The 288,358-nt window shown below is 41.3% G+C and overlaps 3 protein-coding genes and 1 long non-coding RNA gene across 5 annotated transcripts in view; 3 read left to right on the top strand and 1 right to left on the bottom strand.

Annotated features, from left to right (window-relative positions):
- Positions 1-36,775: 36,775 nt before the first annotated feature.
- Positions 36,776-41,104, bottom strand: LOC122675268. The gene is made up of 3 exons (XR_006335220.1): positions 41,028-41,104; positions 38,026-38,187; positions 36,776-36,950 (listed from the first exon to the last, which is right to left on the bottom strand). It is a non-coding gene; the product is annotated as an uncharacterized LOC122675268 (long non-coding RNA).
- Positions 41,105-64,190: 23,086 nt separating this feature from the next.
- On the top strand, positions 64,191-180,747 carry MB21D2 (Mab-21 domain containing 2). Its single transcript, XM_043874204.1, has 2 exons — positions 64,191-64,967; positions 177,726-180,747. Exons 1-2 carry the CDS (start codon positions 64,757-64,759, stop codon positions 178,988-178,990), a joined length of 1,476 nt encoding a protein of 491 aa, XP_043730139.1. The 5' UTR covers positions 64,191-64,756; the 3' UTR covers positions 178,991-180,747.
- Positions 180,748-198,301: 17,554 nt separating this feature from the next.
- On the top strand, positions 198,302-198,818 carry LOC122675578 (E3 ubiquitin-protein ligase RBX1-like). Its single transcript, XM_043874505.1, has one exon. The coding sequence runs from the start codon at positions 198,319-198,321 to the stop codon at positions 198,643-198,645; it is 327 nt and encodes a 108-aa protein (XP_043730440.1). The 5' UTR covers positions 198,302-198,318; the 3' UTR covers positions 198,646-198,818.
- A 38,959-nt stretch (positions 198,819-237,777) lies between these two features.
- Positions 237,778-288,358, top strand: part of FGF12 (fibroblast growth factor 12) — a 585,576-nt gene continuing 534,995 nt past the window's right edge. For both annotated transcript variants that reach the window (XM_043874199.1, XM_043874197.1), the window contains exons 1-2: positions 237,778-237,914; positions 238,068-238,210. In XM_043874199.1, the coding sequence (XP_043730134.1) occupies positions 238,198-238,210 (13 nt within the window). In that variant the 5' untranslated portion in view covers positions 237,778-237,914; positions 238,068-238,197. The remainder of the gene's footprint in view (positions 237,915-238,067; positions 238,211-288,358) is intronic.

The following is a 288,358-nucleotide window of genomic DNA, read 5'->3' as shown; positions in this document are numbered from 1 at the left end:
GTACCCCAATAATGTCTCGGGTACCAAAACCAATATGGCCACCCTTAGCTTCCTTCTTGGCCTCCTCTGCCTCAAATACTTGTTTTCTCATCCTATATACATAATTTCATCTCCATCAATTTGGTTCACTGTTTCTGAACTCACTCACCATTTCTGAAGATTTAATCCTATTTAAAAATCAACCTATCTCTGCCTTCTAAAAACCGCCAAGATAGAGCTAGTCTGTATTTGCTCTGATCTCCATAAACTCACCCATCTATAATTTTCACTGGCAAAGATTGTGTTGCCCTCATTAAGTCATTACTTTCAATGTTATCATTTATCTCTTGATCATCTTTTGCTCTTTGTGTCCTATCTCACCAATCAGATTGAATACCTTGAAGAAGAGCACATGGAAATATTTCTTTGATCTACTCTTAGTTCCTGGCATGATGCCTTGCAATGTTAACTGGGTTTGGTGTAGTTTCTCTTTCAGCTTCAACTACACTCCTCATTAGTCAGTGTCTATGTGGCTATAGGCATCCTCTTTGGAAACTATGGTATTAGAATTGTCAGCCAGAATCCTGATGACTTTCATTGTGCACGCAAGACTGGGAAAGGGCACCCTGACCTACACTCATGCCAGCTGAGGTGTGTTACTTGTGCCAGAGCCTCACCTTGTCTGTATAGCTCTGTGTGTATGATGGGATCAGGGCAAGCTTTTCTGGTGATTCCAGCCAAGAAAAAACAGCTGGCAGATATAGAAAAGATGGTACCAGGTGCATGGCCCACTTAAATCAGCCTTCTGTGCCAGCTTCACATTTTGTATCAAGGCCTATGCTGAGAGTCGGAGTGACTGTATCTTCTCTCCTCTCCAGAAGCTGGTCTGTGGCTGCCAGGTTCATAATGGTCATCTGTTGGGCTGTCTACAACACCTGCAGCTCAGACAACAAAATTCAGAGGTTGCCAAGATCTTAGAACTCCCGGGGTATAATAACAATGCCAAGAGCTGAGGGGGTAATGAATGGCTAGAGTATCTCATCACCTCCTCTTGGAGTTTCCAACACTCTGGTGCTGAAGGAAAGCTGAAAGCTTTTCCAGGTGCATTGTATTTTATAAGCCATGTATTTCAACAAAGAGAAGGGACACAAAATGATTCAGCAAATTACGAAGAGCTCACTAATTATCAGGAGGGATGATGTCCTTTTATTGCTTCTATAATCCCAAGCTATTAACAATTCCCAGTGTGCTTTGAATAGTCATTTTTAACAGCATATAAACTTTCTGAGGGCAGGAACCTTATCAGATTTTTCTGTATTCCTGTGCCAAGAAGAGTACATGCAGGTCCTAAGAACTCAAAATCTATTTGTTGAGTTGATGCATGGAACAGTAAAAGGAGGATAATTCTTACTCTGCCTGTTTTACAGAACTCTTAAAAAAAAAAAGGCACAGAAACACTACCTACTCAGAAATAGAAAGGTATTGATGATTGTATTATTTTCAGTACAATACATCTCAGAGTGCAATGCTGATTAGGTAACGAACACAGATGAAATTGGACCAGACAGATGAAGACAGCTTTCCTCGAAATTGCTGCAAGGAGTTGTATCTTGCCTGCCTGCCTGTGTCTGAATCTAACTTTGAGCTCTTTCCCCTAGTGGCTTCACAGGTAATAATTTCACTGCTGTCTTATTAAGGATGCTCTTCCCCTTACCCTCAGAAGAGCAGACGGGGTTGGCATTTCTGAAGGCGCAGCCAAGGAGCATAACTCTAGGCACAGCTAGAGAATTTTGATGACTTTGTGTTTTTCCTCGAAGGGCTCGCGGTTTGCGGATCTTCTCCACTGCATTGAAATAATGACAGTATTCAGTTACATATATGTGTGTGTGTGTATACATTCTCTCCCCTTATAGGTTATTACAAGATATTCAGTAGAGTTCTCTGTGCTATACAGTAGGTCCTTGCTGCTTGTCTAGTTTACATACAGTAGTGTGTATGTGTTAATCCCAAACTCCTAATTTATCCCTCCCTCTCCCTTTCCCCTTTGGTCACTGTACGTTTGTTTTCTATGTCTTTGCATCTATAGAAACTAACACAACACTGTAAACCAATGACACTTTAATAAAAAAATAAATAAAATTTAAATTTTTAAATGTTGAAATTAAAAAATAATAATAATGACAGTCTTGAGGCCAAACTAACCATGAATCCATGAGGAGGAGATTCAGTTACTGAGAATAGGGGGCCTCACTCACGCCTTGCATCCTTGAGGCTTGCCGGAGGAAACAGAATTTTTCATGATACCTGAAGACAAAATGCCTTACCTAGACAAGTGCCACCTACAGAGATAGGAATATTGGTGGTGGAATAGGAGGTAAGTAAGAACCCTGGGTTCGTAGGTGCAAAAGACAGGTTCAAATGGGAAAAAAATGTAAACAAAAGGATGTGTGAACCAACAAGAGGCAATCTGGGAGGTAAGAAAAGTCTTGAAGAGTGTCAGAGAAGGATGGGTCCCACCTCTGGACCTCACTGTGTGATTCTATACAAGTTCTTTCCCATTATAACTGGGTTTGACCTTCCGGAGGGGAAAATGAGAAACTTGGATTAAATAATCTCTCAGTTCCTCTCTGGTTCTGCTGTTACTATGAAACTTAAATTATTCCTGTGAAAATCACAGAGCAGAAGTCAGAGAGAGACTTTGACTACATTTGTTTAATCACCTTAACCTCACTGAAAAGTTAGGACTTAGGACTCTCCTGATTTCATTTAGTCTAGTTTTTCCAATCAAGGTTCTTATTGGCAGCATTGGGGGTGGGGCACCACCTGTGACAGATTTAAGTTAAAAAGGAGGTCATGCAAAGACTAGTGAGTACCTCACAGAATCACAGGAAGCCTGAAGAAGCAAGAGGGATTGTGGGGACTGGGACCAGCCAGAGCCACCACCATCAAGTTACCCATCTGATGCCCTGGGGTCTCCACAGTGCCTCTGCGAACACTGGCTGCCAAGCAGCCACCACCGTTCTCTTCAGCCCTGACACAGGAGATTACACTGGTCAGCCCTGGAAGCTTCAGCAGCTGCTGCCATCACCTGCCTCTGGAACGGACCCATGGCTGGACGTGAACCAAGGGAGTCACAAGCTCCCAGTTTGGTCTCCGTAGATGGGATAAATGGTCTTTGCTTCTATCAGTAACCTAGTTCTAGGCCCAGGAGAAATTTTTGAATATTTGGATTTTTCAATGTCTATAGTAGAAGACAAGTTCCCTCTCTCATCAAGATTTGTGAGCTGAAAAACTCTCTCGCAGTTGCAGGAGTTCAGAAATGTTGCAGTCACACACACAAAAGTAAGTCGTTGAAACATCTTAAGTGTGTATCAGTAGGAAAAGAACATGTCTCCATAGAGTGCCTGAAATCATTTAGGTCTCCAACTTCTATTCATAAAATCTAGGCCTGAAAAATAGACTGCAGCCCATCTCATGCAGCCCCTTTTGTTCTCCAGATGAGAAAGCAAGGCTGTAGAGTGGGACAATAACCAGCCCAAGTTCTTAGCTGGATCAGAACTCAGGTTTCCTATTTGGGGACCAATTGTCTCTCCAGTGGTTCAGGCTGCCTTCCAAAACAAAGAACAGAGTCCCTTCTCTGTCAGATTAGATGCAATGACAAATGTTCATAAAACATTTGCATTTCCTTATTTATTTTTGGCTGTGCTGGATCTTTGTTGCTGCACGTGGGTTTTCTCTAGTTGCAGCAAGGGAGGAAGGGCTACTCTCTAGTTGCGGTGTGCGGTCTCCTCATTGCATTGGCTACTCTCGTTGCTGGGCACAGGCTCTAGTATGCGCAGGCTTCAGTAGTTGCAGTTTGCGAGGTTCGTGCCCCACAGCACGTGGAATCTTCCCAGACCAGGGACCAAACCCATGTCCCCTGCATTGGCAGGATGCTTCTTAACCTCTGAACCACTAGGGAAGTTCATATTTACTTTTATACCTTAGCTTGATTTGACTTGTTGTGAAGATTTAAAGGTAAAACAGATGTAGTTATGATTCCTCCCACTCAAAATTCAGATTCAGTTTGTATTTATTAACCACCTATTACATGGGCAGACATTGAGCTGGTGTTTTCCTTAATGTAGCGGGAAGTTTAGGGATCTGTTTGGGCCTGAGGAACACCTGGTGATGGGGACTAGTGCACAGAAGAGCTTTTCTTGCCATCTGCCAGCTCTGCTTCTCTCATCATTGTTTTATTCTCTCCAATAGACACCTCTGCATCTGGTCCTCTGGGCTGAAACCAAGATCTGCAACAGCTGTGGAAAGTTATGTTACAGAATCAGTAAATGGCCCTGGTCCCTTGGTCCCAGTATCAAATTCCTAAGGAAGAAACAATCAGCCCAGAATACCCATCCTTAGACCATCAACAGAAGCCACGGGATCAGAACCACACTGTACAACACAGCTGGTCCCAGAGTAACTATCGGGATGCAGAGGGCACTCCAGGAAAATCTGAGAAATGCTCAGATAAAATATTATTGATTCCAGAACATACACAGGAATTAATTTGACATTCACAGCAGTCCCATTCATTCATTTATTCATTAAATATTTATTGAACACTGCTGCTTTCTACCTACTATCTCAGATAATAGGGATATAGCAGTGAGCAAAATAAACAAAAAAGACAGAAAAAGGTATAAACAAGGAAGTACACTGTGCATCAAATAGGGGAAAGTGCCATGGGAAAAATAAAACAGAGTTAGGAATAAGGATGGGGGTGAATATATGTGCACATACATACAATTTTATGAAGGATTGATGGGGAAAGCCTCATCCCCAAACTTTAAAGTTTGAATATTTAGAAGAGAGTATTTGAGTTGAATTTTGGAGAAATAGAGCAAGTCATGAGGCTATGAGGTGAGAGCATTCCTGGCAGAAATACAGCAAGTGCAAAAAAAACACTGAAGGAAAAAAATCCCTCAGGCTGAGATGTGCCTTGAGTGTTCGAGAAATAGCCAAGAGGTTGAAATGACTCTATCAGAGAATAAGAGAGTGTCAAGAGATAATGCCCCTGAGGTGAGAGAAGTCAGACGATGCATGGCCTTGGGCACTCTGAGGACTTTGGCTTTTACTCTGAGTGAAATGGGCTTCCCTGGTGACTCAGGTGGTAAAGAATCTACCTGTAGTGTGGGAGACCCACATTTGATCCCTGGGTCAGGAAGATCCACTGGAGAGGAAATGGCAACCCACTCCAGTATTCTTACCTGGAAAATCCCATGGACAGAGGAGCCTGGCAGACTACAGTCTGTGTGGTCATGAAGAGTTAGACATGACTGAGCAAGCAACACACCTGAGTTCAAATGGAAATCCATTCAAAGATTTAAAGACTAGAAGTAACATAATCTCATGCCTGTCTATTGTGTTGAGAAGGTGCTAGGAAAGCAGAGTGGTAGTGAGCAGGCAGTCAAATTTTGGATTTATTTTGAAAAAAGAACTGACAAGTTGTGCCAGTTGATTGGATATGAGGGAGGACAAAGAGAGGGGACTTAATGATGAGCAACTAGAAAGGCAGAGCTGGCATGTACTACAATGGGCAAGACTGGAAGAGAAGCAGGTCAGTGAGGTGAAGGGAACTAAGAGTCCAATTGAGGACATGTTAAGCCTGAGATTCTGTTTAGACCAAAAGGACATTGAGAAGGCAGTTGGCTAAATGAACATTGAGTTCATGTGGAAGACTCTGCTGGAGATAAGAGATTTTGGAATTGTCAGTTCATAGATGGTGCTTAAAGCCCTGAAACTGAATGATATCACCTCAAAAGTGAATATCAACAGAGAAGAAATGAGGGCAGAGGAGTTTCAGAGTAGTCCTGGGGAGTAGTCCCCAGGGTAGGTTAAATCAAAGAGCGAAATGTATATGAGATATTGAAATCAAGAATTATGATTAAGAATAGGCGTAAGTGAAGTAATTTACCTTAGATCTGGTGAGTGGAGGAGCCAATCCAATTGCAAGGACTTGGCGATCCTCAACACCTCCTGGTGGAGCCATCAATGCTAATATCTTCTCTGCCTTCTGGCCTTCATTTTCCCTCCCATTACCCCTTGTCTCCTAATTTCCTCATCACAGAACACGTCCTACATTTATCACAGGAAGCTGAGGCTCAGAGCAGCTAAGAGACATTGTCTAAGATCAAAACACAGAAAATGGAATCATTTTTTACCCAAGAGGTAAGATAAGACAGATGCCAAAGAGTTGAATGCCAGAATCAAAGACAAAAATGCCTCCTGTGAAGGAAATAATAGTGCTGAAGGATTCAAACCATGCAAGAGCAAATTTTTGTAGCAGCCCAAATGTCACAGAGCCCCTTCTGGTTTCCTTTCATTTGTCCACTCAGTATTGTGTGATGAGGGCTTGGCAAGTTTGGAAACCTTGAAAGATTTAATAAGAATTTGTAAACGTCATTACAAAGTGCTTTATGATTGTTCATCTTTATCTTTTAATTCCTGCTTTTGAGAAACAGGAAGAAAAGTAAACAGGAAAAGTACATGAAAATCCCCGACAGGATCCCATTAAATAAAAATAGTGCTGACAGGAAGCAAACATCTTAAAAACCTTAAAGGGGGTAGAGGACAATCTGGATTGAGAAATCTAGAGGACTGATTACCTTTCACTGCTATCAAAGTAATCAATTACTGTTAAATGGAACAGTGCCCAACATTTGGGCAATAGTTTATCACCTCCTTGTACCCCTTTCTGCCATGTTAGGCGTCCCCCTCTCCTCCCACTGGCAACTGCTCTCTGCCAACACCTGTAAAGGAAAGAGACTCAGACTTGGCAGGGCGTCTGTTCTGGTGGCCAAGTTATACCATCATATCTTGGCCTCGTAAGCAAGTGCCTAAAAATAATAGCTAGCATTTATTGAGTGCTGTGTTGTGCTGGGCTATGGATTTTACACACAACATTTAAAAAGGATTAGAAAAATTGCCGTAGCTGGAAAGTTTCTGCTTCATTCGAATTATTTCTATTTTATCAGTTCTAAGACTTGACGAGTGGTGACTCAAATGTGAAATAATTCCTTGGAATAGCTAAGTTGAGTGAACATTTGTAAAATTCTACTGCATACGGGATGTCCAGACTATCACTGTGAATGCAGAGATAGACCAGACAGAGCCCTACAGGAGCTAATAGTCTGGTTAAATATTGCAGTTAGTATTTGTCAAACCTGCACTATATTGCTGCTTATCATGCAGTTCTTACTAAAAAGGACACTTGAATGGAAATCAGAAGGCTTCATTCCTCCTCTCTCTGCCGTTGATTTAACTATGAAAACTACAGGTGAGTCACTTCCCCTTTTTGAAACCCAACTGCATCTTTTAAAAGGAATGCTTTGCACTGTTTACAATAGCCAGGCAATAGAATCAACCTCGATGTTCATCAACAGATGAATGGATAAAGAAGTTATGGTGCCTATGTACAATGAAATATTACTCAACCATAAAAAAGAACAAATTTGAATCAGTTCTAGTGAGGTGGATGAATCTAGAGCCTGTTATACAGAATGAAGTGAGTCAGAAAGAGAAAAACAAATATTATTTATTAACACATATGTATGGAAACTAGAAAAATGGTATTGGTGAAGCTATTTGCAGGGCAGGAATAGAAACCCAGACATAGAGACCAGACCTATGACACAGCAGGGTAAGGAGAGGATGGGATGGATTGACAGAACAGTATTGAAACATATACACTACTATATGTAAAATAGATAGCTACTGGGAAGTTGCTGTATGTGCAGGGAGCTGGACCCAGTGCTCTGTGACAACCTAGAGGTGTGGGAAGGAGTGAGGGGTTGGGAGGGAGGTTCACGACGCAGGAGACATAGGTATACTTACAGCTGATGGGCATTGTTGTGTGGCAGAAACAAACACAACATTGTAAAGCAATTATTCACCAATTTAAAAAAGTTTTTTTAAGAGGAATGCTTTTGCCCCTTGTCCTATGTTCTCTTCCAATGCTGACAATTTGTGAGTCTACTGCTGTTTCATTTTTATTTATTCAACAAACATTATTTAGGACAATATGCCAGGCACTTTGCAAATAGTAACATACTTATTCCTCGTAATAATACTATGCAGGTACTACTATTATCCTCTAATATCATCCCCAATCATATAAGTGTATTAACCTTATACTAAAATAAAAGGGATATTATTATCCCCTTTTACAGATGGTGAAACTGAGATACAGAGTCTCTTTAAAATATTTAAGATTTATTTTATTCTCAAAACACTTGGAATTTTTTACTTTTGCATTGCTGAGTGATTTATAAGCTGTCTTTGAAATTTCATTCCAGGTACAATTAGGTTGTCAGCTACGTTTCCTACTTGTAGAACAACTGTAGTCATCCAGCAGAGATGGTGGGGCAATGAGAGCTCTGTGTCACAGTCGCAAACACCCTGGAGCAGCCAGTGGGGAGCCTCTTCTTGTCCTTTCTGTCCCTCAGCAACTGCATTTTCTCCCTCTCTGGAATGAAAGGAAGTATGTGAAAGTGCCTACCAGAAACCAGCTCATTTTATGCTAAAAAAAATAATCCCCTTCCCTCTTTCCCTTCCTCCCTCCTCTCCTCCCTTCATCTTTCCTTCCTCTCACACTCAGCCTTTCAACCCCACCACTTTTTGGCGGGGTTGCACTGGGTCTTCCTCGCTGCACCCGGGCTTTCTCTAGTTGTGGAGAATGGAGGCTACTCTTTGTCGTGGTGAGCCGGCTTCTCATTGCGGTGGCTCCTCTTGTTGCAGAGTGTGGGCACTTGTCTCCTGGGCTCAGTAGCTGTGGCGCATGGGTTTAGCTGCCCCATGGCATGTGGAATCTTCACAGACCAGGGATCGAACCCATGTCCCCTGCATTGGCAGGCAGATTCTCCTATCCACTGTGCCACGAGGAAGTCCTCAATCCCACCACTTTTGCAGTGATGGTCTTTCCTGCCTTTCTAATCATTTCCTACACAAAAGTGATTGCTTGTTCCGCCTGCCCCCAAACTGTCTGTGTACCTGTACCACATGATTCTACTCTCCTCTCCACCTCCCCCAACCCCCAACTACTTTCAGAGTCCACTTATCTACTCAGGCTGTGATCACCTCACCGCCGCTGGATCTGCCATCACAGCTCTGTAATCTGATCCCCAGGGCTCCCCTTCCCGCTACCACAAACTCCCTCTCTCCACCTCCCTGTCCCAGCCATTCTACCTCTCTACATTGCTTCTATGCTTTGAAAGTGTTACATGAAAGAACTGTAAGCACCAGGTTTGACCTGATCTAAACCTTTCCAACCTATCTGACAGCATCGAGTAGAGTTTTATCAATGTGGATTCGTAAATGTACTATTGAATGGTGGTCAAAAGACAGTAGTTTTAGGCAGCAACGTGTGCAGACAGTTTCACACGAGTCACTTGATACTGTGTGTGTGTTAGTTGCTTCAGTCATGTCTGACTCTTTGTAACCCCGTGGACTGTAGCCCACCAGGCTCCTCAATCCATGATATTTCCCAAGCAAGAATACTGAAATGGGTTGCCATTCTCTTCTCCAGGGGACATTCAATTCCCCACCCAGGAATTGAACCCAGGTCTCCATTGTAGGCAGACTCTTCACCAGCTAAGCCACCAGGGAAGCCATCTTCCCTGATGGGTTGATACTAGCAATATTTAAAGTACTGACACTTGCAACTTTTCAAAAATCAAAGAGGAGCCAAGATGATACATGAATGTGACTCTCACTTGCATTATGACATCATTGCAGAGCTGTAGAGATAGATGTCGCTGTATTGCTCCCTCTAGCCCTGTAGACTGCCCTGGCTATGCCCATGGGAGAGCCTCATTCAGATGAACATTATCTATCAAACATGTCATAGTGGGGAGAATGTTTCAAACTACTGGGAGGGGAAGGAGCATGGACTTCAAGACAGGACATTTGAGATTAGACTCAAATTTTACATATACTTACAGTTTCTGTTCAGTTCAGTTCAGTCACTCAGTCATGTCCGACTCTTTGCGACCCCATGAACCACACCATGCCAGGCCTCCCTGTCCATCACCAAATCCTGGAGTCCACCCAAACTCATGCCCATCGAGTCAGTGATGCCATCCAACCATCTCATCCTCTGTCGTACCCTTCTCCTCCTGCCCTCAATCTTTCCCAGCATCAGGGTCTTTTCCAATGAGTCAACTCTTCGCATGAGGTGGCCAAAGTACTGGAGTTTCAGCTTCAGCATCAGTCCTTCCAATGAACACCCAGGACTGATCTCCTTTAGAATGGACTGGTCGGATCTCCTTGCAGTCCAAGGGACTCTCAAGAGTCTTCTCCAACACCACCATTCAAAAGCATCAATTCTTCCACACTCAGCTTTCTTTACAGTCCAAATGTCACATCCATACATGACTACTGGAAAAACCAAAGCCTTGACTAGATGGAGCTTGTCGACAAAGTGATGACTCTGCTTCTTAATATGCTGTCTAGGTTGGTCATAACTTTCCTTCCGAGGAGTTTAATTTCATGGCTATAATCACCATCTGCAGTGATTTTGGAGCCCAGAAAAATAAAGTCAGCCACTGTTTTCAGTATTTCCCCATCTATTTGCCATGAAGTGATGCAACCGGATTCATTGATCTTAGTTTTCTGAATGTTGAGCTTTAAGCCAACTTTTTCACTCTCCTCTTTCACTTTCATCAAGAGGCTACTTAGGTCTTCTTCATTTTCTGCCATAAGGTTGGTGTCATCTGCATATCTGAGATTATTGATATTTCTCCTGGCAATCTTGATTCCAACATGTGCTTCCTCCAGCCCAGCATTTCTCATGATGTACTCTGCATAAAAGTTAAATAAGCAGGGTGACAATATACAGACTTGATGTACTCCTTTTCCTATTTGGAACCAGTCTGTTGTTCCATGTCCAGTTCTAACTGTTGCTTCCTGACCTGCATATAGGTTTCTCAAGAGGCAGGTCAGGTGGTCTGGTATTCCCATCTCTTTCAGAATTTTCCACAGTTTGTGGTGATCCACACAGTCAAAGGCTTTGGCATAGTCAATAAAGCAGAAGCAGATGTTTCTATGGAACTCTTCTTGATTTTTCGATGATCCAGCAGATGTTGGCAATTTGATCTCTGGTTCCTCTGCATTTTCTAAAACCAGCTTGAACATCTGGAAGTTCATGGTTCACATATTGCTGAACCCTGGCTTGGAGAATTTTGAACATTACTTTACTATCATGTGAGATGAGTGCAATTGTGTGGTGGTTTGAGCATTCTTTGGCATTGCCTTTCATTGAGATTGGAATGAAACTGATCTTTTCCAGTCCTGTGACCACTGCTGAATTTCTAAATTTGCTGACATGTTGAGTGCAGCACTTTCACAGCATCATCTTTCAGGATTTGAAATAGCTCAACTGGAATCCCATCACCTCCACTAGCTTTGTTCGTAGTGATGCTTCCTAAGGCCCACTTGACTTCACATTCCAGGATGTCTGGCTCTAGGTGAGTGAAAACACCATTGTGAATATCTGGGTCGTGAAGATCTTTTTTGTACAGTTTTTCTGTGTATTCTTGCCACCTCTTCTTAATATCTTCTGCTTCTGTTAGGTCCATACCATTTCTGTCCTTTATCGAACCCATCTTTGCATGAAATGTTCCCTTGGTATCTCTAAATTTCTTGAAGAGATCTCTAGTCTTTCCCATTCTGTTGTTTTCCTCTATTTCTTTGCATTGATCACTGAGGAAGTCTTTCTTATCTCTCCTTGCTCTTCTTTGGAACTCTGCATTCAAATAGGTATATCTTTCCTTTTCTCCTTTGCTCTTCACTTCTCTTCTTTTCACAACTATTTGTAAGGCCTCCTCAGACAGCCATTTTGCTTTTTTGCATTTCTTTTTCCTGGGGATGGTCTTGATTCCTGTCTCCTATACAATGTCACGAACCTCTGTCCATAGATCATGAGGCACTCTATCAGATCTAGTCCCTTAAATTTATTTCTCACTTCCACTATATAATCATAAGGGATTTGATTTAAATCACACCTGAATGGTCTAGTGGTTTTCCCCACTTTCTTCAAGTTCAATCTGAATTTGGCAATAAGGAGTTCATGATCTGAGTCACAGTCAGCTCCCATTCTTATTTTTGCTGACTGTATAGAGCTTCTCCATCTTTGGCTGAAAAGAATATAAGCAATTTGATTTCAGTGTTGACCATCTGGTGATATCCATGTGTAGGGTCTTCTCTTGTGTTGTTAGAAGAGGACGTTTGCTATGACCAGTGCATTCTCTTGACAGAACTCTATGAGCCTTTGCCCTGCTTCATTCTGTACTCCAAGGCCAAATTTGCCTGTTACTCCAGGTGTTTCTTCACTTCCTACTTTTGCGTTCCAGTCCCCTATAATGAAAAGGACATCTTTTTTGGGTGTTAGTTCTAAAAGGTCTTGTAGGTCTTCATAGAACCATTCAACTTCAACTTCTTCAGCGTTACTGGTCTGGGGCATAGACTTGGATTACCGTGATATTGAATGGTTTGCCTTGGAAATGAACAGAGATCATTCTGTCGCATTTGAGATTGCATCCAAGTACTGCATTTCAGACTCTTTTGTTGACTATGATGGCTACTCCATTTTTTCTAAGGGATTCCTGCCTGCAGTAGTAGATATAATGGTCATCTGAGTTAAATTCACCCATTCTAGTCTGTCTTAGTTCACTGCTTCCTAGATTGTCGATGTTCACTCTTGCCATCTCCTGTATGACCACTTCCAATTTGCCTTGATTCATGGACCTAACATTCCAGGTTCCTATGCAATATTTCTCTTTATAGCATCGAACCTTGCTTCTATCACCAGTCCCATCCACAACTGGGTGTTTTGCTTTGGCTCCATCCCTTCATTCTTTGTGGAGTTATTTCTCCACTGATCTCCAGTAGCATATTGGGCACCTACCAACCTGGGGTTTTCATCCTTCAGTGTCCTATCTTTTTGCCTTTTCATACTGTTCATGGGGTTCTCAAGGCAAGAATACTGAAGTGGTTTGCCATTCCCTTCTCCAGTGGACCACATTCTGTCAGACCTTTCCACCATGACCCGTCCATCTTGGGAGGCCCCACACGGCATTACTTAGTTTCATTGAATTAGACAGGACCTTGGTCTGTGTGATCAGATTGGCTAGTTGTCTGTGGTTGTGGTTTCAGTCTGTCTGCCCTCTGATGTCCTCTCTCAGTGCCGACCGTCTTACTTGGGTTTCTCTTATCCTGGATGTGGGGTATCTCTTCACGGCTGCTCCAGAAAAGGGCAGCCACTGCTCCTTACCTTGGATGTGGGGTAGCTCCTCTTGCCTCTTTGGGCAGCTCAATGTTTCCATGTAAATCTTGGTTTTTTTAATCTATAAAATTAAAATTTTGGTATGTTAATCCTTAATGTCTCTAATGCTTTAAAGTTCTATGATTGTGTGACTAAGCATATTATCCAAAATATACAAATGTCCAATTTTGTCAAACTGTGTATAATAGCAACAATTTCTAAACTCCCTCCTAAGGAGTCCTCAGTGATGGCTATCACTGTACTAGGTAGGGTCTGAAGATATGAAGAGAAATATAAAACATGGGTCCTGCCCTCTAGGTGTTGTGATCCATGCGTGGAGAGAAAAACTGAGGATAACTAGCATGAGTAAATGAAAAATAAATTATTCTAAGTCTAGTGAGACCTAACATTCAGAATCATAATTGAGAACTGGAGTGATCATGATACTGGCTTTAAGCTGAAATTTACAGAGCGGGCAAATTTTGATTTAGGGGAAAGGGGTTAGAAGGAAAGTAAATAAGAGTGTTTGAAAAGATGTGTGGAAAATGTGTTTGGATGGTAAGATTTGGACTATATTAAGGAGTATTTAGAGGAAACTAAGCAGAAAATTTCATATTTGTTTCCTTGAATGACTGGATGCCATTAAAGACTTTTTTTTTGGAGGAGTCAATAAGTAATATACAAACCAAATAACAAGTAAAAGTAACCAAGTGTATATCTATCCTAGAAGACTTAAATGAGACTGTTTCCAGAGGAAAGGGTATATCAGAAATTTTAAAATATAACCAAAGAAAGATAGGGGGTAAAAGGAATGAAAACCTCCTGCTTCTCATTTTCTGGTGCTCTGATCTGGGATGCATTAGCTGGAGCAGTTGAGAGTTTTAATTGCCTATTAATTGACTCTGCATGGGGAGAGAAGTGATTGCTAAGGTAACCAGGTCCCAAGCCATATGGGGCTTTGCAGAGTCATTCCAACACCTTGAGCTACCCTTGAAAATGAATAGGCCTTGCTATTAGGCTGCCCAATCCACAGTAGAGCATGTGCTCCCAATATTCACCCAAAACAAGGCAGGATCTTCATGTGTGCGGGTCAACATTCCTGGGTGGTTTTAAAAGAAAAGTTTGATGCTGATATTTCATCAGGAAATATGAAAAGATGTGTCTCACTGAGCCTCAATCTCTCTACTAAAACAAAATTAAGATTTTAAATTAGGGCATTGAGAAATTTTTCAGCAGAAATTTGTAGCCACAAGTCTTAGACCCAGAGTTGCCCTTAGATGCCAGCACTTTCATTTGTCAGATAGGAAAATCAATCGAGTGAAGAAAGAAATTTTTCAAGGTCAAATTTTCATTGAGTCCCTTGGGATTAGACCCCAGGTTTCCCAGCTTCAAGGCAAATACTCATTCCAGTTGTTGATCAGATGACTTCTCACATTATTGTTTGTTGAATCAAAGAAGGAATTCAGGCAATCTTCAAGATCAGTGTGGTAGTTAGTAATGATGAAGGTGGATATGAGAGTGAGGTCTCTAGTTCCTCAAAATTCCCATGCTTGTAAGGGAGTTTATGCCTGCCTATGAAAAAGGCTCTCCAATCCTGCCAGTTGACTATCTGTTGCTACTTGTATTCTTGGAGCCCGGCAGGCTACAGTCCAAAGGGTCACAAAGAGTCAAACACGACAGAGCACACATCACTAGCTGTTACTACAAAGTTGAGGGAGACCTTAACTTCGCTGATCCTGTTACATAATTAGATTATTCCTTGATGAATCAATTTCTAGACCTTTGGATATTGTCATAAAACCATCCTATTTAAAAATCCAAGCACTTCCCAGGTGGACCACTCACTAAGAATCTGCCTTTCCAATGCAGGGAACCCAGGTTTGATCCCTGGTTGAGGAACTATGTCAATAACCTCAGATATGCAGATGACACCACACCAATGGCAGAAAGCAAAGAAGTACTAAAAAGCCTCTGGATGAAAGTGAAAGAGGAGAGTGAAACAGTTGGCTTATAAATCAACATTGAGAAAACTAAGATCTTGGCATCCAGGCCCATCACTTCATGGCAAATAGATGGGGAAACAGTGGAAACAGTGTCAGACTTTATTTTGGGGGCTCTAAAATCACTGCAGATGGTGACTGCAGCCTTGAAATTAAAATATGCTTGCTCCTTGGAAGGAAAGTTATGACCAACCTAGACAACTTATTAACAAGCAAAGACTTTACTTTGCCAACAAAGGTCTGTCTGGTTAAAGCTATGGTTTTTCCAGTAGTCATGTGTGGATGTGAGAGTTGGACTAGAAAGAAAGCTGAGTGCTGAAGAATTGATGCTTTTGAACTGTGGTGTTGGAGAAGACTCTTGAGAGTCCCTTGGACTGCAAGGAGATCCAACCAGTCCATCCTAAAGGAGATCAGTCCTGAATATTCATTGGAAGGACTGATGCTGAAGCTGAAACTCCAATACTTTGGCCACCTGATGTGACGAACTGACTCATTAGAACAGACCCTGATGCTGGGAGGAATTGGAGGCAGGAGGAGGAGGGGACAACAGAGGATGAGATGGTTGGATGGCATCACTGACTCGATGGACATGAGTTTGAGTAAACTCAGGGAGTTGGTGATGGACAGGGAGGCCTGGTGTGCTGCAGTCCATGGGGTCACAAAGAGTCGGACACAACCGAGCTACTGAACTGAACAGAACTGGGGAAGTAAGATCCCACATGCTGAGTGGCACCACAACAAAGACCCAGCATAGCCAGAAATAAATTAAAAAATTCAATTTTCAAGTTCTCCCCTTTTGCTTCACATCCTCCTTTACACTGCTCTACTTCTTTTCCTCAGTTCAGTTCAGTGGGCAGAATAATTCCCACCTATACAATTCCCCCTATACAATGGGCAGAATAATTCCCACCTAACTGGGATGTTGTGAGGATCAGCACAGTACCTTGCACAGTACTGGACCCAAGGCTATACTCACTGACTTATTGGTTCTCTTCCATGAGATGTTTGAACTCGAGAACACCCAGGTCCTTGGGATACACTGTGAATGGAGCAGACAAAGATCGTTGGTGGCACTTGCATTCTGTTGTGGGAGTCAGGTGATATGCACAAATTGAGAATCTCTCAATTCTCAAAAATACATTTTCCTCCTTTACCAATTCAAACCACACCAGCTACTGTACATCTTCCTGCTAGATGACTTCACATTTTTCCTGGGGCTTTGGACAGTAAGGACAGGGTTTGGTGATATACTGGGTAGAGGCAGTACTGAAACTGTGGGACCAGGGAGGAAGCACTGGTTTAGAAATAGATCCAGTGTTAGTCTTGCCTCTGCCACTCTCTAGCTATATGAACTTGGAAAGTAATCTCACTTTTCTGAGCCCCAGTTTCCTCCTAGGAAGAATGGGGATAATGCTTCACACAGTCAGTGAGAGTTGTAGAGGACACAATGTTTGTAAATTACCTCTATAATCATAGATGCTTTGGAAAAAACGAGTAAATGCAAATATTATCCCTAGAAAATACACTGATTTATTCAAAAGTTGTTTTTCAGAAAGAATCAGCATATCTAAATTCCTTTATAATTGTATATTGACATATCTCTCACCAAGGATTAGGTATATAAGAATTGTGGAGTTTTACAGCCAGATTTTCTACTTGAATTTCTCATTTTGCAAATAATGAGACATTGCAGAGAATGCTAGTATGAATAACTCTATTTACTGAGAATTTTTTTTTAATTAAAACAAGTCAGAGATGTGAAAATCCTTATAGTTTTCAAGGGATGTTGCAGTTTGCAAGACAGTTTCATCACCATTATATCAACCAATCACCTTTCCACCTTGTGCAATAAGTTAGAACTCTGATGTTAGGTCTTATCTTAATTAAATTAAAGTTGAGAAAACATTTATTTTCTGTAGATTAAAAGTTGATTAGAATCCTCCAACATTGTTGTTATTGTTGGTAAGTTGCTTAGTCGTGTCTGCCTCTTATGCGACCCTGTGGACTGTAGACTGCCCAGCTTCTCCGTCCATAGGATTTTCCAGGCAAGAATACTGGGTGGGTTGCCATTTCCTTCTTCAGGGGATCTTCCGAACCTAGGGATCAAACCCACATCTCCGGCATCGGCAGGCTGGTTCTTTACCACTGAGCCACCTGGGAAGCCTCATATAGTACTTTACAGTATGTAAAATGCTTTCATATATTTTATTACCTACAATTCTTAATCTAGCTTCTTACCATGTCAGAATTTAGAAGGTCTTATGAGCATTATTTTAAAGATGTGAAAATTAATTATTCGTAAAAGTTCACATACAAGTTCACATAGCCATTACATCGTTAGGATCTGTCCTATAACTTGGGTCTTACAAGTCAAAAGCCAGAGCTTTTTCCAGAAGGTCCATGTTCTTCTTCCCTCCAATTATGATGCATCTCAATAATTACCATGCTTATTGTTTTAACAGGTCACATTTTTTATGGGTTTACAGACTTCTTGGTTTGTTTTACAAGTAGCATAACTGTTTTCTCCCTACTAAAAAAAATTAAAAGGAAAAAGACCTATGATTACAGCAGTCAGCAGGATATTATTCAGGCAATAATACTCATTAAATTCAACTGACGCTTTTTTTCCAAGTAAATTGCTTAGATTTAAGCCTTCAGGGAAGTATAAAGTTAAGTTTTACCAAGAACTGTAAGGTATATTTTATACCTCATCTATTAGAATATTTTGAATACTACATCTTGCCTATTAATGTAACAAGATTAAAGAACTTAAGAATCTCTACTTTTTAATGTTTTAAAAAACTAATCATTCAGTATATTATAAACTATGCCCTCAAATAATTTTATAGAAATCTTATTTTATATTACTCTGAATGAACTTCTTTGGCTTTCACTGAGAAATGCTTTCTCAACCAGTCCTTAAAGGAAAATGAACCAGGTTGATTAAGTTTCTCATATATGGCTAGAGTTTAATAGACATAGTTACAATTTGATTTTTATGCCCTTATCACATAATCTATGTAAGAAAGGAAGCATGAACAGTTACCATGAAACTCAGCAAAGCAAAAGGACAGTCATCCATCCGACTCTGGGAGAATTACTCTTTCCTTCCTCCAGTGGTCAGGGGCCCGACTAGAGGCAGGATCGGTGTAGACAGGAACAGAGAAGGAATAGAAGCTTTCAGTCCCTGGAAGAAGCAGGATAGACCAGAGAAAGCTGTGGAATTGCTAAGGCAGAACCAACACTTTAACTTGCATATAGGCTTTTATTCTCACATACACTTAAAGATTGTTAAACTACATCTCTGCAGTGTGTGAAGGAAAATGAAAATCAGGGCTAACAGCTTCAGATGGAGCGAAGAACCTAGAGAATTGGTTTCCCCAGAGAGGTCCCTTACCAGTCCTAATAGAGCCTCTCTGACCTTTGCTCCGGGGTAGAAATTGGGATGCAGTTAATGTTCTAACGGGATTTCTCTGCCTTTTCTGTTTTCCTTTTCAACTTTATTTCATTTCAATCTTTCAGTTATCATCAAATGGCATTTCTTTTTATTTTTATTGGATTATCTGTACTCTTGATTTATGAAACTCCAGATGTGGCCAATGTATATTTTTCCAACATTGCATTAAAACTTCATTATAAAATTTGGTAAACCATGTCTCTCAATCTAAATAAATCTCCACATATACAATAGATTACCATATAAAATGCATTTAATATTTTAAATATAGGGATATGTTGTTTTCTAATATATGTGTGTTTAGTCACTTCAGTTGTGTCTGACTCTTTGCAACCCTGTGGACTGTAGCCCGCCAGGCTCCTTAATCCATGATATTTCCCAGGCAAAAATACTGGAGTAGGTTGCCATTTCCTTCTCCAGGGGATCTTCCCCACCCAGGAACTGAACCCAGGACTCCTTCATTGCAAACTCTTTACCGGCTAAGCCACCAGGGAAGCCATAATATAAAATAGCTAATTTTATCCTAAAGCATATCTAATATATGAAATAAAAGAAGACTAAAAAAAAAGAAAGAGATGAGGAAAAAGAGTATTTATTTAGTCTCTGATGTATGTGGTATGTCTTTATTTTACAAATGAGGAACAAACCTGCTTATAAAGGTGGCTGAATGAAGCCAACTAACAAATGTTCTCTTACCCAATCACTTTTTAATAGTTTTTTTTATTATAAGAAAATTGTTCATAATTAGCCATGAAACAAGGGAGGGAAACTAACTTCAGGCCATTAATTCAGGAAATGACAACAAAGGAAGAAGCAAATTTCTGGCAGAGAATGGTATAGCTTCTCACTGTCCCATTCCCACGAACCAGAAAAGATTGAGGATGGATGCCAAGCCACAAATGCCTTCTGATTTGGAAGAAGCAAACTAAGAGAGTGAGATGTTAGTTCTGGGAAAATTCATGGAAGCATCTTGTAAAATGCTCTATATAACTCCCATCACAGGGCCTATTCAGGATCAGCTACTGAGGCTCAAATCTGCTCTGAAAGCCCAACATGTGCTGAGCTTGAGATGTGAGGTGCTGGTCCACAGGGCGGGGTATGCTCCTATCTGGGTGGAGGGGGCCCTGCATCCCAATTAGGAAGAAATGAGGTCGGGAAGGAGAGCCTTTCTTCTTTTTGCCACTGCCTGTAGGTATCCAAAACAATGGAGAGAACCTCTAATGTTATTAATAAATTAATAGAACTTATGAGTTCATTAATAAATTATCATGTGGAATCATTAACAAAAGAAGGGTCTGAATGGAATTTCTTGTGTGTTTGTTCAACAGTCAGTCCCCCTGAGTGAAATGGCTCTGTCATGAATGGATTGAAGAAGAAATTACAGTACAAATGAACGAATCTATAAAATAGAAAGAGACTCACAGATGTAGGGAACAGACGTGTGGTCGCCAAGGGGGAGGAAGGGAGGAGAAGGGATGGACTGGGAGTTGGGTGTTAGTAGATGCAAATTATAATATATAGGATGGATAAACAACAAGGTCTTACTGTATAGCACAGAGAACTATATCCAATATCCTGGGATAAACTGTAATGGAAAAGAATATTAAAAAGTATATATATGTGTGTGTGTGTGTGTGTGTGTGTGTGTAACTGGGTCACTTTGCTGTACCGCAGAAATTAACACAACATTATAAATCAACTATACTTCAATGAAAAGGTAAAACAATAAAAAGAAATTACCCATGGGTGTACTTAAAGATCAGATGCAGGCCAAGAGGAGGCCGACTGGGACACCATAAAGCCCTGGCTTCAGCCCTCGAGCCAATCTACCAAATGCTAACAATTCAATTTATGAACCCACCAAAAATATGGGAATGTCTACTGCCTTCCACCATCCACTAATGCAATGTATTACCATATTTTTTGCTGTTTGCCTTTCCCTTTTTTAAAAAATGTATTTATTTGTTTATGGATGAGCTGGGTCTTCCTTTCTGTGTGAGCTTTTCCCTAGTTACGGTGAGTGGGGCTACTCTCCAGTTGCAGTGCACGGGCTTCTCCTTGCAGTGGCTTCCCTTGTAGCTGAGTGTGAGCTCTAAGAAATGCCTGCTTCAGTAGTGGTGGTACATGGCTCACCAGTTACAGTTCCTGGGCTCAAGAGCTGTGGTACACGGACTTAGTTGCTCTGAGGTATGTGGGATCTTCCTGGATCAAGAATCAAAACTGGGTCTCCTGCATTGGTAGGTGGAATCTTTACCATTGAGCCACCAGGGAAGCCCAATCTTTGCCTTTTCTAGAGGTGAAAATTTTATATTTCATTGTGTTTCAAGCTCCATATCCTTACATAGGTACAGGGTAAAAAACACAGTGAACTTACAGAAAAGATAATTTTGAGATGGAAACATTCTTTTTAAGCAGAAAACAAATCCCAGAATCATAAAAGAGTGACAAATTTAAGTACATAAAACTTAAAATTTCCGGATATGGGAAAAAATGATATTAAGAAGGTCAAAAACAAATGACAAAAGAAAAATATTAGCAAAACACATAAAATACAAAAGACTAATTTTATTAATTTAAAGAAAGACTAAACAGAAAAATGGAGAGAAAAGAACAAAATTATTTCTAACTCTGTTTCTCCTCCTTTAACAGTCAAATAATTTCACAACATTCTTGGAATGGAAATCAGAATCCTTGTGTGGCTTACCATCCCAGGCATGATCTGGCTCCCCTCCACCTCTCTAATTTCATTCCTTATCATTCTTTCCCTCACTTCCCTGTCTTAGATAGACTGGCCTTCTTCCAGTTTCTTGATTTCTTCAGGCATTTCCTCTGCTTAGAACATACTCCCCTTCTTAAAAATTAAAAATAAAATAAAATCTTTACAAACATTCAAATCTTACCTCAAATGCCACTTCCTTAGAGAAGGCTTTTCTGAGCTTTGCAACCCCCTACCTCAAACTAGATGAAGTTCCTTATTATTTGATCTCATGTTTCCCTTCCTTTTCTGTTCCTCGTACCTTGTAGTCCACTGTATCTGTGCTGATTTATGTAATACTCCTCCACTAGGCAGTAAGTTCCCCAAGGACCTGATCGCTCTATGCCCAGGATTTGATGCATTGTTTATTGTTTGGTTTAGTAGTTTCCAAAGTTCTGGGATACATGCTCAAAGCAGTGGGTTGATCACCTCTATAACCCATTGATCTTACTTTTAAATATTTACCTCTTATCACACTGGTGTAACCATCCTCTCAGAACAGACTTGTTCCTTCTTAGGTGTTCAATCAGCAGCTAGTAGGGAGTGGGGAGGAGGGCAAGGGAAGGCCTATTACCTCTCAGTGAGAACCAGACTGTGGTCTTGATATGCTCAGTCTCCATACATCCCCATAAAGCTCATTAATCCCTCATTTAAAATTCTCCCAAACAGTTATGTGTACACAAAGCCAAATCCCTGTGGTGAGATATCCACACTCAAAAGAATAAAGTGGGACCCCCTAACTTACACCGCCTACAAAAATTAACTAAAGATGGTTCGACAACCTACATGGAAGAACTAAATCCATAAAACTCTTAGGAGAAAACATAGTAGATCTTCACAATATTGGATTTGGCAATGAATTTTTAGATATGACATCAAAAGCAGCTAAGGAAAAAAATCATACATTTTAGTTATTAAATTAATAACTTTTTTGCATCCAAGGACATTAAAGATATTCACAAATCATATATCTGATATGGGTCCACTATTCAGAATATATAAGGAACTCTCACAACTCAAGAACATAAGACAACCCAGCAAAAAAAAAAAAAAGGTAAAGGATTTAAAAAGACATTTCTCAAAAGAAGATATACAAATAGCCAACAGGCTCATGAAAAGATTTGTAACGTTGCTAGTCAAACAAATTGCAAATCAAAACCACAATGAGATACCATTTCATACCCACTAAGAGGACTATAATGTACAAAAACAAGAACAGAAAATAACAAGTATTGGCAAAGATGTAAAGAAATCAGAACTGCTGGTGGGACCCTCATACACTGCTGGTGGGAGTATAAAATGGTTCAGCTGCAATAGCAGTTTCATAGTGCCTCAAAAAGGAAACATAGAATTGCCTTGGTGATACAGCAATTTCACTCCTAGGTATATATCCAAAAGAACTGGAAACAGATGCTCAAACAAATACATATACATGCATATTCATAGCATTACTATTTACAATGTGGGTGGATGCTAAGTGACTTCAGTCGTGTCCAACTCTTTGCAACCCTATGGACTGTCTTCTCTGTCCGTGGGATTCTCCAGGCCAAAATACTGGAGTGATTTGCCATGTCCTCCTCAAGGGGACCTTCCCAACTCAGAGACTGAACTGGCATCTTCTGCAGCTCCTGCACTGCAAGCGGACTCTTTACTGTTAAGCCACCAGGGAAGATCCACTATTTACAATAACCAAAAGGTATAAACAACCCAAACATCTATCAACAGACAAATGGATAAACAGATTGTGGTATATAAGCACAATGGAATATTATTCAGTCATAAAAAGAAATGAAACACACTGGTACATGCTACAATGTGAATGAACCTAAAAAACATTACACAAAGTGAAAGAAGCCAGACCCAAAATGTTACATGTTGTGTGACTCTATTTACATGAAATATACTGAGTAGGTAAATCCATAAAGACAAGAAACATATTTGTGGTTGCCGAGCTGGAATGAGGAGAGAATAGGGAATAAGTTCTTAATGTGGGCACTGTTTCATTTTGGGCTGATGGTTGGACAACAGTATGAATGTACTAAATGCCAATAAAATGTTCCCTTTAAAATAATTTTAATATAATTAATATAAAGTTATTTATATTAAACAATTTTAATATAAATAAGATAAAGTTAATTTTATATTATATGAATTTCATCTCAATTGAAAAATATCTGGGGCCCTCACTCTCAAATCTCAATTACATTTTTATGAGTCCCTATTTAATCGCTGGTTTAAAAAAACTAACATTCAAAACAAAAAAGAATGCTTCCTTTTAAACAAAATTGCTTGTTATCTGATGCATGATCTGAGCTGTTGGAAATAAAAGTTCTGGCATTATAGAACTGTAAGAAATATTTTCGAACAAAAGTAAAAGTATGTTAATTTGGATTTTTGAAATTGCAGGTTAAACAGTTTCCTTTCTTCTTAATAAATGCTGCAAAAATGTTTAAAAATAAGCTGACAACTTATTATGAAATACTGAGATAAACTGAGACCTTACTTTAACTGGAAGACATAAATTATTACAAAACTATGGAAAACTCAGAAAAACCTATGACAACAGATGGTGCAGGGCCACGTTTGGGTAGCACAAAACTGCTATGAGCATTATGAGAAATCTAAATTAATAGAGGCCTTTTGGATGTCCTGGAAATATGTCTGAAATATATCAAAGTCAAAGTCTGTGTTACTGGGAGCAGCTCTGCAATGACTGGGTCCCTGAGTAGACTAACCAATATACCTGTTGCTTACAGGGTGATAGGCAGTAGCTAGTCCTCAGCTACACTTAGACTGGTGATTGATCAGACATAATGATACCCACTGACCTGAACGCAACAGAGTGAAATTCACTGAAGATTGATATTTTTCCTCAGTTCCTCACTGACTCTTTGTGAGGATGCAGTGTACGTGGCTGCATCAGAAGTGGTGATATAACATGATCAACAGCATTCTGCAGAACCTCCTAGCCTCCCCTTTGTTTTAGAGCTTAGACCAAGAGAATCATTTTCATTATTTTCAATCCTTTCCACTTTCTTCTTCCCCTTTCTCCTTCTTCTCTCTCTAGTTCAACAGATTTTTAAAATATTCTTTCATTCATTCATTCATGCCAGGTCTTTGTTGTGGCTCGTGGGATCTTAGATCTTTGTTGAGGAGTCCTCGTTCATTAGTTGCGCAGGTGGAATCTTTTTTTTCTTCTTCTTTTTTAGTTGTGGCATGATGGATCCCTGACCAGGAATCAAACCCAGATTCCCTGCACTGGGAGCAGAGTCTTAGTCACTGGACCACCAGGGAAGCCCCTAAACAGAGTTTTGATGCCAAGGATGGAAGAAGGATATGCTCCAGTCGGTATCCACTGTTCACAAAATCAGAACTTGAGTAGGGAGTCAGGACAGGTCTTAAACAATATAGAACCAGTTTTTTTCCCACCAAGTATAATTTTTAGCTGTCTCTGATAATTGATGAAGATATATCTATGATAACGGATAAAAGAAACCACCTCCCCGAACAGAAAACCCAAAAGTTACCACTAGAATTTATCTCAGGCTCTCATTTTGATGGACTCTTTCCCAAATGTTAAAAGGGATGAATTCTAGGGTTTTCTTTCTTTGCAACATCTGAGAAATATAAATGAGGTGTGAAATGAGAAAGAAGAAAAAGAAAAGAAAAAGCAATAAGCTTTGGTCTAACCACAAGTAGAATAATCAATGTCTAAAAGACTCAACATGAACATTTTTGAGCTCCTATCTTAAGCCAATCAGTGACCTAGACCCCTGGAGTGGATGGGACATGGATGCTAAATTATAAATAAAGATAAATTGTGGTCACTATCCTCCAAAAGACAGAATTTGAGTTGGGACTTATAGTGCATGATTTTTACAGTTGGCAAGGTCAAGCGTGGTATAGCAAAACAGTAGTAAGCATACAATACCTGACATAATAGACAAAAATTTAAGTTTGACTCTTGCTCATTTAGAGGCTGAGTATCTAGTCTACTTTTAATCTTAAGTCATCTTAGAATTCGAGCTTTTCTTTCACTGTGACAGATTTTCATCATTCCAGGTTTGCACATATTTTGGAACTTCTGTACAGTCTTAAGTACTTTATGATTTACAGCTGAAACTGATTCTTGCAGGCAGAGTAATTCATTCCTTCTTCTGAGTTCTTACAGTGCTCTGTTCACACCTTTATGGAGCAGAGATTACACTGTATATTAATTATCTGTTCGCTTTTCTGTCTCCTTCACAAAAGTGAGAGCTCCTCATGGACTGTGATTACATCTTGTTAAGACAGAGAAATATAACAGTTAGGCATTTGGGTGCTCAGTTCATTTTGCCCAAATTCAAATCTCTTCTCCACTCTTTCTTGTCTTGCTTTATAAAAGTGGATATGCTATTAGTTAACCTCCTTAGATTTCTGTTTCTTCCCATAAATGAAAATAAACCTATCTCATTTATAAGGTACTTACTATAGTGCTTGGCACATAGATGAACAATTAATAAATATAGGCTCTTATCCCATAACCCACAGTTTCCTGCATGCAGTAAGTATTTAATAAAGTGTGTAAAAATATGAAATGAGTAAATTATTTTACAAGAACTCCCTAGATTGGGAAATACTTTTAGCTTATTTTCCGGACCAAATTTTTTTCAGATGAAAAGAGAAATCCCCATTCAGATTCTGTGATGCTGGGGTGAATCATTCATTTCCCTTTGGCTTGGTGGGGAAATGACAGTCACTGTTTCTTCCTCATTCTGCCCAGAAACTGCTGGACTCAGCTGAGAACTGAAGACAGAGAGCAATGGTCTGAGGTTCAGCTGAAAAAAACAAAAACAATCCTTGGCTTTTCAGCTCTCTGAGGGCTGGTCCTAATCATTCTCAGGAAAGAACATACTGTAGTCGGGTAAAGAGCTTGGAGTGTCTGCAAGAAAGATATCGACTGCAAGAGAAGCTGTTTCTATATATCTCGATTTTGTTAAGAAACATAGGGTACCACCTGCTCCCAAGATGACTTACTGCCCTATTCTGTGCTCCCTTAATACCTAAATCACAATATTACTAACCTTGGTTGAGCACGTACTGCATGCTAGGTGCTGGGTTCTAAGTACCTCACATGTGTCAACTAATTAAATTCCTATACAAATCTATGAGGCTGGCGTTACCCTCATTTGACAGATGAGGAGACTGATGCAACAGGTCGAATTAACTTGCTCCAAATTACACAGCAAAAAGTGGCAGAGCTAAGATTTGAACTGAGGCTGCCAGTTTCACGCATGTGAACAGTATGTGAAACTGCCTCCCAACCTGCTTTGTCACTTATTCCCCTGTTGCATATTGAAAATCGTTCAATGACATTTTCTTTTTTTCTTAATTTATTTATTTTTAATCGATGAATAATTTCTTTACAATATTCTGTTGGTTTCTGCCATACATCAACATAAATCAGCCGTAGGTATACATATGTCTCCTCTCTAAACTGCCTCCCACTTCCTACCCCATCCCACCCCTCCAGGTTCTCTCAGAGCTCTGATTTGAGTTCCCTGAGTCATATAGCAAATTCCCACTGGCTATCTATTTTATATATGGTAGTGTATGTGTTTCCATGCTACTCTCTCCATTCGTCCCACACACTCCTTCCCCCCATTGCAATCACTGAGTCCATAAGTTTGTTCTCTATGTCTGTGAATGCCAAGTTTCTTATCTGCCTCTCTAACCCACGTGAGTCTCTTGAGGACACAGCCCGTATCCTCAATGATTGTCCAGCTCCTGTCCAGCACCTGACACATAGCAGGTATTCAATACACATTGAATAAATGAATGAGCAATTAAGCACAGTGAGGCAGTGCTTTAGGTAGAAAATATTTGTTGGATTTGAGTAAGGAATGGGAAGCAGAGGAATCATGCCTGACTTAGCTCCTTTATCTGGTCAAGATCGCTTCAGAAGAAGCCTTAACTCTTCTAGATCCAATGGCTCTGAGATGGTGAAACTGAAGCCCTTCTTTCCATACCTCATAAAAATCATCAGATAGGAAATATTTAACCTGCCTCCCCTGCATTGGTTTCAGATCTCTGTAAGGAGCCTTCAGTACAGGCTCTGAATGGTCCTTGGCCCAATCAGTGTCTTCTGGTAGGTTCCATTTCTCCATCTGCCATAGTAAGGGAGATGCCAAACTCTTTTAAGGGAAATAGTCCTCAGCGACTGGAGACACAGTATGTCCAAGAACTGGACTTGAGAAAGTCTCTAAAGAAGCCCTTCCTCCACAGGCCTTCCTTTTGCAACAATTTTGTCCCAAGAATTAAACACTGTTTCCTGCCTTTGATGGCTTCTCACCACAGATGTCCAAGGACAGAACTGGGCTCTTCTACTGAGCCACCCTGTTGGCTAAAGATTTCATTAAGAATTTGATGAAGATTCAAGATCCCAAGGTATTTTTTTTGAAACAGATTGATGAAATTTTAATCTTACAGATATTGACCTGAATAAATCACAGATTTGTTCAAGTGAAGAGTCATACAGAGAAGTGAACAAGGGTTTGGAAGGCTGACAGATCTGGATTCAAATCTGGCCTCTGATGGATAGCTACTGAGTACTCTCAAGATCCCAAGGTATTTTGCTAAAGAATAAAGCTTGACTTGTTGCCAGGAATTGGAGGGTTTGCATCGGGTTTTTCATGAACTGAAACTATGTTTTCTCAACAACCTCCCTCATTTCCCTCTGGGAGATTTTGCTGCCCCTGCTCCCCATTGAAGTTACATTTCTTTCCAACTTCCCACGACCACATGACTGCTAAATAGAGCTCCTTTCCTCCAAAGAACATACACACACCATCATCTGTTCCCAAAAAAAGCTGCATCCATGCCTGACTCAAGTGACATTTGTAAGTAAATTGAGAAGGCTGGTACCACATGCATCTTTGGATAACCATGGAAAACATTTCTATCATTAACATTCATAAAATTGACTTCATTTAATGAAACATTCTCAGAAAGTATCTCAGTCTTATTTAATTTGTAAAGAAAAAAGACAAATTACCAATTCACTTAAAGTTTTTTCCTTCTCCTCCATGGTTTATTGACAGTAAAAAATGAAAATGACCCTTTCCATTCACCTGGTATCACCAACCACCTTTTGCACATCAAATATTTATTGACCCTCATTGTGCAGAGCAAAAATACTATAGTAGTTCTTACCCATTGTTCTGAAGAGCCAACTTAGAGATAAAAATTAAAGATGAATTCATATTAATAATAAATGATAACTAAAATTCAATAAAAAGGTGGAATCCTAACAGGAAAATTTAGAGAAAATTGGGAGACCATCTACACCAGTGGTTTTTCTAAAATTTTCTTTAGCTTCAAAAACTCCTCACATAAAAATTTAATTGGCAGTCCACTACATCAAATGAAAGTCACTTCCTAATTGAAACAGTTGATGTCCAGAGAGGATTAGACTGGCCTGCAAGTCCAAACCAGTTCATGGGGTTCATTAGGTCTAGTCTTCTTATCTTGACACAACAGGAAAGGTTGTGTTTTCCTGTTGAATTGCAGGCTTCATTTTTCATTTTACAATGCTGTGAATAGACTCTAGAGATTTTAAACCCTGCATCCTAACTCATGCATCCTGGTCTTGTCTTCAGTTGCCAATAAGCTATCCAACCAGCACTATTCTTCTCAGGATTTAGCATACGTATCCATGATCCAGGGCTTCCCTGGTGGCTCAGAGGATAAAGCACCTGCCTGTGATGTGGGAGACCCAGGTTCGATCCCTGGGTCGGGAAGATCCCCTTACTGGATTTAGTGGAAAATATTTATATCCTAAAGCATTTCAAATGGGACTGGGATGGAATCAAGGTGAAAGGGTAGATTGCTTAGATGGCACTAGGGAAGGTGCAATACTAGTATGATTGAAGAAATATAAAGCTGTAGCTCAACCTTATACCATATTCAAACGTGGGCTCCAGACAGATTAAGGATCTAAATGCTAACAATACAACTATACAGTTATTAAAAGAGTATGTAGGATATATTTGCCAACAAAGGTCTGTCTTCAAGGCTATGGTTTTTCCAGTGGTCATGTATGGATGTGAGAGTTGGACTGTGAAGAAAGCTGAGCGCTGAAGAATTGATGCTTTTGAACTGTGGTGTTGGAGAAGACTCTTGAGAGTCCCTTGGACAGCAAGGAGATCCAACCAGTCCATCCTAAAGGAGATCAGTCCTGGGTGTTCATTGGAAGGACGGGTGCTGAAGCTGAAACTCCAATACTTTGGCCACCTCATGTGAAGAGTTGACTCATTGGAAAAGACCCAGATGCTGGGAGGGACTGGGGGCAGGAGAAGAAGGGGACGACAGAGGATGAGATGGCTGCATGGCGTCACCGACTTGACGGACATGAGTTTGAGTAAACTCCGGGAGTTTGTGATGGACAGGCCTGGCGTGCTGCAATTCATAGGGTCGCAAAGTGTCGGACACAACTGAGTGACTGAACTGAACTGAACTGAGGATATATTTGTGAAAGACAAAGAAAGTCTTCCAAAGGGACATCCCAAAGTACAGACCATAAAGTTAAAAGCTGATGGATTTGACACCATCAAAGTTAAGTATTCCAGCTCAGTAAAAGACACAATAGCAGAGGACAGATGGAAAAATGTATTTGTGACATCTGTAACGGTCAAGAGATTAATATCTAGACGATGTAAGAACTCCTACAAAATCAACAAAAAAGAAACAGAAGAACAAATAGAAAACTGTTCAAAGGGTGTGAAAAGGTAATTGGTAAGAAAGAAAGACCTTAAGTAGGTCATTTAAGAATGAAAGGAAGAGATGTTAATAATCAGAAGAATGCAAGCTATAGCAATGCAGTTCCACTTTACACGCACCAAAACGGCAAAATAAGAGAGGAAGATAATACCAAACGTTGACAAAGATTTGAGGAGATGGGAACACTCAGGCACTGCAGGTTTTAGCATAAAACATATAACCTTGTGGAAAGGAATCTGGTAATGCTGAGTCAAATTAAGATGGGTGTATCCCGTGACCCAACAATCCCACTAATGAGTGTACTCAGAGAATTTCTCCCATGAGTTCATCAGGGGGTATGTGAAATGATGTCAACTGTTGCATTGTTTGCAGTATCAAAATATGTTACCTAGTATCCACAGAGGTGATAGTCGCTCAGCCATGTCCAACTCTTTGTGACCCCAGGCTCCTCTGTCTATGGGATTCTCCACACAAGAATACTGCAGTGGGTTGCCATTTGCATCTCCAGGGGAATCTTCCTGACCCAGGTCTCCCACTTTGCAGGCAGATTCTTCACCATCTTTGCCACCAGGGGAATAGATAAGTAAAACATAGCTAATACTCTGGACTACTAGGCCGTGGTCAGGCTTCCCATGTGACTCTGTGGTAAAGAGTCCACCTGCCAATGCAGAAGATGCAGTTTCAATCCCCAGGTCAGGAAAATCCCCTGGAGGAGGGCATGGCAACCCACTCCAATATTCCTGCAGGGATAATCAAATGGGCAGAGGAACCGGTGGACTACAATCCACGGAGCTCTAAAGAGCCAGACACAGCTGAGCACAAGCACAAGCCTATCCTGTGAGCGGGACACCTGGGCTCACATCCTGACTCGGCCTCTCACTTGCACATCACACTTGTCCAGGATGCTCTTCTCTAGATTTCCTAGAACCTTAGACTTTTTAGATCTAGAATCTTAGAAAGATATCTAAATTCTTTTCCAGCTTTGTGCTTCAAGTTCTCTATTCTTCCTTACCAATCAATAATCTCTATAATATAAGGAACAATAAAAATCATATCATCCATTTCAGAACATTTTTACTAACATTGAAGAATAACCTAACTTATAAGAAATGTCTTTGGCTGAAGGTGTGTTTTTATACACCTGGCTGAAAGAGTGACATCGTTTCTTTAAATGTGCAGGCATTACCATATTAACACAACTATTACCCTTTCCGTGGATCAAGAACAAAGGAAGCTAAAAAAAAAAAAAAAGACAAATAATATTCAGGAAGATCAGAGGTGCTGTAAAAGCAAAGAGTGCTTTTTTAATAACCCGAGCCTGCTGGATTACAATGATGATGATGATATGACAGTGATGCTGGCAGTGATAATGACTACGAGAGTAACCCAGAAAACCATCAATCCAGAAGAGTTTCATCTTCTCTCTGAACATCTAGTCCATAGAGATAACTAGGCTTCTCTAGTCCATTGAGATAACTAGGCTTCTCTAGCTGACTCAAGATTCCTTTGGCGCCTACTTTAATTTACTCTGAAACATACCCTTGAGATGAGAGATGGAAAGTATTATAAAATGAAGGTCACCTTATAGAACTGTGGACTACATTTACAAAACAAAATAGCAAAATGGAAAAACACACACTGTCATAGAAAATCTATTCTGCATTGTGCTAGAAAAATCCTTTTGCCCTTTTAAGAGCTTATTAGAATGCAACAGCACTCATTTCAACCAATTAATATTTTGGCTATGAATAGGAAAATGTGTGTGAATGGCCAGTCCAGTACAAACTAAAACATTTGCATAACATCAGCCCTTTCTTTGGCTGTGTAATTAATCATTGGGGATTATCCATTTGTAAGCATAATTTTTCACTGTCAGGAGAAATTATGTTTTATTTATTGAAACACTCTAAATCATAATTACAGCTATCATTTATTGAGCACCAACTAAGTGCCAGGTATTCCATATATAATTGCTATGCTCACCACAATATTATAAAGTGACTATTACTATGCATGTTTTTAGGATTAGGAAACTGAAGTTCCGAGAGGGTAATTAACTTGTTCAAGATGATAAGTACTTCAAAGCTAAGTCTGACTGTCCACGAAGCTCATGTTCTTTTTACCATGCTATATAGACTCCACTAAAGATTTTTTTTTCTGAAAATTGAGACCCTATGTTATTGACAGCTAATGTTTATTGTGTGCTTACTATACACCACTACACATACAACTTTACATATGTTGCCCCATTCAGTTTACCAAATATCCCTCTGAAACGTGGATACTCATATGTATGTGAGGTTATGAGAAAACTGGTATGTAAAGAAAGTACCTAGTCCAATACCACATGCCCAGAAAACAACGGAATCTGGACTCAAGGTCTCAGTATCAGTCATATTTTTCTTAATTTTATTTGTTAAAATTACATGTAACAAAACTGACCTTGGTGTACAGTTCCATAAATTCTAACATATGAATACATTTCTACCACCACTACTATAACTGGTATACAGAACAGTTCCATTGCCCTGAAAAACTCCCTCCTGTTCGCAGCCACACCTTCATCCCTCACCAGCCCCTGCACTTCCTGATCTGGTCCCTGTCACTATAGTCTTGTCTTTTTGAGAATGTGATATGAATGAAATCAGGCAACACAGAACCCTTCAAAGAGGCATCTCTCAGTATAAGGTCTTTGAGTTCTATCCGTGTTTCCCTTTCCGTTCCTTTTTACCACTGAGTCGTTTTCCATCATATGGATACACTCCATTTGTTTATCCATTCATCTGTTGAAAGAAATTTGGATTGTTTTCAGCTGGAAGTGGTTATGAATAGAGTTGCTATAAACATTTATGTACAGGTTTTCATGTGAACATAAGTTTTCATCTTCTCAGAGTAAACACCTAGAAGTGGATTGTTGAGTCATATGGCAAGTGTTTGCTTAATATTATAAGAAACTGCTAAACTATTTTCCAAAATGGCTGTACAATTTTTGCCTTCTCTACAACAGTGCAAGAGAGTTTTGGTTTTTCCACAAACTCATCAAGACTTGGTAAAGTTATTTGCTGTTTTTCTAAATTTTTTAAATTTTAGCTATTCTCATAGCTGTACAATGGTAACTCATGGTGGTTTAATTTTCATTTTCCTATTGTATCCCTTTATGTGCTTTTTTGTCACTCTTATTTCCTCTCTAGCAAAGTGTTGGTTCAATATTTTTGCCCATTTTTTAAATTAAATTGTTTATTTTCTTAAAATTGAGTTTACATAGTAGAAATAGAAGTATTTTGTCAGGAATAAGATTTACAAATATTTTTATTCAGTCAAATGGGACTTACAAATATTTTCATTTATTCATTTGTTTTTCATTATCTTAATAGTGTCTTTCATCAAGTATGAGATTTTAATTTTGATGAAGTCCAATTTATTTAATATATCAATTTTTTTTATGGATCAGGTGTTTGGTGTCATGTTGAAGATCTCTCCGACTGAGGGTAAGAGAAAGAGAGAGAGAGACAAGAAGATGCTAGTATTGGCTTTGAGGATGGAGTAAAGGGTCTTGAGCCAAGGAATCTTTTGGAAGCTGAACAAGGTATGGAAATACTTTCTCCCCTAGAACTTCCAGAAGGATTGCAGCCCTGCTAACACCTTGATTTTAGCCCAACAAAACCCAGATTTCTGATCTCCAGAAACATTAAGATAACAACACAAAAAAAGACCCTGTTAACTCCAGGTCAAAAAAGTATATGTTTCTATGGCTTCTCCTAAAGGTTTTATTGTTCTATGTTTTACATTTAGCTCTATGACTCATTTTGAGTTTTCTTTCATGGAAGGTATGAGATTTAGGTCAAAGTTCATGTTTTTGTTTATGGATATCCAATCATTTCAACATCCTTTGTTGAAAAGACCATTCCTTCTTCCCTGGATTGCCTTAGGAACTTTGCCAAAATCAATTGACCATATTTGTATGGGTGTTTCCACTGATCAGTGTGCCTATCCTATCCAGTATGGACCACACTGTCTTGATGACTACAGTTTTACAGTAAACCTTTAAATCTGGAGCTCTGTGTGATTCTTCAACCAGTTCCTATTCTGAGCCAACAAGCTACAAGGCACAGATGGATCAGCCTCCATGCCCTCTTTTACCTTCACTGCTTGGAAGGTATTAATAACATATTTTTTGGTGTACAAAGGGGTAGAAAAGCAATGTAACTGACCTACTTTCTAGTTCAAGAGAGAGAAGAAAGGCTATCATTTGCAGCTCTTTCTCTGCCTGAGCCACCTGGAAATTCCTGCTACACATACTTATTATTGATATGTAGTACACATTCATGCCATATAGTTTATAAATTTTTTATTTCCTTATTTTGGCTGTGCTGGGTCCTTGCTGCTGGACACAGACCTCAGTTGCAGGGAGCAGGTGCTGCTCTCCAGTTGTGGGGCACAGGCTTCTCATTGCAGTGGCTTCGCTTGTGGAGCAGGGGCTCCAGGGCTCGGTAGCTTCAGTTCCCAGACTCTAGAGCACAGGCTCAGTCAGTTGTGGTACCTGGGCTTAGTCGCCCTGCGGCACGTGGGATCTTCCTGGATCAGGGATCGAACACGAGTCTTCTGCATTGATAGGTGGATTCTTTACCACTGAGCCACCAGAGAAGCCCCCGTATACCTACAGAGTGTGCTGTGTTGGGCCCCATTATAGGCTCTGAGGAAGAACAGGAGGATAAAATACACATGGTTCTTTCTCCTGTGAGGTTTATGCCTCATGGTAAACAAATGACAACTAAACACAGAAACAGCACTGGATGACTCTCCTCCAGAGAACTGCAATTGGGTAGTATGCAATAGAGTGACTCAGGGATCTTCGCCCACATGGCCAGGGAATGCTTCTCTGGAGGGATCTGGGTGATGACAAGAAATTGGATGAGTAAACATCAAGGGAATGAGTGTTCTGGGCTGTTAGTCTGAAGAGCCGTAGGTGAAACCAAGCTTGACACATTTAAGAAACAACAACAAGAAAAAAAAGACTGATATAGCTGGAAAAGAATGAGCCAGAGAGAGCAGTATAAAATAAGGACTGAGAGATAACAGGAGCAGGTTGAAGAAGGGTTTTGTAACGGAGATGAGAAGTTGGATTTAACTCTAAGTGCCTGGGGAAGCCATTAGAGAGTTTAAACCAAGATGGGTCATGTGACCAAAGACAGACCAGGGCTCCCAGACACATAAATGGGGAGAGAGGGTAGAATGAGTTTTCCCAATCCCATCTCCAGAGAAAGAAGCTTCCTGTTCACTTTAACCCATTCTCTGACAAGAGAGATGTACATGAGACTCTAAAGAAGTCAAGTTCAAGGTTTGGGTCCTCATAATTTGCATATCACCTTTTCCTAGCCTGGACTCCAAAAGGACTTAGAGGAGAGGGGAGAAGCCAGTCTCATTGCCTTACTGAATTGGTGACATGCTAAGGACTCACTGCACATGAGACTGATCCCCAAGTCGGGGAGAGCTGTCTGCCATGTCACAGCCCCATAAGAAGTAGAAAAAGATCCCTGTGCATAGGTAAAGCAAATTGTTTCATCAGAACTACTGCCTCTTGGTTTCCAGTCTTTATAAACAGCGAATTATAAGAAAGTGGCTTAAAACTATAATACAAAAAATAAAAGTCCCGCTTGGAAGGCTTTTCCATCTAGGAGGAGTTACTGTAAGCACTGGATTGAATTTCTGAGCAGAACTGTGTGCGGAGTCTCCAAGAGACTGTATCCAATCTATTTATTTGAATTCCACTTTGGATAAATAACCACCTTTGGGGAAACATAAACAGAGCACCTCTTCCCCATTATAGAGTCACAATTCCAGCTCCATAGCATCCCTTCTACCACCAGGGGGTATATATAATTTTTATGGAGTTATAATCTATGTGATGCCTGTTTCTTAGTGCTGTTTTTGGTTACCATTATTTCACATACAGTTCTCCATGTAGCATCTAAATATTTTCCATTTTCAGTACACAGTGATACATGGTGTTATGGTAGATAAAAATAGCTCATGCTTACAAAATAATTACTGTATGTCAGACACAGTTCTGAGCACTTTATCTATTTTTACTCATTAAAAGTTTCTTCCCTGTAACCATATATAGCTAGGTACCATCTGTCTTTGTTTGGCTTCAGAGGAAAGAAAGTGGAGGGACTTCTCTGGTTGTCCAGTGATTAAGGATCCACCTACCAATGCAGGACACATGGGTTTAATCCCTGGTCCAGGAACTAAGATCACATACGTTGAGGGCACCTAAGCCCATGCACCTCAAACACTGAACCTGTGGTCTAGAGCCTGGGGGCCACAACTGCTGAGCCCATGTGCCGAAACTACTGAAGCCCTTGTGCCCCAGCCTGTGCTCTGCAACAAGAGAACCCACCACAATGAGGAGAGTAGCCCCCACTCACTGCAACTAGAGCAAGCCCTTGCACAACAATGAAGACCAGCTCAGCCAAAAATAGATTAAAAAATTAAAAAAAAAAAAAAGTGGAGTCTGAAGCCAAGAATACCATGAATTGCTTTACTCAGGGCTCAGTCTCAAGGAAGCTGGGAAGAGTCAAACGAGGCAAGGTAGTGTGGAGAGTCCATTTGAAGGTGCGTTGTCAAGCTGGTTACCATCAAATGTGATCAACTGCTCCATCTCATGAGACTATCCCCTCTGGAGACCATCCTGCAAGAAAGCTGTAAAAACTCATCTCAAATAGTTATACAAGGGGAGAAAAGAGGGACTGTTTATCCAGGAGTTCCCATCTGCTCCATGAGCTCTTTTACTCCCACACACTGCACTTGGCACATATCACACCTGAGTGTGAGCAGGGAAGCGTCAGGGTAGGTGATAAGAGGCAGGTATCAGGGCTAGAGGTGAAGTACCCTGTAATTTGCCTGCACAAGGTCACAGAGTCAGTCAGAGCCCGTGTAAGCTGGGTGTTGCAGCAACAGTGGAAATATACAAAAGATTCTCTTATCACACTGGTTTGGCTGATAGAACACAGAAAATAAGTACCTGCTGTAAACCACTCAGCCAGTAACTGGTAGAGCCACAGTCTGATCCCAGGAAGCCAGGCTCTTAACAATATGCTAAACTAGCTCTTTGATTTGGGGAGATCTGGGTTGTATTTATCTTTTCACTACACTACTTCAGATCAGGAATCTTATGCTTGGGCAGGAATCTTAGATTCCAACCCTGACTCAGAAACTTGGAAAATCATTTCTCTGTGGCTCTCCATTTGTTCATATGCTTTTGAAAAAGCTCAGGCGATGTGATCTTAAAGGTCTCAAATTCTGAATCACACCCTTCTAAAAGTCTTTGAACAGATCTACAAATCCTTAGGATGTAAGGATTAGATGACTGAGTCACAGGGTAGGGCCGTTTTTTATGACTCGTGGTTTAAATTAGCAGATTGCCTTTGAAAAGAAACTTACCAGTTTAACTCATTTACTATAACTTCCATGGATGAACGTGTCTCTTTCCTTGCCTGATCAATTGAGATAAGATAAAATTATATATAAAATATTGAATTTTTGTTGACTCAATGGATGTAAAGTAGTGTCATGAGTTTGCTTTGTTTTCTATTTTTCCAGTGACTAAATAAGCCAAACATCTCTCCAAGTGTTTGTCATGTCATTTCCTCTTGTGTTAATTTACTTTTAGCAAGTCATTTCCCCTCTCTGGGGAATCAGCCTTAACATCTCTCACATGAAAAGGTCAACTGAGATCTCTAAGGTTGTTCTAAGAATTAAGTGAGACAGTGCCTACCAAAGTTCTATTTCAAGTCTCCAAATAAATAAGGAAAGGCCTTTCCATCTTCAGCATTTGTACAAGTGTAGAAATCTGTGAGCAGGGCCCTTGACCAAACTCTAAGACATGTCTTGGTCAACCAAATCTCTTCTTTCTGGCTGGTTCATATTTTAGTTCTTCCTAAGAAAGAAGAGAATAAAGAAAGAGAGAATAACTTAAACAACCAGCATGGTGATTTTTTCCCCTCAAATCCAAACAATTTGTGATATTAATGTGTGATGAAAGCACACATCAAATGCCTTTCTCAAGGCAGTGGTTATCTCTACTGGCTGGCACATCTAGTTTTTCTCTAAGCCCACAGCTTCTGAAACACTTGACACATTTGTTCTGAACTTGTGGTGACCTACCTATTCTAAGTTTCATTCTTGTAGCAGCTGAGATTAATATGGTCAAAGCAATGAAGTCATTGTTATCATTCTTTGAAGATTTAAAAGAAATAGGACAGCACTCTCAGACATTAGGGGAGTCAGAACCTGGGGATTGGGAATCTGCAAGCAGATGATCACACTTCCATCTTGGTACAGATTTTAAAAAAAGAAAACAGGGGCTGACTCTCGAAGAACTCCAGCCTCCTTTTTCTAAGCCTCTTCATCCACCCTGCCATGCTCCTCCTCTTCACTTTTCTCTCCTATGAAAATCTTTCTTTAGAACTCAATTAGGAGACAGGAAAGATGGGTTCAAATCCAGTTCTGCCACTTGATAGCCCTGTGGATTTTAGTACGTCCCTTCTCTCCACTGAGGGTCACCTTTTCATCTGCTATAGTCCCTTTATTGATTATCATGATCTTTTTGAATTAGTACGTAAGATTCTTGAGTTAGATGCAATGCCTTGTTTACCTTTGTGCCCCCAACAAAAGCCCATCGTGGAATTTTTCATAGAAAGCTTCTCTCTTCTTGTTAATATATTGAAAGTGAAAGTGAAAGCCACTCATTCATGTCCAACTCTTTGCAACTCCATGGACTGTATAGTCCATGGAATTCTCCAGGCCAGAATACTGGAGTGGGTAGACTTTCCCTTCTCCAGGGGATCTTCCCAACCCAGGAATTGAACTGGGGTCTCCTGTATTGCAGGCGGATTCTTTACCAGCTGAGCTATCAGGAAGCCCTGTTATTATATTGAGATTTTATAAATCTTTCCTTGACCCTGAGGGTGATCTCTATTATTCTAAGTTTTACCAGGTGGATTAGTTTCTGGGAGCTGCTGTGACAAATTGCCACACACTTGTTGGCTTAAAACAACAGAAATTTATTCTCTCATGGCTCTAGGGGCTAGAAGTGCAAAATCAAGGTGTCCACAGAGCACTGTTCTTTAAAAGGTTTGGGGAAGGCTCCTTCCTTGCCTCCTCCTAGCTACTAATGGTTGCTAGCAGGCTTCAGTGTTCTTTGGCATGCAACAACATCTTAACTTCTGTGTCCAATGTTACATGGCCTTCTTCCCTGTGGGTCTGTCTTTTCATGTCTCCTAATCTCTCTTGTCCTTGCAAGGGCAGCAGTCATTGGATTTAGGGCCCCACCTAATCCAGTATGACCTCATTATAACTTGATTATATCTGCAAAGACCTTATTCCAAATAAGGTCACAATTATGGTTTCCATGTGGATGTGACTTTTGGAGAAACACTATTCAACCCAGCATCCCAGGACATCTCTGTATCCTTACTTCTCCCATCCCATAGTTTTGGACTTGTCTCCTTGCTTCTTCATGAAGAATCCTTCTTTGGAATGATCCCACTCACTGGAGTCATGATAATCATATTCATTGTTCTCCTTCATAATAGCCTGTCCCTTCTTCTCTCCATGTTTCACTGGAGCTTGCTGTCAGACTAACCTCATGGAAAGGACAGTTTAGTTATCTTCATTTCCTTGCTCAAAATCTCTCTGATGGTTTCCTTTACCTATAGCTCAGGAGCTGCACTTCTTCAGGAGGGCATTCACAGACTTTACCACCTGATGCTAACTCTCCTGTCTAGTCAAAACATCACAACTCTGCCCCACGCACAACACAGATTGTCTTTTAGCTCTGTCATCTACCCTTTTGCTCATCATCATGCCTTCCTCTCCATCTGAAAGCTGTTTTCTTGATCACAAGATGGATTATTCCCATCACTCTTGAAAAGCTACCTCTTTTCCAACCAATATCCCCACCTCACACCTAGTCAGCATCCTGCCCCAAACCCCCATACTATTTTGTACCTCGGTTGACACTTCATCCTTACATTATTTGTCATCATGCTCTTTCTCTTTTGATTAAAACATGAGCTCTTAAGAGCAGGAACTCTTCCTCATTCCCCCAGTTTCTGGTTCTTAGGAGATGGTACATTTTGAAGAGACGAAGGAAAGATTCTACAGTAATAATTTTCAGAAGCTGCTTTAGGGGTTGTGCAAATATTCTGTATTTCATTGATAGTCAAGCTGATAAAAATTAAAATGCTAATTTTACTCCTAATTTCAGATTTTCATATTTATAAAAACAGCTTCTTTATACTAAGCAAATGCAGCATATTTGATCTTACCATGTAAATATACATTAATAAAGTGTGTTTGTACTTTCCACATAGGTTCTGGGTAAGTTTTTTGCATTTAAAAAATTATGAAAACCACTGTAGAGGTGGGGTTATGTACCGCTTTTGGGAGATGAGGTATTTGCATTTCCTCTTAGATGCGCTTAATCCCAGGAGCCATGATGATGGCTGCGATTTTTTTAATCCTATGTGTGGAATTAAAGGGGAGGAATGCTGTAAGGCCAGAGCAGAAAGGTAGTAGACTTTGGAGTCACAAAGACCATGACCAGTCTGCCATTTATTAACTGTGTGAGTCGGGGGAAACTACTTAATATCCTCAAACCTGTTTTTTTCCCCTCCTTTAACATAGAAATGAGCTCTAACTCACAGGGTTGTTGAGAGGATTAAATAATAGATCTAAAATGAATAACATATGAGACACGTAATAAATGACACCTACCTTAATTATAAAGGTTAGTTCTGGTGAGAGTTATCTTTTTTTTCCCCTTGCCTGGTGAAATGCAGCTGTAATTCCAACAGCTGCTGAGAGAGTGGATGAGAAGGGCCTTAACCTCTAAATTGCCCCGAGGGAGAGTTGGCTAATGAAAAGCCACAGGAGTGAATTATCTGCTGACTACACTCTTTTGCTGAGGTACAAAATTACTTTTGTATAGATATCCAGTTTGCTAATTATCTTTTAAAAATCAAATGAGAGCTCTTTCTAAAGTCCTGGTAGTGACCAAGAAAATGTATTAAAGGAAAAGTATCAGATTTTGCCCAAGTATCAAGAAACACTCATTTCGAAATAAAATAAGGACTTGAATACTTAATGTTTGGCGTGATTATGGAGTAGATCAAATATTTTCTTGATGTGGTCCCCTTCTTTAAGATTTGAGTGGAGAAAAATTGAGAGATGACTCTGAGAAATGGAAAAATCCACATTCTGAATTAATTTGGATCTTAAAAGGAAACCAGGCTGATTTCTTCTCTTCCTAGCTGGGTTTCAAATGATTTTTTTCTCCTTTCCTGAGGTTGCCCTTCTCTACTCTTCTATTGGCATCAATGCACGTGGTTGTAGGAGCCAAGAGTCAGTGTAAGCATGCTCTGCTCTTTTCTGTAAAGATTTGACTCATCTGCCCCAGGCTCTTACCCACCCAGCTGGCAATATTCACTTGCCTATGTACTTGCACTTTTCTTTCCCATTTGATCTTTTTTGCCTGTTTGTTTTAATTTTCATTGGAGTATAGTTGCTTTACAATGTTGTGTTAGTTTCTACCATACAGCAAAGTAAATCATTTACATATATGTATGTATCCCCTCTTTTTTGTATTTCCTTCCTATTTAGGTCACAACAGAGCACTGATTAGAGTTCTCTGTGCTATACAATAGGTCCTCATTAGTTATCTGTTTTATACATAGTAGTGTATATATGTCAACCCCAATCTCCCAAGTCATCATAACCCCTCCTCATTCTCCTTTGCTGTCCATATGTTTATTCTCTATGTCTATGCCTCTAGAAGAATGGATCAAGAAGATGTGGTACATATATACAATGAAATATTACTTAGCCATAAAAAGGAAAGAAATTGCAAAGAACTTTTTTTTGTAGAGATGTAGATGGACCTAGAGACTGTCATACAGAGTGAAGTAAGTCAGAAAGAGAAAACAACTATTATATAGTGATGCATTTATGTGGAACCTGAAAAGACTGGTGAACTTTCACTTTTATGACCAGAGTGTCTGGTCGAAGCATCCATGCCCTTATAGGGCTTTTGAGGAACCATCCTCCTGCTACATGTATCTTTCTAACAGTAAGTTCTCAGACCCAGGATCCTTTTTTATCTTCATTGCCTTCAATTCAGTTCAGTTGCTCAGTTGTGTCTGACTCTTTGCAACTCCATGGGCTGCAGTACATCAGGCTTCCCTGTCCATCACCAACTCCTGAAGCTTGCTCAAACTCATGTCCATCGAGTCAGTGATGCCACCCAACCATCTCATCCTCTGTTGACCCCTTCTCCTCCTGCCTTCAATCTTTCCCAACAGCAGGGTCTTTTCAAATGTGTCAGTTCTTTACATCAGGTGGCCAAGGTATTGGAGTTTCAGCTTCAGCATCAGTCTTTCCAGTGAATATTCAGGACTGATTTCCTTTAGGATGGACAGATTGGATATCCTTGCTGTCCAAGGGACTCTCAAGAGTCTTCTCCAACACCACAGTTCAAAAGCGTCAATTCTTCAGCACTCAGCTTTCTCTATAGTCCAACTCTCACATCCACACATGACTACTGGAAAAACCATAGCTTTGACTAGACAGACCTTTGTCTGCAAAGTAGTGTTCTGCTTTTTAATATGCTCTCTAGGTTGGACATAACTTTCCTTCCAAGGAATAAGCATCTTTTAATTTCATGGCTGCAGTTGCCATCTGCAGTGATTTTAGAGCCCAAAAAAATAAAGTCTGTCACTGTTTCCATTGTTTCCCAGTCTGTTTGCCAAGAAGTGATGGGACCGACTGCCATGATCTTAGTTTTCTGAATGTTGAATTTTAAGCCAACTTTTTCACTCTCCTCTTTCACCTTCATTGCCTTAAACCTCACAGAACTTAACCTACTATTTCTCCCTGTCTAAAACTTCCCACCACTTCCCAGTCTATCCCTTGGACAAGACACCAGAGCTCTAATTTTAAACGTTTTACAACCAAGAAGACTAAGGAACAGATATTAATGAACAGAAATTAAATGGGAAAAATGGAAAGTTTCTGGCATCTTACAAAATACGTAGAGCCACTGTCCAGAGTGAGTGTTGGTTTCTAACCTTTTGCTTTCTATCCTCTGCTTTCAGTATTCCAGTAAATCACAATCCAATTTCCACCCCAGGAAATTCCCCTAGCACGAGCACACACACTCACACCCACACACCCATGCACCCACCCACCCACATACACACAAAGCAATCAAGACAAATAGATGTTCCTGGCTGTTATGAATATACCTTCTGTCTCTGAAAACTCCAGATGGAGAGTCTCTAAATTTTCCTAGAAATGGTTGACACAGGGTGTACTCAGCACTGTGGAGGTGACAAGACTAAAATAACTTGGGGATCAGATTATCTGGAGGGACCTTATTCTGCTCATTCTTATACCTAGGTCTCTAACCATTCTGCAAAACCCATCACCAAGTTGACTTTGAATCCAGCCAGTCCAGTCCCTCCCTCGTGGTTCTTACCCTGCCTAGCTTAGCATCTCTGAGATGTTTGTTGCTTTTCTTTCACCTTCAAACTGCCAGAGGATACTGAAATTACTGGCCAAACATGGTTTACCTTCCTGGTCCCCAAATTCTACTCAATGGTAAGAAATTTAAAATTCTATCCTTACACTGAAATGAACACATGCATGTTGTGAATAGAACATGAAATTTTTATATTTAACTTTATGCAATGGCCAATATTCAACCATTTAGGCCTATAAAAATAGCAACTGCATATGGTTTAATCTCACACATTTTAAAAGTAATAGAAATTTTTTTTGTTGTTGGGCTTTATCCTCATACCCAGGAATAATACTTCTCTCTCCATTGACATTAGGAATAATTCAAATAAGAGTTTGAAATGCAGCATTTTTTCACAGTGTAATCTATTCAGTGATTTTTGGAATATTCAGTAATGGTGGGAAATATTGGTGCTAACTCAGACATGGCTATCTGTCAAATGAATCATCATTGGATTCTGAGAGCAAACAGGAAGTATTGATAATAGCTTTCACTTTCGGAATTCTCTGAAAAGCATCAGCTTCTTTAGTGTCCTTCCATCTCTAACCCTATGCCAACATTTTCCTCTTGTCTCTCTCAGGGATCTTGTTCATATGGACCTGTTCAGCTTCTCTCTTTTCTCCCCATTACCTAGAGCCTAAGAATTGATGAAACATTCATAAATGCACATCACATTCAATGTGTCTCCAGGTGAATCGCTCTCTACACTTTTTCCTGTGAATGATGCAAACATAGAATTTTCTTAGAGGACTTGGAAGAGAAGCTGTGCTGGAGAAAATAAAAAGTCATTATGAAAAGTTGGTGGGGCAGACTGGAGGGCCTCTAGAAAATCTTCACGTACTATTAAATTCTGCTTGTTATTAGCATTAAAGTTTTAGTCACATGATCATAATCCATTACTCCCTGCAACCTCTTACTTTTTTCCTATGTGTAAAATGTAAATATTTAACTAAATGAGATAAGCTTCTAGGTTTGACACTCCAAGACTGTACAACTTAAGAGTATCCACAACTGGCAGTAGGGCTAAAACAATGTCAAAATACATCAGTTGGGCTCACCATTTACAGAGGACATCAACTGCTATCTTCGGGGTGGGGTCAGCACATTATTTTTCATATTCTATTGCATATTTGCCTTATGTGTTTAGGTTTCAAGTTGTTTGGCAAAGATTATTAATCCATGATATTTAATAAATGCAAAAGCAAGGAAAGTATTGGAAGTACTAATAAGAAGAGGTACATGATAATTATGTAAATGAGGCATGGTATATTTAAAATTTTTAAGTAGCATAATTCACGAGACTGCAGGAAATTTTCTCAAAACAAAGAGCTATTCACAAAGCAGGTGCAAGACTCTGTCTCTACCTGGGCAATCAGCAAGAATCATTAAGAGCAACAAAAAGTGACTGAGGACCCAAAATACCACCTGAGTGTATGACTCTAGCTTAAGCAGCATGTGTTCGTTCAGAACAGAGAAGTCCATGAGTTTGTTAAAGAATTTAAAGGGGAAGCAGGGTAAGCCTGCTAGTGAGATCTGTCATAGGCTGTGAATAGTGTATGAAGAAGGATCTCAGTGAAGAGAGAGGGAGTGTAGGCACAGCCACTACTAAAATATTCCTCATACTTAGAGGAATTGATAAGGAGGGAGGTGGCCTGACTCTGTCTATCAGATTAGATCTGATAGGCAGAGTGCCTGAAGAACTATGGACAGAGGCTCCTGACATTGTACAGGAGGTGGTAATCAAGACCATCCCCAAGAAAAAGAAATGCAAAACGGCAAAATGGTTGTCTGAGGAGACCTTACAAACAGCTATGAAAAGAAGAGAAGCTAAAGGCAATGGAGAAAAGGAAAGATATACCCATTTGAATGCAGAGTTCCAAAGAAGAGCAAGGAGAGATAAGAATGCCTTCCTCAGTGATCAGTGCAAAGAAATAGAGGAAAACAATAGAATGGGAAAGACCAGAGATCTCTTCAAGAAAACTAGAGATACCAAGGGAACATTTGATGCAAAGATGGGCACAATAAAGAACAGAAATGGTATGGACCTAACAGAAGCAGAAGATATTAAGAAGAGGTGACAAGAATACACAGAAGAACTATACAAAAAAGATCTTCATGACCCAGATAATCACGATGGTGTAATCACTCACCTAGAGCCAGATATACTGGAATGTGAAGTCAAGTGGGACTTAGGAAGCATCACTACGAACAAAGCTAGTGGAGGTGACAGATTTCCAATTGAGCTATTTCAAATCCTAAAAGATGATGCTGTGAAAGTGCTGCACTCAATATGTCAACAAATTTGGAAAACTCAGCAGTGACCACAGGACTGGAAAATGTCAGTTTTCATTCCAATCCCAAAGAAAGGCAATGCCAAAGAATGCTCAAACTACTGCACAATTGCACTCATCTCACACGCTAGCAAAGTAATGCTCAAAATTCTCCAAGCAAGGCTTCAGTAGTATATGAACTGTGAACTTCCAGATGTTCAAGCTGGATTTAGAAAAGGCAGAGAAACCAGAGATCAAATTGCCAACATTCATTGGATTATGGGAAAAGAAAGAGAATTCCAGAAAAACATATACTTCTGCTTTATTGACTATAAAAGTCAAAGCCTTTGACTGTGTGCATCACAACAAACTATGGAAAATTCTTAAAGAGATGGGAATATCAGACTACCTGACTTGCCTTCTGGGAAATCTGTATGCAGGTCAAGAAGCAACAGTTAGAACTGGACATGGAACAACAGACTGGTTCCAAATCAGGAAAGGAGTACATCAAGGCTGTATATTGTCACCCTGCTTATTTAACTTATATGCAGAGTACATCATGAGAAAGGCTGGACTGGATGAAGCACAAGCTGGAATCAAGATTGCTGGGAGAAATATCAATAACCTCAGATACACAGATGATGCCACCCTTATGGCAGAAAGTGGAGAACTAAAGAGCCTCTTGATGACAGTGAAAGAGGAGAGTGGAAAAGTTGGTTTAAAACTTAACATTCAGAAAACTAAGATCATGGCATCCGGTCCCATCACTTCACGGCAAATAGGTGGAGAAACAGTGGAAACAGTGACAGACTTTATTTCTTGGGCTCCAAAATCACTGCAGATGGCAACTGCAGCCATGAAATTAAAAGACACTTGCTCCTTGGAAGAAAAGTTATGTCCAACATAGACAGCATATTAAAAAGCAGAGACATTACTTTGTGGACAAAGGTCTGTCTAGTCAAGGCTATGGTTTCTCCAGTAGTCATGTATGGATGTGAGAGTTGGACTAGAAAGAAAGCTGAGAGCCAGAGAATTGATGTTTTTGAACTGTGGTGTTGTAGAAGACTCTTGAGAGTCCCTTGGACAGCAAGGAGTTCCAACCAGTCCATCTTAAAGGAAATCAGTCCTGAATATTCATTGGAAAGACTGATGCTGAAGCTGAAACTCCAATAATTTGGCCACCTGTACAAAGAACTGATTCATTTGAAAAGACCCTGATGCTGGGAAAGATTGAAGGCAGGAGGAGAAGGGGTCAACAGAGGATGAGATGGTTGGATGGCATCACTGACTCAACGGACACGAGTCTGGGCAAGCTTCAGGAGTTGGTGATGGACAGGTTACCTGGAGTGCTACAGTTCATGAAGTCGCAAAGAGTCAAACACAAGTGAGTGACTGAACTAACTGACTGACTGGCCTGACTCCACAGATTTCCAGCATATGAAACAAATTGGTTATTTTGGGGAACAATGTTGGAGGAAAAGTATATCTGTAAGAAGAAGGGAATACTTGTTTTTAAACTTTGAAGATCGCTCTCATGATTGTATGTGATGGAAATGAGGTTGTGGGTGATAAGATTAAACCCTTCTGTACTTGTTAAGGTCAGATGACTTAACACATAAATGTACATTTCACATTCATGTACAAATTCAATGTAGGTAATGCTTGTTGGATGACATTTCATGGGCAGAGAGCCAGGAACTCTGTGTCTCATGACAAAGCTCTCCTTTAAATCCTAGAGACAAGCTTCTCCATTCACCTCACAGATAAGAGGAAGAGGTTCTATAAAAGGCATGCCCACCTCTTAACCATCCCACCCAGAAGAGACATCCCTTTCTCACACTTATTGACAAGAACTAACCAGATGCCTCTCACTCCAGATGCACAGGAGAAAAATAAATGAATAAAATGAATAAAAGTAATTTTTAAAGAAACAAACTACAGTGTATAGAAAAGAGAGGTGCTCTATTTCGGATTGCAAATGTGTTAAAGTCAAGCTTGGGTGACACGCACACGCGTGTGTGTGTGTGTGCGTGCACGTGTGCACGGAGTATCTCTTCCTTTGAGAAGTAACTCCACCCTCATTCTGTAAATATCTTACTCATTTATTGCACTTAAGGCAGTGGGGAGAAGGCCCGATCAGAGTCACTTCCCTTGCCTCAGAGCTTGAGTGTGACCCAATCCCATCCAATTAAGCAACTTCATTCTTCTGGTCACAGTGAGTTTTCAAAAAATGAGCCCATGACCTAAGTTGGACCAATCAGAGTGCACTCTGGTACTTCTTTTCCAGAGGCTCTTTCTCTGGCCCATAATCTCTAAAACCATGTAAGCCTGAGAGCTATTTCTTTACACACACACACCCCCCCACACACAAACATATATATATATATATACATTTATATATATATATATATAAGATGTGTATATATATATATATATACACATTCTTTTTTTAATATCCTTTTCCATTACGGCTTGTCATAGAATATTTTTTAATTGAAGGACAATTGTTTTACGACATTGTGTTGGTTCCTGCTGTACAGCAACGTGAGTCAGCTCTATGTATCATATATCCCCTCCCTGTGAGCCTCCTTCCCCCACCCCATCCCGCCCCTCTAGATCATCATAGAGAGCCATTTTAATATTACATGGAGACTAAGAATAAAGCCAATCAAGTGAGCTGATGACATTATTTGAATGCCTGGACAAACACAGCTGAAGTCCACTACTTGAATGTTCTAGTTATGTGACCAATACATTTCTCTACTTATACACGTTTTTTCACTTCACTTAGTTGATTTATTTCTGATAATAAAACCTTCTGGTCAGGCCTTCTCCCCACTGCCTTAAGTGCAATAAATGAGTAAAATATTTACAGAATGAAGGTGGAGTCACTTCTCAAAGGAAGAGATACTCAGTGCACGCGTGCATGCACACACACACACACACACACACACATGCACGCATCACCCAAACTTGACTTTAACACATTTGAAATCCAAAATAGAGCACCTCTTTACCTATCACCTCTTCTGATAATAAAATCTTCATCATAAACAGAATAAAAACAGATACCTTTACTATTCTCAAAAAAAATAAAATAAAATAAAATCTTCAAAATTAACTATGACACTTGGTTTGGATTTTTCATATCTTTTCCTCATGTTACTATTCTAAAACCTTTAATGGGCTCATTAATTGCCCACAAGGCCAAATTAAGTCTCCTTTGTTTCATATTCAGAATCTTGCACAAAAAGGATTCACCTTCCTAATCCAAGAACAGAAACCTTAGAATGCCCAAGCATCTCTCTGTCATTGACATCTGGTTTTAGTCAGATGTCTTAATCTGTGTCAACCCCTAAAATTCCACTTGATAGCACCGCTTCCATGGAAATTATTATTGCTTTGACATCAGGGACCATGTCTCACAGACAATGGTAGTCAGCCTCACCATACCTACCCTTACCACTTGCAGCACTTTCAATTCTTAATGTGGTACAGAACCCATAAAACACTCAGCAAATATTTGCTGATCTACTTTTCAATAGTGATATTTATTTGGGAAGCAGAATTTAAAATTTTGAACAGTCTACACTTTTTTTTCCTTCAGAGAGGGAGATAACTTTCTAAGTAGACAATTTGGGGAGGAAATGTACAGCTTGAAAAAGGTGCTGAATTGACCAAAGCTTTCTTGGAGGTTAGTGTTAAGGTGACCTTTTTCTTTGTTTCATTTTTAACAGAGTTATACCTCAGACAGCAATTCAGAGAGGGTTTCCCAGTAACTGATATAAGTGGTCTTCTCTTTTAAGTGTGAAAAAAGAAATCAAGTTCTTCACAGATCAGCTATCCTGAAGCTGTTAAATACCTGTTCTTCATTATTCCTAATGCATCATGGTGTATAGTATTTGTTGAATGAATAAGTGATATCCTCCTTGCATTGGGTTCTTCCTCCCCCCACAAACTCAAATCACATTAATTCTTGAAAAATACTAGAAAAGTGTAAAGTTAGGGTATAACAGTTCCTCACATCTTTAAGTACATTTAGAGGTTTTATTCACATTCCATCTTTATACATGTCCTCCATAAAAACATTGTAACTAGGAGGGAAGAATAATACCTATTTTGCAGAGGAGGAAACTGAGGCTCAGAGGTCCTAAAGGTCATACAGCAGACCCAAGGTATCAGGCCTACTGCGGCAGCCATATCACTTCCCACCCAGTACCCTACCCACTGAATCACCATGTGGGTGGGAGGCAACCAGGAAGGTAGCCAGTGTGTTGGTCAAAACCCTTGAGCTGGACTGAAGCAGACACAGGTGAAAGTCTAGGTATGCTTCTGACTACCACGTGGACAAGTTATACCATCAGTTCAAACCTCCATTTTCTACTTTGAAAAATGGAAATAATCCTACAACCTTTTGTGGAGATTGTGAGGCTTGAATTCAGCTTTGAAGCTGAAACTCCAATACTTTGGTCACCTGATGCGAAGAACTGACTCACTGGAAAAGAGTCTGATGCTGGGAAAGGTTGAAGGCAAGATTGAGATGGTTGGATGGCATTACCAACTCTATGGACATGAGTTTGTGCCAGCTCCAGGAGTTGATGATGGACAAGGAAGCCTGGCGTGCTGCAGTCCATGGAGTCCCAAAGAGTCAGACACAACTGAACGACTGAACTGAACTGAACTAAGGCATGAATGACATGCTGTCTCAGACTTGATGTGAGCTTGGATATCTCTAGCTACTAAAAGTTGTTGGGGCGATGAAGAGTCAGGCAGGAATACAGAATGGTTACCACGGGCCTGAAAACTGTAATTTGATCTTCAGTTAGATGAAATGAACCAGTTGTGATAGATGGTAAAGAATCTGCCTGCAATGCGGGAGACCCGGGTTTGACTCCTGGGTCAGGAAGATCCCCTGAGGAATGGAATGGCTACCCATGCCAGTATTCTTGCCTGGAGAATCCCATGGACAGAGGAGCCTGGCGGGCTACAGTCCATGGGGTCACAAAGAGTTGGGCACAACTGAGTGACTAACACTAGATGAAATAGACTAGATATTGTGACTGTGTAATACACTGAGAGGGATGGCTACTGTGGGAAATGCTCCCTCTTTGGAGACCTCAAGAAGACATTTCTCGTATTCACCTCCTCTTTCCATTAATTTATCGTTAAAATATTAGTCCTCAAAGAATATGCCAAGGAATCTGTCTGAACAAACTCAGAGAAAAGTCCCTCAGGGAGGGAAATGGCAGGATTAGAATCCACAGTGAAGTGCCTGGGTCCCCATCAAGGCCATGCCACCTGAAACTTCCTGTTTCCAAGGGAATTTCTTGCTAAAGCACTTGTGCACTCTCCTCACAAGACAGCACACTCTCATTTAATGATCAGCTACATCGGCAGCTTTTCCCACCCAGCTATGTGCGAGCTCAAGCCCTGAAAGAAACAGATGCTTCTCCACTACTGCTATACCCTCTACCCACCCTGCAGAAGGGAGCCTGACCCACCTGCAAGTGACTTTTGACTTTTCAAGCTCTTCTAGTTCCAACTGCAAGCAAGCGAGGCTTCTTCTTTCTACCTGCCTCAGACCTGCCGTTTGCACTTTTCTGAGCTCTGTCTCTACCCTGATGATTGTTTTTGAGGATGTTCACTTTTTTTTTTTTCAGTGCCAAGCAGCATGCTAGATCTCCTTTCCACAATCAAGGATTGGACCCATGCTCCCTGCAGTGGAAGCATGGAGTCTTAACCACTGGACCACCAGGGGAGTCCAGAAGATTCCACTCTTTTTAGGGGAGACTCTGCTCTCTATCTGAAGGAATGTGACCTTACCACATTCAGACCTTATCTGAAGGAATGTGAGGCTAGAATGAAAAACAATAGCCTAAACCTTATTACAGTAGATTAATACCCACTCTTGAAGGAGAAATTTTATTTAATAAAGATCATTAGTTGATGTGATTACCATTCATCTTCATCAAGGTGCTCCATGTCTATCACTCCACACTTGCCCTTCTGAAATAAACACAGACAGCTTCCTAGACACACAGCTACCCAAGTTATTCATCCACTGTGAAGGGTTGAACTCTGCCCTCCAAAATGCAACCCAACAGGCTGTGAGTCTACAGTTTGCCTGTCCTATAGGATTGCTGTGGCTATTGGCAGTAAGATGAGGTTTTTCACAATGTCTTAAGTATTGTGCAAATTTAAAATAATATGATTCTAAACCTTTAGACACTTGTAATTCTCCCCACCTTTGGAAATAATAGAACATCATCACAGGGCAAATGTCCAGCTATCCACTGAGAAAGCTGAACTTTGATCACCCTTGAGTGGTCTACACATCTGTGAATATCCACTTCGTGATGACCATTTATTTAATTCCTTTGATCAATAACTTCATTTCTCCCCAGCCTCCCTTTAACTAGCCTCTTTGATAGATTTAATTAAAGTAATGTACTTTATGGAGATATGAAACCAGGCACTTGATGGTATCACTTCCTGGTTGGGGTCCTCAGCTTCCCTTTCATAAAGTGGAAAGTAGGAGAGGTAGAGGTAGAAGATAGGTCTACTTTGTTTCTGCTCAATTACCCATGGTATAAGTTGAGCAAAGACTTGCTCAGCAAGTGTCTGGAATCCTCCAATTCCAATAATTATCTTAATTTTTTAAAAATGTTACATTAGCCCCCAAACCAGGTGCATTGTTTTGAGTGCCATAAAATCATCAGTTTGGGGAACAAACCCATGGCTGATTAGGTCATTAATAGAAAACATGAGTTCTGAGGTAAGCAAAAGGATGATTGACTTTAATGCAGGGATAGGGGAGGCTCTCAGTAGAGTAAGCCACAGGTCATGCTTGTCTCACAGTGACTCGCGAGACCAACACCTATTCCTTGAAATGAGAGAGGGACTTGGGGCACGGATACATGATGGCTACAAGGAACTATAGTAAGTGGAATTCATGAAGCACACAGCCGTGAAATAACAGGAGTCCTGGGTGAGCTTGACTTTCTTGTGAACACTGTGGCTCCTATATATACCTTCTTTCTGGGTACCATTCCCCTGACCATGGCAATTTAGTTATAGCACCAAACCGAGAAATGTTCTCAGTCGAGTGGTAAAAGTAATAGGTTTTAATTTTATGATATATAAATCCCTAAACATCTTGTTTGGGGCATCAATACCTACATGCTCATTGAAAGCTATGTGTGCGTGTTCAGTCACTCAGTTGTGTCCAACTCTTTGGGACCCCATGGACCATGGAATTCTCTGTCCATGGAATTCTCCAGGCAAGAATACTGCAGTGGGTTGCTAACTGAAAACTGCTGCTGCTGCTGCTGCTAAGTCATTTCAGTCGTGTCCGACTCTGTGCGACCCCATAGACGGCAGCCCATCAGGCTCCCCTGTCCCTGGGATTCTCCAGGCAAGAACACTGGAGTGGGTTGCCATTTCCTTCTCCAATGCATGAAAGTGAGAAGTGAAAGTGAAGTCGCTCAGTCGTGTTCGACTCTTAGCGACCCCATGGACGGGGGAGCCTACCAGGCTCCCCCGTCCATGGGATTTTCCAGGCAAGAGTACTGAAGCAGGGTGCCATTGCCTTCTCCAACTAAAAACTAGGACCTAGTAAATTTTTTTATTTGTCAAAGAATGACGCGACTTATCCAAAGACAGCGAAATTGAAATAACAAAGATAAAACATAGAGTCCTTTCCCAGGGATGGTAAAATTCATTTTTGAAGAGTCAACAGTAGCTTCTGAAAGAAAATGACATTGACTTGTATATGAATGTTTTTCTGTGTGACTTTGGAGAAGTCTCTTGACCTCTCTGTTTCATCTGCAAATGTTTTAATATCTTTGGAATGAGTACTTGAACAAGCACTGAGTAATCACTAGCAAAATAAAAGAGATTTTGATGAATGCTCTATATTTCCAGCCCGTCTGAGCCATTTCATGTTTCTATATACATCACACATTTTCCTGACTCTACACTTTTGGCATTTCTTCTAGTAGGAAGTAACCCTCCCGTTTTCCTTGTTCTAATTTTACCCATTCTCTAAGGACAAGGTCAACTGTCATTTGTGTTTTCAGCTTTTCCTGATTTCTTTACTTAAAAGCACTGCTTCTTTTTCCTTTGGGAAAGTTGGGGTTGATCTTTACTTGTTGTTTGCACCTCTTGCTCTTTACATCTCTATTATGGATTTACTGAGCTTCATATTTTTATGTATTTTTTGAAGTAAATGACTTACACCTTTCCTTCAGAGAGCAGGGGTTGTGCATGATTTACTTCAGAACTTGGCATGTGATAAGCACTTAATAAATTTCTAGAGAAGGTTTGTGATGATTAGTGTTATGTGTCAAGTTGGCTGGGCCATATTACCTAGCTCTTTTATCAAACACTTATCTAGCTATTGCTCAGAAAGTATTTTGTAAAAGTGGTTAATATTTATAATCAACTGAATTTAAATAAAGGAGATTACACTCAATAATATGGATGGGGTTTCTTGAATTGGTTGAAAGGTCTAAAGAACAAAAATTAAATTTTCTAGAAGAAATTTTGCCTCAAGACTGCAGGATCAACTTTTGCTTGAGCTTCCAGCCTGCCCTGTAGACTTAGGACTTGCCTCCTCTACAGATTTGGAGTTTGTCAGCCCTCACAATCATATAAGCCAATTCATTGAAATAAATATTTTATGTACATATTGGTTCTGTTTCTCTAGAAAGCCCTGGCTGATATAGATGGAGAGGTTTCTTGTAGCACCAATATATACAGTTTATCATTTAAATTAAGTGACTTAGAATAAGAATCTCATCAATATTTGTATAGACCATTATTCTCCAAATAAAATTTTCTACTCAACCTGGGAAAAAAATGGAAGAGACTTACATGAACTACAAGCTCCAAGGCGACACAAATTTTGGCTTTCTTCACTGCTGTATTCCTGGTGCCTAGATCAATGCCTGACACACAATAAAAGTTCGAGAAATATTTGCTGAAGGAATGAACAAATAAAAAAATACAATTTTAGAGAAAATACCACTTTTGGCTATGTAGTAGGCTTGAACTTGCCCTTATGTACTTTGGCTCTTGTATTGATATATATGGCAGAAAAACATCCCAGGCCTGCCATTCATTATGTTCCCTTAGGCAAGTCACATGCATTCTTTGCACTTCATCTTTTTTATCCAAATGATTAGTTTTTGATCTGGCAGAATTCTAAACTCCCTCCTACCCTTCCTTAATATCTGTGATTTGCCTGCCTGCCCATAGTATCCTTAATTTTGCATCCAGTTTTGTCATACTATACATTCGAATATTATTTATTGTGTGGTGATTGTTATTCCTTTCATGGTTCTTCATCAGTTACTACCTGAGATTTAGAAATTTGCTCTTCTCCAGAGTACTTAAAGAAAACTTCAGCCCCAGATTTCTGGGACCAGACTCCTTTTATACCTTTGTTGTAAAGAAATAAAAAGACTCCTTAAGGCATTTTGGTCAAAACCACAATTCCTTGTGTTTTATAAACCGGCTGTAAAGGTCCATATATACATTCATTCTGCACCTGGGCTTCAGAACATCAAACCTTTGCTTCTAATTTTAGGGCCAGAAAATTATTTTGTCACTGTTTTGCAGCCTCTTGTAAATACTTGCTGCGGTAATTTCTTTGGGTACCTTTGTTTCCTCTCTTCCTGAGGGGAAAATTTCTGGAGTCTGAATATACCTGCTGAGCCCTGGCTGCTCTCTAAGAGCACAGAGGTCATCCATCCATGCCCCAGGGCCAAGCTGCTGAGTGAGTTTCCACAGCAGCTTTTCCCCATCCCCTGCCAGCAGAGAGTAAAAGGCTATTAGCCAAGATGCACCAAGGAGGTGGTCTTAATGCACTTACAGATTCTCCTCGCTTGATTTCAGGCTAATTCTTTTAAAGCTAAGAACCTAAAAAAATTTCTTAGCATGTTCAGCTATGGAGTATTCAACTATGCAGGGAAACACTGGGGAAAAATAAACTAATAAACGCAATGTGATAGAAACTGTACCCAGTTCAAGATGGCTTTGCCTTTTCCTGTCAGACTCACAGTCTCAGAACATCACACCTGGATGGCGCTTTAATTCTGTTCATTTACATTTGAGGAAAAGGAGTTTCAGAGAAGAGGAAGATTTTCCTCTGGGCTTCCCAGGTGGCTCAGTGGTAGAAGAATCTGCCTGCCATTGCAAGAGACACAGGAGATGTGGCTTCAGTCCCTGGGTTTGGAGGATCCCCTCGAGTAGGAAATGGCAACCCACTCCAGTATTCTTACTTGGAAAATTTCATGGACAGAGGAGCCTGGTGTTCTACAGCCCATGTGGTTGCAAAGAGTTGGACATGACTAAGCATGCATGCACGTGGAACTAAATAATGGCAAAATCCAGATTCAAGTCCATCTCCTACCTCTGAGCCTTTGCTTTTAACTGAATTTATTTATCCATAATGTGTATCTATATGCCCATACCTCTCCCTAACAAAAATTCTGAGGCACAATAAGATGCACATAACTCAGTCCTAGGGTAGTTAAAATGGACATAAATCATAGGAAATAAGAGTAAGTGGGCTGTGGAAGTTTTTTCTTTCCTCCTTTCTTTTCTGTATTTCCCTCCTTTACTCTCTTTTGTCTTTTGTTTTTTCCACTAGACAATGTAGAAGCACAGAGAATTATTTAAGAGGTTTGGGGGTCTTTTTTTCCTACTTAGAAACTACTAACAGGAAAAGTAGACTGAGAAGACATTGAGGAGTATATTTATGGTTGTGGGTGATAATGTTGTCAGAACTGAAGGAGTGTCAGCATTTTTCTCAAATGCCCTCTCTGCAGGTTTCACAACTTGGAATTTAAAATGAGCTTTGGACCACAACGCAACACACCAGGTTTCAGATCAGGGGAAACAACTCCACCTATGCATGTACAGTACCAGGCAAAGTTGTGGGGGGAAGAGCCAAGGTTTTCAAATAAATTTGTTATAGTACAGGGCTGAGAGAGTCATTTTTTGACAAGCTTTAGAAAACAAAACAGGCATCACTACCACTCCCTGCTCAATTGTATAGGCCTGCTCAGAGAGCCAGCTTCTATCATTATAAAATAAGTGTAGAAATAAACATGTTTGAGGAAATCCTTTCCTTTTCTTGCTCCCGAGAGCTTCTCTGAATGTGAATTTGAATGTAGTATTTGTGTGTGATGTGTGTGGCAGGTGTCTATACCAAGAGAATTTCTTTGTAAGTGGTGGAATGAAATTGCCTGCTAGATTGGACAGTAGGCCAGCCAGAAACAATGAAATCCATAGGTATTTTAAGTTGAGGGAAAGAAAGACACAGTCCTTGATCCTGGGAACTTATGTGAAAATGGATACAAAACACCTTGCGTGCAGAGTGCAAATACAGTTCGGTTTTGAGGAGGTCTCTTACAGGAAACTAGTTCTCAGTTATTATAGTAACTGAGAAAGAATCACAGACTTAGCTTCTCAAGGACTGAAAGGCACCTTGGGGGTCAAAGCCTCTGCTCCTTATCAACTTCTGTGGAAACTCTTCTGGTGTACCTCTGACAGAGGGTAACAAGGCTCTGAACACCACTGTGATGGGGCGAGTTTACTACCTCAGAAGGCAGCATACTCTGGCAGAGAGGCTCCTGTGGATAGAAAATACTTCTGTACCCTGAGCTGAAACCTGTGTTCCTGCCATCCATCTCTCCCAGCACCATCCTCTGTAGTCACCCAGAAATAATATAATTTCCCCAATTAATTCATTTAATTGCTCACAGTAAACCAAACCGAACATCTCCAGTCTTTACTGATAAGCTATTGTGCACTGCCCCACCCAGACACACACACACACCTCCTCACTGCTTGACCCAATACCCAAGGTATATATGAGACAGGATATGGATTAGTGCAGAGGACCCAGAGCCTGGTCTTGTGGCAAGTTCAAGGGCTAGATGCGGATGCTGCAGTGTCCAGGGATTGGTAAGAGGGGCCCCACACTTTCCCCAGAGCAGTCAATCAGGTTAAGGCATTCGTAAATAAAAAGATTTCTAGGGTAGAAATTTGCTTTTTCTACCTGATGTGTAGAGGTGAAGTAAACTGAGTTTTCCCCAAAAAAGGACATACTGGGCTTGCCTGGCGGTCCAGTGGTTGAGCATCTGCCTTGCAATGCTGGGGACACTGGTTCAATCCCTGGTCTGGGAAGATTCCATATCCACAGAGGAACTAAGCCTGTTACCACAGCTACTGAAGCCTGTGCGCCCTACAGTTTGTGCTCCACAATAAGAGAAGCCACAGCAACAAGAAGCCTGCATACCACAACTAGAGAAAGCCCACGTGCAGCAACAAAGACACAGTGCAACCAATAAATAACAAAAGTGTTTTAAAAAAGGACATATGGAATATTTAGACCTAATGTTTTGTAAGTTATTTTGTCATAAAATTTATTCAATTGCACTTGGGTTTTAAAAGACAGAGAAGAGAAAGGAAAGGTTTTGTTTATCATGATGGAACTCAACTCAAGCTCTGGGAGCAGATTTTGTGTATGAAATGCTAGGTAAGGTGCAGAGCTCTCGAAAACAAGAGTTTTTCTGAAGACTCAGTAGTTGCTTGGAGAAGGCAATGGCACCCCACTCCAGTACGCTTGCCTGAAAAATCCCATGGATGGAGGAGCCTGGTAGGCTGCAGTCCATGGGGTCTGTGAAGAGTCAGACACGACTGAGTGACTTCACTTTCACTTTTCACTTTCATGCACTGGAGAAGGAAATGGCAACCCACTCCAGTGTTCTTGCCTGGAGAATCCCAGGGATGGGGGAGCCTGGTGGGCTGCCGTCTATGGGGTCGCACAGAGTCGGACACGACTGAAGTGACTTGGCAGCAGCAGCAACAGCAGTAGTTGCTAACAACAGAGTTAGGGAGGTTTGATGGGAAGACCCAGGGCCATAAATCTAAGACCTGAGTTTGGGGCCTGAGCCAGACACCTGGATCATTCATTTACTTTTTCATTTATCAGACTTATATTGAACACTTACTATGTGCCAGACATGTTGATAATCAAGAGAGACAAGGTCTCTACCCACATAGAACATACATTATTGTGAGGGAGACAGACAAGTTATGAAGCAGCTACAGTGAAGTGTGAGAAACAGCAGTGCTGGGGCTCAAAGTCATGAGTCTATAAGGAGTCTTCAGGACCTATATGGGTTTTAGGTGGGTGGGGGGGAGCAGAGGAGGTTCAGGAAAAGCCCTTTGCAGGAGATGATATGTAAATAGAGAGCTGATGATGACTGTTAGTCAGATGATCTCACAAACATTGCCATCTCTCTGAGCAGCACTTATTATTGGAATAATAACAATCCTGACCAATCTGCTTTATTCTGTAGGAGGTTGTGAGGATCTGATAAACAGCTTTATGTGTAAAGTTCTTTGAACCAGAAAGTGCTCCATCATTGTAAGGAAGACAATGGTTAATAATTGTTATTGGATATTGTTATTCCCCATTCTAGAATCCATTTTCTTCTTTCCACAGGTACAGATTTGGCTTTTTGGAGCTTAGCAGGAGCAGAGAATAAAAGGACAGAGTTGGGTGATTTGTATCGTTGCAGTTTCTGCAAAGCAAGATAGACCACCCAGGTCCCCAGGGGCTCTTAGGGCATAGGATTCAAGGAGAGACTGAAAAGGAGCCCCGTGAAACTGTGAGTGTCAGAGGGGTGGGGCTTCACCCTAAGGTCACCTTGTTAGAACCGAATAGACTGTCAGGACTTATCCACCCTGCTCTGGGGACCTCACTAACAATTCAGTGGCCTAATCTCGCCAGAGGTAAAATTACCAACTTGCCCCAGATGAAGTCAAGTGCACCTGAAAATTCAGCTCTAGCCCTGACCGCTACCTATTGGGAGGACAAAAAATACAAACTGTAGCTAAGTAATTCAAAATGTCAGCAATCCCTGGTTTATCAAGATTTAAACTTTCAAGATCAATGAGTCCATTTTGCCCAAGGGACACTCAACTCTTGTTTTTATTATGATTCTAATCCAGTTTCCTAGCATTCTCCACATCCTCTCTGGTGGTCTGAAAACACTAGAAATATTTACTAAAATTTTAAGTTAGTATGAGAAATAGAACAGCACTGTCTCTGCTATGAAGGCAAGTGTCCTTTCCTTCACTGTGTCCCAGTTCTCCTATCTCAAAGTGAAGGTGGTGGATGGAATTTATCTCTCAAGTTCCTTCTGCCATCAACATTCCACATGTCTGTGGTGTTTGCCTCTTTTTCCTGCCTATGTTTACAAATCATAAGAAGCTCTGGCTACCTTCTTTGGTTAGACTTTAATTAAATATTCAGCTGCCTAAGAAGGCCAGATCATGTGGCTTGGGCTGTTCTTTAAACTCTGCCAGATCAGAGAATCTTTGTTTAAAATTATATCTTGTTAATTCATCACATAGATGTGGAACTTTCTGTTTTTAACACAGCCCAGTTATCCGTGGCTAAGAGTTTGCCACAGAACTTGAGAGTTGTATTTAAAAACAAACAAGCCCCAGAGAAGTAAGCAGAAAGCTTCTTTCACAAACTAATGTACTTTTGTAGTGGGAAAGTAACAGGTTAGCTTCTGCCTCTAAGTGGGACAGCAGTTTGGAAAGACCGGGAGTTTCTTTATCTGTTTGAGGCTGCACATGCAAGTAAAGGAATGACCTGTTTTTTTGTTTTTGTTTTAGTCCCTAAATCATGTCTGACTCTTTGCCACCCCATGAACTGTAGCTGTCCAGGCACTTCTGCCATGGGATTTCCTAGGTAAGAAAACTAGAGTGGGTTGCCCTTTCCTTCTCCAAGGGATCTTCCAACGGAGGGATTGAGCCTACATCTCTGCATTGCAGGCAGATTCTTTACCACTGAGCCACCTGGGAAGCCCAAAGGAATGACCTACCTTAGTGATTATTTAGATTGCAGTCTCTATTGATCTTTCCTGAGTCATCTGAAAAACTCTAGAAACCTGTGCTTTTATTACAAGTCTAAGATACTCTTTTGATGTTGTTAGTCGCTCAGTCTTTGCGACTCCATGAACTGTCACCTGCCAGGCAATTCTGTCCATGAGATTTCTCAGGCAAGAATACTGGAGTGGGCTACCATTTCCTTCTCCAGGGGATGGATCTCCCTGACCCAGGCATCAAATCCGAGTCTCCTTCATTGCAAGCAGATTCTTTACCGTCTAAGCCACCAGGGGATCTCTGAAGACACTCTTAAATATCTTCTAATCAGTATTCTGTTTCTCTTCACCTTCTTCTCCATTTCCATTCCTTCTCTTAGGCCATATAAAACACAGGGAAAAATAAAAGGCTACAGAAATAGAAGCAGAAATACCTACATTTATAACAACTCAAGTGATTGTTGGGAAACCACGGATAGCTTTTGTTATTGTTGTTGTATGTGCTCAGTCATGTCTGACTGTTTGCGACACTGTGGACTGTAGCTCGTTGAGCTCCTCTGTCCATGGAATTTTCCAGGCAAGCCGACTGTAGTGGGTCGCCATTTCCTACTCCAGGGGATCTTCCTGACCCAAGGATGGAACCTGTGTCTCTTGCATCTCCTGCATTGGCAAATGGATTCTTTACCCCTGCACCAGTGGGAAACCCCATGGATAGTTTACACCGAGATATTTTATTGTAGCACAAATCACCTAAATGTTGACTTCCTGGACTTTAAGAGATGGTATTAATTTGTTCATTCATTAAACACATTAATTAAGGTCATAACGTGAACCAAGAAATGTATTAAATGTGGTGTTTAGGAAGGTAAAGAGACAGCCCTTACCCTTGAGGAGTTCAGTCTACTAGAACTCAGAGGTTTAAGTCTCCCAAAAGACTAGTTCAAGAAATTATGATCTGACCCTCTTTCCCTGTTTTGCCAGTTAGACAAAGGATATTTGTATCATCTTATTATAGTTGTATAAGAGCATTTAAAAGGTATTTCGATTACTATTCAGGACGTTATTCAAATACACAGACTCACTGAAGGTCAATAACTCATAGAATTCTGATCTGGCTGATGGAAAGTGAGCAGATAGTGTAGAAGAACAGGGAGACCATTTGTTGACTTCCTTATTCAAAACACCCAAGACTCATGGCTGAGGCACGACAAGGCATAATTCCTACTACCTGTTTTACCTCTATGACTATAAGTATCACAAGGAGGAGCACTGGATCATTCACACTTTGGGAAATTAACAAAGAAAGAGTGTCTTGAATTTTTGCCTGAATTCGTTCAAACTCTATGAGGTTGGAGGTTGTTGCTTGAATGGGTGAACTAGTATCATTCTGATCCATGAAATGATTGTGCCTCAACCAGCTGTCTTACTGATGCCTATCATTGATCATGAGAGAGCTGACAGATGGGAGTGGATCGATTTGTATTGTGGTTCCAAGCGCTTGCATAGTTTATTCCACTGCCCAAGTAATGGTAATACTCTCACACGTGAGAAATCAGGGCAGCATAGCAGACCTGCAAAAGCCAGAGTTTTAAGTAACTCCCTCATCAGCGCACCAGCATTTAGCTGGGTATGTATACTCCCTCTTTAATATTAACAGGGTGAGAAAGCGTGTTTCAAAGAGAAGGAAACCCAAAAAGAAATTAACTGGTTATGCCAAAGTTCTTCATTAAACACCTGATGCAATAAATATTGAGGACCTTTGTGCAGGGACCAATCTGAAGATGAATAAGATGCAGACATCCTAGGGAAGTTCATAGTTTGAAACTTGCATTAACAATAATAAAAGTAGGTCAAAATTCATCAGAGGCATATGAAAGTTTCTGAAAGGATGCAGTGGAGGTTCTAAGGAGAAAGATGTTGCCACCAGCTTGGGGGACGGTCTTAGGGAAAGCTTGCAGAAAAAGGCATAGAAGGAATTGACTCAGTCATTTAATTTGTAAAGAAAAAAGAAATTACCAATTTACTTAAAAACTTTTTTACCCTTCTCCTCCATGATTTGTTGTTGTCCTTGTTTTGTTTTAGTCGCTAAGTTGTATCTGACTCTTTTGCAACCCCACGGACTGTAGCCCTGACCAGGCTCCTCTGTCCATGGGGATTCCCAGACAAAAATTCTGGAGTGGGTTGCCATTTCCTTCTCCAGGGGATCTTCCAGGCCCAGGGATTGTAGTAGCTAACATTTAATTAAGCACTTATTATGTCAGGTATTTCACTAAGTGCTTGGCCCACTTTATTTCATGTAAACTTCAAAACAACCTATAAGATAGGAATTATCACCTCTATGTTATAAGAAAAGGCAGACATAGCCTGAACTAACAGAAGAGTTGGTATTCTTGGCTATGAGAACCCAGGTAAGAAAAAGCTCTTATATCCAACCTGTGGGATAGAGACAAGTTGGATTTTGGAGAAGTAGCAGGAAGATAAACCTTTTCTAGGACACCACTTAGCAACTGAACAACAACAAAGAGTAGGAGGCCTCCTAAGTGTCTGAGTCAAAACCCTCATAAACAGTAAAAACATCTGAAGGACCTTGGACTTAGGTAGAATCTGCCTTGTTGAGTATGACTCCATCTCAGGAACCTTGTCTTTTGTCTTATCACTATCCACAGAGATTCTACTACTCTACCTGGCAAATAGTAGATGCTCAAATTTTATCTGTTGAATGAGAATTTTCACCATCTCATTGAACATTCACTGGAACGTGGGGCAATTAATTCTGTTCCCCTTCCTCACGCCTACACTTTGGTTTTCCTATCTTAATATTGGAATGGGCTGAATGAACATCATTAAGACACTATATACTAAGTTTAATAAGCTGTTATCCAGGAAAATTTAATTACCTAGGGCAAAAGTAGGAATACTATAGTGGCTAATGGGAATGTCTATACGGGACAGGGAGGACACTCTTTTTTTATACGTTTAATCCTAACATTTTTGGCAGTCTGTGCAGAAAAGGGCAGAAGGTTGGTTTTACATTCCTTAAGGCGGGCTCCTTCACTATCTAAAGGCGCTGGAATTCTTGAGACGGAAACGCTCGCATAGGGATGCCCTCGCCCAGGACACCGCCCTTAAAATCAGACAGAGGAAGACTTTTTTTCTCCTTGAAGGCGCTTGGCAACCCCTGCCCCCTAAGGGAGTGGAGGCAGAGAAAGACTACATCTATATCTCTCACGTCGGCCCGAGTACAGATTGGCAAGTGGTATGGAACGCAGATCTCTGTCATTTATTTATTTTTCTTTTCACTGGGTGCGCTGTCCCTTTAAATGGGGGACGCTGGTGCTGGCTCCGTAACACCGGAGCCGGCAGCTTGTTGATTTCAGAGCTGGTGAATTTCACATTGTTTCCACTTCACTTTCCTCGCCCGGGGGAGGCTTAGGTTGGCTCTACAACCGCTATAGTCGGGGCCAGCGAGGGCCAGGGACTTACTGCATCTGGGCCAGCTTGGGGCCGCAGGAAAGGGTGTCGGGGCCACACACGCACTCTCGCTGCAGTCCAGATCCTCCTGAAGCCCGGACGCCCGGAGCGCACCCGGCCGGGACCGCCCGCCTAGACGCCGGCCCGCCAGCCCGCCCACGGGCCGGGGTCACAGCCAAGGAGCCGACGAGGGGAGGAGGCCCAGGGGGGCTGGGTGGGGGGGGGGCGGGGGTGGGTGCTGCCGCCGCCGCGGAGCTGCTACTCGGCGCGTTTTGTATGAAGATGGCGGCTCCCACCGCCAGCAAGGCAGCCTCCCTGGGCTGTAACAACAAGCCTGCGTTCCCGGAGCTGGATTTCAGGTCGGGAGCTCGGGTGGAGGAATTGAACAAACTCATCCAAGAATTTACGAAGCACGACCAGCGGGAATATGACGACCAGAGAGCACTGGAGATTCACACAGCTAAGGATTTCATCTTTTCCATGCTGGGTAAGGAGGAAAAGAGAGGGGTGTGTGTGTGTGAGAGAGAGAGAGTGATGGTAAACGGGGTAAAGAACCCATTCCCCCTTCTCGCGCGTTCTTTCCTTCTTTATTTCTTCCCGGAGCCAGGTGCCTGGGGTATAACCCATCTCTGTTCCGCCTTTTCCATTCCTTCGCCGCCGCAACCTGAGCTGCCTTCCCTTCCCTCCTAACTATACTTTGCGCGGGGTCCCTTTTCCGCACCGCCCCGGATTACTGACTCTTTTGTTAATTTCTCGCCGACTGGGGGTGGTAGGCAGGTGAAGCGTCGGTGGTGAAACGGCTCGCTGTTGAGGGGAAGCCCCTGGAAGCCGCGCGGTCCAGATGAGAACCCGCGGCGCCTTCAATGAAGGGATTTGTCTCCGGAGGCACGGACGTGCTCCTTCCCTGCGCCGAGTCTCAGGTCCTCTCTGGAGCTCGGGGAACGGAGACAGCTTGAGGCTCTGGATCGGCTCCCGAGCGACAAGTTGCTAGCAGTCTTGCGGCGCGCCGCTGTCACGCCGAGCCCCCGGTGGCCAAACTTGTTGGGTGTTCCCTAGTAACCCGCTCGAGTAGGCTGGGCGCCCGGAGTTCCTGCAACTTTGATTTGCAAATAGATTTCCCATTGAAGCGGTTGGAAGCATTTCCGGTGCTTCTCCAGGTTTCTTGCTGAGCTCGGAATTCCTAATTCCCAGCTCGAAAATGACCACGCTCAGACCTCTGACCCCGAGGAGCGCCAGCCCCTTCCTCTTTGTGTGCTGTCTGTTCGCTGGCCTAGAGAGGTGTCCTGGGTTTCGAACCTCGGCGACGTTTGGATTAGAATAGCGCGGCCTCTCCCATCCCCCAGCCTGGCACCTACAGGTCCCTAACAGATTGTTGAATGTTGTGTATAGGAAAATAAGTGAGCCGGGCCGGGCGATCGAATCCCCTAGTATCCTGTCGTTCAGGGTATGGCTGTGAGAGTCCGCTGGTGGGAGCCTCCCACGTAGCTTGCGGCTCCACCGAGGCAACTCTGGCTGCCATGCAGTACGTGGCCTGGGGGTTAACACTCCACCGAACTGGGACTCCAGTGTAGCGCTGCCTGCCGCGTGTCTCTCTGCGCTCGGGAAATAACATTCTTGGGCAATTTACCAGGTAGTGGAAAATTTCATTGAAAAGGTCTTTGACTACAGAGGAAGACTTGAGTTTTTTCCTTCGTCCTGCCATCTATTGGATTTCATCCGGCTGTCTCCTCTGGTTCTATCAGAGTGTACCTTCCGTCTCGGTTTGCGTCCTCCCCACAGCCCAAGAAGGGGGTAATCAAGTTGAACGTGTGGCCGCGGAGGGGAGTAACGTTTTGGGAAATTGTATGAAGCACATTAAAACTTGGGGCTGGATTTTACCTTTTGCTTCATTCTCTGCAAGTGTATCCTAGAATGTGTATGAGGTTGGAAAGCACTCTGTTGAGATATTCGACGATTCAGCTAGTATTTAGATAAGTGTGGGGTGTCTGTGTGTGCGCGCGTGTTTAAATTACTCCCTAATCTTGTGGTGGGATGGGCTTCCAGAGGGAAACTTGACAAGCTTACAAAGCTTTCAGATCTGAAAACCAGCACTGTGCTTGTCAGAAGGGTGGGGATACACAGAGAATGCTCAGGGCGGTTATTTAAGTTGTTTAATCATTGCCTTTCTCTTCAGCGTGTATAATGGAAATTGCCCGTTGTGTTTTTACAGCCCCCAAATCAATTCCGATGGCTCCTGTTCTAGGTCGTTCACTAGAAAAAGGTGCTTGGTCACCATCAGTCAGGGATAGTCAAGGAGCAGAAAAGGGGAGGCTGTGGGAAGGGGTAAGTTTAAACATCCAGCTCATTAGGAACTTCTGTGTTAACCGCACAGCTGATACACTGATTTCACAAAGCCTTTACCCAGATACGAATGGTGAATGAATTATTGCTTAATTCATTTTGTGTTGAATGTCATGAGTGTGTTGACAGGTAAACGAAATTCCCTTTTATTCCTTTTTACCCACTTGATCTTGCAAGAGCGGTCTTTTTTGGCCCCTGGGAATCTGATGTTTCCACCTGCAGGAGAGAAAAATTCAGGAGAATGTCATTTAAGCCTCTTACCCCTCTAGACACTAGAAGGCAGATGGCGAAATGAGCCTGCCTGTGTGTGGTGTTGCATTCATTTGTGCAGTGCTTGCTTTCCTTTAATGAGGTGCTGGCTGCTCTAGACAAGTGAAGGTTTGGCGACAGCAAGGGTCCCTGTGTGGATTTACTTTTTCTGAAGCGGATTTTCGCTGGGCTTAAAAAAACAAAATCTCTTTTTGTACACTTTGTTTCACTTGCCATAGCTCAGAGTCTTTAATAAGTATGCGAATAAGGTGTCTTAATGACCCTCAGCTTGTTAAGGTGTTAGAGGGGGTGGCACCAGACCCTTATTTCTGTGGGTTGGGGTGAGGGGAGATGAAAGGGAGTTGAGTCCTCCTGGCTTTGTTCTGCCTCTGTTTGAGCAGCACCTGAGGATTGTCAGCAGCTTAAAAACATTATCCCCTCACACAGAATGAAATGACAGGGGAATTTGGTGCAAACCTCTTTAATAGAACTGTCTTTTTAGGAACAGTATATGGAACTACCTCTCTTTTTAGGCTATTGGCAAGAATAGCCACTCTCTGTTTGAGACTTTTAGCCTGGAATAAGCACCCCCAGCTTCCAAGATCCTTTTTTGTTTTATCTAGATTGGCGGTAACTTTATGCAGAAGAGCACAGTGGTGGTATAGACTGTTGTCATAAACAGTGACCTGTCAGCACCAGGAAACTCCACTGTCCTACCAAAGCGGATGTCTGCATACGCTATGGCGTTGATCTGAGCCCACTACTGGTCACACGGCTCTTTGTGGTCTGTCCTAACGTTCTCTGTCCGGAGATTGTGATTCCTTTGGAAGTAGGTGTTTGTGGGAGTCATCTAGACTCGCTTTTTATTTCTCTATACCTTGGTCTTTTTGGAGAATGATTGCTGTTGTTATCTAGTTAATATTTGAGAGCCCAGATTGTGGGAGAGGCAGTGCATAATAAACGCCATTTATCAAAATTCAGGGAAATTGCCAGAGTTCATTAATGTTTTAATAATATTTGGTATTTGCATAATATCTCTGCCAGCTGTTTTGTTATCTTCATTCCCCTGCTGAAGTTGGATGAGGACTGGTTATATCCCCATTGAACAGATGCAGAACAGGGGTTATGCAGAAGCTAGAAGAACCAGGAAGAGGCAGTCCATATACTTCCCCTTCAGTCCAAATGGTCAGTACCATGGTGTGGTCATTAGAGGAGTCATCACTTACTGACTGCCTTCTCGGTGCCTGGAAATTTCACATAACTTTAGGAGTAGGTATTGCTTTCCCGTTATCCAGATAAAGATATTGAAATTTACTAGGATTAAGAATCATCCAGGGTTCCATGGCTAATAAGTGGAAGAGGTTGCTAAAACTCAAATTGGCCTGATTCTAGGTCTTTTTTTTTGTTTTTAATTAAGAGTTGATGCATTAAATCCAAAGGAGGGACATTGTTTAAAAACACAGTATTCTCTCTTCTTTCAGAAATTAATCCAGGCAGCATCTGAGGTTGAGTCCTGGAGCAATCTGAATTTGAATATTTTATTCCATAAAAGGATCATTTGTTTTGAATTTCAGGTTGAGAAAATGATGGTCCTTATAATAGATGTTAAAACCTATAGTTCCTGTCTTAGTTTGCCTCTTGCTGGCTAAGTGGTCTTAGTTTTTTCATCTATTAAACACAAATAATATTTTTGTTTATTAAACATGGATAGTAGTGTTTTCATCTATTAATGCATGGTTTCAGAATTACTATGGGTGCATATGAAGTTACTTTGTAAACCAAAAAGGAAGGTATACAGGATTTTATTATTTATTTTTTAAAAATGGGCATTTTTAGAAAATCTAGTGAACTTACACTAGAATTATTTCTGCAGCTTCCTATCTGAAAGACTACAGAGCATGTTTAGAGGTGACCTAGGAGAAGAAAGGCTCTGGCTGTAGAGGGCATGATTAATTCCAACTCATATTACCATTTGTTAAGTTCGTACTGTATGCTGGCCCTTGTGCTAGCTACTTTGCATAAATCTGTTCATGTAATTTTTTTTCCAGAGACTTTATAAGGATAAATATCATCATGCCTCTTTTAGAGCTGAAGTGAATGGTATTATCCCCTTTTAAAGATGAAACATTGAGGTTCAAAGAGGTCAAGTACTTATGCCAAGACCATACAGAGTTTGCATTTGAACCCATAAAAGGATGTCTGACTCAAAAGCTCATGTTCCTTCCACTGTGTGGGCAGTCTGTTTCTATCGCTTCTGGACCAGACAACCAGAGAGGCCCCGCTCCCTGGGGAATGCTGTGCTACTCAGCACCCTGCTTAGCCTGCAGGAGCAGAGATGGTCTCTGTTGTCCTGTCTCTCTTTTCTTTTTTTAAAGCTTTCTATTTTGTCTTGGGGAATAGCCGATTAACAATGTTGTGCTAGTTTCGGGTGAACAGCAGAGGGACTCAGCCATGCACATACAGGCTTTTCTTACATTGATGCGTTCAACAAATCATCACTGAATGTTATGCTGTTTGCCAAGCAGTATGCAGGGTCATAAGAATAAAATAGTGAGCGAAAACTTTAATTCATGTGGGAGACCCCCTCCCTCTTCTGCTTGCCCATCAACTCCAAAAAGAGAATGGATTGCTCACTCTTGTCTCCTTTCAGACCCATGGTGTTTCTGAGTGCTGTCAGACCTGCCATATTTTTAGGCACTTTTTGTATCTACGGAGTAGGCCATTTTGAAGCCTTGTCTTTCGGGTATTTGAGTGTTAGTTTTCCTTAATGAATTCATCCAGCCATCTTTACAGAGGGGATTGATTGTGCATCGTTGCTTTGTGGGCCTTCGAGTCTTGGTAATTTCCTTTGCGTTCTAGTCCCTGATGTGCTGTGGTATCTGTATAACAGACAAAGTCATCTTTGAAGTCTGTTCCAGCTCTGAAAACATTATGCATCTGGGGCAGGGAAGTCCCTGCTTCTAGTTTGAGTTGGTTTCCATTCTCCCTCCATTGTTCTAGGCAGTCACCGCCCTTCATGACAGAAGAGCCCTGGTCTTGCCATGAGGCCTTGTCGTGCCAGCCATTGGATGATGCTTTGCTTGTGATTAGACTGGGCCCCTTTTTTATTCACAGAAATAGCGGAGTCTCTTAGGTCAAACCAGGAACTCGTCATTGAATGTTAGCTCTTTAGACTCTTCTGGAGCTTTTTTTTAACAGTTTGGAATCTCTGGTCCCCTTTCAGACCTATTGAATCTGAATCCCTAGAGATCCCCAGACTGGCTGCTCAGCACTCCAGCATCCTGCCCCATGTTCAGTTCAGCCTGATCCTGTGCATTCCCGGTTCAGTGGAGCTGCGCATACACACAATGGGCTGATCCTAGTTGACTTTGGAGACTAGAACTGGGCTGCTGAGCCTAACGAGCAGTTACATCTGCTGGTTTCTGGAAGCCCTTGTTTTCACCAGTGATACTATTCTGCCTTCTCAAGGGACAGGAGAACTGGACTCTAGTCCTAGCTTCTCCAGTTACTTTCTGTGCGACTTTGGGCAAGTCATGTAACAGACTCTGAGTCTCAGTTTCTGAATAGTTAAGTTGGGGCAAATAATTATGCCTACCTCCTGTGTTCAGGTGCATTCAATGCTAAAGCTGAAGATACAAAAGAAGGATGTTTCTGAGTTCTAGTACCAGCTCTGTTTTATACTGTGTGAAATGTGTGCTACCCTAAGTCACCTAATATTTTGGGGTATTTTTTGGCCCATTTTCCAATTACAGAAAATACAAAGATAAAAGTAAAATCACCTCTGAATTCTAATTATTATTAATATTTGATGCACAATTCTTTCTGGGCATATATGTTTATAAAACATGCTTACAGTCACTCATACTTGCATACAGTTTTACATACATAATCTTGTTGCATATATAGAGATATATTTCTTAATAAACTTAGCAATATGCTATCATCTACTCCACTTTTAGAAAGAAACTATATATAACCTGTGGAAAGATGTTTTCTAGCCTCTTTCACTCATTTTTTATTTATAAAAAATACTGTTTTGGAAATTACAGGACACTTTGTAATATAACGATTGAGGGATGAAGAACCTCAGTCGCTTCTTGTTGGTGAGATTTGAGGGTTTGGCCTGCATTACCTGAATATCTCTTTTGTTTGGGCTGTTTTCTCTATCTGGATTTGTTAACTTGGGTCCTTGGAAACAATAACTTTGAATCTCTGAACTTGAAAAGGGAAAAATTACATCTTTATTTTTATTGACTGCTAAAAGATGCTTGCTCCTTGGAAGAAAAGCTATGCCAAACCTAGACAGCATATTAAAAAGCAGAGACATCACTTTCCCAACAACGGTCCATATAGTCAAAGCTATGGTTTTTTCCAGTAGTCGTGGCTAGATGTAAGAGTTGGACCATAAAGAAGGCTGAGTGCTGAAGAATTAATGCTTTTGAAGTGTGGTGTTGGAGAAGACTCTTGAGAGTCCCTTGGACAGCAAGGAGATCAAATCAGTCAATCCTAAAGGAAATCAATCCTAAAGGAAACCAAACCTGAATATTCATTGGGAGGACTGATGCTAAAGCGTCAATACTTTGGCCACCTGATGGAAAGAACTGACTCATTAGAACAGATCCTGATGCTGGGAAAGATTGAAGGCAGGAGGAGAGGGGACGACAGAGGATGAGATGATTGGATGGCATCACCGACTCAGTGGACATGAGTTTGAGCAAGTTCTGGGAGATGGTGAAGAACAGGGAAGCCTGGCGTGCTACAGTCTATGGGGTCACAAGAGTTGGACATGACTGAGCGACTGAACAACAACTGCAGTATTGCATTTTCTTTCATTATAAAAGTAGGTAACAGACCATAGTAGTACTGGCAGTATCTATGTATTTTGCTTTTGTTGCCAATAGAAACCACAGACATTGTCATTTCATATTACAGACGTCTCAAAAAACATTCATCGCTGCTTTGAAATTATGGTGGATGTTAGACTTGCTGCTAGATTTTATCAACTGCAAGAATCCCATATGGTACTCTATCACATATTTGTCTTTTTTAAAATGAATTTTGTATTTTAATACCAATTATTTGAAGTCCTGTGTGATTTTATAGTTCATTTAAATATACTTGTTTTTTTTTTTTCAGGGCTTTCTAAAAGCCTGTTTACAGATGCAGTTAGGAATCTCAACTTCTAAAGAAATCTTATCTCTGTTTTGTTTTCTTCTCCCAGTTCAAATGCCACTTGACTCATGAAGCCTTCGTGTATTTCTCCCAGGAGGAAAAAAATTTCCCTTTCCTCTGTGTTCTTCTAACACCTGGTCCCCTTTTATAGCCCTTGGTGCACTATTCCCCATGCTATAGGCTGAATAGTAGCTGCTCACTTATCTTTGCAGCACTGAGTGGAGTTATGTAAACAGTAGGTACTAACAGAGTTTAGTGACTTGATGCATTTTAAAAGAGCCCTTCTGTGCAAAGCTTCTTATTTCAGGCAACCCACTCCAGGATTCTTGCCTGGAAAATCTCATGGACAGAGGAACCTGGCGGGCTGCAGTCCATGGGGTCACAAAAGAGTCAGACACGACTTAACGACTAAACAGCAATGTAAGGCACGGGCATTTTCTGACATTGTCTCTTTATAATTGCCGCTTAGCATTAAGCCATATTATGACATCTTCTCTGGAGTCAAGGATGGAAATTTTGATCTGGTCTCTGTTTATGGTAGGGAAGTTTCTTCCTAGATTTTAAGAATTCATCCTTAAGACTTATAGGGCGCTTTAAGAGATGTCTCAAGTATTGCTGTAGCTTGTTGTCTGAGAGCAGCAAATAGTGACTTGTGGGAACGTGCCCTTTCTTATAGATGGAGATTTTTCTTCTCTGGGCATCTGGGGTACTTGTGAACCTCCTGCATGCCCATGCTTGGGGCTTTAAAGGATACACAGAAAGCATAAGTCATCTTTCCCATGAAGGTGTTCCTTGTGCTTATCAGTCAACCTCCAGGTGTTTGGATGCCTATTCTGGAATCATAATTGCAGCAATTATTTATGATTATAAAGTACTATAATTTGCCATCAATAATTTATCTTTTTGCAGTGCTTTGTAGATTGTAGTACATTTTTGTGGATTACAGCATGCGTTAGCATCTGGTATGGTGTGGCTTTATTCTTTGGACCAGCCTTTGAGAAAGATTGTGTAGGAACTAGTAACCCCCAGTTACAGATGGGAATACTGAGATTCTGCAAGGTGATATGACTCAGTTGGAGGTTATAGAATAGGACTCCACTCAGATCTCCAGTGTCCTCTGCTCCAGCACACAGCCTGCCAAGAACCTGTGGCTTTTCTCCCCAGACATCTTTCATGGTTGCTGAGGTGAGTCTGTGTCCCCAGACCAGGCAAGGGTGGCAACTTTCATACCTCTCCAGGCTTTTCTGCTCTCTCCTGGCCCAGGGGTACGTAGTGGGTGAGGGTGCCATGGCTCAGTACGTACCCTATAGATGTGCATTCTCCATGTCTGGTTGTTAGCCTTGCTCATCTAGTTCTGAGGGTCTGTGACAGCTTTTACAGTGGACCTGGGTGACTACTTGCCAGCTGAGTGATCTCTTTAAGGACAGTTCATAATTATGCCATTATGTCAGGCCCTGTCTCCAGGAAACAGCTATCTATTTTTCGTGCACTTAAGTGCCTTTTCATGAATTCCCTTTGCATGAGATAAAGAGACAGATTACTAGGGACAGTGCTGCTATGAATAAAGCTGGCTTGGGGAGCTGTTATTCAATTTGTTTATTTTTTATATATTTTTTCTTAACACAAGAAGACATGATTACTACTTGTGAGTTGTCAGTAGTGAGAGTTGGTATAAATCTTATTTAGGTTTCTGTTCTGAGTATTTAAATATCTACAATGTGCATAGAATTAAGCATTCATTCATTAATTCATAAATTCACTCAACATATGTTTGAATGCCTGTCATGAACTAATGTGATTACTATGGTGCAACTGTTGTATCATAGGAATGCAAAGTGGTGAGTAAGAGAAGCAAGTCTTTCATAAGTCTTTGTGGGACTTAGGTTCTCTGGGGAATTCAGCAAGATGTAAACACACAAGTAGGGATGTGTGCAAAAAAAACAAACAAAACCCACAGACTATTATGATGGACGGTAACTGGGTGGGATGGAGTGAAGAGTCATAGAGAAGGTTTCTCTGGAGTAGACACATTTGAACTGAAAGGATAAGAAGGACCTGGACATCTGAAGACAGATGAAAGAGTATTCAGGTAGAGGGAACAACATGTGCAAAGGCTCTGGGGTGGGTACATTTGCCAACTTTCAAGGGTGCTTAAATTACAGCAAGTCTGACTTGGCCTCTACAAGGTAAAGTGGTCTGTGTTCAGATTAAGCCCATGGTAGATGGAATGGATTATCTTCTTTGGAATGGAGCAAGTTTCCTGCAAGTAGAGGTTTCCCAAATGGGGCCATCCTTTGTCTAGGCTCTTATTGATAGCATTCCGGGACTGGAGGATAGGGGAGACAGTGTAGAAAAGTTGCGTTACAGGTCCTCAAAAGGCCCTTTATAGCCATGTGATTCTCTGGTTTCACCTCTGATAGCCCTAAGCCAGCAACAGTGAATTCTGTATTAGATGATTTATGGGCCAAACTGCAGTTTTCATGGCAAGATGATAAGCTTTTATTTTTTTCATCTGGACTTCTACAGTCTACAAAATACTTTCATAGGCATAATCTAGTAATACCTAAAGTAGGTATTATTATTGTCTATATTTTAACACAGGAAGAGACCAATAATCAAGAGAAGTAATGCACTCAGGGTCACTAAATAGTTGAGGTGGAATCAAATTGAAGTCCTTTGACGTTCACCTCAAATTCTTTGTATTAAGCTGATCCTAGAAACTTCCCTTATCCCACGACACGCCAGGATATGGAGGAAGGATTTCTGGTCCAGAGAGAGGCCCTGAGGACCAGCAGGAAGAACCCAGCCAATAGACTGCAGGTCTGTACTTGCCCGTTGTTGGTATGCAACTTGGAAGCACTTTTCTAGCCTGCTTCAAGATCAGCCTTTCAGCAGCTGCAGCTGTTCATAATAACAGCTGCTTATGCGAATGGTGATGTGATTAATAAAGAAAATCAACAGTTTGTTCTTTCAACTGTGCCCGTGGTGTGTGCAGCCTGGTTTCAGGCAGGCTGTGTTTCTGATCTGGAGCAACACAGTCCCACTGGCATATGGTCATCCAGGGGCTCCCAGCCCCTGGAGAAGGGGTTGTTTCTCTGGATCCTAGCCGGGGAGCCAAAGGCCCATCAGGGACTGGGCAGTAAGGAAAGTGAGTGTGGTGGGCAGTGTAGTGAGTGCCAGGTGGTTCTTGATTTCAGAGTCAGGGATGCTGGGGAGTAGGGGGCTGCACTGGTGAAGGAGAGCACCTCTCACTTCCCTTGTAGGTCAAACAGAACACCATGGCTGCCAGTTTATCACCTCTTGACTTGTAATCTGTGGCCTAGAGAAGGGCCAGCACTCATTCATTACATACAGCTAGTCTGGGGGTAGAATCATGGTTAGAACCCAGGATTCTCGTCTGCCTGCTCTCTGTGTGTGTTTGTGTTACTTCTAGGATACCATTTCCAAGTAAATTTTCCCTTTGAATCAGAAAACTGTAATTGAAAATAATAGCCACACCAATATGAATAGTTCAAAGTGCTTTATACTTTGTCTGTTACCTAAATTAATGCTAACAACAACCCTATGAGGAAGGTGTTATTTCTTCTTTACTGATGAGCTATCCAGAGCACAGAGAGGCTAACTAATTTGCCCAAAGTCACAGAGCTAGTGGTAGACTGGGAATGTGAACCCAGGAAACCTAGCTTCAGGCAGAAAATTCACAAATAACTATGAATCTTCTTTTTTAACCTCATTAAGAAAAACTTCTCCTGTAAAGTGGAAATTGTTGACGGACGACAATTTCAGTGCTGTTAGGAAACTTGGCAATTAGGTGGCCTGAGTTCCTCCGTCCTCCATTTTACAGAAGTGGAAACTGAGACCCAGAATGGAAAGGGACCTTGATCTTCTTGGCTCTGATTTTGCTTGGGGGCAGAGTGCAGGTGAGGTAAAAAAATGGCCACCTTTCTCCAACTGAGAAAGGTGTTTGCACCGGAGACTGTTGCCTCAGCAGCATCTGCACCCTGGGGAGCATCTGCCTGGGATTAAAGTGAAGGGGAGTCCCTTTGAGAAGCTGTGCTTCTCGGTGGGGAATGTTTCCCTATACACAGCTGCCTTGTAGTGTGAAGTTGGTTCATTGCTGTCAGATGAAGAATGCTAAATAAATAACCTGGTGGGTACAGTGCATTTCTGGTGTGTCACGTTTGCTTTTTGTCTCTGTCCCTGGTCTGTTTCTCTCCTGCTCCCGCCCCTCCCCCGGGATGCGTGTCCTTTTCCCACATCTCTGCTGTCTGTACAGTTTGAGTATCACAGTGAATGTTTTCATCTCTAAACAGTCTGTTAGCTACAGTAAGGAAGAGGGCTGGCTGAGTAGACGGTGAGATACTGGGTCCAGCCTGTGGTTGGGTGGAGTTGAAGCTCTGTGGGCTGGTAAGACTCCTGGTGATCTTCCTTCTCGGCTGCTAGTCTGAGAGCTCAGAACCTTAGGAGGATTTAGAGAGTTGTAATAGGATTCAGAGAATTACAGACGAGTTAAGCTAGTGGGGATCTTCCTGAGATTAGTTCATCCAGCCCATCATGCTGCTGGTGGGGAAATTTAACTCTGTGGTGGACAGTGACTTGCTCAAGGTCAAACTGGTAATGATTATATTGGGAAACTCTTCCCTGCTGTTTATTAAGCATTATTCCAAGTGCTTAGTAATCATTAACACATTTAATCCCGACAACAGCTCTGTAATGGGGGTGCTGCTACCATCCTCACTTTTCTGATAAAGAAATTACAGTAGTTAAGTTACCTGCTCAAGCTGGTGAGAAGCTAGAGTCACACCTAAGCAGTCAGGCTTTTAACCCCTGATACCTTTCCGTAACATGAGTGCCATCACCATGCTAGGTTCTGTGCTGGTTGCTGGTGTAAAACATGTTGCGTTGTTGCGCTCAGTTCCTCAGTCGTATCTGACCCTTTGCGACTCCATGGATTGTAGCCGGCCAGGCACCTCTGTCCATGGGATTTTCCAGGCAAAATTACTGGAGTGGGTTGCCATTCCCTTCTCCAGGGGATTTTCCTGACCCAGGTATCAAACCTGCATATCCTGCATTGGCAGATGGATTATTTACCACTGCATCAGCTAGGAAGCTCTGGCATAAAACAGGAGGTGGTGGTAATTGTTGATGGAGAAGATGTAAGGCAGGGAATGGTGGGCAGAGTAGAGAAGAGGTTGGTGTGATTTTCCAGTGCAAGCCAGTTGCTAATATGATTCTTCCGGCTTCTGGTCCAGAGCCTTTTTATTCTATCATTTGGCCTTTCTTGGCAGCCTCAGGGCAAACATTCTTCTAATGCTTGTGGTTTATGTTTATTGAAAGTGATTTGTGTGAAATATCTTATCCTTGTGGTCTCCTCATTTTGAAAGGAAGAAGGTGTGTCTCAGCTAATTGATTGATTTAAGGCTATATAAAGGTCAACTGGGCCCTTGATGCTGAGTAAATTAGGGCAAGTCTTACAAAGGCACAGGCTCTGAGACACCCCCCTCTTTCCCCCCATGTCATTCCAGATTTAGAACATTTAATTAGGACATAGTTAAGGTAGTCTGTCACTGGGAGGGGAGAATGGGGAGCTGATCTTTTTTCAGTGAAAGGCAGATGTCGAAAGTACTCTTAGGACATTTACTAAGAAGTCAAAATTTATAAACTGAACTGGGTTTTAAGTGAACCGAGGGACCTTTCTCTTTAGTGCAGTAAGTGACTACTTTTGAAAAGTGAATGATTCTTTAATAAAAACCCTGTCCTGTTTCCCTGCTCTGTCAGGGAAGATGTTTGTACACTGTCTTGACTTAAACCACTGAAGGAAGCACACTGGCATCATGCTGTAAAAAAATCAGTCACTGGGATGAGGTCACTTCTAGAAAATCTCATACTCAGGATGCACAGGATTAGAACTGGAAGCCTCATCCCCTAACTACTTACTCATGATTTTCTTGGAATAAACTCTCAGGGGAATGGCCATGTAGAAGCTCATGGGAGAGAATTTTATAATCTCTGGTTCTTGGGGAAGAGGACGGATGGGAAATGATCTTTCTGAGTATCATTTAAGACCAGCCTACTTCTGTTTCTGTCTCCTGGGTCCCATCCTCTCTGTCAGCCCAGCCCTCTTCCTGGGGGATGATTTCTGCTCCTTTCAGCTGCAGTTTCTCCTTCGTTACCGGTTCCTCCCTAAACATGCACCCATGCATTCTCCATACATTCCTTCAGAAGAGATCTTAGAGAATTTCTGTGCAACAAGTCCTCTGTGGGCAGCAGGAATACAGTGAAGAACAAATCTTCATGTTACTGGGTTACAAGTCTTAGAAGGAGATGGACAGTGAAAAAAATAGGTAGATTAATGCCCTGAAGGAAATACCAGCCAAAAGGGAACAACACGGTGCTGTGGTTTGTCTTTCCTGCTCCAGCTTGACCTAGTCAGTCAGTCTCTCCTAAACTCTCCTCCCTTGGCTTCCAGAGCAACGTACTCTTGGTGGTTTTCTCCTTTTTCCTCCATCTCCATGTGAGGGATGGACTTGTATTTCTTTGTCCAGCCCTTGATGATGCTTCTGCCCCTTTTCTGCTCATACTTTCTTTGATCCTCTTGTTAAGTCATTTCCCATCTCTCTTGCTGCCTCCCGAGCCTGTGCCCCAGCCTGGATTTGACTGACTTTTGGACAGTTCGACTCAGTGAACCCAAAGTTGCCTTGAACTGAGTGTCCAACGTGAATCTATGCTCCTTCTCAATCAACCACGCCGCCTTTCACCAGAGTCATGAGACGAGCTTGAAAGTCATCCTGAGCCCCTGTCTCGTGCCCCTACCCCAAAGTTGAAAAGGACCTGAGGTCTGTCCTTTCTGCTTCCTCCTTTAGACTCTGTTTTCTTCTTTCCATTCCCACGGTCACCACCTTAGTTCAGGCCATTACTGTCTGTTTCCTGGGTTACTGCAGGAATCTCCCTGGGTTTTCTGCTTTGAGTCTCACATCCCTTAAATCCATTCTCCACGCTAAGTCACCTTTTAAATAGGCCTAAACCCTCGGGGACAACCCATCATTCTTCACGTAAAGTTCAGACTCCTTAGAGTATTTTACGGCGGGTTGGGGACCCAGCTCCTGCTTACGTCTCTGGCGTCCCCTCCTGCCACCCCTTCAGTTTCACTGTGTATTTCCGGTACACCTGCTTTGAGAGGGGTGCCGTGTAAGGTACTGACATGCAGTCTCTCTTAAAGTAAAAACCTTAATATTCTGAACAGGAGTAAAAGGCCTCTGTGTCTGTCTCCTTCGGCCTTTTTAAGACCCACCTCAGATCTCAGATGCCCGCACACCCTTGGTTTCAGCCACTCTGGCCTTTCAGTTCTTTAGAAATACCACATCCCCACCACTGAGGCCCTCCCTGAAATGCCCCATCCCTCCTCCACTCGCCCATGCAGCCAACGCCGTCACTTCTACTTCCCTAGATGATCTCAGTTTAATCCAAATATTACCTCTCCAGGAGGCCCTTCAGGCTAGCCCAGGACAGCTCACATTCTCCTGAACCTGCATCCTAGCTTCACAGGTGTCTTAATTGCACTGATCCATTTTGAGTTTGTATTATTGGTGTCTGACATTTCCCGTTGTCACTAAAGCTCAATGATAGTTTGTCTTGGACCTGTTATTATTGTTCTTTTTCTACTTGCCTGAAATGTAATTGTTCAATAAACATTGTTAGTATGAGTGACTACTGCACTTTTGTTCTTGAACTTGAGCAGTTAGGTAGAATACAGGTCACAATAGCCATTGAGATAACCTTATGTGTGCTAAGTTTTAAGGATATATACCTTGGTGTGTTCAAGGGACTTATCTTCTTAGACTCCCACCTCTCTGCAGCTTACAGCCATGGAATTAAAACGTATACACTTTAGATATTATCTAGTTCAATATTTTCCAACCTTTTTTAAACATGAGGGTCTTTAATTAAAAACTGATGAGGATTCAAATGGTAGTGGTTATATTTTTACTGTCAGTTTTTTGGAGAAAAATGAGTAGTTATAGAAAGCTCCTATGAATTTAGCTCACCACGTAAATTACTTTGAGTTTTTTCCATAATAGCATCTATGTATACTTGAAAAATAGTAGTATGTATGCTTGAGAGAGAGTGCTTGGTGAGCACATGGATTTATAGCACCAATAACCCCATGTCTTTGTGGCCCTTTAGTCAGGAACCAACCACATGGTCTGGCCCTTTACTATGCAGATTTGCATCAGATTTAGAACTGGTTTCCTGTGGGCTTCGTTTCTCCTATATGTATTTAATTCGACCAGCATGATATTTTTAAATAGAACAAACATTTAAAAGTTGGCAGATTTTTCACAAAACTAGATTTCCAATTTGAAAAATGAGGACTATACCTTATTTCCTGTATGTTCATAGTCACCTGGTACTGAACAGCAGCTGTGTCCTTTAGAAGTGTCCCCACTTTTTCCAGTTTGTCACAGTTCTCACTCTGTGTTGCCATATAGCAAGTTCCCAGTAGAATGGAAACAAGAAACCCAGTGATTTTAACAATACGTGACTGAAGCCACCTCCTACAGAGGCTTGTGAGCAGAAAGAGCCCTGGGTCCAGAGTCAGGAAACCTGTATTGTTGGCTCCTCACTATTAACTGACTAGCTTAGTGACCTTGAACAAACTGGATAACTTCTCTAAACTTCAGTTTTGTCATTTGTCATTTTTAGAGTAAATACTTCTTAAGCCTCACAGAGTTTTTGGACCTCCAGAAGGAAGATTGTTTAGTCTCATGGAGCATGTTTGTTGTTAACTCCTCTGTCTTCTTTTTCCTTGTCTTGTTTCTCTTTCTCTGTTATGGAGGAATCTGTCATTTATTGCTATACCTTGATGTTCTTTGTAGAAAGATGAGAAGGGAGCCATTGATTTCTCTCCTGGACCCTTTCTTACCCACGTCGTGTCTGGAGGCAGCTTTAATCCTTTCATCTCATGCCCTCTGCTCCTATTGGCGGTCCCATGGCCATAGGCAAGCGCCTGCAGTGACACCCAAGAAACCCCAAGGTTGAACTCCTAATATCAAACGACTGGAGCTGCCTGATTGCCTGTGGAGATGCTCAGTAACTAGCCAGCCATAGCATTGCTCACATCTATGAAATGCTAACAGGATACCAGGCTAGCATGGAGGATTTAGTTTTTAGCAGCAATATCTTTGTATCCAGACTTGTGGATCAAACAAATTTTATTGTTTGAGAAGAACCATACCAGTTATTTTTGTCATTCTGGATCTGGAAGGGAGGGTAGGCATCAATGCCACAGAAGAGGGGATAAACAGGAGGTCAGTCTCTGAGATTACAAGCACCAAGGTGGACACTGGAGAACAAAAATGTAGACTTTGGAGTCAGGCAGATCTGAATCAGTTACTGGATGGTCATGTGACCTTAACTGTCTTGTGTGACTTAGAGCCAACTATCCTTTCTGATCCTTTGTTCATAAAGCATGGATAAAAGGATATTTCATCTTTTAATTTGATACTCTGTTTTAATTTTTAAAGATTTTGAAGAGAATGCCAACTTTGTAGGATTTTTTTAAGGATCAAATTAGTACATGTTTAATATGTTAAATGGAACTGCCCCTTTCTTCTAGCTTTTGGCTGAAATCCTTTTTTACTTCCTCTAAATAGGATTAATAGGTCATCCTGTGAACAGAGAATCATAACATAAGTTGTCTGAATGCAGGTCTAGTGTGATTCTTTCGACAAACATTTTGGTTGAACATTTTCTTGAGTAGGTACAGTGGGGCTCCTATTGATTTTTTTTTTTTTTAAGTTTTGTAAATAAAAGGCTAGATTTTCTAGGAAACTAAAAGAAATTTCACCTGCCTTTGTTTCTCAGAAATTTCCAAAAGTGTAGGACCAATCAGCGTGATTCTTAATTCATCAGTCTGTGAACCCAGCTCGAGTGGCCTTCAGAAGGGGAACAGAGCAATCTCCCCAATAGTGATGGGCTACATGGATCAGAACCCTCTTGGCTCGGCTGGATTAAAGTAACTAAAATAAAGCTGAAGTTTTAAATCTGATGCTTATACTAATAGTTTTCACTTAGGGAAATAGTTTTGGGGAGACCTGACTTGGAGATGGTTGGGGTGTGTATTCAGGTATAGGAGAATATGAAAGTTTCTCTCAAGAGTCTGCATATGGAGTTTAAGGTTACACTAATCCTTTGAGAATTCAGAGTGGTGCTGGAGATTGGGCACCTGCTGGTAAAGTGAAGAAGGTGGGTACTAAACCGGAAGTAAAAGTATTAGGAAAAGACTTTCTCTCCTACACGTCCCTTGAGATACAGTGGCCAGGGAGAGATTTCCTAGCACATCCTCCCACTCTTTCCATTTCTCTTCATTTCTTGCCTCTGTAGGAAATCCCTGTGACTGGCTGGTTGTGTGGAGAGGATTGATGAACTTGGAGTTGATGAATTGGATGCCAAGAAGAATCTTGAAGAGACTGAAAAGGGCTTAAGAATGTGCTCCAAGATGGCAGATGAAGAGGAGCTTTTTTTTTTTTTTGTGCCAGCCCTTATCTTTCTTCTCAATCTTACCTTTTTTGTGTTGTGATTAGATGAGAAGAAGCCTAAAGGAGCCTTCCCCTTGAGAGATGACATGGGGGCCTCTCTAGTCAGAATGCTTTGTCCTGCTGCTCAGGCGGGAGGTTGAGGGAGTGTGGGAGGAAGGAGAGTGAATGCAGGGATGGAGCTTTATCTCCTGTTTGAGGAAATTTTTCTCAGGAAAAAAATTAGCCTGTACCTTATAGATCATGGGCAGCAAGTTTATAAGATTCCTGTGTGTGTGTCTGTGCTCACTGGCTCAGTTGTATCCAACTCTCTGTGACCCCATGGACTGTAGCCCACTAGGCTCCTCTGTCCATGGAATTTCCCAGGCAAGAATACTGGAGTGGGTTGCCATTTCATACTCCAGGGAATCTTCCTGACCCAGGAGTCTAACCCACATCTCTTGCGTCTCACGTCTCCTGCATTCGCAGGCAGGTTCTTTACCACTGTGCCTCTTGGGGAGCCTCTTAAAAGATTGCAGCAGCTTGTAATGAGAGGTTGAGACCTCCAAGGCAGAAAAGGCTGTTACTTGTCTTCAGGGGAACCAGGTAGAGGGCTGATCAGAAAGCTGGGTGACAATATTGCTGGACTCCAAAACCAGTTGAGGAAAGTAGAGCCTGGGTGTGGGAGATGCCTGGGCTGGCCCTGAGAGATGGCCAGAAAAGCCTTCCTCAACAAGGCTCAGAATTGTTTAGGGTGTCCCTCAGGTGTTCCAGGAAAAGGAATATCGTTTTGTATCACGGACATTGGCTACCTCATTCCATTACTCACCATGTGTCTTCATCTTCAGCAAGTCACTTCCTCTCTCCAGCCCCAACTTTCTCCAGCTGTCAAATGAATAAATTGGGATGCCCTAGTATATGATGCTAGAATTCCTTAAGTGGAATCATCCCTCTCTTAACTGATACCAAAATGTGCATCAAATAGCTCTATGTTTACAGTTTCTGGGATAGACATGGAGACCTGGTGCAGTGACTGGTTTGGGGGCAGTTATTTAATTTTCGAGGGAGTGTCTGGAGAGTGGTTTCTGTTCTCATTTGTGGGAATCCTGGTATTATGTCACAAGACACACGGGGAAGCTCAGATCTCCTCCCGTGGCTCTCAGAAGAGTGACTCAGAGATTCCAGGGGGGTTTGGTCCCTTTCAGGGTTTGGTCACCTGGCCCCTGCTGCTGTCAGTGGTACAAAAGCTCAGGACAAAGCAGACCGTGCCTTCACCGTGCAAGGCCCTTCAAAGGCCGTTTACACTGAAGGTGACGCCAGATATTTTCCTGCAAATTAAGTAGCATACCAAATGGGAAATTTCATCTTAATCTTCTTTAAATGCTTCCTGCTCATTTGCCAAGGTTCTAAGTAATACAATTTCAAAGGTTTAGAGGTGTCTAATACAATTTTCTCCCCTCTGTACATAATTCTGCATCCATTCTGTAGCTCTATTAGAAGCATTAGGGTAATTATAGTTACTTTTTGCTTTTCAATTTCTGTAATATTAGCCCCAAGTCTGCCTGTACTGGCCGTATTAATAAGCAATGACTGAAAATTAAAAGAATTCAGCAGACTCCTAAATTAAGATTTTGTAGGCTTTTCTCCCTAGGATTAGATATGCTACTATAGGCAGGCAGGGTGGTCCATGGGGATGTGTTTGGGTTAGGAGTTCAGAGACCCAGTTCCTAAATCTTCATCTGTAAAATGGGGACAAAAGTCTCTGAGCTCCCATCCCTGGGGGATGTGAGGACCAGGGAGCTTGTTGGGTGTGAAGGTACTTTGGAAGCTCATGATGGGTAGTACATGGGATAAGCAAGGGGTTGTCTGAGCAACAGGGAACCACCACTTTCTCATGTGCTTCTGGGTGGTCTTATGCATGTATTTTGTGAAATAGAAATTTTGTATTTAATATTTGGGCTAATAATTGGAATATTTGACACTCAATAGTGTACAAAGCGCTTCTGTCCCCAAATCTTGTGAGGTAAGTGGTTTTGTTTTTTCCCCTCCTGCCAAACCAGGAATTAAGGTGTAGGTGGGTTAAATAATGCTTCCTTGGTGGCTCAACCGGTTAAGTAATATGCCTATAATCAGATTAAGCCATTGGAAAGTAATTTGCTAAATTTTTTGCCTGTGTTTGCAGCTTTTGGAGCTTTCCTTTTCTCATGTAGCACATTTTTACTTTGGCAAGGTCCTCCCATCACCTCTATAACAGTAAGAATAGCTGACATTTTTTTGAGGCTTGGTCTTTGCTAGCACATTTTATAGATGGGGAAAGTGAGACACAGAGATTGAATATCTTGGCAGAGGTTACCCAGCTTGTGTGGAAGACCAGTTCAAGCTTTTTCTGTACTATTGCTAGTACTTCTACTAAAGACATTAACTTTTCTTGTTAACACCTGTCACTGCCGCTCTCTCACAGTTCATTTTTTTTTTTCCCTTCAAAATCCCTCTTTTGCCTTTCTCTTACTGATTTGGAAACAAGAAAAGCCAGTGCCTCTTGTGAAGCTTTTCCAACTCTCCTGTTACATATGTTATTCTAATCCAGACAGTATATGTCAGCTGTTTGTAGCCTGAATTTTGCTTGGAGACCTATTGTGTTTGGCCCTGATTATATTAGAGACAAACACACATTTGGATTAGGTGACAGCAACTAAAACATAAGGTCACTATTGTTGTTGTTTAGTCACTAAGTTGTGTTTGACTCTTTTGCGACCCCATGGACTGTAGCCCGCCAGGCTTCTCTGTCCATGGGATTTCCCAGGCAAGAATACTGGAGTGGGTTGCCATTTCCTCCTCCCAGGGATCTTCCTGACCCAGGGATTGAACTCATGTCTCCTGAATTGGCAGGGGATTCTCTACCATTGAGCCCCTAGGGAAGCCCTAAGATGACTAAACAAAATATAGATTTATTATTTCTCATGTAAAACTGTGGCAATATGGGGTCTGGTTATTCACACGTCAGCATCAAGCTACTCTCTTTAACCTGGAAATGATCTTCATTTTTTCCCTCCCTGTCGCCTTTCTCTGCTGCTGCTGCTAAGTCGCTTCAGTCGTGTCTGACTCTGTGCGACCTGACGGATGGCAGCCCACCAGGCTCCTCCATCCCTGGGATTCTCCAGGCAAGAACACTGGAGTGGGTTGCCATTTCCTTCTCCAATGCATGCATGCATGCTAAGCTGCTTCAGTCGTGTCTGACTCTGTGCGACCCCACGGACAGCAGCCCACCAGGCTCCTCTGTCCACGGGCTTCTCTATCCCCCACCTAACGACCAGACTGAGATCCCTAGGAGTATGTACTTTATGTAAGATAAAAAAAAAAAAAAAGTAAATTCTGGCATAAAGATGAAATTGAGTAAATGTATGTTGAATTGAATTTAAGTGGGTGGCTTAAGAAATGGCCCTAAAAAAAAAAAAAAAAGAAATGGCCCTAGTTTGGATAAAGAACATTTGCTGTTTGTGAGGTGACTGTGCTCCTGATACTTTTTGCGCAGATGGGCAGATAGGGAAGGACTCTGTCCTCCTCCTTGAAGGTCTGTGGATCATCAAAAGTTTTAAAAGGTGATGTGGTTCAGTGGGTAAAGAATCCGCCTACAGTGCTGAAGACACAGGAGAGGTCAGTTCAAACCTTGGGTCGGGAAGATTCCCTGGAGGAGGAAATGGCAACCCACTCCAGTATTCTTGTCTTAAAAATCACATGGACAGAGGAGACTGATGGACTACAGTCCAAAGGGTCACGAAGAGTCAGACAGGACCGAGTGACTAAGCATAGCACACTCTGAGCTACTCTTGATAAAATTTACTTGATTGTACTGCCCAGCATTTTGGAAATATAAGGACACTATTTTCTTTAAAAATAAATAGTAGACTTGATGAGTTAAATGAAATAATGTATGTGAAAGCACTTTTTGTGGAGATGTTTTGAGAGCATTATCCCGTTATTACCATTTCAGGCTTAAGACAGACTTGAAAATCTTTGCTCTCTGCCACTTTGTGCTTGGCTTGACATGTCCACATATGTATATAAATGTTATCTCACTGCCACTCTGTGCCTAGCGAAGAGAAGGTGCTCAATATTTCGCTGGACAAGTGAATGAATAAACAAACATGTGATTTCTGAGACGTTACTGAATTAATGCATAATGTTACTGAGGCATGAAGCATCAAGCAGAGTGTCAGCATGTATTATCGTAAGGTTTTTAGTTTAGGCTGGTTTTTAAACCTTTCTCCTGCATACTGGCTGGGAAGTGACCTGAGATCTTGGATGAAGGGAGCTGAGGGCTGGCAAATATGCAGGCAGGCATGCAGGCAGGCGATAGGAAGCACAGAGCCCCAGCCGCGTGGGAGACGTCAGGTAGAGAGAAGCAAACTGAGTACCAGTGCCAGAATTGCCCTGATCCTCAGATCCCTGTCTTCTCCTGTCCAGAGCATGCTGCAGGCAAACAATTAGGCATGGGCAAGATGAGTTCAGATGATGAAATTCTGGACCTGGAGATGAAAGCTGTTGGAAATCAGATGTCAGATCTGAAGGACCTTTAGCAATCAGGAGGCCAACATTTTCTTTTTATGGAAGAGATGTGGAAAGATCAAAGAGCAAAGACTTGGGAGTTGGATAGTTCCTTGGTTTAAATCCCTGTTTTGCCTTTTCCTATCTAAAATATTGGCATGAGTCTTAACTTCCTTGACCCTCATGGCAATTCACTGGGTGTTTGTGAGGTTGAATTAAGTATAAAACATTCTCAGCCCAATGCCTGATGTGCAGTTGGTACCTAAGACAAATGGGCACCATCCTTGTTATGGAAAAGAAATAGAAGCCTGGAGAGATAGAAATAGTTGGTCAAAGGTACCAGCCATTGGGATGGGAGGTTGGAGCTGGTGCTGACATCTCCTGGTGTGGGAGTGTGGTGGGAGAGGACAGGGGGAAGGGGAGAGGGAAGAGATGTGGACTTCTTATGTCCAAGATTGCGTTGCCTCTTTGGGGGAGGGAGCTAAGACAGGAAGTTTAGAAACATCAAAGGTAGGACCTTACTTACCTATTTGAAATAAAATGGCTCAGCCAATTAATTTGAGCAGGAAGCTTCTTGTGGAACTTTCTAGGAGTCTGAAGATGAGGTGTGTTTTGTATTCTAAATAAATCTTTGGTTTCATCTTCCCCTGAGTGGTGTCCTTTTCCTTTGAGATAAGCTGTTAAGAAATGATGAGAAAATGACCTCTAAAAGTATAACAACTTTGAGTATGTCACCATCATTTTTTTCTCCCCTGAAGACAGTCTTTGATTTTATATTATTAATAGGTTAAAATCACCATTCTTTCCCCCTCTGCCCATGGTCTGCCTGGATCTGATAGATGCCTCTGTGAGAGGTCTGTAGATTCTGTAACATGACCACCTGCCAGGGGAGATGTGAGAGCGGCCATTATGACCTCATGCCGTTTCTCATGCCATATATTGTTTTTGCTGAAATTCACTTATTTCAAAGGTTTTTACAAGATAGCACAATCACGTGGCTTCATGGCTTTCAGAATTTATGGAGTTTGTACCTGTGCAGTCAGGAAGAGGCATGGTTTGCCAACTGTTAACATTATAGGTGAGGTCTTTTCTTCAATCATTTCTTATAAAACAGACTTTTTCAACACCTAGAGAATTATCTTGCAGGAAGCTCAGGTTTACCTTTTGTCACAGTGCCCCATCAGGCATTTAAAAGCTAATCCTGCCACCTTCTGAAACCCAGGCTTTCTTTAAAGGACAAATACAAACTCTTTGTCTATCTGGTATCCTGAATTTTTAGGATTCACTCAAATTATAATTTTCCAGTAGAGTTGAAAACAGTAGGAAAAATTTTCGTAGTCCTTCCATTTCTGATGGGGATTTCCCCTGACAACTGTGGTCTGTGAAAATAGACTAGCTACACAATAATGAGACTTTTTATTTGTTTGCACATACTTTACCATTAACAGACAACTTTGATGTATTTGGTCTTCATACAGAAGAATTCCTGGTGGCTCAGTTGGTAAAGAATCCGCCTGCAATGTGGGAGACCTGGGTTCGATCCCTGGGTTGGGAAGATCCTCTGGAGAAGGAAATGGTCACCCACTCCACTGCCTGAAAAATTCCACGGACAGTGGAGCCTGGAGGGCTATAGACCATGGGGTCTCAAGAATCTGACCTGACTTAGTGACTAAACCACTCTCCTATAACTGAGGCAGGGACATTCTCAGTTACTTATTCCAAGGAGGTGTTTTTTCAGGACCACCAAATAATGTCAAGAAAAAGATTGCTCTGGTTTCCATGTATTCTGGGAATAAAAAAAAGTAAAAAGATTTGTTTTCATGACTACGTGATGTTTCAGAAATAACATTAGATAATTTATTTCTTGAGACCTATCCTTTGCAGAGAATACATTTCTGAACTCTGAATTCTTTTGAGTATTTTGACTAAGCCACACTTTTTATTGTTTTGTTACACTGAGTGTCCACTCTCTGGATATAGGTGTTCAGGTCCTGAAGCCTTCCTAAGAAAGGTTTTGGACTCGATTTACAAATTGTTAAAATTATTTCTCATTGTGAATGGAAACTTTTACTTACCATCATGTTTTGCTGTGGCACATTTTGCAGACAACTCATAAAACACTTTTTAAGTCTTTGTATTCTTGATTCACGATGCTTTGCTTCTCTGTGACTTATTTTGGGTGTTAATTTTGGCTTGGGCTCTAGCCACCCTGGAACAAGTGTCTAGAAACTGGTTTTGGATCTGTTTCTGTAGCATCCTATGATGCACTCTTGGGGCAGAACAGGTGCTGCCTGGGCAGGTGTCTTGTCCTTTCCCTCCAGGCTGTAGTCTCATGGAAATATTTCTGGGACTAGGCACAGTGAGACTTCTTACAAAGAATAACACATATTAAGTAAAAATTAAGGATTAAGTGCAGAAGTATAGATTCAGGGCCAAGGAATGTCTTGGAATAACCAGTTCATTAATTCTCTTCCCCAGGGAGCTCCATCTGTCTGGGTTTCTGCATGCCAGCCATTCCAAGCTACTCCCTGCCTCAGATTCTCACATGCCTCCGTTCATATTTTTCCTCCTTCATATATTATACGTATACCTATTTTTCAAGATCCAACCTGAAAACCATCTTAATGGAGACTGCCTTAATCCTCTTGTCAGGATTCCCTCTGCCTGCTCTAAACAGAATTATAGGATGTGTGTGTCAGGGTGGTGGTGGTGAATAAATATACTTTACTTTTTCTGCTGGTGACTTTCCACTGGTCTGTTTGTTGAGGCAGGGCCGGTGTGGTTTCTTTCATACCCCTCCCATGGCTGTCCCTGCCTGGCCTGTGTGAATAGCAAGGGAGGGGCGTGTTCTGAGTCTTTTCTCCACACTTTGGATATAGCTTGAATCTGGATTTGAAAGGGCAGGGAGCTAGTGCCTTCCGTGCAACATCACTCCCTGCTGAGAGAAGCAAGAATGAACCTTTTAGGAAGAATATTTGCCAAGAGGGGAGGGATTCAGAAGGTTGTAATTAGATTGCAAAAGACAATGAGTGAGGACAATAATTCATATAAACTGCTTAGTGCCTGCCTAGCATTTAGCAAGCTCTCAGGGAACTGTGAGCTCATATGGTAACGGCTTAATCACATATCATACTGGCTAAAGGAGGGAATCCTCGATTATAAATTATAATCCCTGCCCTCTGGGCATGCCTAGTCTAACAGATAATAGAGTAGTCTCTGAGGACCCAAGACTTTGTCTACCTGATGACCATAAAACATTAGCTGAACTAATTGGATTTTGTGATAGGATTTTTTACAGGTAGAAATTGCCTTTTTTTTTTTTTTTTTGGTTCCTCAGAGATTTGATGGTTGTTATGTAATTGCATACTTAAGTGGATTTTGTTTCTTTTATCAGATGGAATTACTAGTTTCCAAGATATTTTGCTCTTTTAACCTCACAGCTTGTTAATGATTTCCAAGTCTTGCCTTGGCCTCTGAGCTTTGACTTCTAGACATGTTTCTTGGTTCAGTCATTACTCAATAGATTTAAAAGCAGAAATCCATCAGGGTGAGATTTTTTTCATCGTTAATGAGTTTACCTATACAAGACTGGCCCTGAAAAAACAAGCTTGAGTCCTGGGATTCTTCTGTTTTTGTCCTGTGGTCCGTTCTGGAGGTTACCCCTGAGTGCGTAGCGGTACCTGGTCCTGGGGTGCAAAGGGTGGGGAGAGCTTTCTTCAGATCATGGCTGCAGTGTTGGCATTCTTCTAATTCCCAGAGAAAAAAATCCTAAATAAAGCTTTGCTGACTTCTTTTGCAAAGGCTTGACTCTGGGACCAGTAGCATCACCTGGGAATATGTTAGAAATGCAGAATTTCAGACCCTACCTTAGTCCTGCTGAACAGAAACCACATTTTAGCGAGGTCCCAAGGTGAAGCGTATGCACATGCGTTCAACTTTGAGAAGCACTGTCCATTCTAGAACTACAACAGGTGAAATAGGTCTCAGAACAATTAGCATTTCAAAAAATACACTGCTTTTTGTTTCTACTTAAAAACAAAACAACTGGTTAAGAAAACTTGGGGGAGTGGGGTGGGCTAAACCCCTATTACAATTCTTGTGTTTATATTTTGGTGGACGGCAAACTTATAAAAGCAGGGAGACTAGTAAAATGAATCCCTGTTTACCTATCACCTCACTTTGTTATCACCTCACTTTGTTATCAACTCAGCTGATGTTTTTCATCAGTAACTTCCCACCCCACCTTGAATTATTTTAAAGCAGATCCCAGACATGTAATTTTCCCCTAAAGATTGCTTTTTCCTGTTTCAAAATTTAAGGCAAAATATATTAAAAAATAAAATGTACCAATGTAACCATTCACAGTGCAGTGGTGTTATGTACCACATTCATATTTCTGTGCAGCCAATCTCGAGAACTTTTCATCTTGCAAAACTTTGTAAATATTAAACAGCATGTTTTTCTTTTTTAACGTAACCGCAGAACCATCACACCTCAAAAGATGTTAAAATTAATTCTGGAATTCTAATATTAATTAGACATAATAGCAATGTTAATTAACCTAATGTTAGAATGCCTAGAATTAATGGCATCAAATACCCCAATGCTGTTCAGATTTCCCAGAATGTAGTTTAACTTAAGGAAACCAAGGCGTTCATTTTGGCATCTTCTCTGCATGAAGTTGGTGGCAGAGTTTGTTCAGGGGAGGATCTAGAGACGGTAGTGAGAGTGGCGCTGTCTCTCCTTTCCCAGCTGCAGCCAGGAAGGCTTTGTGTGAAAACTTCATAATTGCCAATCTCATTCTACTTCCAGATATCAAGGATTTTGCAGTAAAAAAATAAAACCATGGAACTTTTGAGTAAGAAGAATTAAGTCAGAGTTAATCATTGCTTCATAGAATTGGGTAAAATATTTATCCTTTCATCATTTCAGGCACAAGATTACTCTGAAAATTAAATTAAATTTGAATGTGCTATGTATGCTTAGTCGCTCAGTCATGTCCGAGTCTTTTGCAACCTCATGGACTGTAGCCCACCAGGCTCCTCTGTCGGTGGGGATTCTCCAAGCAAGACTACTGGAGTGGGTTGCCATGCCCTCCTCCAGGGGATCTTCCCAACCCAGGGATCAAACCCAGGTCTCCTGCATTACAGGAGGATTCTTTACCATCGGAGCCAGCAGGGAAGCCCAAATTTGAATACTATGTAGCAGTTAGAATGAGTGAACTAGTCATATTTTCAACATGTGTGAGTGCATGCTCAGCCGTGTCCAACTCTTTGTAACCCCATAAACTGTAGCCTGCTAGGCTCCTCTGTCCATGGAATTTTCCAGCCAAGAATACTGGAGCAGGTTGCTGTTTCCTACTCCAGGGGATCTTTCCAACCTAGGGATTGAACCCAAGTCTCATGAGGCTCCTGCATTTGCAGGTGGATTCTGTACCACTGTGCCAGCTGGGAAGTCCATTTTCAACATGAGTCAATGTCAAAAGCGTAAAGTTTAGAAAAGAACATTGCAGAATGGTTTGTACGACAACACTGTTTATTTAATGTTAAACAACCCCCCCCCCCAATACTGTCCATTGTTTATGACTACACTAAAAGTGTGAACACATGCTTGATAATGACACTTGTACATTTCAGGGTAGGAATCAGCACTTTAAGTACAATGGAATCATTGTATCTATTTCTTATTCAAAAATCTAAAGGAAATGAGGCAACGTTTTAAGATTTGCTTGAGGGATACATGAGTATTCATGGTATTATCTCCATCATGTATGTTTGGAAATATTGTACAAGAAAGACTTTTTAAAAACTGGTCAATTTATGTACACATGTTTTGTCAACTTGAATACTCAAAAAATGTTAGTGTGATTTATTGATGCCCCCAGCTCATCACAAAAATTTGGATGCTGTGTACAAAAACTATGCAAATGATTTAACCGAGGGGGTTCAAGACTTCAAGAAAAAAAAAAAAAATCAAAAGGAACCAATTGTGAAGTGTGTGGGATTGTCCCAAATGTCAGCTGGTCTTCTGTACCCTGCCAGCCTTATCTACGTAGATGCTGGTGACTTTTCGAAGAGTTGTTAAGAGTCAGCCAGAACCATTTCTGATGTTATTGGAATTTATAGCTCTGCTGCTTCTGAGGAAGCTTTGAGGTGGCAGAGTCCCAGCTCTGTTGTGGCCTTGAAAGTATCTTAGACTCCCAGAGCCTGCACATTGAGCTTAACTTTCATCTGTTGCTGTCCCAGCCCCAGACAGCGCAACTGCGGAGTCCTCCGAGACAGATGGTGCTTTTAAAGATCACTGAGGAAGGGGCTTCTCAGGACTGTTTCATGTTTAATCACCTTTCTCTTTGGAATGGCCTTCCTCACGTCTGGGTTTTCCTGTTGTGTGAGTGGAGACCACTGATCTGTGGTCTCATTATAATAATCCTTGCCCAGAGGATGTGATAAAGGTCACAAACTTGCTATTTATTCATGAGCAGAGTATAGCACTGAAACTGATGGCTGTGGATGTTCTTTCTGGCAACAAGGAGGAGGACGTGGGCTTAAAACCAAATTATGTTTGCTAGGGGTAGAAACAGACATGTTGTTAATTAAGCTACATTGACAAAAATGATAGACTATGTCTTGCCAAGAGTCTCAGAAATGTGCTATTTCTGCAGGTTGTCTAGCGTCAAGATTCCTTCGTTGTGGATATTTTATTGTTAGTAATTAAATGGAACTCACAACTGTAGGCACACTGGTACCTGAAGACAGCCGGGAGGGCGCCCTCTGATCTAATGTAACCTCTGCTGCTATGATTTTATTTCCCTCACAGAAACGATTTTTATCCTCTTAATCGTATTTATTGCTCTTATCTCAACTCTCAAATACCTCTAATCTTCCAGAGACATATATAATTATCTTGTAAGGATCTGAATCATGCCAGTTGTAGCAAAAGAATTGCATTGCTTCCTGGCTCTGGAATGTCACTCAGTCTTTCTGTATCAGGTTTTACCTCTTTGGAGTCAGAATGATACTCTGTCCTTTTCCATCTCTAAGTGATTCATGGATTTGTCTTCTCATTTAGATATTGATTAGGTATTTTTTGAGTTCTTCTTTCCAGAGTGCTCTGGTAGATGCTGTGGGGGAGACAGTTATGGGAAGGGGGAAATGGACATGTACACATATGTGCTGAGAAAAATAGATTCTCAGTGCAACCTCAGAATACTTGTTTTACATCAGTTAGGATGGAACAATGGCTGGTTTTGAAACAAATTCATGTACCTCTACTCACTTCAACCCCCAGCACTGGTGTAGTTCACTTTTTCAATTGCAGATAGCTAAAGGGAGAGAGGGTTAGTGCAAAATCATGGAATGATTTACTTCTATGTTTCAGTAGTGTTTGAAGTTAAGGAATAATTCATTTAGGATGTATACAATAGAAACTAAGGAATTGCAGTACCAGTTCATGTTAACATCATTGTGTAGACACAGGACCCTAACTTTGAAAGGTAAGGGAGTGTCTCATCTGATGTGTCTGATGATATTGTATGCTAAGAGCTTTGGACCTGGTTTCTCATGTGTGTGAACCCGTGTCCTCATGCATCTCCATGGTTTTGACTCATGTCCAGCTCCTTTGCTGTGATAAGGAGTCTCAGATGTCCAAAGACACCCACAGAAACAGACCAAGTCTGAGAAGATCGTGAAATTCATCCAGATTTGATTATTGATGGAAGCCCCTCCTGTCTGTGTCTCCCACGGTGAGATGCTCCTAAAGGGGAATGAAGATAGCTGAAACAGAGGTGAATTAACTTTCAAGTCAGGGAACTATTTAATAATCATATAGCTTTGGAGCTAGAGAAGTGGCTTTCCTGATACTACAGTGATATCCCTGAGACTGAAATTTTATTCTCCTGACCCTTCCCACTGTAACAGAGGTGCGCTAGCTCTGTAGTGCTTCTAGGTGTCTTCTGATGGATTATTTCCTTTCCCCCCATTCTTTTAGGAATGCCAAGGGTATATATCTTTGACAATAACTACTAAACCTATCTGTGACCTAAGCTAGAAGCAATCTCTTTAATTGCATGTACTTGTCATGTCTTCTTACCTATCTCTGCTAGTACCCATTCTATCCTCAAACAGAAATGTTTATGTGAACACGTTTTACTTTCTTACTAGGTTAGAAACTAGATCTTCTTTCTTGCATTTCTTTTGTCAATATCTTTATTTTTTAAAGTTATAAGCAGGTATCTCATACAAATATAAAATGAGCATGTCTAAGAAGTATTTAACTCATAAATGAGGGAACCAGTCTGAAGATAAAGCTGGAACAAAGAGCAACTGTGTAGTTCTAGGCACTGAAGAATATTAACTAGGCTAGATGCAAAACTGGTTTACATTCTATGGGGCAATAAAACGGTAACATTTGGGACTCTTTTCTACCAATCAGGAATCATACGCATCTATAATGATAAAAATCTACAAGCTAATGTGTAACTTCACAAAGCCTGAACCCAAATCAGACACAGCAAATCAAACACAGTTATAGCTTAGTAGAGAAATCAAGTAATCCTTGAGTGTGCCTGTTAGGTATACTCCAGTGTGGGGTTGAAAGAATATACTGCCCTCCTTTTGCATTACTTCTAAGCATTGCATACTGTTTGCTAATATTCAGTATTGTTACACTTAGCCTAGAAGCATATGCATTCATTCATTTGTTCATTTATTTAATAATTATTGAATGCCAGTTTTGTGCTGAGATGGTAGGGTAGGCCTTAGAGATGTGTATTGATAACTCAGTGAGACAGATGATCCTTGCTCTCGGAAACCTCAGAGGCTACTCCAATAACATCCTCAAAGGGAGGCAGAGAGTTCTTTTCAGAAATCAGTAGCAATGGGAATGATCTTTTTTGGCTTCTACTGCCTTTGGGTCTCAGTTCTTCTAAGACTAGGATAAAGGGCAGATATCACAGAGAATGACAACCAAAGCCCATACTTTTGGATACAAGAGCAGACAACATTCTTTCTGTTCATATTGCATTTATGCCTTTCGAATGATAAAGTTTCACAGGATCAAGATTTTGTCATCTGACTTGGAGGACTCCCACTGGCCTCATCTGCCAGGTTTCTCCAGAAGCCTCCCTCTTTGCTTCCACAGGTACGCATCTGCTTTTTCCGTGTTGAACCTGCTGGAGAGCCTGCTTTTTCCCAGCAGTGTTTTGGTAACTGATAGTGCAAACTCCATGACTGTCAGTACAGATTTCTTACAACAAAGAAAACCGTTTATTTAGGGTATTGGGGGAGTGCATGAGAAGGGTTGTCACTTTAATTTCTCATTTCAAAAAATAGTGGAGTGGAGAAGTGGCTGACATTTGTCTTCTCACCATAAAACACTGGCCCGCAAGGACCTCGACAGATCTTCCAGCTCCCTGCACCCTAGCTTACAGGTGGGGAATCCAAGGTACAGAGCAGCCAGAAATCAGCCCTTGTTCCCCTGGTGAGTCACTTCCTGATCTGAGACTTTTCTTTAGTCTTAGGTTCCTTCCTCTGTTATGGTGGTGCTCACTTAGATTCATGGGTGGGATACAGAAGTCCAGAAATGAGGCTTTTGTTGTGAGTGTGCATCTTTTTTACAAAGACAGATGTTTGTCACAGAAAATTCATTTCATACTGAAAGATGTTAAGAAGAAAACAAAAAGCCTCTGAAATCCCAGCACCCAGATATAATATCCAGGCAATCCTTTATATAATGATATACATTTTTGTCTATCTTAGTATACAGATCCCTGGAGAAGGAAATGAAAACCCACTCCAGTATTCTTGCCTGGAGAATTCCATGGATAGAGGAGCCTGGCAGGCTACAGTCTATGGGGTCGCATAGAGTTGGACATGACTGAGCAACTATCACTCACTCACTAGTATACAGATACAGATATATATAACTCCATAATTTTTAGTAAATGGGAAGAGCACCTTTTTCTTGTAGTTAATTTTCCTTTAGCCTGAAAAATGATTGTCAACTTATTTTAAGTACAAATGGAAATATTCTCCTATTGGTTTGTATTTTACTCCTATTAATATATGCCCAGTTATATAAATTATATTTTTAATATTCATTGTCAAGGCAGCTTGTATCTTTGACGAGGTGGCAGTGCTAACTGCAGGGATGAACTGCTCAGGTCCCCTTGGAGGGAAGGGCTGGATGACAGCTGCAAAGAGCGTGGTCGGCAGAGGGCCTTGTGCCAGCTGTCAGCTCTGTGACAGTCTCCTTGGGCTGGCCTGCACTGAGAGCTCCTCACCCTAGGACATGCCCTTCTTGAGCACCTGCATGAGGGTGATGAATCTGGTGATGTCAGACAACATGGAGTATGAAGGCTCCCCAGACTCTATAGAGTGTCCACTGAGGTTGCTTTGCCACCTCGTCTTCTAGCCAATCCTGGCTCCTCTTCCTCCCTTACAGGTTGCTGTGCTCAGTCGTATCCAGCCCTTTGCGACCCCATGGACTGTAGCCACCTGGCTCCTCTATCCATGGAACTTCCCAGGCAAGAGTACTAGAGTGGGTTGCCACTTCCTACTCCATCTTCACTATCTAGGGATGAAACCCGGTCTCTTGCATCTCCTGCATTGGCAGGCAGGTTCTTTATCACTTGTACCACCTGGAAAGTCCCCCCACTTTGTAAAGGTTGAGCCCTGATAAACATCTTGAACCCCAAACTCTTTCTCAGTTTCTGCTTATGGAGAACAGCTTGCAGCTGTTAATATGGTCGTTGTAGTATCCACTGATGCAGCCCCTCTTGGAGCCAGTGGAATCCTCGGGAGCTCAGGATCTTCACATCCATGGCTCCTCTTAGAGTGAGCTCACCCTCTCCACCCCTCCCCTGAGGTTTGGTATTTGAAGACACTGGCGTAGGGCAAGCTCCCTTCTCTGTGGGTTTAAGAGCTGACTTAGAGGCTTTCTTGCTCTGAGATATTCTCTGCAATACAGATCTATTTTAATTGCTGATGACATTACTCAGTTAAAGATTCATCTGCTTTGGGAGAAATTTCTCTAGAGTGGTTGAAAGCTCCTGCCTAAGAGTTGATTAAGAAAGGTTGTTGTTATTCTTTTTGTTTCCCTCCAGCAGACACCCCTTTCTTTGGCTCACCCCCTTCTTCCAACCTGCTGCACAATGATTGGTTTCCTGTCTTCAGGTTTCTTATTTGTATAATCTCTCTAATCATTCTTTAATTTCCAGCAGAAATGATAGCCTCACTTAATCAACTGGAAAGGAATACAGAGATGGGAGATGGAGGAAGCAGTGAATGCCTTTCTCAGGACTTTGGGGTTTGTTCCCATCACTGCCATTGCTCAGATGCTTTGTCGTCTTGGTTAACTTTGGGAGCATCCATGGGCCCCACCTCTCCATCTTCTCCAGGTCCCGTTGGAGACTTTCATTTCAGGGCTGTTGGTGCTGCCAGCCCTTGTGCTGGTGGTGTCTGGCTTAAAAAGAGCCACGTGTGCTCTGCGATCCTTTGGAGCCTCTCTTTTCTCTTTATTAAGTACTTTTGGGGACAGAGAATCATTCTGAATCTCTCCCTTCCTAACCCCCAAGATGCAGTTTATTTTGGTGCTTTTAACCTTCAGCCTTAGCTAGCAACTGCTGTGTGCATTTTGGAATCTATGAATTTTAGGGAGATAAGGAATGCTTGCTGATGGTTTGGTCATTGCTTCTTTAGTAACTATTCTGTCTCTTTTTTTTTTTTTCCCCAGAGCAGGGTAGGGGTGGGGGGTGTCCTTTAAAATTTTGCTGACAAAGTGATCCTGTTCTTTGTCACAAATTGCCCACCACATGATCAGCATGCCTGTAGCTTGGGCTGAAGAGTGGAATTGGAATCCTCACAGTAAGGTCTGCAAGGCATAGTTCATATAAATGCAGACATTCAAAAACCTCACTCGCTTAATGGGTGCTTTTTAAGGCCATAAAAAAGTTAGTTTTTCATGAAAGGGCAGACTAGACCAGTAGATGCTGCTGAATAAGTCTTTATTCTAGAGAAGGTAATAAGCAAGGACCTGGTATCAAAGAAGTTGTTAAGCTTTTTATTTCTCATCCAATTTTCTCTGTAGGGGGAGAAAGGTCTATAAAGGCACTCATCTGTGTCCACCTTTTTAATAACTTAGTCCTGCCACTGGATTTGCCTGGGGGAAGAGAACTTATAAGTAGATAACGCAGCATAGAGTCAAAAGGGCTTTTCAAGTCTTTAGTTCATGTTCTGCATTTTGGATGTTGAGAGATGGGGAAAAAGGGGATGGTGAACATTTGGTTGGGGACAGTGCCTACCTAATTCCATGTTTTTTCTCCAGCATCATGCTACCTTTCTGTAGTTTTTTTTTTTTTTCTTTCCAATAGTAGATTTGTGTGAAAGGAATGTTATGATTTATAGGGGAAACTTGAATTCTCAACAGCTGGTATTTTTGATCCTTCCAAGTTTTTATAACAGAAATGCTCATCAGAATTTAAACATGGAAACCTCTCGAGAGAGAGAGATTGTGAAATCTATGCATCAGTCTGTAATGTTTACTTGCATGTGAGTAGCCTGGTGTCACTCAGCTGTCACTTATTCTTGTTAGTAAAGATGCATTGAGTAGGATTTTTAGCTAGATTGCATGAGCAAACATTTGAATAACTACCAATAAATGTTGTAAAATATGTATGTACAATATGTAACTACAAATAGACAATATATGTTTGAGTAATTACAGATGAACAGTGTGGACCATGAGAAGATCTCTGTATGAAGCATTATGGGATGACAGTGGGGTAAAGTCTACCTTTGTCACTGACATGGATGGCCGAGGAGGCCTTTGCAGATGTTTGTGTTTGAGATGGACAGACCTCAGAGTAGAAAACTGGGAATGGCCTTGAAGAAAGGTTCACATACACATGATGTGGTTGGTGGAGGGTAAATAGTTCGAAATGGTTCTGAACACTCAGAATAATTATCAGACTTCTTTACTTTGAAAACCTAATTTCAGATTTTTTAAAAAAATTGTGACCTAGATAGTTATGAGTATTACTTTAAAGATGGGCTTGGAATCATCTAGAATGATTCCAAGTCCATCATTGGAAGCTGATGGGCTTGCAACACAAAAGAAGAGATGTGGTAATCTCTAAGAATTCATTCCATCTCCTAAGTTAGTACTCTAAGAAAATATGAATGTGCAGCCAAAGCCTTTATGGAATCTGTGGGTCCTGGCTAATATGAATCTTGTATGGTACAGGGTCTTAGAGTTGCCTAAAAATCAGTTGCTTTTTATCCCCTCACTTCTTTCTTCTCCCTGTGTCTCTTTCATGCATTCATCCATAAACATGTATTAATTACTACGGGCAGACATAGTTCTTGATTCTGGAAAGAAGTGATGACCAAGCATCTCCCCTCAAGTTTCACTCAGAAAATGGACTATTCTAATTCTGAATAAAGCATCAGGTGCTACAAGAGCAACATAGGAAGAGCACCTATCCCAAATTTGGAGCCCTAAGGAAGTTTTGGGAGAAAGCGGAGCCAGAGGGACCAAGAATAGAAAGTAGAGTAGAAAGTAGCCAGACCAACAAGTAGGAAAATGGGGAAAGGAAGAGCATTCTAACCAGAGGGTATATTATGCTTACAGGCCATGAGCCCAAGGAAAACATGGCCCCTGGGGGAGCCCAAAGAGCTTAGTATGACTGAAAATGGAGGGAAAGGAGGAAATGGCCAGAAGCGAGGCTGAAAATCAACAGGAGTGGATAATCAACAGCCTGTGAACTGACCTCAAAATGTATGGCATTATCCTCAAGATATAGGGCAATAAAAGGGTTTTAAGCAGGGGCATGAATTATGCTTTAGAGAGACCACTGTGGTTACCACGTTGCTAAATAGATTGAATAGACTAACTGAAGGAGACGGGTTAGCTGTGTGTTGCGGTGATCCAGGAGAAACGACGGGAACCTGAACTGGAGCAGGAGCAGCAACCATGGTGGAAACTGGGAAGGATCAAGAGACAGCTGGAAGGTGAAACTGATTGGTTGAGGGGGCTGGATGTGGGTGGTAAAGGAGAGAGCAGAAATCTAAGATAATGGTCACGTTGCCCTCTTGGGCACAGAACACAGTGGAGGCATTCACAGCAAAGGGCAGTAAAGGTTTAGGGTGAGAGAGAGAACTCAGCATTGGTCCTGTTGAGTTTGGTAGTGCCTTGGGACCATTCTAGACATTGTGTGGACATTCCGTCTTTGCCATCCAGTGTCCTAACATTGCCGGGAGTGAGTGTAGAATGACACTCACTGACAGAACTGTAGGGTCTCCCAAGTTTGGCACGTATACTTTGATTTTCCTCAGGAGGGAAGTGGAGTCCAGAGAGGTAGAACAACTTGCTGAGGGTCACACAGCTAATTACTGATTGATCTGGGCCTAGTATCTATCCCCAGCATCAGTCTAGAAGTGTTTCCACTCTAGCTGTAGAATCTGAAAAATGTACAGAAGTAAATAAATGTATGTAGCCTGTTGTCCTTTGGTTGGGAAGAACTGCTGGCAGTAAAAATGTGGGTCATAAATCCATGTGGGGACTATGCCCCATTTGCATCTCATTTGATTCCATCTGCCTTGTCTTAACATGATTATGGCAACTTTGTTAGGCAAGTGGTTGCTTAACACAGTGGAAAGTCTTAATTACTCTTTAATAGCTGTGTGCAGAGGGAAAGTCAACTTTAATGTTTAATCACTTGGTTGTCTCTTGAGAAAGTTTATTTTGGTCTTCTCTTTGTGTACCCATTAAATATATAAATGCATATTTTTTACATTTCCCTTTTCATTCCAGATTTCAGTGACACAAAAATATTTTCTTTTTAAAGTATTATTGCTGTATAAACATTGAGAATTTAATGAAAAGTTAAAAATTAAAATCCACCCACAGCTTTTCCATAATAACAACAACAGAAAATCAAGCTTTATGTTCTTTTTTACTTCTTTTCTCTCTGCATCCGTATGGTAATCTTAATTCATATTCAGCTTTCTAAATTTCTTATTCCATCGAATATTTTTCATTCCTTTATTCATTCATCCATCCATCACTTTGGCATGCATCTGAGTACCGTGTAAATGTGGGGTCCTGTGCATGGTATTAGGGGATACAGCAGTGTCAGTCCTCATGCAGCTGGCATTTGGAGAACAGGGGAATGGTTGGTGGGTAACATATTAATAGGTAAGTAAACCTAATAGAAGAAAAACCTTGCAACTGCATTATTAAAATGGTGCAGCCTGTTATCATGTTGTAGATGTTACGTAACTACTTTCTTATTGTTCAACATGTCCATCAGGGTCTCAGGAGGAAAGAGGTGGCACACACAATAGGGAGAATGGAGGAGCATTTCCTAGAGGGAAATTTGCAGAAGTGCGGTCAGTAGGTAGGAAACCACCAGGATGGAGGAGTTCGCGGGCTGGGGACCATGAAGCACATGTTTGCCTGGAGGGGCCATAGGAGGCGTTTTCAGAGTAAGCATTGTATAAGCATCTTCCAGGGTTGTGTCTGGTGCTGAAGAGAAGGGAGGGAATGTTCTAGGGGAGTTGCCTGCCTCCATCGATGAAGTTCACAGAGCAGGACGGACCAGAGAGTGGTGAGGCAGCGATAACAGGGGAGAAACACCAAGAGGTTGCTTGGTTTCTTTAGCTGTGCAGCTGGCTGAGTGTTGGGTGTGGGGGGATGGGAAGAGAAGGGAGGGAAGACTAGGCTGAACTCAGTGGTTCCTTCAGGCAGAGCTTTTCAGTTTGGGGCAATGAATGGGGGAGGGGGAATGGGCAGGGAGGCCTCCTGGGACTGGTGACTTCTGTCCCTGGAAGCCTCATCCCCTTCACCCCAGTGTCACACTCACTGTTTTATGTGCTATGACACGGTGAAGTGAGGAAGCGTCCAGGGGCCCTTCCAGTTCTCAAGTACTGTCATTGTAGAAATTTTCCCTGAAGTGTCTGAAGCCATACCCTTGAGTGCTTGTAACCATTACTCAATTCTAATATAATCATATCAATAATAACTTCTTGTACAGTGGCCTGTCTGTTGTCAAGGTGCGGGGAGGCAGATGGTGCCAGAGGAATGGGCTTCATTTTGGGGAGATTGGGGAGTGAAGCACATAAGCATTCACCCCTCTGACTAGTGTGTAGGCCAGGAGTGGTGGGTGCTTCCTTGGGGTAGGTATCTTCTAAACTGGTATATTTCATGTTTAATACATTGCTGAGCACTGCCAATTTGGGGATCTGTTGGGCTTGGGGAGCTAATCACTTAGGCTGAGCCTCATAAGGAAAAGGCAATAGAGATCAAAATCCAATGGCATGTTTAATAACTACACACGTGTGTGTGCACGAGTGCATCTTGAAGTTTCTGATAGAGTAACCTTGGCCATGGCCTCTGTTTTCAAAGACATAGTGTGGAGTCTTTAATGCTATCAAGTTATTGGTTTTTCCATTGTTTTATTCTGTTTGGCTCATCTGATGGAGGGAGAGGGGCTTGTCCAGACACGAGGCTGAAAAGAACCTGGAAACTGATTCTTTGCCTTTGTTTTCACCATCCTTTGACCCTTGGTTCTCTGTGTTGAAATGTTCTGCGCTAAATTTAGAGCTTTGTTCTTTTGATCCAGGGGCCTCCGGGGTGGTGCAGAAGGTCAGCAGTGAGCTCCTCTTTCCTTTGGGATCCATTTTGGGTTTTTTTGTCTTTTTACCTTTAGTATTGCTCAAATCCTTTTTGGAAACAGGTGATGGGTTGAGCAGTAAATGAGTAAATGTTTCTTTATCTAAATCTAAACAGCCAAATAGCAAGGCAGGAATTACTTCCACACTTCAGTAGTATGAGTCGCAAACTTGGATCATGATTATTAAAAAAAATAGATGAAATGTCTAGGCTATGTCACAAGATTAGTTCAGGTCTTTGATTTTCTTTAGAACTCAGTACTGTATGTCTCTATTTAGTACCCACAAGTATTTCTAGTTAATAAAATGTCTTCTGAACCATCCAGTAGAGTCTAACTAATTGCTATTGCTTTCCCCATAAAGTTTTGCCCCCATCATGTCACTCTGCTTGAAACCTTCCATGCCTTCCACTGTCAGGAAATTGAGAGTCATCCCTTCAATGTGTCTTTAGAGATCTCCTGGCCTCTGCCTACTCATCCAATCTCATCGCATGCCTCCACTCTCTTCATGTTCTCTACTCTGGATTCCTTCAAGGTCCTTTAACTGGACTCACTTTCTCTTGACTTCAGACCTCGGAACGTGCTCTCTCTGCCCTCTCCCTCCCCTAGTCTTCAGGTCTTTCAGTGGGCCCATAGATGAGCCCTACATCTCTACCTGTACCTTCTCCATAGAAGGTACTCCCCATGAGGACAGGTTCTGTGTTGTTCTTGGCACCATTGTATCCCAAGCTTCCTGCATGGCGCCTGGCAAACAGCACATGCTCTGGAAAGATTTGTTGAGAAAAAAGAAGTATGTGTTTTATAGTAGTCAGGTTTCTCTGACATTATTAATCCATATTTAACAAGTCCCATCAACTCCTCGATAACCATGATTTTTGACAAGTTACTATCCTTCCTTTTCCAGAGAACCTGCACATCTTCAGTCTATAAAGAGTTGTGACTTTTCATGCCAGGGGACTGTCACGATGGGTGGGGTGGGCAAAAGGTGGATTGTGTGTAGAGCTGAATGACTCAGCCCTACCTTCATGAACATGCTCACCTTTCATATGAATTAAAGCATTATAATTGGAAATTCTTTTTTGTATAATCTCCATTGATGGCCTCATAATAACCTCTGAAAGTTATTTATCCACGTCTCACAATTAAGAGTTGTTCCTGGTAACTGAATAGTGTCTGGTTGAGAAGTTGCACTGGATATTTGCTCTGGGGATGAAGATGACCAATTATGCCACATTGATTAGAAGAGACCCAGGTGGAGTTATATAGAAGGAGACCATTCTCAGTTTGGAAGTAATATATTTTAACCTAAACAAGGTGTGTGGTGAGAAGCTATATTTGGCTCTGCCTGTTTCAGCGTGGTTTTGTGTTTTTAAATACAAGGGTAGCATGGTCAGAACACCCTGCTGACCCAGTGCCCTCACTCATTGTCCTCACTGTGCTGTAGATGTTCTGGTTTATTTGCCCATTTTACAGATAAGAAGTTGAGTCAGAGGATGTCACTTCCGAGAGCAGCTCATCTGGGGAATGGAGTTGAGGTTCAGACCCAGACTTCCTGACCCATGTTGGGGAAATCCTCTCTGGGCACTGAGAGTGATTGCATGGTTTGGGGATCATTGTATGCCTTAGCAGTTCTGGGCCAAGATCATCAGTATTTGGTTGTATAATATATTTCATGATGATTGTTATTGGCCTCCTTCAGCAAGTCATTCTGACAAATTTCAGGTCCTTGTTCCACTCAAGCATCATCCATAAAGTGCTACTGCAGTACAATTTATTTTCCTCTGGGAATTGCTTCCCACGCCTCTAATCGAATGTGAGTGCTGCAGCCGCCCCGTTTCCTGCCGTTCAATTCCCTTTCCTTTCTCAGTTCGGCAGATTGTAGACCGTGCTGGTAGCTGCCCAGAGAGCAGCGGTGTTTTCCATTATTCATGATGTTAGCGGCATGTCGCTGCTTTGGCCTGTGCAGGCTGGAATAGACTCATTGATGGTGGCGGGAGCAACTACTATTTCTTTCTGTGGAACTTGCCATCACCCCCAAGTGTAAGCTGAGGTCAAGGGCTCTTAGGGTGGGGTTTGCAGAGTAAGGAGTCTTATCTGGGTGATTGGCAGCCTTCTCTCTCCTTTGGCACAGCCACTGTGATTAGAGGTTGGGTGGTACCAGCCGTGTACTATGTTGTGCTTGAGGTTGATTTTAGTGGTATGGGAAACAAGGTCCGAACATCAGACCTCAGCTAGAGCCAGCTTTCAGAGTCTGGATCATTTCATTCACTGCATCTGTCTCTTTCACCACCCAGTCTTGCCACATTATTCTTCCTCCTCTTGTTTTATAACTAAATATGGTACATTTGTTTTAATAGCTAGCCTGGCCTGCTTAATCAGTATAGTGTTTTATTAGATGGATGCATTTTCAGTTATTAGCATAGTCCCCAAACTTTCTATTTCATTGGCTCTGTCGTTTCCCACTATGCTTTCTGTGGTAGTTTGCTTAACTAGCCACAAATACCTATCTGCTGGGATACCTTCAGTTTTTCATGATTATGTAGTAGTAGTAATAGTGCTCAGTCATTTCTGACTCTTTGCAACGCCAAGGCCTGTAGCCTGCCAGGCTTCACTGTCCATGGGATTTTCCAGGCACAAATACTGGAGTGGGTTGCCGTTTCCTATTCCAGGGAACCTTCCCGAACCCGAGTCTCTTGCATCTCCGGCATTGGCAGGTGGATTCTTTACCACTTGTGCCACCTGGGAAGCCCTTCCATGACTATATGTGGTTGCAAATAGCATGGAAATGTTGCCCTCACAGACTCCTAGGGATGTTCTTCCTAGGGTTATCTTTTTGGATTATCTTTTTGTAAGAAAGAAAGAATTCTTTCTTCCCTCAATGTAGCTCAGTCCAATCTTGTCATTTGAAAGACCAGAAAGTGAAACCCTGATATGTTTTAAAGTGTTGCCTGTAAGTCTCTCTGCACTTCATCCACCCCCAAGATGATTATCTTTTTTGCTGCTGATGCCTGACTGGCTAAGAAAGCAAGGGCCAGTGATACCTGTTTCTGTATTAACTGGCAGTTAGGAATTTCAGTAGCAACAAAGTGTCAGAAAACTTAACATCAATGTGTTTATCAAAATATGAGTTTATTGACCTGCATCACTGACAAGTCCAAGGGTAGATTTGCTCCACCTGCCTCTTCTCTATTTTAGGTTCATTGGGTAAAATCATGGCCTCTTCTCCAGCATACCTGGCAAGAGTTTCTTTATGTCTCATTGGCTCAGTAAATAAATTGCCTACCCCTGAAGCAAGCACTGTGACCAGAGAGGTGATCAGGCCAGTGGACAGAGATGGGGGTGGGATTGCCACTAGTGCAATAGGAGGTGAATCTCTTCTTTTTATGTGGACTGAGAGTGGGGAAGAGGTGATTCCTCAAATGAAAACCTTGTTTCTGGGCAATGGGGAGCATGGACAGAGACACTGAACATAAAAAACCACTCAACCCTTTAGATTTCTGGGTTTGGCTGCCCTAGAGAGGATGGAGTAAGGAGTGGAGGACCGCCAAGATGCCTGAAGTTCCCAGAATCAGAGTTGTTTGAGCTAGCAGGGCTTTTATAGGTCCCCGTTACTGGTACTGATCACTGCCTTAAAAACTACCCTACAATCTAATAGCTTAAAATAACAATTTATTATATTTGGTGACCCTGTGAGTCAGGAATTCAGTGTATAGAGAAAAAGTGAAAGTCGCTCAGTCATGTCCAACTCTTTGCAACTACATATGGTCCATGAAATTCTCCAGGCCAGAATACTGGAGTGGGTAGCCATTCCCTTCTCCAGGGGTTCTTCCCAACCCAGGAATCAAACCGGAGTCTCCTGCATTGCAGGAAGATTCTTTACCAGCTGAGCTACCAAGGAAGCCCAAGAATACTGGAGTGGGTAGCCATTCCTTTCTCCAGGGGTTTTTCCCAACCCAGATTTGAGCCAGGGTCTCCTACACTGCAGGCGGATTCTTTACCAGTTGAGCTACCAGGGAAGCCCAGCTTTGACCCATGGTTTCCGTATCTCAGTTGTGATCTGGCCAGAAACTTCTTTCCCTCATGCCTCCAATCTTTCCCCACCATCTCCAGCCTTTCTCTATGACTAGCTTGGCCAGTGTCATAGCATGACAGCCTCCGTGTAGGTCAGACTTCTATGTGAAAGGTGAAGGCTTCTAAAGTGAATGTGCCAAGAGACTGGAAGTGGAAGCTGCCAGCTTCCTAAGGCCTGGGCCTGAAAACCCACAAAGCATCCTTCCTTGGTATTCTGTTGATCAGGTGGTCACAGAGTCCACCCAGATTCCAGAGGAGAGGGGTCTCTTCCATTCACAGATAAAACACCTGAGGCCCCCAAAGAAGCCATGACTGACCTTATTTCTCAAGCGCTCTCCTTTCAGAAACAGCATGGAAACAAACAACAACCAGGCCCAAGTCCACACACTCTCCCGCCAGAATGCCTGCCCTCACAGCCTTTTGCAGCCTCTCCTTGTGTTCTGTATCCATGAGCCAGGAGGCCCAGAGCAGGGGAAGCCAGGACAAGGGGTTTCCGCTCTGCAAATAAGATGCTGACAAAGTACTGCGCCTCAGGCTTGGAAACCACTGTGCACCAGCCTCAGGCCACGTGGCTCTGCTGGGACTCTGTCCTCAGCCAAGAGCAGGAGCGTGAGCCCATGAGCCTGTTTGAATTGTGCGGCCGAGGATTCCTCTGCTTGTTGCATTTTTCTTTCCCAGAAGGGTTACATGGAAAGGGCTGAGGGTTCCACAGCTTGGCTTATCCGAACTGCCTTTTCCTCTCTTTACCCCAGTGTTCTGTTTTGCTGCTAAGTCGTCACCGACTCTTTTTGTGACCCCCGTAGACTGTAGCCTGCCAGGCTCCTCTGTCTATGGGACTTCCCAGGCAAGAATACTGGAGTGGGTTGCCATTTCCTTCTCCAGGGGATGTTTCCAACCCAGGGATCAAAACTGCGTCTCCTGCATTAGCAGGCGGATCCTTTACCGCTGAGCCATCAGGGAAGCCCCATCCCCACGTTCCTCCCACTAATTAGTGAGCCACTGACATATTTCTATTTTAAAGTCAGACATTTCATAACCTAATTTTCAGTATTTTCTGGGCTTATTACCTCCCTCTAACCCCTGGCTTCATGTCCTCTGGTGTGCATGTGCTCAGGAGAGGAGATGAGAGGGAAGGGAAAGACTTTCTCCAATCCCTCCTAGTTCCCCACTTCTCGTCTGGGAGGAGAGAAAATTTACAGCCTTTCTGCACACAGGGTGAGACACCAATTTCTAGGCATGTGGGACCAGAGAAGAGAGACAGAAATCATTCTTAGTGTTTCAGTAAGTTCCCAGGAAACCAGTGGACTCCTCTCAAGACAAGAACTTTCTTCTCTCCTTGAAAAGTTGAAAGTGAAGTTGCTCAGTTGTGTCCGACTCTTTGCAACCCCATGGACTGTAGCCTACCACGCTCCTACATCCATGGAATTTTCCAGGCAAGAGTACTGGAGTGGGTTGCCATTTCCTTCTCCAGGGGATCTTCCCGACTCAGGGATCAAACCCGGGTCTTCCGCATTGCAGGCAGACGCTTTACCATCTGAGCCACCAGGGAAACCCTTCTGAGTCGTCTTATACCTGTTATGAGGACAGATTGTGTTTTATATCTTTATGTTTCATGCGATCACCCAAGTGCCTCAAAAGCAGGTGCTGCCTCCATGGAAATGCCAAACGATTAAGTTAGTTTAGAATTCATTGACAACCTGGGGCATCTGGAAAAGAATATATTGCAATTCAGAATCATGAGCGTGTGTGTGTGTGCTTTTTGCATGTGTGCTGAGATGCACTGTGTCTTTAACATTATAGATCAGGCAGAAATCCCTGAAATACACATACTGGACTGGGGTAGGATGAGATGAAGAGATTAATTAAATGTAAACTTCATTTGTTTCTTTGCATCAATTCCCTATTTTATCAGAGAGACATCTTGTAGCCAGAAGATGAGATCTCATTGATGTTCTTTTTATTTTTTAATCCTCATAGAGGGACAATGCTGGTAGTATTTTCAGTTCTTTCAGGAAAAATGTGATTCCAGCTTATGTTGCAGCTTTAGTCTGTATTTAAAATTAGCAGTTGGCTTTCTTAACTTGAGCGTGTGGGAGAAGTTCTGAGCCCTGAAGATGAACAGTTAGTTTAATATAACAATATTTAAGGACAAGTCCATGGGCACAAGGGTCAATGACTCTGGTCTCAGTTTCTGATGAATTGATTCCATCATCACCGACTGGTATCAGCAACTTCCTTGCTTTTTAAAGGAGGCAGATGTAGTTGTATATTGGACACAGAAATCATATATTGAACATAGAAGAATGGTGAGAGGTCAGGGAGGAGTTGGAGGGTTTGCTGGACCAGATCTGCTCCATGAGCTGCACTGAAGCTACATACATCCCACATCTTCCATTCCTATTTGACCCTCAACTCATTTCTTAAGACACTCGCATTCAGAATGTGGAGATGTGGTTATTTTGATAGCATGTATGAAGTCTCTCTTGCATACTTACAGGACGAAGGAAAGCAGAACTTGGTCTTTTTGCCTTTCCAATAGACTCTTCCTGTAAGTTGAGTAGTTTCCATTTACTTCCACAGAACCATTTTACCATCCTCAGCATCCTTTTACATGCTTCAAAAGACAGATACACAAAGCTATGAAGACAGGAGCACCCTGGAGTCAGGAGACTGAGGTCTAACGTTGGGGCAGCTTTAACTTGCAGTTCACCTAACCCCTGGGCCACCTCCTCACCTCATAGATGCTTCTGGGCTTCCATGATTTTTATCAGAATAAAAGAGAATGCTGTGGAAGGAGGAACGCGCTCTATCCCAGAGGTTATATAATTAGTTCTGAGAATGCTCCCAGCTGTCATGTGTGACACTGACATCCTCTGATGCTCTTCCACTATCAGGAAGCAGCTGTTAGTTTAGTTTCATTTCTGTCTCTCCTGTCTCCATATGCCAGAGTAGGGAGAAGTGAATGGATTAAAAATCTGTTGGGATGGGGGAAACCATCTGATGCATCTTCTGTCTATCTTTTCACCCATGAGTATTTTAAGTGTTGATAGCCCCCAAAGAACTGCAAGATGGTCTATAACTGGGGAGGTGGAAGGAATCCGGCATTCCAGTTACTCTAAAGTGAAACAATGAAAATGATTTGGTGCTCTGAGTATGGGGGGAGTAATGGAATAGGATTGTCAAAAATTGGAGTCACAGTTGTCCAAGCACTTGTGAGGTTTCCTGGACTATTTCCCATACAGATTAAGATGCTTCTTTATCACTCTTGAATTTTTTTTATCCCTTCTTAGGTCGCTCAGACAGTAAAGAATCTGCCTGCAATGCAGGAGATCTGGCTTCAATCCCTGGTTTGGGATGATCCCTTGGAGAAGGGAGTGGCAACCTACTCCAGTATTCTTGCCTGGAGAATTCCATAGATGAGGAGCCTAGTGGCTACAGTTCATGGGGCTCACAAAGAGTCGGACACAACTAAGTGACTAACACACACGCACATGCCCTAATCCACCCATATCTGAAGGAGTTATTACAAGGCCTATGTATGGGGTTGTCATGTCTAGAAAGTTTCCTTATCTGGTTTACCTGGAAAACACCTACTTTTTAAAGATCTAGTGCAGATGTAACCTTTGCAAAAAAAAAGTCTTCCCTGCCACCCACAGCCGTGGATGACCATTCGCCTCCTTTCCTTACCTCCATATTTGTACATGTCTCATTAGCAGCCATCACTGATGTAAAGGCATCTGTCAGGTTATGATAGAAGGTGGATAGTGACCTCTCCGAGGGTGGGAATCATGTCTCCTTCATCCTTGTGTCCTCAGGACTTAGCAGAAATTTTGTCATGTATTAAGTATTCCGTGAATGAGTTGGGGGGGAGGGGGGAAAGCTAAGCCAGTGTCTTACCGTTCAGTTTGATTCAAAAATTACTTTTATGCCATCAAAACTTTCACTTGGAAAACAACTCTAAGTTCCTAAGACATGGATAGAATGTCCCTAGGTTGGGGATTGTTAGGTTTATCAGTTCCCTAGCACTGCAGTAACAGATTGTTGCAAATCGGGTGGCTTCACAGGATGTATTCCCTCACAACTCTGGGGGCTAGAAGTCTGACATCATTGAGTTGGCAAGGCCATGCCTCCTCTGAAAGCCCTGAGGAAATATCTTGTCCTAGCCTCTTCCCAGCTTCTGGTGGTTGCGGGCCATCCATGGTGCCCCTTGTCGCATACCTGTATGACCTCCGTGTCTGCTTCCATCTTCATATGGCTCTCTTCTCTCTGTGTGTGTCTGTGTCTAGGTGTCCAGCTTTCCATCTTCTTTAAAGGACACTGGTACTTGTCTTTATGGCCCATTCTAATGTACTAGGACCTCATCTTCACTTGATTACATCTGCAGTTGATCTCAGAGAGGCAGCAGTGAGCAGTGGCGTGAAGCGAGATCTTAGTTCCCTGCCCAGGAACTGAACCTGTGTAGCTAGCCTGGATGAAAACCAGGAATCCAATTTTCCAGGCAAGAGTACTGGAGTGGGGTGCCATTGCCTTCTCCGACCACCAGGCCAGCAAGGGCTAAAGACTAGAAGCAAATTTTCCGTGTTTTTTAGCTCTCATTGAAAAATGCATTTCTCAAGGAGGCAAAAACTGTAAAAAGAGATACAAAGTTTATTATTAGAGACACAGCACAACAAGTGGGAGAGACAGTTTAAAGACAGAAGCAAGGTAGAGATGCACACCCTAAGAGAAAGGGTGTGGGCGTCCTTCCCAATGAGGACTAGCTCAGTAAAGAGTGGTTAAATCACTTACATAGGGCAGTTTACCCATGTCTTTGTGTTGTGTTAGTTGCTCAGCTGTGTCTGACTCTTTACAGACCCATGACCTATATATAGCATGCCAGGCTCCTCTGTCCATGGAATTCTCCATCAAGAATGCTAGAGTGGGTAACCATTCTCTTCTCCATGGGAGCTTCCTGACCCAGGGTTGGAACCTGAGTTTCCTGCATTGCAGGCAGATTCTTTATTGTCTGAGCCACCTGGGAAGCCCTAAAGTGTTGTATCTCCATGAATGTGTGAGTGTGTGCTAAGTTGCTTTAGTCATGTCTGACTCTTTGTGACCCTCTGGACTGTAGCCCACCTGGCTCCTCCATCCATGGGATTCTCCAGGCAAGAATACTGGAGTGGGTTGCCATGCCCCCCTCCAGGGGATCTTCCAGACCCAGGGATCAAACCTGAGTCTCTTAAGTGCCCTGCATTGGCAGGCAAGTTCTTTACCACTAGCACCACCTGGGAAGCCCCGTATCAATTATCTGGTTTCTTTTTCCACACCTGACCTACCCTAGGACTCTCCCCAGTTTGAGTATGCACCTTTTTCTGAGATGGATTCCAGCCCAGAGGCCTAAGAGGGGCCTTGGCATCTCATATTATGGGGTGTTGCCCCCCTCCTTTTGACCTCAAGGAGCCTTTCTGCTCCCTTGCCCCAAGGAAGGGAAATATATGACCTCTTGATCTTTTACTCAAACAGGGTTTATCCCCTCTCAGTTTCTGCCAAGACTGTTATCTTAAAGTGTACTCAGGGGACAAAGCCTGGCCATTTATCTTGTTTCTGTTGTTATTTCTGTTTTGAAGTGCAAACAGGAGGTTGGTTGTAAATATCTAACCTGGAACCCACCTCTTAATCTCAGGAGATGCAAACAGGAGGCTAGTTGTGAAGTGTCGGCCTGAAACCCATCTTTTTTTGCCCTAAGAAATGTGAACATGAGGCCTATTGTAAATGCCTAGCCTGGAGCCCATCTGTATCCTGCCTCACAGTGACCCTGTCCTAGTCCAAATAAGGGCACATGCCCAGACTGGTAAGGGAGTTGGGGAGTTAGGACTTGATTTTTTTTTTTGCAAGACACCATTCAATGCAAATTACACTTTGATCCTTTTAATCTTGGAGGTTTTTTTCCTTTGGCTGGGCTTGGTCTTTGCATGGACTTCTCATTGCAGTGGTTTCTCTCCTTGTGGAGCAGGGGGCCTGGGGCACACGGGCTTCAGTAATTGTGGTGCAGGGACTTATTTGCCCCTTGGCTTATTCATGGAAGCTTGACTCCTTAACTCCTCAGCCTCTCCTGGGGATGGTTTTTCAGTCCTGCTTCAGTGCCTCTAACACTGGGGAGTTCCTTGCTCTACAGGCACATATTCTGTCTTTGAGAGGCAGCTTTTGGGGACCTTTAATTGGGCCCCACTCTACTTCCTGCCATCTTTATCATTCAACAATCAGGGTATATATGGAATAATATGCTTCCTCCTCTCGGGGGAAGGAGGGAGAGCTTTCATGCATTGAAGATGGTTCTCCTGGCCTCCATGACCCTCTCCCAGTTTCTTCAAGTCTTCCTCCAGGTTTATTTTCATTACCAAACTTCCTCCACACTAATGGAACTTCCTGTTTGTCAGTGTATTGGGTGAAATGAAATGAGACTTCCAGGGGTCATATAGTCACAAATCAAAGCAGACATGTCTATTTCCAGGGAATCCACTTCTACTGATGCAACTTCACACAATTTTAGTGGACAACACACACCCTTGAAACATTTAATTTATTCTTGGTTGCATGTGATGCTGTTAAACTCTGTTCTTCTCATTTAGTATTTTGGCCCCGAGAGCAGGGTCTGGCCCTGGTGTGATTATACTCTTCTCTGTTGCACTTGGCCTGTGGCCCCAGCCTGTGGAAACAGCTGAATCACAGAGCTGTGATTGTACATTGGATGATGATGGACTGTGATGGCGGAAGGTAGTAGGAGGGGCTGTCACTAGAAAAGGGTCGTTTGTTAGAGGTCATGCTACTGCTTATGTGTCCCCATGTTGTAGCCACACATTCTGGGAAACAAACTCAGAAGGACAATGCAGATAGTGGAGTGCAATTTATCACACCGGCGGGCCCAAGGCAGAATCTCCTCTTAGCCAAGGACCCCGACCAGTTTTTGTAAAAACCTTATAAACCCTAAGTGTACGTGCTCAAACCCACCTCCCCAAATTCCCTGAAACTAGTCTGAACAAAGGAAAAGAAAGATACAATCAAAGTTAACCTGTGATTCATATGCCTTAAGCCTAGGTAGTTAACAGTGGACAATTATCAATAGGCCTGTGGTCACACCCCAATAACCATAATAGAATTTATGATTCTATTTGGTTACACAGATAATTAGGGTATTCTTTTAGGCAACAGAGAGTCTAGGTACGAGCCCTGGGGCTCTTCCATCCAGGGGGCCTGGTTTTTCAGTTGGTATGTCGTTTCCATAGATACTGGGCCTAGAGCTCAAAGCCCACAGTATGGCCCAAGATGGGGTCCTGCTTTCAAGATGGAGCCTGTTCTGTCTGTTTCCTCCTTCACCCAGACAGCTGATCAGAATAGGACCCAGATATGATTTGGGGCTTTAAGGGTTTTCTACTGCTTCTTGGATTTGCTGCTGAGGTGAACACATTTTGTACCATTAGGTAGGAGGGTTCCTGCCATACTTGGGTGCTATTTGGAGGTAAGTCAACTCTGGTGGCCCCAATGCTTTCTGTTTGAACAAATTTACACAGATAAATAAATGAGGGCTTAGATGGTCAGAACCAGAAAGGGCTTGGAGATAATAACCTGAGTTTAGAGTTTGGATTAAGAATGTGAGACTGGAAATGAGACCGATTTCACACTCTTGGTTCAGTTAGCAGACATTTGATCCTATCCAAAGTGTTTATAAGACATTTGGTCCATAAAACATTTGGTCCATGCCGAAAGGTTTTTGATATTTGTTCATATTTGGTACTATCCAAAATGTCCCTAGATGGAGACAGTTGATCAACACCCAAAATGTTCTGATATTTGATCTTGTCCGAAACCATTTGGCGTGGAGCTAAGGTGCTTATGGACGTTTCGCATAGGACCAACTTTCAAGGATCTTTTGGCATGGCGCTGATGGCTTATGGACATTTTGGACAGAACCAAATGTCCGACGAGGCCTCCTTTTTCGTCTTACTTGTGCATTTGGAAAAATTATTTTGTTAAGTAGGATTAATAGCAGTATCAACTCAGAAAAAAAGTGCAAGTGTAGTCACTCAGTTGTGTCTGACTCATTGTGATCCTTCTGACTGTATGTAGCCACCAGGCTCCTTCATCCATGCGATTTAGGCAAGAATACTGGAGTGGTTATTACAATTCAGTGAGCTAGTAGTATCCGTTTAATTCATACTAGGATGCGGCCAGGAAAGGAAGCTGAGGCCCATGGAAGTTGGATGATTTTCCCAAGGTCACTTAGTGTATGCTGCCCCCAAAACAGGAACAAAGCTTATAGCCTTTCAGTTTTTAATTTAAAGAACGTTCCTCTAAACTACCCCAGCACTTCAGAGCTCATCAGCTTCCATTATTTATTTACCAATCTGCTTCTGTGTACAGAATAAAGAAAGAGAAATAAAATTGGTGTTTAAAACCTTCCTCACCAGAACATTGATTGTACCCCCTCTATAGTGTCTGTGGATTTATTCCAGATGGGGCTAGCTCTTTTGTGGAAATGGCTACCTTCTGAGTCAGGGATGTAAGTGAAGACATTGCTGCAGGCCTTGGTTGCATTGTCTGTTTGTCCTGGGTGGTGCTGGCAGTGCTGGCCCTGGGGAGGACAGACAGGGCACGGACTGCAGCCCACTCCACGATGGCCTGCACCCTGAAGCCAAGTTCTCTCCATTTAATATGCAATGTGGACTGTATTTTCTCTCAGCTGTAAATTGGAGAGGTGCATTGTGCCAGCTCTCCTAAATTGCCACAATCAATATTCTACTGCCTTTATTTTATATGCATGCTAATGACTTTTCTCCTGTTCAAATGTACTTGTTTTCCAAATCAGTCTTCACAACGTTAAAAAATAAATAACTAGGGAAAAAGAAGCAAAAAAAAGAAAGAAAAAAAAAAAGCCCTCAATATTACCATGAGTTTCTGCCAGGAGTTTGTGGCAAGGGTCTGAATGGGGGCGGAAAACACTGCAGGAGAGACCCTGGCGGGCCTTTCTGGGCTGGCCATGGCAGAGTGAGAGGGAGGCGGGGTTTTGGCTCAGGGAAGCATGTGGCCTTGTGAACAACAGCTTGAAGGCCTGTGCTACGTTCACTGACTTCAGGCATCATTCTCCCCTGCTGCCCTCCCCGTCTCCCCAGCTGAATTGCTTTCTAACAGGACCTATGTGGCTTCCCTTGTAATTCAGATGGTAAAGAATCTGCGTGCGACCCAGGTTCGATCCCTGGGTTGGGACGATCCTCTGGAGAAGGAAATGGCAACCCACTCCAGTATTCTTGCCTGAAAGATCCCATGGGCAGAGGAGGCTGGTGGGCTACAGTCCATGGGCAAAGAGTCAGATATGACTAAGCAACTAATGTCATGTCATGTGTGAGTTTGGGGCTACCAAAGTGGCCTCCTGAAATTGGGTGGTAGCCTTCTGTGAGGCTGCCAGGGCTAACAGTATGACAGGCGGCCCGGACCTAAGTTTCGGTTTCCCCTGAAATGGTAAGATTCCCTACCCCCATCAGGCCGCCTGGAGCCAGCCAATCAACAGGCGCCCAAAAGGGAACAAAGGGAACATATCGAGGGAAAGCTGAAAAGCCCGCAAACGCCTAAGTTTGAACAAAAGCCTGCGAAAGTTTGGACCAATAAAATTGCTTTGCAAACATGTAACCAATCCGCTTAAGCCAGCTACCAACTGCTTATGTTCACCCTATAAATTGGTGTAACAGCTGGGGCTCGGGGCTCTCTGACCCCGCACCACTGCGTTGGATGCAGCAGGAGCCCTGGCTCGAGTCAGTAATAAACTTCCCTTTTTGCGAGTTGCATTGTCTTGGAAGCCTTCTCTCTCCCTGCTCTGGGATTTGGACATCGGGCATAACACCTTCCAGCTCTATTTATACAGAATTATGTGTTAACACTTTCCTAGACATTTTGGATTTCTTTGCACATTATCTCTGCTTTAGTTTTCTTTATTTATCTTTCATTTAGGACAAGGAACTGGTAGGATTCTGCTTCCTGCACCCATGGTGTCTACTCTGGCCCCTACTCACATCAGCATCATTTTTTTTTTTCCTGAGTACCATCCATCATTTCAGGATGAGGTCAAATGATATTTTCTTTGTGAAGCCTCTGATTTCTGTTTTTATTCATTGTTTTCAATAAACATTTCTTTTTTTTTTCTTTTCAACAAACATTTCTTGGAGTACGTACTATACGACTGGTGCTGTGGATGAAGCACTGAGGAAGACAGACAAAGATCACTGCCCGTGGTCCTTCCATCCTACTCAGGGGAGAAAGAGAAAAAGTGTATGCACAGGGTGTCAGATGGTGGAGCAGGGATGGGTTATCATTTAATCGAAAGGTCCAGGAGGGAGGCATCTCTGGGAGGGTGATACTTGAGTAGGGATCTGAAGTTGGAAACACTGCCCTCTTCTCTGACCTTCTTCAGCCACCCTCTTTGCTCCATTGCAGCAGGAACCGTTTTGGCAGTGGAGGGAGGAGGGAGAAACAAAGATCCATGAGAGTGCACGTGTGTGTGTCTGTGTGTGCACACACTCACCACACCGTCTAGCATCTTGTCTCATGTTGCTTAATAAGCGACTTTGGAGTGAAGGTTGGGGAACAGGCTTGTTTTACTGCTGCTCCCAGCGAGGTGAGGCAAGACCTATTCTGTGTTGTGCGTTGTCATTCAGCAGGGGATCAGGGAGCCCTCTGGGTCCATGGCCTTTGGTGGTGGTGTTGCCGTGTGAGCCCACCACCCAGCCCCTTCCAGAGACTTCTTTTTCTCACCCTTAAAGTAAGGGGGTTGAGTAATTGACTCTTTAAGAGCTCTCCTGGCTCCAAAGTCCCACTGTTTTGTGTTGTGAAATCCTGGGTCAAGTGTCCTCCCGTGCAGGGTGCGGGGCTGCGGAGTCCCGCTCACAGATTGCTCCCCTGCCTGTACTGTGGTCTATGTGCCATAAGAGCACCAGCAGGTGTATCATCTTCAGCACTGTGTATCCTGGGAGCTTGTCTTCCAACTAGATTGTGAAAACTCACAGACAGGTCCAGGGACCCATTTTGTGCCCTGTAGAACCTGCAGGTGAGTGAAAGTCACTCAGTCATGTCCAGTTCTTTACTGGAGTGGGTAACCTTTCTCTTCTCCAGGGGATCTTCCCAACCCAGGGAGCGAACCCAGGTCTTCTGCATTTTGGGCGGATTCTTTCCTGGCCAAGGCACAAGGGAAGCCCAAGAATACTGGAGTGGGTAGCCTATTTATGCGCCAGCGGATCTTCCTGACCCAGGAATCGAACCGGGGTCTCCTGCATTGCAGGCGGAGTCTTTCACAACTGAGCTACCAGGGAAGCCCTGAAGGAGATGATGGTAAATTGAGGGTTAGCTGATTCATAGCCTCATCCATTGATCTCCATTATTTATTGAGTTTCTGGAAAGTCTGTAAGACTCTGTGTTAGATCTTGGAAATGCTTTTCAATGAATCCTCCAGAAGTTCACAGCATAGCAGATGAATAGTATAATTGTAAAGCACTTGGTTGTTTTTGCAGTGCTTTCACACCTATTTTACCCTCTTGGTTTTTAGATGTCCCTGTGACTGTGGTGGGGCTTCCCAGGTGGCTCAAGAGTAAAAGAATCCCCCTGCCACTGCAGGAGATGTGGGTTCGATCCCTGGGTCTGGAAGATCCCCTGGAGAAGGAGATGGCAACCCACTCTAGTATGCTTGCGTGGAAAATCCCATAAACAGAGAAGTCTGGGGAGCTACAGTCCATGGGGTTGCAAGCGTCAGACACGACTTAGCAACTAAACAAAACAACGATTGAGGTAGGACTTACATTACAGAAGTGCCCTTTAAATTACAGAAGTGTAATAATATGACTTGGAAAAAAGGAAAGAGTAAGCAATTTAAATGGTGCTGGTGACTTGGAGTCTGGAGTCCTACCATGAAACAGTGTCCTTAGGGGCAGGAGATGGCTGATGGAGACACAAGTCTGCTCTAGCCTTTGGTCTCAGGTCCCATGTGTATCATGGTATATGCATTTAAACATGTCGACCCCACTGTTCAGGTGAGTATACGAATATCCAAAGCTGCTTTTTTTCAGTTTTAATTTTTTTTTTAATTGAAGTATAGTTGGCTCACAATGGTGTGTTAATTTCTGCTGTATAGCAAAATGATTCAATTATACATATACATATATACACACACACACACACACACACACTCACACACATTCTTTTTAAAATATTCATTTCTATGATAAGCCCTGATAGCTCAGTTGGTAAAGAGTCCGCCTGCAAAGCAGTAGAGCCCAGTTTGATTCCTGGGTCAGGAAGATCCGCTGGAGAAGGGATAGGCTACCCACTCCAGCTGGTAAAGAACCTGCCTGCAATGCTGGAGTCCTGGGTTCAGTCCCTGAATTTGGAAGATCCCCTGGAGAAGGGAAAGGCTACCCATTCCAGTATCCTGGCCTGAAGAATTCTATGGACTGTATAGTCCATGGGATCACAAAGAGTTGGACATGACTGAGCGACTTTCACTTGTCATAGGATATTGAATATAGTTCTCTGTGCTATGCAGTAGGACTTTATTGTTTATCCAGTCTAGATCTAAAAGCTGACATCTGTAAACCCCAACCTCCTACTCTGTCTCTCCTCCAACCCCTTGGTAGCCACCAGTCTTTTCTCTGTGTCTGTGATTCTGTTCCTGTTTTGTAGATAGGCTCATTTGTGGCATATTTTAGATTCCCCACGTAAGTGATATCATATGGTATTTGTCTTTCTCTTTCTGACTTAACTTAGTGTGATAATCTCTAGTTGTATCCATGTTGCTGGAAATAGCATTTCATTCTCTCTGTTTTTTTTTTCTTTCCTTTTTTTTTTTTTTACAGTTGAGTGGTATTCCACTATATATATATATATGTACCACATCTTTATCCATTCATCTGTTGATGAACATTTAGGCCGTGGCTATTGTGAATGGTGCTGCTATGAACATAGGGGTGCATGTATCTTTTTGAATTATAGGTTTGTCTGTATACATGCAGGGCTCTTTTGAGCATATTTGATTTTTGCCCATTGACTTAGGAACTGACATCCTGATGTGATCCATTCCCGCCTTTTTCCATGTCACTGGTGAGGAAACTGTCTCAGAGGGAGGAATATCCATCCTCACTGCATGAGGGGCAGAGTGAGAACTGATTTCATGCCCTCCTAACTGCAGCCAGGACTTTTTCCTCCTTAGCCTCCTTTCTGTATTTTCTCAGAGATTATCACCATGTGGACTAGCAATGCCTATGGGAGGAAAGGAGCCCAGAAGCTGGGCACGATGTGCAGGCTGGATGGGTTAATCAAAGAGTAGTTTTTCTTTGAGTCTTCAGCCAGTTCTGGGCTGCCTCGGGCTCCTTCTGGCCTGAGCTGGAGACGCCTGTTAAGAAATCTGTAGCTACTTCTCCTCTGGCATCTAATGAATTCCAACTCACTTTGAATGCTCCCTTGGCTCGGCTGCAGTTCTTTAAAGCCCATCTTCCACATGGAATTGGCAGGTTCATTTCATTGTTTGGGAGCCAGATAAAAATGCTTTGTTCTTTGCTCCTACGTTATGCCATTTCAGAATATTTCTTCTCCCACAAATTGCTGAGACTGTTCAATTTGGGCTTTCAATTGCTTCTCTCTGAGCAGATCTTTCAGTTTATAATATATTCCAAGGCCTGTTCTTTTTGATTACATATTTAGGATATCAGTTAGATTTCTTTATTTATTCATATTTCTTTTTGCCTTTCCCTTTTCTTCCTTTTTATCTCTTCTATTGTGAAAAGTGTGCAGTCATGGTAGCTGTAATGAAATGCAAATACTTCTTTTTCCTGTCTGCCCGCTGTAGGATATTATTTTTTAATTTATTTTTATGTAATGTTTTTTCCTTGTATGTCAGGGTGGTGGTAATAATGATGAAGATGCCATCATTATTTTTTTCTTCTTTAATCAGTTCCCCCATTTAGATTCAAAATAGGGAGCAAGTTATTAGTGGACGAGAGAAACATCTAGGAAACCATGATCTAGACTTTGGGCCAAGTGCAATGCTGGGGCAGGGGTAGAGCTGTGAAAAAGGTAAACTGAGTCTCTTTCTTCATGGTGCTTAGAGTCTGGATTCCACCGTGTTTCCTTATTTCTCCTGTGAGATAGGCATTGGAATTCTCGTTGAACCAGCGATGTAACTGAGATGCAGCGTGCTCAAGTGATCTGCTCTAGCTCACATAGTTAAACAGTATGGGTGAAGCTCCGTCCTTTCAGACTCTTTGAGACCCTATGGACTGGCCCCCACCCCCAGGCTTCTCTGTCCATGGGATTTTCTCAGCAAGAGTACTGGAGCGGGTAGCCATGCCTTCCTCAAAGGGCTCTTCCCCACTCAGGGATCGAACCCGTGTTTCCTGCATTGCAGGTGGATTCTTTACCACTGAGCCACTGAGGAGGTATGGGGGCTGAGTGTTGAAGCCAAGTGCGGAGGCTCCAGGGCTTGTGCTAAAGAAAGATAGCCTCTGTCTGACCCCCTTGAACCTGCCCTCTGAAAAGACTCTCTGGCAGCCCCTCCTGGGGGCAACCCCTCCGGGGGCAGTCGGAGACTCTCCTGATTTCCTTTATTCTGAGTGTAATCGCTGACGTCTTTGTTTTGCTTTGCAACTTCTCCAAAGCTCCATTTTCTCTCCATTAAATGGAAGAGAGTGGGGAAGGCGGGGAGGGCAGGATTCAGGGTGATAATGGGAAAAAAGAGTAGCTGAGAGAAATCAGAGATGATGAGGTGGTTTAAAAGCACTTTTAAGAATCTGGATTTCTGAGTGCTCTTGAGAATAGAAACAGGCAAACCCAGAGTAATTTGGAAATGGGCTAAGATTGCTGCAGACAGAGAAAATGGGTATCTTGATTAAAGTGACCTGGAAAGACTGTCCTGAGAGTCTAAGGTGGGGAGTTAATTTTGAAAGTTCTAAGGCACAGTCTAAGGATTCACTGTGACTGGGCTTCACCTGTGTCTTTATCCAGCTTCCAATTATGTCAGCCATACTGACACAGTTTCTTTGTTTTAATTGTTTTAAGTGACCTATATGAAGAGCCTTTGGATTCTGGGAGCTATAAGAAAGAACATTTTTTTTTTCTTCATCATAAAATGAAAACACCAATTTCCTTTTTTTATTTGAGACTATAGTTCATTTTCCCTTCCTCTGAGTTTCCCCTCCTTAAAAAATTTCTGCAGGGAAAATGATCTCTAGAACATGTATTAATATATGGAGCTGAGGGCAAGGATGGTGCAGCTGAGTGCTAGGATATATTCAAGAATTCTTTTCTGCCTGCCAGTTCCAGGAAAGAAACTGTTACTTTGAAATATGTGCCTGTTTGTTTCCTATGGTATTCTCTCTCCTTACAACTCTCCTTTCCAGTTCATTTATTTTTGTAGCCATTACATCAATTAAAAGGAGGCAGTATAAATAGGTCTGCATGTTGGAAATTGATGCTGGGCATACTGATTGAGGACTCTGATTATGAACCCAACTGAAAGAATGTAATAGACCCCCTTACCCACTTTTTTTTTTTTTTTAATCCTGAACTGATGTGGCCAAGTTCTGCTGTTGGATCATCTCCCCTGTTGGCAGAACTTGCCTTTGACCCTCAGCCACAGTGAATGAGTGTATGTTGGCATTGCTCCAACCGCCTGGGGGACCAAACTTGGCCCAAGTTGGCCAGTCATTCCTTGCAGCTGCGTAGTTGTTCTAGTCTTTGTTGACATTTCCTAGAAAATTTTGGCTCCGTGTTTGTCATTGGTTACTTAGTTTATTTGGTGTTTAGTTTGTCTTGCTTTTTATAGGGGACTTGGAGGGATACAGTGATATAAGACTTGGGCATAGTTCTGGAGGTGCATAGGGGAGGGAGGGGCGGGATGATCCCTCCCCTTTTAAGTATGCAATTCAGTGGTTTTGGTCTGCTTAGAGAGTTGTGCAGTGATCACCACTGTCTAATTCTAGAGCATTTTCATCACTCAAAAGGAAAGTCCATAGCCAGGGGCAGTCATTTTCCTTCCCCTTTTTCTGCAGCAACCCCTGGCAACCAGTAATCTACTTTCTGAATATAGGTTTGCCTATTCTAGACATCACCTATAAGTGGAATCATATAATATGTGGCCTTTTGTTTCTGGTTTCTTTCATTTAGCAGGTTTTCAAGATTCATCCATTTTGTAACATGTATCAGAACTTCATTCCTTTTTATAGCCAAATAATATTCCATTGTATAGATATATTTTCCATTTTATTTATGGGAGTAATGTCTTGAGTATTTGCTTGGGGGTGTTTCTATATTTATTGTTCCATGAGCTTTACCTTTTTCAATCCATTTATCCTCGCACTTAACCAAACCTATGGTAGGTGCATTTATAATCACCATTTTAAACCTTGTAATTGGCACAGCTAGTCATTGGCAGAGAAGACTTGGTTTAACTATAGTCTGTGCTTTTAACCCTCACCTCTATTACAAGTCAAAGGACATAAAACATTTAAAAGTGATTATAAACATGGAAGAAGGTTACAAAGGTCTTAAATAAACTCCTGTGTGGGTCAGTAGCTCAGGGTCGGGGGTGGCTTGTGGTTTGGGGGTGGCTGATACTATGTGTGATATACTCTGAATCGTTCTTATGTGCCGTTTTGATTATGGTGCACAATGGATTTAGGTAAGAAAAAGTGATCAAGGCTACGTGGAGATGGGTGGGACTTCTGGTTCTGCCAGGCTTGATCTTGGCTGACTCAGACAGTGGGCAGGGCTGAACCTGAGGGTTGCAGACAGTCTGTGCACGTTGGTGGGGCTGGGCCGGCCCAGACTTGGTGGCAAGCAGCACTTTTCTGCTGACACGTAGAGGAGCGAGGGTGGTGCCCAGCTCACCGCACATGTGGTGAGTGATGCAATGAATGAGATACCAAGGCTGGGTGCCAGATGGAAGAGCCTTGAACCTCACATTGAAGAGGCTATGCAGTAGGGTGTCTTGGAAGGTGTTGTTCCCTGCAGTGACGAGATGAATAGTTTTGGGGGCAGTGTATATCTTGCCCAATATCTCTCCATATTTCTGTTACTTTTCTTAAATTTTTGTCCAGCATCTGCCTGGGGTCCTTCCCAGGGGTCCCGTTCAGGTCCTTTCCTATGGTATTGTAGAGTGACTGCCCTTGGAGATGGAATTTCCAGACCTAAGGAACCTCTGACTTAGCAGAGCCCCAGGGAGTTGTTCTGTGATTAAAGCACTTCGGTCTCTGGTGATTCAGTTATTCATTCAACACATATGTGATGGGCCCTACTAGGCATCAGGAAGTGTTGTAGGCATGTGAGACACACACTACTGAACAAAACGGGGAAGGACCCCCACTCTCTTGGAACTTAAGCATTCCAGCAGGGGAAAACGAAACCAGGCACTAAATAACTGACATGATAATGAATTATCACTGTGTTTTCTACTTACTACAGTAAATGTCATGAAAAAAAAAAAAGTACAACAGGGTAAAAGGCAATGGGTGCGCATGCCAAGTTGCTTCAGTCACCTCCAGCTCTCTGTGACCCCATGGACTGTTGCCCACCAGGCTCCTCTGTCCAAAGGGATTCTCCAGGCAACAGTATTGGCGTGGGTTGCCGTGCTCTCCGCCCAGGGATCTTCCCAACCCAGGGATCGAACCTGCATCTCTTATGTCTCCTGCTTTATCAAATGGGTTCTTCACCACTAGCGCCACCTAGCAATGGGAAGAGGTTGAAACTTTAAATAGATAAGATTGTGATGTTAAAGCACAAACTTGCAGGTGCCCTGTGAGAACACTGTGGAAGAATTTTACAGTCAGGGCAGAATTCTCAGAGTGTTTAAGGAACAGCAAGGAGGCACGTGTAGCTGGTGTGAGTACAGCAGAGGAAAGTGGTGGGAAAGCGAGGCTTGTCACCCCTCTGGTCAGTGGGAGGACGGCCTTTCAGGACTGAACAAGGGAGATGTATTTGCACGCGTGCTTTAAAATGATCTCTCTGGCTGGATCATTGAGAATCTTATGATGATATTGCATCTGTAATATGTGAAGTATACTTTTTCATGTAGGCAGATTAACTACTCAAGAAATAAAAAGATCATGCCTTTGGTGGATCCAGAACTTAGGAAATTCTGGAGTTTTCTGTTAAGCTCCCAGGAGCCCTCTGAATACATTTGCTTTTCCTTGTCTGTGGCTAGTGAGAGCTTCAAGGGGAAACACTTTCTATAGCAGAAGGTTCTCCAGTGCCATGGTCATGGGGATGGGTTTTCCTGCTGCTGGCTGTACGTGGACTGGCTTTGGATTTTGTTCTAGGAGAATTTAGCAATTAGTTGTTTGTGTACAGTAAGTGTATGCTTTAAGAAATATACATACATTATGAAGCTCCTGGATACTAGTATATTAAACTGTTAGAAGTTGGTTAATCCCATTACGCAGGGCTTCCTGGGTGGCTCAGCAGTAAAGAATCCCCCTGCCAATGCAGGAGACACGAGTCTGATCCCTGGGTTGGGAAGACCCCCTGGAGTAGGAAATAGCAACCCATTCAGTGTTCTTGCCTGGGAAATCCTATGGACAGAGAAACCTGGTGGGCTGCAATTCATAAGGTCACAAAGAGTCAGACATGACTTAGAGACTCAACAACAAATCCGATTTCACAGGATTTTCTTCAGATTAGAAATATGAACTCAGAAGTGTACCTTCAGTCTGCAAACTAGTAGGTCTGTCACACAATCTCAACTTTGAGAGGGAAGTGGGTCAGACAAGTCACATTATCTCCTCTATAAATGGACAGCCTCCTGTGACATAAATGTATAATACTAAAGTAGTGATGTCACTTAAAAATCTGACTTGATGTTAGGACTTCTCTGGGCCAGAATTTTTTTGAAGACACCACCAGTGTTTGAAATGCATGTGTAATTGTTGTATTCCCTTCTCTTCTCCCTGTTAGGGATTTGTAAGATAACTCTTTGGCAAAATGTCAATGCAAATGTTTGTAGAGGTGGGTGAATGAATGAGGAAGCAGAACAGGCATTTAACTGGCAGGTGGGAAGGAAAATGTCAGTTTCTGTGGGTTCAGCAGGTTCTTTGCAGTGTATTTTCACTTGACTTATTCCAAATTTGCCTACATGAACCAACCCATAAAGAAATATTTGAGTAACTTTAAAATATGTGTGTAATGCCGGGTGTGTGACCAGATGGACAAGCATTTCTTGGCTGAGGCATGTAAACAAGCTGTCACTAATGTTAATGTCACAGCTGTAGACATAAATATATTTTGGTTGCTTATATTTTATTTTTGAGAGCATACAGTACTTTGAAGTTAAGCCCAAATGGAGTTTCTATTTGTATCTGGTTGATGGAATTTTCATTTGTTTGTCAATTTTGCCTGCTCTTATTCAGCTAGAATATTTTCGCCCCATGTAAAATGGATGCAACTGTTCACATTTTTCAGATAGTTTCCAAATCATTTCCTTCTCTAGGTCCCTGGAAGAATGTGCTCTGCAAACAGCTTTAGAATGTTGTAGTTCAGTGAAAAGTAAATTGTCGACTAGGTTGATATGGCTATTGAGTTTGTAAACAGTCTGAGCAACTGATTTAGTGCTGTGTTGAATTGGGAATTGTGTGTCCTCCAAGAACTCTGATTTGGGATGTTATGATGTTCCATTGTCATATAACCTGGGAGTGAAGGAAGATGAAGTACCTACTTCAGGAAACATCAGGAAACATCTTGTCATGTGCTAGCTCATTGAATTCTAGCTCTTCATGCACGTTGTTATTATTTCTGCTTCATAACAAGTAAAATAACCCTTTGAGAGGCGCCATTCCCATGAGGCCTGACTGCTCATGGCAGAGCCAGGATTTGGAACCAGTTCTTTTTCTTTCTTTGGCTGCTCTGGATCTTCATTGTTGCACACAGGCTTTCTCTAGTTGCAGCGAGCGCAGCGGCTTCTCTGGTTGCGGAGCGTGGGCTCTAGGGTGCACAAGCTCAATAGTTGTGGCACCTGAGCTTAGCTGTCCCATGTGTATGCAGTTCCCTGACCAAGGATGGAACTCATGTCCCCTGCATTGGCAGGCAGATTCTCAACCACTGGACCATGAGGGAAATCCTCCTGGAACCAATTCTAATCTACTCAAAAGCCCCTGTTCTTTTTACTGTCTCTGTTTGATTTTAGGGAGCTAGCAATCTGATGAATGTCAAGCATGTCCCAAAAGATTGAGCCTGACAGATCTAATGTTTGTTAATTTCTGGATAGTTATTAAATGGAGAACCGTGCCTTTACCTGATGATGAGTTTATTTTCAACCCTTAATCAGCAAAGTAATAATATTGGGTCTCCAACATCCAGTCATCTGGATCTTGTTTTGACAAGTGACTGTGTGTTTGTCTTGGGGATTAATCAAGCCTTAGGTTCCTTCCAGCTCTGTGACCCCGAGACCGTGAAGACTCAGGAGTGGCTCCTCCCAGGGTATTCCCAGAGATCTGCCTCCACGTGGGTAGTTTTCCCCACAGCTGGGCTCTGGTTACTACCTCCAAATAAAGGGGTTCAGGAAACCCTGAAATTAGGTCACCTGGGAGAGCTTAAATTAATTGGCATTTAACAAAAATGGTTGCAGAAATCAAGGTCCCATGCACACAGCTGCCTGTATCGTACTCACTCTCGCATCTTGATACAGATACGAAGTGGGTAAAAACGAGCAGAAACGATAGGTGGTCCCAGCTTCGTTATTCTAGGAAGCTCTTTCCTCCCCATGATCTGAACACAACTTAGCCAAACAATCGCTGTTTGTCTGACTTTAAGTGAAACTGCACGGCTTTCTTGTTCAGAATATTTTGGGTATGTTTCCAACAGAAGGAGGTTTGCCTGAGATCTCCAGGCTCCCTGTTCCATAAGAGGTGATGCTACGAGTGGGCCGAGTAATGTTAGCAGTAGCCCCAGTGTTGTCACTGACCCCGTGGTGTGGATTTGTGTCTCTGCACGTGAGCACATTGATCCAAGTGTGTGGTTTGTGGCACGGTGGGAGGAAAAAGGAGCAGGAGACTGGGAAATTAGATATAAAAATAAAACAAACAAGGTACTAAAACAGCTGACATCACAGGGTCGTTATGAAGATTTATTGAAGTAATGTATATGAAATATTCTGAGCCTAGCATCTGTGTATGTGTGTGCTTGGTCACTCAGTCGTGTCTGACTCTTTGCAGCTCTTTGCATTGCAGCTCTCCAGGCTCCTCTGTCCATGGGGATTCTCTAGGCAGGAATACTGGAATGGGTTGCCATGTCCTCCTCCAGGGGATCTTCCCAACCCAGGGATCGAACACAGGTCTCCCACGTTGCAGGTGGATTCTTTCCTGTCTGAATCACCAGGGAAGCCCTAGCATCTAGTACTCAATAAATAATGTTTTTTATATCATTTCTTTTGCTTGTATTACTGTCATGTGTATATCAAATGCAAAGGGAGAAAGGCTTACGCATTACTAAGATATGCCGTATGAGTTTTACTGCAGTTATCACTCTTAGAATTAGGAGCAACTCTGCCTGGAGTCTAAACCAGACAGGTGAGAAAGTTGCATATCCAGTCAGAATTTGATGGCAGTTTGGCCAAAGGCATTATTTTAGACAGTAGAGTGAGTGTGGACTCTGCTGTGTCCTGCTTGTTCCAAGACTCTGGTGGAGGGGAGAGGGAGGGGCTAGAGTGGAATTTGACATATGAGTCTCTGTCCTGGGCTTCCCTTCAGAGTCCTTTGGTGGGGATGGAGCAGAGGTTGTCAGCCTGTCAGGGTGCAGAAATTAACTGCTGAGATGCAAGTTATGGCCTAAGGAGGCCAAAACATCCCTCACCTCTGCAACCCTTCTGACAGGTGTGGGGATTTATGATTGGAGCATAGATGAGGATGCTCAGAAGTCAGGAGATGGAGAGGAAACATCTCTGTTGGCAGTTGTGGTTATAGATGTAAGGTGGTCTCCACCACAAAGATCACCTTTGACTCTGTCCTGGGGCAGGAGAGCCAAGGCCGTTGCCTGCATTAGGGATGCTGAAATGTCCTTCCCAAGACTAGTAACTGATGAAGTGGTTGGAGTTGCTGTTTCCCTGGCTTTTAATTACATGGTGGAAAAAAATTTACTCAGTAAATTGTATCATTTGAAGAATACTTGCCCATCACCCTATAATTCTTCTCTTAAAGCTCTATAGGTTTCTCATCCCTTAGTCTGTAACTTCTGAGCTTCCCAAGGAAGTGGGACAATGAATACATGTGTTTCTTTTAGTTTTGAATCCGATTTACTTAGCAGCAAATCTTCGGGGAGTAGAGGATCACTCTTATTTAAGAAGCAGTTAATCACCCATTGATAAAGTTCCAAATGGGAACAAAGGGCCAGAGCTTTATTCTTGTTGGCCTCCCCTTTGGAGGAAATGAGGAAGGAGGCTGCCAACTGCCTGGCTGAGGGATGGAAGGCCTGGAAGTGGACTTCCCCTGGCAGATCAAAGTGGGGCTCCCTGCTTATTCAGGCTTCTCTTTTTTAGGCAAAACATGGCCATGTGTGAATGGTGTCCTTGTGAAGGAAGAGGCTGGAATGGGGCCCTGAGGGTTAATGCAGGGAGGGGGGTTGAAGCATTCATTGCATCTCCCGCTGGATCCCTAGCCTGTCAGAACTTGCTTTGTGGTAGAGGCACTTAAACCTCCACCCTGTCTCCCTCAGGGGTCTTGCTGGCTCCACTCTCCAGAGGCGAGAGATGAGAGGAAAGAGGTCTGCTGGGGAACAGAAGTAGGTTTACCTCCCTTACCTGTGTATCCAGATTGTATTGACACCTTGGCATCATGCTAGCAGGTGGTGTATCTGCTAATTTGCCATCAGTCTTTGAAAGGGCAGGAAGGAGCAAGGCGAGTAGCAGTGTGGTGTGGGGGGCAGGTGGGGGGTAGTTGGGGGGGAGAGTACAAGGAGATTGCCAAGGTTTTCGGAAAAAGATGCTCATGTGTCTGAAGTAACCACACAAGTGAGGGATCTGACTCACGACATACAGGGAGAGTTCACATGAGCACTAAGTAGCCTTCAGGGGTGACAAAAATTGTCTACACTCATTCCCTCCATAGGTAAAATAAAAAGAAACTTGAATGTTGATGGGCATCCAGGCCCCCTCATTGCAGAGGCTGGGATGAGGTAAGTGAGAGGGTCTGACCTTCCCCAGCCATCCTGAGGAGGATCCCAGCCCGGTGGTTTCAGAGTAGGTTTCTGCCCAAGGGAGGCAGAATTGGAAGGAACGAAATAGCAAAAATCATAATTCGAATGACATAAGAACGTATTTCAGCAGCAGCAGAGGAAGTAAGCGAAAGTGTCAAAGGAGAGTGGTGACTCCAGAGCTGGAGGGGACAGGAGCCCTGGCCCAGATCTGGCCATTTGGGACCCTGTCTGCAGAGGGGGAGTCCCGGTCCAGGAGGCTCCTGGTCTGACTCTGCTTGGAGGGCGGCCCTGGCTGCCCACATCTCAGGCTAGTTGCTATAAGCCTCTTTCCACCCCACCCCTCAGGCTTCTTGACAAGTGGGCAAAATAGAGGGTATTTATTTCTGTGTAACGAATGAGGAAACCAAGGCTCGGAAAAGTGAAATCACCTGCAGGCTGGGCAGCAGGTCAGCGGCAGAGCCGCGATGGGAATGCAGGCATTCCCTTCCAATGTCCAGAGCTCTTTCTTCCCTGACCCAGCTCAAATTGTTTATATGTATATACTGAACACATGTTCTTTGACAGATTTCACTGTTTGCCAAACAGAGAGCTGTTTCTATTTCTGTGACTCTATCAACTTCAGTTTTCGTGAGCAAGCATCCCTACCTCTATTGATTTTGAGACAAGAAGGACGCTTGGCATCTCTTTAGTCCCAAGCAGCCCGGTGTTAGCAGGGCTGGCCCCCGAGCAGTGATGACAGTCCTCTGTCATCACAGCAGTCGGAGAAGCACAGCTTACTGAAGCTGGGTTTTTAGCACCTTGGCTGCCTGGAAGGCTAATGGGCATTCTGCTGGGACATGTTGAAGACAGGAAGGAGCTTGCTTTCAGTCCTTGTCTTTTGAAGCTCCCCTGCAAGGGCAGCCTTAGTGACAGATGATCTTTTAGCAAGCTACAGATGGGGCTGATGGAGCTTCTCCCTGTCTGGGGTTGAGTTGAGTTACTCCCTTAGTAAAAGCATCTGTGTCTTCCTGTTGTCTATGAGATAAAGTTCACATGTCTCTCGGAATTCCAAGCCTCTGCCATTTTGGCTAAGCCTGTCTGTGTACCTGGCTTTTCAGTAATTTCACTCAGGCCTCCCTAGAGCCAGCCTGCATCCTGGCCTCCCAGGCTTTCTGAGTGGCCTCTGCCACCACCTCCCCTGTCAGGACCCTGACCATCCTTGGAACATCTCCTTCTCTTGTAAGTCTGCTCCCCACTCCCCCTTGATGGTCAGCCTTTGGTAAGTCAGCTCTGACCATTTTCCGTCTGCATTCAACTGCCCCAATCCCTGCTTCCATTCGCTCACGTGCTCCTCTCTACTTCACAGGACCCGGCAGTGTGCTGGGTGTCACGGAGATGCTCCAGTGTGTAAAATTGAAGGGCTCAACTTCTGTTTCTGGATGGCAGCGAGTGTCAGAGCACAGTGCATTCCCTGGAGGCTCTGGGAAGAATCTTCCTTCATCTTCTTACTCCTCTCCACCCTAGGGTGGAAGGATATGAGAAGACTGCTGGGCCAGGGGCTAGAGAAACCGAGATGTATTGCTGATTGACTTGCCAGCCCATGTGATGGGCTAGTAGCTGTATGTCTCTGAGCCTGTTTCCCTCGAGGTCAGATGGGTGTGGGCCAGATGACCTCCTGCACGTCGTAAGCCAGCTGGGTGCCAGCCTTGTAGGTGTGGGCTCTTCCCGCTCTTAACAGTGTGTGCTCTCTCTCCCCCTGTTCCTGGAGAGTCTGAGTCAAAGATAGACGGCCAACAGGTGGGGCCCCTTTGTCAGCCACCTTGCTGTGGTTTCACGAGTGGCCCTCATTGCTCCCAGTGCATGCAGCGCCTTCAGCAGCCTCTGAGTAACGGGACAGGGTCACCTCTCAGAGAACCCCAACGATCCCACACTGTCAGGGTTGTTTGAATCTCCGTTGGCATTTGGGTGATTTTTCTCCCATAACATAGATGACTGGGCAAGATTGATAATACTAATATTGTTTCTTAAGGCTTTCCTCCTCAGACATGTCTCTGGTGTGACAGATGGTTTTTGAATTTTCTGTGCGTCACCTCCACGGTGTTCTCTTTTATTAGTGTTTGACTTTATTAGGGATAACAGTGTCATTTGGAGTCCATTCTTGCATTTGAGGTGATTTAAGAGGAAACAAAGCTTACACATTCACTCTAATTTTGTATCTAAAGCACTTCCAATATTTATGGCATCAATTTTGTTAGTGCAATGTGTTGAATGCCAGAGCAGCACATGACGTGCATGATACGGCAAAGCTTTGACTGAAGTATGTGTCCCATGGTGGTCATGTCCTCAGGCATGTGACTGACTCTGCACACAGGTTACATGACCACGTGAGGCTCAGACACCTCAGGCGGCCACACTCTACCATGGTGGACCATGTTCACGACGTGTCTCTCATTCATCTCTTCCCCGCTCTTATTCAGCTGCACTCTGGGTCAGCTCCTTATTTCCTCCCCTGGGTCATTACAAAAGGCTCCTGCTTGACTTTCTTGCCTCTAGTTTTGTGTCGCTAATCCATCTTCTACACGCCCACCAGTGGGAACTCTCAGTCCTAGCTACTGCCTAGGTATCTCAAGGATCCATTGTGGTTCAGTCGCTCAGTCGTGTCCGACTCTTTGCAACCACATTAACTGCAGCACGCCAGGCTTCCCAGTCCTTCACTGTCTCCCTGAGTTTGCTCAAACTCATGTCCATTGAGTCGGTGATGCCATCCAACCATCTCATCCTCTGTCGCCCCCTTCTCCTCTTGCCCTCAGTCTTTCCCAGCATCAGGGTCTTTTGCCAATGAGTTGGCTGTTTGCATCAGGTGGCCAAAGTATTGGAGCTTTAGCTTCAGCAGTGTCCTTCCAATGAATTTTCAGGGTTGATTTCCTTTGGGATTGACTGACTGGTTTGATCTCCTTGCAGACCAAGGAACTTTCAAGAGTCTTCTCTAGCACCACAGTTTGAAAGCATCAATTCTTCAGTGCTCAGCCTTCTTTATGGTCCAACTTACCCTTCATGTCCTGGATTGGAAGTTGCAGATGTGGTGGCTGGCATTCTGTCTCTCTCATCACTGCCCATTGAACCTGTCTGGTGATTTCCTGCCCCTCCACCTGGTTCACTCATGTCCGTAGCCTAGTACTACTCTCTCACCTGTCAAACTCATCCTTCCATCCAAACTCAATTCTTTGACAAACAGCTTTCAACCTTCAAGGATCTTTTCCTCTTCTAAACCTTGCAACTCTATGTGTAACCTAATGTAGTAGTTATTTATTGCAGCAAAACAGATTCCTCCACAATTTAAAACAACAGGTATCTATTATTGCCACAGTTTCAGAAGGTTGAGCATCTGGGAGTGGCTTAGGCAGGTAGTTCTGATTCAGGGTGTCTCGACCAGGGCTGCAGTCATTTGAAGGCTTGATTGAGGCTGGAGGATCTATTTCTAAGCTCGCTTAATGACACTTTTGGCCAGACACCTGAGTTCTTCTCTACTTGGTCCTTTCCAGAGGGCTGGGTGATGATGACAGTTGGCTTTCCCAAATTGAATGGTCAGAGAGAGGGAGAAAAGGAGAGACAAAAAGACAAATACCAATTTAGATGGCAACTGAAATGCATTTTGTTACCTAATCTTGGAGGTGAAAACCGTCATTTTTGTTGGTCACACTGGCCAAGCTTGGTACGTTGTGAGAAATGACAGTAAAAGGTGTGACTGCCAGGAGGGGAGGTCATCGGGAGCCACCTGGCATCTGGTTGCTGTACTTCTGTTGTCTTTTTCACGCAGTGGATCAGAAGCTGGTCTCACTCATTGTTGTGGCTCCATTACTTCATTCAAAGTGATTTTCATGCATCCGACCTGGGCTGGTGGATGGGGAGGGAGGCGGGAGTGGGGATCGGGATGGGGAACACATGTAAATCCATGGCTGATTTATGTCAATGTATGGCAAAAAGCACTATAATATTGTAAAATAATTATCCTCCAACTAATAAAAATAAATGAAATAAATAAATAAAACAAAGTGATTTTCATGGAAACATTTTATCTTCACAACAACCTGTTGGGCTTTAGAGAAAAAAAAAAAAAAAAAAGAATGTAAAAACCTAAGGCAGAGCGTGTTTAGGTACCTAAATCAATCAGCTGCCATAGAACGGAGCTTGTGAATTCAGCCCTGGGTCTTTCTAATCTAAAACCTATGTTCTTTCCATTATATACATGGTTTCCTGATTTTTGTTTTCTGTAAAAATATTTTCTACAACCTGCTTAGCTTTGGTGGAAATGAAGAAGAGCAACTTGGTAGTGCCCACTGACTGCAAAAAATACATGTATCTAACAATCCCAAATTGTATGTGAAAGTTTCTAAGAGGTTGAGCTAATCAACTAAAGTCTCATCTTCTAGGCCTTCATTTATTCAACAATTGCTTCATCAAAGCCTCTGAAATCTGGCTGTTCTACTGGACAAAGCTGCTTACGAGGTCCTAAACCAGGGCCATCTTTCTGCGGGGGGATGTAGCTTCTCACCTCCCATAAGAAACTTCTGACCATAAAACCTCACTTATCTGTTTCAAACAGGGAAGGCTCATCTCAAGGGAAGGCTCTTGAGAATAGACTCTGGATTTTCTAGGTTTGTTGGAATTGGGCTGTAATATATTAAATGGGAATAACTCCTGGTCAGTTGCCCCAGATATTCTGACTTAGCCTCACAGGATGGGTTGGGGGTTTGTGGGGAAGGGAGAAAAGAACAAAAAAAGAAAAAGTCCTCGCTATACCCTCAAACACAAAGTTATAGTGGTTGAATTAAAAGGGCTTTGATTTTCTTTTTCATTTGAACAAACTCTGTCCCCCTTAGTTGACTTTGAAAATGTGGGGTGACTATAAGTGTTTCTAATTTTAGTCCTTCTCTCTTTATTCTCTGCAAAAAGGGAGCATGGCAGGTGGCTTTCTAAGACTTGAACACCTTCAGTTTTTGTGTTTCCTCTCATGAGAATCTTTTATGTCTGCAGGAGATCTTTACACCTATTCTTGTAATACTCCTTGAATTTTTGACTTATTAATGAAAGATACATTGAAAAAAATACTTTTGATTTAGGTATGTCTTCCGTGCCACAATGGTTGGAAAAGTTTTGAGTATTGTTTTTCAGGCTCTTTTCTTGTCTCTGCATAGGCATGCATTTCATTTTTTATTTTTTTCCTGTCACGGCCATGGGGTTGTTTAATATTACATGCCTCACCACAATGAGTTTTCCTGAAACTGTGGGATTTCTTGGATCTCTTTAAAGTGTCTGAAAACCCTGGGGAGGAGGAGAGGAGGAGAAAGGAATTTGAAAAAGAATTGGGAATGAGCTTTCTCAGATGCCTGCATACTCCTCGGTGGTTATAAGGTTGTTTGCTGTGTAGACTGACGTTTTCTTTGGCAACTGTACTCTGAATCAGATTCTTCAGAGCTCCAAGGAAGTTCCCATTCTGATCACAGCAGAACTCGGTCTCACCGTTTTGTTTTTATTTTTGCATATATCAGGTCTAGATAAATAATACTTAAATATGTGTATATAGACATCCCCGTAGGCATAAAATATTTCCAGAATGTCCATACTTACTTGCAGTTCTTCCTGTTCCTGCCTTCAGTACAAGTGGGCATTTACAAGTTCAGGGGCACAACTCTTTTAAGTCCTCGAGATGAGTTTCCTGATCAGGTAGCACTAAGCAGTTTAGATCCATTTTGCAGGGCCTGTGCAGACACAGTTTCTATGCACAGTGCAGGTACGACATGTCCATCAAGAAGAAAACAGAGTTCAGAGTAGTGACATGAATGTCCCTGTGGGTGGGATTTCCGTGCAGAGTACTAAGGGGCTAGTTTGTTTCTAGAAGGAGAGTAGACAAATCCAGAGAACACATGCAAAAGGAACTAAGGGGACCTGAATATACCGGCCTCACCACCTCCTGATCTGGGTACCTTTGCTTATGAGAGACATGCCAGTAATCGTAACTACAGTTACGTCTAGCACTGTTATTTGTCCAGCTCTGTCATGGAGTTTATCTTCTTTGTAAATTTGTAGAATTTTTGCCTCCAACTCCATCCCCTCACCACCCCAGTAGTAAATATTTTCTTTCTTTTTCTTTTTTTTTAAAGAGGGTAGTAGCTCAGTGGCTAAGTGAGGTCCACAGCTAAAACTGAGGAAGCTGGGTCTCACAACGAAGCATTTTTTACTTCTAATTTAACATTTATGTGCCTCTACCCCTAACCTAACTGGCTGTTCCCTACCTTGACTTCATAAAAGAATAATAATTGGGTACTCTGGTCTTTTCTTCTACCCCTGCTCTCAAAATTCCTTGTGGGCAGGCTCGAGACCAGAGATACTTTAGTGTTGTTAGTTTCTGTTCCATTCTCAGAGTATGACAGGTAATGGAAATTGCAGTGGCTTAAAATTCTTTGACACTCCCTTTAAAAGAAGAGGGCTGTTCTGTTCTCCTTGAATGTGGCTTCGACTTAGTTACTTATTTCTAATGAATAAAGAGAAGTGAAAGCGATACGTATAACTTCAGGGACTGCATCATGAAAGGCACTGTGGCTTCCCCCTTTTTGTCTCTGTTGGGTTACTTGCTCCATGGGAAGGCATACCCGTAGGATGTCCTGTGTAGAAGCCGCGGTGGGGAGGAACTAAGGTCTTAGCCAGCAGTCAGTGAGAAATGGAGGCCTCTGGTCAACAATTTGGAAGTGGCTTATTCAGCCCCTGTCAAGCCTTCAGATGACTGCAGCCCCAGCCAGTGACTTAACTGCAGCCTGGTTAAAAAAAAAAAAACACACACAAAAAAACCACCTTGAGCCAGAAATACTCAACCCCACCACACCTGAATTCCCAACTTACAGAAACTGAGAGATAAGAAATGCCACTGAGTTTTGGGATATTCTGTTATCTCACAGTGCATGCTAAGCCGCTTCAGTCACTCCCAACTCTTCAGGACTCTAAGGACTGTAGCCCAACAGACTCCCCTGTCCATGGGGATTCTCCAGGCAAGAACACTGGAGTGAGTTGCTACGCCCTCCTCCAGGGGATCTTCCCACCCCAGGGATCGAACTCGTACATCTCCTGCACTGGAGGGTTTGTTCTTTACTGCTAGCACCACCTGGGAATAAAGTTAATATAGACCTGGATGGCTGGTACCTCAATGATAGGAATGATGATTTGTAGACACCAGCTACTTCTCAGTTGTTTTCTTTAAACTCTGAAAAGAAGTACAGCAGTTTTGAGTGTTTCCCAAATTATATACTCACCTGTTGTTGTTGTTTAGTCACTAAGTTGTGTCTGCCTCTTTTGTGACCCCATGGACTGTAGCCCACCAGGCTCTTCTGTCCATGGGATTTCCTAGGCAGGAATACTGAAGTGGCTTGCCATGCCCTACTCCATGGAATCGTCCCACCCAGGGATCAAACTTGCTGCTTCTGCGTCTCCTGCTTTGGCAGATGGATTCTTTACCACTGAACCACCTGGGGATCACCTTAAAAGTCACAGCCCAAGGTCCCACCTATGAAATAGAACATCCTAAGGATGAGGTTTTGAAGTTTGAATAAAAAAGAAAAAAACAACCCAAACCCTTTTGAGATGATTCAGATGCAGACCGCCTGAACATGTCTATTTAAGAACCAGTGAATTATTAATAGAACCATTCTCTTTTTCCTTAAGCCAGTTTTGATCATCAAGGTGTGGTATGGATACTTTCATCTGAGGTCTCTTTCAGGGCCTCACATCTGTGGTAGGGAGCATGCAGCTAGATCCCTCCCTGAGTGCCATCTCAGGCTTGGCAGGGAACCAAGGGGTCAGGGGACTGCCTGTTCACGTCTTGTGTGTGACCAGGAGAGGAAAATGAAGATAGGCTCCAATGCAGATATTGAGTCCTATGCCTAGTTTTAGCCTCAAAAACAGGCAGGCTTATGTTTGAATGTGTCTCCCTGTACACAGACCTCAGGACGCCCCTTCAGGAAAGAATAGAGCAGAGGGGAGAGCCAGTAGCTGTGGTGAGCACTCCCTGGAGGAAAGTTCTTGGCTTTCTAGAGGGGAGGAAGTCCTAATATCTCTTCTGGATACAAACAGGGCGTGTTTTAAACATGGGGTTTTATTCAGTGAAATAGCATAATCTTAATTTATGATTGGTTACTCAAGCTAATTATGAGTGCACCCTGAATATGCGTTCTCTGATGCCTGTGCCGAGTCTCAATGTTTCGTGGTTAGGATATGTATTGTTTTTAAGGAAAGAAGTCCAGGTTGTTGACCTTGCCCATTTCCCTTCAGAAGCTCTGCTCTAGCGTCCCTTCTGGCACTAAGTACTTGTGTGACCTCGGGAATGGTAACGTTTCTGCTTTAGAACTAAAGTTTTTCACTGGAGAAAGAAATGCAGACGAGAAGGCGCAAGTTCTCATCTAAACAGGTGAATCAGTTCAGCATTGTATTAGTTGACTGGAGCTGCTGTAACAAAATACCACAGACTGAGTGGCTTCAACCACAGACATTTATTTTCTCCCAGTTCTGGAGGCTGGCAGTCCAAGATGGCAGCAGATTGGGTTCCTCCTGAGACCTTCCCATGAGTCCTCACGTGGCCTTTCCTCTGAGTCTCTGTGCATCATTTCCGGTTCTCCTAAGGATGCCAGTCCGATGGGATCAGAACCCGCCCTAGTCACTACTTTAAAGGTCCTGTTTTCAAACACAGTCACATTGGAGATCCCGGGGGTTAGAGCTTCAAACTGTCAGTTTGAGGGGCACACAGTCCAGCCCGTAACCAGCATCCATGTGACCTCTGGGTGTTAGAAGGCCCCTGTGACGCAGCAGTCTGAGGACAGAGGGTGCAGGGCACTGTGGGCCTCTGTGACAGAAGTGGAACAGACAGTAAACCCCCTCAAGGTATCTGGTCCTTCCTCTGCTTTCCCAGAAACAAGCTCTGAGATTTTCTGTGTGTCTTAGTAGAGTCAGAGTGAATGGATGCTGGTGATGGAGGAGACCTTTGAGTAATGCCCCTTCTTTAATAATAGAGGAGGCTGAGGTCCAGGGAAGGATGGTGCTACGTTTATAATTGGTTCTCTTAATTTGTAACCCAGTTCTATCTACTTAAAGCCAATTCAGAGCACCTAAGCATACTCTCTGACGTCAGTTGTGCCTCACTCCAATACCTCTGAGATACCCCGACTTAGGAGTGGTAGGACATTTTTTCAAGGTCCAAGAAGAAGATATAATGGTGCTTCACAGGCAATGTGCTGAGAACATTCCCCAAATAGTGACATCCTGTAATCAAAAGCTTTTTGTCCAAGCGAGGGCTTTTCTTAACACTTTGTTCTTGGTCTTTCAAAGAAGGGCAGGTTTCTCACCATGAGTTGTAGGATCAAGGCTAGTAAACCCTCAGACTGACGAAAGTTTTGTTATATTTAAACAAGTGGAAAAGAGAGAGAAACAGTAGTGAGCCGTTTACTTTTTAAGTTTAATTTCAGAGTTAGAATTGGAAACGATCTTTGATGCCAAATTGAACAGTTTTAGACCCAACAGATTGTTAAAATGTTCTAAGCAATGACATCAAATTGTTGTCATTTCTTTTAGGAATCTGTAAGTGAATTAAGGATCAGAGAAGTGACCTGGCCCTTTCTCTGGATTAAGTGGAATAAAATTTGCAAGTATTGCTACATGCTTTTATGAAACTTTTTAAAGATACAGAGGCAAATTGAATAAGAATAATCCTCTCAAGTATCCTCTACCTGAAAACAGTTGTCTACATTAACAGTTGCGGAAAACAGTTGCCTACATAATTCAGAAGTTTCAGGCTATCTTGTCAAATTCTGTGAGCAGCACATAGTGGTCCCAGTTTGTCTTAGTCTCATGCTAAAATAATAAATATTTCCTGTTGAACCCATTGAAAGAGGAAGTCTGCCCCGATTTTTCTCAGAGTCTGAAACAGGGCCATCTGAGTTTAAGCATTGATTACATGTTATTTATAGAGTGAATTATCTCAATCCAAACCGATGCAAAGAGCTGACTCATTGGGAAAGACCCTGATGCTGGGAAAGATTGAGGGCAGGAGAAGAAGGGGACGACAGAGGATGAGATGGTTGGATGACATTACCAACTTGATGGACATGGGTTTGGGTGGACTCCGGGAGTTGGTGATGGACAGGGAGGCCTGGCGTGCTGTGGTTCTCGGGGTCGCAGAGAGTCAGACGCGACTGAGCAACTGAACTGAAAAATAGAGATATCTTTAAATATTATACAGGAGTGATTTGCTGCTTTTATTGTATCTCTGCTATTTATGAGATAGAATATTTGTACCACTGACCCACTCCTTATTTTTGGAGAGTTTTAAAATGATGTATTCATTCAACAAATAATCAGTTGAGTGAGGCTTCCTGCACTAGGAGTATAGAAGTGAATGACAGCAACATGTATATATTTCTCCTCTCAGGGAGTTTAGTGAGAAAGCCAGACCTTCATGAAATAGTTTCATTTTTGAAAATACAGTTGCAAGCTGGGATACATTCTCTACAAGGAATATGAATCAAGGAGGTATGAGAGCAGGTGATGAAGCAGTCTGCCCCAAGCTGGAAGGTTTCTCCCAGAGAAGTTGATTCTGAGTTGAGAAACAAGGGAGATGATTAACTAAATTGGAAGGTCCAAGAAGTGGTGACGTAAGACAAGGATCTGACAGAGAAGTCAGAGGTTGTATAAGAGGTCAAGTCAAGGAGAATCAGTGGGTGGGGAAAGAGAGAAGTTGGATTTTTGTCTGTCTTGCTTCCCTTTTTGGTATAACTTTGGGAAAGATCAGTTCTTTGAGCCTGATGTTCTTACTTGCATAATGACTGAATTTCAATCAGAGAATCTGAGGGACCTCAGAGTTCCTGAGCTAAATTCTTTCATTCATACAAACTGACCAAGCACTTGGTGTGTATGGACTCCATGTTGATTATGAAAATCCTTGCCCTGAGTTGTCTTGCTCTGCAAGGCTGGGGAAGAGGAGAAACAGTTTCCGTGTTCTGTATCGGTATCCCATCTGTCAGAAGATGACCTTTGCACAGCAGGGTTCTAGCGAGTTAATTATTGTTTGTGAGATATTTAGAAGTTCAGGTCAAGGATGAAATTCTGTTGCAAAACTGAAAACGCACGAGTAAGATGTTGAAAAATGAAGTGGAAGGTGTTGTTTTTTGGTTCTTACAGGGAAAGATTTTAATGACTGACTCAGCTGCCATAGTTGGGTCAGACTGTCAAAAAATGATGTTATGCACCAGGGAGAGACAGGAAGAGGCTTATGGGAAGCTGCTTTAAAATTATTTTGTTTATTCTCATAAGTATTTGGCTTGAACAGAAATCAACTTTCCTCGCTAAGATGGGGTTAGCATTCCTATAATATTTTAAAACCTGACCAAGGGATTGGCATGAGAGGAGACACCCCACGTAACTTGGTGAAGAGTTGCTGGAAACTGGTTGGTGGCTGTTTAGTCTTAACATGATTAGAAACAGAACAAAACAAAAACAAAGAGTATTGATTTTAAAATCTGTTTCTTGCCTTCTTCCAAAAAAACTTAAAAATCTTAAGAAAATGCACGTGACTATAACATGACCATTAAAATACACAACAAAGCCAAAACCTCACAAGCTTTGTACAGCATTAACTATCAAAAATATTAATTATTGTTAATATTGTTATCATTTGGGGGCATGAATTTTAGGTGAAAGATTCCTGGTAGTCTAAGCAAAAAAGGAAAATATGGTTGCTTAGCAATTTTGCTCAGTGATTGGAAAAAAAAGAAAAGGAAACAGGTCACAAACTACTCTGTATAAAATAAGCTACAAGGATATATTGTACAGTACGGGGAGTATAGATAATATTTTATAATAAATATAAGTGGAATATAGGGCTTCCTCCGTGGCTCAGCAGTGAAGAATCTGTTTGCAGTGCAGGAGCCGCGGGTTCTATCCCTGCGTCAGGAAGATCCCTGGAGGAGGAAACGGCAACCCACTCCAGTATTCTTGCTTGGAGAATCCCATGGACCTAGGAGTATCGCAAAGAGTTGTGAACAACTGAAGCAACTTAGCACTGTATGCAAATAAATGGAGTATAACCTATAAAAATTGTGAATCAGTGTTACACATCTGAAACTTACATAATGTTATACATCAACTATACCTCAGTTTAAAAAAAAAAAGAAACCAGTGAGCCTGTCAGGAGATACATTCTTTAATATATTTCCTCTAATATTATGCAAATTTTTACACTATAAGCATTGAATAGTATACATTTCCGTGACTTCAGTAAGTTTTCCAACAATGGCAGACTCCTTGGTAAGACAGTTTTTCTTTTTTTTTTTTGACCTTCAATAAACCCTTTTGCTAAATCAAAGGCTTTTTTTTTTTTTTTTTGCGAGGGGACATAGCTAAGGCATTCCAGACTTGTACTTTCCTGTTATACTTTGGTGCAAGAAAAAATACTAGTAAGTGGATGGATATTATCTCCTTTTGATCAGTGTTTTAAATCTTGTGTGTTCATAAGAACTGCCTGGGGCCCTTGTTAAAATATAGATTCCAGTGCCTACCCCAGATTTACTGAATCAAAGTCTCTAGCAAAGGTCCTGGGTGTATGTTTAACAAATGCAATAAGTCGTTTCTTATGATCCAGCAAGTTTAGGGAGCACTGCCATAGATGGTTTTCCTTGACTGTTTTTCCCTCTCAGTTGGGCTTTGTAGAAGTCATTTTGAGCATAAATTGTGATAGGAGCCTGAGGCAAGAGCATTAAAAATGAAATGATGAAGCCCAGCAGAGCCCATTTAATTAGCTGGTCTGGAACCATAGCGTCATTTCCCTTTCTCAAGCAAGGATGCTTCAGAATGCTGCCCATCAGTTCCCTCTGTTGTACTGTTAATCCTCCTGCCATCTCCATGCAATGAGCAGAACAAGCATCATCCTATATTCCATTGATTTCAAGATGCACATCTTCCCACAATTTTAGTCTCTAGAGTTGGTAGGCATCTGAGAACCAGTGATGTATGAATTTTATGATACCCTCTTCTTAGTGATTTATAATGGTAATGGTGCATCTGTATATTCAAAGGGGTTGAAGGTTGGATGAACTGTGTTTGTTTCCTTCATGGATGAGGCATCTGAGGCATGAAGAAGGTGAAGAGGTGATGGAAAACACTCCCAGTTGGGGGAGCCTAGACTCAAACCCAGCACTCTCCAGCCCTCTGTCCTCATTCTAGTTGTTACTGAATAATCAATACCCCAAAATTCAGTGGGTTCATATCATATGCATGCTCAGTCTGTGTCTGACTCTTTGTGACCCCATGGACTGTAGCCTGCCCCAGGCTCCTCTGTCCATGGGATTTTCTAGGTAAGAGTACTGGATCGAGTTGCCATTTCCTTCTCCAGGGGATCTTCCCCACCCAGGGATCGAACCCTTGTTTCCTGCATTGGCAGGTGGATTCTTTACCATTGCACCACCTGGGAAGCCCTCAGTGGGTTAAAATAGCATCAAACATTGATTTGCTCACAAAGTTTCTTGGAATCAGGTGTTTGGGAATGGCTTAACTGGGTGGTTCTTGGCTTGCGGTCTTTCATGAAGTATCGGGTAAGGTGTTGACTGTATCCGTAGTCACCTGAAAGCTTGGCTGGGCTTGGAGGTTACAGCTATGAGCTGACTTGCTCACATGACTGGCAGATGGTGCTGGGAGGCCCCAATGTATCTCCATGTGGGCCTCTCCACAAACTCTTGAAAGAGCCCCCAGCATAGTGATGCCCCCCACCCCCGTCACAAGCAAGTGATACAAAGGACCAAGCCAGGAAACTGCTGCGGTGCCTATTATGACCTCGCCCTATAAGCCTCACACTGTCACTTCTACACATTCGATTTGCCGTAGACCAACCCTGATTCAGTGTGGGCAGGAACTACACAGGGTGTGAATAGCAGAAGGTGAAGATCATCGGAGCTGGCTGTTTCATTCACACCACACTGCCTTTCCAACATAATTTTGTCCCAGTTCACTTGACCATCTCATGTACTATGGTCAGATTCTTAAAATGGAATGAAAACTCTGGGATTTATATCCCATTCTAGTACTTCTGAAATTTTAATGTGCCTGCACACTCCTGGGGTCCCCTGACTCAGTAGGTCTAGTGTCCAGCCAGAGAGTGCATTCTAACGAGCTCCCGTGACGCCCTAGGCTCCTGGTTCATAAAGGATTTTCTTAGCAGGAAAGTGAACTGAGCCCGGCAGGCCTCCTGTTACAGGGCAACCACAGCTCCTGTCTCTCAAAGGGACTTGCCCCTCTTATTTTGGCTGAGAGACTAATGGTTTGGGGGAAGGGACTAGGGAAACCAGCCCACATCACTACGTTGGTTAAAGGAAGGAGAGGCATGAGGCTGTTAAGAGCCCAGGCATCATTAGGCAGGCAGCTTGCTGGGCGCTCAAAACATCCAGACAATTAGTTTGCAGGGCGTGGGGGGGTGGGGGGTGGGGTGGAACACAAACAGTGCTTAAAATGAAACGTTAATGCATTATTCAGAGCTCAGATGTCCATCGGTGGATTCCCCATCCTCCTTGCTTGCCTCTCTCCTCTCTCCCTCTTTAAAACACACACATTAGCATTCAGGAAAACTCTAGACCCTACAGTATACTTCCCTGAATAAAATGAAAATTAGAGTTGAAGCAATCCCATCAATGCTGCCGCACTTTAAGCTGCTTGGCTGAGATCTAGAAAGCTCTGCCTCTTTGCCTGTGGCAGAACTTTTGTCCTGTGTCTTCCTACACGTCAGTTAAGAGGAATGTGTTAGACTGTAAGCTCAACAAGAGATGGCCTGTGTTTCTTGTGTTCATTTCTCACTATTGTGTGGCTCTCTATGTATGTGTTTAACACACATGTATATACAGTTTAAATAAGGAGAGGTATGAATGCAGCAGCCTAACACATGGAGAGGGAACTCTTGACCCTTTTAAATCTTATCTGGAAAACATGGTGAGGTCTCTGCAGTGAAAAACGGGACACTCCATTTTCACATTTCTGATTGTCACTGGGGACCTTTGGAAGGAGGTCCAATTTATCACCTCCCATTTCTTTATCAGCCATGCCAGTTTACAACTTTTGAAGGTAAAAATTGCTATTTACTGGACACTTACTGTGTGTTGAGCACATATCATGACATCACTTAATCTTCCAACAACCTTCATGGAAGGTAATGATCACCTCCAGTTTGCAGAAGAGGAAGTCAAGCCTGTGGGAGGTGAAAGCCTTTACCTTACACAGCCAGCAGGTGAGAGTTCTGCGGGCCTTTCTAGACTGATCTCAGCCTAAAGCAAGTGTTTAGTGTTCACTGTCACAGAACAAGATGTCTAGAGGAGGGAAAAGAGAATGATAGCACTGCCAAGCTGGACACGGCTCCCAGCATCGAGTCCGTGCACTTCCTTCACATCTGTCTTTGGTGCTATGAAGCCTACCAAGATGCATTTCATGGGACCTCTGCTCCAAAGGAGTCAATGCTTTCATGGGACATTGATAGGCATCAGAGTCATTATCTGAGGCTACCCATTGAATAGCAACCAGTCCATATATGGCTGGTGCAAATGCAGAATGCACAGCCACTGGGAAAACAGTGAGACACATTATTAGAAAGTTAAACACACACGCCCCACACTTAACAAATGGCTCAACTGTCATACTCCCATTAAGTAAGTATTTATCTAAGAGAAATGGAATTTATGTTCACACAAAGGCCTACAGTTTTATTCACATTGGCAAAAAAGTAGACACACCCAAACTGAGCATCAACTGGTGAGTAGATGGACAAATTGTATTACATCCATACAGGGAAGTCCTACTCAACAATAAGAAGCCAGCTATTGATTTGATGAGTTCGACAGCATGAATGAATATTAATTCCATGCTATTAAGTGAAAGAACCTAGCCATAGAAGGCTACATACTTTTTCACCTGTGTGCTTTTCAGGAAATGATCAAACTATAGGGATAGAAAGATCAGAGATTGCCTGGGGCTTGGGAAGGGGACTGACTGCAGAAGGACATGAGGACATTTTGGGGGATGATGGAGATCTTTCTGTGTCTTAACTGTGGCTCCAGTTATAAAACTGTACTTCTGTCAGGCTCATCAAACCGTATCTTTCAAAGGGGTGGATTTGATTGTATGTAAGTCTTACCTCAGTAGATAGGACTTTAAAAAATACATCAACTGGTCCAAAGTCCCCATTTTCCAGATGGGGAAGCAGGCCCCAGATGAGGGAATGAATTGCTACAGTGGTTGTGAGTTGGCGATACAGGTTTCTCAGCCCCAGTCCTGAGGCAAAAATAAGCTGGAACCCTGGCCTCCTGTCTCAGTCCACGGTGCATTCCAGGGAGAACTAAATGTTGATCCTCAACTCTGAAGACAGCTCCATGGGTGGCTTTTTAAAACTCACACTCTATTGTGCTGCTCATCAGACTGTTGACCTGCAGTTTGGCTGGAGGACTCCTCATTAGAGAGTAAATTAGCATCCAGCCAAAACCAAAGCACAGGAAGCTCCACCGTGGAACTTCTATGTACATATTCCATTGACTGCTGGGAAGAAAAGCCTCAGTGTAGGACCATTAATTTATTTGGAAGAGTGCCTTGCAGGACTTTGTCATCCAGTCTAGAAAGAACAAATTATCCCAGAGATTCACACCAACATCCTGTTATAGAAAGCTGGTGAGATTTGGAGTGAGCCAGACCTGGTTTGAGTTCCTAAATCTCTTCCTAACTTCACGCCCTTGAGTTACTGCTTCTCCGTCTGCAAAATAGTGATCCTAGTACCTACCTCTCACGGTTTCTGCAAAGTATAGATAGGAGTTGGGAAATAAAGTACCTAGCCCAGCTGTGATAGACTTCAGTGTGGCAGCAATGGGTTTGTGTGTGATGCACATTAACAATCATGACACCCATTGTGGAAATGATCAAACCTGGGGTAATGATGTGTCAGCCATTATACCACCTGGCCAGAACCATTGGGCTACATATAGACTTTAGTAAACCATTGTGGACATGAATCCAGTCCTATTTATAAAATAATTGATTACAGCATTTGGAAGGGAGTGGAATTTTGCTTCTTAATTTGAGAAAAAGCCACCTTACTTGAGCTTTTTTGCTTTTTAAGAAGGAACGGGAAGCAACTGGAAACAATGGGCCCTGAATGAGCACCAAACTCCCAGTTGGAAGGAAGATATTTTTTCCCAGTCTTATCATCACTTATCATCACTATTATCCAGGAAAAAAAAAATATGCCAACAACCGAAAAGACCCTGAGCTATTTAGGGCCCAGTGAGACTTTCCTTCCTGGGATTCCCAGGTAGCACAGTGGTAAAGAATCTGCCTGTCAATGCAGGAAATGCAAGAGACTCGGGTTCAACCCCTGAGTCAGAAAGATCCCCTGGAGTAGGAAATGGCACCCCACTCCAGTATTCTTGACCGGGAAATCCGATGGACACAGGGACCTGGTGGTCTACAGTCCATGGGGTCACAAAGAGTTGGACATGGCCGCGTGAGCAGACTCTTCCTTCCATCCCTCAGCAGGGCGGCTCTTTGGGGATGTTCCCAAATCCTTTTGCCTTCTGAGATTTGAGAGTCTGGTTTAACACTAATGGAAATAAGGTCAACGAGGCTCAGGGTTGACTTTTATTAAACTTACTTGTTTTTCCTCTTTTACAGTTGTGATAATATACCAAGTGTTTCTCATCTTCACTTAAAAATCTCATTCTGTCACACAGCCGGATTTACAAAATACCAACTGGTTTTAATAGCCCAAGACAGCTAGCCAAACGCCAACTAGCAAGCTTACCAAAGACACTAGTGTTGGTTTCTACACTAGGTATGTTTAAATCCCTTCCATTATATATTTCATGTGTGTGGACTGAATTTTCCTTCCATAACCATTGTCTTCCAGTATGAAGTGGTCAGTTACAGATTCTAGTGCATTCTATCAAGCACCATAAGACAGTGGTTTAGGTGCCAGAGATTTCTCTGCTGCTTAGGGCAGAATTATCCTCTTAGGTAGTTAGAAGCCTGAGGCCTAGAAAAACTGTCAAGGCCTAGTGGTCAAAGTGGAACAGTCTCCTACCACCAGCTCAGAGCTGTTTGCACTAGCCCACACCATGTTCCCTTTGTGTCGATTATTTAATAAATTCATTTCACAACCCGTAAAGCACAGTAGGAAACAATGCAATTACTGAACCATAGGAACACAGCTGCCAACATCTTGTTGATTCAGAATTGTCCAAACACTTCCATGTGGGGGCGGGAACCAGCAATTTGCTGGTTCAACAGTTGACATTGATAAATTGGAGTTTCATTTCCTCAGCCTTCTGTTGGAGGTGCTAATGAGCATTGAAAAGCTGGAGAAACACAGGCCAGAGAGGAAGGGAGAATCTTGCCTGATCTACATACTAAGTAATTGAGCCTGAATGATGGAGACTTGACACTGCTGGGTAATAAGTGGACAGTTTTGAAGGCATTGATGAAAAGCCAAATAAAATTAGTGCTGTGAACATTTTGATTGTTTAATTCTGCTTGCAGATTGTGTGGGCTGGTATCTAGGTTTACTAGATTGTTTGCTTCTCCTAATATTCTTTCACATGTTTTCTGAAATACTCACTTGTATTTCATGCAGTATTATGCCAAGATTACTTGGCATCTGGAAAATGAGGGGGTTGGGCCAGATGATCTCTGAGGTCTCTTCTATGCTCTGTGTTTTTACTTGCGTGGCAAGAGAATTTGTCTAAAGTGAATTGCATTCCCCCTCCCACCCCACACACATTCTTCCAAGTCTCTATTCCCCCCATTCATTTTTCCACTCACTCAATAGGCAGTTGGATGTTCACTCTGGCCAGTTACTGTGCTGGACACTAGAAATAAAGAAGGGAATAGGCCAGAACTCCACCAGCCCCCTACCCTCAGGAGCTGCCATTCTAACTGGGAGCTGGATAAGTAAGCAGAGTGTATTCAGGGATAAGCTTGGGGCAGCACGTGGTAGTAACTAGAGGGAATCAAGGAAGGCTGCTCAGAGGATGTACTATTTTAAGTTGTTCCTTGAAACAAGGTGAAGATTGGGAGGAAGAAGAATGTTTGGATGGACTTTCCTCTGTGTACCTCCCAGGGCTTTTTGCCCTAAATATTTTTGTTATGCTTTAACATAGGAGTCAGTGATTACTTCCATGACTGTTATACTTTCTTAACCTTTCAAATTCTGGTTTCCCAGGTGGCTCAGTGATAAAGAATCCACCTACCAATGCAGGAGACACAGGTTTGATCCCTGGGTCAGGAAGATCCCCTGGAGGAGGGCATGGTCACCCACTCCAGTATTCTTACTGGCATAATCCTATGGACAGAGGAGCCTGGCAGGCTATAGTCCATGAGGTTGCAGAAAGTCAGATGCAACTGAGCATCTTTTAATGTTACTTTTATTTAAAAGCAGAAATGGATTTGAATAAAATGGGTCGGCAAAAGTGTTGAACTTTTGAAATTAACCTTTAATGTACAGATATGTGAATCTTGAAGTCCAAACCAGCCATGGGTAATCTTTTTCTGTCCCTTCAGCTCTCAGTCAGAAGAGTACTCTTTATCTTGGAGAGATGCATTTTGTTAAGCTGTGATTATACCCACTTAGGAATCCTCCAGCTACAAGTCGTTTTAGAGATTATCAGACATTTATTATCAGACTCAATGTTTTTAAAGCAGATTGGATTCATTTTTGTATGGCATTAAGTAAAATTAAATCTTTTCTAAACAATTTCTTTGCAGGTATTCTTGATTTTTTAAAAAAATTTGAATGTGTCTGGTTACATCTGCCTATAAATAGAGAACTCAGGATATTCAGTGTGAAATAATGTTTTAAAAATGGCAGTTTAATTTTTGAATACTAGAGTGGCTTCCAAGTGTGTCAAAAATGACTTTTATCATATTGTAACCTTCTGTCATATCTGTGTAGGAGAAACTAGAGAATCTGCATGCAAACTGATTATTGGTATTAGTGTGATGATCAGGCTGTCCTGTAAAGGATTTAGGCTTGTGCATTTATAGCCCTTCTCAGCACTTCTGTGTGGTCGAACTTGACTCTTACACCAGCATGTCAGTGCTGGTCTGAGAAATAGGAGACCTTGATCTGGTCGAGGTGCTGACACTCACTAGCTTTGTGGATTTTAACCATAGGCAGCATAGCTTTGGCTTTCTCATCTCTAAGTGTTGTCATCTGGAAAATGAAGTGGTAAGACTAGACGCTCTAAGGACCCTGGCACTTTTGTGATGGATGAGTGTGAGTGATGAATGCTTCCTTCTCGTTTGCACACAGAGAAGCAAAACCATGAAAGATAAAATGGTCTACCAGTGGCTGCAGGTAGCATCACCAGCTCAATAAGAATAGGTCAGGCTCTTACCTTTTCTGGTCCTCTTCATCCTTTTGGATCTCATGCTCCCTCCTGGTTACTTGATATTGGACTTTACACTTCACAAAGCCAATGATTTACGTTTGCTCTTGGGTCTGTTGAATAACTTCTAGGTAGATGTCTAAAAAGCACAAAAGTAATAAAGTTAGTTGGCAAGATCTAGTTTTAATAATGAATTGTATCTCACCATGCCTATAAAAATTGGGGTCTGAAATGAACTAATATTACTTTTTTATTGCATATTATTTTGAGGAGAAACAGATAATTAAAGTGAAACAGTAAGAGTCACTCTCCAGGGTTTCACAGGCTCTTCTCTTCAGCCACATTCAGAAACAACTTCTGTGGGAGTGAAGAATCGAAGCAGATTCCCTCCCTCCCCATTTTCCTTGGGGTTGATTCTATTAAGCTTGTTTGTGCTCATGTAATTAGCTTCTATATAACTTGCCGGGAATAATGTCTCTTGGTAGCCTCACATTTAGAAATACGATGAATATATATTTGTTTGTTTGCAATCAGATCACATATTTCCTTGTAAAAAAAAAAAACAAAAACCCAAATAATGCTTTGGTTCACCGGTGCCGTTTTAACTCAGTCATCAGCTGAGCCCTAACACTTGTCTTCCTAGCCTGAGCTGTGGGTAGGAGTCCATGTGGGAGGAAGGCAGAGGAGCAGTTTTGAAACTGGTGTATCGTGTCCTCGACCTGGCCTTGGGAGGCCTCACTGTCTCTGATGTCTGTGCTCGGCCTTCCAGCACAAACCACAGTATATACTCTGATTCAGATCTCACATTCCGGCCAGGCAGGTGGTCTCCACTGCCGGGGGCGGGGATGTCTCACTTCTATTGAACACTTTTATACACCAAGGAGGAAATGGTAATTAGCACCTTAATGTCCAAGAAGCAATTTCCATGTTCTCTTTTTAATTGTGAAAATGAACCTAATGGGTAGAATTTCAGGCAAGAGGAGAGGGAAAAGAGAAAATCCTGGCCTGAATATCTGTCTCTGGGTTCAGTTCTCCTGGGCTGCCCCTAGATTTTCCAGCTTCTTTCGTTTCTGCACCCCCTCATGTTTGAAAGCCTTAGTTCCCTTGTCATGTCCCTGGAGTTGTGAGAAGGAGCTTAGGAAAAGGGGGAAATGGGATGTTGTTAGTTGTTCCCACTGACCAGTGTGAGATGTTTGTAAGTCAGCTGTCTTCCTCTTTTTACAAAATATATATTGTATATATATGAATTTGGTGGCACCACTCACCATCCCATGCCCCCTGACAAGGAATGAACCTATGCCCCGTGCCTCAGTGGAAACATAAGAGTTCTAACCAGTGGACTGCCAGAGAATTCCCAAGTCAACTGTCTTCTGAATCAGACACCTGGGTTCAAAGATCAGACCCACAGACCATGTGACCTTGGGCAATTATTTAACCTCACAAGCCTCCATTTCTTCATAACCACTCAGTGGCAGTATAAAGGTGAATGGTAATACATTAAAAATCCTTGGCTCAAAGTAGATGCTCACTAAATGAGCTCTGTTATTAAAAGGCCAGGAGTGGTTGGATGCAGGCATTAGCAATATCTGGAGGACAGCAGCATCAAGGAGAGTTTTCACATCAGTGACAGGGACATTGTTATTTGAAGGGGGCATCATGGCACACTCCTCAGTGTGTGTGTGTCTTAAATAGATTTCTGGGAATAGAAAACAACTGGCAAGGCTGCAGCATAGGTGCCCCGGGGTGGTACCTGAAGGTGTGTGCAGTTGAGGCCAGCTGAGCTGCCCCACGGGGGAAGAGGACGGGCCATTGCAGCCAGGGGGACAGGAGTCTGAGGAAGCTTTCAGACCCCAGTTGAGCAGTCACCCAGGCCTGCGTGCTTTCATCTGCAGTCACTTGTCATCTGTCTGAGGCAAGAATCAATATCAGGAGAAGGTGACAAATCAGTCATTGCCCAGAGACTGGCTGTAAATCCGGCACCCGTTCTTTTCTTTCTAACCACTTGAAAGAAACTTCCCTGCACATCCTTTCCCTGAAACTCGGAGCTTCACCACTGGACTTGGAGTTGTGTTGCTGCTTAGCCGCTAAGTCTCTCTGCGACCCCATGGACTGTAGCCCACCAGGCCCCTCTGTCCATGGGATTCTCCAGGCAAGAATCCTGGAGGGGGGTCTTCTCGACCTAGGGGTGAAACCTGGGTCTTCTGCACTGGAAGGTGGAGTCTTCACCACTGAGCCACCAGAAATGCCCACTGGACTTGGAGAGGTCCTTGAAAAGATCTGAAACAAACTTCTATGTTTTAGGCGTTGTTGTCTTGGGGGGAATTAAAGATAGATGTGTTCTGTTCCATTCTGCTTCAGTAACAGCAGTACTCATCACGTCTTCACTTTCTTTTCTCCCATCTGTTCCTTAGTATTCATGAGCTTTAGAGAAACAGCCCCTCCCAAAGGTCTGTGTTTGCCTCTGCGCGTGTCAGTGGGGCCTGCGCTGTACACTCAGCAGCACCCACTAGCCTTCCATCATTATGTCCATTTGCTTGCTACAAACTTACTCTTAAAACCTCTCCTCCTCCTTTCCCTCAGCTCTGACACAGTCACTCCTTTTAGTCAGAAAGAACATTAAAGAACAGCCTGTCTGACCAGCTCACTTGGGGGCTATGAATCGGCCTCTCTTAGGGAGCACCAGGATTGGGCCCGGGTGTCCTGCTCAGACTCCCTCAGACTGGGCCCCAGGGGCTCAGATCCCGGCTTCTCCCCAGGGTGCTTCTCCCCAGTGTGCTGACGTGAGCATCTGTGTTCCAGGCTCCCGCCCTACTGCCAGCCCCCAGCCTGCTTGGAACACCTGGAAATGGGGAGCGAGAGTCAAATGAGCGAGTAAAGTTGGCATAAATTGAAGTCTTTCTGGAGCTTTGGATTGATTAGAGCAGGGAATTTGAGGGACCTCCCCCCTACCCTCACCCCGCAACAGCACTCTGTATAGACTAGATCTTTTGTAAGCAACTGATTTACTTTCCTGCTGAAGGCCAGCCTCAGGCAGAATTGGGAAAGAGCCAGCTTGATAGGATGCAATGATTTTCAATGCTTTTTGTTTCTCCCTTTTAAAACTGTAGGACTCTTACTTCACATAGAAGCATCAGAGGAAGCCCAATGTGTAAAACACATAAAAATGGTTCAAGTGGGGATGCGAAGCCCAGGGACTGCCCATCCCTTGCCCATGCAGTGTCTCTTTACGCGTCACCCGCTCCCACCCTCCACTCACTATGGAACCTAAGAGGAGCTGGAGGCGCTCCGTTTGGAAGCCAGCGCTGCCGTGAAAAGCCCATATGTGGGGCTCAGGCAACTTTGTGTTGGTCACTACAGCACACCGGTAAGCCCTGAACCCGACTTTGTTTCTGCGATTTGAGGACAGAATGTCAGCCTGAGAGATTTTGTGTATAAGTACGTATGTTGGTTTACAGCGGACCCTCCTGAACACTGATTCCCGCCTCTCTTTCTATCTCCTTTTCTCTTCCCACTTTCTATGCCTTTGCCCCGAGGGGTCCTCTCCCTATTCAGAAACCTGGGGGTCTCTGGCACCAGCCGTCTTCAGACATACTCAGCTCCCCAGGAAAAGCAAGAGTCACTTGTGTTCCGATGTCACTGCAGGTTAGCTCTGTTGTCCCCAAGGGTATCTCCACACCCAGGTCCAGCAGAAGAGTGCCACCCGCACCTGTCTGAGTAGCAGGTCGTCCGCAGCTGGCCTGAACCATTGACACCCGAGGGACTTGTATGGAGGGACTTGGTAAAACATTCCTATCCTCCGACCAGCCGACTGAACTTCTGTCCCTGGTTGAGTAATACTCTAGGCATTTATGTAACCATACAGTGTACACAGTCCATGAAAGCCTCATGTTTTCTGAAGTTGCATTCTGAAAACAGCAGGGCTTGTAGGGAAAATAAAGTTAGGAGCAGATCACCCCAAACCTATTTGATCTTGTAACCAAGAAGTTATTGGAAGCTATAGCAATACTGAAAAAAGAAAAAAAGATCACTCTATTATAGGAGTTTAACCTTTGAAAAAAAGTTAAAGGTGGCTTTATGAAAAGGGTTTTAGAAAAAAAAGGATAAACATTGAATTTTGGAGACAAAGATAAAATGCACTAACATCATAGAAAACAATAAAAAAAAAAAAGTATTTCCATGACAGATGACATGTCAGTTTGAGTCCAGAAGAATTTGAGCGCCATTAGCTCTGTGGATTGATGCAGTCTGCTGTATTTGAGCATGTTTTGTTTGGCTGTTTCTTGGTTCTGCAAAATATTAATGTTCTTGGAAAACTGCATATGAACTAACACTAACTTTATTGTGCTAACATAATTTCACGATTTGCCAGTTGTGTATGAGGTGGTTTATATCACAGTGACACATTCTATATCAGGCTGAACTATTTCTAGATGTCAGAGCCTAAACACAGGACTCTGGTGGACATGAGTGAGTCCTCAAAAAACTTACGGTCTTGTGTGAAATTTGGGAATGATGGCTGTGGTATGAGGCACCACATAAATCTCATAAAACAGATTCATCAAAAGATTGTACAAAGAAAGGAAATCATACATGTGACTGTGAAGGTTAGGAGGCAAAAGCTTTTACATGGAGTTGGTGAAATTTCTGTGGGCAAGGATGATGTCGTTGTTTAGTTGCTAAGTCGTGTCCAACTCTTTGCAACCCCATGGGCTGCAGCACGCCAGGTTTCCCTGTCCTTCACTGTCTCTTGGAGTTTGCTCAAACTCATGTCCATTGAGTTGGTGATGCTATCCACCTGTCTCATCCTCTGTTGCTCCTTTCTCCTTCTGCTCAGCATTAGGGTCTTTTCCAGTGAGTCAGCTCTTTGCATCAGGTGGCCAAAGTATTGGAGCTTCAGCTTCAGTCCTTCCAATGAATATTCAGGGTTGATTTCCATTAAGATTGACTGGTTTGATCTCCTTGCTGTCCAAGGGACTCTCAAGAGTCTTTTCCAGCATATAGTTTGAAAGCATCAACTCTTCAGTGCTCAGCCTTCTTTATGGTCCAACTCTGACATGCCTACATGACTACTGGAAAAACCATAGCTTTGACTGTATGGACCCAAGGCAAGGATGCCAGGCCCTGAAGAGAGAATGAGGAAAGGTTTGGGAGCTGGAAAGCAAGGACAAGTTTAGGGGACCAGTAGAGTTTGAGGGATCCACTGTGGGGCTGGAGCCACTGAGAAGCATAAGGGAGCAGCAGGATGCAGGCTGAAATGGAGGTTGGCCTCAGAATGTTGGGGGCCTTGGCTGCAGGGGTGGTGGTCACCCTCTAGGGTTTTGAGCATGTGAGTGGTCAGAGCTATGCTGGAAAGAGCTCCTTTTGGCTGCATATGCTGAGAGATGATGGAGGGAAGTGGAGTCCAATTAAGAGGTGTTACTGTTGTCCTTGTGAGAGACATGAGGGCCTAAGCTCATGGGATGTGTGGGGAGAGCATGATCAGCAGACATTTTAGAGCCAGAATCTCAAGCATTTGTCAACCGAATGGATGGTATAGGGCTCTGGTGGTCTAATGATGACAAATGTACTGTTTACAGTAATGATATCCAATACAGAGCTTGGTTTTGGAATGTTTGTGAGCTCGTGTTGAGAGCTAGCAGGGCTGTGGCACCCTTAGGTTCTGGGACTGATCTATACTGACGTGTGGGCAATGCTTATGTGTGGCCCTCAGGTTACTGCTGGGTAGATCCATGCAGACGGAATAAAAGAGCTTGCCCTCAGCTCTGGGAGGGGAGATGCTGCTCCCTAGATTGAGACCTACCTACCTGCTCCCAGCCCCAGTCCCTGCTCAAGTTCTCATCTAGGACCACAGCATTTTTACATTCAAAAAGACCTTAGAAATCCTCTTATCTCTATACCTTTCGTTGGATGGTAAACTATGACCCAGAAAGGTCAAGTGTGTGTCCAGGGTAGGTCAGAGGCAGAACCCAGACCAAAACCTAGGACTCTCACTTTCCAATCTTTTAAAGAAATCTTTAAAGTAATGGTTGTGTATTAGAGTTCTCCAAGAAACAGAACCAGCAGGATATAAAACCAGATTTATTATTAGGAATCGACTCCTGAAATTATGGAGGCTGAGAATTTTATCTGCTGATTGCAAGCTGGAGACCAGGAAAGCTGGAGCTGTAACTCAGTCTGAGTCTGAAGCCTGGAACTAGGGGTGAGACGATGGAGTAAATTTCAGCCTGAGGACGGGAGAAGGCAAGACAAGATATCCTGGCTAAGAAGTGAGGCAAGTAAAAGGGCTGACTTCTTCCTTCCTTCACCTTTTTGTTCTATTCAGGCCCTGAACAGATTGGATGCTGCCCACCCACATTGGGGAGGGCCATCTAGTTTACTGAGGCTACCAGTTCAAATGCTGATCTCTTCTGGAAACACCTTGCAGACCCCCTAATCTGGGCATTCCCTGATGCAATCAGGTTGGTGTGCCTGCGTGCTAAGTCACGTCCCACTCTTTTGTGTCCGCAGGGACTGGAGCCTGCCAGGTTCCTCTGTCCATGGGATTTTCCAGGCAAGAATACTGGAGTGAGTTGCCGTTTCCTCCTCCAGGGGATCTTCCCAGGGATTGAACCCATGCCTCTTATGTCTCCTGTGTTGGCAGGTGGGTTCTTTACCACTAGGGCCACCTGGGAAGTCAGGTTGTCATCTCAGATGAACCCATAGGCTATTTGAATTGTTGATCCATGATGTTGTTCTTACAGAGTGGTTTCCAATTTTTCAAAGTTTGAGTTTACTCATTTCTTCTTTTGATCTTCCTTTGATCTCATTGGTAGAGACATGATTCCTCTTTCCAGGTAAGCAAATTGGACATGACAGGTACTGAACCTTCCTCCCCACACAGTGAGTTAAGGGAAGATCAGGATTAGTGCCTAGGTTTCTTAAGCTGATTCCATGTTCTTTCTCGCAGTTGGATTATAAATTTTGTGGCTCTGTTAAACCAGGTCTGAAAGTGTGATCTGGGACCACCAGCATCAGCATCACCTGGGAATGGTTAGAAACGCACCTTCTGGGGTCCCCACCAGAACCACTGACTCAGAAACCATGGTGGCCAAGGCCCAACAGTCTGTTTTAGTAAATTTCTCCAGATGATTTTTCTGCGTGGTCATTAGAGGATCACTGTGGTTATAAGACAGAATCCGTTCAAGATCAAGGATTTCACTACATTTTGTTCATATACCAAATTCACAGAGAACAAAAAAGACAGTATCAAACGAAACGGACCATAAAAATCCGTGGCTGTGTGCTTCGTTGCTCAGTTGTGTCTGACTCTTTGCAGCTCTTTGGACTGTAGCACACTGCTGCTGCTAAGTCGCTTCAGTCGTGTCCAACTCTGTGCCACCCCATAGACGGCAGCCCACCAGGCTCCCCCGTCCTTGGGGTTCTCCAGGCAAGAATACTGGAGTGGGTTGCCATTTCCTTCTCCAGTGCATGAAAGTGAAAAGTGAAAGTGAAGTCGCTCAGTCGTGTCCGACTCTTAGCGACCCCGTGGACTGCAGCCCACCAGGCTCCTCCTTCCATGGGATTTTCCAGGCAAGAGTACTGGAGTGGGGTGCCATTGCCTTCTCCGTGTAGCATACTAGGCTCCCTCTATTCATGGGATTTTTCAGCCAAGAATACTAGACTTGGTTGCCATTTTATCCTCCAGGGTATCTTCCAAACCCAGAGATCAAACCCACATTTCCTGTGCCTCCCGTGTTGCAGGCGGATTCTTTACCCACGGAGCCATGAGTACACCTGTGTTTCTCTGTTTCTCTCACTTCCCTCTATCTGTCACTCCTATCAACCAGGTACATTGCACTAACGTTTCATTAAAAATGCTTCTCTGTCCCTTAAAAGTTGGCAGAGTTGTTGGGAGCTTTGATTCATTCAACCCACATTACATGACAAATATGGAGAAACAAAAATAAAAAATTTAAAAAAAGAGAAGAGAGGGAGACGGTTGAATAAATAGGCAAATACTGGAACATTTCCTAAAAAAAAATCACATGCCCAAATAGCAACTTAAAAGTCAGTAAGGTTAAGTGACCCAGAGAAGTGTGAACAGAATGCTATTTTAAAAAGAAAATTACAATTTCTCAGCATTTGCAAAGTTCCAGAAACTGTATTGGGAGCTTTATGCAGGCAAGTCTTATAATAACCTTGTGAAAGAGGCGATATTATCTTCATTTTTTTATTTTTAATGAGGAAACTAAAATCTCAAGAAGTTCCATACTTTTATCCAGACGTCACAAAGCTAGAGTCCACATTCGAGTTTTTCTATATCCTAAAGTCATCATCTCTCCATCACATCATCCACCCTATCTACTTTCTCTTCTGTATACCCTGTTGATCTTAAAGCTATGGAAATTTATCAGTGGTTGTATGACATTCCACCATTTCAAAAGAATTGCCATAAGCAGCACGTGGACACTGGGGAGTCATCAGTAAGGAACACTTTCTGAAACCCAGGTCCATCTCAGACTCACTCTGGAAGCATATTAGTACAATCAGGTATGAATTTGTAAAATGTATATCCAACCTTCAGGCCTTTCTCCTGTCTATCCTTCAGCTTGAAGCCTGGCCAACAACCTTAAAGAAAAATTAGGAAGATGTGCCCTCTAGTGGAAACATGGAGAATGTCTTCTGGTTTTGCTGGAGGGTTTCTCACGAAACCGCCTCTTCCCCCTTGTAAAATGAAATTATGGAGTTATTTATCTGAAAGGTGAACGTCTCGTGACAAGACTTGGATCACTGCACACATGTCCTTTTTATAACGACTTTAAAATGAGATTTCTGCATCTCACAGTCACATCACACTTGGGTTCTAATGACCTCTCTAAGGACCTTTCTCAAGCTGGCATCATCTTTTAAAAGAATGCTTGTCATTTAGTCTTTTCCCCATTTCACTGAAACCTGATTTCATTGAATTTTTGGAAGGGACACAGTATGAATATGGGTGCCTGTATTAAATCTCATCACACCTGAATTCACCTCCTGGGCAGTAAGTTGATAGCTTTGGAAACTGTACACTTCTGTCTAAACGGCATGATCTTTGATTTCACGGACTGAGCTGTAATTGTGCCCATCGCCACAGGTGTATTGCTCGGCTGCCAGTCAGCCCCACAGTGGATGCTCAGGCCCACATTACGGGCTCCCGAGTGAGGGTGAGTGTGTACAAGGCACTTTAAAGATTTCCGTTGATTACACAATTGGGTTCCTCAAGTTTAAGATTAAATAGAAGACAGAAATCAATCACTGTCTGATGTGTAGAGAGAGATAGAGGGCATTAAAAATAATTGGCAGGAATCTAGCAAAAGTATCCTTTTCATTCAAAGCAAATTGAATAACTTGGAGGTTGGAGATGTAAATGAGTCCCCCAATTGTGAGGCATGAGAGAGATCCCCATCTCAATTACTGTCCTGTTTCTAAAAGTCCCACCAAAGTTGTATCTTTCCTGATTTGAAGGATGGCTCGTCTTAGCTCTTCAAGGTTTGAGAGAATCATGGATCCAGTGAATCCCTTCCTCTAACCTGACAGCTCTGCCTTTCTTGAGTCCATGTAATTAAACTTTCTGCTTTGAAATTGAGGGAGGGAACAGACACTCTCTATTTTTTAAAGCATTTTTAAAAAATTGCTGGTTTAAAACACACACATCTCCTTAGAGATTATGTTTCAGTCCTTGTGGGGTGGGGCATGGGGGCCGGGATTTTCCCGCTGTTGGGTCAGTGACCCGGCGTGAGTGGGGAGAGCCCGGGATGGAGGGTCAGGCCTGAGGGCTCGCTTCCAGCACCTGTTCGGGCGTTGCGCTGTGTCCCCCTTACCCGGCCTCAGCAACATGCGGGGTCCCATGACAGTTGCACTGCAGAACCTTAGATAAGTTCTGACCTCAATAACCTGTGATTCCTTCTCATTCTTTGTGCACGGCACACATACAGATTCAACTTCATCCCCTGGAGTCCACGAGTTACCAAGTTGGCAGCTGGTTCAAAGAACATCCTTCAACAGTGTAAAGTTTTTTGTTTTTTTTTTTTAAAGCAAAAACCAAGCCCTTTTATATGTCTCTTAGCCACCATTTTAGTTTACAATTTCTGAGGCTAGAATATTGAATTTCCCTTTTCATCCTCAGACCATTGACTCTCGGTGTTTTTTAATGATGGGAGGAAAAGTAGGAGAAAGAAGTCATCTTTCAAAGTATCACTTTGACTTGTCAGCATGAAGAGACTCTCTTTTTGACTGTTTTTAACTCTTTTTTTTTTTCTTCATTGTGCCACCCTGGACTTTAAAACACCACAACAATTTGACCGTCTTTTAAATGAGCTACTCATGCTTTTAAACTGCAAATTTCCACCTCTGCACAGGGCTTTTTGGCTAGATGTTTTTCAAGTCTAACTTCTCTTGATGTGAACATTTTCAAGCTCAAACAATAAAGTATGTTTTTATCTAGACACTGGAAATAATTATCAGGGAGAAAATTGTGGCTCAGATTCTGCTCTTTATTAAGCCGTCAGGACTTTTTTCCATGTCTGTTTTCCTTGGAAACATTTATTTGATTCCCTGTGTGTGTGCACTACATCACTTCAGTTGTGTCTGACTCTTTGTAATCCTGTGGACTGTAGCCCATCAGGCTCCTCTGTCCATGGAATTCTCCAGGCAAGAATACTGGAGTGTGTAGCCATGCCCTTCTCCAGGGGATCTTCCTAACACAGGGATCGAATGCGTGTCCTTGGCAATACAGGCAGATTCTTTAGGGTCTGAGCCACAGGGAAGCCCCAGGTATGGGTGTAGTTGTACTAATCTGAACTTTTGTATGGAATGTTCCAGCTTTGTACAGTGGAGAAAATTTTAAGACTTGTTGATTGAGATGTTATTTTTTGAAGTGGCAGATTTTTAGAATGTTAAGTACTTTGTTGTTTGGAAACTTTATTGAGGGTATTAGTACAATGAAATAACTTTTTTTTTTTCCAAGTTAAATGAAGATAAAGACAATATAGACAAGGGATCATCACTAATAATAGGTGTTATAACAATATAGAAAAAAATAGTAATTTTAGGTATCTCATTATTTGAAACATAAAGACAAGTTATTTTCTATAATTGGTGTGTTTTTGTTTATACCTGGAAAGATGGACATTTTGTTGGTAACCCAGTCAGTCTAGGCGTAACTTGGACCTCTAGATTTACCATCCGTAGGTTGCCTCCGGCAAAGCAAGCATTACATTTTCAGCCCTTTCTTCCCCTTTCTGCTCACTCTGCAACAAGCAAATTGGTAACTTGTAAAGAACCCAAATAACATACCCTTCTATCTTTCAAATAATTATATGTGGTCAGACTAATTTTTAATCTTGTTTTGGGCAAAGAACTCTGTGGATATTTTGCATTCTTATTTTGACTGGTCATCTAGCCACCATGCACCTGCTTCCATACCTGTACAATGAGAACTTAAGTGTTCTTCACAGGATTACTGCTGAGCACAAATGAGAAAAGGATTGTGACCATTCTCTAGGAACTGCAAAGCACTGTAAATGTAAGACAGTGTTTATTTGGATTAGGTGGCTCAGTGGTAAAGAATCGTTGCCTGCCAGTGCAGGAGACACAGGTTTGATCCCTGGGTCTTGAAGATTTCTTGGAGAAGGCAGTGGCAGTCACTGTGGTATTCTTGTCTGGAAAATCCCATGAACAGAGGAGCCTGGCGGGGCTATAGTCCTTGGGGTCGTAAAGAGTCAGGCACGACTCTTGACGTGTCTGTGAGCGATCGAGTACAGGAATGGATTGAAGCCAGGTTTAGAAAAATCAGTTCCATATTTTGGGCTCCTGAAATTTTTGAGTGTGTGTGTTTGTTTGTAGTCAGAGTGAAACAGTTTTACCTGAAGAGCAGTGCCTTAAACTTCATAACGTCAAAAACTTCCCTCTGCCTTCTCTCTCCCTTATTCCTAGCCCCTGAAGCTTTATACATGTTTCTTTCTTTCTTTATTTCATCTCAGCTGCAACCAGTGAGAGCCGAAACTGTACTTTGCAACAAGATCTTCAGTGTACTCTTAAGAACCAGTTGACAGCCATATTGCCTGCCCAGACAAAGCATCTTTCAGTCTGGGCTCCTCCTAGGTGGAGCCTGTCAGCTCCTGAATAACCAGATTTCCTTTGGGAGGCCGAAAGACAAAGTTTTGAGTGGCTGAGGGCAAATAGGTCTCAGGGTGGTGCATTATTATAGTCTTATAAGGCTTGTTGTTGTTTAGTCACTAAGTCGTGTCCGACTCTGTGACCCAATGGACTGTGGCCTACCAAACTCCTTCTCTGTCCGTGGGATTTCCCAGGCCAGAATACTGGAGTGGGTTGCTGTTTCCTTCTTCAGGGGATCTTCCTGACTCAGGGATCGAATCCGAGTCTCCTGCAGTGGCAGGCAGATTCTTTATCACTGAGCCACCAGGGAAATTCATATCAAGTCTTAGTCCCTTGCTTAAGCCTCTGTCTCCCCAGAGCTTTTATTGAGGAGTTTATGACTCTGTGTGTGTGTGTTTGTGTGTGTTAGTAGCTCAGCCATGTCTGACTCTTCGCAACCCCATGGACTCTAGCCCATCCTCTGTCCATGGGATTCTCCAGGCAAGAATTCTGGTGTAGATTGCCATTCCCTTCTCCAGGGGATCTTCCTGACTCAGGGACTGATCCGGGATCTCCCAATTTGGAGGCAAATTCTTTACTATCTGGGCCACCAGGGACTTTAGTTCCAGAAACTCTTAGCAAATGAACAGAGCATTGGTGCCATCTCCTGGCAGTTGTCGGAAATTGCTTTGTAAGAGACTCCATTTCTTTACCTGATCTCTTCTTGGGCATCAAAGGAAAGATGCACTGTTATAGTTTTTTTTTTTTTAATCAGGTATTAAATTATGGTCTTAGGTCACACTGTAATTGTATAGTAGCTTTTCTTTTAGTCTTCGACTAAGATCATTGGCTGAAAATTGGTGCTTTGGAGAATGTCCTAGAGTTAAATTATTCTCAGAGAACAAGAGGAGATGCCTTTAGGTTGCCGTATAGTTTATGGTCAGCTTATTCACAGACTCCTAGTTTCTCACTTTCTTCTCTTTAGAGTATGTAATAGGAGTCCCTTGGTTGCAGATATAGTAGCTCTGGAGTCTCTCTTCATGTCAGGAAAAGTGTCAGATTGACATTTCTATCCAAGTATATGTGCTACATTGCTTCAGTCATGTCTGACTCTTTGCAACTCTGTGTGCTGCAGCCCACCAGGCTTCTCTGTCATGGGATTTCCCAGGTAAGAATACTGGAGTGGGTTGCCATCCCCTTCCCTAGGGGAACTTCCCAACCCAGGGATCACACCCCCGTCTCTCATGTCTCCTGCATTGTCAGGCGGGTTCTCCTTCACAACTGTCGCCACCTGGGAAGCCCCTCCAAGTATATCACTCTGAAAATTCTCACCCTGAAGGGTTTCGGTAAACTCTCGATATAGTGGCTTACTTGTGAGATGATGGTAAGAAGCCTGAGGGAACAAGGGGAGCAGTTGAGACGAAGGGAGAGGAGCCAGTTAAGGGGCTGCTGGTGAGCAGACTCATCTCGTGGGGCCCTCTGGGAAGCTGGGTAGCACTCATCTTAGAATCGTCCCACCACAGTCTGGGGAAGTTGGGACATTTGTCTGCTGATTCCTGCCCTCCACTGGTGTCCATTCTGGTGTCCATTCTGTGCCTCCCAGTGGTGCAGAGCAGAGATGACTCTCTGGCCGAGGAGCAGAATCACTGACCTTGAGGAGGGCAGCTGACATCTTGTAGGAAATCACCTACCATGCTGCAGGATAGGGATGGCATCAACAAGCTCTCCTATATGCGCACACGCACACACACACACACTCACACTAGGATATTCATACATATTAGGAAAAAGGGTAAAATCTGTGAAGTCAATAATAGTAATAAAAATAATAATAAAAAAATAATAGTAATAATAAATAGTTATTTTAAATCTTCTTTAGTTATGAAAATGGTTACAGTTCTAAGATTTTGTCAGACAAATATCTTGAAGTGCTTATGAATGGAATGAGTATATCTTGGCTTTACTTTAAAGAATTATAGCCAAAAAATGTAGGGATAAATGAAACAAAGAATGGTAAAAGTAATTGTTGAAACTCAGTAGTGGGTCCATGGCAATTCATTAGACTATTATCTCTACAGTTCGTATGTTTGAAAATTTCCAAAGTAAATAAAATTTAAGACAGGATTTATGCTAGCCAGTGACAGATTTTAAATCCCTTTGCTGGATCTTGTTTGTATAAATTGCAGTTGTTTTTGAGCTAATGTAGCAATTATAAGTGTGTAGTATAGAATACCATAGCTAGTATAAGAGGAAGGTGTTGGTCGCTTAGTCGTTTCCAACTCTTTGTGACCCCATGGATTGTAGCCCACCAGGCTCCTCTCTCCATGGGATTTCCCAGCAAGAATACCAGAGTGGGTTGCCATTCCCTTCTCTAGGGGATCTTCCCAACCCAGGGATTGAACCTGGGTCTCCTGCATTGCAGACAGATTCTTTACTGTCTAAACTACCAGTAGAGTCTCTTTTTAATCAAGCATGATGCATTTCCTCAGGCTGCTGGGTCACAAGGGGAATATCTCTTACTGCAGACTCAAGGATAATACTTGGGTTGTTTTGGTTTGGGTTTGATTTTTTTTTTTCCCCCAGTGAAAAGACACAAAATTCTTCATGTTTATTTCCCCATGGTTCAGCATATCTGAGCTGAATTTTGCACGGAGGAAGAAAGTAATAGTGGTAGATACTATTATGTCCAGAAAAGAAAAAAAAAAAAAAACTGTCTTGCTTCAGAACTCAGTAAGAACTTCTGGCTTTGTGGTTAGTATGTCCTTTGGTAATAATGCTCTTGACTACGGTCTGTCTCTTTAATCTAGTAGTAAAAACTTTAGGGAAATGACTTTAAAATTCAGGCTTTGCTATTGGATTAAAGTAAGCAAATTAACCTATGTACCTGAATATATAGGAACATTTTCTGAGTTTGTCTTGAGGGACTGAAAGAATCCCAAGGATGCCCTTGGAATTAAAACACTTGTGGCATGCTCGTTTAAAATTGCCAAAAGAGTGAGGTATGCAGCACACACGTGCGTGCTCACGTTGCTGTGTGTCACAGCACTAGATGTTTGCTTAAAAAAGTCATTTGTAATCATGTCTTTCCTATAATCCTTGACCCATTTTGCTCATAATACTTCATTCCCCAGGGGTGGCTAAAATAAGCTTTTAATCTGCTTTAAAAATCATTTCCTCAAAAATAGAATTTATTTTTGGAGAGAGAAAGAAGCTTCCACTAACTTTCTTGTAATGTTTTAAAGGTCTGTAGACATTAAATTATTTACTCTCTCAAGAGAGCCCATTTAATACTGGAAGCATCATGGGATAGTGGAAAGAGTACGGAATCAACCTGAATTTTCATCCCAGCTCAGTTTTTATGGCAATGGACAGTTCATTCAACTGTTAGTTATCTTGATTTCCTCATCTGTGAAATGGGGACAAGATGATCTACTTGAAAGTGCCAAGAGGACAGAAGAAAATGACACAGGGGGGACGTTCAGTCCGTGCCCTTCTGCATAGCAGAGCTGATCAGCGTTTGTGCCCTTCTCAGAGAGCCCTCTGCACGAGATGTACATACTTTGAGAATGTGCTTTGCAGAGTCAATCCTTCTTTTGCTGTGAAGTGTTATTGCTAGTACGGAGATCTCTTTTTAAAATTGGCAAGTTGGCTGGGGGGTGGGACAGCAGCTGGGCTGCAGATCAGAAATGACAGAGTAAATCAGATGAGAGAGAAGAGCCTCCTGTGTTAGAACATAACAAATGCTTGCCTGGATTTCTTCTTGCGCCTGTTATGGAGCCCGCATTGGACGGTCACATGGGGCTACACGAGTCTGTGTTACCGTTGTCTGCCTCCAGCAGTAGACTTTGGTGATGGGCAGCCACCTTGGCAGACATCTGTACTCAGGCTCTATCACATGTTAGTATTTTTAGTCTTCACCCCTGCTGAAGATGCTGATTGCTTATTTCTTGGGACAGGAAGTTCCCTCCCGCTGTAGGCAGCATTGTTAGAAAATTCTACCAGATAGATGAGTTTCCCATTTATAGATTAGACTGATTTTTTTCCCCCATCTATACTTCTGCTTAGTGGAATTATAAAGTTAAAGTTTATTTCTCCTTTACCAGGACAACTCATCACATATTTAAAGGTATATCTCATGGTCTTCTTGAATTTTCCATTCTCCAGGATAAGCAATTTGCCCTTCTCCTCCTCCACTGTGTTTTGGCTAGGACCTTTATTCGCTTCTTCCAAAGTTATTATCTCAGCTTGTAATTATATGTTCATTAGAGTGTGTGATTATTTGATTAGTGTGGGAGTTGTTTGTGCTGCTTATCAGATATTTCTGTCTCTCTGCTTTCCTTGAATGAGGTAGAACTGCAGTTTCTTCTCTGCGGTTGGGTGGGACTAGTTTTGGCCAACGATGTGTGAATGAAAGTGATAGACGTCATTTCCAGGCCAAAGCATGTAGCTGCTGGAAAGAGATCTTCCAGGGCTTCCTTTTCCTCCAGTAGAGAGTCTGTGAAGTTCTAGATGAGGGTTACTCTGTCTGGATCCTGAATAAAAGGAAGAAGAGCCCCAGCCAGCAACTCTTGCTGGTCACATGGCATGAATGAAAAATAAGACTCTGCAGTTTGACATCTGAGTTTTAGGTTCATCATAATCTTGTCTCTCCTGATCGAAGCAATTGTATCTGGCTTTCTCACTCCATGATAAGGATCATGCAGTGGGGACTGTGGGTTTCTCTTGAGTCTTCAGTATCTGACAGAGTACTAGCCCAGAGGAGGCACCAATACCTGTGGGTCACATGCATGAATAAATCAAATCTGAGTTTTGAATCCTACTTCCATCCTTGAAATTTACTGGACTTGGTTTCCTTCACTATTCCTCCTCTGAAATAAGAGACTCTACCCCTGCCTATCAAACCCAGCTTTCCAGTTTCAGAGTCATAAAGTAGTTTGCATATACATCCCCAAATGAGGAAGGAATGCAGGCCAGACTCAGCTGTCACAGGCAGAGACAAAGGAGGATTTGTTGTTGTTGTCATTGTCATTGCTCAGTCACTGAGTTGTGTCTGACCCTTTGTGACCCCTGGACTGCAGCACGCCAGACTTCCCTGTCTTTCATCATCTCCCAGAGCTTGCTGAAACTCATGTCCATTGAGTCGGTGATGCCATCCAACCATCTCTGTTGTACCCTTCTCCCCTTGCCTTCAGTCTACGAGGGAGGATACATTTAACTTAATGCTGAACATCTCCATTAGAAGTTTCTTGCTTTTGAAGATCAGGAGAGAGGAAGTATGATCATTGCTGATATATTTCTGTATCCTTGTGTAGCTTTATGATACCATATTGGCATCACTCTTGCTTTTCACTTGCTGCTGTTTTTACCTTTCAAGAATGAGTCTCCTTAAATGATCACTCCTTTTGTAAATTAAAACCTAGCGTTCCTGCCCTGTTGTAGCTGTGGGAGGCTGCTAGGTGGCGCTAATGAGACGCTCTCCTTTGAGTCTTGCCAGTAAGTCTTGCTTGGTGGAAACTATGAGGTATTTTAACTATCCCAAGAAGTTAAAAGGAGGAAAAGGGCAAGACTTATTAGATGGGAAAAATACATTGATAATGTGGGCATATCTCCAGAAGCCTCTGTTTATTGATTGCCATGTAAGAACCAGACCACACACTAAGTAATTTGGTGTGTATTTTATTGTTTTATCCTCCTGGCCACCGAACAAGCTTTTAGTTGCTATTCTCCCATTTCACAGAAGGGAACTGAGGCCCAGAGTGTTTAATTAGGTTGGTCCTCGATGAGTAGTACTTGAACCAGGTCTAACCCATGTTCATTCTATTCGGAATAGCTTAGTAAACTTTGCCAAAATCCACCAACTTTTAGAACTTGAATTTTAATTTTTAAGAAAGATAAGAGAGGCTTTTACTTTTTTCCCCAACCTAATCTTTGGTTTTATAGAGATGCGCTGATAATATTTCCTAGTACATTATATGGCAAATACCATGATTCTCAAGTTGTGGTTGCTGAAATAGTCAAGTTGACTGAACCAAACCATACACCCACTATGGAGTTGCCCACCCATCCCAAAGTCTGTATTAATAAAACCTTGACAGCAGGAGCTCATAGATGAGGGAGGGTGAGAGCATCTTTCATTTACTGACCCTCTTTGCCAAATACTGTGCCAAATGCATTATGTTGTTGTCTTGTTAAGGAGGGACTGTAAGTCATGAATATAGCCACTATGATTATAGGTATAGAAAGTGCTAAGGTAAGAATTCAAATCAAGGTCCTATGGGGTGTGTAGACCGTTCATTTTACAGGGCGTTTGTTCTGACAAAACCCGAAAGGGCTGGAATCCCGCTCACCCTCACAGTCTGTGCGCCGTGCTAGCCCGTGGCAGCCACCAGGGGAGGCGTCCCTGGACCAGCTTCAGTCTGGGTGCAGGGAGGAAAGGATGCTCCACTCACGTCCCTTCATCTAACATGCTTTGTAGGCCTTCACGTGCTCAGAGCCTTGAGATAGATTATCAGCTCTGTGGGATAGGAGTTGTTTGGCTAATCCTGTTTTATAGGTAGTGGAGAAAGGGAAGAATTTATGGGGAGAATGAACTAAATTCTATGTGCTTGCATGTGTGCTAAGTTGCTTTGGTCATGTCTGACTCTTTACGACCCTATGGACTGTAGCCCACCAGGCTCCTCTGTCCATGGGATTCTCCAGGCAAGGATAATGGAATAGGTTGCCATGACCTCCTCCAGGGGATCTTCCAGACCCAGGGATCAAAACTCTGTCTTTTATGTCTCCTGCATTGACAGGTGGGCTCTTTACCACTAGCGCCACCTGGGAAGTCCAGTATGTGCTTAGATATTTCATATCCACTCTAGAAGTGTAGTTTTCTTTGTTCATTTTGAATAGATGAGGAATTGGAAGCTCAGAGAATTTAAATAATTTGTCAGCCTTACTTAAGTAGTAAATGACAAACCCAGGATTCAAACTCAAGCCTATCTTGCTCTAATTCCAATGTTTTTGCAGACATTAGTCTTAAGATGGAAAAAGATCAAGAAAGACTTCTTTGAGGAAGCATCTTTCAAATCAGAACTATTGCTATATGTAGCCAATAGGTTATTACCATCCATGATTTAATCAGTTCTCTAAAAGGTTTAAACAAAATCACATGCAGTTGGGGGCTTTGCTGTCAGTCAGTGGTTAAGACTGTGTCTGCACTTCCAGTATAGGGGGTTTGAGTTCGATTCCTGGTCAGGGAACCAAGATCCCACATTTTTAGCCATCCCGCAACATAGCTAAAATTATATAAAAAAGAAAAATTGTATGCAGTTGTCTCAGAGTTATGCTAAATAAAACAGACTTTCTGACTTATATTAATAAAACATATAGTTGTTAATATTAGTGATCACTCAGCAGATTATTGGGAAGCCCCATTGGTGTCTTACTTCTGTATTTCCTGTGTTTCATAGTGTATTTATTTGGGAAAAATGAGTAGCTTCTTGTAAGACTGATCAGGTGCATTCTTCCTTCTGATAAATGTGGATGATCAGGCATGATCTGCTACCTGTCAAGGTCACACTAAAGCTTTGACCAACAGAGGTGCAAAGCTGACATTTTGCCTTGAGACCTCTGCTACTTCCCTTCCCAGCCATTTTGCATTCATGTCAAGTCGGGTATTGTCATAGGGAGAATGGTGTGCATGTACCACCCTGACCTTCACAATCACTGTGGGAGTAAGACAGTCCTGTTATCCTGTCCCTCGGGCTCTGTGACCTTGAATGAGTTATTTCTCCTTTCTGAACTTGGACGTGTTTCACATATAAAGTGAGGGACATCGTATAGATCATTTCTATCTGTGAATAAAGAAAATGCAAAAACTTTTCTCATATTGAAGTCATTAAAAATCCCAAAGATTGGTGACTTTTTAAGAGGGTGGCCATGCCCACTTCTCAGAATGCAGCTCAGACAATCAAGCTTGACAAAAATACTTCAAGCATAAATTATTATATTCTTACAAGAAGGTTTTATATGGTTTATTAATAGCTGAGGAGACTGCTCCCCTAGAGAATGTATCAGAGTCATAAAAGGACTTTGTCAAATTTATCCCATTCTGTACCCTTCCTACTATTAAGGATCAGTGCCATAAAGGCACTGTTATTGATATTTCACATAAGTTGAGGTGAAAAGGTAATAGTTTTTTTTATGAAACAGTGAATATTATTGAGATATTCAGGTCTTTTTTATCTACATAGAAATCTTTTTTATATACATAATCAAAGATATAGAGAGAGGTAAAAGGTATTCTGTAGCTTTAATTGCAAGACATAAAAGTTTTACCTCTTTGATAGATCTTTATCCCCTCACCATAGTTAGGAATTCTTTTTTTTTTTTTTTTTAAGGAATCTATACAAGTACTGGGCTTCCCTGGTAGCTCAGACAGTAAAGCGTCTGTCTGCAATGCAGGAGACCTGGGTTCGATCCCTAGGTCAGGAAGATCCCCTGGAGAAGGAAATGGCAGCCCACTCAAGTACTTTTGCCTGGAAAATCTCATGGATGGAGGAGCCTGGTAGGCCACAGTCCATGGGATCACAAAGAGTCGGACATGACTGAGTGATGTCACTTTCACTTTTACATACAAGTACTAATTTCACGCATCTGCTTACCAGTTGGGTTCTCATATATGTACGCCAGTGAAGCTGTGAGGATGGAAGAAGACAAATGATACTTAGTTCTTGTGTTCTGGTGTCAGCCATCCAGTATTATATGTTTGTGATAGAAGTTAATAATTTGAATTCAACAGAATGAGATAAAGTTTTATTCACTGAAATATAAGGGAGTCTGAGACAGAGTTCCATTTTTCACTTGATGTTATAAAGCAAAGAACTTAAGAGGATGACAGGAACTCAGTCGTTAAACTTTGGGACCCAGTACCTAAAACGGTAATATCAAGGTCCTCTTAAGTAGAAACTATGAAATAAGTTGAAATCAATTACGGGAGGGGAAGCTGGGGGCCAGTTTTACTTTGTTTTTAAGAGCAAACATATGCCAATGCTTCCCTGAAAAGAAGAGACCCACCCAGGGGAATAAGCTCTTTCTCCATCCCTCTTTTTCTCTGCTGCTAACAAGCTCAGTGATATGTGTTCAGTCTGTCTTTTGTTCTCACTCACGGTTTTGGATAATTTACTAATAGCTACACAGTCAGAGACACTTGATATCACAAAAATATCCTGTAATTATACAAAAATCCTTGGATCAGTTCAGAGATGGCATTTGTTGAAATTAATGCCTACAGCCAAAGTGTACAGTAGAATTTTTTTTTCCCTCTCAGCCCCTGGCTGTGTTTTCGTTGCCTGGCAACCCATCTGGGATGATAGCTGATGTCAGCTGATTTTCACTTATACTTAGCCCAGGAAAGTTTTCAAGGAGGGCATTTGAGTTTGTATAGTGCTGGGGAAGGCTCCAATTTGTGCTACCAAATAATTTGTACAACTGCAGACTAATGGGCTGAGGCAGGCTAAATGTAAATGTGGAGGTCTCGGGGGATCAGCTTCCGGAACAGGGTGGCCTTTGGGACTTTGTTTCTGACTCCTAAGAGCTTAGCAGATGAGCTTCAGCTGTGTTCTCGCTGCTGCTCAAGTTCTCACTTCCCTTTTTAAAGAAATAAGGAATGTTCAACATTATTCTAACTCCTGAATATCCAAATTTAGGCAAATACATTATACGGCTATTCTGAAAGAAGGGTCAACATTTTAGGTACGTAAGCAACAATTGGGAGGAAAACGGAATATTCTAGTGTACACACTAACAAGCTGGCTAAAAACTCAACATTCTAAAAACGAAGATCATGGCATCCGGTCCCATCACTTCATGGCAAACAGATGGGGAACAGTGGAAACAGGGACAGACTTTATTGTCCTGGGCTCCAGAATCACTAGTGACTTGATGGACGGTGACTGTAGCCATGAAATTAAAAGATGCTTGCTCCTTGGAAGAACAGAAATGACAAGCTTAGACAGCGTATTAAATAGCAGAGACATTACTTTGCCTACAAAGGTCTGTATTGCCAAAGCTATGGTTTCTCCAGTAGTCATAGATGGGTGTGAAGGCTGAACAATAAAAAGGGCTGAGCACAGAAAAACTGATGTTTTTGAACTGTGGTGCTGGAGAAGACTCTTGAGAGTACCTTGGACAGCAAGGAGATCAAACCAGTCAATCCTAAAGGAAATCAACCCTGAATGTTCATTGGAAGGACGGGTGCTGAAGCTCCAATACTTTGGCCACCTGATGTGAAGAGCCAACTCATTGGAAAAGACCCTGATGCTGGGAAAGATTGAAGGCAGATGATAGTGGATGAGAGGATTGGATGGCATCATAAACTCAATGGACACGAGTTTGAGCAAACTCCAGGAGATGGTGAAGGGCAGAGAAGCCTGGCATGCTGCAGTCCATGGGGTCGCCAAGAGTTGGAGACCACTGAGTGACTGAACACCACCACCACTACGTGAAAATGTGTTAGAACTTCTTTAATCCGGAGGAGGGCAGAAGGCAATTTTATCTTGTTTTCCTCACCTGTAACTATTGGAACAAAATTGTGGCAGTCCAAGTAAAGTTCAGGGATGGGTTTGTAAACAAATTATCCCCCGCCCATTACTGCACATGTTATTCTGGTTGTGTATACAGATCCTGGCCAGTGCACTCGGAGCCAGCCGGCTCCTACCTAGGACAAAAGGATGTATAGAATTTTGTGCAGTATCCATATAACAATGCTACTAATCAATTCAGATCTTCTTACTAATTGCTGTAACCAAGCAGGACCCCATGGGGCCTTCCCCCATATCCTTAGCTTTATCTCCTCTCTGAAGTACCTAGATAATAGTACTTGATGCACATTTGCAAATGTATAAAACCTCTCCCCCTCCAACAAATGGGAAGCGTTAACCACTTAATCACCAGGAACACACATAACCCCGGGCCTTCTGGAACCGAAGGACTGATAAAGTCAACCCCTCATCATCATTGTTCCCTCATCATCAGCCAATCAGAGAATTGTGCACAAGCTGACCACATGTCCTGCGACACCCCCCTCCAACCTCCCAACCCCTGTCCTTCACCTGGCTTATTAACACACTTTGCTGAAAACTTTCCGGGAGCTTCTGGCTTCTTATGGCATAAGCCACCTTGTCTCTAGGCAGGGCCCTGCAGTAAACCTTTCTCTCCTCTAGACTCCGACATTTTATTTTCTTTGGCTTCATTGTGCTTCAGGCACATGAACTTGCAGTAACATTACAACCCAGCATGTCATGGTTTTCCCCTTGTATATTTGTGGCACTCCAAATGCTAGAGTGAAACAATATATGAAATAATGAGTAAATCATTTCAACATCAAATGTTTCTTTTTAATTTTTTTAAAACTGGAGGATAATTGCTTTACAGTGTTGAAATGTTTCCTTTTGAAAGTATCTGTACCTCCATGTGAATCTGTAAAATAGTACAAATGATTTTCAGCACCTACCTGGGATTCTGAAAGTTCAATCCTATCTTTTTTGAGCTACTGCTAAAACTTGGGGTGGTAGTAGTTATTACTAGGTCAAGGTGAGATGAATACTGAAATATGATAAGTGAGATAAGCATCTTTATCTTGGTGTTTATGATAACTTTCAACTATGGTAGCTGTCTGACTTAAAAACCACTCTTAAAAGGAAAATAAATTGTTCAGTGCTGATTGGTAGTGAAGGCTGCTTGGGTTGGTATGTAGTGTTTTAGATTGGGTTCCTCATGAAGTAGCCCCTGAGATGGAGTCAGAATATTTATAAAGAAGCACCCTGGGGACCTGCACCTGTGGAAGGGAGGGAGAAGAAGCAGGATCAGGTGGAGGGTGAAGTCAGGTGTCCTTGCAGGTACAGTGACAGCCTCAATTGATCCCACTGGGGACTCTGGATTCCAGTGACTGGTTAGAGTATCTGGTACTGGGGCACTTCCATTCTGATTGCTTGCAGCGTGTGTACCTATCACCCTAACCCCAACCACGGGATGTGATCTTGGTTGAGGTGGCTCTTTGCAGTAAGACTGCACAGACTTAAGGGATTGCACTGACAGGCCCAGCACCTGAAACAAGAAATCCTTTATTGAAGAGGGATCCGGTGGCCATATCACAGCGCAGAGAGTGTGCACAGTCTAAAAAAGTCAAGCACACTGAAGGCTCTCTGATGAATTGTTGCCTCTTTAATGTTGGATAACTTATTGACTGCTTTAAAAAGAAAGTGATCCTTTACTATTTGTTGTTTGGAAAATAGGATTTTAAAGATGAAAAGAGCACATTTTTGTCAATGAATGTCAAATTCTGAAATGCAGTGATGACAGACACATATACATAGTTTATCTATTTGCATTGGGATTGCCTTATGAATAAAAAACTGCAATTAAAAGTAACTGCAATGACTAATGGAATGATAGTGGGAAGTCATTCTTTTTGATCTTTCAGGAAAAGATATTAAATAAGTCATGGAGTGATGCTGATAGTTTGTCAGATAATGAAGCACAGGTAAATACATAATAAAAAGACAGGAGTCAGGGAAAGTAAATTTCTATTAATATGTTTTTCATGGAACAGTCATTTCTGTCTTGCCTTTGGATAAGTACTTCATATCTAAGCCTGCTAATTTCCTCAATTTTCTCCTTTGTCATTCCGTCACAGCTTGAGTTGTGTGCTCACTGAGTACAGACCTCTATTCCTGCTTAATACATATTTGAGACATGGTTCTTACTCTCAAAGAATCATCCCCTAAAATCACATTTGTTGTTTCACTACCAATCTCATTAGAAAAATATACAATTTGGGAAGATATTAAGTTCATGGTGCAGGAGATAAGTTTTTAGATTAATTTTTTTCTTAAAAGCCCCAGTGTTTTCATTGGCAATAAATATTTCAGTTGTTTTTGTGAAGACAGTCTCAATTTGTTCAGTTTTTGAGAAAATGTCTATCATATACTAAAGTCTAAATACCCATAGTTTTTCTGTAGTTCTTTAAATTAAAAGTGACAGTCCATGAATAAAGCAGCTAATTTAACCTCCAACTCAAACATGTGGGCTTTTCTTGAAGCACTTTTGTATTGATATTTAGTATGAGACAGGAATGTTTGCAATTTCATCATACAGAAAGGTGGTTTGAAATTTGGGACTGAAGAAAATGAATCCAATTTCCTTTTCTATTAAGGATTTTAAGTGAAACTGGATTATTAATTTTTTAATGCTAGTGCATGCCAACAATAAAGAATCCAATGACTTAATACAGTTGGTGCCACGGTCTCAACTAATGCTAAGGCACCAGCAATTTTGCCCTCCTTTACTTTTGTACCATCAACTATCAGCTCAAGTGTCAACACAGTGAAAAATGTCAATAATGTACTAGTATTATTTTGAAGAGTCATGACCTCACTGCCCCCTGAAAGTATCCCACTTTCAGTGTCCACAGCTCCTCTTGCATAGAGGAATGTTTTAGCAGGAAGGCCTGGGGAGGGGTGACTGCTTTGGCAAGAAATGAAAGAGCCAGGCTTTATGTGATGACAGCAGAGATGGAGGACAGGGAGGGAATGAGAAATGTTGCAGAGGTTATACAGATAAGATTTGGCAGTAGAAAGGCAAGTAAGAGTTGAAATTTACTGAGGTTTTCAGCCTGAGCGACTGATTGGATGGCAATGCCAGTAACCAAGGTGATTAGGGAAGAGGAGCCCTGGTTTATGATGGAAAATGATACTGCTTTCACTGTGAGAGAAGAATCTGCATAATTCTCCCATCTTTTGGAAAAGGATGGGTTCTAACACCGATAAAACTGAACAAAGTACTCTTGGCTAGGCCCATGTAGCAGCCTAAGATGTGGTTTTGTATTAATAACAAATAATGGTTCTTGGAAGCTCAGCATATCCTGTATTGATGCATAAGAGTCTTGTGCCTGTGCTCCCTATAACCGTGTTTTCTCTTTCTGTTTCTAGGAATGGTGCAAAAGCTGGACCAAAAACTGCCAGTGGCCAATGAGTACCTGCTGCTTTCTGGAGGAGTCCGAGAAGGCGTGGTAGACCTGGATTTAGATGAGCTTAATGTCTATGCCCGAGGGACCGACTATGATATGGACTTCACTCTCCTGGTGCCAGCCCTTAAGCTGCATGACCGTAATCAGCCTGTGACACTGGATATGCGCCACTCAGCCTTATGTCACTCTTGGCTGAGCCTTCGGCTCTTCGACGAGGGGACGATAAGTAAATGGAAAGACTGCTGCACCATCGTAGATCACATCAACGGTGCCACCAACTACTTTTTCTCTCCAACCAAAGTGGCCGACTGGTTCTATGACTCCATCAGCATTGTCCTCTCAGAGATACAGAAGAAACCCCAGAGAGGGATGCCAAAGGTGGAAAAAGTGGAAAAGAATGGGACCATCATCTCCATCATTCTGGGTGTGGGGAGCAGCCGCATGTTGTACGATATTGTCCCAGTGGTCTCCTTCAAAGGTTGGCCGGCAGTGGCCCAGAGCTGGCTCATGGAGAACCACTTTTGGGATGGGAAGATCACTGAGGAAGAAGTCATCAGTGGGTTTTACCTGGTACCAGCTTGCTCCTACAAGGGAAAGAAGGACAATGAGTGGCGGCTGTCCTTTGCCAGGAGTGAGGTGCAGTTGAAGAAGTGTATCTCCAGCAGCCTCATGCAGGCGTACCAGGCCTGCAAAGCCATCATCATTAAACTCCTGTCCCGGCCCAAGGCCATCAGCCCCTACCACCTGCGGAGCATGATGCTCTGGGCCTGCGACAGACTTCCCGCCAACTACTTGGCCCAAGAAGACTATGCAGCCCACTTTTTGCTGGGCCTCATCGATGACCTGCAACACTGTCTGGTCAACAAGATGTGTCCCAATTACTTCATCCCTCAGTGCAACATGCTGGAGCACCTGTCTGAGGAGACAGTCATGCTCCACGCGCGGAAGCTCTCCTCCGTCCGCTCAGACCCAGCAGAGCACTTGCGCACCGCCATCGAGCATGTCAAGGCAGCCAACCGGCTGACGCTGGAGCTCCAAAGGCGAGGGAGCACCACCAGCATCCCCTCCCCGCAGTCGGATGGCGGGGACCCCAACCAGCCCGATGACCGTCTGGCCAAAAAACTGCAGCAGCTAGTGACTGAGAATCCGGGGAAGTCCATCTCCGTCTTCATTAACCCTGATGATGTCACAAGGCCCCATTTCAGAATTGACGACAAATTTTTCTGAGCATTTTTGCTGCCTTTTTTTTTTTTTTTTTGCTCTGGTTCTGAAACTCTCATAATATGTAGTGTGGTTTGTCTTTCTGGTTTTTTTTTTTTTATATCCAGCCTAGATCGGATCTGTTAAGAACACATCTTAAGTTTCCTGGTTCTGCAGGAAGGTGCAGACTTTGAAACAGTATATTACTATTTCATATTCTGCCTCTGATTTTGCTGTTTACTTTTTGTAGTTATTGTTTTGTTTTGGTGTTTGTTTGTTTTTTTTAAGGAGAACTTGAGCCATAGATGAAATGCCCATGAATTATCTCCCTTCTTTCTGTTTCATACTTTGTGAAAAATTAATGGGAGTGGGGAATCTCTCTTCCTGATACTTCAGGATTCTATGTTTGGTGTTGCTTTTCTTTGTCTTTATTTTTTTTAATGAGTGCTCATCACTACAGATATTTGAAAATCATCTGAATCTGGAAACTACCTGGTACGTCAGCTGGACTTGTTGATACTTTTTTCGACCAGTGGCCAGGGTAATTTCTCCCTCTCTGCCAAACAATGTAGACTTTGAAAGTGATAATGCTACAAATTATGTTTGGAGCAACTTCATTGAATGTAATTGTCCTCAAATCGGAACTTTGGATGGTTTGGAAGGGTGTCTTTGACAACTTTCCAAGTAGAATTAAGGTTTCCAAATGGTAGTTTTAGTGTGTGTAATTATTTGAAGCCTTATTTAAATCCTATTAATGAACATACCATTATAATTGTTATTTGCACTAATGAAATCTTTGCCATTGTCAGAGTTCCAATGTGTGTGTTTCAATATAAATTGACATCTACTGTTGAAATGCTATCATTTCTTCATTTAGCTCATTTCTCTTAATCAATAGAATGATTCTTTGTGTTTGTTTAGTTCTCCTTTATGTGGGTTCCTATTTGGTCCTCTTTGAATTTCCTGGTTCCTATCTTACCAAGACAAGTTTTTCAAGCTTTATACCTGCTGAGTGACTTTATTTGAACTTGGGGAAAATGTATGATTGATAAAGTAGTTGTCTTTGTATGTATAGTTGATCCTTGAACAACACAGGTTTCAACTGTGTGGATTCACTTATATGCAGATTTTTTTTTTTTTCACTAAATGTGTTAGTTGAATGTATGGGTTTGGAACCATGAATAGAAGGTCCACCATAAAGTTATATATGGATATTCAACCTCATAAGGTCAGTGTTCCTAACCCCCACGTTATTCAAGGGTCAACCCTATTTCTTTTGACATTATAGGGTTAAGCTTTTTTGTAGAGTCTCTTTGGTTCTTCTGAGAGTTTTGAGAAAAACTAGAAGGAAAAATGACATTAATCCCCAAATAGAAGATACCATGCCAGTTCAAAAGCAGGTTTTGCCATAGAGCAGGAACCAGGAAATAACTGGGTGGAAGCCTTGGTGTAGAGGTGTCCTGTCTTCAAGAATGAAATTACTTGCCAGGTTTAGGTGCTGCAAGGCATTGGCTCCCTGTTTTGGTATGGACTCATTTCAGACTGTAGTGTCTGGGGGCCAGGGGCCAGCCGATCTCTCAAAGGAGTACTGTGCTGTCTACTGTTGGAAAGGTCAAGCAACACTTTGATCTTGAATGTCCAGTCTCATGGGGTGGATTTTGGCCAATTGAAATCAGGCATATGCAGTCTTGGTTTTTGCATGGGAATTATTGTAATGCTTATGAATGAAAATGAAATCATTCAACCATCTTAAACAAAAGTAATAATAAAAGAAACATACTGGCCTTGGAGTTTCGTTGTTATTTGTTAGTTTGTAATCTGGAAACTGTTTTCTTATTAGTAATACCAGAAGTAATTTTCAGTAGATCTAGCCCTGGGATTGCTGTTGTCTTTCAGGCCAGATGTCTCTATGTAGTGAAAATCCAATATCCAGTCTTCCCTATCTCCAATTTTCCTGCTGGTATCTACCTATCCTCCACGTAATCTATGTCCTTCTTGGGAAATAGCTTCATCCCCAGCTCTGGACATGCACCCTGATTGGTGTAGGCCAATCAAGATAGCCATTTCCCTGACCACAGTCATTAGTTAGGGATTGGGCATATAATGCCATCTGTTCCATTCGGGGACATGCTTGGGATTCTAGCCTTGGATGCTGGGGCAGCAACATGCACCCTGGATGTGGAAGAGGAAGCACTTGGCTTTGCTACCAGTGCCATGAACCTAGGGCTCTTCGGTCAGACATGCTTAAAGGTGAGTAGAAATGAGATGTAGTCTGGTACCTTTTCTTGTCTGAAACATAAGCAAATCACTGACTTCTGTCCTTCTGAAGCCCTGAAGATTGGTTAAAATGATCTCTGTTTCAAGTACAATATAAAATGCCTAAGGCAGAGGTTATCAATTTAGTATTACTTACATCTGCTTCTTTAGGTTGTGGGAATTTATGAGCTATAACTCAACAGGATTTCAATTCTCTATGGGACCTGGTTTCACATATTTGAAGAATAAGTTATTCTGGACTCTATGGCTTTCTTAGCTGAAGTGGAAGTAAGATGCAAGTAACGATTGGTTTCAGAATGGATGGAGCCAAACAGGACCAGTCATTTTAAAAGTAAAAACATCCCAGAAATTACTATACAGAGTTATTTCAGGGAAAATGAGAGGCAGGTATATGTGGCTAATTTTACTTTCAGGTCAGTTGAAAGGAAATAGGGAGGAGGCTTCTAGGGCCAGTTGAAGAGCCCCTAGTGACTGACTGACCAATGCCTTATAAACCACACACACACTTGATAGCACAAAAGGAATTGGATGTTTCTTTAAGGTGTTTTGTAACACTTACAGGGAGGATTAAGCCCACTGTCTAGGCACAGGTAAGTATTGATTATTTGGTATCAGATCATTACCTTGCTGAGAAAAATTTCCTGACTTGGAGTTCAGCCTTGGACAGGATGGCCCGGCCGGGGAAGGGAAGCTGTGCTTAGCAGCAGCTGCTGGGTCAGCGGGCTTCAGGGCTGCTGCTCCAGAGCTTGGCAGTTGTCTTCAGGGAAGGCACTGAACTCCATCCTGATAAACTTAATCTCCAGAACCTCTTCCTTTGAGTCACACAAGGGAGTACTTGTGTGGCTATTCTGCTTCCCATTTGGTCATTATCTGGGGTTGAGGAAAGACTCCCCATGTTCTAATCTGCAGGTAAACCTTTTTAACCATTAAATGGAGCTCTGACTACTACTTGGACTAAAGGAAGGGGATGGACATCATTTCCTCTTCCTGTTACATTATTAATATGTTAATACGTATGTATTCATAGTTTTAAACTGATTCAATCCAGTTAGTTAATGGTCCTCTCTGAGAAAAATAGCCAGTTTAGAAAATGTACCTCTTAGGCTGTAGTTTCCTCAATAGGTAAAAAGTGTTGTTTAGAATAATATTCCCCAATGGAGAACTATTTGCAACATGTCCTAAGTTCTACCTTCTGTTAATTAATTGCAAAAATCTTTTTTCACTTTTTAAAGAAAACATACATTATACACAGTAGAAATCAAGCTGTAAAAATTTAACTAATTTTGTTTCTTTCTGTATGCCCATTTTATAATGATATCCTATTAGTAAGTTCAAAAGTAGCATGTTTAATAAACCGCAACTTTGCCATATGGCACTTAAGTTTTATACTAATGTCATATGACCCTTGCTTTCTAAAGTGAAAGTGAATGTCTTTCTAAGTTTGAAAGTGAAAATGAAAGTGTTAGTCGCTCAGTTGTGTCTGACTCTTTGCAATCCCATGGACTGTAGCCCACCAGACTCCTCTGGCCATAGAATTCTTCGGGCAAGAATACTGGAGTTGGTTGCCATTTCATTCTCTAGAGGATCTTCCTGACTCAGGGATTGAACCCGGGTCTCCTGCATTGCAGGTAGATTCTTGACCGTCTGAGCCACTAGTTTTGAATTCACAGTTGGGTCCTGACATTCATCAAACTCTAGAGAGACTATATGCCTTTTTGTGTCTATGTGGTTTGGGATAATGAGGAAATTTCAGAAAATTCAAATGTTAATATGTTAGTCTCCCATATTAAACAATTATTGTTCAAAGATCTTTAAAGACACATTGAGCCTTAATTTGACATAGCAGCTGGGATGAAAATATTTGCATTTTAGACCACATTCCCTCTCTTTTTTAGGATGAATGGATTTGTAATGTGACTTGAGAAAGGTGGGCACATTGATACATTTTTCATCTGTCATCTTTTGTTCCAACAGTTTATCACAGAAGCTTAAGGTGGCTAAGTGTGAGTAGAAGCATAAACTGGTTTCTTTGACTTTACATACTTATCCATAAAATGCAGAATTGAGGTTGTTCCCTTCTTTTCTGGCTTTCACAATCTAAGATTGCCTGTTTCCAAAATAATCTGAATTTCAGATTTATAAATCCACCTATTTACACACAAAGAGTAGTCTTTTCTACAGAATAATCATTTAAAAGATCTTATTAATTGCACCAGCATGTGTGGGGCAGAGCAAACATTTATTGAATACTTGGTGCAGATCTTCTTACTGGATGCTTTCACTCATGGACCTATTTTCATCTCACGATAATTCTAAACATTTAGGGAAACCAAGATTCAGAAATTAGATAACTCATTCAAAGTTCCATAGACACTTAAGTAGTAGGGCAGAGCCAACATCTGAAACTGTCTGTTTCCAAAATTAAGAACTTGGCATTATGATGTCACCTGCCTCTAATATTAGTATCTGTTATTATTTAGAATAGATTCTATTCTGTGCATTTAGAGAGGACCTAAATTTGGATAAAAGGTAAGCATAAATAATAAAACCTTGGGCAAACTCTTCTTTGAAGCTTTTCATCAGCAGAGTAGATGCATCATTTAGAGAAAGTTAGTTTTCTGTTGCAAAATCCTGGGAGAACAGAGATGACCATGTGGGAAAAATTCTGGTTGAGGTGGCAAATGGACCACATATGAAGTAGCAGTATCACATGTGAAGTATTCCTACCAATAGTGAATTTAATCAGATTTTCATTATGACTTCATAGGGAATTCAGAAACTAAACGAACAACTTAAGGGCCAGACAACTCAGGTTGCTAGGTGGCAGGTTTAACAAGCAAGAGAACTTATATCTGAGGCTAGATTTCTCTTGATGGTTGCAGGAAGAGGAGATCTCATACCTGCCCCTACAGAATCTCAGTTTCCACAGAGGCTGTCACAGGGTTTAGTCAATATTGAGTCCAGATGGTCTCAGCAATATTAGACTCTCAAGGCTGTGTCCTTGAAATGGCGCCTAGTGTGGGAATGGTGGGCAGACCAACATTTCAAGGACAAGAGGAAGGATGAGGAGCCTCTGCCAGGGTCCAGCTCTAGGGTCAACCAGAAGTTGATAATTTCCTCCAACAAACACATCAGATCTTCTATGCTGATTGGCAGGTACTTTCCATAATGCTCACTGAAATTCAGCAAGTGACTGTCCTCTTCCCTTTTCTGGGTCTTGTTTGCTCTTGTCATAAATTGAGGAGTGAGATTTGTGACAAGGATCCCTCCATGAAGAGCTGTTGGTTGGAGAGGGAGAATAAACACAAATATAGGAACTAGATTGGAGGGAAGATTAATTGATGACAGTTTCTGACTGGTAAGTGCGATTTGTAGACCCCAGCAAAGGCTGCAGATGAACTGAGGTGGATGGAAATTTGGGGCAGTGCTCCAAGAGGCTAGATTAATGCAAAAACATTGCTTTTACTTATCTCATATTCGTCTTCCTCTCCCTGCTCTTCTCTTAAAAATTTCACTCCAGGAATGGTGACATTGTTCAGAAAGTTCCCCAAGACCAGTCCTGTGGTCAAAGGCACAAATCTCTGTGCCATCCACACAGCTGTGTTTGCTGAATTTTATAAAGCTATTGCTTACAGAAGGATCTTACTGGAAAACTGAAACCTTTTTTGCTCTCAAGTTGCTAAACATAGCATTGACCTTGGCTAACACACATTGCTTTTGTTCAGCTTTTTTATATAAGAATTCTAAGGAAAAAAGCCTTGTCGGGGTTTGTGTGACATTGGGTATATAATCCACTTAAATTTGATCTCTTGAGTATATGTGTTTACCTTGTGGTGGAAACTTTCGGGAGCAGTGTCTTCCATTACAACCCTGTGATCCTAACACGATCACAGTGTAGCTCCGGACTCACACAGAACTTCCAGTCATTTCATGGTTTTCTAGGCTGATGATGTGGGAAAGAACCATAATAAAATGTGGCCCTGGTCTGGGAGTGAGCAACGAGAAGGAAGACAGAACATGAAATCTGGTGCAATGGGGTCAGGGGGCCTGTAGCCTCTATTGGGCTGCAGAGTCCACTCTGAGTGCAGCTTTTATTCCTAACTGCAGACTACAAGACTTTGTCAGATCTCATCTTTCTCAAGACACAGCTGTGTTAATCACATACCCACTAAATGTTATGGACTACACTGACATAAGCCAGATCTCCTTGTGTTTACCCCAGGCTGTTCCCTTCTGGGCTAGTCTCGGGAACAGTTAACAAGTGCCTAGGCATTCATGCCTGATGCTGACCCGGCATTCCAACTCCATGCTTTTATGATCCCAGTCATACTCCTGGGTCTGGCCTTGGGGTTTGTAACAAGGAGATTATTCTTAAGAAAAACATGAACGATAATCATTAACATAATTTCTTATTATATGCTGATTTTCCAGGTGCTATTTCTATGAAATTTCTCAAGGCTGTGAAAAGTACGTTACTAGGAATTCCCACTACAATGAAAGTCTGACAGAGAGCCCAGGAATGGTTTCCTTAGCCTCACAGAAAACGTCCTGGCCTACATCTCTGACCTTTGACCTTGACTGCTTCATTTTCCCTATATTCTATGCCCAGACTCAGTTCTCTTTAGACTGTTTTTTATTTATTTTAAAATTCTATTTGTTAATATTCATTCATTTATCTTTGGCTGTGCTGGGTCTTCGTTGCTGTGCGTGGCCTTTCTCCACGTGCAGCAAGTGGGGGCTGCTCTAGCTGCGATGCACCAGGTTCTCTTGTTGTGGATCATGGGCTCTGGAGTGCTCAGCCTTTAGTTTTGGCACGCAGATTTTGCTGCCCCAGGGCATGTAGGACCTTCCCGGACCAGGGATCAAAGCATGTCCCCTGCACTGGCCGGCAGCTTTTTTACCACTGGACCACCAGAGAAGTCCTTTAGATTGTTTTTAACACCAGCTGCATAGAAGGCTGAACGGTCCCCTGTCATTACATGAAATTGCCTGTGTTCTACCTCCCTCTTTTACGTATCCTGCAATCTTCTGATAAATGCAAAACTTCAAGCTTCAGCCTCTCCTGTGAGCTTCTCTTAGACATCCCTTTTCTACTTTCTTATTATTTGTTAGAGAATCACTAACTTCTAAGTATTCTCACCAGCTAACCAAAAATATTTTGACAAGCTTTCTGAGCTATGTATTATGAAAATTATAGGTATTAGGAGGGTTAAAAATAAATTTACAGGCTATGCTTTTTCAGGCTACACATTGTCCTAATTTCAGAATACCATTATGCAACAACATTCTCCCCATTAATAATTATTTATTTACACAGAAGTGCAAGTGAAGGAGTTAAAAAGATTGTTAATTTTATGTATTTATTTCTGGCTGTGCTGAGCCTTCATTTTTGTGCAGGCCTTTCTATAGCTGTGGAGAGCGGGGGCTACTCTTCCTCATGGTTCACAGGCTTCTCTCTCTCTCTTTTTTTTAAATAACAGTTTTATTGAATTATAATTAACATACTGTACAATTTGCTCATTCAAAGTGTAAAATTCGGTGGCTTTTAGTATATTTACTGACTCTCACAGTCATCTCTACAAATAATTTTAGAACAGTTTTATCACCATAAAAGAAAACCCACGCTTCTTAAGAGTTAATCCCTGTTTCCTTCCAACCCTCCCAGCCAGAGGCAACCTCTAATCTACTTTCTGTCTCTATATAGTTGTTTCCTCTGGACAATTCATATAAATGGAGTCATCTAATCAGGTTTCTCTTGTGGATCATGGTCTCTAGGGTACTTGAGCTTCAGAAGTTGCAACACATGGGCTCCATAGTTCGGGCACACAGGTTTAGTTGCTCTGCAGCATGTGGGATCTTCACCAATCAGGGGTTGAACCCATGTCTCCTACACTGGCAGACAAATTCTTTACCACTGAGCCACAACGGAAGCCCTAAAAATTTTTTTGCCTGTCTAAATTGATCTCACAGAAGTACCTGTCTCACTAGAAAGAAGGATTTGTAAAGAAATGTCTCTATGGCTAATTAATCCACAGATTTTGTCCAGGTTTTGAATTCCCATGTAAAGAGGGATCTCATGGTTTTTAGGTGATGAATGTGGTGGGGGTGGGGGGCATCAGCCCTAGATGCTCATATATAAAAACATACAAATATGTTAGCATAGTAAAATATTCAGTAGCTGTTTAGGCACTAAGTCTTGTCCGACTCCTGCAACCCCATGGATTGTAGCCCACCGAGCTCCTCTGTCTGTGGAATTTCTCAGGCAAGAATACTGGAGTGGGTTGTCATTTCTTTCCCCAGGGGATCTTCCCAACCCAGGGATCAAACCTGCGTCTCCTGCATTGGCAGGCAGATTCTTTACCACTGAGCCACCAGGGAAGCCTCTGTCTTTTAGGGTGCTTAATGAATGCAGCTTCATTTAGTAATCTGCCACTATCTAGCCTTCTGACTTTACTTTCTCTTTCTGCTTCAGTTTTCTTTTTTGTTACTTGAGTGTAATTTGAGTGAGTTGTTTTTTTCTTTCTTTTTTTTTTTTTCATTTTTTATTAGTTGGAGGCTAATTACTTTACAATATTGTAGTGGGTTTTGTCATACATTGACATGAATCAGCCATGGATTTACATGTATTCCCCATCCCGATCCCCCCTCCCACCTCCCTCTCTACCCGATCCCTCTGGGTCTTCCCAGTGCACCAGGCCCGAGCACTTGTCTCATGCATCCCACCTGGGCTGGTGATCTGTTTCACCATAGAAGAGTTGTTTTTTTCAATGTTTACCTTAGGGATGGACTGGCAGTCAGCCTCTAGATCCCTTGCATCGACTCAATGAAGCATCTCTCTTATTTTTATTTGCCTTACATATTAGAAGTTCCTATAGAAAGTACTTGAAGGAAAGTTGCCACTGTCTTGAATATTAAGAAGCATGTGATGTGACTGTCTCTAAAGGTTCATTGAGATTATTGGAAGGTCAGTTGTTATAGAAAGCAAGCGTTAAACTGCCAGTGTTGCGGGAGTGCAGGAAGAATGGATAATATTTCAGTACTTAATTATCCATTCAACAAACAATTATTGAGCACCTCAAAGAAAGAGGAGAACCAGTTTTTAGCTCCATGAAATTTTTTAGTTTAGTGAAATGGGAGTGAATGGAAGGGGAGAACATCAACCCTAGATTTGCAGATATAAAATACAAATCAGGTGAAAACGTAATAATTTAGAAGATGAAAAATATTGAAAATACTTTTCATATATCTCAGCCCAACATTGGCACAGTAAATTACAGTTTCTCAGCCGTGGTACTATTGACATTTTGAGTCAGATAATCCTTTGTTCTGGACAGCTGCCCTGTGCATTGGAGGGTGCCTAACAGCCTCCTTTTACTCTGTTCACTATATGTCAGTAGCATCCTGCTCCTTCTGGTTCTCAGAAACAAACACTTCAGATAGTACTGAGATCCCTGGGGGGCAAAACTGCCTCTAGTTGAAAACCATTGCAGGAAATAATCCTACCTTAACATTTTATTTTCTGGGAATAGAGGAAATTTCAGGTTTATCTCTATGACTAGCCAAAAGTAAGGAAACACCTAGGAAATGTTGGTTGAATTAAATTTGTAAGAGCAGAGTGTGGATGAGTCTTTCTATAGTCCTTCATTTATCATTTTTATGTTTGTAACTAAAAATACCTACTCAAGTAGTTTATCAGCTAACATTTTCCAATGTTTCAAGTATTACCAACAGTGGCTGCAGATTGCACTCTAAGATGTAACTTTTTCCCTCAAGAAGTTTATGTCATATACAGGGAGAAATTGGTTGTGTTAGAGGAAATAGAATAAGCAGGAAAAGATGTATACAGAAAGGGCCAAATAAAAGACCAGACAATAGTTATCACATGAGTTGAGTTTAGGGAGAAATCTTCGGCTGAAATGTTTAGGGAAGGCTTTGAAGATTAAGGGAGAAGGCAATGGCACCCCACTCCAATACTCTTTCCTGGAAAATCCCATGGACGGAGGAGCCTGGTAGGCTGCAGTCCATGGGGTTGCTAAGAGTCGGACACGACTGAGCGACTTCACTTTCGCTTTTCCCTTTCATGCATTGGAGAAGGAAATGGCAACCCACTCTGGTGTTCTTGCCTGGAGAATCCCAGGGACGGGGGAGCCTGGTGGGCTGCCGTCTATGCGGTCACATAGAGTTGGACGCGACTGAAGTGCCTTAGCTTAACTTGAAGATTAAGAAGATTTATAACATTATGAGGATGGTTGGGAAAGTGTTGTAGAATGAGGGAGAATCTTAAGAGGGAGTTATGGAGGGGCCACATATGGAAATAGAAGATAAACATAGTTCCAGTCTTTCATACACAGCTCAGTTCAGTTGCTCCATTGTGTCCGACTCTGTGACCCCATGGACTGCGGCATGCCAGGCCTACCTGTCCATTACCAACTCCTGGAGTTCACTCAAACTCATGTCCATCGAGTCAGTGATGCCAGCCAACCATCTCATCCTCTGTCATCCCCTTCTCCTCCTGTCTTCAATCTTTCCCAGCATCAGGGTCTTTTCTAGTGAGTCAGTTCTTCACAAGAGGTGGTCAAAATATTGAAGTTTCGGCTTCAGCATCAGTCCTTCCAATGAATGTTCAGGACTGATTTCCTTTAAGATTGACAGGTTGGATCTCCTTTTAGTCCAAGGGACTTTCAAGAGTCTTCTCCAACACCACAGTTCAAAACCATCAATTCTTTGGTGCTCAGCTTTCCTTATAATCCAACTCTCACGTCCATACATGACCACTGGAAAAATAGACGGACCTTTATTGGCAAAGTAATGTCTCTGCTTTTTAATATGCTGTCTAGGTTGATCATAGCTTTTCTTCCAAGGAGTAAGCGTCTTTTAATTTCGTGGCTGCAGTCACCATCTGCAGTGATTTTGGAGCCCCCCCAAAATAAAGTCTCCCACTCTTTCCCCATCTATTCGCCATGAAGTGATGGGACCAGATGCCGTGATTTTAGTTTCCTGAATGTTGAGCTTTAAGCCAACTTTTTCATACTCCTCTTTCACTTTCATCAAGAGGCTCTTTAGTTCTTCTTCACTTTCTGCCATAAGGGTGGTGAAATCTGCATATCTGAGGTTATAGATATTTCTCCCAGCAATCTTGATTCCAGGTTGTGCTTCATCCAGTCCAGCATTTTGCATGATGTAGTCTGCATATAAGTTAAATAAGCAGGGTGACAATATGCAGCCTTGATACACTCCTTTCCCGATTTGGAACCAGTCTGTTGTTCCATTTCCAGTTCTAACTGTTGCTTCTTGACCTGCATACAGATTTCTCAGGAGGCAAGTCAGGCAGTCTGGTATTCCCATCTCTTTAAGAATTTTCCACAGTTTGTTGTGATCCACACAGTCAAAGGCTTTGGTGTAGCCAAAAAAGCAGAAATAGATGTTTTTCTGGAACTCTCTTGCTTTTTGATCATCCAGCGGATGTTGGCAATTTGATTTCTGGTTCCTCTGCATTTTCTAAATCCAGCTTAAACGTCTGGAAATTCACGATTCACATACTGTTGAAGCCTGGCTTGGAGAATTTTGAGCATTACTTTACTAGCATGTGAGATGAGGGCAATTGTGCAGTAGTTTTAGCATTGCCTTTATTTGGGATTGGAATGAAAACTGAAATTTTCCAGTCCTGTTGGCCACTGCTGAGTTTTCCAAATTTGCTGGCATATTGAGTGCAGCATTTTCATAGCATCATCTTTTAGGATTTGAAATAGCTCAACTGGAATTCCATCACCTCCACTAGCTTTGTTTGTAAGGCCCACTTGACTTCGCATTCCAGGACATCTGACTCTAGGTGAGTGATTACACCATCGTGATTATCTGGGTTGTGAAGATCTTTTTTGTATAGTTCTGTATATTCTTGCCACCTCTTCTTAATATCTTCTGCTTCTGTTAGGTACATACCATTTCTGTCCTTTATTGTGCCCATCTTTGCATGAAATTTTCCCTTGGTATCTCTAATTTTCTTGAAGAGATCTCTAGTCTTTCCCATTCTATTATTTTCCTCGATTGCTGAGGAAGCCTTTGTTTTCTCTCCTTGCTCTTCTTTGGAACTCTGCACTCAAATGGGTATACCTTTCCTTTTCTTCTTCGCCAGAAGTCTGGAAAATGCTTCTGGAACTGTAGTTTGAACTTGGGGAATATATCTGCTGCAGATTTGTGTAGAAATAGAATACCATTTTATATTTTATCTTTGGCCAACATGGGAAGTGAATAAAGCAGTTTGAAGGTACGTGAGACTCAAACATTAGTTGTCACTGAAATGACTTTAGTATTGAATAAGTTTCATGTATTAGTGCTGTTTTGCCCTGTTATTTTTGGCTGAATTCATTAAGAAACATTACCAAATTTGACGTGTATTTCCAAAGTCAAACTTTAGACTGTGTTTTGCTGTCCCACTGCTTTCTGGGATCTGCTTCCTTAGAGACTTTGCTCATTTAATTTTCATTGTCCTTGCTCTGCTCAATTTGGTATGTTTATAATATTTTTCTCTCAAGATAGGGCTTTATCCTTCTGGACAATAATTCTTGGTTGTTATTTCTGATGAAATCCTCAAGGGCCCAGACAGCCTTAGCTTTTTTCATCCATGTGACTCTTGCAGTTGCTGTTGTTGTTACCAGGACTTTGACCTTGTGAAAGTCTTCTTTGTTGCTATTTCTCAGAACAGTCCATACTAATTTTTCATCAGGATGGTATTTCTCTTCTTATGAATGAGCACTTGTTGATAATTTTTTAGTTTTGGTATCTTTTAGGGTACAGTAGTTGACTTCCACCACACAGCAGTTATTTCATGCAGGCCCTACTGCTATTGATGGCTTGCTCACAAATACTTTTGGAGGGATCTCACTGAAAATATTGTCCATGTCTTTTCCCCTTCTATAGTGGTGGGTGTGTGTGTTTTTTTTTTTTCAGGAAGTTTTGATAAAATTAAAAATTACATTGTGAGGTCCCAAGCCACGGCAAGTGCCTTGGTTTTTGAATGAGGTAAATTCTTCTTGGGCAAGTTGTTTGTAATAGGGGAGTGTGGAAAACCCAGGAATTCTCTGGGTCACAGAATGAAGCCCGCATGAAACAGGGTTTGTTGTTGTATGGGGTTGAGTCCTGTTCATCGTTTTGGCTGAGAAAGATTAACAACTGCTGAGCTTCTTCCTCATCACAGATTGTTTCCAACTCTTTACGTGGTAGCAGGTGTTGCCTATTGGAAGCTCCTTTTTTCTGTCTCTTTCCTCATTTGTCCTTATCCTTTGCTTCTCTGTGATATTAAAGGAGATTCAGTGAGGCCCTGAGGGCTACCCAGGTGGTGCTAGTGGTAAAGAACCCGCCTGCCGATGCAGGAGACTGGGTTTGGTCCCAGGGGCAGCAAGATCCCCGGGAGCAGGATATGGCAACCCACTCTAGTATTCTTGCCTGGAAAATTCCATGGGCAGGGGAGTGTGGCGGGCTACGAAGAGTTGGACAGGACCGAACACATAATCTTCCCTTTCCTAATGAGGCTCTCAGATGCTGCTTCCTTGTCTCAAACTCAAGCTAATTGATTTTGCCCCCTTTCGTGTCCCTCATAGTTTAGAATCAGCTGCTCCCACTTGAGCCCTGTAGTGAGTATGCTCCCTTCCTCGGTCCAATCTCTACCATTCCTGGCAGGAATTCTTCAAAAATATGTGACTTGGGGCATCGGTGTTTCCTAGTTTTGTCTCAAAAAAAGACTTTTTTTTTCTCACTTCAATTGTTGTTTTCAATTGTTTGCTTTAAAAAGTTTGCGACGATATCTTTACCTCACCATTTTACAGCTCTTTAGCTATTATTGTTTTTTCATATAGAGAAGTACTGAATTTTTCTTTACCTGAAATCTACTTATCTTTTCATTTATGATTACTAATTTTAAAGTTATTCTTAGAAAGACATTTTATTGTAAGAATGCTCACATATATTTTCTTTTTATGCTTTATTTTGTACATTTTTAAAAGACTTAATTCTGTAATTCTACTGGAGTTTTTGTATATGGCTATCTTAAATGTTTAACTTACTATATTCATGAAAAGTTAGTCTGTTTACCTCCTAGCATTGCTTATATCTGTCCTTTTCTCATTGTTATGTCACAAAATGTATTAAATTCTGAAGTAGAACTTCTGGAGCTCAATGTACTATTCTATTCCACTCATCTGTCATCCTGTTTCTGTTTCAGATCCACAGTGTTTTAATTATTGTATCTTGAATATATGTTTTATTTTATGAAGTAGTAAGTTTCTTTTTCTTTCTTTTTTTTCAAAATTTGTCCCAGCCTTTTCAGTTATTTTTGAGGCAGTCTGTTACATTGATTAATATTTTACACCCTTTTAGAAATATGGAATTTATTTCCATTATATCAGTACATCAGTAAACTTTTCTGATTGTCTTCAGAGATCCCATTCCTGCAAATGTGATTTCCACTCTTATTCCATTATATAGTTTGTTGATAGTGACTACAGTGATAGAGAAAAATTTAATATTAAGTTAAGACTGGCCCTGTGAAATTGATTGGAAAGATTACCATTAAAAATCCATTTAGAGGGTTTAAATATTAACAATGATCTATTCCTTGAATATTTAAAGAAATTCCATTAAAATCAACTAGAACTGATGCCATGTTGTGGGAGGGCTACATTTGCATTTTTAAAGTTTTTAATAGATGTAATGGGCATAAGAAAGACAAAACCATCCACTTAATTCAGTCATTTAATAAACATCATATGCCAGACATTGTGCAGTGCTGGGGATGTTAAAGTAAGACATGTTCTTTGCTTCCTAGTTTCTCATGAATTTATCTTAACTGAATAAACTGGCAGATACTCAGATATTGATGGCTAAATTGGCAAAACAATCTGAGTTTTTCTTTTGACAAGTCCTTTTGATGTTATCACTTCTTAAACTAATTCTGGAAGGTTGACTGGTGTACCCTTCAGATGAGTCATTGATTAGCTATCTGACCCCCACCATAACTTTCAGAGCAGCATTTGTCAGTCTTATCTCTATCCCAATGCAGCACATCCAAGGGATATTATGCAATACTATTGATGTCAGTGATTCATAGTTTTAGTTTGAATTGTTTGAAAAATCCCCATGTTGGTTTCCACCACTCACTCCACATATGTAAAAATCACCTTCTTAGAGCTTATAAAACTCAGATGTGTTTATCCTTTTGTTACATATAAAATGAATTGGCAATTATTTTTTCATTTGCTTCTCAGAACACCCTAGAGGCTAGTTACGGTGAAGACTATTTCCTTCATTTTACAGTTGACAAAACTGAGGCTTAAAGCGAATGGTTTTTTCCCTAGGCTACACAGCTAGTGAAAGGTGGCTAAAAGGCATGGCTGGAGGAGGTCCTCAGAAGGAAGTAACCACTAGTTGGCCAGTGAGCTTGACCCAGGCATTTGGAGGCTCCTCGATTCCTCCCTTGCCCTTGAAATATACATTTGGCCCACCATTCCCATGGTGGCTGTCGTTTGCAAGGACACAGCCTTGAGAGAGCAAGGCTTGGGATTATGGTATTGGCATCATCTGTACTGAACACATCACAACTCTGTCAAGGCCTCTGTACAGACTTTTGAGTTTGTGGTGGGCGGGTGTGGAGATGGACTCATCTTGACAAGCCTCCTAAATGAAAACTGCCACCCAGTCTGCAGTGGCCTGCCTCTTCCTCCACTCTTTCCTGCCTTCTGAGTACGGGGACCACTCTGTGAACCAACAGGCCTGCATCCAATCTCCTCACTCCAAATGTCTGTGAAGAAAGTGGTTTTTTATTTGCATAGTTTTTACTACAGAGGGTGACGATCTGATTGTTTGGGTCTAAATTCTGTAGTGACTAAATTTTCTTTTGGATTATCCTGTCACTGAATAGTCCTTCCTTTGTTCCTGAATAGCTCCTATGCTTCCTTTTTCATTGTGTCACCTTCCAGCTCAGCATGTGGGTCCTGACAAAATTATAGGACATGCTTCTTCATGAAGACATCTTGTTTTATCTTGCTAACCTTCCAGCTTTGTCCACTTTTATCCCAATTTACTTGCAATTTTTTTTCCTGGTGAAGAGAAAAATAGGCTGTGTAATGAGAATAGTAGGGGGATATAATTTTATATCATTGATATAATTATTATTGAGATACAGTTTTCTGCCCTATTTTGTATTTTATAGTGAAAGGGGAACTTTAAAAATATTTCCTGCCTTTGGGATTAGAGCTTTAGCTGAGTGAAATAATATTTCCAAGAGTAAGCATGTAATTATAGACAGATAGTGAAACTGGTCTTTTTCAGCCTTTTTATGAAATGTAATACCCATTAGGAAAAATGCATAAATGTACTTTAACAAATTTTTAGAAATCAAACACCCGTTTAAATGCCACCCAGATCAAGAAATGTGGCTTCCCAGGGGCTCAGTGGTAAAGAATCTGCCTGCCAATGCAGGAGACTATCTGTGGGTTGGGAAGATCGCTTGGAGGAGGAAATGGCCACCCACTCCAGTATTCTTGCCTGGAACATTCCGTGGACAGAGGAGTCTGGTGGGCTACAATGGAGTCGCAGAGTTGGACACAAGTGAGAGATTGAATACACAGATCAAGAAATAGAACATTGCCTGTACCCTGGAAACCTATCTGTGCTTCTTCCCAATTACAACCACCTTTTGCCCAAACAAATGTAACATTGCTAAATGTTATCATCTCTTCTTTGCTTTTCTTTGTAGCATTTCTGTATGCTCTTCACCTTTAGATGATGTAGTTTAGTTTGACTGTGTTTTTGAATTTGGTATAAATGAAATCATTCTTTTGTGCCGATTTCTTCTACTTCCCTTTGAGTTTGTGAGAGTTGTCCAAATGGTTTCAGAAGTTGTTTGTTAATTTCCAATGTTATCTGATATTCCATTACATAAATACACCACTATTAACTATATATTATTGGTGAATATGCATGTATTCTTAGTAACTCAGTCATGTCCAACTCTGTGACCCTACAGTCTATGGACTGTAGCCCACCACGCTTTCTGTCCATGGGATTTCCCCAGGCAAGAATACTGGAGTGAGTTGCTCGTTCCTTCTCCAGGGTATCATCCTGACCCAGGGACTGAACTGGAGTCTCCTGCAGCTCCTGCATTGGCAGGCAGATTCTTCACCACTAAGCCACCTGGGAAGCCTGGTGAACGTGAAACGGTACGTAATCATTACTTAAATTGTTTCACCTGTAACATGGTGCCTTCACAATCAAGGTTGTTTTTACAGCTGCTACAAAAAAAAAACTTGCATGTCCTCCAAGCTGCCCATACTCTAAACAATAAGATGCTTGCCAGAGAGCTGTTTTCCAGGAAGCTGGAGTCAGCTGAGTCTAGTTTGGAGCTGAACTGGTTAAAACTGGATAGGATCACTGACCCGCCGAGTGGGTGTGTAAGGGTCCTCGTGGCCTTGGAAGGCCTATAGCTTAGTTACACCTGCACAAAATGACTGTTATCACATCTTTCCCCAATCACCTACCCCGAGTTCTCCATGCCTTGCATGCTCTCCATACCTCTGAACACCCTGCTTCTTTATCCCATAAATACCCTGAGCTCCTTGCTGGGCCTTAAGGGACGCAGATCTGAGACTTGCCTCCTTGCTTGGTGTCTTAGTGTTTTGGCTTGCTGTCAGGTAAGGCAAACTTATTTTGGTAACAAATATTTGACTTCTTTCTAGCTTTTCAGTTATTATAAATAATACTATTATAAACATTCTTCTCTGTGCCCCCTCATACTCATATGCACACATATTTTTTGCACATAAATCCTGGAGTAGAATTATTTTAAGTTTTTCAAATACCTTCCCCTTCTCTGTGACTTGTGTTTTCATCCTTTTAATATCTTTTGATAAGTAGTTCTTAATTTTATTGTAATATAAAATTTATCAAAATTTTCAACATGTACAGAAATCTCTTTGACCTGATGGTTAAAGCTATTTTCCTATATTGTCTTCTAAATGGTTTATAGTCTTTTCAAATTTATGTTTGCAATCCATCTGGTAACATTAGAGTTTTCATATTTTGCCTCTTTTTAACAGCTTTAATGGTTAGGAATAAAGCTCCTGTGTACATTTTGTACATGTCCCGCTTACAGGTGTGTGTATAATGCACACACACACACACTCACTGGGAAGAGGAAATGACAACCCACTCCAGTATTCCTGCTTGAAAAATCCCATGGACAGAGGAGCCTGGTGGGTTACAGTCCATGGGGTCACAAAGAGTCAAACTCTACCGAGCAGCTGAGTGTATGTGCGTGTGTGTACATATATACATATATATATTCTACATACACATAGTAGTAGAATTTCTGATTCAGATGGTTAGGTAATTCCAAATAATTATCTACAGTGTTGGCCAATTTATACTTCCATGGCAATGTGTGAAATTTCCAGTTTTTTCACACCTTTGCCAACATATGATATTGCTAATATTGTATTTATTTGTGGTCATTTTAGTGTATATTGGTATCTTATTGCCATTTAAGTTTGTATTTTCTATTAAAAATTTTGAATAATTTTTCTTATGCTGATTGGATATTTATATATCTTCTTAGGTAAACAGCCTATATAAGTTATTTGTCCATTTTTGAAACTGTTTTGTCTTTGGGTTTTTCCTTATTAATATATGAATTCCCTATATATTTCAGAAGCAAGTCCTTTACCATATAAATGTCAACATTTTTGTCAGTATATATCTTATCTTTTCACTCTCCTAACAATGTCTTTGATATACAGATACTTAATTGTAACAAGACTGGTTCCAAATAGGGAAAGGAGCATGTCAAGGTTGTATATTGTCACCCTGCTTATTTAACTTATATGCAGAGTATGTCATGCAAAATGCCAGGCTGGATGAAGCACAAGCTGGAATCAAGATTGCCAGGAGAAATATCAATAACCTCAGATATGCAGATGACACCACCCTTACGGCAGAAAGTGAAGAAGAACTAAAGGGCCTCTTAATGAAAGTGAAAGAGGAGAGTGAAAAAGTTGACTTAAAACTCAACATTTAGGTGTGTTTCCAAAATGGCGGCAGCGATGGATGTGGATACCCCGAGCGGCACCAACAGCGGCGCGGGCAAGAAGCGCTTTGAAGTGAAAAAGTGGAATGCAGTAGCTCTCTGGGCCTGGGATATTGTGGTTGATAACTGTGCCATCTGCAGGAACCACATTATGGATCTTTGCATTGAGTGTCAAGGCAACCAGGCGTCTGCTACTTCTGAAGAGTGCACCGTGGCGTGGGGTGTCTGTAACCATGCTTTTCACTTCCACTGCATCTCTCGCTGGCTCAAAACACGGCAGGTGTGTCCGTTGGACAACAGAGAGTGGGAATTCCAAAAGTATGGGCACTAGAAAAAGAGTTCTTCCATCAAGCTCAACTGTTTTTGTTATCCATTGAATGACCTGCCCTCCTGTTACTTAATTATAAATTAGATAGAACCGTGTCTCTTCTGCTTTGTCTTTTCAGTTTGCTACTGCGGCAGCCATACTGTATTATATGTCAAATAAAATCCAGTTGGATTCTAGATAAAAAAAAAAAAAAAACCAACATTTAGAAAACTAAGATCACAGCATCTGGTCTCATCAGTTCATGGCAAATAGATGGGGAAAACTGTGGGAACAGTGCCTGACTTTATTTTTTGGGGTTCCAAAATCACTGCAGATGGTGATTGCAGCCATGAAATTAAAAGACACTTACTCCTTGGAAGGAAAGTTATGACCAACCTAGACAGCTTATTAAAAAGCAGAGACATCACTTTGCCAGCAAAGGTCCATCTAGTCAAAGCTATGGTTTTTCCAGTAGTCATGTATGGATGTGAGAGTTGGACTATAAAGAAAGCTGAGCGCCAAAGTATTGATGCTTTAGAACTGTGGTGTTGGAGAAGACTCTTGAGAGTCCCTTGGACTGCAAGGAGATCCAACCAGTCCATCCTAAAGGAAATCAGTCCTGAATATTCATTGGAAGGACTGATGCTGAAGCTGAAACTCCAATATTTTGGCCACCTGATGCGAAGAACTGACTCATTGGAAAAGACCCTGATGTTGGGAAAGATTGAAGGCAGGAGGAGAAGGGGATGACAGAGGATGAGATGGTTGGATGGCATCTCTGACTCAATGGACATGAGTTTGAGCAAGCTCTGAGAGTTGGTGATGGACAGGGAAGCCTGGTGTGCTGCAGTCCATGGGGTCGCAAAAGGTTGGACATGACTGAACAACTGAACTAAATTGTAACAAAGTCCAGTTTCTCTAGTTCTTTTCTTTTATTACTGTAAAGATATCTTTCCCTACCTCAAATGTCATAAAGATATTCTCATTTCTTTTAAAAGTTTTATTGTTTCATCTTTGCCATTTAGATTTATATCTCAAATTAAAATTTGCATGTGAGGTAGTGGGTTAAGATATATTTTTTTCCATATGACTATCCAGTTGACCCAGTACCATTTTATTAAAAGCTCATCCAATCTCTGGTGAATTGCAAAGGTACCTTTGTTGAAAACCAAGTGATTTTATAGAAACACACACATATTTCTAGATACTTTATTTTGTTTTATGGTTGATTTCTCCATTCTATGTCAAATGCTGTTACCTTTATTTTTCTCATCAATAAGGTGAAATTACTTTTTGTAGCAGCAAACTGAAAACCTTATTCATTGGCCAAGAATTGGAGAAAGGGGAGCTCGCTCTCTGAAGGCGCTTTTTCCCAGATTATAAGCAGGGGGCGAGCTTTTTATAGGCACAGGTTTAGGAGGTTATACAGGGTGAAGGTGTATTGTCATCCTGATCCGTTGAAATGGGTGACAATTTCCCAAAGTGCAGTTCACACCTGTTTTCTGCCCTTTTATGGTCCTTCAGCATCTGAGCCAGAAGTGGGTTCGACACCCGTGGTGCAGGCAGTGGAGATCTTATTACAATGAGAAGGTAATAAACTGTAGAGCAACTCTTGTTCCAATTTTAAAGTTCAGCCAGCTTGCGCCAGTTTCTTGTGGTTAAGGCCTCTTGTTCCTGTCATGTAAACACAGAAGATACAATCAGTTTTGATTCTCCAGGTTTGCCCGGAGGGAGGTTTCTACCAGAATGAGAGGGTGGGGTACGTGCACTTCAGCAAGGGCACCTTGCTGAAGACAGGTGCCCTTGTACCATGCAGAGTTTAGGTACAGAGTAAGACCCTGGGGGTGTGCCCCTGAGTGACAATGCCATGCTTTGTGAATTACTGTGGCTTTAAAGTAAGTCCTGAAACCTGGAGATGTAAGACTTTTAAATTTGTTGTTCTCCAAAGCCTATTCTAGGTTTTATGCATTTCCATGTAAAGTTGAAAATCTTTTGTCAGTTTACACACACATACACACACACACACACACAAAACTTGCTGGGATTGATTGCGATGGTATTGAATCTACAAATTAGTTTGTGGAGAAGAATATTTAGCAATTTAGGAAGAAGATGCAACTTAAAATATTGCATCTTCCAATCTTTAAATATGGTTTATCTCTGCATTATAAGGTTGTCTTTAATTTCTCTCAATCATATTTGACAGTTTTAATTACAGAGCTTGCACATGTTTTAATTAGATTTATTCCTAGATAATAGACTTTTTGATGCTATTGTAAAAGATGTTGTTTTAAAAGTGTAATTGTTCAGTTGTTTTCTTATGCTTTTAATTTAATCCTTTGGGCACCTTATAATATAATGCTACTTTGAGAAGATTTTGTCTTTTCTAATCTTTGCTAGCTTCAGTTCGCTTTTGTCTCACAGTCTCACGTTTCTTTGTTTATTTTTACTCTGGATTTTTAAATTTTGGAGTTGAAATGCTCTTACATGTCTTCAAATTTTTCTCTCACTGTTTTGAATTCATATCAGTGCATTTGGCTACAGTTTTCTTTACATTGATTGTTGTTCCATGGACAGTTTTCATTAGCTAAATATTTTCATTCTTAAATCCTGTTTTATTCTTGCAGTCACTTTGATGTAGCCTGCCAAATTCTGTTCATTGTTAAATGTCTTAGATTTTCCTTGCTCAGCTTTGGTGTCGCTGTGAAGAAGGTGTATGAGTCGTTTTGGTTCTTTCTATGTTATTTATGTATGTTTCAAGTGTACTCTTCTGTCAGTTCAGTGATATACAGTTTCATTAATAGATGATGTCCTTTGGGGAGGCAAGAGAAGGGTTTGTTATGACTTATGATTTTGTGATATTCTCATTTTAGTAGAAAAAAGTCCATAATCTTGGATTTGACCAATGATCTCAGCATGTTTTTCCTGTACATGGATATGCTTCTTTACTGACTGCCACATACACTAATTGCAAAGTTAGATAATGTCAAATTTAGGAATAACATTTTTCCCAGTTTAGAACTTAAAGCATTACAAGAATCTATTCGTCTTATTTCTTTTCAGGCTTTATTGTGAGCTTCTAGTGATGTATAAATGTCTCCACTCTCCACTCCATCTATATTCAATTCTTTTGTTTCTGTTCTTTCTGTGATGGTTATTGGAATGCATTTACTTAAAGTTTCTTGTCCTCTCTAGGATAGAAAATATTTTGCATTTCTGTACAAGAGATTACTTTCACTAGTGACTTTCAGAGCACTTTATAGGCATTGTATGGTGGATAGTTTAATTAGAAAGGATACCCAACAATTAAAATTCTTTCTACATAACTTTAATTTTGCTTTTCTATTGGCTAATAGGAATAGAAGATGAAACTAAAGGGAAGGCTGAAAGATTAATCCTAGTGTTTTATCATTTATCCTTCTTCTGGGATCAAACATTTTGGAGAAATTATTTGAAAGTGTTGAAGATTAACCAGAAGGAAAATGTCCAGATAGTGAGGAAGCCCAACTGACATCGATCTATGTCAATACCATTGCCAGAGTCTGAGAAGCTAAGAGATTAGCTCCGTATTATGGAAAACAGTTTCAACCCTGGGCCTCAGTTAGTCTTGTATCTATTACTTGCAGTTGTTCACAGAGATAAACATTTTTTTCTTGTAGGTCCATCAATAGCTTGGATAAAGTTCATCTTGATTAAGTTCATCTTCAGTAGACCAAAGCCTGTCTATGATGGCCATGTTCCCCTAGGGGGCAGCAGAGTAGCAGTTGCCATCTCCTTGGCAGTTACTGGCAGAGTCTGGAGGAGTCCTGGGACCCAGCCGGTAAGGAAAACCAGAAGACACGAGTAGAGAAGTGTCAGGATGTCAGGATCAAGAAAATATATACAAGTATGCTCTAGAGGCAGAACTGTAACTGAGCTAGAGATGAGAGGTTGGTTTCCAGCCGTTAAATAGAGAAGGTAATGTGTACATTCTCAGCCCGTGTACAAGCCCTTGAGGGATGTAATGAGTTCTCCACTCAGTGTGGTACTAAGACACATAAAGCAAGTAATTAAAGTACAATGTGTTGAGTGCCTTGAAGAAATACCCAAAGTGCTGTAGGATTTCAAGAACAATGAGTACAGGGGGAGAAGGGTGGTGAGGAGGGCTTTACTTCACACATCGGTGACTTTATTTCCAGGTCTTGGAGATTATTCCTCTTGCAGATTCTCTTTGAGAGGGCTAGACAGCACGAAATTCTAGGGCTGAAGTACTAAAGGATCCAGGTTTTGAAGATGTCTTGACAGTTGGGTGCTTCCCCTCACTTAGTATCAATATATAAGACATGTCCAGAGAAATATAGGCCTTAAATATCAACTGGTGGAGAGATAACACACATCCTGGGAAAAGCGAGTGTGGGTTGTCACTGGTAGCTGATTTGATATTTGATATGATGTGGGGTAGGGGTGATGGCCTTCCTAGGCAGTGCTAGTGGTAAAGAACCCACCTGCTGGTGCAGGAGACATAAGAGATGTAGGTTCGATTCCTGGGTTGGGAAGATCCCCTGGATGGGGGCATGGCAACCCACTCCAGTATTCTTGCCTAGAGAATCCCATGGGCAGAGAAGCCTGGAGGGCTACAGTCCTTGGGTCTCAAAGAGTAGGACACAACTGAAGTGACTTAGCATGCATGCATGGGGTAGGGGGTGGTACCATTGCTCCAGTGTAGAGTTAAGATTCCAGACTCCCAGTGCCTAAGCAAAGGCTCCTAGAACCTCTCCTCAATTCCACTTGCAACCTATTTAGATTATTTAGTGTCTGGACAGAATGAGCACTTGGTCAGTAGGCAGGATGAGCACTTGGTCAGTAGTTGTCAAGCAGATAGATGAAGTCGTCAGTCAGTCAGCTGGACTACATGAAAACAGACATTTTGTGAGTGTTCCTAGTCCTGAATTTGCTGCTCTCTAGCACTTGTCTAAGAAAATTGGAGAACATTGAAACCTGTGAAAGAAAGTCATGGAGACACACTAATTGTTTGCTAAAGTAGAACTTCCCAACCAGTGTACTGGAAAGAGTTTCATGGGTGAGCAGTAAGAAATGGATCAGCTTATAGTTGATGAGGCTCTGCCACAGCTAAGGCCCTTTAGCCGGTTCCTCAGGACAAAACAGCCTCCTTAGAGACTCCTCAGAGTGTAGGGTGGTTGGAGAAGAATTGGAGGGTATGCCCCATGGCACTCATAAACTCACAGAATGAAAGCTGGCATTCTCTGTTCTGATAAGAGGCCCCGAGTGTCCAGGAGGTGCTCTTCCACCTGGATTTCTATCTCAGCTGCCAAGTACCGAGTGTGGGGCTGATCATTTTGGAAAAGAGACATTCGATGAGACAGGAGTTCCTGTTCCAGTTGACCAGAAAACATTGCTGATGTAGCTCAAGGTGCAGCTGATAAGGGTCAGTGGAGGGCTGACTGTAAGCTCCTGGTGATAACACTTTTCAAATCTGTCCTTATTAGTAGGTGAGGCTTTTGCCGATTTTGTGGCCAAAGTACCCTTCAAGTGGAGTCAAAACTAGCTCCAGGGGGCTGTTCTGACAATATATGTACCATCTGCAAGTTAAAGCATTATCACTGTTTTGAAATATTTGATATGAAAAGATTTCTTTGCATTCAAACCCCACTTACAAGTCACATGAAAAATCACCATTACATCTGCTAATTAAAGTTAAGAAAGAGTTGTTAGATTCTTTAAAATGTAATTGCCACAGTTTTAAATATTTAGATGATTGTAAAAAAGTGGCCTTAAATTCTTTATCATCTACTTTTGTGAATGGTTTCTCATCGATGATGTCTATAGACCATTTGAAGAGCTCATCGTTAAGAAGTCTTGTCAGGAATCAGCCACTTAAAGGACAGGACCTGAAATAAAAATTTTATTGACAAATTTTGCCATTAACAAAAGTTCAACTTTCTTTTCAAATTTTTGAATTATTTTATTCATACATTTTATCAAATTTGATGATTAGTATATCCCCTAATGTGATTTTATTTCTTATATATTTAAAAAATCTAACAGTTTTTTTAACCAAACCCTCTGAAGGATCTCCAAAATAACTCAGTTTTCTTTAGTGTGCCTTACAAATATTATCACTTAGTCTGAGTACCAAGATGTGCACAACCACCCCTCCACACACACAAAAAAGGATGAAAATATGATTTAAGTCTCTGAGAATAATTGGGACAATTATCTTGAATTTTTTTTCATCCCCTTGAGAATTGCCTTTAGGTTTAATTCTTTATACTTGGTTTATATCAAAGATCAGAAAATTGCTGCATTTTAGTGTTTTAGATATTGCTTATTAAGTTACCCAGATGCATGTGATAGGAATCTTTTTGAATGTCTTTCTCCTAATGGACTGGTATGATCAATATACACATATTTTATCATCGCTTGAGACTGCAACCTACTGGATTTCTTTTCTACATGGCTTCCAGGGACAGTAGTTCTCGACTGCAGCAACAATTATTGTTAAGACATAACAGAACTATTGCGGTGTGATATTAAAATAGAATAAATTATGCAAACAGGCAAGAGTTACAATCCCCTTTCATTGCGAAGAACTTGATGTTATCTGAAGATAAACAGCTTAATCACCCAGTTTTTTGCAAGTTTTTACTATAGTATTAATCACCAAAATTGATCTAGATAACAGATTTTCTTTCCTGTTTTTTTCTCCCAACATTTTAAATAATATCTTTGCTGATGTGTACACATCATTCTTGCCTGGTATAATTCTCAATAGGAATACACACCAATCCTCTGCCCTCACTGTATATAAAAGTCAAGCAACTTAGGATCTGTCCAACTCAACTGCTGATGATGATCTATGAAGCCTGAAATGATCTGAAATATTGTGATCTCCCTTAGCATCATTTCTTCTCTAAGAAGAAATACAATCAAGCTCTGGGAAGTAAAGACATCAAAAGTTGTGTCTCTTGATGCACCTAGGAAAGCATTTAAAAATGATTTTTGTAAATGTGAGTCAAATTACCTATCTGAGATGTACTAAAGGCATCACACCATCATACTCTCTCTCCCACTGCGTCCTTTATTACGGGAACATCACAATATTTTCCGGTATCTGTGCCCCAGCTTTGTCTTTTCTATGTTGTTCACAGAACCACTGGTTCCTCATGTCTTTTCCCTTCTAAATTGTGTCCAGTATACCTGTCCTTTTCCTGTGTATAATATTTATGAAGAGTTCTTAATTTCTGAGGAGGGATAGAAATCATGAGTTGCTCTTACATAGGTATATTTCTCAAGATTATATTTGCTTCCGATAAGTGTACTAGTGTTTCCTTCTGCTAATCTAAATTAATATAAATAAGCTATATTTTATGTAATTTCTCACATGTATCTTCCTGAGCTCTTCTGTCAGATTACTTTCTCCTTGAGGGCAAAGCTTGTATCTCTTAAACATCTAGCAACAAATCAACCTAGTATATTCTAATGAATACAATAGTTTCCTGCCTCTTCTAGCTCTGTTGTGCCTAAGAAAACATTATTTTAAAGTTTAGGCAGGTCGGAACTCACTGGTCTGGGAATCAGAAGAACACTGAATTCCCAAGTCTAACATCCTAAGTCTAACTTTGGGCTAATTTGTCCTGATTTTTTGCATCTTTTTTTCATTTTCCAGTATTGTTTTTCTTTTGTCTGTAAAACTAAGGGATTTGGGCTAGACATTCTCTAAAATTTCTATTATTCTGTGATTCTGATTAAACTATATAGTGTTGTGGAAGTACATTATTATAGATCCTAAATATATATTTCAGTTATCCTGGATTAAGATGAAAATTGAAGCCTAAGACTGTAAGTTGTTTTTTTTCCAAAACAAGAAACCTGAGGGCCTGATAAGCTGTTGACACAAGTACTTTTGAGAAGGGAAGATGGAGTAATTACTGACTCATGTTTAAATAGACAAAGGAAAAGGTTGGTAAATGTTTATATATCCTCATTTATCACAAAATTAGAGTAAATCTGTACTTACCTGTGTTTAGTTATTAAAAAAATAATGGCGTTTATGTCTCAGTTTACTAAAAAAGGGTGAGGGAAATTTTATTACAACATTACAATTTTTAATCGTTCCAAAGGCAGTTGGCTTATACATTTGAGATTATATATACTATAATTAAGTTCATTTAATAAAAATGTTATAGAAAACTGTATTTATTTAAAATAATGAACTATCATGGAGATTATACATGCTAAAAACTGTGATAATTAACCTGCTATGATCTCACCAATTTTCCTTAATTAACTCAACTAGTACCAAAAGCGTATTTTTAGAATGAGAATACAACTTAGATGCTATTCCCAATAAATAGTTATCTTACAAGTAAAATAAATATCTTTAACAGATCAACTTTAAAACATTAGATAGAATATTGTTACAGTTGTTACTAAGAAATCTATTAATCATCTCAACCTATCGTTGAAAATGGAACAAACTAATACTGCTTTTTTTTTTTTTTTAACTAAAAGTCTCGGATTTGATCACATATGATGTGGAGCACCTTTTCACATGCTATTTGTCATTTGTATATTTTAGTTGGTGTCTAGTAAGGTCTTTGATCCATTTTTACTTTGTTGGTTTGTTTCCTTATTGTTGAGTTTTAAAGTTCTTTGTATATTTTGGATAAGAGTCCTTTATCAGATATGACTTTTTGCAAATGTGTTCTCCTAGTTGACAGTGTCTTACACAGAGCAGAAAAATTTGATTTTAACGAAATGCAGCCCACCAAATCTTTCTTTCATGGTTAGTACTTTTGGTGTTATACTTAAAAAGTCATCATAAATTCAAGGCTATATAGATTTTCTCCTATAATTTCCTCTGGGATTTTTATGTTTTGCCTTTAACATTTAGGTCTGTGATCCATTTTGAGTTATTTTCTTATGAAGGATGTAACGTCTGTGTCTAGATTAATTTTTTTTTTTTTGCATGTGGTTGTTCAGTTGTTCCAACATCATTTGTTGAAAGGCTATCTTTATCCATTGTATTGCCTTTATTCTTGTCAAAGATCAGTTGACTCTCTCTTTTTGGGTCTATTCCTGAGCACTCTATTCTGTGCCATTGAACTTTTTGTCTGATGCAAATTAAAGCAACAATAAGATACCACTATACACCTATTAAAATGCCCCAGATCCAAAACACTGACAGCACCAAATACTGGCAAAGATGTGGAGCAACAGGAATTATCATTCACTACTGGTGGGAAGGCAAAATGGTATAGCTATCTTGGAAAATGTTTAGGTGGCTTCTTGCAAAATAAAAATACCATATAGTATAGCAATTGTACTATTGTATTTACTCAAAGGAGCTGAAAACTAATATTCACACAAAACCTGCACATGGATATTTGTGGTAGTTTTATTTATAATGGCCCAAATTTGGAAGCTACCAAGATGTGTTTCTATAGGTGATTGGATAAACAAACTATAGTACATCCACATAATGGAATATTATTCAGTACTAAAAGAAATGAACTGTCAAGCCATAAACAGACATGGAGGAAATTTAAATGCATTTACTAAGTGAAACAAGCCAATCTGAAAGTGCTATATACTGTATAATTCTAACTAAGTCATGTTGGAAAAGGCAAAACCATGGAGACAGTAAAAACTGTGGAGACAGTCATTGCCAGTGGTTGGTGGGGAAAGAGGAATAATTAAATAGAGCACAGAGGATTTTTATAGCAGTATAGATACTGTCATGGTAGATATGTGTTGTTATATGTTTATTCAGAGCTGTAGAATGTATACTACCAAGAGTGAACCCTATTGTTACCTATGGATTTTGGGTGAGAATGGTGACTTTGTGTAGATTCAATGACTGTAACAGAGGTACCACTGATGTGGGGGAAGTTGATAATGGGAGAGGCTACGTATGTGTGTGTGGAGGGGGCAGGGAATATGTGGACATCTCTGTATCTTATTCTTAATTTTAATGTGAATCAAAAACTACACTCAAAAAGTTTAGAAAAAACCCTCACACCCAGAATATCTTTAACGAATTTATTACATTTCTAGAAAAGTCAAACAAATCTCATGTTTGGTTTATGACAATTCAAAGCAACTGTTTATACAAACCTCCTTCGTCTCCGCTCAACTCCTAGGAAAACAATATTGATGTGACTCTTGGCACAACAGAAATAGTGTTGGTCTCCTTGTCTCCTCTTCAGGCCATGCTGGGTGCTGGTTGGTAGCTACTCTAACCCCCATAACTCAGGGAAATGGTTAAGTATTATTGGACAGCTTGGGTTGCTCTGGGTCTAGAAACAGAACATTCCCTCCTGTTGTCATGGGCTTGTATTTTAACTCCAGCTGGGTGGTAGGTAACAAGCTGAAAAAGGAATAGAAATCTTAGGTAAGCTGTTACCGAGTATATGAAATGTATAGCTAGTAATGACATTTTTTGAGAATAAACATAATTATATGCCACTTCACTTGAACCAAAGGTATTAAAGATGAATTTATATTAAAAATTATATTTTCTCACTAACTTATAGTGTTAATCACTATAAATTAAAAAATGTATTGCCATCTAAAGTAGGGCTTTTGATAGACTGATTTAATATTTTTGTTCAAAAAGTTTAAATAGACTGCAATCTCCATAGCATATTGGCATGTACAATATGAGTAGAAATGTGCTTGGGGTTTGCAGGTGTTGCTAGTGGTAAAGAACCCACCTGCCAATGGAAAAGACATGAGACGCTGGTTTGATCCCTGGGTTGGGAAGATCCCCTGGAGAAGGAAATGGCAACCCACCTCAGTATTCTTGCTTGGAGAATTCCATGGACAGAGGAGCCTGACGGGCTACAGTTGATAGGGCCATAAAGAGTTGGACACAACTTAGCATGCATGCACATGTGCTTGGGTTGAACTTCCACTCAAGCCATTAATTTTCCCACTGCAGCAAATCTCAAGCTCCCTGTTATCTTTCAGTTATTCTAGACACATCAGAAAATAATTTCCCCCTCGATTTGAAATACCAATATTGTACTCATGGAACCCAGAACTTTATTTTTGGAGTAGAAACCTAGCAATGAGGTTGCAAGGGCCCTTTTCTGTAATCTTCCCTTTTCTCATCAACTTCTTTTTTAAGAGAATCACTACATTAATACCAAACAATGACCCCAATTGTTTGGCTCAGCATACACAACACAAGCCAAGTCTGAATCACCTCTCTGAGACTTTTGATCATCAGGCTAAGAGAAAGGTCAGTGACTCTCTATGGGCTAAAAGTTTAGGGTGTCAAACGTCATTGATGTTGGAAGACATGTTTTCCAAATGTGGGGAAGGGTGAACTATTGCAAGGGAATAATGAAGTCATTTTTAGAGAGAATCAGTGAAGGGAGTGGGGAAGGCATTCTGAGGAGTCTCAGGTACCTGATTCCAGGTGTGCCTGAAGCCAGTTGTGGCTTTGCTGTTGAGTTATTTTACAAGGTACTTATGGATTCCCCCAGTATATTCTCATTTTGCTTCAGATTGCTGGGATTTTGTCACTTATGCCAAATAGGATCTAACACACACAGCTTCTTCTATTGCCCTGTGTTCTGATTATCAACAGTGCCCAATGAAGCTAGACTGAAATTCCATATTCTAAAAAATTATATAAGATCTGTGTTCTCAGGATGGGCTTGAGTTTGAAGCTGAAAATTATGGAAACTGGTCTACCAGTAGCTTTTTATTTATCAGTTCAAAATCTGGATATTGTGTTAACTTGGAATAGTGGATATGAATATTCAAGTCATAAGAAGAAATATGGATGTGAGTCTATGTGTCATATAGTTGCATATTTCTTTATGGGTGAGAAAAACTAAGGAAAAATACCCTAGAGGTGGAAGTTCTCTTAGAGATCATTTAATGCATGCTTATCTTTCTCAGATGGATAAACTGAGATAAGAATGGGGAATTGATTTATAGTACTTAGCAATGTGACTGTGTTTTTTAACTTCAAAATCAGTGTTCTGTATGGAATAATCTGTGGACCTGGCTTCAATTCCTGGGTTGGGAAGATCCCCTGAAGGAGAGCATGGCAATTCACTCCAGTATTCTTGCCTGGAGAATCCCCAAAGACAGAGGAGCCTCGTGGGCTGCAGTCCATGGGGTTGCAAAGAGTGGGACATGACTGAGTGACTAAGCACGCATACAGAGAAGAAAACAGACTTGCTGTTTAAGTTTTCTCTCTTGGTCTCAGTTTGTTTTTTATAAACTGATTTATATCAGATAATTACTAAGATTCACTCTGACTCTAATATTCTATGGTTCAATGATTTTATGCTTTATAAAATCATTATGGTGTTTATATCGTGTCAGAGGACTTTGATTTTGTTTGAAAATCTGCATTAAAATGTCTGAGAGAGAGGAATAGAGGTAGGCCATGGGACCAAAAACCCCAAAAGTGTTACAAATTAAGATAAAAATTGATTTGTTTGTTGCTAATTTACAAGTTGAATCTTTATTGGCTTCTAAGAATCATCTTGCATTTTATATCTAGCTTATAAACAGATTTTGCTTTTTCACATTTAGTCTAAACAGTGTTTTTCAATTAAAGCTACATCAGAATGAGGTTCAGGGGATAATTCAGTATAGAACACTTACAGTTTTAGTCTTGAGGATGAAATGTGTTATATTTTAGCTATAATGATACTACTGAATTAGTAGTCATATCTTAAAGTGACTTATAGGGAAACTATTAGCAGTAATGTGTTTCTGGGTAGAAATTTCCATGACATTTTAAGAAAGACAAATTCCAGCACACTCATTTTATTGAGAAATTGGTTTGAATCTAGGTTCTACCACTTATTATCTGGGTGTCCTTGACAAGTTATCCAAACTTTTCTAAGACTGAGATTCCTTTTGTGTAAACTGAAGATACTACTTACACTTAATTCAAAGGATCGTTATCAGTATTAAATGAGATCCTGTGGGTCTAGAGCTTAGCATGTATTGTGTAGCATGTGGTAGGTTTTCAGAGTTGCTCCTAGAAGTAGACTCTTCGAAGTATGATATTCAAACTGTAGATAACTTTGATAAAAGGGAACATTTTCAAACAAGGTAGACTCTGTGTTTCTGTTTGCATTCCCATAAAGTGACCTTATTAAATCAGGGACATAAGTCTTTAACACTTAATCAGAAGGTATCAATCCAAACATATATTTTTAAAGGTTGTTAAAACTTGTACTTCATATTTATAGAGTTTTTTGTGGTTTCCCATACTTATAGAAGAGTGTGTATAAGTTTTTGAATTTTTTCTGTCCATCAAATAACCATACAGTTATTTGCACTGTTTAGATAAACTGATTTAGAGAGTTGATGTTTACATAGCTAGTCGGTGTTGGTACTGTCATCTGGGATCAGATCTTCTGACTACTTCTGGCATGGTGCTCTGATTAATGAATGTTCATTAAGCGTTAATTAGGAACAGAGCACCATGATGAGCACTGAGAGAGATATATTGGAGGGTGCACCCGTTGCTTTGTTTACCCAGCACTGCTCCCTCCAACTGTCCTTTGTAGGAACTTCCCAATTTTCTAAGAACTGTGGCCACCCATCAGTCTCTAGCCATAGAGTGACTGAGAGCTTCCATGTCAACCTCATGCCAGCCATAGTAAGCAGGCAAAGAAACCACCTGGTAGAAAAACACATGATTCAGAAATCCTTAATAGGAGAGAGAGAAAGGGAGAGGGAGAGAGAGAGGGCAGGGGGAAAGGGGAGAGGGAGAGAGAGTTATCTGGGTGTATGGTCTATAAAATGCAGCACTTCGGAAATGATGGCAGTTAACATTCTGTCACTGAGGAGAGGAAGAAGGCTATCTGAGGTGAGACAAAAAAACTAAGTAGATGTTCAGAAGCCAGTCACAATGTGAGACAGAGTTCTGACTTTCTAGTTGTTCTTGAGCCCAACTGCATTTTTTTCTTGGTGTTTCATGATCCACTCCAGTGTCCTTACGATAAATCCTCCCTTTTTTTGTTAAATTAGTTAGAATTTTTGTTATATGCAACAGAGATTGAGAATTAACACCAATATCAGAATTAAAGACATGAGTTCTCTGCTCCTGTGACCAAGAAACCAATATTACTACTTCCAGATGACTCATATTTGGCTAGTTACTTAGGAAGTACTGGGGAGCTTATTAAAATACAGATTCTAAGGCACACTTTACAAATTCTGGTTCAGGATGTCTGCAATTTGGCCTGGAAATCTGTATTACAAACAAAATTTTCAAGTGATTCTGATTGACAACCAGAATGGGAAACCTCTGGCAGAAATTTGTAAAAGTTTGAGGAACATGGCAATATAACTCAAAGATGGTGTGGCTCATGTCAGTGATAACACATCAGCTGTACTGCAGTTTGAATATTGATTAGAGGGTAAAATTAAGCTTTTCCTCTTATAGGGTTGCTGTTGCTTTAATGTGTTAGGATAAGGAGAAGAGAAAAGGCAATGCAGTCAGACCTGGGGATAAAGGGTTTGGTGGAAAACAGGGAAGAACTGAACACCAGAATAGCTCTTACTTAGGAAAGGAGGAAGAAGTGAGAGCTGGGCAGAGGAAGTGGTCACTTGTCTGCCTGACTCGTAAGGGCAGTAGTCACATCATTAGGCATCTCTGGCCAGATACAAGGTGGGGAAAGCAAAGCAGGACAAAAACTCTTCTGGTGGAAGAAGTCATTTCCATGTCTTTGTATCTCCTTTCTAGACCCAGCCTCTGGCGGGAAGGTAGTTCATAGATGTTGAGGCTATTTCCCTGATCTTTGCCTCCTTACCTCATAGGCTTTTGCCAGATGGGGAATTTGGGAAGAACTACTTCCTGCCCCCAAATTGACCCTGCCATAATTTACATTTATCTCAGCATCTTTTCAGAAATGAAGGTCATCAGCAATTCATAGGGCGGCTATAACCACAGTCAAGCTTACAAGGACACCCATGAGGTGTTTTTCCATTTGAGCAACACACACAGCTCCACGGATCCTGCCAACACCCTAGAGGTAAGTGTGAGAACAATCAAAATGGCCTTAGGGTTGGAGTGAGGAGAAGGGATGGCATAATGATTCTTGTGTTCCTGACTACCAAAAAGCAATTCTGGGAAATGGAAACTGAGTGTGGTTAAATTCTCAGTATCTTAGAGTATCATTGCAGGAGGAAACTCAGAGATTATCCAGTCTGTAACTCTCTGAGTCCAAGAGAAAGGAAGTGACCTGTCTAGAGTCACACATCTAGCTGGTGGGAAAGCCAGATCTAGAATTTAGATCTTCCAACACTGAGCTCAGTGTTCAATAAATGCTCTACAAATAGTAAGGCCTTGTATGGTATATCCCAAACAAAATTACTATGAGTAAATCTCATGACTGTACACAGCATAAGAAGATAGTCAGGATGAGAAGCAGAGTTCTAGCAATGATTGTATTAGTCACTTCAGGCTGCCATAACAAAATACCACGGTCTGAGTAGCTTAAACAATAGAAATTTATTCCTCTCATTTCTGGAAGTTGGGAGCTCTAAGACCTAAGTGCCAGTGAAGCTGGTTCCTGTGAGGACTTTCTTCCTGGCTTGCAGGCGGACAGCCACCCTCTCTCTCGCTGTGTCCTACCACAACCAGGAGGTGGGGGCATGGTGGAGAGAGAGGGAGAGAGGGAGGTGAGGGGAGAGAGGAGTGCGCGTGAGTGAGCAAGCTCTGGTGTCTGTCCTAACAAGGGTATTAATCCCATTGGATTAGGTCACCACCTCTTATAAACTCACCTTACCTAATTACCTCCTTATAAACTGTGTCTCCACATAGCTGCTTTGGGGATTAGAGCTTCAACATATGGGTTCTGGAGGGACATAACTCAGTCTGTAGCAGAGTCATTTTTGGAGTAGACCCCTGTCTCTGTCTTTCTGTCTGTCCCATGGTCACACTGATAATTTACCTGAAGGCAGGCACTTGGTTTCACTGCTAACACCAAAGATGTAGCTCTTGAAAATGGAGGCAAAAGTATTGACCACTAATGACACCTTACCATATACTTATTTTATTTTCTGTGGTGTTTCCTTATGAAGAAAGCAAAGGTCCACAGGAAAAATCAGTCTAGTACAAGACCACTAACACTGATAACTCTTTTAGAGAGACAAATGGAAGCATCAATGTTAGCTGACTTAAACTGAGAGGTTGTATAAACAGAGAAACTGCACAGATCCACATCGCTTATCTGCAATTCCCAAGTCCAGAAAGCTCGGACATCTGACTGTGTTTCTGTCAGTGTGCAGCAAGCTCATTTAGTAGCAAAACCTGACTTGACAAAAAGCAAGGCTGTTCATAGTCCTTCCTTTGCCCATTTTTTAAGAATATTTAAATATTTTGTTGAAGAAATAGTAAAGCGTTTGATTATGAGATCCTTCCCCAGATCCTGCAGAGATTTGTGTAGTATATAATAAAAAGGTCCTGAACTATCTTTCTAAACCCAAATAAGTATGAAACACATGTGGCCCCCAAGGTTTTGGACCGGGAAATTAGAGCTTATACTAAAGAGAAGCTTCTGTTTCATGGACTGAAATGAAATGTGATATCATAGATGGGGAGGCTGAGGGAGGAGTGAGATTAAGCAGAGGTGACTGTCTGCCCAGAGTTCCCAGGAAATGAGCTTTTGCCAAAATCATCAGAATGGGTGTGGGTGAGAACTGACTGAGTTGAGCAGAATTGGCCATCCTGTGTCTGCCTGACTCTAATTACTGCGAGTGGGATCATAAGATTCTTCTAATGAAATGTTTAGCTCAAAATATATGGGTGCGTATTGTGCAGGCTCCTGAGGAGGAGAGCCCTTGTGCTTTTGAAGCAGCAAAAAGAATGTAGCTGTTTCAGGAATTTGGCAATGCCGTCTGACCTGGAAGGTTGATCCACAGGGAGAAGCTGACTTTCTGCTATTTCCTTCTTATTCATCTCTTCTTGTTGGGACTTTGCCCAATCACTTGATCTGTGTCCTTCATTTTTTCATTTAAGTGTACATGGTGTGGATAGCTTCCCTTACCCTGTTCTGGATCAACACATAAAATATCACTGAAAAAATACTTTAAGTCCCATACAGGCCTTTTTTGGAAGGTTACTTGATAGCATAGACTTTGGTTTTAGTACAGTGACCTCAGGGTTGGGAGTCATGACTCTAGTTTCAGACTTGATTTTAACTTCCAGTGTGACTTGAGCATGTCAATTCCCCTTTCTCTAGACTCGCTTCCTTATTTAGAAAACAAAAGGAAGTTTTGTTTTGGAACTGATAATCTTTGAGGTCTCTTTTATGGTTAATACTGAGCCTATAAATGACAAGATGAATCATGATAATTATAACAGGACTCCAGTTTGCTTAGCAATGGATAGCTTATAGACAACTTTCATATCCATTGAACCATTGGATACTTAAGACAGACCTGTACTGTATGCTGGTCAGCTAGATATTATTGTTGTCCTCTGAAGTTCAGAGAGGAGAGACAGTTGACCAAGGTCACAGAACAAACTAGAGTCTATAAAGAGAGGACCAGACGAGGTTTTCTGACTCCCTAACTGCCTCACCTGTGCTCTCTCAGCTCTGCCTCATTCCTTGACTGGTTTCAGGGTTGTCTTGTTCTCCACAGCATCATGAAAGTACACGTACACTTGTGTGCTCACAAGAAAAGAGCATTACTTATGGCCAGTTGTAGTGAACAGATTACTTATGCCTTGTGTCAGACTGCAAGAGTTACTGATGCCAGGTTCAGAGAGGGGACTAGCGTAGTTACAGGAAATGTGAAGCCACCTGTGTGTGTGGCAGGGCCAATGAAATGCTCAAGCCAAGCACACTAGAAGAAGTAGAAGGAGGTGAGGAAGCTTAGCGTGGGATGAGGTGCCACAGTCAAGTGGCAATAGCTGAAGCATTCCCTGAGAAAACACACTTGTGACCTGTCTCATGTCCACACATTTTCCAAAGCCTAGTGTGTGGGCCTAGGTTGAGTAGTATTTTCTACCTCTTGACAGTGTGATGTTTGGGGAGAAAATACACAGCAAGTGTTTTAGCTTTTGTTAGTCAAGACATTTGTTTTCCTTGTTGTTAACAGCTGAGAAGATATTAGCAGATGCAGTTTCAGAAATGTATGAGAGAAAAGCACAAAAAGAGGAGAGCCAGATCTCTCTGGGCCTTGGTTTCCTCATCTGCAAATGAACCTGGCATTCAAGGCCCTCTGCCATCTGGCTCCAGCCTTCTGTAGCGCCACCCCCTCTGCATACAGATATCCTTTGGTATATATGCAGGGGACCAGTTCCAGGACCCCCTGTGATACCAAAATCTGCTTATGCTCAAGTCTCTTATATAAAATGGTACCGTATTTGAAGATAACCTATGAACATCCTCCCATGTATTTTAAATCACCTCTAGGTTACTTATAATAACTAATACAATGTAAATGCTGTGTACATAGTTGCCAGCATGGCAAATTCAAGTCTTTCCATTCAGAACTTTAGGGACTTTTAGAATATTTTTGTTCTGTGGATGTGGAAGTTCCACAGGATGTGGACCCTGTGGGTATGGTGGCTGACTGTACTCTAAAAATGCCCACTTCTCTCTCCTGCCCACAAGGCAACCTGACTCTGCTTTTGCTTCTCTAAGCCCCTCTCTCCTTGATCTGTTCTCACTGGTGTAATTCTCTGTATTTCTAACGCCATGAAGCTTTCCCTGAATGTCCTAACTGGAAGCAGTCACTTGCTTTGACTTGCAGATGCTGCTTATCAATTTCCACTTTGTTTGTTTCATATCCTGTATTCTTGCCCAGCTGGGATCCATGATGGCAAACACATCACTATGTACTATGCCCTCCCCAGAACTGTGTATTTACCTCACAGTGATGTAGGATCATAATAGATATCTGAATGAAGGGATAAATGAGTTTTAAGGCCCCTTATAACCCCAACTCACTATGATTTAAAAGCAACATAATACCTGTTAAGACACCAGATTAATAAGAATCCATTTTCGAAGCGGGATACTTTTTTACAAAGTTATCGCTGAGACTTGTCCAGTCAAAAACTAAACTGTCTTGGCTGAATTATTCTTGTTTCTTTAAAAGGAAATCAGTTCAAAGGTAGGTGCCATGTGGTACCAGAAGTGCTGCCTGGGGAGGGTTAATGTTGAGATCCTATTTTGTTGCTTACTAGCTGGTGTGACAAGTCACGTCCCTTTTCTGAGCCCAATTTCTTCAACCTAAAGATGGTGAGATCAGTTCCACAGAGTTGTTGGGAGGGGTCAATGTGATAATGGATGTGAAAGTGCTTTGCGAACTCAAAAGAACTCCAACTAAAAGGGGTTATCATTATCATTATTTCAGAAGTCATTTACCTGGGATGTAAATGCAATCTCTAGAGCTCCTTTGAGCCTCTAAGTGTACAGACTGTATTTAGAAGTTTATATCATACGCAATATGGGGTTGAACAGCAGCCAACTCGTGTTAACAGCCCTGGGTCCTAATTTACAGAGTACCTTTCCTCTGAGCTCAAGAGCTGTTAAAAGCTGTTAAAAGCATCGATCCTCAATCAATTTCCATTCAATCATTAATTCAACAGATGTTTACTGTGTGCCTACTATGTGTCCCTTGGACTGCAAGAAGATCCAACCAGTCCATCCTAAAGGAGATCTGTCCTGGGTATTCATTGGAAGGACTGATGCTGAAGCTGAAACTCCACTATTTCGGCCACCTGATGTGAAGAGTTGACTCATTGGAAGAGACCCTGATGCTGGGAGGGATTGAAGGCAGGAGGAGAAGGGGACGACAGAGGATGAGATGGTTGGATGGCATCACCGACTCGATGGACATGAGTTTGAGTAAACTCCGGGAATTGGTGATGGACAGGGAGGCCTGGTGTGCTGTGATTCATGGGGTCGCAAAGAGTTGGACACGACTGAAAGACTGAACTGAACTGAACTGAACTATGTGTCAGGCAGTATTTTTGGTGGTGGTTTGCTGATATTGTTAAGGTGCTGTTCCTTTAGGGGAAACTGTAGATCCATAGAAGAAAAGGGACTGTACAAGCCACATGCACAGACAGGGATCAGCTCAGAGAGATTAGGGTAGGTAGTGGCCAGCACTGTGTTAAGAATAATCGTTTCAGGAACTGAAGCCAGGCACCTTTGGTTTGAGTCACATGCCCTCATCTACTGCAAACTGTGCCTTTGCCTTATTTGTCGATAATAAGAGATGATGTCAGTGACTGAAAGGTACATTGTGTGACCCGAGTTACATGCCTTAGGTTTCTGAGTTGCTTTGGTCAGCTCAGTTTCAGATATTTTGGAGAGGAAAGTTTCAAAGTAGCCTATTGACTGAGAGACATGTAAGTCTGTCTCAGAGCTGACTCCTACAGAGCCCCGCACCTGGGTGAGACACATTTCACATCATTGCAATTTCACTTTTATCCTTCAGAGAAAATAGGTTCTTTCTTCCAAGTGGAAGATTTTTGAGATGCTGGGATAAAAGCTCCCCTTTCATTTGCAGGTGACTCAGAGAGCAGGGAGTCACAAAGATGTGGTCATCCAGCCCAAGATGCTACAAAGGAGCATGAGGCATGCTTCCCATTTTCAGCCTCGTAGGTGCTCAGAGACATTTCCTACCAATGGTTCTGAGCGAGCATCCATAGCTTTAGCCAGAATAGGGAAATGACATAGATCATTTGTACCATTTCCAATGGTATGATTGTTACAGTGAATATGACACATTTGCTGAGGAGTTATGGACCTAGAGAAAGACACAGAGATGACGAGACTCTCTCCTTCCAAAAACTCACTATGGGGTGATCAGGAACATACAAAAGTAATTAGAAGAGACCACTCATTCAACACATAGCTCTTGATAGGATTTGTTTACCTGAATCATAACTCTTCAAAGAGAGTAAAGAGAATTTGGTTGAACCAGGAAAGTTTTTCTCTTTTGTTTTATTTCTAAGTCATGGTATTTCTGATAGTTTTGTAAGTTAGCAGAATTTGGACAAAAAAAGATTTTTCAACTTGATATAAACTTTCAGTTCTGAAAGATGAATAAATTCTAGAGATCTGCATAACAACATAGTGCATATATTATATATTATTTATAATATTATGTCATGCAGTTAAGCATTTGTTAAGAGCATAGAACTTAGGTTAAGCATTCTCTTCATGAACAAGTGAAAGTGGGTCAGTCATGTCTGAGTCTTGGAGATCTTCCCCAGCCAGGGATTGAACCCTGGTCTCTGCATTGCAGGTGAATTCTTTACCATCTGAGCCACCAGATGGTATTTCTATATCCACACACAAAGATAAAACAACCTACTACTACCAACAATAAAAATAAAGGGACACAAAGAAACTTTTGGAGATAATGGATATGTTTATTACCTTGATTGTGGTGATGGTTTAAAGGGTGTGTGCATATGTCCAAACACATCAAATCATGAACATTAACTTTGTGAAGTTTTTTTGTGTGTATCAATTATACTTCAATAAAGTATATCTTTTTTGTTGTTGTTTAGCAAAAAGACTGAATGGGAAGAGTACATTCCAGAGGTGAACACTGTTCTAGGGACAGGAAAGCAGAAGCTGCTCCTGGGCACCTAGAGCACTTCTGTTGGAGGACTCCACAGCAGAGTGGAGGATACAGTAGGCAAGTGCTGTTGGAAAATGTTCTTTGGTATCACCTTGATAGCCAGCTTTATTTCTGCCTAACAGGATGCACAATACTGTGGAAGTACTACTGGGAAGAATTTAATGATTGCTCATGTGCAACCTAAATCCTTGGTGTGCAGTTACTATTTCACAATTCATCCAGTCTTTTATATGCCATAGATGGCTCTGCACAACTGGAAATCTGACTTCTTCTCAATTAAAGAATGATATAGAAATTCTTGATGAATAAGGACTCAGGTCTATCATGATGGTTTTTCCAACCACTGCTTTGATTGAGATGTGGTGTGAACACCACAAATACTTTGCTTGCTTTTGGCAAAATGGCCCTAGAAATTCAACAACCATAATAGACCATTGGTTTTATTGATAAATAATATATTGACCTGGATGAGACAAAAAAGAAAATTCTCACGTTTATTTTGACTATATTTATTCGAATTATAGAATCGCCTTTCTCCTTGGTTTGGTGGTGGTGGTTTAGCCACTAAGTTGTGTCTGACTCTTGCAACCGCATGGACTGTAGCCTTCCAGGCTCTTCTGTCCGTGGGATTCTCCAGGTGGGTTGCCATTTCCTTCTCCAGGGGATCTTCCCAACCCAGGGATTGAACCTGGGTCTCCTGCATTGCAGGCAGATCTTTATCGGCTGAGCTATGAATCACTTCCCTTTGGTTTAAACATCAGTAAATATGTAGGTATACATTTTAGAAGTTGTTTCTTCTTGTTCTTCACTTACCTGGAAAGATTATAATATGTGCAATGTTGTCAGTGATTCAGCAGTCAGTGTGTTTGCCTGATTTTCTAGTTTTTGTCAAAGTAATATATTTAGCTTAAGTATTTCTGTTTCAAATTCTTTAAGTTTATCAAATAAATACTTAGAATGTTTCTATACCTCCACTCTTTCTGAAATACCCAGACCCCCAAACTAGTGATAGAGCAGTGTAGAATAGTGGATTGGACCTGACCCCAGGATGCAGGTGGAATGAATTCTACAGAGACTATACCTCTTACCAGTTTTGTGATATTAGGCAAATCACATACCTGCTATGGGCCTTGATTTTCCTTCAGGAAGTTTCCCTTTCCTGCCTTCAACTAATGTTGTTTTGTGTCTGTTAGATGTGATTATGCACTGTGCTAGTTATTATAAGTGTGATTCTGTGGTGCTTTCCCTCTGAAAAGCTTAAATTCTAAAAGGGGATACTTAAGGTCACCCTGACAGTAACTAACTCTCTAACAGTTAGTAACTAACAGTGCAGTGTTAGTCATGGAGGACAAAGGTATGAGGCTCTATGAGAGCCCAGTGACAGTTATGACCAACCTAGACAGCATATTAAAAAGCAGAGACATTCCTTTGTCAACAAAGGTCCATCTAGTCAAGGCTATGGTTTTTCCAGTAGTCATGTATGGATGTGAGAGTTGGACTATAAAGAAAGCTGAGTGCCAAAGAATTGATGCTTTTGAACTGCAGTGTTGGAGAAGACTCTTGAGAGTCCCTTGGACTGCAAGGAGATCTAGCCAGTCCATTCTAAAGGAGATCAGTCCTGGGTGTTCATTGGAAGGACTGATGCTGAAGCTGAAACTCCAATACTTTGGCCACCTGATGTGAAGAGCATTTGAAAAGACCCTGATGCTGGGAAAGATTGAGAGCAGGAGGAGAAGGGGACGACAGAGGATGAGATGGTTGGATGGCATCACCGACTCAATGGACATGGGTTTGGGTGGACTCCGGGAGTTGGTGATGGACAGGGAGGCCTGACATGCTGCGGTTCATGGGGTTGCAAAGAGCTGGACACGACTGAGTGACTGAACTGAACTGATTGATAATTCTGCCTTGTAATTATAGTCCAGTCTTCTTCAAGAAAAGATCTCTAACAATACTCCATAAAATAAATGAGAATTCATGTTTTCTTCAAAAAAAAAAAAAAATGAGAACCCAGTGACGAGCATCAAATAACACTGGAGGATAAGAGGAAAGCTTCCTGGAGGAGCTGACGCCTGTGTTGGATTTTGAGTGAAAGTGAAGTGAAAGTGAAAGTTGCTCAGTCATGTCTGACTCTTTGTGACCCCATGGACTATACAGTCCATGGACTTCTCCAGGCCAGGATACTGGAGTGGGTAGCCTTTTCCTTCCCCAGGGGATCTTCCCAACCCAGGGATCAAACTCAGGTCTCCCACACTGCAGGCATATTCTTTACCAGCTGAGCCAGAAAGAAAAGGGAGTCTGGAGTCTTCACAGGCAGGAAGGGCAATACAGATGAACGCACAGAGGCAGGAAATGGTACAGCGTACTTGGGGAAACAATGGGAGGCACATGGTTGGAGACAAGGATAAGCATAGGGAGACCTTGGATGTGGGCTGGAAATGTAGTGGTGAAGGTTCTTGTAGGCTAACCTGAGAATAAATCATAATAACAGTAATATAATAGTATATAATAATAATACATAAATAATATATCATAAAATAAACTGCTGTTAATAATAACTACCTTTTGTTGACAGAACTGAAAATAGAAGTTAAGCGTATCTTTAGATTTAAAGATTGCCAAAATTAGTATTGCAGAGTGCCTCACTTTTTACCAAACAGTTATTTCTAATACACGTCACACTATTTCATGAATGTAAACAAGGATTAAAAAGATCTGCTGGCTTAACCAAGACCTATTAATAATATCAAGAGCTGCGGAGGTAGGGAAATGATGTGTCCTTCCACGGTGTCAAATTATACAACTGTTCATTTAAATAGCCACCAGAGTGGTTTGATAAACTAGTTCAAATATTAGCATATTCTTCAGAATAATAAGAGTTCAACTACTTGGTAGTATTTATCCTACTTTAGTTCTCCTGAGCACAGACATTCAGCGTTATTTTTCATTTCTTGGCACAATTTTATGAGCATTCAAATTAAAACAATTTCTCACGTTTATTGTAGCAGTAACATATTAAACACTAAAAGGAGCAAATGTTTAAGTGAGAAAGAGCAGTGGGAGGGAAGCATTGAAATCCAGTTCACCAGTGATTACCAAGTTCAACCACATGTGAGGTTTAACTGCTCTAGCTAGCTTTATTGGCTTATAAACTTGTGAATCTTAGGAATAATCATTCACACACTTGAAGAGTTGTAAACACTGGAAATAATATATACAAAACACATAGTACATGGAGTAAGTGGCTAATAAATTGTACTATCACTATTCAGGTTCTGTGCCAATTGTTCTCTTCATTCCCCCGTCTAGAGAAGGACAGATGGGAGAGTCAGTGGGATTTCTGTGGGAGCAGATGCCCTGGGAGACATCGAGATAGAAGGGCTGCTATCCTGAAGGTTGTTCCAGACCTCAGAGTTAAGGAAGAGAGAGAAAAGCACATGTGGAAGGTTAGAAATTGGATCTTGACATCATACTGATTAGGGAGGTGAGGGAAAAGCAAGTCAGCTACAAAGGTGGTGGTCAAGGAGAGGGAGAATCCCAGATCAAATTGCTGAGTGGATGAGGTCAAAGGGCAAAGATCTAAATTTGCATGTGGCCCATATTTCTTTTGTGCGGTCTCAACAACTTGGAAAGTCAAGGTGGGACCCTCAAAGAAGCCACAAAAGAATGGGTAGGTCTGGAAGAAAACACAGGTACAAGATTCAGCCTTTGCGAACAGAGAGCTAGTTTGGTAGTACAGGTATGGAAACAGTGGAGAGCATGCCCAGGGTTTTAGTAGAGTTAAATAAGTTACACCACAAGGCACTTCCATGCAAGCAACTCCTCTTTTCCAACACTGTTACAACTACCTGAAATGGCAAAAGTCATTGGCACAGAAATTGTAACTGGTCCCTTGTAACTGGTAATGGTTGTGTCCCTAGTGGGAATCTTGGAAGTGTTAAGGCCCCCTCATCGGTTCAGCACCTTTTCCGTCTTCATCCCCTCCCCACTCCAGGAACATCACACTATTTGCTATACCTCAAATCTACCCTATACTCTCTTTCCACTTAGAGTTTAATGCTGAAACTTCTGTTAGAAATGGCTTTCCCTTTTTCACTGGAAAGGCTTTTTCATCTTTCAAGGTTTCTTGCCCCTTCTCTGACTGGTAAAGAAATGTGCTGTCTTTCTTAAACTCCTATAGCCCTAGTTTATCCAAACACTGTGGTAGAAGATGTCTTATCTACCCAGTATATGTCTGTGAGGCATGTGCAAAGGCCAAAGATTTAAATTCAGGAAGTGACTGGTTGGATTTCTAAGTCTAGAGCTAACTTGCTGTGTATTTTGAGCAAGTAATATACCTTCTTGGAGTTTCAGTTTCTTAGTGTTCATATGCAGATCTAATAAGATAGTGTATACAAAGCACTCGGCATGATGTTAGGGTGATTAAGATGTTAAATGTATGATATTCACAATATACATGAATATAAATATAAGCTAGTCAAGCACCTTATACTGGGTTTTTAGGGGTCTGAGAAAGTTGTTTTATTTCCTACATTACCACACTGTCTTTTAAAAAAATTCTCTGATGCTACATAGGAACAAATCATTCTCTTAACAATTTTACTAGTGATGAAATGGTGACATTTTAATCTTATTGGATATATAAAGAAAGATGCTTAAGTTAATTTCATAAACTTAGATTTTCTTTTTTTTGGCATTGATTTCTCTTCTGAATTCTGATTTGCAGTGTGTCAAAAAGATGGATGAACTATTGCTTTTTTTTGGACCTTAGTTCCCCCAAACAGGGATTGAACATGGGTCCTTGGCAGGGAAAGCGTAAAGCCCTATCTACTGGACTAAAAGAGAATTTTCCTGTTTCCTGTTCTTCATTTCCTTTCAGCTTGATAGCTTTCAGACTCCTGTGGTCCCTCATTTAAGGCCTTAGTGACACCTGTTACATGATCTCCACCCTTGAAAAAATATGTATATTTAAAAAAATCTCAAGTGTAACAAGGCACCATTCCATTAGTGATTCTTCCATCTCCATCTGTCCAGTTCAGCCACTCAGTTGTGTCCGATGATTTGTGAGCCCATGGACTACAGCATGCCAGGCTTCCCTGTCCATCACCAACTCCCAGAGCTTGCTCAAACTCATGTCCATCAAGTCGGTGATGACATCCAGCCATCTTATACTTTTTCGTTCCCTTCTCCTCCTGCCTTCAATCTTTCCAACATCAGGATCTTTTTCAATGAGTCGGTTCTTTGCAACAGATTGCCAAAGTATTGGAGTTTCAGCTTCAGCATCAGTCCTTTCAATGAATATTCAGGACTGATTTCCTTTAGGATCGACTGGTTTAATCTCCTTGCAGTCCAAGGGACTCTCAAGAGTCTTCTCCAACACCACAGTTCAAAACCATCAATACTTCAATTCTTTCTTTATAGTCCAACTCTCACTTCCATACGTGACTACTGGAAAAAACATAGCTTTGACTAGATGGACCTTTGTTGGCAAAGTAATGTCTCTGCTTTTTAATATGCTGTCTAGGTTGGTCATAGCTTTTCTTCCAAGGAGCAAGCATCTTTTAATTTCATGGCTTTAGTCACCACCTGCAGTGATTTTGGAGCCCCCCAGAATAAGTCTGTCACTGTTTCCATTGTTTCCCCACCTATTTGCCATGAAGTGATGGGACCAGATGTCTTGATCTTAGTTTCTGTCTGCTTTCTATACTTAAAAGACATTAATCTTTTGGCACTATTATCCAGAACAAATAATGCTGAATGTAATAGTAGCAAATGATTTGGCATGTGCATCAATGTGGAAATAGTGTTTACAAATGCACCATAATATATCTTGCAAGAATACATCATCTTTTTAAATGTGCTTCTCAAACATATGTACATTCAGTCGAGAAAATGCCACATTCGTTATTATTAATAGAAAGGTAAAGTGACTTTTTGTATTCTGGGTGGATTCTTGATACATGTTGCTAATTTAGCCTTGGAAGCTAATATCTCACATAAGGGGGAAAAGAAAAACCCTCTATTCAGGGAGAAAAACAAGAATCAAGGTACTTTCTGTTTCCTGCTTAAAACAAGAAATAATACCTGAGACAAAACTAAAGGAAGATGGTAACAAGATCAAACAGTACCATTCAGTTACATTCAGGACTTGAAACAACAAAATCAAAATCTATGGAATATTTGTCATTCAAGCACTACTTTGCCCAAATCATACCACCTGCTCTCGACTGAGTTAGGATGTTGCTTCAGCTTATGGAGGTCTACGGAGCCAAGCCCAAAGATTGTTAATGAGGACTGTGTGTGTGTGGTAGCAGGAAGAAATGTGGGCAGTTAGGGAGGTGTGATACCCCAAGACCAGAGGGATATGAAATAAAGAGTAAGGAAAGTTCAAATCTCAGAAGGCAAAAGTGAAGACCTTTGTTTCTGGAGATTCAGAGAGAACAAGAATAAAGCAGGTTGATGAGCAACACTGTGGCACCCAGTAGAAGGTCCAATGTAGCATAAGCATTGATATTCAAAGCTCATTTTTATTTGTTACTGAGCCGTAATGAATGAACAAGTCAACTGAAATTAAAGTTCCAGAAACAATCTGGATCATCATTCATTTAATTGCTCACTAAAGGACTCATTAATGAGTCCAGGATATGATTACTCTATGCCTGCTATATGCTGGACACTGCTCTGTGATAGGAAGACTGAAGCTTTATGGAGACAGATATATAGCTAAATGATAGGTATGAATGAAATATAGGAAATAATATGGCGATTCAGAGACATTTTCTCAGGAACAATTCAATTGGATTTTGGAGTATAAGTACATTTCCCAGGCTGAGACAGAGTGAGGGCAAAGTCTGCCTAGGACCATAGATCTATGACACTGAGTTTTGTTCTCCTTTAGTTATTACAACCTTGAGTCATCTGCCAGCTTGGGTGGTTGTTGTGATGTGGGTGGTGAAAAAGAAAGAAGTAAAAAGAGGGGAGAAAGGGTCAGTGAGGCGGGTGTAGAAGGAGACAGTTTTGATGGGATTTGTAACTCTTTGTTCAATAGTTAAATGGCATTAGACCATTCTTTCATCTCTTCAATCTATTTTGGTACTCAAGTACTTTGTATTTCATTCACATGAAAAATGGGCAAATGGTAAAGAGACAGTAAGTTAATGGTTAAAAGGACTGACTTTGGATTCAAGGAACTTCAAGTTAAGACCCAAGAGCCTTCCTCTCTGTGGGCCTCAGGCCTTTCATATATAAATTAAATGACTTGGGCTAGAGGAGCACTAGTGGCCCTATGAACTCTGACATTGACGCCAAGAGCAATGACATCCTGTGTGATAGCCAAGGGCCAGTGTACTCTCTAATGAGGAGTGCTACTATTGTCCACATGCAGTGTTAGGGGTCATACAGACTGTTCTGTCCAAGTCCTTTCTTTCACAGACGAAGATACCAGAATTAAGTCTCAACCCTCCCCAGTAGCCTCTTTATAACAGGTATTAATTATTAACAGTTTGCAATTCTCCAGAGAGAGGGAAATAATGTTTTTTTTTTCATTTATTTATATTAGTTGGAGGCTAATTACTTTACAATATTGTAGTGGTTTTTGCCATACATTGACATGAATCAGCCACAGATTTACATGTGTTCCCCATCCTGATCCCCGCCTCCCACCTCCCTCCCCATCCCATCCCTCTGGGTCTTCCCAGTGCACCAGCCCTGAGCACTTGTCTCATGCATCCAACCTGGGCTGGTGATCTGTTTCACCCTTGATAATATACATGTTTCAATGCTATTCTCTCAGATCATCCCACCCTCGCCCTCTCCCATAGAGTCCAAAAGTCTGTTCTATGGAAATAATGTTTACTGGATGAATTTGGAAGCGTTTTGCTAGTCATAATATATAGGCATAAATGAAAAGCATGTGAAAAGCAATAGATATTTTAAACTGAGACAGACATTAAATGACTGATAGAGGGCCAGGGGGCCTCAGTCATAGTCTTGCAACAGCAAGGCCTTGAAATCGCATGAGAACCCCCTGTGCAGAGTGATAGGCTTGGTTCTGTTTCTGTCTACAACCCTTATCAGTGCTTCCTTAACATGTAGTCCAATACAATCGTCTCAGTGGGATAAAATGATTAAAGAGGGAAAAAAGGCAATGTGAAAAAAAAATCTGGAAAATGCTTTTCTGAAAGATAGCAAATATAAAAATCCATTCATCTCTTTTGTGTGTGGTAGATTGTAGGGTGTCAGTATTATTAGCAATTGGTCATGAATCTCCAAGTCCCTGTTAATGATGCCCTTGGGTTAATACACCTGTGGAAACTATTATGCTATTATATTCATTGGCTCTTATTTAATTTCAGTTGGCTGAAATTACTCATTAATCTTTTCTTCCCTTTCTCATAGTGGGTTTTTGGCAATAGTAATATGGCTAATTGCTTCATTTCTGCATTTTACTTTGCCTGGGTAGCTGTAGCCGCTGAGTGAATTGGGATTTGAATATAAACATAAACCAGAAAGATGTTCATCAAGTAAGAGAACTGGTATTGAAAGAAATCTTTGTTGTTTTTCACTCAGATGACCCACTTGTGCCACATCTATTAAGCATTATGCAGAATACATTATGAAGGTTATTTATTGCTGGTAATGTGTTAAGAATAGTTACCATTCTTCAGCCCTTCAGTGAGAACTTCTTCAGTGAAATGAATAGCTTTCTGAATAAAGTTTGCAGTACAGTACAAAAGGGCAGTCCTCTAACACAAAGAACACATATCATTTAGAGAAGACCGTGATGAAGTAAGGCATCAGCAGACTTTCTTGTTTGTAACTCACCACTTGATTTGGGAAAAGTTGTTTTTTCCTTACTCTGGGCCTCAACTCACTTTTTTACCCCTAAATGTTGAATCATCATTGTTTATTTTTATTTTTATCAATAATTTTAATGGCTATTGGTATATTCAGGATTCTAGTCATATTTGAATAACCTCAAATAATAGTTTTCTAGGATATTTATTGACTTAACTTTTAAAATGTCTTATCATTATTCATAATACTTTTTTATGTATAACTTTATCTGTAAATATATCTTTAAAAATACTTCTAATACTTGTTATTTGCATTCTTCAGTTTTTATTTTGAGCACTGAGACATAAAATTATCTATTTATTGGTTTTCCCACTGGTATTTTTTATTTCGTTTAAACTCTTTGTTTTGTGTAATGGTATAGCTGATTAACAAACAATGTTGTGGTAGTTTCAGTAAACAGCAGTGGGACTCCGCCATACATGTGCATGGATCTGCTCTCCCCCAAACCCTCTTCCCATCCAGGCTGCCGTGTAACATTGAGCAGAGCTCCTTGTGCTATGCAGTAGGTCCTTGTCTTCAACTCACTTAACTTTTATGTAATACATGTCTGAACTATAAGATTTACCAAGTTTTTTATAGTTGTGAAACTATGATGTGAACACTTTGAGTCCACAGGCTACAAGCCTGAAACCTAGATGAGTACCTGGCATATAGAAAGCTTTCCCTAAATATTTATTCAATGAATTAACAACAGGCTTTGGTTATATTCATTGACTTTTTAGTAATGCTTATTTAAGTGCTGTTTTTAACTAGAAAAATTATTGGCAGTTCATGTATTTGGAATTTTGAGGAAAAGTATACAGGATAAGGAAATGGCTTTATTGAAAAGGTCTACATTTCTTTGAGGCGGCATTTTTCTGGTACATCTTTAAAACCTGATGTACATTTGGTCTATTCTGGTCACCAGAACTCAAGAATTGGGCTGGTCTTCAACATGATCACAACCAGATTCAAGGAGTAACTTTTACATGTCACTTTGCCATGTTATTTCTTATCCCCAAAGTGAAAAGGAGCTACCAGTTGAAAAGTGCTATTTCCAAGTATATTCTGTTTTAACTAATTTCAACCTGTGTCTACTTAAGACCTAAACATTAATGAGATTGACACACCCTATTTTAAGTGGGAATTATACCAGTACAATGGACTTCCCAGGTGGCTCAGTGGTAAAGGATCCATCTGCTAAGCAGGAGACTCAAGTTCCATCTCTTGGTTCAGGAAGATCCCTTGGAGAAGGAAATGGCAACCTACTCCAGTATTCTTGCCTGGGAAATCCCATGGACAGAGGAGTCTTACAGGCTGCAGTCCATGGGGTCTCTAAAGAATCTGAGAAGACTTAGCAACTAAAACAACAACAATGCCATTATAACAAATGGGCCTTGAAATGGTCAGTTGATGGCTTGTATATAACCTCTAATATTGTCAAGAGAACAAAGTCCTTAACAAGAAATGTCAAAAATGTTTGTCTTTTGGCCTCCAGATGCCTTACCCATGCATCATTACTCTGCCACACTGCTCTTCAAGTCTCTCTAGACCTTTAATTGTCCCTAGAGAAATCACTGTTAAACCATGTGGACAGGTAATTCCCTGACAAAATTCACCCAAATGACCTATATCCACTTCTGCCACTTCCTGTCTTTCATAGTGTTCCTTACTTACCTCCACTGCATACTTGCAACCTGAAACATTTCTGTTGAAACTTTATCACTTGCCATTTTCTTCTTAGGGTGACTGTAATTTTTAAATTTTTAAAAATTATAGTAGATTTACAGTGTTGTGCCAATCTCTGCTATACAGCAGAGTGACTCAGGTAGACACATGTCTATTGTCATTCAGTTGCTAAGTCATGTCCGACTCTTTGCGACCCCATGAATTGCAGCACGCCAGGCCTCCCTGTCCATCACAAACTCCTGGAGTTTACTCAAACCCATGCCCATCGAGTTGGTGATGCCATCCAGCCATCTCATCCTCTGACATCCCTTCTCCTCCTGCCTTCAATCCCTCCCAGCATCAGGGTCTTTTCCAATGAGTCAACTCTTCGCATGAGGTGGCCAAAGTATTGGAGTTTCAGCTTCAGCATCAGTTCGTCCAATGAACACCCAGGACTGATCTCCTTTAGGATGGACTGGCTGGATCTCCTTGCAGTCCAAGGGACTCTCAAGAGTCTTCTCCAACACCACAGTTCAAAAGCATTAATTCTTCGGCGCTCAGCTTTCTTCACAGTCCAACTCTCACATCCATATATGATCACTGGAAAATTCATAGCCTTGACCCGACGACCTTTGTTGGCAAAGTAATGTCTCTGCTTTTTAATATGCTCTCTCTGTTGGTCATAACTTTCCTTCCAAGGAGTAAGCGTCTTTTAATTTCATGGTTGCAGTCACCATCTGCAGTTTTGGAGCCCAAAAAAGTAAAGTCTGACACTGTTTCCACTGTTTCCCCATCTATTTCCCATGAGGTGATGGGACCAGATGCCATGATCTTAGTTTTCTGAATGTTAAGCTTTAAGCCAACTTTTTTACTCTCCTCTTTCACTTTCATCAAGAGGCTTTTTAGTTCCTCTTCACTTTCTGCAATAAGGGTGGTATCATCTGCATATCTGAGGTTATTGATATTTCTCCTGGCAATCTTGATTTCAGCCTGTGCTATACATTAGGACCTTGTTAATCAATTCTAAGTGTAATAGTTTGCATCTACCAACTCCAGACTCCCAGTCCATCCTTCTCCCTCCCCTGGTCCCCCTTGGCAACCACAAGTCTGTTTCTGGTTTGTAGTTAGTTTCGTTTGTATCATGTTTTAGCTTCCACATATATATGACATCATCTGGCATTTGTCTTTCTCTTTATGATTTATTCACTTAGTATGATAATGTCTAGTTGCATCCATGTTACTGCAGATGGGATTATTTCATTCTTTTTTATGGCTGAGTAGTATTTCATTGTATACATATACCACATCTTTATCCATTCATCTTTCAATGGACATTCAGGTTGTTTCCATGGTTTGCCTTTTGTGAACAGTGCTGCTGTGAATATGAGGACTGTTGTTGTTCAGTCGCTCAGTCATGCCTGACTCTTTGCGACCCCACGGACTACAGGATGCCAGGCTTCCCTGTCCTTCACCATCTCCCGGAACTTGCTCAAACTCATGTCCATTGAGTCAGTGATGGCATCCAACCATCTCAACCTCTGTCGTCCCCTTCTCCTCCTGCCTTTACTCTTTCCCAGCATCAGGATCTTATCTAATGAGTCAGCTCTTCGCATCAGGTGGCCAAAATATTGGAGCTTCAGCGTCAGTACTTCTAATGATATTCAGGATTGACTTCCTTTAGGATGGACTGGTTTGATCTCCTTGCAATCCAAGGGACTCTCAAGAGTCTTCTCCAACACCACAGCTCAAAAGTATCAGTTCTTCAGTGTTCAGCCTTCATTATGGCCCAACTCTCACATCCATACATGACTACTAGAAGAAAAAGAACATAAGGAATATATGTATCTTTTTGAATTATAGTTTTGTCTGGATATGTTCCCAGGAGTGGGATTGCTGGTTCATGTGATAATTCTATTTTTAGTTTTCTAAGGAAACTCTATACTGTTTTCCATAGGGACTGTACCAACTTACATTCCAACCAACAGTGTAGGGAGAATAGGGAGACTGTAATTTTACCTTTATCCAAGGAAGAGAATGAAAAGTTTGCACATAGTAGGTAAGCAAGTTATGTTTGCTCTTTGAGGGACAGTACCCCATCTCTATAGAATTGTCATTCTCATATGGCTTTGTCACACTGACATATCATCTTTTTGCCCTTTGAAATTTTTGTCATTTACTTTATTATTCCTTCTTCTATAGCTGAATTCTTCCAGCCTCCTAGACTCTATGTGAAAGCATGGCTCTACTATTAGCCAGCTTAAGAGTTACTTGAATCTAGGCCTTATTAATTATGGTCCTTGTCCAAGAATCAAACACTGAGCACATTTGTTAACTGCCTGTGATCATCTTTCTGCTCTTGCAGGTAACATATGACCCTGTTTATGCCATTAGGATTGTGGACTGATGTATCGTGTTTGCCAAATGAACTGGCTTTGTGGTGAAGGAGAAAGCTTTATTTCATCAAACTCTCATTTTCTCAATCAGGTATTAAATAAAACCTTCTAAGTTCCACACACTGTTCTAGATGCTGAAGATATAATAGTGAACATGTGGACACGGTTGCTGTCCTTGAGCTCACACTCTGGTGACCGTTTGGAATGATATCCTCAGTAGAGACTATCAGGAGTTCCATCTTACAGTGACGATTCACTTACAATCATGAGCTGATCTTAGTATCATCAGCAAAAAGAGTCTTAAATGGTCAATTGTAATTTTTTAAATTTTTGAGACAGAGCATCTGTTATAAAAGATGAATAGTAAGAAAATAATTAGATGAAAAGGTCACAAATTCCTCCTAGTTTATATTCACCACTTCTAGAAGACCACAGTAAATATGTAGGAAAAAAAGAATCTTAAAAAAAAAAAAAAATCTTTGTAGACCGGTAATTAATTTGACGTATTAGCAGATCTCTTTAAATTGTTAATTATAATTCAATACACTGATGTCAATTAATCCCAATAATGTATATTGTATATTCTCTACATTCTAGTAGAGAATAGAAAAGCTAAAGAAACTGAATGTGCCCATATAACTAATCAATTACATAGGTTAACCAGAATTAAGCTGAAGTGTCAGTGTTGATAGTGCTACTCTTATTTAATTTTGTAATATAAATTCTATGCTTTTATGATTTATTGTTCAAACTAGGGCAGTTTTTGATAGTGAAAGTGGGTACCCCAAATACAAGGGATTTAGTCTCATCTAATTCTTGGCATCTTGAAGTAGCAAATTACAAGCATACTAGTCTAATTTCCCTTTCCCAAGTTCATCATTAAGCAAGTTCATCAAAACCAGTGAAATGATTTCTTATTAACACTTTGTTGAAGAAATTCTGCCCTCAGATTCTCTAAGGGTGGTGGTGGATAGACCCTTTTTTTTTCTTTTTTTTTAAATGGGGATGACCTTGAAGGATTCCACCCTCTATTTTCTAAAACCTAAAGGCTAACTGCTCAGCTTTTGTTCTCCCAGTCTGTGACAGCTATCTTATACCTTATCATGTATTTTTAAATCATTTATGTTTCTCCTTTGATAAACTTTATGTTTCTCTAGGACAGAGACTGTATTTTATTCATACTTTAACTTCTATGTACCTCTGATTGCTCACCTAAAAAATATAGATAACAGAACTAAACTTGCAGAGTTTTATGAAGATAAAATTCACTACAACATTTGGAATCCTTGTGATAGGGCCTGGTACATAATAAGCTCTTAGTTGTGCCAGCTCAATATTATTATCAACTCTATCTGTTGTCACAGTGCTAAGTAGCCAATGTCACATACACAAAACATGTATACTAAATATTACTAATTCGTCAAACATTTATTAGTGTTTCCTATATTCAAGTTACTCTATACAAAGATGAATCAGGAGCCTATTTTTTAAGTAAGGATGGGTAACAGGAATGAGATATGCACATAATTATAATACAAGATAGAAAGCAACATGTGACATAAGAGAGGTAAATGTAGAACAACATTGCTCTTCTTATTAGAGAATATTTTCAGATATAAAGGGTCAGGGAAGACTGTAGGAGTGAGAGAATTTTAGCTGAATCTTGAGGAAAATATAAGATTTGAACATGTAGATATTTGTGTTAGTGGTGTAATGAGGTGAAGGTATTCCAAAAATGACTGTGTAAGCAAAGTTACAGAAAAGGACCCCTCCCCCCCCAAAAGAAAAGCTCAGCAGTTAAGCAGAATCTTGATGTTTGCTTAGGATAACGACAAGTTAACTTATTGGCAAGTTAACTTATATGCAGAGTACATCATGAGAAATGCAAGGCTGGAAGAAACACAAGCTGGAATCAAGATTGCCGGGAGAAATATCAATAACCTCAGATATGCAGATAACACCACCCTTATGGCAGAAAACGAAGAAGATCTAAAGAGCCTCTTGATGAAAGTGAAAGAGGAGAGTGAAAAAATTGACTTAAAGCTCAACATTCGGAAAACTAAGATCATAGCATCCAGTCCCATCCCTTCATGGCAAATAGATGGGGAAATAGTGGCTGACTTTATTTTTCTAGGCTCCAAAATCACTGCAGATGGTGATTGCAACCATGAAATTTAAAAATGCTTTACTCCTTGGAAGGAAAGTTATGGCCAACCTAGTCAGCATATTAAAAAGCAGAGAAATAACTTTGTCACCAAAGGTCCATCTGGTCAAGGCTATGGTTTTTCCAGTGGTCATGTATGGATGTGAGAGTTAGACTATAAAGAAAGTTGAGCACCAAAGAATTGATGGTTTTGAACTGTGGTATTGGAGAAGACTCTTGAGAGTCCCTTGGACTGCAAGGAGATCCAGCCAGTCCATCCTAAAGGAGATCAGTCCTGGGTGTTCATTGGAAGGACTGATATTGAAGCTGAAACTGCAACACTTTGGCCACCTGATCCAAAGAGCTGACTCATTTGAAAAGACCCTGATGCCGGGAAAGATTGAGGGCAGGAAGAGAAGGGGACGACAGAATATGAGATGGTTGGATGGCATCACCAACTCAATGGACATGAGTTTGGGTGGACTCCGGGAGTTGGTGATGGACAGGGAGGCCTGGCATGCTGTGGCTAATGGGGTCGCAAAGAGTCGGACATGACTGAGCTACTGAACTGAACTGAACTGAATGGCAAGTATTGTGTAGGAGTTAATTATGGAGAAGACCTGAAAGGTAGTTTGGATCCAGATAACAGAAAGATCTTGAATGTCATACCATGGATTTTGCATTTTGAGCATTTGGGTTTTTGAAATTATGAGTAAAAATAATGAAAATTGATGAAATCAAAAGTCCTCCCCATTCCCATTCACTGTAGATAGTGGGGAGATGGTTATGTAAGAAATCATCTTGAAGTTCGTGCCAGGACTCTTAGAGTTTGAGTCTGGTTCTGCTCCACTACGTGAGTCTTGTCAAGTGCCCTCCTTTCCTCTCCATTTGTAAAATAATAAATATTATGGGTGTACATGGATGGACTCTAAAGGTATCTCCTTTTCTGAAAGTTCTGAGAGGAAAAGAATATGTAATGGGTGAGTGTTAGGAGCAGGAATTATTTATCCCAAAGACACTATTATTCTTAAGGGTCTACTTTTCTATTATTCTTAAGGATCTACTCTCACTATAGCCTACTTCAAAAATCTATAAAAATGTATGGAAAAAGTGAGTTTTGTGATTCCCCCCCAAATATTTTCTTGGGCATGCAATAGGAGAGCCTAAAGCTTGGTAGATCCTAGGTTGTGACCTCTGTAATGCCATACTCAAGTGTTTTGATTCCCCAATGCTGAATGGAGGCAGGTTTTGCTGAGCCATGGCAGTTATCAACAGGTCTCCTCCACAATGATGTCCATGTCTGACTGAGCCATCATGATTAATATTTGTAATCATGGCTTGAGGCACTGGAGAAATCTCAGGATGCCCTCTGAATCACCAGAGGAATACAGAATTATAGTCTGACTCAGGTTTCTTCTTGGCAGTATATTTTATTGTATTTCAATGTTTTGAAAATTGGGATGAGAAGTTTCCTGTGGAGGGATCTTTGTGTAACCTGGGGTATGAGATTAAGCTGCACGGCTCCCCCCTTAGCCATTCTAGATACTAGTGTTCTAGGTTTACTTTCATGTCTGAGAATAAGACTATTATTCTCAAAGAGCGACATCTCTCAGGAGAATCTGGACTATTGAAAAAGAAAAAGGTAGTAAATATTGCCCTATTACACAGGTTGCAGATAAACTAAGCATAGTGTGGACTTTTACAATATTCTACGAAAAGAGTGCTATAAAGTATTTTTGGCTTTGAAACCTTCACTAGTACCTTAGACAAGAAAAATATTTTTCTTCTTCATCGTTATAAAAATGATTATGTACACAGCTTTAAAGTACTTCTTATCAATAAAGGGCCCCTCTACCTTTGGGGTCTCTGCATCTTGGCAGACTGTTGGAAAGAAGCTAAAAAGCACCCCAGGATGTCCTCGGTGGCTTTGTTCAGAGAATTGAGAAGCCCTGTAGCCTGTTCATGGAACAGTTTTGAGTTGGAGGCCAAAGAGATATCAGGGAGGCAAGAAAATTCAGTCTGAGTAGCAAAGCAGCAGGCGAATATTAATCTTTGGTAGGTCCAGGGCTATTCCCACTCTATCCCGGATGAAAAAACAAAACAGATATGGAAATACAAACAGAACCGTAAAGTCAGTGGGGGAAGTGGTTAGAAGAGGAGGCGGCATACACCTGGAAAGTTACTGCAGCAACTGGGAAGAGAACCCCAAATTGTGACCATTACACGGGATTTGCAAATACACTCCTCTTTTCTCCTCTCTGCTTCTGAATAAAACCATACCCAGCTCGGAGACCCCAGTTTCCTCTGAGGCTTCCGTAATCCCATCTGGAAAATCGTATTGGATTGATACACAATCCCAATCCAATCCATTTGCTAGTTTGCAAAGGAAAATCCGGTCCGGCGTTTATTTTTAGCAGCGCTCCCTGTGACCGAACGCTACAGCTCTTCAGCGGGGATAACTAAGGACCGTACTGGGGAGAGAAGCAAAGAAGGGCGGGGGAGCGGGAGGCGGCGAAAAGGGGTGGGGGGACGCCTTGCGCATGCGTGCCAGCGCCCATGCAAATCTGTACATCCAGCGAGCAAAGTGGGATGATCTGTCACTACACCTGCAGCACCACGTTCGGAGGACAGCTCCTGCTTGCTGCTTCCAGACCCAGGTAAAAAAACAAACAAACAAACTCAACGGGCACCGTGCATGCATATGAATGCCGGGTCGCAACCTATCCCTTGTAGAGGCAATCTGCCGCTGCTGCTAAGTGTCCTTTGGTGGCTGATTGCAGTTTCAAGGTTTAAGAAATCCCATCTTTCAGGAAGCCTGAGGGGAAGAAAGGAAGTACGGGCGAAATCATCAGATTGGCTTCCCGGGTTTGGGAATCTGAAGCGGGCCCGCATCTTCCGGCCAACTTCCATTGAACTTCCCAGCACTCGAAAGGGACCGAAATGGAGAGCAAAGGTATGTGGCTGTCCCCATCGGGGGACTTCCCGCGGCATGTGCGTGTGGCCAGGGCAGTCCTCGGCGAGGGGACTGCAGTGCTTGGGGAGCGAGCATCATACTAGGTCGACAGGAGGAGATGCTATGTCCGTTGCAGCACCAGGGAAGTGTGGCAGGAAGGCGACTTCTTTTTAACTCCCACAGCTTGGAAGACAGTGTTTAATACTCCATCAGTTGCGTAGTGAAGTGTGATGAGTTTTTTTTCTTTTCTTTTTAGATAGGGGGTGGGAAGAGTCTTTAGACGGTGGGGGAGGCGACATGTGTTGATAAAGCGATTTCTTTTCTGTAGAATGGATGGGTTCACATAAATATATTTCATTTACCTTAGGATTGCTGACAGGCACGTTTGTATCTGATATCCAATAATGCATTGCTATAGAAAAAAATGTTTGGATTTCTCCACCCCCACCCCAGGAAGATGATATTTCTGGGTGTGTATGACCACATCCCACTGCATTTTGAATATATATCAGCAGAGAAATTGGGTCTATTTGAAACAGTGTGCGTTAGAACTGACCTCTAAGAAGAACAGTGTATCGGAGTACTGCTTGGCTCCAGGCATGATGCATATACTAGTTCTGAATATGTATATATTAATATTTTCCTCATAAGCAAATCTGCATAATGTATACATACTAATTGGTAAATGAGCTGTAAAAATCAACTTCTGATAGCATATTTAACTCACATAAGCAAAATGACTATTAAAATTGTAGGATTGGATAGCCTTTGGGTTTAACTCCATCTATGCAGGTCTCTTCTTCCTCCTCCTCCTCCTCCTCTTTAAAACGCCCACTAGCTTGCAAGAGTCTTGAGTGATGTGGTCAGATATCCAGTAGGAATACTGGGTGTATTTAATTGTGAAATCGGAAAAAATGATGTCAACTTTTATGAAACTATATTCATTACCCAGAACTCGAGAAGCTATATTTGAAACAAGGTTTTATTTTTAAACCAAGAATGTCAGTCATTGTGGTAATGTGCTCAGGATCAGGGAGTGTGGTGGGTTACCTATTTCTGGGCTGATTGGTAAAACTGAAGTGTCAAGTGATAGCAGGTACATGTTCAATGAAGTATTTGATTATAAGAGTTAAGTATTTCAACTTAGGTAAGCATTTCCAGTGTGAAAATAACTGAATCAACATAGGTTCAGACAAGCTGGCAAATTTTAATTGGGATAATTTATTCCTATGATTTACTGATGGGCATTTCCTTGACTAACAATGATGTACGTATAGAAGAGACCCCATGTCAATAAATATACATGAGGCATATATTGATTAACTTTACTGTAGAATCCATTTTAAAACTAGAAGTCAAAAATTCATAGATGTCTGTAATATTCCAGTTGATTAAGTATTTCTAGAACATGAAATTAATAACAGAGTATCATTTTACTAAGAAGCATCTTTTTTTTTATTTAGAGAACACCTGCTATTTGAATATTAAGCTTGGTTATTTGGCAAATGTTCTTTGTAACATTTTGCTTTCAATTTATACATGAATTCCTGGCCCATCGTAAAAAGAAAATGTATCTCTTAGCAATAATTTTTAATTTCTCCTCTTTGCCCATAGCACATGCTACATGCCACAAAAAGTTCTAGACAGTTTATATCTCATACTGATAACGGTAGCATTCTAGTTATTCTGCCAGGCTTGGGATTTCAGAAAGGAAAATCTCAGAAGTATATATGAGAAGAATCATGCTAGAAGTTCTAAAAAATCTATAGCAGTGATACAGGCATGAATCACAGCACTGACTTCAAGGCAATGAATAATTTTGCCCCAAGCCAATATTGTGGTCATTTTGCAGAGGTACCATAATTGCTTCAGGCAAAAGATATGGTGAAAGTCTTCATACACATTGGTTCACGGACTTTTTTGCAAAACTGAATTAGCCAGATAGTGATCATACAAAGAGTGGTGAATTACACGTTGACCTCACTTTCTGAGTTGATGCAAATGGCATAGCTAAAAATGGTAGCTAACTTGAAATTTTATTATAGAAGAAAGTGTGTATTAAGAGAAGTATATTCATATCCCATTTGAATTGTTGTACCTTAAGTATTGATACTTTATGCTGCCATGTACAAATTTCTTCCCCCAATAGATTCAAGTTTAGTTTCAGGAAGACATTTTCAAATGTAAACATACATACTTATTTTTTTCTACTAGATAATCTTTCAATACTCAAAGTACTATTACATGATTCAGTTGAGAGTTCAAGAGTTCTTCATCCTAGAAAAAAAGCTAATGGCCCACTTAGTTTTGAATCTTGTTGCCAACATTTGACAACCTTCATCTTACCTCCAGCATTTCAAAACCATTCTTAGAGCACTCATCCAAAGTCTTCAGCAAGTTAAGCATCAGTTATTTACAAATAAGATCAATTTTTTCGCTTCCTTACTTATTGTTTTGCATCACTTCTTGTTAGCAGGACGAGGAGGAGAGGTAAATGAATCAATTGATCCAGCAGTCAATTTCTGGTGTAATTTCAGTGATCCTTCTGTACCATGGTAATTAATGTTGCTTCAGAGATTTGGATAGGTGCACAGTCCGAACAACTTTGACAGAATTTGTGCCTCGTGGTGGTTCACAAACTTTGATGTACGTTAGAATCATCTGGTATGCTTTTGAGACCTCCTTCCTCATGCCTGGTCAAACACTTCATCAATTGCATCATAATTTTAAGGTAGGAGAGAGGCAATATATTTTTTTTTAAAGATCTCAGATGCAACAGTATTCAAGAATCACTCATTTAGACTTTTGATAATCAAAAATGTGGTTTTGATTTAGAATCTTGATCTTTGCTCTAGGCTTACTGAATCAGAATCTGATTTTTTTAAAAATTCACAGATTATTTGTGCACCCATAAAAGTTTGAGAAACATCGATTTACTGTGAGGAAAAAGGTTCTCTCCCTCTCTTCCCCGCTCCCTCCCCCACCCCCTCAATCTTCTGTATTTTTTCCCATCCTGCCTGTATCACATATTTTCTTTGTCCAGCTAGGTTTGCAAGCTTGCGCTTATCAGAAACACCTGTGAAGGTTTTGAAGCATAAAGATGCTTAGGCCACACCTTCAGACATCCTGGTTTAATTGATTCTATTGTAGAACCTGGGCATAGGTATTTTTTAAAAGCTCCTCAAGTGTTGCAAATTGATAGTCAAAGTTAGTCAAAGTTAAACGTTGGTCTAAGACCTTGCTAGTCAAAATGTAGTCCATAGACAATCAGTGTTAACATCACCTGAAAATTTGCTAGAAATGCAGAATCTTGGGCCTTACTCCAGACTTACTGAGCCAAATGTTCATTTCAACAAAATCTGCTTGTCATTTGTATGCATATTAAAGCTTAAGAAGCACTGGTTTAGACCTTAGGGGACTGATTGTATCTGAATGACACCACTCTGGGCATCTGAATATAGAAGATGGGATATCATCTTATTAATCAATATGGAAGCATGTGATATGTGATCATGCTGTAAGTTTTTGGTTGCTTTGGGAAAGAATGGAAATGAAATACCAAAGAAATTGCTTGCCTCTTAGTATTATCAGAAGATGGATTCATTAAAAATACCTTCTCTGTTCTTCCTCTAGCCATTTAGTTTCAACCCCTTAATTATCTTTAAATGCCTTTTCTATAGGTTCATTTTTGAACTCCTTAAAATGTCCTGGTGTTAACCCATGGTAGTGTGACATTGGACTGCTTAATCAAAGCGCATCTTAGATTGAATATAGCTTACCTCCATCCCATTGCCATGTGCCTCTATTCCATTCTTTTAAGATCCATTTGCTGTGCCTCTTGTTCACCAAGACCTTCTGTGACCTCCCTTATATCTAATTAATATTTACTGGTATATTTTATATGATCTAAGTCCCTGTTTGTCCCTCTCATACTGCATTTCTTACCATCAACATTATAATTTTTATGTTCTTTATTTAAACAAGCATTTATTGAGCATCTGCTATGTTCCCAAAGTGCTTAGTTCTGAGAATGTAAAAGAAAACTAAGATGTAGTCTCTGATCTTAAAGATCTCACTCTCAAATCTTCACTCATAGATTAACTTTGTTTGTGGGCACAATATGAAGTTCTAACAGTCCTGCAGCTGCCCAGGTGCCTGCATCAGATAAAACATTTTTATTTACATAGTAGGGATTCAGATTACATATGTTAGATTGGATAGCTTTCATTAGTTTATCATGCCATGTTCACACATCCAGGAGATTATAAATTGGGAGAGGTGAAAGAAGTGGGCTTCCCAGGTGATGCTAGTGGTAAAAGAACCTGCCTGCCAATGCAGAAGATGCAAGAGACACAGGTTCAACCCTTGGGTCAGGAAGATTCCCTGGAGGAGGGCATGGCAACCCCCTCCAGTATTCTTGTTTGGAGAATTCCATGAACAGTGGAGCCTGGCGAGCTATGGTTCATAGGGTCGCACAGAGTCAGACGTGACTGAAACAACTTAGCATGCATGCATGCCTAGAATAATCATTTACCTGAAACCAGAATGGTTCACTCTACAAGAGGAAAGGAAAATGTCATGCAGTAACTAGTTTATCAGAGCCAGAAAGTGATTTTTGAAAAAGCTGCTTTGTGGTTAAAAAGCAAACAACTAAAGCTCCAAGACCGTTGTAGGATGAGTAAGATATAACACGGTAAAAAAACAGAACAGGCACTGAGCATAGGAGATCCCTGTTCTTATCCCAGCTTTAATGGCGTAACCTTGGACAAGTCAACTTTTCCTGTCTGAGTCTTAAAGATTCTTAAATATCAGAGAGATTCCATTTCATTTAATTCAAAATATTTAATGAGTTTCCACATTATTCCAGGCTTATTGTTAAATGCAGGGGATGGAGATAATGAATAGTGCATTGGGGTTGCCCTCAAGAAGCTTTCAGTCTGAGGATAAATGAACAGGCTCAAGAGCTACTGATTTCTAACATTGTATGTGTCTTCTCCCTTCATCTCTCAGAGTTCTAGTCAGTTACCCAGGTGGCTAGAAATAAAGTCTTAATGATTAATGACCTCTACAGAGGCACTTAATATTCCACAGCAATAATGTCTGCCTTTTGTTCCGCTTTTGGTTTCTTTTTTTTTTCACTTTTGGTTTCTTTAGGCAGAATTTTTGTGTGGGAGAACATTTGAACTCTTGCTGAGTACTATTCTAAAAGCTGTTCCAACTAACTAGCTACCTGGCTAGTAACCTATTGTCTGAGTTGGGTGTTAATGATGAGGCTTGTTAGCATTAGAAATAAGCCTGGGGGTGGCCCATTTGTTATCTCCAGTCATTCCCTATCCTTGTCCTTTTATCCCATTAAGCTTCTGACCCTATTTGGTGTGGAGTTTTGTGCCTACTGAATGACTAATAGTTATGTTACTTTGAATTTGTTAATATTGGGCTCTTGATTTGTCATATTAACAGCCGTAAATAACATTCATGAGACATTCTGTGTTTTTTCCAAAGGGCTTGTTAATATATGTCATCTCCTTTAAAAACTTGTGACTAGATATATTAACTTCATTTTGTAGATAACAAAACTGAGGTTCAAGACTAAGTAACTTGGGCAATGCATCTTTTATTTTCCTGTAAAACAAAACTTATTGTGCCTTCCCCAAGTCCCATACCATAATATCATAATTATGAAATTAAATTCAAACCAATAAAGCATTTAGTATTTAGAATCAGAGTTTTCATTATGATTAGCTGTGTTGTCTTTCATTATTATTAGTTGTGTTTGTCTTTTCATTAGGATCTCATCCTAGAGGGGAAGAATTAATCCTTTGTCATTTTTGTAGTTTTAGCAACAAGCATACTTGCTGCTACAAATTATCTTCATTGACTTCTGCAAAGGCTTTAATTTACCAATAGGGATTTCTTTTGTTGTTATTCTATATATTTTTTTGCAGTAACTCCTCAAAAATGTGAATTTATATTTGTTGCTCAGACATAGTTTCAAGTCAGTTATATAACATCTTGTGGGTTTGGGAATGGAAGTGCATTGGGTCAAATATCATACCTTGTGTTAGTCACTCAGTCGTGTCTGACTCTTTGTGACCCTCATGGACTGTAGCCCACCAGGTTTCCCTGTCCATGGAATTCTCAACGCAAGAATACTGGAGTGGATTGCCACTTCCTTCTCCGGGGGATCTTCCCAACCTAGGAACTGAACCCGGGTTTCCCACATTGCAGGCATACTCTTTGCCAACTGAGCCACTGGGAAGTACCTATTATACCTTGACTGGATTTAAAACATTGTGTAAAATCTGGCTGGTAACAGGATTTTCGGTCGGGGTGCATATCTGAATCATGCGGCACCCTGTAGTACCTGGGACTCGGATATTTAAGAAGCACCTCGTGATTAGTATGTGCACTCTCAATTAGGAATCAATAGATAAGCTACAGGGTGAGTAATATAAAATTGTAACATGTACGTGTGTCCTTTGTCAGAAATACTACAGGACTCCTACTGCCAGGACCTTGATTTTTATTTTCACCCTCTGTAGTGTTAAGAGAACATATGTGCAGGAGAGAGAAACCAATTCTTGTCCTACAGGCTTGGGTTAGAAACAGAGAGAGCATGTGTCTGAGCCCAAGAAGACACATCACTTCTCCCAGTGTCTTCATCCTCATCGGCATCCTTGCATGCAGAGCATGATGGATTTTGTTCTAGTATCGATGTCTATAGTTCTCATTTTAGTTTGCTGTTCTCTCCAGTTACTTTTTGAAACAGTCTCCATCTCCCTGTCTTTGGGAAGGTGGGACTCCCGCCCAGGGAGGCCATGGTATTTTGCTGCTATTAGGCAACTGATGGTACATTGGCAGAAGTCCCAAGGGACACCTGTTGCCTCTCAACAGCGCTTTTCTTTTTTACTTTTTAAAAGCATATACTCTGCCTGGCTTTTTACCTGAAACAAATCCCACCACCAGTGATTCAGAAAGTACAGATAATTGAAAGTGAGCTTTAAACATTGTTGGACAAAAAGGAAAGGGAAATTGCTATTCTGTGGTCAGTCTTGTTTCCCTACTATTTGTGGACTTGCCATTAGCCTGAGATGCAGTCGAAAGGGACTAGACTAGAGGAAAAAATCTAGAAGCTTTCAGAGGCCATTGAGAAGATAACACATCAAAATTTCCTTAACTAGCAGGAAGCAGCAATACCAATCTGCTAATAGCATGTCTTTTAGTCCCCACTCATTCCCACAACTGTCACCCATGTGAAACAATCAGGTTTTTCTCAATTCCTCAAACACTGACACCAAATATGTCCAGCAAGCCTCATTGCAATAAAAATTAGAAATTCCTTTTTAACTTTTTGAAGACAAAAAATGTAGATGATTCTGATTTCAAAAGAAATGTTGAGGTGTTTTTGTCCTTAGTCTCATTCACATGCTAGATTGGGTTCAGATTCTCTACAAATTAGAGACTTTCACAGGACTTATTACATGATCATTCTAATTGTTAAAAATCTGGAAAGTTTAAAATTAGGTTATTTAAGCAGTTTTTGTTTTTTACAGAGGCACTTCTTTCATTTCAAGATATTTTTAACATTTCCAGCACTACTTAAAATTGTATTTGATTTACTTTTTTTTTTCTATTCTGGGATTTAAAAGAGAAATATTTGCTATGTGTCAAGAAAAAAGGTTGTCATATAAAACATGCTGTATTTGCAAGCCTACAAATAGTTCAAAATAAGATGACATAGACTTTGCATCAGCATAAAAAGAAAACCAATAATACAAGTATAGCAATATCTGCAATGATACTGAGGTGAGGGAGACAACCAAGGCAATTTTCAAGCAAAATGATTGATTGATTGATTTAATAAGCAGTATTTATTGAGTGCTTACTATGTGTTAGATTCTCTAAAGGTAAGCTTCTTTAAACTGGTGGGATTATGAAACTGTATGCTAGGGAGATTCACTGAGGCATAGAAAATATGGTACATGTTCTGATAAAACTAATATTAGACCAGATGCTAGAAAATCTGGGTTCTGGTTCTTGTCCCTCTAATTCAATGGAGGAACTTTAGGAAAAATCTTTCTCCTCTCTGGACCTCAGTATCTTAAACCTTTTTCTTTTTTCAAAGAGTGTATATAACTTCAAAGAGTGTAATAACAAATAACTTTATTTGCCTATTGATTCCTACTTTCTTTTTAGGAAGAAACTGCTTTTTCAGCTTGTTTGTATTCATCCTTTACTTGATCCCTTTTAGACTTGGTGTCTGTAGAAAATAAAACAGGGTGATCATAATTACCACATTAATTCTTAAGGAGCCCCTGATAGGTTTGAACTAGTGTTTTCAGGCTGTGAGTTATATGAATGAATTTGTTGGGTCCACAGCTGGGTTGAGCAACTGAATTAGGTAGAGTAATTAACTTGGTGCCATGAGTAATTAATTTGGTTCTACATGCACAGAAGTGAAGTGAAAGGAAAGTCACTCAGTCGTGTCCGACTCTTTGCGACCCTGTGGACTATACAGTCCATGGAATTCTCCAGGCCAGAACACTGGAGTGGGTGCCTTTCCCTTCCCAGGGGATCTTCCCAACCCAGGAATCGAACCCAGGTCTCACGCATTGCAGGTGGATTCTTTACCAGCTGAGCTACCAGGGAAGCCCATGTGCACACAAAGGTTGAGGGAAAATGGATACTTGGCTGGAGTTTGTAGATTGCATGATAATGACCACATACAGGCCCAGGTATGTCTGAACCAATGCATGGTTGCAGTAGAGATCTTGGCTTGAGTCTGGAAACTTGGACTTGAATTAGACTTCCTGACCCAACTCCTTGTGTGAGTTTGAACTGGTCACTTCCTTTCTCTATCCTTCTTCCTTCATCTCTGAAACAAGGGAGGATCAGAGGCAAGGTTCTTTATATATGGGATTGTAAGAACCAGCATTTTTGAGTGTTTATGTGGGGACAACAGTGATTATGTTTTGTTTAAGGATTTATGGTTGTTTGCCTTGGTCTCTACTATATCTTCAGTTAACTTAGTGGCATTTTTGCTTGTCAGATTGCACATTATGTTTTTGTAATTTTTTTTCACCTATCTCATGTGTCTTTACAAATAAGAGTAGTTTATTTATATATTAGCCTTATGTGAGGTTGATTTGGTGGATATTGTTTTCTCCGCTCTCCCAGCTGTAACCAGCACTTCTCCCATAAAAAAAACAAAGACAAACAAAATAATGCCAAGGAGTCAAAATGTTGAGTGTTTTACTAACATTATAGAAAGGATATTTGATTTTTTTTAGTTTTCAATCATTTGTGACATTAAAAAGTAATTGCACTCAGACCTTCATTGTCTTCAAACAATTTAAATCCATTTTCTCTCTTCTGATGTTTGATTGGCAACTGATCATTTTAGATAGAAGAAGATGTCTTTTACTTCCAGATAAAAGTTATACAAAGTCTGAGTTTCATGATTAATAAGCTGAATTTCTTGATTGTGCAGAGAATAAAATTTAGTGATAGAATGAAATATTTAACAGCCATTAGCATGTTTATGAACATGAATTGTCAGAAATACTTGTGATATGATGGTAATTATTAAAAAAAGTGATACAGATATACGTGTCAATTACAAAAATGTGAAATTTGTATGTCCATGGACATAGATGGTAATATGTACAAAGTGGTAACATTTGGGTAATGATGATTGGATTGTAAGGGCTTTTTCCTTTTTCAAATCTTTCAACAGTATTTTTTTTTTCAATAAAGCATAAAATAGTCTTCCCAGGTGGCTCAGTGGTAAAGAACTCCACCTGCCAATGCAGCAGGCACTAGAGATGCAGATTCAATCCCTGGGTTGGGAAGATCCCTTGGAGAAGGAAATGGCAAGCCACTCCAGTATTCTTGTGAGAAATTCCGTGGACAGAGGAGCCTGGGAGCTACAGTCTATGGGGTTGCAAAGAGTCAGACACGACTTAGTGACTAAACAACACACTAGATATTGGGCTCAGTTATAGACTTTTTAAGCAGGTCTACCTAAGACTGAACTAAGCAAAAATCTTTATGCTTGATGGTTCATGTTTTATTCATATGAGACATTGAAAGGACATTTGAGGCGATAACAGTCTTTTGAAATTGTGCTTATGTATCTTTTACTATGTATTGAGTACTGTGCTTTACATATAATGACTCATTTAATCCTCATAACAATCCAGTGAGGCAGGAGCTATTGTTATCCCTATTTTAGGGAGTAAAAACCCCAGCATAGAGACATTGAGTAACTTGACTAAGTCACATAGCTAGTACAGAGCAGACAGGCTTCAGAGTCTGTGAGCTTAACCACAATTCAACATCTAAGATATACTTTGCTCTGGTAAGTCAACTAGCCTTCCTTTGTTCGTGAAAACTAGTCCAGCTGTGTACATACAATATCACATGTGCAGTTTATTAGCCTTCAGGAGGGTGATCTCTGAAGGCTCAGGCTCACCCACGCCCCGGGCCAACGACAGCAAACTTGGGGAAACAAGAGGAGTTCCTGCCTGCTGCCACGTGGCTTTGAGAGAGCACCAATGCTCACAGGCCAGAGACGAGTAAGCAGGGGCTGCACCTTCCTCCTCCGCCTCACCTGGAACAGCTGTCCTGCTCATCTGGGAAGCTCAGTGGTATGGTAGAAAGGTTACAGGACTTAAAATCAGACACACAACTAACAACCTGTTAGTCCCTATGACTTGGGCAAGATACATCTGTGTCTTTGCTTCCTTATTGTACAATTCATCTTTCTTTTTTTTTCTTTTTTTTTTTCATTTATTTTTATTAGTTGGAGGCTAATTATTTCACAACATTGCAGTGGGTTTTGTCATACATTGACATGAATCAGCCATGGAGTTACATGTATTCCCCCCTCCCACCTCCCTCTCTACCCGATCCCTCTGGGTCTTCCCAGTGCACCAGGCCCGAGCAATTGTCTCATGCATCCCACCTGGGCTGATGATCTGTTTCACTATAGATAATATACATGCTGTTCTCTCGAAACATCCCACCCTACAATTCATCTTTCAAGATGAATGAGACAAATAATATACATAAGGTGTATTAATGTATTACATTAAAGTATATACATTAATATTAATGTGTGCTGGTGGTTTAGTCTCTAAGGCATGTCTGACTCTGTGACCCCATGGACTGTAGTCCGCCAGGCTTCTCTGTCCATGGGATTCTCCAGGCAAGAATACTGGAGTGGGTTGCCACTTCCTTCTCCAGGAGATCCTCCCAACCCAGAGCAGACTCTTTCCCGCAGAGTCACCAGGGAAGGCCATATATTAATGTGTAGTAATATATAATAAATACATTTTATGTTTGTGTAACAAACCAAGCATAACATCAGTACCTAGTATCAACACCTGTTGCTGTTGTAATTTTTTTCTGACTCTTAGGTTTTTACTTCCTCTTTTCCTGTACGGAGCTGTATTCTTGCCTTAAACTCCTCACTATCACGTTAGCCCTTTGCCTAGAACCAAGTACTACTTTCTGTATCCTTCACTCTACCTCATGTGAACATTCCCAATGCAGGACAAGATTCCTATCTGATGCTGGCTGCTGCCACTTTCTTATTCTCACAAACAGATTCTTCCCTTCCCCACTATTGTCCGTCCTCCCTACTTTGACACAGGCTGTGATTGGCCTAGCATCCATTTCTTTCATATTTTCTTTAGATTGCTGACCCTTGCTTCCTCATTAGTATTCCCTTCATTCTGCCTAGTTCTAATTCACTCAGTGTTTCTCCTCTGGTTGGAACTAGCAGAATGCCACTCAGCTGTGGTATATGGTTTAAAATGATAGTTTTTAAGACCTACTGGTTTAAGTCATGCTATAAAAATTAAAGTATAATGACAGAAATGAAAGAGATTCCCTCATCTTTTTGATCAAAATTTTACTTATTTGTTCCAATTATCCAGCCTAAAATGAAGTTGAGTTTCCTCAGAAGAGGAAGGATGTGATAGGAATTTTGACATTGTTGGGTAGGTCCAGGGAATGCTCCATTGTTCAGGGCAGAATAGTGAGAACAGCTTTCTTCCCAATTGTGTTCAGTCAGGGGTTTTCAAGCTTAAGTATGGATCATAATAACTTGTAGACTTGTTATAGCACGATAAATTTCTGGATATCCTATAGTTTCTGATTCAGTGGGCCTGGGGTGGTCCTGAGACTTACATTTTCTAACAGGTTCCCAGGAAATGCTGATGTTAATTAAGGGATCACACTTTGAGAACCCCTGGTGTAGACAATGTAGTCTAAGATTCTCTTTCACTTGTATCTAAAAATAAATGTCGGAGAAGGCAATGGCACCCCATTCCAGTATACTTGCCTGGAAAATTCCAGGGATGGAGGAGCCTGGTAGGCTGCAGTCCATGGGGTCACAAAGAGTCAGACATGACTGAGTGACTTCACTTTCACTTTTCACTTTCATGCATTGGAGAAGGAAATGGCAACCCACTCCAGTGTTCTTGCCTGGAGAATCCCAGGGACGGGGAGCCTGGTGGGCTGCTATCTATGGGGTCACGTAGAGTTGGACACAACTGAAGTGACTTAGCAGCAGCAGCAGCAGCAGAAATAAATGTACATTTTGCTGATCATTGAGGAATACCAGAGCAAGGAATCATGGGGCAGCATTCTCATGAGGGAACTCCATAGCTTGAAAGAATAAATAAGATCACATCACCCCAGTGTTACCCATGACCACATTCCAGTCAATTAATTAACACAAATATGTTATTAATAGTGTATACAAATAATACATGCTTGAATTTATCTTGCCAGTCACATTGCTTATCATCAAGATTAGAAATGAGAAAAAAAAAAAAAACCAACACAGCTTCTGACCTCACAAAGATCTCACAGACTAAGTTTTGGAGATAGACACCAACAGAAGCCTGGGAAGAGCTGACAGCTGGTAATGCATGTGAAAATTTAGATTAAGTTTTAAATTTACTTTTAATATCTTCTGCGTGTTTTACTCTGGCTAGGTGTTATAGACCAGGAACCAGTGAATAATACAAGATTTATCCCTTCTGCTATTACACCAGCTACAGAAATATAATCCTTGGGAATACAGAGAAAGGAGTTGGCATTTGAGCTTGGTCATGCAGAAGGGATGGATCTAAAACATTGCAACAGTATTCCAGGCTGATGGAATAGCATAAAGAAAGGTACAGTATTGTTAATATACAGGTAATAACTAGGAAAGATTATATGATTGGATAATTCATCTAAAAAATATTTGATAAGCTGGGCACTGTTCTAGGTGCTGAATATAGTAGTGAGAAGACAAAGTCCCTGCCCTCAGGAAGCAGATAGAGTTGGGAACAGGATACCATGTATAAAGAATATTGATAATGAAATGAAGAATTAGAAGAAAATTATGGCAGGCTATTACAAATTACATAATGTAGATAATGATAACTTACATTTCAAAATTATTAACTAGTATCAATTATCTTTTAAAAAGTAGGTTTCAGGGCTTTTGGAGTACAATTCCATTTGCAAAGCTTCAATTATTCCCTAAGTTTTCAAGAAAACATCCATTGAACAAAGCAGGTGTACCTGTAAGCACACTGCCATGGCCAGAAGAAATGCTGTGATCCAGTACTTTACTCTGTGACCTTTGCCAGCCTTTACTGCTGACACACTTTTCTTATTTAATGGAAGAGTGAATTTCATTTCTATTCAGTTTTTGGCTCTCAATCCTCTGAAATTTTTGCATTGAAACTTATAGATTGGGATTGTAGCAGGAAGGTCCAAAAATATTTTTGAAATGTGTCAGGCTCAAAAATTGCTCTCCAGTGATCTATAAATTATTATTATCAACTTTCAGAATTACAATGACAAGACAAACTCTATACAGGTACTAATATATGTGCATTTTGCAACTATGCTATGTGAAGTTCTTCAAATTCTCCTTAAGTCTATGAAGACTCATATACTTCAGCATAAGAAATATGCTTGTTTTCAACCTTACCATCCCTCTTTCAGTGGTATATTTTGATATTTTGGCTATTTCTCTTTAGAGAAGATAGAGGAATTAAAGCAGTTTTTGAGCCCAATTCTGGTTTGGTTTTTGTCTATTTCCTTGTGAAAGATATTGGACAAGGTTCATAGTCATCCTAATTCTAGATTTTTTTTTTTTACATGATGGAGATAATAACAGTATTTATTCATAGAGTCGTTCTGAGGATTAAATGAGATAGTGTATGAAAGTGTTCATCATACTGCCTGACGTATAGTAGCACTCAACAAAATAGATCTATCTTTAAATATCTCAAAACTGCCTCATTATAACCTCAGGTACAAAATCTTAGCCATAGCTTTTGCTGAGTCTGATGGATTCAGGTTTACTTAAAGGTTTTAATGAATTCCAAGCATAATACTTTCAATCTGAGCCTTTGGTGATAACTCAATATATAGAGCTATAAAATACGGTAGCCCCACAAAGATACTGCTTTTGGATCAAAGTCTTAGAACTGTTTCAGGAAGACACTTCCTGCCAAACTGAGCATAATCAGTTTGAACATAATCATAATCAGTGGTTGAAATCTAGACTACTGCCTTGTATAGAGAAGTCTCAGCCTGGCCGGTGAAAGATTTATGAACAAGATTTTGAAAATGAAGGTCAGCAGATGATTTTTATCTCATAGCCATAAGGAATGGTTAGACAGATGGCAAGGACAGCCTTGTCTTTTCTCTGAGCAACCTCTTTTGATCTCTACTGACCATCAAATCATGCATGTCTTAGTAAAGATGAGAGAGTGTGGGGGAACACAATGACACTTCTTGTGCTACTCATTCCTTTAGAAATGCTTCTGGAGTAAGAAAGGTGCAACAAAGCTCCCTCATGAATAAAATTTGAGGTGATTTCTTACTTTTCTTTTTACACTTGCCATTTTTGTCCTAGTAATAGAAAGTGTATTATCAAAGATGGCAAATCCTGATCCCCTCCCACAACACTTTTTCCCCTCTCCAGAGATAATCACTCTCAATTCTTTTTGCTATTTACCTCTGTATTCTAAATAAGTCTTTTCTTACTGCTTTTCAATTTCTCAGCTCTATTTTTGATGTTTCATTGTAGAGATGAAGTTTTCCTTTCTCTCATCATCACATTCTCACCACAATAGGCATTCTTTCTGTCCTGCCATCTTCCTAGGGCTGTCATTGTTATTTTGGTTAGATCAGTATTTAGCAGTTACATTGTTCTGACTGTGTAAATACTTTTCATGACTAAGTCAAGTGAAACTATGATTGCTGTTCCTTTCTCTGAAGATTTTTCCACCCCCATGGTTGATAGTTGTCTTGTTTTCTGTTTGTTCGGCTTTCTATGTTCTCTTCATTATCAAATCTCTACCAGTTTTCTGAATCTCATCTCCAGGCATTCAGATGCACAGGTATTTTATCAAGTTCTCCTTTTGGGGGGTAAGTTCATCTTGGAATAATCTCTCAGAACCTTCTGCTTTGGTTCTATATGTGTGCTTTTCCTTTTATGCCCCATGTACTGGTTTCATCCAGGGAATCTTCCTTTCAGTCACTCTGGAAAATCTCTACTGGTCTCTTTGCTTGTATCTCTTATTTTCTTGTATCCTCTGCATTCTTTTATCTTAGTTAACTTATTTTAGTGGAATCAATTTTCTAGCAGTTTCCTAACAAAAAAAAAGGTACATAGTAGTTAAATTTTCTGGGTTTTTGCATGTCTGAAAACTCATTTATTCTTTCCTCATATTTGGACAATAATTTGGCTAGGCATAGAATTTAGGTTGAAAATAATTTTCCTTCAGAATTTAAATGGCACCACTCTAATGTCATCTCCCTTCAAGTTTTGTTGTTCTGGTCTTGTGATGTTCTGATTCCTTATTTTTTGCACATGCCTTACTCCTTTCAAGAGTTCTAAAAATTTTCTGAGATTTGCTTTCTTGTGGTCGCATTTTCTCCTACTATACTGGGTACTTAGTGTCTTTCATGAGGAAACTTGTACTCTAGAAAAGTTTTCTGAAATATGTCCCTTGATGAATTCTTTGTTTTTGTTGTTGTTGCTGCTGTTTGGTTCTGGCTTTTTGGAAATCTTGTTACTTATTGATATCCTGTATTTTAATGTTTTTATTTTAATGTGCTTTCTTTCCTATTTTCATCTCTTCTGCATTTCCCCCCTATTTTCTAGGTGATAGGCTCTAGTTTATCTTCAAATCTTCTTGTTTTTAAGTCTGATATCAGACTTGTAGTTTCTAACATTTTTGTTTTTCTTTGATTTTATATTATATTATTTAATTTTATGCTGCCTTGTTTCACAGGGACAATATTTCTAATACCTTGTTAGGAATATTAATAATATAATTAATGTTATATTTCTATTAATAAGCTTTCTATCTTCTTCCATAGCCTTTACATCCAGTTGGCTTTTAAAAAATTATTATTGTTTTGATTTCTGTATTTCATGTTAGAGATTTTGTACAGATATTTTTATGTTTGTCATCTGTTCATATTTATGAGCACTCTAGAAAGGTAACTGGAAGTTCTGTTCATGTGGGTGGGGCTTATTGATAATGATCTTAGTTATATGGTCATCTTCATGGACTTTTCAGTCTGGAACTCCTGATTTCAGTCTTTAGGTCTTGCTTCTTATTATTTATAAATTTCTCAAAGAAGGCTTTCTCTTGCCTGGATGGTAAGGATGTGGTTGCCAGGCTTCCTTGCGTCTCAGCGATCAGCATGTAAATGTTCACTTAATCTCTCTGTGGTACCCACTCTGCCCACTGTACACAAAGCCTCTCTTCTATCCTCTACATAGAACAAATCTTGAGTCTTCTGCTGGGATTGGGGACAGCAGTTGTCTAGATGGTCAATGTTTAAGAGAGGGTCTGAGGTTGTAATATCTTCTTAAAAACAAACTGTCCACCAATTCTGTGTATTTTATCCTTTTTGTAAACAAGGTTGGTGCTACCACTGTCTAAACTTTTGAAGATTCTGCATTTCAAGTTAGGTCGTTTATTATTTTCCACACTGCTGACTTAGAATTCAGTTTTCTCAGGTCTGCTAAATCCTTTATAGCTTCACCAGATGGTTTCTCATTTCTCAAATCTGATGGTTGACACACACACCTTTATTGTCCTTCTAGTTGGTAAAGAATCTGCCTGCAATGAAGGAGAGCCTGATTCAATTCCTGGGTCAGGAAGATCTACCGGAGAAGGGATAGGCTACCCACTCCAGTATTCTTGGGCTTCTCTTGTGGCTCAGCTGGTAAAGAATCTGCCTGCAATGCAGGAGACCTGGGTTTGATCCCTAGGTTGGGAAGATCCCCTGGAGAAGGGAAAGGCTACCCACTCTAGTATTCTGGCCTGGACAGTCCATGGGATCGCAGAGAGTCAGACACAATGGAGTCACTTTCACTTTCAGTGGTATTTTAAGTAGAATGAAAGTAAAAGCCTATGTTCTACTTTATTATCTTTACCTAGAAGCCTTTACTTTCAAAAGATACTAAATAATCTTATGGAAAGATAATCTCAACTCAGAAGCCCTGGAGATAGCTTTTCGTGGGATTCTTAGCAGGGCCTCACTGATTTCCTCTGTTTATCCAGCCTAGTTAGGGTGTCAGACATCAGGGTCATTAAAATGGTCTTCCCTTGAGAAAACACCATGTAAATACCTTAAGAGTTACAAGGTTAAGAGAACTACCAAGATCATTCCAGACATTTTTTTTTTTACAGTGCTCTGACAGATTATTCATTATTCCACTACCTGGGCATTCATTGGACACTTAACCTGAGTCATGCATTGTTGGGCATTGGCAAAACATTGAGTAAGACACAGTTCTGACCTTATGAACCTTCAGCACTAGCATGGAAGACTGACAGTACTGCTCAAAATACAATATGGGAAAAGCCATAACAGAGATATTAACAAGTGCTAAAGGTTCTGCGGGATGGGAGATTAAATCTACCTTCAGATTCTTGCTGGGAAATGCATCTTTGCTCAATAACTTCCCAGAAAAAAAATGGTCTTGCCAATTCGTAACCGGGAAAGTTACTAACTTCCCAGCACTATGATTGCATCTTTATGGTCAGAAGAGATTTTAGAATTCATTTTTAACTTCTTCATTTCAGCTGGAAAAACCAAGACCCAGGGAAAAAATAAATCGATCCTGGTAAAGTAAGGGATAAAAAGCAGTTTATTGAATTCCATACTGTTCTCTATCTGTTAAAGCATATTAAGCCCCCACCTTAAAGCCCAGTTATCCATAAATATGATTACAGATTTTAATCAATGGCTCTGACTCTCAGAGATCTGGAAGTACCCGTTTTGAAAAGCCCTGTGTATTTCTTTAAAAACAGTAATTCAAATGAATGCTCTATTCTATGCTTTAGATATAGGAACAGAACTCCAAACTCTCATGTAATATCAGCAAGAGAGAATAATTTGAAGTTTTCATGATTTATTTTGAAAGCAGTGCCAGTTCTTAAACTGGAACAATAGGTCTCTTTTTATTTGCACAGGTTAGTATTGACTGAATTTAAATTCATTCATCAAATTCAGGAGACAGCTTCCTAGATCCAGCTTTGGTTCTATTATTTTACAAAATATTTTTCATGTTTTCCCCATGTTTGCATTGTCTTGAAAGCACACAACAGATGTACAAAGAAAGAATTTAAACATTTTGGAGAGGCAGGGAATGTAGTCTTCAACATTTAAGAATATAATGTGTTCTGTTAAATTTGTGGTTTCATGACTTAATTTTAGCAAATGGTATATTATGGGGGAGCTAGGAACTGTAAAAAAAAACGTATTATTCAATTGTTATTTATCAGCTATGTAACAGTAGCAATAATTATATAACTCATTAAAAGCAAAACAAAACAACTTGAAAGAGATCTTATATATCTTCCCCAAGTACTTTTTACATACACTAATAATTAGATTGTAATTTTCTTAAGAAAGATTTTCTTGGTTCTCTGCCGAGAATAGTCTTTCCCTCCTCTGGCCTTCTGATTCCTGGTTGTGTTTCTTTCTTCACTGCAGTATATGTAGTTCCTTTGTTGCCTGTCAGGCTTGTCTTCTAGAGTATGAACATCATGAAGGCAAAGATTGTGTTCTCTTTGTCATCCCAGTGACTTGGCCATATTAAGGTCATTTCTATTAAGAACAGAAAGTTCACTGAGTGAATAAAATATAAGTCGCTTGATTTTATAATAATATTTTCTTATTTGGTTTTCATGGCACTTTCCACTATATCCTTGGCTATAAAGTAGCTAAAGACTTGGGGTTGGCACTCCTGTAGTACACAGCCTCCACTTCCCTTCCCTTCCTGTTTAAACAGTGCTCAGATCTCACCCCAGGTCAAATGTAGCTCTCTAAATAATGGAGTGTATTCACTGTGGACTTAACTACTTGTTGTCCAGGAAAGAGAACTATTGATCTTCCTCCCTATGAAATCTGGTTAGGTGTAAAAACTTCCTCCTTCTTGTTGGAAGCAATTTCTCTCCTGTTTTTGCAAATGAGCACCAAAGCAGTCTCTTCTCTGTTGTTCTCTCCTGTCCGTGGGGAACGGCTTCATCATCACCTCCACTTGTGCCGTCCCCAGTCTGCTGATTTCTCCTCCCTCCCATGAGAGCCTGGATGTGCCACTTCTGTCTGCTCCTGGGAAGACTGCTCTGCGTGCCTCACACTCTGATTCTTGTCTTTACTACATTCCTGACCCCAGGGATTCTGAGGAACAGACAGTACTGCTCAGGAGCTTTTGAGAGTGGCCAGTACAGAAGGGGTGGCATTTCCAGAGTCACACCTATCATATCTTTTATTTTTCAAGAGACTCTTGGATTTCTACATTTTGGGGTTGGTGATAGAGGTGTTTTAGTTTCCTCTGCTCAAAAGTAGAGGTTGAATAAAAAGGAACAAAGTAGTAACATTTGCAGAGATGTGGATGGTAGAGATTGTCATATAGAATGAAGTAAGTCAGAAAGAGAAAAACAAATACTGTGTATTAATGCTTATAGATGGAATCTAGAAAAGTGGTACAGATGAACTTATTTACAAAGCAGAAATAGAGACACAGATGCAGAGGACAAACACGTGTACATCAAGGGAGGAAATGAATTGGGAGATTGGGATGGACATATATACACTACTATATATAAAATAGGTGTCTAATGAGGACCTGCCGTATGGCGCAGGCAACTCGGCTCAGTGCCCTGCGGTGACCTAAATGGGAAAGAAATCTAAAAAAGAGGGGATATGTGTATACATATAACTGATTCAGCTTGCTGTCCTGCAGAAACTAACACAGCATTAGAAAGCAACCATTCTCTAATAAAATTTAATTTAAAAAACAGTTTTCAAAAAGTGAGGGCTGAAATAAGTACGTCATGAAGACCTTTCTTGTCACTGATGTCTTAATCACTCTGCTGGTTGTGCATTTCAGTGCTGTCCTGTTCTTGTTCTCAATTTATCTCTTACTTTTGCATAGTCTATTCATCTGGTTAGTGTTAAAGTTCTTTCAAAATTAGCCTTTCTATTTATGAACCTTTCACAAAGTTACTGGGGCAGTCCCCTTAGAATTTTGGCTTAATAGGATACAAATTAGGGTTATGGTAGAAAATTTTTTTTCTTTGTATCTCTGAAACAGAGGTTGCTGTGGATTTATGTACATGGACTTAAATTTCTCATAAGAAAGTCTGGGCTCAAATTTGGCTCATGACCTTGGGTATATCAATTTACCTGTCTAGACCTGAGTTCATTATAAATGGAAGTCAGTTGTCTACTCGCTGGAGTTTTGAGAAGGAATCAAGCAGATAAAGTGTATGCAAAGTGCTTTGTAAACTATATGGTACTGTATAAAAGCAAATTGTTATTAATAGATGTCTGACTATTCCCAATTGTTTCTGCTTGGTCAGTTAGTTCTGGATGAACAAATCGGAGAGGACAGGAAGGAAGGAAAAAACACCGGGCTAGGAGTCGGGTGATCTGGAGTCTGTCCTGGTGCTGCTCAGGACTCGCTGACTTGATGTGACCTTGGCAAAGTCACTCTACCTCCTGCATTTCTGTTGCGTCAATGGTAATGTGAGGTGGGTTAAAGAAATGATGATACAGAAACTGTCATCCACTCAAAAAAAAAAAAAAACTAGTGGTTCTTTTTATTTTGAGTATAGCTGATAAGAGATTATTATTTATTTAAGGGTGTCATTATGTTTAGATTACTGAAATGGAACATTTACCAATTATGAACCATATATATATATGTGTGTGTGTGTATATCTATCTATCTATACATAGATATGTACAATTTGATTTTGTGTTTTATTTTTTCATGATGGAAATTTATGTTCTTCGTATGAATGTTATAGGGAAAATTGCAGCATCCACTTAAGGACAATCACTCCTAATATTGCTTCCAAATTCTTTCACATCCATGTCGCTTTGATTTCTTATAACATGCGTTTTTTTTCATTAACACTAGTCCAATCATACTTTATATATTTGATTAAAATTTTTTTTTAGTTTTATGCAGTTTTGAAAGGTTACTTTCCTTTTACAGTAATTACAAAATATTGGCTGTATTCCCTGTGTTGTACAATAACTATATCCTGGATAATCCCGTGTTGTACAATATACCCAGTAATTTGTACTCATTCCCTCATCCCTTATGTTGCCCCTTCCCCAAATAATATATCTTGATTGCATGATTTTAAGCAATTATTTTAAGGAATGCTCCAAGGCTTAATTCTTCAAGCACTGAAAGGGACCTAATAGAATCTCCTATCTTCTGAATTTTTCGGTTTTCCTCGGGAGGAATGTATATATTTAAAGAGGAGGCGAAGTACTGAAAACAGATGAGATTCTGCATGAGAAATTTTGTCAATGACACCTAAAGCACATTTTGTTAAATATTCTCTAGTAATTTTAATTCTTTTTTCCTTCAAAGAAGTATTGAGTATTTGTTACAAATCTTACACTATGCTAAGCCATGTAGATGTTCAAGTTAGTTAAATAATCCCTAATTAAAGGGATAGTTGGTATAGGGTAGAAAAGAACATGGATTCAAATTTATAAAGAGAGGTGAAACAAAGTTCCAAAAGTACAGGATGAGGAGAGATTAATTTTGCTACGGAGGAGGAGGGAAGTTAAAAAATATAGCATCTTTAAAGGGCTTTATAGATTATAAATGTTTTCCCATTTACTAACCTGTTTAAATACAGCACAGACTCTTGACAGGTTTAGAACAAAATATCATCTTCTGGAAATCAGTTTGAAATCCTTGAAACTCCAAAAGCCCAAGCAATGCAGAGAAAATGCCAGTAAGATATATTGTTTGTCTGTTTTAATTAAGGGAGTACCCTAGTGCTCAAATTTCTCACAATTTTGCCCAAAGTGACATGGACTAATTTTTATATTTGAACAAGAATATCCTCCTATGAACTATAAGAAATACCCCCAACTTGTATAATGTAGGCATTTAATTCCATGTATATTTTCAAGGTGAATTTAACTATTACTTATAGCACATGGGTTTGTGATCACAAAGCTAGAAGAAACCTCAATTCAATTACCTAATTTGATAGATAATGAATACAATATGCCCTATGTAAAAAAAAAAAAGTTATTTTCACAAAAGAAATATCTTGCCCAAGTAAAAATCAGGACTATAATCGTAGTCTCCTGGATGAGATTTTTGCCGCCACGTCACAGCCAAACTCTGTTTAAAGACTGCAGCAAGTAGACTGTCATTTGATATTGAAGATATCTTCTCTCATCTCCCTTCTGCTGTTCACACAGTTTTTTTCCATGAATACCTTTTAATATAATCAATGCTGTGTCCAAAGTTGCTAGAACTGTACATTGCTAATATTCAAAGAAGTGTGACTCTTTTGTGGCATTTATATAATGTATCTACTCCAGTGTGGTAAGTGGCTTTCACTCATAAAACAAGGAAATATGGTGCTGAGAAGTCATTGCTTTGTCTCTGCCTCAATTTTTAGTGACAAATCGTTTAAAGAGGAAACATATCTTTTTATTATGATACTACAGGGTTTTATTTAAGTTTGTTTTATTGCAAAATAAAATTCTAATTTTATTTTATCTAAGCACATTAAATATAGCAAATCTTAAATTTCAGTAACTGTGGGTACAATTTATTTAAAGATGCATAATTTTTCTGGGTATTTGAATGTGATCTTTGGTTATAGTCTATATTATCTGGATGTTTTTAAAGCACTGTGTCCATTTTCGGACTCTGCAATTTAGAAGAACCTAGTAAAAATAGAGCATGCGTATGAAATGAGCACTTTAATGACAGGTTAAGGAATTAAAGTTGCTTAACCTGAAAAACAGGGAGCTCAGGAAACGTGCTAATTACTACCCTCAGGCTTCGAAGTGATTTTGTGAAGAGCACTGTAGTTTCCCCTTCCAGCACAGAAAGGAGAGCTCTTGTTAGTGTTGATGGGGCAGGGATTCAGCAGGGGGAACTCTTGCTGAGTCTTAATTCGTCTTTTAAGACAGGAATTGATGACCATCGGGTTTTTAAGTTATCTCTACTTATGTCTGAATAAAATGATCTCACAAGTTATCTTTAAGTTCTGTTGTTATCCTTGGGGCAGAGAGATTCAAACGGATTTCTTTTGCAATGAAAATGGTTCAGTACAATGAAATGACTGACTTAGAAGACCTGGAAACTGTTTCACCAGCCCCTTATCCTACAGCTGAGGAATCAGAAGCTCAGAGAGTGGTGGAGAGAGAATTTGCAGGAAGGGCTATTGACCCTTCGGGAATGGATTTTCCATCTTTCCGCCCTACTTCTGAGTGCTTGACTTCGTGATCAAATGTGCAGTGGATTTCATTGGTCACTACACAAAATTAAATTAATGCTTGGGTGGAAGATCAAGCTCAGGATAAATTGGGAAATGTACCTCTTTCAAAGTATTGCAGATGATGACTTATTCTGTTAGATCACTGGCTTTCTGCCAGTATGGCCAAGGACAAATAGATTTGTTGATTATAGATGATTAGCAGTTAGAAATTATGAAATTTTTGTTATGTCCTAGATCATTGTGCTCTTCTCTCATGAGCTAGAAATAAATATGTAGGAGTGGCTGTCTCATACCCCGCCACAACTGAACATTATTACTTGGAATTTTTCATACCCAGCAGTAATGCTAGTGTCTCAGCAAGTATTGCTTTCTGAGAGCCATGGTCACCACTAACTGCCTCATTTTCTGTGATTTCAGATTGTGTAGAAAAGGAAAGGGCAGAGAGGTCAAGACAGATTTCCTTGTTGTGATAAACATGAAGTATAACAAGATGCTAGATTTGCAAATGGCCTGGATGCTGTTTTGCCCAACCTTTCATCGGACAGATGTAAAACCTCAATCCAAATGAAAAAGATACGGCTGGTATTTGGTGGTAGGTAAGGATTAAGAACCAGAAATGAGAAGAGAAAAAACATTTGAAAATTACAGATACGTTATGGGTCCTCCTTGGGAAATAGTGATGGCAGTTTTTTGAGGACTTAAAACAAAATTAGCATACACATCTTTAGACAGGATGAGAGAAGGCATCTCATCACACATAATTTTCTTAATAGCATTAGTGTAAAGAGTTTTTCTGAAAGAGACAAAGGAACTAGTATTTAAAAAGGAGAAAAAATAAAAATAAAAAGGAGAAGAACAATATGATGAGCACTTGGAGAGGCTGAGGGGCTGTTGACAATTCAGGTTTCTCACCAGGGTTACGTGGTTTCTCTTTGAAAAATAGAAGTGATCATCACCTTTTGGGAGAAGATGATAAAAACAGTATGCTCTCTGTTGCTATTTGATCATCTTTGACAAGTATCTAACCCTTTCAAATCTCCAGAGAAGCAAAGGTAAATTATAGAACTGGCAGGATTATGGGAATTCATCATTCCTGCTCAATGTAGGAATCTAATCAATCTTTTTGGATTAATATTTAAATTTTCATTACATTTTTGTCTTTTTTCTTCTTGCTCTTGGTAGTAGGTAAGTTATATTAGAGCCAGAATCTATGTTTAGCACCTTTATGGCCTTTAAGTCTCAAGAACACTGTCCGATACACAGTTAATACTCTGTAAACCTTGGTGTCGTCATTGCTGTGTATGAAGCCCTGCTATTTGTACTTTTAGTATTATATCATGTGGCTGTTTGGAAGAGACTTAAGAATCTTGTGTAATTCCTCCATTTTATATTAGCGACTAAGGCTAGGAGAGAAGCCTATGTGAATTTATAAACCTACATAGCTACAGACCATAAACAGAATTTAGATATACTCACTCTTTTTTTTTAACCTCCCAGTCCAGAACACTAAATTTTTAAGTAAACAATTTTGTTAGAAACATTCACATAGCTGTGATGAGCAACATTGCCTGAAATTCAAGACTTTAATGACTCTATTATTAATGAATTAGTTACTTGATTAAAAGGTTTATTTATTCAGCCATTAGTATTTCTGGGACCTCTTGTGTGCTAAGCACTGGTCTACATAAGCAAATGCAGAAGTATTTCTTCTTCTACATGAAGAAAATCAACAAAATTTTCTCACTTCATGGGATTTGTCTTCTGCTGTAGGGGAGAAACAACCAAAGAAGTAAAACATTTTGTATATGTCAGATAGTATGAAGTGACATGAAAAAAAATGAGCTGGGAAGGTGAGAAGGGCATTCTAGGAGACATTGAGAGATTCATTTAGAATTTCACTTAGGTGGGTCATGGAAGGCCTCATTGAAGAGGTGATATTTGGGCAAGGATCTGGACTAGGTAAGGGATCAAGCCATGACCAAGCAAGGACCTGATCATTTGGAGGAACAGCATTCCAGGTAGAGGGAACATCCAGTGCAGTATGACCAGCAGGTATGCTGAGCAGCAAGGAGGCTGTGAAGTCAGTCAGGAGAGAATGTTGGAGATGAGGGTTCATGAGGCCATTGTACCTCTCTATCCTCTGGCCCCATTTCTCCTGCTGGCGGCTACCATCACAGACAGATTTCAGGACTCAGGTGTGCAAAAGGACACCCCTGGGGCTATTCAGCCTACCTTCTTCCTAACCTAGGGTGCTTCCCACCAAAAAGAGCTCCTTCAGCCTACCAATACCTGAGTCTGCCAGGTTAACAATGAACACTCTGGAATTCTGAGCTGGGGCTGGGAATTGACCTGCTTGTGAATGCTCTTGTATACCAGAAATTTGGGATGGTACAGATAATTTCCCAGGAGAAAATGTGAACACCTCTTCTGATGTTGCAAGAGCCTCGTATTACTGATAGGAAAGACAGAAGCGCAAACAGGTTTGCAAGAGGTGGCATTCTCTCGATCCTATTGGCGAGTCTGGTGGAGACCTCTGAAAAACTGCTGGAGAGCCAGATCAAGTTTCATTTTTAAAGGAGCTGTATGTTTTTCCGCAAGGTTCCTCAGAGCCCCTGCAAGTAACCTTTGGGGATTCACTGCATTGCTAAATCTGCATTAGCCCATTGCCTTCTGGAAAAAGCTAATCCTACTGCTTCTGTCAGCAGGAGAAGTCAGCCCTTGGGCTGGAACCAGTTGTCCTCAGAACAAACTGAGAGAGGTGGGGGAGAGTTTCAGGTCTTCAGGGTGAGGTATGCAAGCACCCCTAGGAAATGCTGTAACCAGAAATGTAGATCCAAAGAAAGCACCTGTTTCTATTATTGCCAATCATAATAGCTTTCTTTAATACATTAGTTACATGTATAATGCATCTCCTATCCCTGACCTCATTGTCTCCTCTGCAATCCTATATGGCCTTATTGTTGAAATGATGTGTATAAACCAGCAGCTCTGCATCACCCAGGAGCTTATTAGAAATGCCTCATCCAGGTGTAGTAGGCTAGAATTTGCATTTAGTAAGACCCTAGCCTTTAAAATTTAAGAAGCTTTGCAACTGGTCCATGGGGCAATCATTTCTCCCTGTTACAGTAAGGAAGTGGAGGAGCAGCATGGTTGGGTGACTGAGGCAGGGTCATTCACGTTAGTAACAGTGAAGGGCGGGGGTCGTTCCCAGGCTTTGTGTCTCCTGGACCAGCAGTCTCTTGTCTCCACTCACTTCCTTCCTCTCCATTGACCCTTTGTAGCTTATCTGCAGTGTACTAGCTTCAGAGGAAAAGCAACCCCTCTGCTCTGAAGCTGGGCTGTCACCTTCTCTTATTCTGTCCACCAGCTGCCCCGGGCCCTCCCTCATCTGCTTGCTGGTTCTGGAAACGCAAACACCCTGAAAAGCTCTGCAGCATTGCTCGTAAGGAGCCAATAGCAAGTGAATCTGATAAGAATTGCTGGCATCAGTCTCTTGCACTAGGTTTCTCTGCAAAATCTTTTCAGCTTCTTTGAAAGAGAGGGGTGCAGATTCAGATCAAGGCAACCAAGGGAATACAGCGAGGACATGCTAATGGGTACGATTGGGTTTCCCCCCCACCCTCATGCTCATGATTATGGGATGACAGATGACATCTGGCTCAGTAGCACCCAAAAACGTGTATGAAGTTGTCATATCTGCAGAGAGCTTCCCAGCCCACCATTCAGCATAGCTTACTGCAACCTTGAAACTCATATTCCCATTTTAAGGCTGTAAAACTGGGCCTGGATGTCACTGACATGACACACAGATAGTGAGTGCTTCCATCTTTTGCTGACTAATCAATCCAACAGATAGGAGAAACTGAGTCTATTAGTAAACAACACTTCATCTGCAGGAATCATGCTTTGGGAGAGGAAAAGTTCTAATAGAATTTTAAAGAATGTTGCTCATAGTTCCTGAACTATAATTCTTAATGTAGCAAAAGCTCACTAATCGCGCAGTGAATCTTCATATTTCATTAGTTCAGCAAAAAATTTTCTATTTAGTGTGAACCTACTATGTGCATGACGGTCACCCTAGAAGGTGGGAGGAGGGGCTCGGTGATGAATGAGATTTTCTGTAGGAGCCTCTGGGTTAATAGACTGTATGCATGTGGCCAGGGCAAACTATGATGGGTGACAAAGGGACACGCCTCCCTCCACCCTAAGGATGAAGGCTCAACCTGGGAGGTGACATTTGAGTCCTTTCATGACAGATGGGCAGCCTATGGACCTTCAGAGTCTCCAGAGGAGGGGACTTCATGGAGGGGGGGCATGGGACAGTGTGTGCAGACACAGATGCAAGTGCTTGGTTTATATCTGAAGTAGTAAATGAACAATGCATTGACTGTGACTTGTAACCTATGAACTCAGAGGCAAAAGAAATATGTTTTCATTTTCTTTCAATTGTGTCGTTGTCGTTGTTTAGCTACTAAGTCATATCCGACCTTTTTACCATCCCATGGACTGTAGGCTGGCCAGGCTCTTCTGTCCATGGAAGTGTCCAGGCAAGCGTACTGGAGTGGGTTGCCATTTCCTTCTCCAGGGGATCTTCCCAATCCAGGGGTCAAACCTGCGTCCCCTGCTTGGAGGAGGTATCTTTACCACTGAGCCGCCAAGGAGGCCCTTCCTTCAATGAAATCAACCTAAATCTGAGTTTCTTTCCCTCTCCCTGGTGGTAAATTAATTATTGGGCCTTATTCCCTTCCTACCAGGTACAGTCCAGGTCCTACCAGGCCTTATGAGTCTCAGCATTTGCAGTTATTAGCCACTGCCCTGGATGTGTGCCATGCCTGGGATGTGAGCATCTTGACTGCTACCGAGAACTCTTCTTTGCCTGGGTTGTCCTCCCCAGGCAGCCACGCCTCCATCATTCGCCTGCTTCTCCTCCGCACTCTCCTGGATAGGTTCTTAACCCAAAGGGAAATTTTACCCCCACGTAGATGTTCTTAAGAGCCCCCTTTCATAGTCTCCTCAGTGACTCCATTCTTTTCCAAGATCTCTGGTCTTCAGATAGACCAGAGCTGTCTTCCTTACTGGAAAAATCCCTGAGTTGAGGAAACGCTACCTTAGGTGACCTAGTTCAAGTAGCAAAGGCAAAGGAGAACAAATGGGAGTGAGCATTTTAACAAACAGCGACACCACCTACCGACTTCCTGGGTATGAGGCGTGAGGCGGGCAAAGGAGAGTGGTGGGTGCTCACCCTGGGTGCTTTGTTGGGGCGGTGGGAAGAGGGAGCAGTGGGGGGCCTCTTCCACTGACTCCTCTGGTTTCCTGACTGAGGTCATAAGGGCCTGCGTTTTGGTCTGAACCTCAGCTTTCTAAACCCTTTAGTCACATGTGAACTTGCCTCTAGTGCGCATTCCGAACAAGAGTCGGCTCAGCCTCCACTCTAAGCTGGGCAACTTTCACCCTGGATCCCGTCACTGTCTGTGTCTTTGCTGCATCATCACCATGCTCCAAGGTCTCTGGTGTTTTCATTCCCCTTCTCCACTGGCTTAGCTTATCAACCTGCTCAAGTCTATCCTATTTAGAAGTGCAGCAGCGGCAGCAGCACATGAAACGTCCTCTTTACCTGCCATCACTTTCCAATTCCTTTCTTAACTCTCTCCTTCACAAAATCCCTGATCATGCCTGAGAAACCGCTAGGGCAGCTCTGGTCTTGGAAAGACAGATGGGCTCTGCGACTTACTGTAAATTCTCGGAAAATACACCATAAGCCGTCTGAAGTCTCAAGTTCATAATTTCTAAAATGATAATGGTGAGGCCAACTTTGAAGTGCTCTTGTCGGGGTTCAATAAAAATGTAGGTAAATTACTTAACACAGCCCTTGTATATAGTAGACACTAAAGAGACGGCACTGTTATTATCATCCAGACATACTGTACCCTTGGCCTGAAAACCTACTCTCTCCCTCTCACATTCATCCAATTTACCTGGCAGATTTCTGCTTATCCTTTAATACTCTGTTCTGTGCTGGTATCTGCTCCCATTTTATCTCCCCATCCCCCTCAGCCCAATATATTCCCAGTATCCTCTCATGGTAACTAAGACATTGTCTGAAGTTTGTTAAATATCTGCCTCCTTTCTCAACACAACTCTGGGCGCTCCTTGAGAACAGCATCTCTTGTCTACATGTCCTTGTTCGGGCCCTGACATGTTGTCAACACTCAAATACTTACTGAATTTCATTTCGTTTCACAGAGTTTTTCATAGTGCTTATTATGTGCTAGGTGGTTTTCGTGTGTTAAGTCGCTTCAGTTGTGTCTGACACCTTGCAACCCTGTGGATTCTTTTGTCTTTGTGACCCACCAGGCTCTTCTGTCCAAGGGATTCTCCAGCCAAAAATACTGGAATGGATTGCCATTCCCTTCTCCAGGGGATCTTCCCTACCCAGGGACTGAACCCATGTCTCTGATGTCTCCTGCATTGGCAGGCAGATTCTTTACCTAGTGGGCCACCTGGGAAGTACCACTAGGCACTTTAGAGATATTAATTGTTAATCTTCATAACAATGCTGAGGTAGGCACTGTTGTCTTCATTCCATAGACAAGGAAACTGAAGCACAAGGATGTTAAGTTGCCCAAGACCACATAGCAAGTAGGGAGGAGAGCTGAGATCGGAACCCAGGCTGGCCCCCTGGTCCAGGTCTGGCTGTAATACCACCTGCCCTGGGGTAATAATGTAACCTTTGTCTGTCTGAAGATTATTATGAAGACTATAAAAGATGGAAGTCAAATTTATAAATTGCAAAGTGTTGAATAAATAAAGGAAATGAGTTCTTTGATTCATGTTGAAAGTGGTATAAAATGTACGTTATGACACTGATGAAAAAGAGATCAATATGATCATAACACGGAATAGAAATTTGCTTATTGTCAAAATGTCAAAATACTTTTTTTACCCTGATTTTGAATTACTGAAAGAAGAAACTGCTATTCGTTATTTTCTTTTCCATTAGAGGAAAGCAAAAAATGGAAAAGAGTTTAATTTCAGTCACCTCTGGAGTATGGTCCCACAGTCTTTTTTCTACAAGGATCCATTTTACTTTTGAGCAGCTGTTTAGAACAGATGAACTTCCTAAAACGGCCCTGGAGAGAAAAAAGCAAACAGCCAGCTGCTTGACCTTTTTCCAAATGAAAAAACAAACCCTGATCAGTTGGTCTTGATTGACATGTGTGGAGTCGAGGAGTCTTTGATCAGTTTTTGTACAAAATTACCCGTGTTGATTACTCACTGCTCGCTAATGTTATACCACAGATCTTCTGGTGGGTCTGATGTATGTTTCCATTTTAGCTCCAGAAACGCAGTCAGCTATGGACTGCAGCTGGGCCAGTGGTGACCTATGAGGAGATGAAGAGAAAGTGTTCCTTAGTTTTTCTATGGATCAGTTGTTTAGGGATTACCTGGAAGAGTTGAATTAGGCAGGTTTATAGGACCCTCCCTGAATCTACTGGTTCAGGATCTGGAGAGGATTCCCGGATGTTGTGTTGAGAGCAAATACCCCTAATGTAACTTGTAGAACAACACAATTTGAGTACGACTGTCTGAGCTTGGGCTGCCTTAACAATATTCCATAGATTGATGTTGTTTTTCAGTCACTCAGTTGTGTCCAGCTCTTTGCAAAATCATGGACTGCGGCATACCAGGCCTCCCTGTCTTTCACTGTCTCCCAGAGTCCACTTAAACTCATGCCCATTGAGTCAAAGATGGCATCCAACCATCTCATCCAACCTCCCCTTCTCCTCCTGCCTTCAATCTTTCCCAGCATCAGGGTCTTCTCTAATGAGTCGGGTCTTTGCATCAGGCAACCGAAGTATTGGAGCTTCAGCATCAGCCATTCCAATGAATAGTCAGGACTGATCTCCTTTAGGATTGACTGGTTTGCTCTCTTTGCATTTCATAGGACTCTCAAGAGTCTTCTCCAACACCACAGTTCAAAAGCATCAATTCTTTGCCACTTTGCCTTCTTTATGGTCCAACTCTCACATCCATACATGACTACTGGAAAAACCACAGCTTTGACTAGACGGACCTTTGTCAGCAAAGTAATGTCTCTGCTTTTTAATATGCTGTCTAGGTTTGTCATAGCTTTTCTTTCCAGAAGCAAGTGTCTTTTAATTTCACGGCTGCATGTGAATTCTGGGAGGGACACAAGGATTCAGACCATTCAACCACTGAGGTAGCAGTATGATCTTTTACTGTGTCATAGAAGGTGGGAAGAGCTCTAGAACTTAATTTGACATTTCCAAAAGAAAGACAGATTCTCTCTTTTTTTCTTGCTGGATGTGATCAATTCCTTGATGTTTAGACCTGCACAGGAGCTTAGAGACTGAGTTTACATTAGAACAAAAAGTTATTCTTAAATCTGTTTTGGCTCAGTTGTGCTGGTGATTTCAGTTCCGTTCTCTGTGCCTGTAGGAAGGAAAAAAGGAATGAATTTTCTGGATGATCAGCATTTGAATTGCTTGAGAATGATAAAAATAAGCCCCACAGAGTAGTGGTTAAAGAGTTGATGTATGAGGCAGGGCTGTAGTCACCACCTGAGTGATGGCAGCTGCCCCCCAGAAATTTTCTTTCAAACTTTGTAACAGCTGCTTAATATAGCAGGGAAGTGTTTCTGTTTTAAGCCCTGTTAGGAGGTGCCGGTGCAGACGAGCGTGTCCTCTCTGACATCTCAGAATGGTTTTTCATGTCATTCGTCACACCGGCATGAGAATCATGATTTTAAAGTGATGGCAGCTGCAGATCTCTTGAAATCACCTAACACTCCAGCTGCTGCCAGAGCATGCCAGCAACCATAAGCCAGAGAACTCTTCTAGATGTTTGGAATCCAATCCTTTGCCTAAGGACACGTGCGAGAGATCTATAACTATTGTCCAGTAGATGTATGAGTGCAATTCTGACACTCTTACCACCTCAGTTTATCTTGCTTGAGGATATAATCTAATCCCTGTATTCAACTGCCTCCTGTACTCCAATGATTTGTATGTCTCCAGGTGGGAACAGTCTCATGAACTTCAGACCCAAACACCTTCAGCTCCACAGGTCTGGGTTGAACACTTTATCCTCTCCCGCATTACTCCCCTCTTTTTTTCAACTCGCCAAATGGCACCACAATCTCCCAGGTCCTGACAGCAGAAACTGAGAGTTCTCCTCAGGATCCCCCTCTCCTCACCCAGTTAGACCCCATGTACCCATTTGTCATCTCTAGTTTAGATGATGATGTCCCTCTAGCTCTACTGTCTCATTTCAGACACTCATCACTTCTTGTCTGCAGTGATGGATGGCCCTACTCCTGCCGGCAGGACCTCTTCTCCCCTCTGCCATTTACCATAAAGCACGAATTCTATGCTCTGTATTATACTGAGCCAGGTGGCTTGCAGTCAGGAACTGTACTGAATGAATGAGATGTTTACAGGCCATCCCCGAGCCGACTACAATACTGAACATCAGAACAACTTGAGGACTTGGTTAGCTGAGTCTAGCGTGTGTGCTAAGTCGCTTCAGTTATGTCCGAATCGTGCAACCCTATGGACTGCAGTCTGTCAGGCTCCTCTGTTCATGGCGTTCTCCCGACAAGAATACTGGAGTGGGTTTCCATACCTTCCTCCAGGGGATCTTCCCAACCCAGGGATGGAACCCTTGTCTCTTACATCTCCTGCATTGGCAGGCAGGTTCTTTACCACTAGTGCCACCTGGGAAGCCCTAGCTGAGTCCAGCACCAGGCCCTTATTAAATATCTTTATGTAAACAAATTATTTAGCCTTATTTAGGGCAGATTCCAAATCTCCCCATTCTGTAATCCTGGCAGCTCATGAACCGAAACCTTAGTTGTAGGGTCATTTTTACTTATTATTATGGGTCTAGCACTAAACTACTTGGCAAATAGAATATGCTTTGTTTTAGTATGTTTAAATAAATAGTAATTTTTTTTTGTGAACTGAATCAATGCAAGAAGGTACTTGTCTGTATACTTGAGAGCGAGAGACCCTCAGATCAAACAGAAAAGAATCCATTCATTTATAAATATACAAGGTACAGTTAAAGAGAAGAAGCAAGTCACCTGAGCTTTTCTGTCTGGGCTGTTCTGATGCCTCTCACGTTCCTTCCTAGGTTTCCCACTGTGCATTTGCTGATCTCTGCTGCTGCGTTTTCTGTCTGCACCAGAGCTCATCTCACCATCTAACCTCTTTGGCTTTGACCATGTAATGACCCAAATAACCCCTGCAATAGCATCTTCATTTTAATGATTTCTTCATTTCCCTTTCCTGCCATCACCTCCCAACCAGAGGTCACCACCTCCTACGTGACCACCTGAGCCTATTTGGGTGTATGGTCCCTCAAGCTCCTTTTACCTCATCAACCTGGGCCCCGGGCAGAGTCTCCTGTCTCCTTGGCACCATCTGCTCCTAGAGCAGGCATCGCCCTCTTGGTCCCTTCTGGCACCTGGCTATGGCATGCGTCTTCTAAGGGCTCCACTCGGTCTCACTCTTTGTTAGAAAGGTTTGAAGCAGTGACCGTTACTTTCAGATTTTGCCAAGCACCCTCCAAAGTCCCTCCCCTCCTTCTGCCTTTTGAAAACTGCTTTCTTAGCATTGAAGGAATAGGACATGTGAGGCCAGCTATTTTTTTCTATTAATGGAAGAAGCCCACAGTCTGGAAATCTTTTGCCAACCCAGGAGCAAAAGAGGCTTGTTTTTGTTATTTTCATCTTTTAAACTGTGAGGTTTTACTAGCACACATTCCTCTGGTGGCAGAAAGGATGGGAGAGAGAATTTTCTGTTCTCCAGCTCAGGAGGAATTACACTTTCCTGCCCTGCCACTCGGAACAGCCTCTCAGGCTCCAAGCTGAAGCCCCACTGCCTGTTCCAATGGATCCCCGATATTGAACAACTACATGGAGAAATGTCACACAGAAGCTATTCTGGTTTAAAAGCTGTAGAACAATAAGGTTTGGCCATTAGTTCTGATCCCTGGGTGTGGTGGTAGTATTGGACTAAGAGCTGGGCTTCCTCATGTGTGAGAAGCTTTATGCAAATCTCCTTATGATCTGAAGATGGTGCTGAACTGTTGTTTATCTTCTGCTGACCTTCCCAGCCCCACCATGCACACGTCACACTGCAGCCTGACCCAGCTGCTCACATTAGCAGTGCAAGTCTGACCGTGCATGCTTCCTTTGTTCCTCCCAACCCTTAATTCACTAGGATGTTGCTGCTTTTTCTACTTCTTTCTTTTGTGCTTAAAATACTTACTACTCTCCCAAACTGGGATCCAGAGTAGCATAGTCGCTATGGCAAGTGTGCTCAGTTGTGTCCGATTCTTGGTAACCCCACGGACTATAGCCCGCCAGGCTCCTCAGAGCAGTGCTTCTCAAAGGTGGTCCCCGATTCTGCAACCTTAGCCTTACCTGGGACCTTATTATTAAGAGTACAGAACTCAGGCCCCAACCTAGAGACCTTCTGTATCGGAAACTCTGGGGTGGGGCCCAGCAGTCTGTGAGTGAGCCTTCCAGGGGGTTCTGAAACATACTTGAGTTTGAGAACCCTTGCTTTAAAATGAATTCCACATCCTCCTCTTACCCTAGGGGGTACTATCAAAGGTTCTGTTTTACTGGATATAAGTCAGGCTGGCTTACAGGAAGGCCCTAGAATTCTGCATTAAACCGTGGAACTGACCCTGTTTTCATTTACTTCATAAATGGTTATGGAGGAATCCTTAGTAAATGGAAGGGAATATGGAGGACTTTGAGGAAATTTCAGGTGTGACTCAGACATGAATTTTGCATATCTATGAACTGTGGGGAAAGGAGGGAGGTTTAAGAACAGCTAGCAACTACAGGGCAAGAATTGACAAATGATCTAAGAGGAACTTTCTGGAGAGAGAAAATGTTTCTTGGTTAGCGCACAGGGACATGGATGGGTTTGAGTCATTTAAGGATGATCATTAAATTCAGGGGATGAGAGAATAAGGCTTAAAGAGGAATAGTCCCTGACCTTGAAAAGTTCACAGTGGGAGGGAGGGGAAGGAGAGGGAGAGGGGACAGATACAACAACCACGATGGCTACCAGTGCAGTCAGAGTGTGAGTTCTGCCACCTCGCATTCTGCACCCTCCCTTTACTAGCCGTGTGAATCTGAGCAATTTCCCTAATCCTTCTGTCTCTGCCTCAGTTCCCTCATCTGTAAAGGAGAACAATAAGAGCCTCTACTACACAAGCTTGTGAGGAGAAGCACACAGTAATAGATGAAAAGCATTTGGAACACTTAGCTGGCACACAGTAAGGGCCTCTGTAGGTGTTATTTATTTTGTCTTTAAGTATTGTGATGGCAACTTGCATGACACACCCAGAAGTGGGTGTTCTATAATGTAAAAGTTCTGATCATGTTTTGCTCATGGTGGAGTAGTTCTAGGAAGCATTTAGACAGTGAGCTCAACCAGGCTCAGTGGAATGACTTTGTATTGGTCAAGAATACAGTGCCAGGACTTATTTGATCAGAAAATGATTCCAGTGTTTCCTCTTTTGACTAATGGATTCTCAATCAGTCTGTTTCAAACTTATAAGCTGCTGCTGCTGCTAAATCGCTTCAGTCGTATCCAACTCTGTGCGACCCCATAGACGGCAGCCCACCAGGCTCCCCGTCCCTGGGATTCTCCAGGCAAGAACACTGGAGTGGGTTGCCATTTCCTTCTCCAATGCATGAAAGTGAAAAGTGAAAGTGAAGTCGCTCAGTCGTGTCTGACTCTTAGTGACCCCATGGACTGCAGCCCACCAGGCTCCTCCATCCATGGGATTTTCCAGGCAAGAGTACTAGAACTTACAAGCTAGTATCGCGTAATTCAGAACTATGGTACTGCCTTTGTGTAAGATGAAAACATGCTAGAAGCTGTCTTCTGCATCACCCAAAGGCAACTTGCACTAAAAAACAGAGAGTAAGGGTCACATTTCATCCTCGTTAGTACCAAGGCATTCTGCTTATGCATAGACCAAATGGCTTTTTTCTCCCCAATTTCCAAATTTAGTTTCCTATTGTTTGGAGTCATTTATATCTTCCTGTTAGAAGAAAAAGAAAAGCAATATACTGAATTAACTAGCAAAATGACTAGAAATTATTATTCATTGGAGCAGTTGGAAATACAGTTCAAAGGAACCTCTCTCTGTGTATAGGTATCAAATGCCCCAGGCATCACTGCATGGGGTAGAGTTTGCCTGCCACAACCTCCAGGGTTTCTCTCTGGTCCAGCCTTCTGCAGAGATGAGATAAGGGATGGAGAGGAGGAGTGAAGTCCTCTTAGCCTTTAACTTCACAAGGTATTATAGATGCTGGGCTCAGGTTTGCCTCTGCAACTAGGTTTAGTCAACCCTCCATGTGGGAGCCAAAGAGTGCTGATTATCTGGAGGGTTATAGTTTGAAAGGTAAGAAAAGAGTAGAGGCCATACTTGGAATGCCATTTTCATGTGTATGTTGGGGGTAATGAGCTATTCATTCTACACCAAGTCATGCCATCTCTGTGATGTATGTTGGGGCTGGGGTCAGGAAGACAGCCTGTCACTGGAGTGAGCAAATCCAGATTGTGGACCATGGGCTTATTCAGACACTATGTGTCTACGCAAACATCTTATTAGCTTGTGAGGGCTACTCTAACAAAACATAATGAACCTGAGTGGCTTAATCAACAGACATGTACTTCTTTGCAGTTCTGGAGACAAGAAGTCCAAGATCAAGGTGCCAGCAAGGCTGATTCCTTCTGAGGGCTGTGGAAGAAAATCTGCTCTGTGACCCACCCCCCAAGCTTTTGATGGCCTGTTGGTGATCTCTGCTGTTCCTTGGAGGGTAGAGGCCTCACCCTGCCTCTGCCTTCACCTTCACATGGCATTCTCCCTGCACATGTCTATCTCCAAACTTCCCCCAAATGTATTGGATTACGGCTCATCCTCATGACCTCATTTAGCTCAGCTACCTTTGTAAAGACCCTATCTATAAGTATGGTTATATTTTAAGGTACTAGGGGTCAGGGCTGCAACATATGAATTTGGGGAATGCTCAATGCAACCCACAAACTCACATATAATCCCTGGTAGCTCAGATGTTAAAGAATCTGCCTGTGAGAAAATGCAGGAGACCCAGGTTTGATCCGTGGGTTGAGAAGATCCCCTGGAGAAGGAAATGGCAACCCACTTCAGTATTCTTGTCTGGGAAATCACATGGGCAGAGGAGCCTGGAAGGCTACAGTCCATGGGGTTGCAAAGAGTCAGACATGGCTTAGTGACTAACACTTTCACATATAATGAATCCACTGTAATTCAGCCCCACATACCATTGCTTGAAGAGAGCCATGAACCATGAAATGGGAAACCTACGGGGTAATGCCAGCTCTATCTGCAAGTTGCAATTTACTCAGACACATAGACTCTGAGGCCTCTTCTCCTCTATAAATAGAGGATTTTGCGGTTCTCTTACATTTCTCTTACATTTCTTTTAACTTATATTTCTCTTCTATTTCTTTTATCTAGGACTAGTTTGCACATCTTTCAGAGAACTTCTCTGAAGTTCTCCCAATTGGTCAAGGAAGTCTTATGTTGGTTAATAGCATCATACTTAGCCTCTTGGCTTCTAGTGATGTGAGCTGGGCCAAGGACTCCCCCAACAGATAATTCCAAGCACTTATCCCAACAGGGGAGGAAGAACTGATTTATGCTTTTAACTGTCAAGAAAACTCATGCGGCCGTCTGGTTTTGTGGCTGTTTCATGGGTTCCTATCATTGCCCTCATCCTCTACATTCTCCATATGAACAGACTTTGTCGAAGGTGTAACCCTCCAGCCTGGCATTACCTCACATGTGTCATTCTGGACAAGTCAACTACCTGAAGTGAGGTCTTAGATTTAGGACTGTCCTGGAGCATGGACAGCACTGGATGTCACCTGTCAGCACAACCAGTGGAAATGATAAGCCACACCACACGGATCTGAGTTGTTTCCACTGATCTGCTGAGCCTTTTGTGCATGCCTGTGAAGTACACTTGGGGAAGGTTGAATTTCAAGCATCTTAGTAACCTATTTTATAGGCACACATGACATTTAGATTCTTAATTTGTTGTTGAATATTTTGTATGTATGTGTATACTTTATCAGAGCATACATTTTCAAATATCATAAACTTACTATCTGTGTATATTGGGCAAGATGCTTCACCTCTCTGAGCATCAGATTCCTCATCTATAAAGCAGGCACAAAAATCTCCATTCTGTCCCCTTCTTAGGACTGTGAAAATGGATCCGCTGAAATGGTGGATAATGACCAAAGACGAAGAGAGAGACCATCTGTCCATGTTTATATCTATTGTCTTGGGTGGCAATTAATAGCATCTCCTTGTACTCCCAAAACTGTTTGTTTGCATAATGAATTATATGATCATCTTATAAAGTAATAAATGTGAAGTTTCTTGGTTTTATCATTCATGTCACTATACAAATGATCTTAAATTCCTGTTATTAAATAATCTCACTTAAAGCAAAATATTTTTTTAAGGACTCTGTTGACTTCTGCCCCAATTCAATGCTGAATTTTCCTCTGCTGAAGCCCCTTCATGAATATGCATGTACTCTTAGCTTAAAATTTCCCCAATTTTGCTATTCAGGGGGACACTGCTTTAGGAAACATCCCCAGTGTTCTCCTTACTTGTTGATAGTAATAAATCCTTCCCTCTAAAAAAAATTTTTTTAAAGAATAATTTTCCTTTTATTTACTTCATAGATTCAGGATAATCTACTTGCTATGAGCTCAGTAGACCAGCCCCATTCATGTAATTGATGTCAGGGGCCCTGGTGCACCTCAGGTGAGCCCCACTGCTGCTTTGCCCCAGGACTGTCCCAGGCTCTGCCAGCACTCAGCTGTCCACAGGCTTCAGTCACTCCACCGACTTCCCCTACGGGGCTGACTCTACTCCTGGGACACAGGATAATACTAGCTTTCCCGGTTCACTCATTTCTTTCCGTTCCTGAAGACACGTACTTAAGCCCTGTCCATTCTGAGGATAAAACCACTGAACACACTGGTAGACAGATGGCCATGTAAAGAATAAAAATATGGGAGGCTGCAGAGTTTAAGAAAGGATACAATGTTCTTACAAAGTCCTTGGTCTATGTTTCTCTACTCTCTTGTGTTGACAGTAACTGCAAACCCCAGTGGGCTGCTATCCTCTACATTTATGCCTAAGGCTGGAACATACCACAGCTCTTTTTTCCTTAAATTCCATTTTCTCCTTTTAGAAAAAGCATGCCCAGCTCAATATTCTATCTCTCAACCAATACCAAATAACAGGCTATAGTATTTTCTTGAAAGGGCGTTTGTGTCTCAGACTTATAGACTGGAGAATATTCATTTAATGGGGGCTTTTATTCCTCTAACTGTGTATATCTTATTACTGTTATCATTAAAATTTTTGGGAGTGGAAAGCAACTTAGGGATCACAAAATCTACTGCACCTCCTTCCCCTTTGTACAGTTGAAGAAAATGGGAGCTTGGAGATGAGTAACTATCCTTTAATCACAGAGTAGCCTCATTCTGGCTCTTCAAGCTCAAGATTTCATTTCAATAAACGATCACAGTCATTTATGTATCATTTTGTTCTTGTAAGATGTGTTAGATGTGTTTGCAATGAAAAATGAAATTCTAGATGGATTATATAGTTTCTAAAAGTATATCACAAATGCTTAGCCTCTTCCTTCTGTGGGTTGTAGTGGCCAGATTTTGGCATCAACACTTTTGATCTTCATGAGATTTTGATTATTTAGAAAGCAACTAACCAGAGTTTACAACATGTAATAATTTATCATGTAATTATTTTGTAATTGTCATGTAATAATTATGGCATGCAGTCATTTGTCATGAGAACAATAACTGCCAATTGGGTTGTTCTAGTGATTAAATGAGATAGGGCATGAAAATCCTGAGCATGAGTGTGAATTACTTGGGCTGCAAAGCCTGGTTGTAGGAGTGATTTCTTAGTGAGAGGGCCAAGTCTTAAAACCCCCAGCATTGACATTTGAATGAGTTGGAGTCAAGGACTGGGTGATTGTGAAAGGTCTCTGAATGTAGTCTTCATGATTGCAGGTCTACTGTGCTTCTGTTTACAAAATAGCATTCTTTGCATTTTTCTTGCTAACACACTAGCCCTCTTTGTGGTTGTCCTATTTGTGGGGCTCCTCCTCTAGGCAACCTGCTGGTGTGACCATGTTACCTGCAGAAAGTAAATCAGTGATGAGAATACCCCCCCATGCTTAAGAGATTCAGGGAGGCGAATCATCCAGAGTTACTCATTTCATAGGCAAAACTACCCTTCTACTTCTCAATTTCTACCAAGGCCTGGTTTTAGACATCCCCTTCTCCTAGCCAGAGCCCTCAACTTGAAGTGGTTATTCCCCTGAACCCAAGCAACTGCACCTCTCATATGCATGCATATCTCTTACTGCCTTTTATATTGTGCCATAGCCTGTCCCCCACTTTTTTTCCCTCTGTATCTCCCAGTATGCCTTGAGCAGAATCTGACACATAGTAATAGCTCTTGAAATGGGCACTGAAATTGAGCTGAGCAGGGCAAAGAAGATGAGGGAATTCAATGGATCAGGGCCAGATCTTTACTCCTCGTGGAATACTTCCAACTCTTTTTAGTGCCAAGGGTTCTAAACTTCATCATTGTACCTGGGCTGAATATTTCTATAGCATTGATAGATTCCTTGGCAGCAACTTGGTGGCAGGGAAGCTCAGAAACATTTATGGAAATGTAAATGAATTGATTAATAAAGGAGGCAAAAAGAAGCCCACACAGTTTTCCCCTCCCATGCTCTGTTACTTTTAAACAGAAACAAATCCTAGTGTTTGTGTTATCACTTCAACAGTTTGGTAAATAATGGAGCCTTCTCACTGATCTGTCCTCTTGTGCTTGCAGTGGTAAAATGTGATGATTAGTCATGGATAAAAACTCTATGCATCTTTCCAAACTGCTTTGGCAATATGTATGTGGGAATTTGAGGTAAATAGAGATGAATGCATGGGTATCCACGTACAGTAATGATTTTAATATGATATGTGTTCACTTACTTGGAATTTTCAAGTTCGCTCACACCAAATTAAAGAAAAAATTCTGACACTGTAGTAATTTTAATTTTATTTTTCGGCAGCAGGAGAACTTTATTTTTCAAAGCTTTTATAAAAGATCCAGAACAGTCCTCAAAATAGTTGGACAGGGAGGTATGTGCTGGAGAGGTTGGTTTCTTTTTTTTAATCTCCCACCCCATCCTAGACCCTTCTTACAACTCTAGAGTTCTATGGAACAGAGAGAACTTCTACATCAGCTTTATCATACTCAGGCAGTTTACTATAAATGACTATTGGACTGGAAGTCAAGAAAGAACAGTTCTAGTTCTGCCTTAACCATTAACTTGCTATAACATTGAGTAAGTCAAAATTTTTCCCTGGGTCTCACGTTTCTTCACTGGTGAGATAAAGGAATTTGTCTAGATGAGCTCCTTGGTATGGCAACCTAAGGAGTGATAGTTTCATTTTAGTCAGTTTTATAATGAAAGCTATTTAGTCCTTTAAAATTAACTTAAAATTACATGATTTTAGCACTGGGCATGGGCTTGGTCAGCTTTAGTGTTTTTATATGATCTGCAAATTTTCTTTCTTTTTGTGGGCCAGGATGCTTTGTGGTATGCCTCCATTTCACAATAGGCTTCAGCTTCTCACCTTACTAGAGGAGTGTTTCCAGTCCGTATGAGCTTTCCCATTCATCACCTCCTGTGATCTCTATGGAAAATGTGTGAGGTAGCAAGGAGGTAACTGCATGTCCATTTCACAGTAGGGAAAGTGTTAAAGTCACCCACCTGGCTCAAAGTCACACAGCTGGTGAATAATGATGGTTATTCCCACCTACTCATCTGATGCTTTTCTACTGTTTATTGGGTATTTTGACCTCTTAGGAAACTGGTAGTTAGAGAACATAACTAAACCATGGAATTTCCATCAAAAGTCTCATGAACTTTTTGTCTTTAAAAATTGATTTCTTTACATGTACCCAGCTGTTTACCTGAAACTGTCATGACATTGTTAATCAGCTATTCCCCAATACAAAATAAAACATTTAAAAAATTGACTTCTATGGGTCCTGTTTTCCTCATCCCAGAGTAATAACCAGCAGACCATATCATCTTAAAATGTCTCTTAACCATTCATCAGGTCTCCTGACTGTCACTCCTGCCTTCTCCAATACATCTTCTATTCTACAACCAGGCACAAAAGTAATCACATAACTCTCCTTTACTGTTTTCCTACTGTCTTTCCCAGAGGCTCTGTAGGGTAATCTAAGTTCCTCTCCTTGGTATATAAACCATACAGTCTGGCTTTTGCCTTTCTCAACAGCCCTTTGCCCCTTCCCATTTCATGTCCTCTATTCATTTGCTCAAAACTGATTTTCACACCTATGATATTCCAGTTTTCATGCTAGGATGAAGGTGAAAGGTGATAAATGAGGTAAATCCAGGTGATGCCCTGTCTGAGGTAACTACCTAAGATCTAGCTGAGCCAAATGTCATGTATTTGATACTGCTCAGCCCAGGTTGTCCTCTCATTTTACTCATCCTCTCTCTACTTGGCAAATTTCTATACATCTTCAGAACTCAGTCACCTCTGTGATGCCTCATGGAGAACTAAACTAAACTATCATTTTGGCTTCTATTGTGCTTTGTATGGACTTCCCTGGTGGCTCAGAGGTAAAGAATCTGCCCACAATGCAGGAGACCTGGGTTCGATAGATCTCTGTGAGCACTTGTAAAAATAACCATGCTCTAGACTGCAGACTCCTTGAAGGTAGGAAATTCAATATACATTAATGTCATGCTTTAGCAGTTGTGAGTCAGAGAACTGCACAATCAATAAACCTCTGCCCAGGAATACAAGACCATTTACTGTACTTGTAGTATTTTTAGAAAGGGTAATCTGCCTGTAGATGTATCCCAATGTTTTATCCTTTCTGTTATATCATGTCCTAGATCATTCTTCATTTCAGCAGACTATGCTGAACCTCTTGACAGTTGTTGGTTTAAGTTAACCTTCATAGAACTGCAGAAAGTGGCAGCTAGTAGATGGGTAAACCAGTCGTGTGTGCTCGTCATTTACACTATACATTAAGCTTCCTTTAGCAGACATGTAAAATGAAGAAAGACCTAGGTATGGGCCATGCTTTTTGCTCAGTTTAGGTTATTTTGGATCTTCTCAGTTTAGTTCAGTTCAGTTGCTCAGTCATGTCTGACTCTTTGAGACACCATGGACTGCAGCACGCCAGGTCTCTCTGTCCATCACCAACTCCTGGAGTTTACTCAAACTCATGTCCATTGAGTCGGTGATGCCATCCAACCATCTCATCCTCTGTCATCCCCTTCTCCTCCCGCTTTCCATCTTGCCCAGCATCAGGGTCTTTTCTAATGAGTCAGTTCTTCGAATCAGGTGGCCAAAGTGTTGGAGTTTCAGCTTCAGCATCAGTCCTTCCAATGAATATTCAGAACCGATTTCCTTTAGGATGGACTGGGTTGATCTCCTTGCTATCCAACGGACTCTCAAGAGTCTCCTCCAATACCACAGTTCAAAAGCATCAATTCTTCGGTGCTCAGCTTTCTTTATTGTCCAACTCTCACCTCCATACTTGACTTCTGGAAAAACCATAGCTTTGACTAGAGAGACCTTTGTTGGCAAAGTAATGTCTCTGCTTTTAATGCTGTCTAGGTTGGTAATAACTTTTCTTCTAAGGAGCAAGTGTCTTTTAATTTTATGGCTGCAGTCAACATCTGCAGTGATTTTGAACCCCAAGAAAATAGTCTGTCACTGTTTCCAGTTTCCCCATTTATTTGCCATGAAGTGATGGGACTAGATGCCACAATCTTAGTTTTCTGAATGTTGAGTTTTAAGCCAACTTTTCCATTCTCCTCTTTCACTTTCATTAAAAGGCTCATCTACTGTTATGTTATTTAAAAAATAAATGAAATTTACTTGTATTTCCAGAATTTTTTTAGGAGTGCTTGATTTATCTTTAGAATTTTTAAATTATTGATTTTTTTAAAAAAAATAACAAGCCAAAAAACAAGAGGAGAGGATGAAAATTGCCAGTATAAAAAACTGAAAATTTAATTCTATGACGTCTAAAGCATTGTTGTTAATGAATATTATTCAATGAGTCTATACAAACCTACCTACCTTCCATAGCAAATGGAGATATGATTGCTATTAAATGTTGAAACCCATACTGTGGATTTCTGCTTTTCCAATAGGTGGTTTACTCTGAATTCAGTCCCTTCATAAACCTTGTACATTTAGCAGAGATAACTTGTTCTGGTACTCTCCAGAAAAAAAGGTCTCAAGTCACCTCCTTTAAATGCCTAACCCCATCCATCTCTAAGGGCATCCACATCTGTTTAGCACTTGGGGCACTTCCTGGAATTCTGTTCATTTCTGCTGGTTTGCATGTTTGATGTGTTTGCCTTCTGTCTTGTTTTCATGCTTATTCAATCAGCTTTTTCACACTCAACCAGCAGGAGAGCTATAATATGTCTATCTGTCTTCCCTTACTCACAAACTAAATTATGTCCTCCATCCTCTCTCTACAGTTATTCTTTAACTAATCAAGATTTGTAATCTGATAGTAAGTACTGTATGTATTCAATTTGTTCTTAACTCCTTGCTTGACTGAGGAGATGAGTCACCTCGCTCAGGTGAGGAGGGCCCATGTCTTTTCTAGTCACAGCTATTAGCCCAGTGCCAAGATAACATTTGTTAAATAATGTTTATTAAATACATGTATTACAGAAAGTTCAAATGCACATTAAGAATAGACAGGGAAATTATATAATGTGTAGTAAGTTTCAAATAACCACTGAAGCATTTTTATCATGTATACAAATTATATATGCATATTTAAAAATGGGATCATACACTATATACTATGTAACATTTTATGCATCATATCATGACCTTGCTATTATGTCACCATGTTGTTCAGTCGTTAAGTCATATCTGACTGTTTGCAACCCCAGGGACTGCAGCACAGAGTCTCAAAGAGTCAGACATAATCCATATGCCACCATTTCTCAAATTTTTTAGACTCAGGAGATCTACACATTTCAAAATTATGAGGATTCCAGTGAGCTTTTGTTTGCGTTATCTGTTGAAATTTACCTTATTAGAAATTAAAACAGAAATTTGAAAATAGTAAGTAATTCATTAAAATAAGGAGGCCTGGAGTGCTGTGGTTCATGGGGTCACAAAGAGTTGGACACAACTGAGCGACTGAACTGAATAAAAGTATGTGATTCTAAGTTAGTTTAAGCAATTTATTTTTCTTGAAATAACTATGTTTATCAAAATACATTAGTGTGAAAAACATCATTGTTTTATGTTCTTGCAAATCTCTTAATGTCTGGCTTAATGGATGACAGCTGGGTTCTCATATCTGCTTCTGCATTCAATCTGTGGCAAATACTCTTGGTAAAGATATATTTAGAAAATCCAGCCTCATACAGGTATATAGTTGGAAATGGAGGAATATTTCACTAGTTTTTTCAAGTAATTGTGGATATTCTTTTCTGATACTGTACCAGAACTCAAAATGTTATTTTTTTATACTCTTTTACATTGGTCTGTCTTCTACTTTGAATGGATCTCTTGCCCCAGTGCATTATGTTTTACGTTACCTAATGGCCACATTGATCATCTGGAAAATATTGGTTCACTGGGTTATGCAGATCTTCCAGATGTTGACATAGTTCATTATGCAGTGTCATCACATGTCATGAGCCTCTAGAAAACACATTATCATAAGAGATTAATAATAAAAATGGCAAATAACACTTTAATGTTATTGCAGAAATAGTTTTGATTTTGTGGACACCCTGAAAAGATTCCACAGGCCTCTGGGATTCTCTAGACCATTTTTTTTTTTTATGGTTTCTTTTTATTTATTTATTTATTATTAGTTGGAGGCTAATTACTTCACAACATTTCAGTGGGTTTTGTCATACATTGATATGAATCAGCCATAGAGTTACACGTATTCCCCATCCCGATCCCCCCTCCCACCTCCCTCTCCACCCGATTCCTCTGGGTCTTCCCAGTGCACCAGGCCCGAGCACTTGTCTCATGCATCCCACCTGGGCTGGTGATCTGTTTCACCATAGATAATATACATGCTGTTCTTTTGAAACATCCCACCCTCACCTTCTCCCACAGAGTTCAAAAGTCTGTTCTGTACATCTGTGTCTCTTTTTCTGTTTTGCATATAGGGTTATCGTTACCATCTTTCTAAATTCCATATATATGTGTTAGTACGCTGTAATGTTCTTTATCTTTCTGGCTTACTTCACTCTGTATAATGGGCTACAGTTTCATCCATCTCATTAGAACTGATTCAAATGAATTCTTTTTAACGGCTGAGTACTATTCCATGGTGTATATGTACCACAGCTTCCTTATCCATTCATCTGCTGATGGGCATCTAGGTTGCTTCCATGTCCTGGCTATTATAAACAGTGCTGCGATGAACATTGGGGTGCACGTGTCTAGACCATATTTTAAGAGTTACAGAAATCTGTCAATCAGACTTATGCCGGTGTTCAATTCTGGAAAATTCTCAGTGATAGCAACATTGCTTCTATTCTATCAGTTTTGGCAATACCTGTTGTTCATGTGTGTTAGTCGCTCAGTCATGTCCAACTCTTTGCGACCCCAGAGACTGTAGCCTGCCAGGCTCCTCTGTCCATGGGATTCTCCAGGCAAGAATACTGGAGTGGATTGCCATTCCCTTCTTCAGGGGATCTTCCCAACCCATGGATCGAACCTGGGTCTCATGCATTGCAGGCAGATTGTTTAACATCTGAACTACTAGGGAAGCTTCCATCTATTATACATAATAGAGGGTATTCATCTGTTTCATATTTTCTATTATACTAATTCTAACTTCCATTTCACCAATGCTAAATTCTACTGTAACTTGTATACTATTTAAGCTTATCTACTGAGATTTTTATTTCATTTTAAAGATTTCATCTTTTTTTCTTGTTTGCCATTCTTGTTTCCAAACTGCCTGTTCTTATTTTATAATGTCAGTTTTATATCATGATTTTCATCTCAAAGATCTTAATACTATGTTTAAAAACTCTTAATCAGATTTATCTATTTTTTCTATTTTATGGGTATGAAATATCCCGCTTGTTGGGTCAGATTTTATACCACAATTTCTGGGCTTCATCATGTGTCTTAAAATTCTTACTTGAAATATTTTCTTCTTTCTGGGAATTTCTCTCCAATTTGGGGAGTTTCTCTCCACTTCCATAGGGGAGTTTTGCATTTGGATCTGGGTTCTACAAAATGCACAGTTCCAAATCAGTTTTTATGATAGAAATTCAGTTTGAGTTTCCCCTTTGGGGATAGTAAATTCCAAGTCTTGGCGTCCTTATGCTACACAGACCCATATCCCACTTTTACAGGGTATTTCTGCTTCTTTCCATTGAGTGGCCCTAGGAAAATGAGAAGACTTTTGCCATTATCTTTTTGCAAATGGGCAGTACAGTCCCAGATTCTGGGTTAATTTGAGGTGCCCATCTCTGCCCTCCTACCATGCAGTATCCATATTTATTCCCCATTGCATGTTCCCATTAAGAATCCTGATCTGATGTATCTGTATCTGTTCTCAGTGGCCTTAAAATAGTAGCTTTGTCCCTATTTACCACTGTGGGTTGCCTCTTTATTTCTGCCATGCAGATGTTTTCCATTGTTTTTTAACAGTATTCTGTTTCAATTATACATAATTTATGTTCTCATTTCTTTTTGTTATTTTATCAGTTATTTCTAATTTCAGAGTGGAAGAGGGGATTTTTGGTATGTACTTGCTATCTTGATACATTTATTAATTATATAAGAATCTACCAACACTTATTAAACCAATTATCCATTTTTGGACATTTAGGTTGTTTCTAGTTTCTTCTTATTACAGATATCACAATGCTAGACATTTTTATAACTAAATATTTACATGTGTCCATTGTTATATCCCTAGATTACCTTTTTCAGAAATGAAACTGTTGATTTTTGTCTTTTCATTGTACGTGTCTGATAAAGTCTTTCTTCCAGATTTTCATTGGCTTTTATAGCCTTCAGGATAAAGCCCTAACAACATAATGTGGGGTGTCAGATATGTGTCAATATCTTCCTCCTACTTCCCTTTTGTGGAGAAGGAAATGGCAACCCACTCCACTACTCTTGCCTGGAGAATCCCATGGACAGAGGAGCCTGGCAGACTACAGTCCACGGGATTGCAAGAGTTGGGCACAACTTAGTGACTAAACCACTGCCGTCACCGCCACTTCCCTTTGGAGCCTCCTATTCTACCCCTCGCCTCCATCTGCCACACTTGCAATTCTGCAGATGTACTGTACTGTCTTATTTACCTGTCTCTTTCTCTGTGCTATTTCTTCTATCAGGGACACTTTCTCCCCATCTCTTTGCACACTGAAGCTCTACTCATCCTTTAAAACACCACTCAGGTGAGCCCTCTGCTGTGAAGTTCTCAGTGACCTTTCCAGAAAACATTTCTTTCTTCTAGGCTGTTATACTGCCTTTGTTAAAGCATTTACTATAATTGTTTACATGCTTGTCTCCACCACGAGTTCGGGAAATCCTCGAATACTGTTTGAACTCCAGCACTTAGCACGGTACATGACACATAGACAGTACTTGCTCAATGTATAATTGATGAATGAATATTATATAACTTGGTGAGTAATATCATTGAATCACATAATTTTTTTTCTGCTTCCCCTAGCCACATAATAAACTTGTTTTGGGTCAGAACTCTATCATGATATTTTCTATCTAGTTTATCATAGTCTTTTCAGCTCTCATCTACTAAAGCAGTATCAATCATATTCTTAGCATGCTCTAAATAATTATTGTTTGATTGATTACTAGGCTATATTGCAGAATCAGTGAGGCTGAAAAAAATTTACTGTGGGTTCTTCTGCAGGTTATTACATGCCAGGCCATTAGGACGTTTGCACTCAATACCCAGCTTCAACAAGGCTTTTTCCCTTTTATAAAGTTCTCAGGTTAAACAAAGGTTTCAGACTTAAAGACCTCTAAGGCAGCTTTCAGCTGTACTAATTTATCTTCTTACTCACAATTACAATCTTACGCTAAAAGTTAAAGTGTAGACCCTGTTCTATGAAAAATGAGTGAGTACCATGTTT

The sequence above is a fragment of the Cervus elaphus genome, chromosome 19 (genome assembly GCF_910594005.1).
Source record: "Cervus elaphus chromosome 19, mCerEla1.1, whole genome shotgun sequence".
Taxonomy (NCBI): Eukaryota; Metazoa; Chordata; class Mammalia; order Artiodactyla; family Cervidae; genus Cervus; species Cervus elaphus.
Note: the sequence above shows the minus strand (reverse complement) of the source record. Positions and strands in the feature narration are given on the sequence as shown.

Excerpts from the sequence above, each read along its gene's own strand:
- MB21D2 (XM_043874204.1), top strand. The coding sequence starts at position 64,757 with ATGAAGATGGCGGCTCCCACCGCCAGCAAGGCAGCCTCCCTGGGCTGT. Across the intron at positions 64,968-177,725 it reads TTTCATCTTTTCCATGCTGG|GAATGGTGCAAAAGCTGGAC; the intron begins GTAAGGAGGAAA and ends TTCTGTTTCTAG.
- LOC122675578 (XM_043874505.1), top strand. The coding sequence starts at position 198,319 with ATGGCGGCAGCGATGGATGTGGATACCCCGAGCGGCACCAACAGCGGC.